The 288,358-nt window shown below is 44.9% G+C and overlaps 2 protein-coding genes across 5 annotated transcripts; both read right to left on the reverse strand.

Annotated features, from left to right (window-relative positions):
• Nucleotides 1-19,254: 19,254 nt before the first annotated feature.
• On the reverse strand, nt 19,255-152,697 carry ASXL2 (ASXL transcriptional regulator 2). 3 transcript variants are annotated; one of them, XM_007516745.3, is made up of 13 exons: nt 152,219-152,697; nt 97,203-97,285; nt 89,728-89,730; nt 73,201-73,309; nt 67,160-67,310; nt 49,374-49,489; nt 44,384-44,519; nt 43,190-43,333; nt 35,376-35,539; nt 32,739-32,835; nt 30,134-30,239; nt 27,980-28,670; nt 19,255-25,711 (listed from the first exon to the last, which is right to left on the reverse strand). In XM_007516745.3, exons 1-13 carry the CDS (start codon nt 152,543-152,545, stop codon nt 23,246-23,248), a joined length of 4,593 nt encoding a protein of 1,530 aa, XP_007516807.2. In that variant the 5' UTR covers nt 152,546-152,697; the 3' UTR covers nt 19,255-23,245. The 3 variants fall into 3 exon arrangements, with proteins under 3 accessions (XP_007516807.2, XP_060042668.1, XP_060042669.1); XM_060186685.1 differs by lacking the exons at nt 89,728-89,730; nt 97,203-97,285; XM_060186686.1 differs by lacking the exons at nt 73,201-73,309; nt 89,728-89,730; nt 97,203-97,285; nt 152,219-152,697 and adding an exon at nt 49,577-49,675 and having other exon boundaries at nt 67,160-67,283.
• Nucleotides 152,698-205,372: 52,675 nt separating this feature from the next.
• KIF3C (kinesin family member 3C) lies at nt 205,373-270,394 on the reverse strand. Of its 2 annotated transcripts, XM_060186690.1 has the most exons (8): nt 268,258-270,392; nt 233,472-233,573; nt 231,417-231,539; nt 228,095-228,213; nt 227,671-227,787; nt 208,138-208,246; nt 207,786-207,958; nt 205,373-207,596 (listed from the first exon to the last, which is right to left on the reverse strand). In XM_060186690.1, the coding sequence occupies exons 1-8, from the start codon at nt 269,806-269,808 to the stop codon at nt 207,503-207,505; spliced, it is 2,388 nt and encodes a 795-aa protein (XP_060042673.1). In that variant the 5' UTR covers nt 269,809-270,392; the 3' UTR covers nt 205,373-207,502. The 2 variants fall into 2 exon arrangements, with proteins under 2 accessions (XP_060042673.1, XP_060042674.1); XM_060186691.1 differs by lacking the exons at nt 205,373-207,596; nt 207,786-207,958; nt 208,138-208,246 and adding an exon at nt 226,042-226,164 and having other exon boundaries at nt 268,258-270,394.
• Nucleotides 270,395-288,358: the final 17,964 nt, after the last annotated feature.

Below are 288,358 nucleotides of genomic sequence, written 5' to 3' on the forward strand. Positions count from 1 at the left end.
GCAGGTGTCTGTCTTTCTCTCCCCCTCTCTGTCTTCCCCTCCTCTCTCCATTTCTCTCTGTCCTATCCAATAGCGATGACATCAACAACAACAAAAACTACAACAATAAAACAACAAGGGCAACAAAAGGAAAAATAAATATTTAAGAAAAAGATATATATATAAAAAGATCCTGAACAGAGAGGGAAAACACAGAGTGAAACTTGGACTGGATTTGATGTATTGCATCAGAGCAAAGGATTCTGGGGAAGGAATTGAAGGAAGGGGTTGATGGGGCCCTGGTGCAGGATGGTGGAAAAAGACCTAAGTTGAGGTTGAGAGGTGAGAGCTTGTACCCCTGTGTCAACAACTGTACGGTAAGCCATTAACGTCCCCCAATAAACATGATGAAAAAACCCCAAAGCTTTCCATCTCCTGCCCAGGCATATTCCACGGAATAGAGTCTCCAGGTGGCAGTGGGCAGGAGACATGCACAGTCTCTCTCCAGCTGTGCGCGAGAGCAGGAGCTAAACATCCGGCTACACCAGCTGAGCATGGGGGTGGGAGCGGGGGCTCTGGGGCCAGAGACTCCCAAGTGCTCGCGTTATCAAACTTCACTCCCCTCCCCCCACCCCCGCCCAGCAACACTGCACAGTCTCTGTGATTCACACTTCACTGCAATAGCCGACACCCCCTCCCAATTCTAAAAGTTCAAGGCGCGAGAAAGAGACTCCACTGTATAAACAAATATGAAAGTGCCTCCCGCATCATAAGGCATCAAATAGGAGCTGAATCTGAGCAGATTGGCAAGAAGCCGGACTGCAGGGGGAGCACAGAAATACATTTTCTAGAAACGAGTATGGCCCTTTTGGAAAGCAACAGGGAAAAGAGCCAGGTGTCATTAAAAGACTCCACCTTTGATTCTGCAGTCCCATTTGTGGGAATTTAACGAAGGAGATAATTAAACAGGAGATGAATGCCGTTGGGGCTGGGTGGTGGCACACCTGTCAGAGTGTACGCATTACCGTATGTGAGGACCCTGGTTCAAATCCCCAACCCCACCTGCAGGGAAGAAGTTTCATGAGTGATGAGCAGTGCTACGTCTCTCTCTCTGTATCTCATCTTCTATTAAAAATAAAGAAAATGAAAAAGAAATGGCAGGGCCAGGTGGTGACACAACTGGTTGAGCACTTATATTACAGTGCACAAGGACCTGGGTTCAAGCCCATGGTCCCCACCTACAGGGGGAATGCTTTGCAAGTAGTGAAGCCTGGCTGTAGGTGTCTTTCTGTCTCTCATCTTTTCTGTCTTCCTATTCCTCTCAATTTCTGGCTGTCTCTATCCAGTAATTAAATTTTTTTTTTTAAAAAAACTCTACACTTATTTATTTTTGCCTCCAGGGTTATTGCTGTGGCTCGGTGCCTGCATCACGAATCCACTGCTCCTGGAGGCCTTTTTTTTTTTTTCTTTTAATATTATTTTCTCTTTTGTTGCACTTGTTGTTTTTTATTGTTGTTGTGGTTGTTGTTATTGATGTCATTGTTAGGACAGAGAGAAATGGAGAGAGGAGGGGAAGACATAGAGGAGGAGAGAAAGACAGACACCTGCAGACCTGCTTCACCACTTGTGAAGTGACTCCCCTGCAGGTGGGGAGCCGGGAGCTCGAACCGGGATCTTTACACTGGTCCTTGTGCTTTGCACCATCTGTGCTTAACCTGCTGTGCTACCACCCGACTATCTACACTTATTTTTATTTTAATGGCTGCGGGGAACTGCACCAAGTCCCAGTGATAAGCCTGGTGGAAAAAAAAAGTGAAAACCATATGTGTGACCTCTGGTTTGGAAGGCAACGCACTAAGCACCCCATGACTACTGACAGGGCACCATGCTGACCTCAGAAAGCTTGAAAATGGGAGCCAGACACTCAGCAGCTCCCAGCCTTGACTCTGTGACAGCTGCCAGATGTATCTCAAGTCCTGCCTGGAGATGCAGAGGGCTGAGGAGAAGCCCCACTTGCTGGGATCTCCGCAGAACCCCACCAAGACCCAGCTATGGCCTCGGGACAAGGTTCCTGCCAGTACACAATCATGAGCATGACTGCATCCTGGGCACCCAGTTCAGGCCTCTGGAGTCTCACATCTGGGCGCCATCACCTCAGGATCATAATCAGGTGGGCTTGTCGAATATGCCAGTTCCCAGGGCCACCCTCCTAAGCCAGGGAATGAGTGTCTCTCTGCATATGGCCTCTGTCATGCCAAAGTCTGAGCATGGAGACCTAAGGCTGAGAGCATCCTCTTGGCCAGCAGTGGGAGGGCCTGGGTGTGGGGCAGAACCAAGGGGTAGCAGATAGGGAAGAAAGACTGGGGCAGGAAGTGAGTACACACCCACTCAGGAGCCCTGAGTAGAGATACTGGTCCCAAGCCCCCAGAGCAGTCACACAGAGGTGGCCTGAGAAGGCCACAAGTTGAACTACCAAGCTCATGAGACATGCCTACACAGTGATTGGTGTGTGTGTGTGTGTGTGTGTGTGTGTGTGTGTGTGTGTGTGTAAGAGAGAGCGACTAAGAGACCAAGAGACTTTGGGAGAGTTATGGTGGCTATCTTTGAGGGAGGGAGGACAGAACTTTGCTGGTAGGAGTGGTGTGGAGCTATCATGTGACAATCTTGTTAAGCTACTAAGGGAGACAGGGGAGGGGAGGGAACAGTGGAACAAGAAGATGTGCAGAGTTAGGGGGTCAGGCAGTAGTGCAGCAGTTTAAGCACACATGGTACAAAGCACAAGGACTGGCATAGGGATCCTGGTTCGAGCCCCCAGCTCCCCACTTGCAGGGGGAGTCGCTTCACAAGCAGTGAAGCAGGTCTGCAGGTGTCTGTCTTTCTCTCCCCCTTTGTCTTCCCCTTCTCTCTCCATTTCTCTCTGTCCTACCCAACAACGACATCAATAACAACAATAATAACAATGACCACTACAATGATACAAAAACTAGAGCAACAAAAGGGGAAAAATAGCCTCCAGGAGCAGTGGATTCATGGTGTAGGGAATGAGCCCCAGCAATAACTCTTGAGGTAAAAAAAAAATTCAGAGTTAGTTTCTGATTAAGAAATCGGTGAGTGGTGGTCTGGGAGGTGGCACATTAGATAAAGCATTAGATTCTCAAGCATGAGGTCCCCAGTTCAATCCCCGGCAGCACATGTACCAGAGTGATGTCTGGATCTTTCTCTCTCTCCTCCTATCTTTCTCATTAATAAATAAATAAATTCTTAAAATAAAGAAAGAGTGGTCCAGGAGGTAGTGCAGTAGATAAAGCATTGGACTCTCAAGCTGCAGGTTCTGAATTCAATCCCCGGCAGCACATGTACCAGAGTGATGTCTGGATCTTTCTCTCTCTCCTCCTATCTTTCTCATTAATGAATAAATAAAATCTTTTTAAAAAAAGAAAGAAAAAGAAAAAGAGAAAGAAAGAAATCGGTGAGTGGATTATTTGGGGCTCCTATTGCAGCCTCACCTGAAAGGGCTTGTCCTCACCAGGCAGTAACACCAGGACCCTGGGCTGTAGTGGCCCTTGCCACCCTCAGGGGACACTGTCTTTTTCAGCCCCTCAGCTAAATGACTTCTGCAAAAGCTAGATGTCCAACAAATAAGGAGGTTATATATACCAATTCAGCACATTATCAGTTACTAAAGTTATAGTCTACAGAAACAAGGATTACAGAGAGAGAGAGAGAGAGAGTATTTTATGTTGCTCTGGGGAGTGAACCTAGAGTTCTATGCATAAAATTTCCCTGGCCCAATTTTCTTTTCTTTGTTCTAGAGAAAGAGGTGAGAGGGAGAGAGAGACAGAGAGGAGAGGCATGACAGCACTGCTCCATCATCCACAACAGTCACGTGGTGCTAGGGCTCAAACCCAGGGCCACACACACTGCAAGTCAACTGTTCCACCCCCTGAACTATCTCCAAGTCACACGGCATGTGTTTTCTAAGGTTAGGAAGTCATAACTACAGAAGAATGAAAACAAAGCTTTCAGAACGCGAGAGTTGTGACAACTTTTGGTCCTTAAACATGGCTGAAAGTGTGCCAATATTTCTTGCCGTTACTAAAAACTAGGTCTCTCCTGCCCTTCTGCTTCTCTGACTCACAGTGTGAAAGCTACAAGAAGGAAACTGCTGAGTACTCACTAACCAGAAAGGTCCCAGACATCCCCATGAAGCTCACCACAGCAGCTCTGGCTGGCAGCCCTGAGCCCAGCCTGTGCCAGCCGGCAGAACCCCAGCTACCTGGTTCGGCAGCTTGTCAGCAGGCTGTGTGGAGACCCTGCAGGAGCTGCTCTGCTGAGCATGCAAGAGGCCCAGGCTGAGCCTACACACCTGGCACTTTCCGTGGGGTTAGCCCGTGAGCAGATGCAGGCCCCGTGCCACATCCTGCACCCCAGGTGGAGTCCCAACCTCACCAGACAAGGGTGGAGGGAGAAGCAAGCATGGTGGAAGTACCAACCTCTGCCCACAGCCCGGGAGGTGAGAGGTTAAAGTTGGGGGCTGGGCGGTCCTGGGTGTGACCGAGTGTGCAAGGAAGTGTAGTGGAGCCACGTTCACCTGAAGGTCATGTTTTCCTTCAGCGCATCCCACGAGACAGAAAAATGCCAGCTCCCAGGGTGGAGGGGTGGGGACACTGGGGGTACTTTGTGGGAGGAGGAAGGCCAACCAAGTGGGTCAGGATGCCCTAGAAGAAAAATGCCAATTTGGGAGCCTGGGTGGTGGCACACCAGATTGAGCACACACACACTACTACCATGTGCCAGGACCTGGGTTCAAGCTTCCACTCCCCATCTGTGGAAGGAAAGCTTCCTGAGCAGTGAGGCAGGTCTGTCGATGTCAATTCTCTCTCTCTAGCTCTTCCTCCTCCCTAAACATCTCTCTGCCCTATCAAATAAAGAAAATGGGGGGGGGGTGGCTGCTGGGAGTGGTGAATTCGGAGTGGCAGCACTGACTCCCAGTGATAATCCTGGTGGCAAAAAGTAATAGTAAGTAAATATGCAAATTCCAACACAAGGAAGTGGCTCAGATGGTAGAGAACAGGCCTTTCCCAGATTCGATTCTGGGCACCACATATGCTGGAGTGGTGTTCTCGTCTCTTTCCCTCTCTCATAAATAAATTAAATAAGGACTGGCTGGTGACGTACTTGATAGAGTGCAAAACTCAGGGACTCAGGTTCAAGTCCCCAGTTCCTACCTGCAGGGAGGAAGCTTCATGAGTGGTGAAGCAGGTCTGCAGGTATCTCTGTTTCTGTCTCTCTCTCTGTCTCCCCCCTCAGTTCCCGTCTCTATACAATAATAAATAAAAATGAAATAAAGGGGGCCGGGTGGTAGTGCACAGCGGGTTAAGCGCACACGGTGCCAAGTGCAAGGACCGGCATAAGGATCCTGGTTCGAGGCCCCGGTTCCCTACCTGCAGGGGGTCACTTCACAAGTGATGAAGCAGGTCTGCAGGTGTCTGTCTTTCTCTCCCCCTCCGTCTTCCCTTCCTCTCTCCATTTCTCTCTGTCCTATCCAACAACAACAATAGCAATTACAACAATAACAACAACGATAAAAAACAAGGGCAACAATAAGGAAAAAATGGCCTCCAGGAGCAGTGGATTCATAGTGCAGGCACTGAGCCCCAGCAATAACCCTGGAGACAAATAATTAATTAATTAAATTGGGGCCAGGCAGCAGTGCAATGAGTGGGTTAAGCACACATGGTGCAAAGCGCCAGGACAGACTTAAGGATCTCAGTTCCAGCCCCTGGCTCCCCACCTGCAGGTGGGTCAATTCATAAGCGGTAAAGCAGTGTCTATCTTTCTTTCCCCTTCTTTGTCTTCCCCTCCTCTCTCAATTTCTCTCTGTCCTATCCAACAACAATGATAGCAATGATGACAACAACAACAATAATAAGAGCAACAATGATATACAACAAGGGCAACAAAAGGGAAAAAATAGCCTCCAGGAGCAGTGGATTCATAGTGCAGGCACCGTGCCTCAGGCAAAAAAACAAACAAACAAACAAAAAACCTGGAGGCAAAAAAAAAAAATTAAATAAACCTGCATCTTGTGCCTGTCCTTCCTGGGTTGGGCCAGTCCTGCCCACTCCTGACATAGCTTGGAGGCTGCCCCTCCCAAGGCTAATAGAGAGTGCAGGCCCTCCCACCCTAAACCACTCAGGAGACCACAGCCCTTGGGACCCAGTGGTGGCCCTCACGCTGTGCTCTGAAGAGCACGCATGGAAGGAGGAAGCAGTTGGCCCAGACGCACATGATTCCAGTCCCCACAGAACAAGTGGTAATGTGTACAAGCCACGCAATCCCGCAGGGCCTCAGTTTCCCTGTTGGTGCCTGGGAGATGCTGCAGTAAAAACCCACCACAAGGTGAAGGGGGACAGGGGGCAGGACTGAAGAGGTCAGTCTGAGAGGTCAAATCACAAGAGGTCAGCCTTGCAGAGTGCATTTTTTTGAGAAGCTGGTGATGAGACTTGAGTTTCCCAGGCTTCTGGCTCTGTGCACCAAGTCCCGCCCAGCCTCACTGGTATTCGGTGCCACCTGGGCACTGTTTACTCTGGGTTAAATATTGATGGGGACAAGCCTGGGACCTGCAGCTGGCTAATGTTCCCAGAATTGCAGCAAGAGTTCCAGGAAGCTTCTGGATACCTGGCACTTGCTGTGTCCTTTGGGTCCAGGGAAATTTGGCTGGAAGGACACTGAGGACACCAGGTCACTCTCTCTGCCTCCCCATGTCCCCAGAGGCAGTGCTTGTCCTCCCCATTCATGTTCCTAGAGAATTTAGCTCATCCAATTTGAGGACAAGGACAGAAACTAGGTGACAGTGACAATAATACAATGTCCAAACTTGCTTTATTAAAGCTTTATTTTTTTTTAAATGTTGAGTAAAGGGGAGAGAGAGGAAGAAAGAAAGGAAGAAAGGAAGAAAGAGAGAAAGAAAGAAAGAGAGAAAGAAAGGAGGGAGGAAGGGAGGGAGGAAGGGAGGGAGGGAAGGAGAGAGAGAGAATACCAGAGTATCACTCTGGTGTATGGGATGTCAGGGACCAAACTCAGGACCTCATGCTTGAGTGAGACCCAAGCTTTATTCACTGCGCCACCTCCTGGGCCACTGAAGTTTGACATTCACAGCCATCCTGTGTTGTTGGAGGCTCAGGCATAGAAGAAGCTGCCGTGGTGCCCAGCCTGGGGCACTTGCTCTTGAAAGGAGACACTCACTCCACAAATGCTTATGATGCCCTGTAGTAAGCCGTAAGACGAGCTGTTCTGCCTGGCTGAAGCTTAGGACTAAGCAGAGAGCTTGAGCTGCAGCAGTGCCCTGGACACGAAATGAAGGTTAGGCTATCACCGTATTTTTTGCTAAAACAATATCTGCCCCTGAATACTTTTGAGCACTTGTATGTTTGCTTTGGAACAGATTGTTCCACGCTCTCCCTAAAGGCGTGGTTCTCCACAAGAGTCAGTTTTGCTCTCCTGGGGATGCGGGGTATTGTCTGGAGACATTTTGTGTTATTATTGCCACCACCTGACGCTGTTGGGCATGCTACTGGCTAGAGGCCAAGGTTAGACATGTTGTCATGACAGGACAGTCACACAGCACAGGGTCGCCTGGCCCCAAATTCCCACTCAGCAAGCCAAGGCACAGAAACGGGGTGTGGGGGTTGCTTAGTCCACAATCGGTTCCTTTGGGCAGCAAAAGCATTCTGAGCCTCAGGAGCACTAGCCCTTCTGTCCTGTGTCCTGTCACTCGTCCATGAAGAGCACTGTTCCCGTCCTCCCCCTTCTCCTCCCTGCTCACCCCCTCCTCCCATGGATAGAGCACACCAACCCAGCAGGCTGTTTGCAGATGCTAAGTCACTGAAACTACATTCGGTGGCCACTGTGTCCAGAGGATTCTCTTCCAGAAGTAAAGCTTTCAAATAAGAAACCCCTGGAAAAAAGACCTTGTCTTCCATACCCTAAAGATAAACCTCCCGGGATATGCAAATGAGTCGAATTACTCCAAGGCCACTGAGTACAAGCTTTCAGTTCATCTGACTTTCTTTTGCGAGTGTTTTGGCTGGCTTGTCGAAGCATAATGAATCCAGTTTGCTCTCTGGGGCAGCCCTGCCGTCCCACAGGACTGGTTTCTGAACTGACCTGCTAGTCTCTTTTTTTTTTTTTTTTCACATATGTTAAGCAAAGTGGTGACATTTTGAATTGAGAATGAGAAGTGAGGAAAACTACAGTGAAGCCCGAGGAGAGGGAAAAAGCACCAATATGCCTAAAAAATGGAAACGGTAGCTTTTTTTCCCTCCCAGAGCTGGGGCTTCCTGAAGCAATATCACTGCTCTAGGGCGGACTTTGTTTCTGAGAGAGAGAGAGAGAGAGAGAGAGAGAGAGAGAGAGGGAGGGAGAGGGAGAGGGAGGGAGGGAGAGAGAGAGGGAGGGAGGGAGGGAGGGAGAGAGAGAGAGAGAGAGAGGGAGAGGGAGAGGGAAGGAGGGAGAGAGAGAGAGAGAGAGAGGGAGGGAGGGAGGGAGAGAGAGAGAGAGAGAGAGAGAGAAAGAGAAATGAGTTTCTGGTGCTCTGTCACCACAGAAGCTAATCCAAAGCCAGGTCTTGAACCTGGGTTGTGCCTACGTGGTGAGTACTTGGACCAGAAAAAGAATCACTTTTTAACTTTTAACTTCCTTAGCTTCAAAAGCCCAGTTCTTTTTTTTTTTTCCCCTCCAGGTTTATCGCTAGGGCTTCGTGCCAACACTATGAATCCACTGTTTCCAGTGGTCATTTTTTGCACTTTATTGGATAGATCAGAGAGAAACTGAGAGAGGAGGGGGAGACAGAGAGACACTTGCAGACCTGCTTCAGACTTGTTCCCCTGCAGCTGGGGAGCAGGGGCTTGAACCCGGATTTTGAGCAGGCCCTTGCGCTTCATATTATGTGTGCTTAACCGGGTGCACCACTGCCCGGCCCCAAGCCCAGCTCTTTCACTTCGATTTACTCCTTTGCCTAATACACTGCTTTGCAGAGCATGGCACCAGACTGCAGCCACCCTCTCTCTCCCAACAGCTGCTCCTTCCCTGGGCTCTGAAGGAGACTCCCATCTGGGAGCAGGGAAGTCTTCCAAAGGGAAGCCAGGACATGGAGGTCAAGTTCAAAACTCAGCTCACTCACCTCGTAATCAGTAAATACTTGCCCGTTGATGGTGTGCTCAGACAGCCATCGGGATGCATGAATCATGTCCCCATGCACTGGGTGGCTGATGACTGTAACTTAGCTATACAAAGCCACAGTTCTTTTTCTTCTTCTAAGATAATGACATATGTTGTTAATTTTTAATATTTTTATATTTATTTATTCCCTTTTGTTGCCCTTGTTTTATTGTTGTAGTTATTATTGTTGTTATTGATGTCATCATTGTTGGATAGGACAGAGAGAAATGGAGAGAGGAGGGGAAGACAGAGGGGGAGAGAAAGATAGACATCTGCAGACCTGCTTCATCACTTGTGAAGCGACTCCCCTGCAGGTGGGGAGCCGGGGGCTCAAACCAGGATTCTTACATGGGTCCTTGCACTTTGCGCCACTGCGCCACGTGCACTTAACCTGCTGTGCTACCTCCTGACTCCCAAAATTTTAAAATTTATTTATAAAATGGGAAATATTGACAAGACCATAGGATAAGAGAGGTACAATTCCACACAATGCTCACCACCAGAGCTCTGTATCCCATTTCCTCCCTTGAAAGTTTTTTTTTTTTTTAATTTTTATAAGAAGGACACACTGACAAAAACCATAGGATAAGAGGGGTACAACTCCACACAATTCCCACCACCAGAACTCCGTATTCCATCCCCTCCCCTGGTAGCTTTAACCCTCTGTGGGTATGGACCCAAGGTCACTGTGGGAAGCAGAAGGTTGAAGGTCTGGCTTCTGTAATTGCTTCTCTGCTGAACATGGGCATTGACAGGTTGATCCATACTTCCAGCCTGCCTCTCTCTTTCCCTAGTGGGGTGGGGATCTGGGGAAGTGGGGATCCAGGACACAGTGGTGGGGTCGTCTGCCCAGGGAAGTCTGGTTGGCATCATGGTAGTATCAGGAACCTGGTGGCTGATAGAAGAGTTAACATAAAGCCAAACAAATCATGAACCTAAAGGCTGGAATAGTGCAGATGGGAGCATGAACCCAGGATCCTTATGGGATGCAGAAGGTGGAAGTTCTGGCTTCTGTAATTACTTCTCTGATTAGCATGGGCATTGGCAGCGATCCATACTCCCAGCCTCTCTCTCTCTTTCCCTACTGGGGCAGGGTTCTGGAGAGGTGGGGTTCCAGGACACACTGGTGAGGTCATCTGCCCAGGGAAGTCAGGCTGGCATCATGGTAGCATCTGCAGCTCTGTTCTTTGAAGTGAGATTTTATTTAAATTTTTGCAAACAGCTAATCTGCATGTACAAAACATTTTTTAAAAGATTTTATTTATTTATTCATGAGAAAGACAGGAGGAGAGAAAGAACCAGACAGACATCACTCTGGTACATGTGCTGCTGGGGATTGAACTCCGGACCTGATGCTTGAGAGGCCAGTGCTTTATCTACTATGCCACCTCCTGGACCACCAAAACATTCTTTCTACTATAGTATTGTACTCGGAACTTGTTTCACTGAGTAAATGTATTTTTCAAACTTTTTTTTTTCATGGTCAGCAAGAGGTTTTTATAGGTAATAATCATGAAGGTGAGAAGAGAAAAAAGAGAGGTAAAAGAAACACATTCTGGGAGTCGGGCAGTAGCGCAGCAAGTTAAGCATACGCGGCGCAAAGTACAAGGACTGGCATAAGGATCCCGGTTTGAGCCCCCGGCTCCCCACCTGCAGGGGAGTCCCTTCACTGGTAGTGAAGCAGGTCTGCAGGTGTCTGTCTTTCTCTCCCCCTCTCTGTCTTCCCCTCCTCTCTCCATTTCTCTCTGTCCTATCCAGCAACGACGACATCAATAACTACAACAACAATGGAAAACAAGGGCAACAAAAGGTAAAATAAATAAATATTTTTTTAAAAAAAGAAACATTCATTTTGAAAAGTTAAAAAAAAAAAGACATGGAAAATGTGGTAAATATATATGTGCCTTGCTGCAAACACACGAGAAAGTAAGTCAACTTAAGGAAATACCCTCAGATATAGTCCTGTTTTTACTTTATGTTACACCAGCAGAAAAGTTTACTAGTAGTTTTGAATCTTGATGTTTTAGGATGGCAAATGATCGCTTACATATGAGAGAAGGCTAAGCAGAAATTCAATTACTCTGTGCAGACCTACCATGAGGCGTGTAGCTCAATGTTTAGAATCCGGATTTTTCCTTCATACATCAAGCTCTCACAGACTTTGATGTGACCATTCCTCTGAGTCCACCTGTAGGTGTAATGCCTCTTATTAAATCACCCAGAATAGAAAATCACAGATTAGCCTGGTCATTTGTAATAGCGCTGGCTAACAGAATTATCGTATCACATCATTCTTCATCTAAAAATTGGTGGCAACTGGCTGATGCACGTACTCTGCAGTGCTTCCCTAGTGTGAATAAGCACATAGCCTCCTTGAGAAGGAGTTACATACATTGCCACGGATACACTGCTCTTCAATAAGGAAAGGGAGATAGCTCTCTTGGTAGAGTGCACACTTTACCGTGTGCAAGGACCAGGGTTTGCACCTCTGACAGCAACTTGCACAGGGCAAGCTTCATGAGCAGTGGGGCAGTTCTTCGGCATCTCTCTCCGCTCTGTCTCTTTCCCCATCCTCTATCTAAAGGAGAGAGAGAGAGAGAGAGATTGAGACTGACTGACTGACTTCTGGGAGCAGAGGAATCATGCAGGCACAGAGCCCTTAGTAATCGTATCAATAGTAGTTATTTTAAACACTGATTTTCATCCTAAACCTGCATGGTTTATTCATATCTTCAAAGAATGTGCCTTTCTTTCTCTTGAAACAATGGTTTTAAATTAAGCTTTCAGGGACTCAGTCGGGATGCATTGGATCAACCTTCTCGTGGTGCATCCCGTGAGTACCCATTCATTGGGGAAACTGACGATCCTTCCTAGCCGACTGAATCCACATGGATCCCAGTCACTTTCAAAGCCGGCAACAAGCAGCTCCTGACAGCTTTCAACCTGACGCTGTTGACTGGCTACGGAAGAAGGGCAAACGCTAGAAGAAGAAAGGGACTCAGTCGAGTCTCTCCTGACGTCCTTAGAGCAAGATGCTTCATGCTGTCCCCATACACACTGCCCACAGCACAGTCTCAGCTTGTTAGCTGGGAGAACAAGGACTCTTGCGCACGGGGTCTTCACACTGTCTGCAGAAGGCACTTGCCTGTTGTCTTTTCCAGGACTGAGGGGCCACTTGCCTGCCGGTTCACTCCAGCTCTAAAAAAAGTCATTGTGCCGGCGGTGGGAGCCACGGGGACCACGGGCAGGGTCAGCACCCTGCAGCCAGTCAGCCCTTCTGCTCTGCTAGCTCTGTGTCCAGCCCAGGGGTCAGGTCGATGGTGTGAAAGCTCCAGTTAGTGAAAGGAAGGGACTCACTGAAAACCCTTGACTCTGTTCTTCTGATGGGTGGCAGAGTAATGAATGAGGCCAAAGGGTGGAGCGTCTGTTCCTGGACTCCACCCCACAGACACACAATGGTGCCAGAAGGCGCACAGAATCTCGCAGGCGGGGCTTCTCGCCCTTCCCAGGAAAGGGGCTCCGGGGTAACCTGTGCTTCCAATTCAGGAAAGGGGGTTCACTCCCCACTGAATAACCACGTGACTGGAGACCCTTCATCCCTCCTAGGATGATGAACCTAGGAATCTTGCAGGTTCAATAAGCAAAACTTCTCCTTCCCAGGAGAGTGAAGGACATAAAATGTGACAAATTTTGCAAAGCTCCTTTCCTGAACCAAGTGTAGTGTGGGGCCTTAACTCCTTGTATAATGATAAATGGCCTGGGGCCGGGAGCTAGCTCACCAGACAGCACACACGCTTTTTCCCATGCAGGAGGATCCAGGTTCGAGGCCCCAGCACCACATGGAAGCACCATGCACGGCAGGTGCTGTGGTCTCTCTCTCCCCTCTTCAGCTCTCTCCCATTTCTTCTGCCAGCATTCTTGTTGCACCTTCATGATTGGAAACTTTTTCAACCCCTGCCTCCAGGGTTATTGCTGGGGTTCGCTCCCAGTGGTCATTTTTTCCTTTTTTCTAAATTAGAATACATAGGACAGAAAGAAGTTGAGAGAGGAGGGGGAGATAGGGAGATAAAGATAGACCTCTGCAGACTTGCTTCATAGTTTGTGAAGCATTTCCCCTTTGAACCCAGGTCCTTGCTGTGCGCCCGCCACCTGCCTCCCTGTTTGAGACTAAGAGAGAGGCGCACACCTCAGCTCCACTGCACAGCTCGTGAAGCTTCCCCTCCACATGGTGCTCCCAAAGTGGTGGGCTGGGGCTTGAACCCAGGTCTCTTGACACCTGAGGGCCCTAGTTTATTTAATCCCTGGAATCCTATATGCCACTCAAGCCTTGGTTCTCTGATCTGTTCACCTCTGTAAACACTAGCACCCCACTACCCTCACTTCCAGGCACTGGGAAACCACCTTTCTACTTTCTGGAACTATCTGTTCAGTTACCTCATTTAAGTGGAATCACACAGCATCTGTCCTTAGAACAAACTGACTTCACCTAACATGTCTCAGCATTCATCCATATTGTAGCAGGGACATTTGATGTTTTTAAAGGTTGAACAAATCTCATTGCATTTATAAACCACATTTTGCTTAACTACTCAAGGGACATTTGAGCTATTGTTGCTATGGACATTGTTCAAGGTCCTTATTTTTTTGCCGCCATGGGTGTTGCTAGGGCTTAGTGCCTGCACTGCCTCCCAGCTCCTGCTTTCGAATACGGAAATAGTATGAGTAAGAGACGCCTACAGCACTGTTCGTGACACTTATCAGGTATGACTTATAAATGTAAATGTTACTTATATATACTTAGAAGTACTTAGAAATATACTTACACACTTATACTCCTGCGCAGGACAGGCATAAAGATCCCAGTTCGAGCCCCCGGCTCCACACCTGCAGGGAGGTCATTTCACAAATGGTGAAGCAGGTCTGCAGGTGTCTATCTTTCGCTCCTCCTGTCTTCCCTTCCTCTCTCCATTTCTCTCTGTCCTATCCAACAACGATGACATCAATCACAACAATAAAACAAGGGCAACAAAAGGGAATAAATATTTAAAAAATATATTTGCTCCTATTCTGTGGGCTACCATTTCATGCTGATAGTGTTTTCAGATGCACCTGTTTCATTTCTAATCCAATCTCATTTTTTACCTGTGCCTTTGATATCACACCCAAGAAATCACTGTCAAATTTAATTTTGGAACTTTTGTTTTCTCCTCCAGGGTTTCACTGAGGCTTGGTGCCTGCACTATGAGTCCACTGCTCCTGTAGCTTTTTTTTTTTTCCAAATAGGACAGAGAGAAATTAAGAAGGGAGAGGAAGGTAGAATGGGAGAAAGATACTTGCAAAAAAAAAAAAAGTGCTTCCCCACTTGTGAAGAGACCCCCCTGGGTAGGGGGTAGCACAACAGGTTAAGTGCACATGGAACAAAGCTCAAGGACCGGCGTAAGGATCCTGGTTCAAGCCCCCGGCTCCCCACCTGCAGGGGAGTCACTTCACAGGTGGTGAAGCAGGTCTGCAGGTGTCTGTCTCTCCCCCTTTGTCTTCTCCTCCTCTCTCCATTTCTTCCTGTTCTATCCAATAATGAGATCAATAACAATAATTACAACAACAACAACAAAAACAAGGGCAACAAAAGGGAATTAAAAAGACATCCCCCTGCAGGTGGGGAGCTGGGGGCTTGAGCTGGGAGACTTGTGTTGATCTTTGCACTTCGTATTGTGTGCTTACCCTGGTGCACCACTGCCTAACCCCCACAACTTTTGTTTTCTTCCAAGGGCTTTATAGATTTGACTTTTAACATCTAGGTGGTCTATCCATATTGAGTTAATTTTTTCCTTTTTGCCTCCAGGGTTATCTCTGGGACTCAGTGCCTGCACCACGAATCCATTGCTCCTGTAGACTATTTTTTTCCCTTTTATCATTGTTGTGGTTATTATTATTGATGTCATTGTTGGATAGGACTGAGAGAAATGCAGAGAGGGGGAGAGAAAGACACCTGCAGACAGACCTGCTTCACCACTTGTGAAGTGACCCCCCTGCAGGTGGGGAGCTGGAGGCTCAAACTAGGATCCATATGCCGGTCCTTGAGCTTTGCACCATGTGCGCTTAACCCGCTGTGCTACTGCCCAGGCCCTTGAGTTAATTTTTTTTTTCCTCCAGGGTTATTGCTGTGCTCGGTGCCTGCACCATGAATCCACCACCCCTGGAGGCCATTTTTTCCCCCTTTCTGTTGCCTTTGTTGTTGTAGCCTCATTGTGGTTATTATTATTGCCATTGTTGATGTTGTTCATTGTTGGATAGAACAGAGAGAAATGGAGAGAGGAGGGGAAGACAGAGAGGGTGAGAGAAAGATAGACACCTGCAGACCTGCTTTACCACCTGTGAAGCGACTCCCCTGCAGGTGGGGAGCCAGGGGCTCGAACCGGGATCCTTTTGAGTTAACTTTTTATATATGGCTTAGAGTGTAGGTTTAACGCTCTTTTGTATACAGGCAGCAACTTTCCCTAGCAAGATTTATGGGCTAGTAAAACTCTCCTTTCAGTCACTGAATAGTCTCGGCACTCGTCAAGTTGCCGACCTTACATCTAACACACAGACTTATTCCTCGGCTCTCTTCTCTTCCATCAGTCCATGTGTCTGTCCTCACTCCGCTGCACTGTTTTGATCACCAAGGTTTTGTAGCATCAGCTTTTTTTATTATTATTTTTAAATTTTATTTTCCCTTTTGTTGCCCTTATTTTTCATTGTTACATTATGGTAGTTGTTATTGATGTTGTTGGATAGGACAGAGAGAAATGGAGGAGGGGAAGACAGAGAGGGGGAGAGACAGACACCTGCAGACCTGCTTCACCACCATTGAAGCGACTCCCCTACAGGTGGGGAGTCAGGGGCTTGAACCAGGATCCTTACGTAGGTCCTTTTGCTTTGCGCCACCTGTGCTTAACCCGCTGTGCTACTGCCCGACTCCTGCATCAGTTTTCTTTTATCCTTGAAAGCACACTGTGGTTTCATGTTTGTGTTGGGTTCCTTGACGGCCAGAAGAGACGAATGTGTTCTGCATTGCCCACACTAAGCTAAGACCTAGCACAGTTGTTCAGCTGGGCACAGGAGGTAGGGAGGGGAGGCAATAAACAATGTCATTTCACGCGGCTCATTTTCTTGGAAAAGGTAGTGACTAGCCTAAGACTGTATGCCTTTATTCAACATAAAGTGAGTCAAAGTTTGCCCATGCGTAGAAACACTGTACACGGAATTCTGGAGAAGGTGTGACCAATAATAATAATAATAATAATAATAATAATAATAATAATACAGTCTCAAAGTGAGAGGGAAAAGGTGGCAGAGAAAGAGCTGAAAGGCAGAGTTCATCTGTCAAAGTGTTAAGGCTCATATGCACAAAAATTGTAAATAAGACCAACATCAGGCCAGTTCTTCCATTGTGACATTTCCTGGTACACCAGTGCAAGTCTCAATATGTGATTAAAAGACACAAAAATAGATCATAGTGCTTATGGTCAAGTTTTTTCTTTCTTTATGCCAGCCCTTGTGCTTTGCGCCATGTGCGCTTAACCCGCTGCGCTAGTGCCCGGCTCCTTAAGTGTTTACTTTCCTAGAGCTTCATTTGCTATGTATTCTAGAGCAAACTGGCTCTAATCAGTAGTTTATTTGATCAGAGAACAAATTATGTCCTAGAATCTGTCCCTTTATGCAACAATGGGGAAAGTAAATTTGAGTGAAACTTTTAAATTTATTTTGATAGAGACAGAGAAAGTGAGGGAGAGACGGTACGTCACCACTAGTGAAGTGTCCCACCGTGTGAGCCACAGCATTCTGTACATGGTAACACATGCCCTCTACCAGGTGCACCACTGCCCAGCCTCTTTGCCATTAGTTCTTCCCCTTTGAAAGACTAATTTCAAACTTGTGCAAAGTATGATTACCTTAGGCTTAGGTGGGACACTACTGAAATCTTCCATATATTACTAATTGTATTGCTGGAACCTCTAAAATAACAATAACTTGATTTAAGAGTCAAAGTTCAATCCCATCATTTCTAGGTTCTAGGTAACTGAAAACATTACACTCAAAATAGAAAAACCCCCCCAAACCTATTATGAAAACAAAACAAAAAAAACAAGCCAGGGGACAACATCTTACAACTCCACATGGAAGAATACCCTTCTTTCTCACCAGTCTATAGGATGGAAATAAAGACGTATGTATTCTCTTCAGCATTGTGTGGCTCAGGAAAGCTGTTATGAAAGGGTTGGTTGAATTTAAGATAAAACCATCTTCCCTGACACACTGACCAAAAATGCTCTCATCAGTTGAGATGCTATCAAGACAATTCTTCAAACTCCCATTAAATCTGGATCTTCCAGTGACAGGTCTCAAGAAAGGCAAAGTGACATAGCCCCTCACTTCACTTTTCCTCTACAGGCTCTGCCTTCTTTGCAGGCTCCCGCCACTGTTGCATGCAGCATGTCAAAATACCAGTGTTTCACTGACTCACACTTACCCTCCCAACACTTCTGGAGAAATATGTAGTGTGCACCGATTCCTCCTTGGGTAGGAAGGTGGACACAAGACTATATGGTCACTGCTATAGAAACTTCTAGTTGGTGCAAAAACTATTCTTTGCATAACCAGGATTTTGCTACAGCCCTTGGCACACAGTAGGTGTGCACCATGTCTCTGCAGCAGTAAATGAAATTATCTATATAGAGGTTGGATGGGAATAATATGCAAAATCTGATTTCTTAAGATCTAGATCTTGTGGTCCAGTAGTGTCAATAACAGGAGACAGGTGGTCGGGGAAGTGGCACATTGGACTTTCAAGCATGGGTCCCAAGTTCAATCCCCAGCAGCACATATACCAGAGTAATGTCTGGTTCTTTCTCTCTCTCTCCTCCTTTTGTCAATAAAATCTTTTAAAAAAAAAAAAAAAACCTTAATTAAAAAAAAAAACAGGACATTGCTATGGGGGAGGGGGATGAAGGAGGGATGGGAGGGCACAGAACTGCAACTGGTGGTCGGTGTGGTCTGGAAATATATAGTGTTCCCTACAAAGATCTGCAAGCCATTCTCTTGGACGGCTTAGCCATCTGTAAGGATCCTTGGGCAACTCTAATGTCTGCAATTTTTGAAAAATATTAAGACTGTCTTTATCCCCCTCTCTATATACCCACATACACATGTACGTGTTATCTATATATCTCTCCTCCCTTAATCATACCCCAAAAGCACATATTTACAATGAGAAAATCTTGCTCGAGCCAAAATTTCAGATGATCTCTGGTCTGAGTGCAGTCGCCCTCCTGACATACGACACAACGGTTCAGCCCCTATTTCCTCCTCCCACTCCCACTGGCCAGGACAGAGAAATTGAGAGGGGAATGGAAGACGGGGAGAGACACCTGCTATGGCTTGTGAAGCGACCGCCTCCCCCGCCTCCCCCTGTAGGTGGGGAAACAGATTCTCGCGCTTAGTATTGTGTGCTTAACCTGGCGGGCCACCGCCACCGCCTGCCCCACCCCCCCAGCCCCAACTTCCTTCCATGCCTGCTGGGACACCAGAGGGAGCAGAAAGTCAAGTGTACCTACCGAGACAATCAAGGAAGGACATAAGACTGCTGAGATGCCTCAGAAAAGATTCTCTGTTATCGTCAGAATTTCTTCCCAGACACGATGGCCTGGAAAGTGATGACAGTGAATGCTTACTAATGAATTCACCACCGCTATGGAAAGAGGAAAACTCAGTTTCCCCTGAGATATTTCCTCACCGACAGTAAGCAACAAGAATGCATTTTTTTTTTTTTGCCTTTTTCTTTCTTTTTACATTTGTCGTAACAGGTGGTTATAACAGTTCTGGGGGAAAACAAAGACAAAGGAGTTTTTTTTTTTTTTTTTTAGCAAGCGTTCTGAAACGCACTATTTTGATTCATCATCAAACTCATTGTTTACACTCTCCCATACACTCTGTAGTCATCTTCCTACAGTGTAAGGCAACAGCTGAGGGTCCTTCCCCACCCCACTCTCAGATGGGTGTCAGACCTCGAGATTCACCACAAATTCCAAGGTTTTTATTTTCACTTTAATTTTCTTAATAATAAAATGAAAAATAAGAATATATGAATACATACAATCTATTTACATATATTTATTGCAAATACTTAAAATTCTTATGTAAAATGATTTCTCTATATCTGTGAAAAAATATGACTTTTTAAATGGTGCTGACACCAACTTCTCTGTACATACCCTCAATTCCAATGTTAACAATTCCTTTAAAAAGGCAAAAGACACAAAAGTTTAGCATTTACCAAGCCAGTCTGTACAAACCTTATAGCCAGAAGGGAAGAGAACAGCTTGTGGTCAGCCAGTCAGCTTTCTCATAAATAAAAACTCCAAAACTATCCCCCTTATTGCATTTTTTTTTTGACTGAAATAGTCTGAGCATCTTTAACTTCCTTTGAAATAATTTGTGCCTTAACAGTGAGGTCCTGCACTGAACATACCACATATGAGAAATTCAGTCTTCCACTGTCACTTTTTACATAGATATTAAAATATATATTACTTAAAATATATTACTGGAAAGCTATTTTTAAAATTGATCTTTAATAGTTGTATCAAATGTAAAGCATTAAAAAAAATAAAGTAACCAAGAATCTATGAAGCTTGCACTTCAAACTTCAGGAAATGCTTCACCCATTGTTCTGTCAGTCAATAGGTATCTAGGTATAGAAACACGGCAGCGGGGATCCCGCCTGTCATCATGTTTCTCAAAGTCTCTTTGGGCTACTGTATCAGTCAAGCTGACAATGACCCTTGGCCAAGTGTCTCACTTAGCACGTTGTTGTAATATCTTGGGGAGACTTTCTCCCCCTTGCTGTGTGGTGAAGACTCCAGGTCACAGAGAAAACAGCCCTGGAACTGCCCACTGACAAGTGCCTCCTGGAAATAAATGGTGAAGTGACAGACCCCTCAGGATTTCGCTGGAATCCCTTAAAGAAGGTAACAGTTAGATGGCTCCTGTCGGGTCACTAATAGGGATGAATCTGCACCTTCACCGGGAAGGCAGTGAGGTTCATCCTTTGGCTATTTATTTAAATGAGATAATTCCTAAAAACACCTCTGCATGTGTGCTTTATGATTCAAGTAGTGCAGTATGCCTCGCCTAGTACAAGAAAAGCTTCCTGTTTACCAAATCTTTCTGTGGAAAACGCTGTGTGAGGACACCACAGGTAGCGCCAGTATCTTGAGCACAGGGTTATGTCGTACAAACAGGGCAAGTGACTCCAGGTTTTTTTGGCTTTATTTTCAGTTTAATGGAGTTAAGAACAGAGTCAGAGCGTCTTCTCTCTGGGTCAACTTAGAACATTCCTAAGACTGAGATGAGACATCGCCAGTGTTCTCTCCCCGACAGGACCCACAGTGGAGGTACTGGGAGGCCCAAGCACACACTGGAGGCAAACATGCCAGGCCTAACGCCTGGCTTGTCACCAGAAATAGTGCAACTTAATATCATCAAAATAAGCTTAGTACTTGTTAAGAGACAGTTCAGACTGAATTGAAAAGTCAAGTAACTGAAAATTTAAGACAAAAACTGCCTGGAAGGTACAGGAGTACCATGGTCTGTTAATTTAAGGATCATCCTAATCCTGCTGCTTCACTTTCAGAAGGGCCAAATTGCAATCCCCCCTCCCCCATATAATTTGTAAGACAAACGAGTTTCTAGTTTGTTTTGAAACAAACTGGTGAGTAAATTATATTCGATTTATTATCATCTACAAGATCCTAAGTGTTCTCTCATTTGGTCAATACTGAGCCAGTGTACCTAGTTGACTGGTTTAGGGGCATTCACAAATGCAAACATTTTAGTAGCTGGGTGTTTCCTATTAAGAGAATCTGGTGAATAGTAACGCTTAGGACCAATCTGTAAGAACCTGGGTCAGGATGAAGAGGCACGATATGGTTTGCTCTCAAAATGGTCTTGAAAATCCCTGATGCCTTTCCTCTTTTCCTGGCTAGTCTGCCCATCCTCGGGCGAAGGGAACCGAGGAGGAGAGACTTTGTGACAGGAAAGGTGTGAAGAAGAAATATCACCTTCATCAACTCAAACTGGTGATGAGCCTTTCGCCCTCTGGCATGCAGACCAGCCCTCAGTTCAGACAGTAATGTGAGGAGTGAGGAGGCCGGGCAAGGATTCTGCCCAGCGACAGATCTTAGCTTCCCCTTGGAGTAGTCAGTGAACTACTCCTTTGGGGGTCTTGGCCAGTGAACTTGCTCCTTCTTCTCCCTGGACCTCTGCAGCCTCCACACACCTTTTAGCTATGGGTGTGCTGAAGGGAGAGGAGAGCTGGGAGGACATCATAACGTCTTGAATGAAGCTAGAACAGAGATATGAATCCTATACTTGTCTTGGAACGTGGACACACAACATACAAACCAACGAAAGTTATGGAGTTTGAAAGCAGCAGCAAATGACTGGGGGTGGGGAGGGATGGGCGGCAGAACAGCGGCAAAGCAAAGATGACCCCTTTCTCCTCACATGGAATTCCACTTAAATGACAAGTGTAAGCTGCTGTATATTTAGAATTATCACATCCTAAGTACTTAGTACAACCACAACTGCACTAGATCGCACTAACAGTTTTACTTCACACACTTCAAGTGAGGAGACAAAACCCAATGCGAAATGATGCATGCTGACAAACCCCATTTTTTTAAATAGCAAATTCTGCTAAGTTGTAGATTACTATTCATTAACCATGACCTAAATACATGTATTCAAAATTTCAGTCACTAGGTATAGGACTTGGAAAACAACCACCACCACCAACTATGGAGCTAACTCCTCTTCCTCTCTAGATGCCCCCGAGTCATTCACTGAACCTTCACAACAGCAATTTACTGCATCCAGAGCAGCAATTCAAAACGGGGGCATACTTCCTAAGCAGAAAGTGCTTTCACTGCGCATGTTTAAATTAATATAGAGCGGGCTTTTGACCATACAGCTCAGCTGTCTGGCAGCTTCTGCAGCATGAAGGAGTTTGCCTTCCTGGATGGAGCGACACGTGAATGACTGCAGCGCCTAAGTAAAGGGTTGGATGAGAGGTGGAAAGGAGAGGCTGCTTTATTTCTGGAGGTGAAATTGTTTTTCCAAAAGTGTTATGCTCATTTGAACAGTTTCTGCTAACTTTACTTCCCTTGTGCAATGACACAAAAGAGGCCTGAAACACCACACCACTGGTGCTTTCTGTTAGTTCCATACTGGTCCTTCATACCTGCCTGGGAGCTCCCATGAATGACGGAACACATGGGTGTTATTGCTGGAAATGCCCGGCACAAGCTATGGTCACATGCCGGTGAGGCATCATGTTCCTGTCTCTGGGAAGGGGAGTGGGACAAGGGTGCAGCAGGGCTCCACCAACAGCGAGCCAAGTGCCTATCCAGTGCCTGGTATTGGTTGATGCGAGCAAAGAGCCAAGCCGGGGCTTCCAGAGTCTGAAATCAATAAACCTTCTCTAAAATGGGAACTTGAAAGGAGTCCATATAATGTAAAGGGACTGAGTAAATCCTGAATCCAAATCCCGCTATGGCTGAATACTCTCCATGCAGCCTGCTGTCCTATTCTCAAGACATAATCAACACGGTCATTTCTTCTGACCATTCCGTCATTCCTCCCTTTTCCTAGCCTCATAAAACGGGACAGGAGGGAGACAGCTTCCTTTTACTAGGCATGACATTAAACTTTCCTCAGGGTCACATGAAGTGGAACATAAATTTGAATTCAAACTAATACATTATTACCTAAAGACTTGGAAAAATAATGTTAAAACAAAATTGTGACATATTTACATGATTTTATAAGTGCAAACTTGTCACAAATTCACAAAGGCTTGCCTGACTTAGACTTACTACACAAGGTGCTCTTCTTCTAGAATGTAAGATCCAAGCTCTGTATTCCTGATTAAATGACATTTGTCTTTGAAGACAACCGAAACCTACGTGTTCATTTTTGTGATCCCACAGGCTGCAGCAGCCTGTTACCGCACGACAAGGCAAGAGACACACAGTTTGGAGGGGCCGATGCAGTCGTCGTGGCAGAAGGCCCCACAGCCCTTGCACATGATCATGGCTTTCAACCGACAGTAACATTTCGAAGGTGCGTCCTCTATGCTGTTCTCCTCAGGAAAGGCCTGCACGGGAATGCTCTGGCCGTGGCTGCTGGACTTCATGGCCTGGCTGGCAGGGATGGTGGTGACAGTCACCGAAAAGGACATGACATCGCCTACGTTGCTCGCTACCGGGCTGCAGTCGGGCATCCCCGCAACAACAGAGTTATGGTCCATGTCAGACGAGGTGGAAACATTGATCGTGCCTCTGTAGCTGGGGCCCATCTGTGTGGGGCTCGCGTACAGCTTTGGGGTCTGCAGCGGTGGGAGGAGCACGGGCTGATGGGTGGGGCTGTCTGCAGGAAGGGGAAGAGCAGTGGACGTGAAAAGCTCGGGGCTGCCACACATGGCCTTGCCTCGAACTGCATGAGCCATCTGCTTCTGTGCTGCCTGAATAAAATCTCTGGCTAGGGTCTTATCGTCAAGCATCTGACCCCTGGTGAACGAGCAGCTCTCTCTGCTCAGAATGCTCTGCTCACGCATGGGCGACTCGGCCTTCACGCTCTTCTTCACTAAACATTCGGCACTGGAGAGGGGTTCTCCGCTGCGGGGTCCTGAGCCTGCTTCACACCTGCCGGCAGCCTGGGGCGCCTGGGGCTCCTCCTTGACCAGGACGGACTCCTGCTCATCGCCAGCGCTCTCCTCCCCAGAGTCTTCGTCTCTGTTGCTGCTGTCATCGGCTGCGTTTCTACACTCGGGATACCCCGTTTTTGAGGCCTCGTGGGGGCTGCTTAGACAAAGGCGGTCATCAGAGTTTACAGAGTGGGTCCTCCTCACACTCTCTGAACCGCGGCCGTAGGTGGAAATGTTAAGTAAGTAGTGACCTGCCATTGCAGGCCTGGATGTCCTCCTGCCGGTGAAGCCCAGCATGAACCTGTGGCTCATGGAGACGTCTTCTACCTGGAAACCTGAGTGAGTGAAGTTGAACTGGGGGGGCTGCAGAAATGAGAAGACACTCGGCATCTGAACCCGCTGCATGAGGGCCTGAAGGATCTGATCCTGGGATGCTTTACTTAGTCCTTCTTGGTACTGGTGTGTGTCAATGGGAGCGTCCCTCAGATCCTTTCCTGAAAAACGTGGAAAGGGTCTTGGAACCGGGGGGAGTTGCCTGCTTTGTGACATTTTACTGAGAGGCTGTGCGGCTGGATGGAACTGCCTCTCGTGAACGTCCGCACTGGAGCTATTTTCGGTCATGTTGGTGCCTGTCCCCCCCTTTTCCTCTTTTATACTCAGTGAGACAGTTTTCATTTCGACTTTGGTGAGAGGCTTAGGCAGGATTTGCTCCATGGGAACATCTTTGCCCTGTAGCAGCTGAGTGACCAGAGGATTATTAGCAGGTATACTAGAGCTTGGCCTTGAAATGGGTCCGTTGAGATCTGAAGACATTACTGGGGTTTTAAGGCTAGATGCTGCTGGCAAAGTGTTGGAGGGTAGGGCTGAAGTGGTTGGTGCTGTGGTCACACTGACCTGGGGGACAGCAAGTTTTGCTAAAGTGGCTGTTGGTGAGGGAGATGTGAAAGGGGAGGGATCCATGTCCATTGGAGCAGTAGCACTTGTTTCTGCCGAGACTGACAGGCCGGAGATCTTCTGACTACACCCTGCTTTGGTCTCCACTGGGCCCTCTGCTGTGAAATGAGCAGGTGAGGCATCTGAGAGGAGAGCAGGGTCTGTCGGGGTGGAAGGTGCTTTCTCCTGCCTGCAACTACTGGGCCCTTGTGGGAGGCTGAGAGGGGCCACTCTGGCTGCTGCCCTGGGGGGATTCAGGCTTTCATTATCTGCTTTCCCTAAAGCTGGTGAGGCTACGTTAGGGTGGGCTGGTGAAGGGGCACTTGTACATGCTCTACCGGTGGCAGAGGCTGGAGGCACTGAGGGGGTTTGCTGTAGTTGTGCTCCAGGGCCACTAGGAGGCTGTGCCTGGCCTGGGATCCTGGTCTCAGACTGGGGCTGAGTCTCTGGGCGACAGGGTAAAAGCTCTCTCGTACCTCCCCTGCTTCCAGTTCCTGCCAATTCCAGTGTGGGGCCCTTTCCAGTTTCACCGATTCTGTCTGAGGGGGGACTCCCTGCTCTGGCAGATCTGCCTTCTCCACCATCTCCTGGGCCTTGTCCACCTCCGGGGCCAGGTCCTGGAATGGTTCCGCCAACTGAGGCGGCGGCAGCGGCGGCAGCGGCGGCGGCGGCAGCTGCCCGCTGTGCTTTGACCAGCTGGGCTTTGGCCTTGATGTCTGCAAGGGTTCTGGCTCCGGTTCGGTTAGGACTAGTGATGGAGATTGGGAAACGAGCCCTGGGAGAGACCTGCGATGAAGGAAACAGCATGGGGGAGAGTCTGGAGACCGGGATCTAAAAGAAAGCGGACACGAGTTTAGTTTTCACTTCAAACAACAAAACTTCACTGACAAATTAAAATTAAAAAAATTAAACTTCTAGACTTGGGCAAGCATGGAGACAGCAGGAAAGGCTGTTTCCAGGGACCATCCCTCTCTGCCCAAACACTAGTACACTGCTATACCAGAAGTAAAAATGTGATTGAGTTTTTTGATTTATTTTTATTTTTAAAATATGTTATTCCTTTTTTGTTGCCCTTGTTTTTTATTGTTGTAGTTATTATTGTTGTTGTTATTGATGTCGTCATTGTTGGATAGGGCAGAGAGAAATGGAGAGAGGAGGGAAAGACAGGGGGAGAGAAAGACAGACACCTGCAGACCTGCTTCACCGCCTGTGAAGTGACTTCCCTGGCAGGTGGGGAGCCGGGGGCTTGAACCAGGATCTTTATGCCAGTCCTTGCGCTTTGCGCCACCTGTGCTTAACCCACTGCATTACCACCCGACTCCCTGACTGGGCTTTAAAGGGCTCACTACTGGAGATTCAGTCCCTAAGCACTGAGAACGATGAAATAGACAAAGCTATTGGATATGAACAGGGCAACGGAAGACTATAACGGAGCGTAATGACATAGCTGAGGCAGCAGAGTGAAGCAGGGCTGGTCTGTCTTACTGACTGTTCTCAGTCAGCGGTAATCTGTGACAACCACACACATTTCCTTTGAAAGGCAGGCGATACAGATAGTTCTAGACCTACAGAACACATGGCAGGAAGAAAAGGGCCAAGCACAGTGCAATTAAAAAAGCACAGCTCAGGAGCCGGGCAGTAGCACAGCAGGTGAAGCGCATGTGGTGCAAGGCGCAAGGACCGGTATAAGGATCCTGGTTGCTTGAGCCCCCGGCTCCCCATCTGCAGGGGAGTCACTTCACAGGTGGTGAAGTAGGTCTGCAGGTGTCTCTTTCTCTCCCCCCCCTCTCCATTTCTCTCTGTCCTATCCAACAATGATGACAACAAGAATAACTACAATAAACAGGGCAACAAAAGCGAATAAACAAACATTTTTTTAAAAAAGCATGGCTCTTGCCACAAAGGGGTGACCTCTTAATCACACAGCGGCCTCTTCAAGTGCATTATCATACTCCTAGTTCTGTCACATAAGACAGAGTTATTTCTCTACATATCTGAAGATTCAGCAAGGGCAAATGTGGTTTAAGTTAGATATGCAGAGATCTTTTTCAAACACAAATAAAGATCTGCAGGAAAGATGGGGCCTAGCCGTGGCACACCTGGTCGAGTACACACAGCAGCATGCACAAGGACCCATGTTGTTCAAGCTTCCTCCAGTCCCCACCTGATGGGGAAGTTTCATGAGTAGTGAAGCAGGACTGTACGTCTCTCTCTCTCTCTCTCTCTCTCTCCATCTCTCTCCCTACTTCTGTCTCTAAGTCAGACCTTCCATCTTCTGCACCCCACAATGACCTTGGGTCCAACTCCCAGAGGGTTAAAGATTAGGAAAGCTATCAAGGGAGGGGATGGGATACGGAGTTCTGGTGGTGGGAATTGTGTGGAGTTTAAGTGTTTCCTTTTTATAAATAAAATGAAAAAATGAAAGAAATAATCCTAGGAGGCACTAACATTCAAAAAAAAAAATCTGCAGGAATGACAGTTTTTTTATATATTTTTTTTACTATTTCTATTTATTTTAGTGGGTAGAGAGAGAAATTGAGGAAGAAGCACAGAAGGAATGAGAGACACGCACAGCACTACTTGACCACTTGTGAAGCTCCCCTGACAGACTGCAAAGAGTGATGCTGCAGGAGGCCATGTGCATATATCATCATGTGCAAAGACCCAGGTTCAAAGCCTGACTCCCACCTGCGGGGAGCAGTGAAGCAGGGCTGCAGGTTTCTCTCTCCGTATTTCCCCTCCCTTCAATTTCTTTCTGTCCTATTAAGTGTAATAGAAAACGTGTGTGTGTGTGTGTGTGTGTGTGTGTGTGTGTGTGTGTGTGTGTGTGTGTGTGTAAAAATGCCCACTGGGGGAGATGGATTTGAAGTGCCAGCACTTAGCCCCAGAGATAACCCTGGAGGCAATATGGGGAGGAGGGGGGGTGAAGTTCCACGTGCCACTTTATTCAGTAATATTCACGACCCCAGTTATGTGCTTATTACCAATATATCCTACTGTGGCTGCATTAAGAATTACCACACAGTAACTGAAATGTATTATCTGCGCCCAACACCCTGGTGTCAGCCACATCTCTCTCCACCCTTCCCACAGTCTTACCTTGAGAGGCGGTACCCTTCGCACCTGGACCGCGTTCCCTCTAATGAGAAAGGGCTGTGGCGAGACTGGAAATGGCGGCGGTGGCAGCTGCTGCTGCGGATTCTCAGCCACCCGTGGCCTTTTCTCCGAGCTCGTTGGGGGCTCTTCTTGGGGGAGAGACTTCCTCTTGAGGCTTTCCGGGATGAGCTGAGTGGGAGTGGCCGGAGGCTCTTTCCTGGTGGTCTCCTGTGCGCCTGTTTCTATAGTGGGTTTGCTTGGGGATGTAGCTAAAGCTTCTTGGATTCTGTTTTCATTAGAGTCAGCAGCAGTCGTGAGATGATTCTCTGCTTCAGACTCCTCCTCGGCAGGAGCAACTGGCTTCTGCTCCAGGAGACCCTCAGCCTTTGGGCACTTGGCAGCAAGGATGTTGCTAAGCTCCTTAGTATGGCTGGCTGGGGAAAGTGAGGGGTTTGGGGGGGTGGAGGGGCTTGAGGGAATTTTTTCTTGGCTTCGGGGTTCTTCTTTTCTAACCAGGGACAGTATTTGCATGACTTCTTCTTTAGACTCCGACGGGGGAATTGCTGGGACGATACTGACAGGAGAGGCCTCTGAAGGAAGCATGGATTTTGGTTGCTCAGCTGGAGACTTCTTTACTTTGGGATCGCTGGGTGAAGCTGTCAATTTCTTTGACTCCTCAAGACTCAGGCCAGAACTAAAAAAAAAAGTAGAAGAAAGTAATATTCCTGTTGAGAAATGGTCCGTGTCACTGAAGGCAGTAGGAGACAGTGGGATATGGCAATGTCCAGAGCCCGACACGCACGCAGCACGTGCTCCCTGTAAGCCGGCTATGCCGTATCAGCAGTAAAGGTTCTGGAGTCGGGCAACTGGATTCAAATGCTGGCTCAGGTAATGATGTCATGTAATGACTAGCTCCTCTGTATCTCAGCTCAGTTTCTTTAAACACAGGGAGCTGACAATGTGCTGAAGCTAAAGCAACTGATTTAGAGTTCATGAATGATGAGTACTTAGAATAGCACTCAAGTGGCACGTAAAAAGTCACTGATGTTAGTTACAACTTGTTTCCAAAGTGGCAATGTCTAGAGCTGGTATCGCACACTACACACAGGCTAGAGAATGAAGGCTCAGAGCCATTCTCCGGGGCTGCGGGTCTCAACTGCAGTAGCAGCAGAAAGGCTGGCCCAAGAGATCTCAGGGACTCTTGAGGCAACAGGAGTGCTTGCTGGCTGTCAGCGTTCTCCAGAGACTGACAACCGCAGCCCTGAGCTTTTGGAAAGCAAGGTTAAATTCCACCTGGTATAGCCCTAGAACTCTGAAAACGACTCTGAGCCAGCCTAGGGTGTACAAGCCAACGGGTACAACCAGAGTGTGGCCTGGTTAACAGCTGGGCTATTTTGTAGGGTCACTACAGGGACCTATTAGGGATAATGCCTTAGAATATGGTGCAACAGGCAGAAACTATGTACGCTTTTTGGATAACTTCAAATAATACATCTCTTGAGATTGGTCAAGAACAAAACTGAACAGTAGGAAAAGACAGACCTCAAGAAAAGCTGGGAATAATAGCTGAAAACAGATGTACAGAAAGGAATATGGTCTGTATGTCTAACAGAGGAAGTGAATGCTAGTGGGCTAACTGCTCCCTGTAGTGATGATCTACTCACTTTGATTTCTAGAGCAGAGCTCAAAGTGCTGAGCAGTGCTCTGATAAACAAGTCAAAGCCTTAGTACTACACCTGATAAAGTTACTGAGAGAAAAACCAATCTACGAAAACAAAAAGGGGGTAATATTCTCCAGTTTAAAATTAAATCAAAGGGGAGAAGGTAGATAAGAGTGGTGGACTTGTAGGCATGAGGTCCTGAGTTCACTCCTAGGCACTGCATATGCCTGAGAGATGTTCTGTGTTCTCTCTTTCTCTTTTAGCCTATTAATAAGCAAATCTTTTTATTTAATTTTTAAGAAAAAAATCAGTTAAAATATTCACTGTTAAGAAGAATGAGTTAAGATATTATAATACCATGTTAAATCATTAGTAAAGAAATTAAAATATAGACGTAAGTAAACTGAAGACCAGATTTTCTGGAAAGGTGATGAGATGGACATAACATCTATGTAGGAATTAACATTTAGTTACAGAAACTGTCTTTTGATGTTACCTCTGACCATAGTAGCTTTCAAAGAATTGTTCCTTCCACGGCTCCACTTTTTTCTCTTTCTCAGTCTCTTGTCGAATCCTCACTTGCATCTCAGGTGTAAACTCACCTGTAATGTATGCCCCCAAAAGAGATTCAGTAGAGAAGTGTTGTTTACAAGTTTTTACCTACTTGTGAGTCATGAAAGAGTCATGCTGGAATGAGAACAATACTGAGCAGAAGTAATGAGCATTTCCCCCAAACACTTCACTTATGCAAGGGACTACCTAAGAGGCCTTAGGTAAAGAGAATACCTGCACACCAGCCCATGTCGCTCTCACTGTTTCACTGAGGTGACCTGCGTGCTTCCCCCTACCCCCGTCTTTCCTTTTAACACAGCACCTCGGCCTCGCTTGTTCCAAATTTCTCATTACCTACAGATTTCTCTTATCACCAACCTTGGTTTGCTATTCATTTTCCGCTGAGTCCTGTGCTCTCAGCAAATAAAAGTAATTTTAAAGACATTTCTGAGGCAACTGCTATTTTATACCTTTTATGTCTAATTGCATAATGAATAACTGTCAGCCCTGTTTGAAGGCATCTAATTTAAAAAAAAAAAGGTTGGAAGCTATGAAGAAGCCAGAAGCCCATTTTCTAGAATTGCAACGAGACAACGTGCCAGAAACCAGCTGCTCTGACTATGCCATTTGCTTGTATCTCCAGATCCCACCCTGTATTTGAAAGAAGAACCTCCAGCTGTGGCATGTTCTGGTAGGCTGCTTTGTGGCCTGGGAATAGGATCACCACTAAAACACATGTGAAGGAGTAGCGTTAGAGGACAGGTGATACTGCAGTCGTGAGCACAAAAGTAAGGAAAGAGGAAGTCAGCTATCAGCATCCACCGCAGAACACTTGCTCTTTTGTTTAGTCTGTACTACAGAATGAGGAAAAAGCACTGCGTTCTGTTTGCTTGCATACAGCGCTCAAAGTTCTTGGCCCCTGCACAGTACCATCTCATGACTCTGGCACAGCAGCGACTGCTTACATGCAAAACCAAAAGTAAAGGACATCAATAAGCAGTCACTGATAGTGCCTACTTACCAAAAATGGTGTGTGGGGGGGTGCGCTTTCCCAAAATATTCTTTTAAAAAAATATTTATTTCCTTTTGGTTGCCCTTTTTATTGTTGTAGCTATTATTGATGTTGTTGCTGTTAGATAAGACAGAGAGAAATGGAGAGAGGAGGGGAAGACAGAGGGGGATAGAAAGACAGACATCTGCAGACCTGCTTCACCGCCTATGAAGCGACTCCCCTGCAGGTGGGAAGCCAGGGGCTCGAACCAGGATCCTTACGCTGATCCTTGCACTTTGTGCCACTTGTGCTTAACCCACTGTGCTACTGCCCGACTCTCTACCAAAATATTCTAAAAGAAAAGCTAACAACTGCAGGGAACCATAGAGCTATCTATTAGCTGTTCAATCTCTAGTTCTCACAAATAGATCTGACAAATAGAAAGCAATGAACAGCACTCGTGATGCTCTCCTCATGAATATACTTATTTTAAATCACCTCACAGACATTTAAAAAATTTTTTTTAAATTTTATTTTCCCTTTTGTTGCCCTTGTTGTCTTTTTACTGTTGTTGTTATTGATGTCGTCATTGTTAGACAGGACAGAGAGAAATGGAGAGAGGAGGGGAAGACAGAGGGGGAGAGAAAGACAGACACCTGCAGACCTGCTTCACCACCTGTGAAGCGACTCCCCTGCAGGTGGGAAGCTGGGGGCTTGAACCGGGATCCTTACACTGGTCCTTGCACTTTGCGCCACGTGCGCTTACCGGCTGCTCACAGACATTTTAAGCTGTATCTTAAGCTTAAGAAATAACTTCAGGACTTTAAAGTGTTACTTTGCATTTGAGTATTAAAAACCAAATGTAATATTTGAAATAAAAACACAAGCGCAGCCAATGGTTTTTATTATAGCTGCATATTGGAATCACTCACTGGAACTTAAAACACAACTAAAGCTCAGGCACCATGCTAGATCGATGAAGACAGAATCACAGAGGTAGGGCCACGCATTTAACATGCCACACGTGACTGGGCTGAGCAGCAGTCAGGGCTCAGAAATGCTGGAGTGCAATGTGACATGCTATACAGTCTTTTCTTAGACTTCAGTCAGCATCAGCGACTTTGGGTCATAATCTACAGAGGTTCTGTCACCACTTACCAAGCTGTAATTGGCAATACTGTAAGAAACTCTTAATTCCACACTCGGCTTATTAGGGCAACTACTACTATTTCAATTCCTAGACATTAACCTGAAATGATATACAAGAATCTTTAAGAAAGAAGGTCAAATTTCGGTTTTTGATTGTTAGCACCCAGTTGACTTGAAGTCCTTAAACTTAGGAGAGACACCAACTGGAGCCAGACCTGATTACACAGGCTCCAGAAAGGTCCAGCCATGTGTTTCAAAGAAGACAGCTATCACAAGTCTACCCAATGGAAACATCCTCTCTAGGGCCTTCCAGAACTCCTCCAATGCCCATTTGAAGCTCGGAGTGGACAGGGGTCCTCACAGTGGCGCCAAGTGCATCAATACTCGGGGAGACACATGGAACACTTGCCTTCCGACAGTCTTTCCTTCCAGCCTTGGGCTGCTGATGTGAAGAATTCATTGTTAAGGGCTGAACCATTTAGCTTCATCAGACCATCTGGACCAACCTGGGTCAAAGCACAAACCATGGAGAACTCAGAAGAATATTATGGACTTTAACTTGCTGCAGGTATGATCGGGGGAATATTTGTAATGTGATAGCTCTACTCTGAATTATATGCAAAGGATTCTCACCAACTGATAATAAAAGCAAGTGGCAGATAATGCTACATTATAAAACAGAAGTGTCAGGGGCTGGCTGGTAGTACACCGAGTTTAGTGCACACAGTATGAAGTGCAAAGAACTGTGGAAGGATCCTGGTTCAACCCCCAGTTTCCCACCTGCAATGGGGTCGCTTCATAAGTGGTGAAGCAGGTCTGCAGGTGTCTTTCCTCCTCTCTCAATTTCTCATTGTCCTAATTAAAAAAAAAAAAAAAAGAAAGGGCCTCCAGGAGCAAGAGTAATGGATTCGTAGTGCAGACACTGAGCCCCTAGTGATAACCTGGAGGCAAAATAAAAAAAGATTAAATTGGGAGCCGGGCGGTAGCACAGCAGGTTAAGGGCACGTGGCGCAAAGCGCAAGGACCAGCATATGGTCCTGGTTCTAGTCCCCGGCTCCCCACCTGCAGGGGAGTCGCTTCAAAGGTGGTGAAGCGAGGCCTGCAGGTGTCTATCTTTCTCTCCTCCTGTCTTCCTCTCTTCTCTCAATTTCTCATTGTCCTAATAAAAAAATTTTTAAAAAAAGGCCTCCAGGAGCAGTGGATTCATCATAGTGTAGACAGTGAGCCTCAGTGATAACCTGGAGGCAAAATAAAAAAGATTAAATTAATAATAATTAGCCTATAGTAAGTCACTTGGTTTGTAAGTATGTTTCTATAAAAATTAAATGCATATAGATTCTTTTGGAATAAAGAATAGGAAAGCTTCCAATGGGGGTGGGAACTGTACCCCTTTTAACCTTCGGTCTTGTTGATCATGATTAAATCAATTAAAAAAATATAGTACTCCAATCTGTTCTCTGACTTGAGACAGCTTGTCAAAAGATTTTTTAAAGCTGTTTTATTAGGGAAATAATGATTTTACAAGGCCAATGTCACATGGGTATGACTCTCCAACCTTTATCTGATGCACACACTCTTCCTTCAACCACGGTGCACTGGGTCCCCAATGCCACGCAACTCTCTCCTCCTCCTCCCCCCCATGTCCTTGGTCTGGCTGCAACAGACGATGCCCAGACTATGCCTCACTCTTGTGTTTTGCTTTTCCTTTCTTGTTTCTTAACATCAACCTTACATCCTTTCTCTTCTGGCTTATTTCATTTAGTAAGATTTCTTCAAGTTCCACCTAAGATGAACCAAAAGCAAGGCTTTCCAAATTTCTTTTTATCTTATTTATTTTGATAGGAAAAAGAGAAATTGAGAGGCAAAAGTAAGGTAGAGTGCAGCACTGCTTCACTGCTTGTGAAGCTTCCCCACTGCAAGTGGGAACCAGGTGGGGCTTGAACCCAGGTCTCTGCGCATGGTGATGTGTGCACCCAACCAGACGCACCACTGCCCAAACCCGGATTTCCTCATTTCTTATAGCTGAGTAGTAATTCATTGTAAATTTATACCACAATTTCTCAACCAATCACCTATCAATGTGCAATGTCTCTGAAGGATCAAGTTCAACAGTAAAAAACAAACAAAAAACAAAAAACCCACAACAACAAAAAAACAACCAACGAGACTAGATCAACCCAAAATGCTTCTGCACAGCAAAATAAACCACCAACAGAAAACTATGATTTCTCTAAAGGTGCTAAGGTAAGGAAAGCAGTATCTAGGAATGATCAGATCTACTTTTTCTCCCTAGTCCCAAGGAAATATCTGACTTATTTTAGACTGTCAGACAAGGGAAGATGACTGTTTCTTCCCTGTGCTCATGCAGAGCTGCACGAAGAAACCACATCAGGGCTAGGAGCTAGCATACCCAGCACAGAGCACACTTCACTGTGCAGGAGGGCCCGAGTTTGAACTCAGGCACAATCACAAGTGACACTGGGGGAAATTCTGTGAATAACAGAATAGTGATGGTTTCACCTCTCCTGCAGTCAAAGAGAGAAAAAATCATAGAAAGTTGGGCTGGACTAGAGAGTGATAGATGACTGGATAGAGAAATTATGGGATATATACTCCACGAAATACTACTCTGCAATAAAAAAGACAATATTGTGTCCTTGGGGACGAAATGGATGGAACTAGAGGTGACTATGCTTAATAAAATAAATGAAAGATGACTACTGGATGGCTTACTCATATGTACAACCTAGAGAACTGATACATGAACCTGCATCACAAACAAACAACACAGAAGCAAGCAAACTGTCTCTAAGCCTTGTGACAACCATGGTGGTGATCTTGGGAAGTTGGAGGGTGGGATTTAGAACTTTGGTGGTGGGTGCGGTGTGGAACTACAACTGTAATCTTATAATCTTGTAACCTACTATTAATCACAAATTTAAAAATATGAACAAAAATATAGGAAAAAACCCCCTCAAGTTCTAAAGGAGTAAGTGAGGGATCCCTGGCAATGGCACAAAACCCACCTGTGTTCGAAATAACATACCTGTCGATCCACCTCTGGAAGTAGTAAAAGCAGCCGCTGCTGGCAGTCTCCAGGAAGGCCTGCGAAGGTGTGCTTGTTGATCAAGGCTCGGAGATTTGTGTTAACCAGAATGGAGTCTGGTGTCTCCACATCAATTTCAGCACATTTAGTCCTTTTCATTTGCCCTATAAAATGTGGGGGGTGGGGATTTGAACTTCCTCAGTATTCCTGTTTCTACCTAAATAATAACTTTACATATCAAACTGTAAAAGGTAACACTTAAGGTTCTTAGACATTTTTTTAAAAAAGATTTTTTATTTATTTATGAGAAAGATAGGAGGAGAGAGAAAAAAACCAGACATCACTCTGGCACATGTGCTGCCGGGGATCGAACTCAGGACCTCATGCTTGAGAGTCCAAAGCTTTATCACTGCGCCACCTCCTGGACCACGATTCTTAAGACATTTAAGACAAATAAAAAGTTTTTGTTCCTTCATAATGGAATAAAATAATACAAGCTTTGCTGTAAAAATGGAATGCAGTAAGAGTGAATATTAGTAATACAAAAAAGGATCTATGTTTGAGAATTAATTACTTCTCTAATGGAATGTCAAAAATTTATGATAAACAGCATATACACAGAATGGCTAAAAAACAAAATCCAGAAAAGCTGTGATCTATAAATAATACCGAGGATCTTATTTCCCCATGAAAATGTTTTCATCAATATTAATATTACCATAAACTGTTATAACCAAATACTACAATAATTTCAAGAATTCTGTTAAGAATCTAGAGGATACAGACTTTCAAAAGATTGAGAGATTTGAACATACAAGAGTTTAAAGTGTAAATGGCACTATATACACACACACACACACACACACGCACGCACACACACAGAAAAAAATAGCTTGAACAGGCTATTTGTGAGTCATAATAAAAGTCAACTATTTTTCATATTAAATTTATAAATCAATAAGATAAAGACAGCTATCACCAATGAAAACAAGCAAAAGAAATAACAAGCAATTCAAAACAGACTAATCATAACTATACTGGGTTGTCAGAAATGTCATGACGTATTTTCCTGTGTATTTCTATGCAAAAATGTGTTGTGACTTTTCCTATAGCTCAGTAATAATACTTAAAGATATGCTAGTTAAACCACTGAACTTTTTTTTGCCTAGAAAAATGGCAAATATTGTAATGCAGTGATAGAACTGTGTAGGAGAAAAAGCAGAAAATATTTTCAAATACTTCTGGGGGGGCTGGAAGGAAACTGAAAAATACAGGGACCAAGGGGTGGCTCACACATTACAGTGCACAAGGACTCAGGTTCAAGGGCCTAGTTCCCCACCTACAGGGGAGCTTCATAATGGTAGAACAGTACTGCAGGCATCTCTCTCCTGTCTCTTTCTCTCTTTAAAAAAAAAAAAGTCACTGGAAACAGCAGGGTCATGTAGGTACTACGATCAGCAATAACCCTGATAAAAATTAACATAAACCAAAATTTAAATGTGCACAAAAATCTAGGGCCCAGAAATTCTTTTTTTATTTTTTCCTCCAGGGTTATTGCTGGGCTCGGTGCCTGCACCATGAATCCACCGCTCCTGGAGGCCATTTTTTCCTCCTTTTGTTGCCCTTGTTGTTGTAGCCTCGTTGTGGTTATTATTATTGCCCTTGTTGACGCTATTCGTTGTTGGATAGGACAGACAGAAATGGAGAGAGGAGGGGAAGACAGAGCGGGGGAGAGAAAGATAGACACCTGCAGACCCGCTTCACCGCCTGTGAAGCGACTCCCCTGCAGGTGGGGAGTCGGGGTTCGAACCGGGATCCTTACCCCGGTCCTTGTGCTTTGCGCCACATGCGCTTAACCCACTCGCCACCGCCCGACCCCCGGGCCCAGAAATTCTACATTCAGAAATACTTGCACAGTGGTCTAGAAGGTGGCACAGTGGATGAGGCATTGGACTTCCAAGCATAAAGGGCCAAGTTCAACCCCTGGTAGTTCACGTACCAGAGTGACGCTCTGACTCACTCTCTCCCCCCATATATAAACATGTCGTTTTCTTTTTTAAATAAGAAAGAAATGCTTGCATAAAGCTACATAAACTCGGATGTGATCAGAGTCTGGTTTCTGGTCAAAGCAGGCATAAGCAAGTCTCTGTTGTTATTATTATTGTAAGTATAGTCACCCAGGGCCATCTCACTATTCCAGGCTGACTTTTGTTGGGGGGGGGGGGCAGCAAGTACGTGAGAGCACACACACTGTAACACAGCACCAAAGCTGTCTCCAGAGCCGTAGTACTCTCTTGTGGCATCTATGGATTGAAGCTGAGCTGTGTGCATGACAAGCCCACAGCCTTATCTTATTTTGCATTAAACATGAATTTTCATTTATTTTTCTGCCAGTGGGCCAAACATCATTATTCCAAACCTTTGCTTTTTATAGTTCAAGTTCCCTGGGTTTGCATGAAAATTAGACATTCTCAGCTCATAATTCCTTAATTTTGACCTCCACATTTCTGTGACAACTGGTCTCATATACAACTGCCACTTTAAAACAGAGCAAGTAAAATATAGGCTGTATAAGAGAGAAGCTCTGTGGTGGCGCATTAGATAGTGTGGCATCCTCAAGCATGAGCCGCTGAGTTCAATCCCTGGCACCCTGGCACTGCATCTGCCGGAGTGGTGCTCTGGTTCCCTCCTTCCTCTTCTTCCCGTCTCTCTTCACGAATAACACTTAAACTCTTAATTTACTGCACAGCATTTGCAGAATGCTTAGTCCTTTATGGAAAGCACACATTTAGGGCCCTACAGCTGAGGGGACGGACTGAACAAAGCCTTTCTTTCTTTCTTTCTTTCTTTTTTTTTAAGGTATTTTTTTAAATATTTATTTTATTTATTCCCTTTTGTTGCCCTTGTTTTATTGTTGTAGTTATTATTGTTGTTGTTACTGATGTCATTGTTGGATAGGACAGAGAGAAATGGAGAGAGGAGGGGAAGACGGAGAGGAGGAGAGAAAGACAGACACCTGCAGACCTGCTTCACCGCCTGTGAAGCGACTCCCCTGCAGGTGGGGAGCCGGGGTTCGAACCGGGATCCTTATGCCGGTCCTTGTGCTTTGCGCCACCTGTGCTTAACCTGCTGCGCTACAGCCCGACTCCCTTTCTTTCTTTCTTTCTTTCTTTCTTTCTTTCTTTCTTTCTTTCTCCCTCTCCCTCTCCCTCTCCCTCTCCCTCTCCCTCTCCCTCTCCTTTCTGTCTTGTCTTGTCTGTCTTTCTCTTTTACTGCCACCAGGGTTTTCACTGAGGGTTGGTATTAGCACTGCAAATCCACTGCTCCTGGTGGCCATTTTTCCTTTTTTCTATCCTTTCCTTTCTATTCTCATTTGATAGGAAAGAGAGAAATTGAGAGGGGTGGGGGGAACTAGAGAGGGAGAGAGAAAGACAGACATCTGAAGCCTGACACCACATATGCAGGAGTAAGGCCCTGGTTCCCTCTCTCTTTAAAAATTTTTTTAAAAATATGTATTTATTTATTTATTCCCCTTTGTTGTGTCATTGTTGTAGTTATTATTGATGTCGTCGTCGTTGGGTTGGATAGGACAGAGAGCAATAGAGAGGGGAGGAAGGCAGGGAGGGGGAGAGATAAGACACCTGCAGACCTGCTTCATCTCTTTAAAATTTTAAATTATCTTTATTTATTGGCTAGAGACAGAGAATCAAGAGGGAAGGAGGAGACAGAGAGGATGAAGAGACAGAGGTATATCTGCAGTATTACTTCACCACTGGCAAAGCTTTCCCCCTAAAGGAGGGGGCCAGGGGCTTGAACCCAGGCCCTTGTAATGTGTGTGCTCAACCAGGTGTGCCATCACCAGACACTCTCTGTGGTTCTCTCTAATTTTTTTTTTAAAGTGCATTAAACTAGCTTCTTTTGATTTCCATCTGTTGATAATTAGCACTATGGAATCTTATGGTTTTTAGTTCTATGGCATTTTTTTGAAGGTAGTGTTTTTTTATTTATTTTAATTTTTTCCCTTTTGTTATCCTTGTTTATCGTTGTTGTTGTTACTATTGTTGTTGTTGCTGTCGTTGCTTGATAGGACAGAGAGAAATCGAGAGAGGAGAGGAAGACAGAGAGGGTAGAGAAAAGATACCTGCAGACCTGCTTCACCACCTGTGAAGTGAACCTCCTGCAGGTGGGGAGCCGGGGATTCGAACCGGGATCCCTAAGACAGTCCTTGTGCTTTGCGCCATGTGCTGAGCCACCGCCCGGTTCCCACTATGACATTTTCTTACATGGTTTCACATATCTGCCTCACTTCCAGTTTCTACTCCTCCTTTCTGACAGTCTACTATTTTAGAAATGAGACTGGTATTCCAATTTTCTTACCTCTGCTCATCTTTGGAATTTCTGCTTTGACCTATGTAATAGGAGATTTCTAAACCTTTATATTCTACTGACTTACTCAATCGATTGGCACTCTCATTTTCCTATGACTTAGTAGATACTATTCTTAGGGCAGAGAGAGAGCTTGCCTGGTAGAATATGCGGCCCATGTTGGCGCCTGGCACCACATGAGAGTACCACAGCGTCGCAGGCACTCCAAGGGTAATGTGGTCATCTATGCGGGGTAGTGTCTGTCCCTCTGTCTATCTGGAGTAAACTGAGTGAAAAAGATGACCTGGGAACAGTGGAACTACACATGTATAAGGCTCCAGAACCATGTTATTTCCTAGATGCATTTTGCCTTTTATTACAGGCTTTATTATTTTGTGGTCTGGGATGTGGCACAGTGGATAAGCACTGTGTTCTCAAGCATGAGGTCTTGAGTTCAGTTCCCGGCAGCACATGTGTCAGAGTGACGATGTGGCTCTCTTTCTCACCTCTCTCCTCATGAATAAATAAAACTTCTTTAAAATGTGAATATATTGAAAAAAATAGTTACATTTACCTCACTCTCTTTTTTTTTTTCCCCCTCTTTTTTTCCTCTGTCTCAATTTCTTCTGCCTCTAGGGTTCAGGTTCTGCTTCTCATGGAGGGTTTTGCAGGTAGTCCTTCAATCTCAATAAGCGTCAAGAGAAGCACCAAAAAACTGACCGGAATTCTGGGTGCAAGGGGTCTTGAAGGCTGCTGAGCTCCACAGTGTGATCAAGATAAATATTGCTCGGTTGGAAACCTATAAATATGCCTGTAGATGTTCTTCCTCCTGAGGCACCAATTCACCAGCTGCTGCAGCAGACAGCAGATGGGAAGAGGGAGGGAGGGAGGGAGGGAGGGCGGGCAGTGGAAATGTGCTTTACCACTGGCCAAGCAGGGGACCCCTTTTCAGTATTTTGCTTGTGGCCACTGATCTCAGAGCACTCTCTCACTGCTGAGAGATGCCCTGGACTTCAGAGCTTCTCTGAATTCAGTGGTTCAATTTCACTTCAAAAAAAAACTCCTGTCTCTTAGTAGGGAGGGGCATCAAACTGATGCCCCTGGCTTATGGTGGTGCTTATGGTGGGCACCTTTTGGTGCCTCTGGCATGAAAGGATTTTGCAGAACCATTATGCTAGCTCCTTGACCGGTTTACTAACTTTCTACGAATATTCTCTTTATAAACCTAATGTTCCATCCTTCTGAACTGTAGTAGGCACTATCTCTCATGCTCAACTCTTTCTTACCTGACTCACTTAGTCCTGACACTTTCTGTTACTGCTATTTACTTCTCAGCTCAATGAAAACTCCTTAAAATTCAATTTTTAAAAAACTGCCACAGGGTTGTTTTTGGGGCTTGCTGTTAGCACTAAGAATCCACGGCTCTTGGTGGCCTACATTTCTTCCTACCTTCCTTTCTTTCTTTCTCTATTTTACTTGGTAGGACGGGGAAATTGAGAGGGGGAGATAGAGAGATAGACACACACACACAGACCTGCAGACCTGCTTTACCGCTTATAAAGGTAGGGACTGGGGGTCTGAACCCAGACCCGAGCACAGTAACACGTGCGTGCACTCAACCAGGGACACCGCCACCCAGCTGTTTTTGTTTTTTTTTTTAATTTTCCCTTTTCTTGCCCTTGTTTTTCATTGTTGTTATAGTTGTTATCGTCGTTGTTAAGATAGGAGAGAGAGAAATGGAGAGAGGAGGGGAAGACAGAGGGGGAGAGAAAGACAGACACCTGCAGACCTGCTTCACCGCCTGTGAAGCGACTCCCCTGCAGGTGGGGAGCTGGAGGCTCAAACTGAGATCCTTACGCCGGGCCTTGCGCTTTGTACCACGTGCGCTTAACTCGGACTCTTTTTTTTTTTTTTTTAAACGTATCAGAACTGGCTGATGTCTGTCCATCTGTTGAGTCCCTTTACTGCACACATTAAACTCTACGGACTTAAATTTTCTGAATGTCCATATTCTCATTTTAGTGGGATTTCAATGGGAGCAGGAATAAAAAAAAGGTTCAGTTTGCCATGTTTTAATTAAAATCCTTTCTTCACAGTTAGAAATGAAGGCGAACAAAGAAATGTATTGTCTAAAAGAGAAATAAAAATATGGGGGCTTCCAAGAGGCATGGTTTATGGAGTAGCTGCAATCAGACCTTTGCTCTCCCCGATACAACTATCAAACACAACAAGAGATCAGATTGCAAGTAACCTACAGCTGGAAACATCCACAGCCTCAAGTCCTGCCACCTTCCAGACACCAGGCTACAGATGCTACCATGACTCCACCCCGACCTCTCTGGGCAGACGACCTCACCAATGTGTACTGGACAATCGCATCTCCAGAGCTCTGGTCCACTAGGGAAAGATAGAAACAGGCTGGGGGTATGGATCGATCTGTCAACGCCCATGCTCAGTGGAGAAGCAGCTACAGAAGCCAGAACTCCTACCTTCTGCTCCCCATAAACAACCTTGATCCATACTCCCAGCAGGGGAGAAGTGACAGGATGAAGATAAGGGGACTCTGCACTCCAGCTCCATCAGCACCCAGAGACAGAGAAGGAAGAGGAGAGGGACATATGGAGGTAGCTTTGATGTCATGAGTGGTTTAGAGGGAAAGAGAGGATTGAATCAGGCAAAGAAGAGGCAACTATGTATAAATGTGGACAGATAGTTGTAGAGAAGATGGTTGGCCCATGTCTACAACTTTAGGGGAACTGTGGTGGATTACAGTGGGGAGAGTGAAGATTCAGAACTCTGGTAGTGGGAATCGTGTGGATTCAAACCCCTGTCAACATGTAATTCTGGAATATAAAAATATGTAAAAAATAAATTAAAAAAAAGAGAAAAATACGAACAGGGGTACATTGCAGAGACTCTCATGCCTGAGAACCATAGTCCTAGGTTCAATCTCCTGTAACATCCATAAGCTACAACTGAACAGCGCTCTGGTAAAATAAAAAATTGAGAGAGAGAGAGAGAAAGGGAGACAGGGAGGGTGGGAGACAAGGAGGGAGGGATGAAGGGTGTGAGGGAGGGATGGGGGAGGGAGGGATACAAAATGGTTGAGAGCAGATCTTATTCTGAAATGAAGTTTGACAAGAACAGAACAGGAAGGGTCAAAGACAGTTAAGAACAAACAAGTAAACAGGGGTAACAAAGGGAAAGTCACCAAGAAGAACATTTTCAGAAATGGGTACGACATTAAGATACAGTTAGATATTTCATATGGGCTTTCAAATTATTCTGAAGAGAAAGACACTATTTCCTCCTCACACACATGGTGATCACACACATTCTGCCAGGTTAAGTCACATCATCCATTAATCTAAAGTCAAGTGACTGATGAAATTTAAGCACCAAGTTCACATTGAAGGTATAAAACTTGTAGTCTGAGTAAATTAACTTACTTGTGTGGAGCCTGTCAGACCTTTGGAATGACTTCTTCCCCAAACCTAGCAAAGGACTCTCCACTTTAACTGAAGAAGAAAAGCTAGAGTTTGTGTTCTGAGGGCTGCTTGACTGTCCACCAGACTGCTTCCCTTCCCATATCGCTAGGAGGAAAGACAAAGGCTGGTGACTCTGAGATCATAATCAGTCAATTGAACAAGCCATTCAACACCAAGTAACAGAGGCAATGCCATCCTGAGTCTAAGAATTAAGAGTCAACAGGTAAAATAACATTCTTCCACCTTTGAACCACATGATTTGCTCTGGTAGGAAATTTCCTTCCTAACAAAAATTAAAAGTTAATGCAACACAGAGTTTAAGTCTGTCAGGTCCATACAGTTAGCTAAGTAAAAATGGTAATAATGAGCTATTTGTCTAAACCAGTCTAGCTTAAAAGTAAAACATATAATGGTAACAAAAAATCCACAAGCCCCTGAACATAGCTAATGAAACAGCATGTATCCTTGGGAAACTGTTATTCCACTTGGTAACTTCCCAGCCACCAAAACTTTGATTTCTGAAAAGAAAACTGATAAAGAGTTTAGTTCCGGGAGTCGGGCGGTAGCGCAGTGGGTTAAACGCATGTGGCGCAAAGTGCAAGGACCGGCATAAGGATCCCGGTTCGAGCCCCTGGCTCCCCACCTGCAGGGGAGTCGCTTCACAGATGGTGAAGCAGGTCTGCAGGTGTCTGTCTTTCTCTCCCCGTCTTCCCCTCCTCTCTCCATTTCTCTCTGTCCTATCCAACAATCAAGACAGACAACAACAATAAAACAAGGCAACAAAAAGGGAATAAATAAATAAATAAATAAATATTAAAAAAAAAGTTTAGTTCCAGCATCTGCATCTTGGAAATGCCAGCTTTAAGAAGTTATTGACTAGGAGCTGCCAAGTACTAATTAGATAACTTGGATATCAGTCACTGACTCTTTGTTACATGTAAATCCCATTGACTATGTTTCTTAATATGTGAGATTAAATCAACTGCATAAATGTTTTACATAAAATTTCCCACTTGCCCTAGAGAACTTATATTAATGTTTTGGTATCATGAGGATTATGTTAATAAAGACAGTGACTCAATACAAAGTTGGAAAAGCAACACAAAAATACCATGGAAAAGAAACTTCCACTGAAAAGACACCCAATCTGCCTACCAGGTTTGGCAGATACGGAGTCACTGGCTGCTTTGACAGTCTTCAGAGAGAGATGCTGGTTGTTGGAAGAGATAGACATGCCAGGTCTGCATTGCTGCTGCTGCTGCTGCTTTTTCTGCTGCTGTTGTTTTAGAGCCTATAAAGAGAAAATCAACCATAAGAAACATATCAGTTTTTAGTGATAACACTAAATTAAACCAATTAAAGACCTAAACAATCCTTTAACAGTCTGGATTATTTTTGTCACAACTACTCCTTTATATATAAGTGAAATAGTCATCAATATCTTTTAGAACTTAAAAGTTGTAGAGGGGGGGGCAAACTGGTTGAGTGCACGCGTTACAATAAGGAAGGATGCAGCTTCGAGCCACCAGTCCCCATCTGCAGAGAGAAAGCTTCACAAGTGGTGCAGCAGGGCTATAGGTCTGTGTCTCTCCATTTCTCTTCCTCTCTGTCTCCCCCTTCCCTCTAGATTTCTGTGTCTATCCAATAAATAAATAAATAAAGATAATAAAATAATCAAAAAATAGTTGTCAGAAAGCTACAGACTTCCCATTTTATAGTAGCAGGAGAATGATGCTTTTAATAATTTCTGGAAAGCAAATTCTAAGGCCTGAACCAAGAAGAGTTCCGTCTATATCAAGTTCATAAGCCAGAGGTAAGCAATGCTCTAGTAAAAAGCAAAAAACAAAAACTATGATCTTGGGAAATAATGGTTATGCAGAAAAGATGTTCATGCCTGAGGCTTGGAAGTCCCAGGTTAAATTCTGGGCTCCACCCCACTGTAAACCAGAGCTGAACGGTACTCTGGCAAACACAAAACAAAATGACAAACAAACACTATCATCTTGGTAAACCGCCAATTCTATACTTTTTTTTTTTTTAAGATGGAGATGGTGCTGGTGTATTGCACCAAAGTAAAAGGCTCTGGGTGGGTGGGAAGAATACAGGTCCTGGAAAAGGATGACAGAGGACCTAGCGGGGGTTGTATTGTTATGTGGAAAACTGAGAAATGTTACGCATGTACAAACTATTGTATTTACTGTTGAATGTAAAACATTAATCCCCCAATAAAGGCAAAAAAGATGGAGACAGAGAGAGAGAGAGAGATGCACTGAAGCAGTTTCTTTCAATGTAGTGGTCTCAAACCTGGGTCAGAAATATGGCAAAGCAGCACAATATCCAAAAATGAGGTAATAGCTAACTTGTAGTTCTTCTTTTTTTTTTTTTAAAGTATTTATTCCCTTTTGTTGCCCTTGTGTTTTTTTATTGTAGTTGTTGTTGATGCCATCATTGTTGGATAGGACAGAGAGAAATGGAGAGAGGAAAGGAAGACAGAGAGGGGGAGAGAAAGATACCTGCCGACCTGCTTCACCGCCTGTGAAGCGACTCCCCTGCAGGTGGGAAGCTGGGTGCTCGAACTGAGATCCTTCCGCCAGTCCTTGCATTTTGAGCCACCTGCACTTAACCTGGACTTGCAGTTCTATACAGTACTCAAGACCCTTATACAGAAAAGTGTGGAATAACTGCCTACTTGTTTCTCACTTCCTCTTCATATACAGTCTCCTGTTTAAATTTCATATACAGCTCTGGCTACACTACACTATATAAGCATAGTGTTAACCGTTATCTTTCAGTGGTCAATGCAGAAAAGTAAATGAGAGGTTTCTGGCTTATAGTCACCCACAGTAGCAGTTATCCTTAGGTGATACAAAACACAGCATGTGAAACACCGTAAAGCTCTGTGACCATTTATAGTTCATCTCTCCAAAGCACTCTGATCACTTAAGAGTTCACCTCTCATCATTTGCAATCTGTCCTGATATATTCATAAGTTTCCTGGGTTATTCCTTGCTACTCATAGTATCCAAGCCATTCCAGGTGAATGCAAAATTTAATAGTTACACAATCTCATCTACTTCTCTTATGATCACATAACTTTGGATAAATGACGGAAACAAAATGAACATAGCTTCTCTAAGAACTAGACTTTGGGGGGGAGGGAGCGAGTGGTGGCGTACCTGGTTGAGCACACCCATTATCGTGAGCAAGGACCTGGGTTTGAGTCTCCACTCCCCACCTGCAGGGTGCAAGCTTCACAGTGATGAAGCAAGTACTGTAGGTGTCTGTCTTTCTCTATCCTCTCCCCTCTCAATTTCTCTCTGTCCTATCAAATAATGAGGAAAAACAAAAAACTGGTTGCCAGAAATAGCAGATTCATCATGCAGGCATCAAACCCCAGTGATAACTCTGGTGGCAAAAACACTATACTTTCTCCCCTGAGCAGCCAGTAAATCCTCTTACTAATTCTATATTAACATTTAAACAGAATATTAAAATAAAAAGTTAAAAACCTCACCTGGGGTGAAGCTAACATACTGAAGAAATAAGTTGCATGTCCTGAAGAAAACAGAATATTTGACTCCTGGGTTCTAAGAGCATAATATAGAAACAGTATGCATGGGCGGGGGGTAGATAGCATAATGATTATGCAAAAAAAACTCTCATGCCTGAGGCTCCAAAGTCCCAGGTTCAATCCCCCGCTGCTACCATAAGCCAGAGCTGAGCAGTGCTCTGGTTTAAAAAAAAAAAAAAAAAAAAAAACAACCAGTAAGTATTCTGTATGTCACAGCAGGCAATGGTTAGTCTTTTTAAAAACCATTTTACTTATTTAACTATTTATTTTATTTCTTTTCATCTTAAATTTTCTTTTTTTTATCAGAACACTGCTCAGCTCTGGCTTATGGTGGTGCTGGGGTCGAACCTGAGACCTCAGAGCCGTAGGCATGAAAGTCTTCTGCACAATGTTATACTGAGATCTCCCCAGCTCCATGCAGTGATTAATTTTATCTAAACTCTGGGTATCTTTTAATAAGAACACTTTTTAATTTAAACATCTTAATACCTACATAATTGGAAATGTTTAATTTTATTAATAAAATTAAATTTTTATTCCTACCATTTGGCTTAAACAGGAAGCTGGATTATCTTTCACTACCACTTAATCATGGCCTTTAATTAAGAAGTAGTCATATTCATCAATGAATTTTTCCTTAATGAGTTTTTCCCATTACACATTTGTGTGTGTTCACAGTTCAATTAAGAAATATTAAAAAAAGAAATACTGTCATGTATGTACATACTTTTATGAGTAGTATTATTCACCTATATATAATTAACAGAAGTTAGATTTAATGATAATTTATCTGCACCATGATTGTTCCATACACATACAGAATAAAACCATTACAACATTAAGTATATGGACATACCATTGTTTACCAAGGAATTACATAACTTATATACTAGGCTACTTATAAGTTATTACCGTTACAAATTTAAATGCAAATACATATCTATAATCATACATATCTATTTTTCTAACATGGGTTCCAGTATTTGCCTACTTAAGATATGAAATAGGTGTATTTGAATTTGATAGTATAAAAATGCTCTTCAAAATAAATACAGTAATTTTTATTCCACCAGCATTCAACATGTAGCCAATCTCTTACACTTTTGTCAATGCTTGAGATAATTAAGCTTTTTAAATTTAATTCTGAGGACAAAAGCAGTCTGCTACTTTTGATGTTTTCCTAATTGCTAGTGAGTTTATGTTTATTTATCATTTGCATTTCAAACACATCCAAAACTAATTCTTTGGAAAGTCCAATAAAAATAGACAAATTCCACCTTCTTTAAAAAAATTTTTTTAAACATTTATTTCCTTTTGTTGCCCTTGTTTTATTGTTTTAGTTACTGATGTAGTTGTTGTTGGATAGGACAGCGAGAAATGGGGAGAAGAGGGGAAGACAGAGAGGGGGAGAGAAAGACAGACACCTGCAGACCTGCTTCACTGCTTGTGAAGCGACTCCCCTGCAGGTGGGGAGCCGGAGGCTCGAACCGGGATCCTTATGCCAATCATTGCACTTCACACTGCCTGCACTTAACCCGCTGCACTACCGCCCGACTCCCAAATTCCACCTTCTGCACCCCATCATGACCCTGACTCCATACTCCCAGAGGGATAAAGAACAGGAAAGTTATCAGGGGAAGGGGATGGGCTACGGAGTTCTGGTGGTGAGAATTGTGAGGAATTGTACCTCTCTTATCCTATGGGATTTTTTTTGCCAGTGTTGCTTTTTTATAAATAAAAATTAAAACTAAAAAATTAAATAAGCTGTTTTAAAAAGAACAGAAAATAGACAAATTGCCAGCAAGTATCATGGGAAAAAGACATCCTATAACTAAAAACACTGAGAAACAGAAAAGGACTTGAAAGAACATCCTCATCTTCATTCCAATATTTGGAAAACATCGAGAGGAACGGATCATTTTTTTAAGAAAAAGAAATTTCCAAAACTGTCTCAAAAGCAGGGGCGGGGGAGTGAGAGCAATACCACAGCAGACGAGAGTGAACTCAAGGAAAACAATCTTCAAAGGTAAGAAATGTACAAAACGTTCAGGGAAAGGACAGTTTCTATCTTTTCCCCAAATCTATGACAAAAAAGAGCAAAAAATTTTGTAACAAATTGGATTCCAAAACTGTACTTGAAAGCAGTCAATGTCACCTAGACTTAAAAAAAAGAAGATATGCTTGAGTATGTGAAAACTCCTTCCTGAGGAAATCAGGTACGATTAAGGCACTTGGGGAATTCTCCTAGAAAGGACTTGATAATGTGCTTTCAAAGAATACTGAATGATCGCTAGAGTTCTGATTTTTTTAAAGCCATTTACTGTCTTTCTTTTTTGAATTTTATTTTATTATTGAATAGAGACAGAGAAACAGAGATAGGAAGGGAGGGAGAGACAGAGAGACACCTGCAGATATGCTTCACCACTCATGAAGCTTTCCCCTTGTAGGTGAGGACTAGGGTTTTGAACCTGGGTCCTTGTGCACTATAATGTGTGTGCTACTGCCTGGCCCCAGAGTCCTACTTTTTAAATGGAAGAGATTAGACTTCTGATACACAGAGACCAGCATAATTACCTGCTTCAGTGCCTTCTTGCTGTGCTTCTGTGACGGAGAGATGACTTTACCTGCTGCAATGGTGGCTGATGGGCAGCCTGACTGGGGAGAGGACGGCTGGGACAGTCTAGACGATACTAAGGGGGGAGGGGAAATGACAATGAGAATTTTTGTAATCAGAGTTGAAATCAAGCACCACTCCTTCCCCAATCACATGCTGCTACCTGTGGTAAGAATTGTGACCAAACACTTTTGGGAAGGGTCTTCTTTTTGGAGTTGTAGTGCAAACAGCCTCCCTTTTCAGTTTATTTCCTCAGAAAGTTCTAGTGAAGGATGATAGGATGGGGAAGGGATGGGTGTTAGTATTCAGTACTTTTCAGGAAATTTCCAACAGAGCTGATTGTAGATGCAAGCTGCAGAATATAAATCATGAACCAACAAATTAGGTCAAATTTAGCAAAGACTCCCAGGTAGTCTGCATGCTCTTAAGATGCATGAGTAGAAGAGCCTGGATTTGACAGACTGGGATCCAATTTTCTCCATCCTTAAAGTAAAAGCCGATCAGGCTATTCCATCTCAAAAATTCTATGATAGCTTCCTCTCTTTTTCTTCCAACAGTCACCACAGGGCTTGGTGCTTGCACTCCACTGAACCCAGTAGTTTCCCTGCCACCAGGGGGAGGAGAGAGAGACAGAGACAGAGAGAGATAAGGAGAGAGAGGAGACAGAGCACTGCCCCACCACTCATGAAGTGTCTACCTGTCTGCCGAGGGTTCCCAGCACTTATGCCCTTGGGTGTGGTGACACGCGCACTCTGCTGGCTGTGACACGGCCCAGCCACTCTACCGCAGCTTTAATAGTTCTCTCTAAAATCAGCAAAATGTTAAATAGTTTACGCTGATCCAGTCTCGAGCTCAGGACCACATGCTTGAGAACCCACTGATTTATCCATGGCACCACCTCCTGGGCCGCCAAAACTAAAGTGTTATGTGATGAGGGTCTAAGCCTTCAAAAGCTTGTATGTCTATATGCCAAACAGCAATTAAATCGCCATACTCCATGAAGTCCAGTATACGTTGATGCGAGATAATAAGAGTGACTGGTTCAAACCACTTGATGATGAAACACTAACAATCATGACTGCTAGTGATGTTATTTCAAGAACACATCCTTTTAGGCAAACCACCAGACTGAAAAGACCTCCATAGCAAAATGGTGCTCATGGGTAAGGCTAGTGAACTCCCAGATACCATGTGAGATCAAGTCTGTTGGGAGGTAGCAAAAAGAAGTGGGCTCGGGAGTAGGGTGGTAGCTCTGCAAGATAAGCGCACATGGCGCGAAGCGCAAGGACGTGCCTAAGGATCCCATTTCAAGCCCCCGGCTCCCCACCTGCAGGGGAGTCACTCCACAAGCAGTGAAGCAGGTCTCTCTCTCTCCCCCCCTCTGTCTTCCCCTCCTCTCTCCATTTCTCTCTGTCCTATCCAACAATGACAACATCAACAACAATAACTACAACAATAAAACAAGGGCAACAAAAGGGAAAATAATAATTTTTTTAAAGTGAGCTCTAATGGCCTTGCCAATGCCCATTATTAGCTGTTTTTTTTTTAATCTGATAGTATAAAGGTAGAATTATTAGTAATTAACTATGTTAGTTTATTTCCTTGGTTTGAAAATATACATTTGCTCACCTACCCTGAATATGGCCTGCTAATAAATGGAAAACAAATGAGCCAAAATAACCCCACTAAAGAATTTATAAGAGTTGCACTTTGCAGCCTGGAAAACAGACATAAAGCAATCTGTAATTACCTAACAAACTGTTGGGAATGCTTCCCCTTAAGGCAAAAGTCCTTTCCAAATGAAACCATAAACCCATCTCAAAGCTAAATAAATAAATCACAGTAATACCAGGCACTACGAGTGTGGAGCCTGTTTCCTAAAGTCAAGTACTGGTTTCATAATGTCGTTGAGAGACATTTATATTTAAGGTCTTAAAATTTGTTCTTACTTTTAAACCCCAAAGGTTCAGAAAAACAAATAGCAAACAAGACTCAAGTTCAAGAGCCCTTCATTTTAGCAGTTACACTGTGCTCAAAGACACATAATTTCACTGGAACAACCAAGTACTAAACATCTTTCATGTGCTTAACACCATATTTGGTTCATTAGAAGGTGATTTCACTGAACTCTTGTGACTACTCTATAAGGTAGGTAAAACTGACTTCTATTTCTACCTCCACCCAAATTAACTAAATGTCACAGTTGGGTTGGCATCCTGAACTTTTCCAAGCACATAAAAATCTTAAAGAGGTTTTAGAAGACATTTATTTATACAGAAAAAAAATATTTGAGCGTTTATAGAAATACATTTTATTCCGTGCCATAGCAGCCTCGTGTGCGTGTAGAAACCCAGTGCTCCTGGGGTGCTCCCTGCCTCCAACTTTTAATTTCAAAGAAGGAGTAGACAGAGAGGAGAGATACCAAGCACTACCGCTCGAGGGGCTTCTCCAGGTGCCACAGCTGTGACTTCTCCTAGTAAGGCACACTCTACTGTGGGAATTACTTCCCAGATTCCCCCCAAAAAAATCACTTAAAAAATTTTAATACTTATTTATTTCCCCTTTTGTTGCTGATGTTGTTTTATTGTTGTATTATTATTGTTGTTGTTGTTGATGTTGTTGGATAGGACAGAGAGAAATGGTGAGAGGAGGGGAAGACAGAGAGGGGGAGAGAAAGATAAGACACCTGCAGACCTGCTTCACCACCTGTGGTGGTGGGGAGCCGGGGGCTTGAACTGGGATCTTTTTGCCGGTTGTTGCGCCATGTGTGCTTAACCTGCTGTGCTACCACCTGACCCTCCAAGAATCACTTTTTAAAAGAGACTGGGATTTTTTTTTTTTTTTTTTGTCTTCAAGGTTATCACTGGGGCTCGGTGCCTGCACTACGAATCCACTGCTCCTGGAGGCTATTTTTTTCCCCTTTTGTTGCCCTTGTTTATCATAGAAACTGGAATTTTTAGATTTATTTATTGAGGGCTGGGAGGTGGTGCACCGGGTTAAGCGCACATAGTACAGAATGCAAGGACCCACACAAAGATCCCAGATCAAGCCCCTGGTTCCCAACCTGGAGGAGAGTTGCTTAACAAATTTTGAAGAAGGTCTGCAGGTCTTCTTTTCTCCCTCTTTACCTCCCTTTCCTATCAATTTCTCTCAATCCTATACAAAAAACTTGAAAATATAGCCACAGGAGCAGTGGATTCATAGTGCAGGCCCAGCAATAATACTGGAGGCAAAAGAAAAAAAAAAGATTGATTTATTTACTAATGATAGAGAGGGAGGAGAAAGAGTGGTCTGGGAGGTGGCACAGTGGATAAAGCATTGAGCTCTCAAGCATTAAATCCCAGGCAGCAGATGTACTAGAATTATGTCTGGTTCTCTCTCCATTTCTTTCATTAATAAATAAAAAACATATATTAGAGAGAGAGGAGAAAGAAAACCAGAGTAAGATCCTGGCAAATGTGACGCTGTGGATCAAACTCAGGGCCTTGTACTTAGAAGTCCCTCCTGCACTGCTGGTGGGAATGTAAACTGGTCCAACCCCTGTGGAGAGCAGTCTGGAGAACCCTCAGAAGGCTAGAAGTGGACCCACTTTATGACCCTGCAATTCTTCTCTTGGGGATATACCGTAAAGAACCAAATACACCCATCCAACAAGATTTGTGTATACCTACACTCACAGCAGCACAATTTATAATAGCCAAAAACCTGGAAGCAACCCAGGTGTCCAACAACAGATGAGTGCTGTGAAAGCTGTGAGACAGATATATACACAATGGAATACTACTCAGCTATTAAAAATGGTGAATTTACCTCCTTTACCTCATCTTGGATGGACCTTGAAGGAATCATGTTAAGTGAGATCAGGCAGAAAGAGAAGGAAGAATATGAGATGATCTCACTCACAGACAGAAGTTGAAAAATAAGAACAGAAGGGAAAACACAAAGCAGTTGGACTGGAATTGGAGTATTATACCAAAGTAAAAGACTGGGGTAGGGGTGGAGGTGGGGGCTTCAGGTCCTGGAACATGACGGCAGAGAAGGACCTAGTGTGGGTTGTATGCAAATGTTGGAAACTGGGAAATGTTATGCATGTACTAACTATTGTATTTTAGTGCTGACTATAAGCCATTAATCCCCTAATAAAGAAAAAAAAATAGAAGTTCATCAACTAAGCACCACTTCCTGGGCCACCACACAAATAAAACCTGAACTATACACATTCTCTGGATATTTTATTATCTGAAATGTACATACCAGGATGCTGCTCAGTTAGCTTGCTTAAAGGACACACACCTAGTCAGGAACAGGCATACTTTTGACTTAGTGTATTTTGAGAATAACGAGTGGTTACCTAAAAGGGCTAAATGGTGACAACAAAATGTTTAATCTCTTTTTTTTAAAAAAATTATCTTTTATTTATTGAATAGAGACAGCCAGAAATTGAGAGGGACGGTGGAGACAGAGACAGAGAGACACATGTAGCACTGCTTCACGGCTCGCAACACTTACCCCTGCAGGTGGGGACTGGGAGCTCAAATCCAGGTCCTTGGACAGTGCTCAGAAAGGTGCACTGCCACCCAGCCCCTTATTCTCTTAGTCCTCAGATTTGTGAACGGTACATTATCTGGATTAAGTGGAGGGAAAGGAGGGATCTAGGGAGATGTAATTAAGGCTCTTCAATTTATTTACTTATTTTCAATAGAGACAGAAGTTGAGAGGGAAGGAGGAAGTACAGAGGGTGAAAGAGACACCTGCAGTGCTGCTTTGCCGCTCGTGAAGCTTACCCCCTGAAGGTGAGGACCAGGGGCTTGAACCCAGGTCCCTGTGCATGGTAATGGGTACTTTACCAGGCACATCACCACTCAGCCCAGTTAAGGCTTTTGAGATAAAAAGATGGCCCTGGATTATCTTTGTGGGTTCCAAATCCAGTGTCAAATGTCCTCAGACAAGAGAATAAAGGCAAGGGAGAGAGTGGAGTTATGTGGCCACAAGTCGAGTTAAGTCAGCAACCATTAGAAGCTATAAAATACAAGGAAGGGGGCTGCGTGGGGGCGCACCTAGTTGAGCGCTTCAGTGCGAATGGACCCAGATTCAAGTCCTCAGTCCCCACCTACAGGGGGAAATCTTTGCAAGTGGTGAGACAGGTCTGCAGGTGTATTTCTGTCCCTCTCCCTCTCTAACTTCCCCTTCCCTCTCGATTTCTAGCTGTCTCTATGAAATAAATAAAGATTAAAAACTTAAAATAAAGGAAGGGATCCCTCCCCTGCAGCCTCTGTCTAGGGAGACAGCTTCCCCACTGTGCCCTGCCAACATCTCTCCTAAACTGTACTTAAAAATAAATGTACTGGGGCTGGGCAGCGGTGTGCCTGATACAGTGTACACCTGCAGGGGGAAAGCTTGACAAGCAATGAAGCAGTGCCAGTGCCACAGGTGTTTCTCTCTCTCTCTCTCCCTCCCTCCCTCCCTCTCTCTCTCTCCCCAGTAAATAAATAAATGAAACATTAACAAATTATTGCTTATCCTTTCTATCTCTATTGAACTGAATTTTTGTTCAGTCTCCTTGAGAATTATTACATTTTACAGTGCTCTTTTTTTCTTTTCTTTTTTTTTTTCCAGGTAATTTTAAACTATATTGGACACAAAAACATGTTAAAGAGAGGGGAGTCATGTGGTAGCACAGTGGGTTAAAATGCAAGGATGGGCATAAAGATCCCGGTTCGAGCCCCTGGCTCCCCACCTGCAGGGAAGTCGCTTCACAGGAGGTAAAGCAGGTCTGCAGGTGCCTTTCTCTCCCTCTCTGTCTCCCCCTCCTCTCTCCGTTTCTCTGTCCTATCTAACAAATGATGACACCAATAACAACAATAACCACAACAAAATGAAAAACAAAAAGGGCAACAAAAAGGGAAAATAAATAAACATAAAAATATTAAAAAAAAAAAAAGAAAGAAAGAAAGAAAGAAAGAAAGAAAGAAAGAAAGAAAGAAAGAAGAGAGAGAGAATGGTGACCCAACCCATTTACAAGCTAGATGGTCACATGGTGGTCTGGGGGAGAGGGGGAAGGAGAGAGGGATAGTAAGGGTAGAGAAAGACTTACATGATGCTGTCTGGGCCAAAGCTTTTCTTTTCTTTTTTTTTTTTTAATTTTTATATTTATTTATTTATTTTCCCTTTTGTTGCCTTTGGTCTTTTTTTTTTTTGGCTAGTAGTTATTATTGTTGTTGGTATTGATGTCATCATTGTTAGATAGAGCAGAGAGAAATGGAGAGAGGAGGGGAAGACAGAGAGGGGAGAGAAAGACAGACACCTGCAGACCTGCTTCACCGCCTGTGAAGCGACTCCCCTGCAGGTGGGGAGCCGGGGGCTCGAACTGGGATCCTTGTGCCTGACTCCCTTTTTTTTTTTTTTTTTTTTTTAAGCTACAGAGAGTCAGAGAGAAAGTGAAAGAAGCCACACACACTGATATTTCCTTCAATAAGTTGAGGGCTGGGCTGGAGCCTGGGTAAAGCAGCACACTATTCAGATGAGCTATTTCACCAGTCCTGAGCTTTTTTTTTTTTTTTTTTTTTTTTTAATTTGTTTTCTCTAGGGGCTTGGGCAAGAGAACAGAACATCACTCTGTCACATGTAAGGCAGAAACTGAACATGGGAGCTCATGCTTGAGAGGGTAAGGCTTTGCCCACTGAACCTAAATCATGAAAGCATTGTGAAAATGTCTCATGACCTTGACATTTTGTCTTAATATTTGTTTCTATCTGAATGTGCATTATTTGTGTGTGTGTGTGTGTGTGTGTGTGTGTGTGTGTGTGTGTGTGTGTGTGTCGTCCCCCCCCAAGTAAAGTATGGGTTGGCAAGCATGGGAGGTGGTTCAGCTGGTAAACACACACCTTACACCAAGCATGAGGCCTTGAGTTTGATCCTCAGCACCATGGACAGTACCAAAGACCCTATGAATGAGAGGAAACTATCATATAGAATGTTGCTACAAATAGCTGGATATGAATGCGAGTCCCCAGATATTTCTTACTACAATTTCTTTTCCATTCTCTCTTCTACAGCCAGCCAAGATACCAAAGAGAAAGAAGGCCACGTGCTGTCGTCTGGAAGCTAAATACAGTGGGAAATCCTATTTGAGAAGAGGCCAAGGATCTTGGAATTGGACAGGACACCTAATCCAAAAGGAACACTACCCACTTTGTCTAGTGGCCCCGCTACATTTGGCTGCTGAAAATGCTTCCTGTCATTAACCAGCTCGCCCAGGCTTTGGATGGCCAAAGAGCTACTACTCACCTACTGAAGCTGACCTATCAGTACAGAGCAGAGACAAAGCAGGAAAGGAAGCAAAGGCAGCTGGCCTGATAAGAAAGCTGCTGGCATAGGAGATGCCCCCACCAAAGAGGGCACCTGTCCTCTGAGCAGGGGTCAGACCCTCACAACTTTGGTGGAGAACAAGAAGGCTCAGCTGGTAGTGACTGCACAGGATGTGAGTCCCATCTTCCCAGCTGCCTTGAGTCCGAAGACAAGGTTTCTTACTGTGTTATCAAGTGAAAGGCCAGGCTGGGGCATCTAGTTCACAGGAAGCCTTCCACCATCACAGCCTTCATTCAAGTTAACTGCATGAGGTCCTGAGTTCAATCCCCGGCAGCACATGTACCAGAGTGATATCTGGCTCTTTCTCTCTCCTCCTATGTTTCTCATTAATAAATAAATAAAACCTTAAAAAAAAAAAAACTCCCTTAACAACAAAAAGCATGTAAGTCTCTGAACACTCACTATCGAGGTCGTTTTTCAGGGTTGTATTCAGTGAGCAAGGTCTCTTCCCCAAGCTGTCTTACTTGCACTTATAATTATTGCACTAAACCTTCAAAGCTCAATGCTCCTTGCCTTAAACACAAACCCACGGACCTTGAGTGGGGATAAAAAAGGAACACGGGCAGGAGTTGGGCGGTAGCGCAGCGGGTTAAGTGCACATAGTACGGAGCGCAAGGACCAGCGTAAGGATCCTGGTTTAAGCCCCCGGCTCCCTACCTGCAGGTGTCTGTCTTTCTCGCCCCCTCTGTCTTCCCCTCCTCTCTCCATTTCTCTCTGTCCTATCTTTAAAAAAAGAAAAGAAAAAGAACACGGGGTTGGGTGGTGGTGCCCCTGGTTGAGCACACACATTACAATGCATAAAGACCTGGGTTCAAGCCCCCAGTCCCTGCCTGCAGGGGACAGCTTCTTAGGGGGTGAAGCAGAGCTGCAGGTCTCGGTCGGTTTCTCTCTCTCTCTCTCTCTCTCTCTCTCTCTCTCCCCCTCTTCTCATGTCCCTACTGCTGTCATTAAAACCCTTCTTTAACTCAGAAGTCCATGTGCTTTTAACCAAAGAAAAGGCTAGGGTTCTAGATTACAAACAATAATATCCAAGGAGGCTTCAGTTACTGCGAGTTGATTTATGAAGATTAAATTTTTTCCTACAGATCAGCAACAATTATGAAAAGAAAAAGATCCACAGTAGAGTAAAACTATCAAGGAAGAAAGCTAATGCCAATGATGATGTGTCAAACCTTCATGAATTCATTAATGAAATTTTTAAAAACGTATCAACAGATGCCAGTTGATCTATAGATTCAAACCCAACCCCAACCCAAATCCTAGTAAGTTAATGGCAGAGAAGCTACGAGAAAAGTCACTAGCTGGTTCCACAATTTACATGAAAATAAAAATGAGTCAAAACAGTTAAAACAAGCCAACTCCTTGAAAAACAAAAATAAAATGACCTAAAAATCTTAAGATGGTTTTGTAGATACTTTTTTAAAGCCTTTGTTTATAATAACCAAGTACTACATATATACTACATATAAGAAAAATCAATTTGACTACAAAATGAAAGGCATACAAACACATTCACAGTATAATTAATGCTATATGTAACTAGGAAAAAATTAATGGGTCATCAGTTGTAAATAAGGACTATTCATAAATGTTACACAGTTTTAAGAATCTAATGTATATATACAAAAATGCAGGAAAAGGTTTACAGGTATTATTTGAGGGGGAAATTTATGATTCGATCTATATGTTTCAAACTATTTTTAAACACTATGTGGTTCCGATGTGTGAGGAGGGAGACAGGGAAGGCTACCTGGGGTGTTTCGCTCCTCAGTCTGAGCGCCAGCTAAAGGTGCTGTCCTGTCTGTGAAAACTCAACAAGCTGTATACTTAGTGTTGATAGAAGTCAGGGCAGTTGTTACTTTTAAGGAAAGATGAATAAGGACTGATGACAACATAAAACCTCTGTAATGGTAGAAAAGCATTGTTATAGTTCATTAGTTATACATAGACGTGAAATAATTTTCTGCTCTTGATTTTAAAAGGAAAGGAGAAGGTAAGTTTGTTTTTGTTTTGTTTTTCCTTCAAAGGAGGAAAGGAAGGGCAATCAATCATTCCCAATGACTTATAAGGTCAACAAATCATCTAAAGCATTGTTGTTCAAATGTAGACTGATATGCACAAGCACACAAGCAGTAATAGGCATGTAGATATTTCCATAGAAACTTGACACTGCTGGGCTATTTTTAGGGTATTTTTTGCTAGGTATCGATACACAATGGGACTAAGGAGGAAACGTTCTTTTGTGTGATTAGTCTGAGAATAAACTAGCTAGCTGTAGAGTGGGATGAGGGCATAGGGTATGTGGGAAGGGTATGGGCATAGTGCCACACAGTTAACAAAGTAAGGAACCAAGGCTTCTTAATGCTGCAGCTTAAAAAAAAAAATTAAAGACTTTGCTTGACAAAGGAACATTAAGACTGCATTTTAACTATATCAAGTTCCTGTTTACAGTGTTTTCTTACAGTGGACTTTCGAGAAAATTAATCTCTCATACTAGCAGTTCTACTTTTTTCCTTGTTTGTTTATTGTCACCAAGGTTATCATGGGGGTTCAGTGTCTGCACAGTGACTCCACTGTGCCCAGAGGATATTCTTTTTCTTTCTGATCAAGACAGAGATCAAGAGGGAAAGAGAAGCACCTGCAGCAGCATGGTTCCAGTGCTCATGAAGCATGCCCCACCCCCACCCCCACCCCTACCCCCACCCCTTGGGTGCTGGCTCTTCACACAGTTGATGTGCTCCACTCGGTACACCAATGCCCAGCTTGAAGTTTTACTTTTTACTTCACATAAAATCATTTAATGTCACCAACTGATATCATCTTGTCCCAAGGAAACATTCCACCTACAACAAATGGTTTTCAACAGAATGGAAACGAATTGTTTATTTTACAGTGACAAGAATTAATTAAATTTAAAAAAGAATTAATTAAATTAATACAACATTTAAAAAAATCAAAGAAGCTAGTGTACTAACTCAGAGACTAAATGAAGAAAGGAGGAATCCAATAAGATCTTTTTGTTTAAAATCTCACACCATTTGGTACGTGGTTGTGAACATTTGGAAGAGGCAGCAGTATTGCTATGCCCTGACATAGCGGCTGGGGATGCATTGGATCGACCTTCCCGTGGTGCATCCCGTGAGTACCCATTCATTGGGGAAACTGACGATCCTTCCTAGCCGACTGAATCCACATGGATCCCAGTCACTTTCAAAGCCATTAACTGGCTACGGAAGAAGGGCAAACGCTAGAAGAAGAAGAAGCGGCTGGGGAGATAGCATAATGGTTATACAAGTCATACCTAAGGCACCAGAGGTCTTGGTTCCAATCCCCAGAATCACCATAAGACAGAGGTGAGCAACACTCTGCTGCGGGGGACTTTGAAATTGTCTGTTTTTTCATTTGTTTCTAGGAACATTTGAATTTCTTGCCTATCTGAGGTTTATATCCTTCCATCTAGTCTGAATGAAAGTGTAGCAGGATATACTCTTCTTGGTTGAAACCTTTTTCATTGAGAACTCAGCAAATAATGTGCCGTTCTCTTCTGGCTTTTAGAGTTTGAGTAGAGAAGTCTGACAGTCTTACGGGTTTGCTCCTGTGACTTTTTTTTTTCTCTTGCAGCCTTTAGGATCCTTTTTTTTAAATCCTTACTTCTTTTCACTGTAACTATGATGTGTCTTAAGGTCTAGGTTGATTCTATTTGGGACTCTCTGGGCCTCTTGATATTCATAATACACCCAGAGTCATATACAAATTTATTGCAATACCTATCAAAGTCCCACCAAGTTTCTTTCAGAGAACAGAACAAAAATTACAATCATTTCTCTGGAACCAGAAAACACCTAGAATTGCCAAAACAATCTTGAGGAAAAGAAATAGAAATGAAGACATCACATTCCCAGATCTCAAACTGTATTATACGGCTATCATAATCAAAACAACCTGGTATGAAAACAAAAACAGGCACACAGATCAATGGGACAGAACTGAAAGCCCAGAACTAAACCTCCACACCTATGGACACCTAATCTTTGATAAAGGGGCCCAAATTATTAAATAGAGGAAGGAGGTTCTCTTTAATAAATGATGCTGGAAAGCTGTGTTGAAACATGCAGAAGAATGAAACTGAACCACTTTATCTCACCAGAAACAAAAGGCAACTTCAAATGGATCAAGGACCTGGATGTTAGAGGAGAAACTATCAATACTTAGAGGAAAACATTATTGGAAGACTTTCCCACCTAAACCTCAAAGGCATCTTTGATGATACAAACCAAATTGCAAGGAAGACTAAAACAAAAACAAACCAATGGGACTACATCAAATTGAAAAGCTTCTGCACAGCAAAACAAACCATCACCCAAAGAGACCCCTCACGGAATGTGAGATCTTCACACGCCATACATCAGACAAGAGGCTAATAACCAAAATACATAAAGAGCTCACCAAACTTAGCAATAAAAAAGCAAATGATCCCATCCAAAAATGGGCAGAGGATATGAAATTATATGTATTTTTTATTTTATGTAAACTAATAAACAATAAATAATGATGACTAGCACTAAAATAGTAGCCTGACTTCAGGGATTTCGGGTTTCTTCCATAAATCCCCTTTCCTAGTCAAACGTTATCATCTCTCACATACAAAAAGCACAAGCTAGTAGAGAAACTGTTTAACCTTAAAATCAAGTGACTTCAGAACAGGCTCATTAAAATAAATTTTATGGGAGTTGGCGGCAGTGCAGCAGGTTAAGCGCAGGTGGCACAAAATGCAAGGACCTGTGTAAGGATCCCGGTTCGAGTCCCTGGCGCCCCACCTGCAGGGGAGTCGCTTCACAAGCGGTGAAGCAGGTCTGCAGGTGTCTATCTTTCTCTCTCCCTCTGTCTTCCCCTCTTCTCTCCATTTCTCTCTGTCAACGACGACATCAATAACAACAACAATAACTACAACAATAAAACAAGGGCAACAAAAGGGATTAAATAAATATATTTTTTAAAAATAATAAAATAGAGAGTCCGGCGGTAGCACAGCGGGTTAAACGCACGTGGCACAAAGCGCAAGGACCGGCATAAAGATCCTGGTTCGAGCCCCCGGCTCCCCACCTGCAAGGGAGTCGCTTCACAGGTGGTGAAGCAGGTCTGCAGGTGTCTATCTTTCTCTCCCCCTGTCTTCCCCTCCTCTCTCCATTTCTCTCTGTCCTATCCAACAATGACGACATCAACAACAATAAAACAACAAGGGCAACAGAAAGGGAATAAATTAAATAAATATTAAAAAATAATAATAATAATAAAATAAACTTTACATACTTACTAAAGTAGTTTCAGGTTGTTGGTTACTTTTGTGTCACCTAGTGAGTATACATTCAGAAAGTGCTTCTTCTCAGATATATCACTGACAATCTCCCTCTTAAATAGTTACTGTATTGAACAAGGTCAAATGTAGTGGGAATATTCATGTTACATGGATTCCAGTTAAAAGTCTTAGTAAATAACCTGTGACTTCATAGTTTGTTTTTTTTAGCTTTATAAAATAAAAATAGTTTCTTCTTTTATCTTACTTTCCCCTCAAGTATTAAGACTATCAGAAATAAAATCACAATAACGAAAGTGAAACCAGCTTTATATAGTTGGGAGTAATAGTGGAAAACTGATAATTGACCTTTCTAATTTGTTTCAATTTCCCAATATAGTCAACCTTCACTTAAGAGGATCATTTTCTGTTTTAAGATCCTTCCCCTTCTTCCTACCTCTTGTATTGCCTACTCCCAGTTGGACTGAAAATCACAAGCTCATACCTGCATATCCTCCTTTGCTTCTGGACACCTACACTGTCCAAGTTCTATGAATGTGGCCATCTTTAATACACTACAAAAACCACCAAACAAGTCAAGCAATATGCCAGAAAAAAAAAAGAACATCTCTCCCTCATGTAAGTTTACTTTGCCCAAGGAATTTTTCTCCACACGACCTTAAGGGACACATTTCTAAGCCTAATCACCCCCATTCAGTAATGTGAAAGATATCTGTGGTAATTTAAATATCTCCATATACAATATGCACCAAATCCATAATTTAAAGTAGTTCTTCACTAGTAGTAATATTAACATCACTCGACAGTAAATATGAAAATAGTAACTCCATACCAATATAAGTATATTTCACAAAATCAAAGTTTTCTCAACATATTTTGAAAGCAAAACAAAATCTAGCACATTGATTTCTCTACCAAAAGATTTAAAAAAACAGTGCTTTTACAGTTGCTTATGCTGCAATATTTCTGTTTCATTAAAAAAAAAAAAAAAAAAGAAAAGAAAAGGCACCAAAGTCTTTCTGTTAATAGTAACTTTTCTGGAGTTATTACACCTTACCTTGGCCTCGAATTCCATAAAGCTCTTCTCTGAACATTGCTTCCTGTCTGGAAATTAGGAACCAAAACTACAAACTTTTGTTTTTCTGCTTCACATGGAAATCAATACACTACTTTTAATACTGGCCTGAATTTCAAAGTTCTCCTCTTTGTTCTTATTTGACTGAAAGTTTTATCTGTGTCAAGTGTTTCTATCGATTTTCAACTAGAAGTATCAGTTTTGCTGTCAGAGCTCTTTAGTTTTGTACATAAAAGGAAGTGGGTTCTGATACTATCTCAGTGTTCTTCCTGTCTTACAATGCATTTGAAATAGTGATGTCAGATTGAGAGTAAAAGCTGCAAATAAGAAATGTGTGCGTTGCTTTTACCTTTATTAATAACTACAGCTGATTTAGAATTGCTCTGCTGCTACTATGAGTGCTAACTACACATCTTCAAACTTTGGCTTTCACTGGACTAGGAAAGCATTAATAAATACAGAATATATACCTCAAGTTTTACATGATACCTATGCTATATAAGACCTGTGTGGCCCATGAAATAAGATTTATTTGGATCATGATTTTAATTTTCTATGACTTTGCTTTAACTATCTCCTATTCCTGTGCCAGGTATAGGTAGATGAAGCTTATGCTTAATTTTAATCTGTTCACTAAGCTATGGACAATGAGTTCTATCAATTCTTAGCTCTCCCTCTACCATAATATACCCACCTTCAATTTTAAAAACTGGGAACTGCAGACATGGGAAACCACTGCTTTACCAGTAAAACTATTTTCCCAGCCTACCTTCAATTAATTCTTACAGACAGCTGAATAGCAAGGACCTCCAAAACCATTATTTTGTTCCCTGTTTCCTAACCTGGCCTGCATTAATACTCATTTCTCTTTCCAATCACACCCAGAAAATGTGCATCTGTTCACTTTGTCCAAAGACTTGGCTTTGTTCCAAATCTCAGGTCAGCAATTTTCAAATTTTAATAAGTTTAAACTGGGGAGAAGCAGAGACAAAGCCCTTAACATTTCTGGCTCCACCTTTCCAAACATAAATCCTTAGTAAGCTGTGAAGAATGCAAGGTCCTGGGTCACACCTTCTTTTGCTACCGGCAGGGACCACTTAAAAATACGTGTGTGATATAATACAACTGTATATTCACAGCTATGCTAAAAGATCTCAGGTAACTGAAGTAAGCCAGAAAGAAAAGAACAAATATGGAATGATGCCACTCATAGGCAGGCTGTAAGAATCACAGCAAGGGGAAATGCATAGAAAATCATTAATAACTGTGATGTATTTCAGCAGATTCAAGGACTCAAAGAGGTGAGGGCTCTGGGTGGCAGTGAAAGAGACTAGGAGGCCCAGTAGCTTCTGAGAGAGGGAGGGGGGGGGATAGAGAAAACGTGGTGGTGGGTGAGAAGTGCTGGCACTCATCTTGAGGAGATGTGAAACTGTACCCGCGCGCTAACATCGGTCTTGTAAAAATAACATTTCCTTAGTTAAATGAAAAAATTCCGCATCAGGAGACTGACTGCTCTCCTGGTAGGGTGCACACTTTACCAGATGTGAGCCTTGGGTTCGAAATCTTGGCACCACACGGAAGCATCATAGCAAAGACTATGATATCTCCTTCTCTGTCTGTCTGTCTGTCTCTCTGTATCTTAAAAAAGAAAGTCCAGCGGGAGCAGTGGAATAGCACAAAGCCCCTGGACAGTGGGGAAAAATAAAAACAAGAATATTAGTCAAGAGTTCCCAGCATCGTCTTAGCTTTAATTTCAAAACACTTGAGGTCCGGACTGCTCTCCAAGTGGTTGTGCTTTTAAAGCTACAATCCTCTGGTTACAAAATGACACTAAATTATGTGTGTAGTAGTTATAGATGCTCATATATCACCAATTGCCAGCTCTGTTCAGAAGCTGAACTCACATCAACACTGGGAAAGAAATGAACCAAACTAATTTTCTTTGGTGGTATTTTTCTTTTCTTTTCTTTTCTCTCTCTCTCTCTTTCTTCTTTTTTAACCAGAGCACTGCTCAGCTCTGGTTTATGGTGGTGCAGGGGATTGAACCTGGGACTTTGGAGCCTCAGGCATGAGTCTGTTTGCATAACCATGATGTCATCTAACCCTGCCCATTCACACTAAATTTTTCTTATGTGCTTCTATAATAGCAGTTCTGAAAGCAATTAGAAAAGACAGATCAGCAATAGTCAAACTGAAGAAAATAACCACATGGGACTTATCAGATGTCTATTCTGCGTTGGATTATCACTGTCTTTATAAAAAAACATTAATGACTACCTTAAAATTTACCTCCTGTGAACACTTAAATTATAACCATAGAGGTTAATTAAGAAAGAGATTTTCTCTTGAAGAAGACTCCCATAAGAAGCTACAGATAGACAGTACATGTAAGTAGGTAATAAATATGTCAAATGAAAAAAAAATCCATCTCAGGGAATTTGCAGCAACAAAGTTTTGTGTTTTTTTTTAAAACACAAAAACTCTGTTCTCCTTTGCTTAAGGTGGCGTTAAAGTTGAACCTGGGACCTTGGAGCCTCTGGCATTAATCTTTTTTTTTTTTTTTTTTTAATATTTCCATTAATTTTATTTCTGATTTGTGACTATTACAAACTTCATTTTATGTCAGAAAGGGGAAAATATTTTTTATTTTATTTACTTTACTGGGAAGATTAATGGTTTACGGTCAATGGTAAATTACAGTAGTTTGTACTGGCATTAAAGTCTTTTGCATAACTGCTATGCTTTCCCTCCAGTTTTCCGGGTAGGCTGCAGTAGCAAATACTAGATGGGGATGGGATCAAAGACCAGCAGACTACACTTGGTCTTTTCGCTCATTTCCTAGAAAGGAGAGGTTTCTAGGGCAGCAAATAAGAGAGAGTATCATAAAATGGCTCTGGATGACCAAGAAGTGAAGACAGACCCAGGTAAATGTAGAGCTGTGCTGACCAATGTGGTAAACACTAGCCATGGGTGGTTAAATAAACCAAGATTATAAGCTATGGGACGAGTCTCAACAGATAACATATACAGCTTCCAGGCATGAGACCCTGGACTCGATCCCTGGCACCACATAAGAGGACCAGCGACAGACAACAGCAACACCACGGGTGGTGGAATGGTGCCTGGGAACCCCTCCTCTCTTACAAAGAACAGTATATCCCTTAATCCCTGCTTCTTGTGCTTTATTTAAAAAACAAAATAAAATAAAAAAGAGGGAGTCCATTTGAAGTGGTAAGTCAAGCAGATGCAGAGCCCTAGAGATAACATGAGATAAAACTAAATAAGTAATTTAAAAAGGAAAACCAAGGGCTGGAGATACAGCATAATGGCTATGCAAATGACTCTTGGGCCTGAGGCTCAGAGGCCCCAGGTTCAATCTCCAGCACCAACAGAAACCAGAGCTGAGCAGTGCTCTGGTAAAATCAATCAATCAATCTGGGGCATGTTATGCATGTACAAACTATTGTATTTACTGTTGAATGTAAAACATTAATTCCCCAATAAAGAAATAAATTATTTAAAAAAAAAAACCAATCAATCAATAAAAACGTATCTCTAACAGTTTAGAAATTAGGTCAGGAAAGAGAGTCAGAGGCAGAGTACATAGTCCTAGGTTAACACCCTGGCACCACATAAAATTAAACTAAATAAACAAAACTTCAACACCCTGGGAGGTGGTGTAACTGTAGGCATAGAACTTGCAAGAGTACCAGAATTCAGACCCCACCGCCACCACTGACAGAATGATGCTGATTCTTTCTCATGAATGAACCTATGTTTAAGAACCGGTTCATTTCCTCAGTCACACCTAGCATAAATCAAAGTGTTCAACACGCAGCCAGTGCACTGGTTGCACAGGTGGAGCCAGTGCTGCCACGAAGAGAAAAGGGAAAGAGCGAGGGGCCCACGGTCTGGGCGAGGAGGAGCCACTGGCGCGGGGATCGGTGCTCCGGCAACTGCTGTTTTACTGAGGGACTGGATGTCCTTACCTTTCCTTTTCCACCTGCTCTTTTTGCCTTCCGTGTTGCTCCCACCATCGCTGCTGCTGCTGCTGTTCTCAGAGCTCTGGGAATCAGACTGGCCGTCACTGCTTTCTTCTGAACCTTCTGAGAGCTCTTTCAACCCATCTGGCACATCTTTCTGAAAATGAAGGGTTACTCGTTATCATTTCAGCAAAGAATTAAAATAGTTAAATGCACTGTTGCAACTTCACTGTGCTGTCTAATTTTAGTCCATATCATGATTCCATAAAGAAACAGCAATAATTCTGATTACCTATAGTCTCCCTTCATTGAATCAAATTAGGTCATATTTCCAATGATAATCAATGGTGAAAATCATACATAACAATCAGGTGCAGGCACAATACAGAGGAAGACAAAAACTGTGTGTCCAGGTGAGAGATATTCAGTATTAAAAGCAAATATTCAGTATTAAATATGTATTGCTCACACATGGAGTCTTAAGAGATCTGACACACATGAACGTGGGGGGAAAAACAGTAGCAAGCAAGCTTTCTAAGACTTGTAAGAACTATAGTGTTTATCTTAGGGAGCTGGGGGTTGGGATACAAAACTCTGGTGGTAGATCTGGTGTGCAACTATACACTGTAATCTTACAATTGTAATTTTAATTACAATAAATCACAAATAAAAGTGTATTGTGAGTTTGTATAATGTGCATCCATCATCCATGTGATACACACACACACGAATTTATTTATGTGTATGCAAGTGCCATTATGCATTGTGAATTAAGTAAGAATCCATACAGCAAGATGTAGCACATGGCTATATTACTTGAATCTAATTGGTTCCTGAATATTAGTGAATAATAAAGGTCAAGTGGAAAAGGAGTACTTTTTTTTTTTGCATTAGTCTTTGGTTTCTGCAATAGACAGTGAGAATGCTAATCAGAAAGTAAATTCGTCAGTGTAGCATGTAAGACATAAAAGAACTGAAAAATTAAAACTTCCTGAGTTTATTGGTCAACAATTTGTTTGGCTTTGTATGCTAACTTTCTTGTCAACCACCAGGTTCCATATGCTAGCATGATACCAACCAGACTTCCCTGGACAGACACCACCACCAATATGTCCTGGAGCTCCGCTTCCCAAGAGCCCTTCCCCACTAGGGAAAGTGAAAGACAGGCTAGGAGTATGGATCAACCTGTCAACGTCCACGTTCAGCGGGGAAGCGATTACAGAAGCCAGACCTTCCACCTTCTGCACCCCACAATGACCCCACAATGACCTTGTGTCCATACTCCCAGAGGGTTAAAGAATAGGAAAGCTATCAGGGGAGGGGAGGAGAGGGGATACAGAGTTCTGGTGGTGGGAACTGTGTGGAGTTGTACCCCTCTTATCCTATGGTTTAGTCAATGTTTCCTTTTTATAAATAAAAAATTAAATTAAAAAAAACTTCCTGGGTTTAAATATTGTTTTAACTGTGCAGCCCTAGTAAGACCGCAGTCTCCCACTTATTATATGCAGATAATAGTAGCTACCTTAAAGGATCATCCTGCAGTTAAATGAGGCAGTAAATGTAAAATGCTTACAACAGTGCCAGGCATGTGACAAAGCAATAAATGGTCTACTTATGTTTTTATGCAACACATAGTTAGGCATATAAATAAACACATGAGCTATAGTTATATCTAATTTATGAAAACATGCACACTTCTTTCCACTGCAAGGTATTTGTTAACTATTATTTTAACTTTATCCTACTGATGTCATGAGTCAGAGAGAGGCCAAAACAGCTCTCATACTTGGCAGTCCAATGCTTCACCACTATGTCAGCTCCTATATCGCCTCTCTTCTAGATAATCTATTTTTTCTTTTCTCTTTTTGATAGGAGAGAGAGAAATGGAGAGCAGAGATGGAGATAGTGGAAGAGAGCTAAGAGACACCTAGAGCTTGCGCCGGGGTCCTTGTACATCATAATGTGTGTGCTTAAACCAGATGAGCCACCACCCAGCCTCCCACATAATTTATTTATTTTTTTATGGAATTAGAAAACTAAAGTAATTCTAACAGACAATAAAATGTGATCCTTGGGGAGTTGGGTGGTAGCATAGCGGGTTAAGCACACATGGCGCAAAGCATAAGGATTCCAGTTCGAGCCCTCGGCTCTCCTCTGGCACTCCACCTGCAGAGGAGTCACTTCACAAGCAGTGAAGCAGGTCTGGAGGTGTCTATCTTTCTCTCCCCCTTGTCTTCCCCTCCTCTCTCCACTTCTCTCTGTCCTATCCAACAATGACATCAATAATAATAATAACTACAACAATAAAACAACTAGGGCAACAAAAGGGAATAAACGAATATTTTTTTTTTTACATGTGGTCCTTGTATATACAATGAGAATGCATAAGAAAATACAACCACAGGGAGCCGGGTGGGAGCGCAGCGAGTTAAGTGCAGGTGGTGCAAAACACAAGGATCGGCAGAAAGATCCCTGTTCGAGCCCTTGGCTCCCACCTGCAGGGAGGTCGCTTCACAGGCGGTGAAGCAGGTCTGCAGGTGTCTGTCTTTCTCTCCCCCCGTCTTCCCCTCCTCTCTCCATTTCTCTCTGTCCTATCCGACAACAAGGACATCAACAACAACAATAACAACAATAAAACAACAAGGGCAACAAAAAGGAATTAATAAATATTAAAAAAAAATACAGCCACAATAATTCTTGGACCTAGTAAGAATCATTATCTTTCACTGCCATCTATACCCTAGTGTCATTTCTCTGAGCTATTTCTCACAGTACACATTTTCTTAAAATACAAACCTCACATTTTTCTATTTTATTCTACAAAATACAAGACTTTTTTCTTTATTGGGGGATTAAAGATTTACAGTCAACAGTAAAATACATAAGTTTGTACATGTGTGAAATTTTCCACATAACAATCTAACCCCACCCTACCAAGGTCCTCCTCTGCCATCATGTTCTAGGACCTAACACTCAGCACTCCCTCCCACCCCAGAGTCTTTTACTTTGGTGTAAAACAACACTACAGAACAATTTCTAATAGAACGAGTTGCTGGCCAGATCTCTTGACAGGTAGGTTCACTAGCATTTTAACTGTAACTGTCCTCTCAGACTTGAAGTTCAGCAGTTTCCATGCCACATCTCTCCATTCTATCTTTGCCTATATCAAATGATACATATTACAGAAGATATACACCAGCGCTCTTTATAAAATCTCTGCCACCTCAACACATGCACATGCTTTAAGAAGCCTGAAGAGTTTGATCCCCAGCTAGCATTTACCCCACCCCTGGCTCTCTGCCATACATAGATTATGTCTAATTACTCCAATTTACTCTCAGAGCCATCCAAATTCTTCTGTGTCTTGTACTAGAAGGCGTTTCCCTCCCATAAGTTATCCACCAAAGTTTAGCTCAAATCTTAAAAAAAACAACAACTTTTTATGTGCCTTTACACAAAATTAGTCTTTCTCTATATTATCACAATATTTTATAGTGCAGTAATTTGTACCTCAGCATGCCATTACTTCAACTACTTATGTGAAGAGAAGGAGACTAGAGGTCACAATTTATCCTCTTTATAGTGTCTAGAGTCTCGGGTACTGACTAGGGCTTTAATTGATGTTATGAATACTATGGAGGGCTGGAAGTAGCGCAACTGGTAGGGTATATGCCTTGCTGCGTTTTTGGCCCTGGGTGTGAGTCCCAGCAGCACAGGAAAGCACTATGGATAGCAATGAGGGAGCTCCATGCATAGTGCTGTGGTGTCTCTATCCAAAAAAAAGAAAAAAAAGAAAGAAAGAAAGAAAGAAAGAAAGAAAGAAAGAAAGAAAGAAAGAAATTGGGTCAGGGAGCCCTCTCAGAGGCTTCATGTATGCATGAGGTTATGATTTAATTCCCCAGCACTGCAAAATAATAATAATAAAATAAAATAAAAAACTTTGCTGCCTAAGGCTGCAAAACCAACTTCAATCCTCTGCACCACCTATAAGAACTGAGCTGTGCTCTGGTGAGGAAAAGAAATGTCTACAACTAGTAACATCTAGAAGAAACACAGGGGCCAGGTGGTGGCACACCAGGTTAAGCGTACATAATACTAAGCACAAGCATCTTAGTTCCAGCCCCTGGCTCCCCACCTGCAGGGAGGGTCACTTTACAAGCAGTGAAGCAGGTCTGCAGGTGGATATCTTTCTCTCTAGCTCCATCCCCTCTCAATTTCTCTCTGTCCAATTAAAAAAAAAAAAAGCCACAGGAACAGAGGATTTGTAGTGCAGGCACTGAGCCCCAGTGATAACCCTGGAGGTAACTAAAAAAGAGAGAGGAAAGAAAGAAAGAAAGAAAGAAAGAAAGAAAGAAAGAAAGAAAGAAAGAAAGAAAGAAAGAAAGAAAGACAGAAAGAGAGAGAGAGAAGGAAAGAAAGAAAGAAGGAAAGAAAGAAAGAAAGAAAGAAGGAAAGGAAAAATGCAGAAAGGTTCATGTGGCAATAGTGCCAGGTAATTCAGAAGAGTCTGTGCATATGCCTCTATATAAAGCATTACAGGCATGTTAGAACCTTTCAGTATTACTGGGCAACACACAAGCATCGAGTCTCATGATAATCGCAGTTTCCAGCAAGAGGGGTACAGCCACTGTCCAGCAAACACCAGTGCTCCTGCAGAAGGACAATTCCCAAGATGCCCTTTAGGGACGATCCGTCTCATCAATTACCTGGCTGAGGGGGACTAGCCTCACCCTCACGTGTATCATTGCCAACTATGAACAAAGACTCTAGACAACAGTGATCATGCAAGTGCAGACAGCTGCGTGGGTCAACCCCCAAACAATGGGAGCAAATCAGAACTAGGCAAGAAGGCTCTCCACACTCAACAGCACACGGAGTGGGGCTTAGGACTGCGAAGGGAGCCTGTCTGAGGAGGTGAAAGAAGGTGGAGAAATCTGCTAAGGGCATCATTTGAATGCTGAGGTCCAGGCTGAGCTTCCCCAGAATTTTCAATTGTAGGAACTGTTAAATGTTTACTGTTTACACTCAAGTTTGTTTAGGTTGGCTTTCCTATTTCTAAACAAAGGGACACTGATCAGTTATGGTCTGTACTTAGTCTAGAAATCTAAAACTAGCATCACAGTAAAAGGAAGCTGGGTTCAAATTCTGGTTTTGATAGTATCTGTCCCACACTGGATAAGAAAATCCAATCATCTGTATTTTGACTTTGTTATATTAAAAAAAGAAAAAGATAATAACCACAACTTAGAATTATAATGGAGATAAAGGAGAAAGTTTATAAAAATCAATGCAATATGCTCTAAGTAATACACAATTTTCAGGGAGTTGGGCGGTAGCGCAGTAGGTTAAGTGCAGGTGGTGCAAAGTGCAAGGGCCGGCATAAGGATCCTGGTTCAAGCCCCTGGCTCCCCACCTGCAGGCCAGTCCCTTCACAGGTGGTGAAGCCGGTCTGCATGTGTCTATCTTTCTCTCTCCCCACTCTGTCTTCCCCTCCTCTCTGCATTTCTCTCTTTCCTGTCTAATAACGACATTAATAATGACAACAATAAAACAAGGACAACAAAAGGGAATAAATAGAAAAAAATGCACGATTATCACTCAAATATTGGAAGCCCTCTAAAAAGTTCCTGGAAGTCATTTTATGTCAAGATAATATTATCATCAAGTTGCTGGATCTCAAGGGGTGATGCAGTGGACAGGGCACTGAATTTAGAAGCACGAGGTCCTGAGTTTGATCCTCAGCATCACATGTACCAGAGTGAAGCTGTTCCCATTCTTCCCCCCACCCCCCGTTCCCTTCTGTAAATAAAAAAAGAAAGAAAGAAAGAAAGAAAGAAAGAAAGAAAGAAAGAAAGAAAGAAAGAAAGAAAGAAAGAGGACTGAAGTTAATTCTCTGGCCTACCTAGATAGTTACAGAGTTGTGTGTGTGTTTAAGAAAGAAAATATCCTTTCTTACTAGGCATTAGTTCTTCAAGGACAGAACTGTCTATCAAGCGCTATCTACACCGCTCTTACTTTCTCAATCATTTTCTGGCAACAATGCTCACCTTCAAGGTATAGACTCCCATCCGGCCTGGAACCTTATAGAAGATGCCTTCTTCTCCTCGGGAGTTTGTGTGAAGCATGGCATTTAGGCACGCCAGAGGGGAAGTCCCACTACAAAAAAGAAAGACCATGACAATGATCACTCCCTCTCTTTAAATACCTTCTGTGGCACTGTCTGAGAGTAAAATTAACTGGTCAGCATTCGTCCGACATGAATTCATTTTATGCACTACAGACAGTCAGCCTGCAGAGAAGCTGTCACGCAGAAGATGAATATAAAGTAATTCCCATGGGAAGAGAACATACACAGATGGAGGGTTCCATGTGATGTGGCGGTACTGAAACTTCATATGGTGAGTTGTGTGCACTCACAAGCACGTGAAGCTGTACTCTTAAAGAACTGCATTTTACAGCGATAATTTAAAAAGAAAACTCCCCACACAGGTAAAGAAAAAAAAATTTTACAAAAATATCTGCTTATTTATTAATACGGATAACTAATTTATTCATGAATAGAAAACAACTTCATATCTCATTCTCTAAAAAACACTATGCTACCACCTTCTGAGCCATACAACAATTCTTTAATTTTTTTAATCCTGATCAAGAATCTCAAACATCTATCCCACAAAAGCATCATTTTTCTGTTTCATTTGTAATCTTGCTTACTGCCACCAGTAAAACTACTCCCAGTGGTTGAGGACAGGGGGAGGGAGACCTGCATCACCGTTTTACTGCTCATGAAGTTTTCCCCCCTCCTGCAGGTGGGGCCCGGTGGTTTGAACCTGGGTAATGTGTGCTTGACTAAACCCTGGGGTGGTCTCACACATGCAAAGCATATACTCTATTGATGAGCTATACCTTAGCCCCTAAAACTGTCTGTCGCCCAACCCCCACAAAGTAACATGAATTTCCAATCTACTATACTATACTGAATCTGAAGTGTGAAACAACACAATACCAAGGACTCTTGTATTTTTTTAATTTTATAGGCAGAGGTATGATTTATGTCACACTGTATTAGGTTCAGATATACAGATGACAACTGGATATCTGTATATATTGTGATGGTCTCTTGTGTTTACATGACATCACTGGAAAAGGGTGGGGGGGGGTTTTGACAGCATAACGGTTATGCATAGAGACTCTCGTGCTTGAGACTCCAAAGTCCCAGGCTCAGTCCCAAACACCACCATAAGCTAGAATTGAGCAGAAATCTAGTCAAGAGAGAAGAGAGGGTCTAGAGCCTCGGAGATGGCTTACGCAGTAGAATACACACGTTGCCATGTACAGGGACCCCGGTTCAAGGCTTCATCACCACACTGGAGCACCATACTCTGGGGAAGCTTCACAAGCAGTGGAGTGATGTTGTGGTAACTCTCTCTCTCTCCCTCTCCTTCCCTCCCTGTTTATGTCAGAGATTCTAAGGAAATAAGAGAGCATGTACTGGGGAGTGGCAAAATAATGCAGGTACAAAGTTCCAACAGCAAATTATAGGACACAAAAAAAAGGCTTCTTCCAATAAGCATTTACTATGTTCTTCCGGGTTTCTATATAGCATGAATTATCTACAGAAAGCATGTATTTTTTTGTTCATTTTTAACTATAACTGCAGTGAAGCAGGTCTGCAGGTGTCTATCTTTCTCTCCCCGTCTTCCCCTCCTCTCTCCATTTCTCTCTGTCCTATCCAACAATGACGACATCAATAACAATGATAATAATAAACACAACAATGGTAAAACAACCATGACAACAAAAGGGAAAAAATGGCCTCCACAAGCAGTGGATTCGTGGTGCAGGCACCGAGCCCCAGCAATAGCCCTGGAGTGTAAAAAAAAAAAAAAAAAAAAAAAAAAAAAGACTTTTATAACTAACTTTTAAAATTTATTTCAAGAGAAGACAGATGACCAGAGAGAGCACTGCTCCACTTTGGCACGTGCGGTGAAGAGACAGAACCCAGACTCTCACACAAGCAAGTCCTGCATCTACCTGGCTAAGCCACCTCCCCAGCCCATCTTAATTTCTCATATACCCTGGGGGGAAAGGCAGCGAAGTTCTCATTTTTGACTCTTTTCTGCAGGTACTTTGGAGGCACTGCTCTCCAAACAACTAAGAAGCTGTCAGCTATCTTGAATATATCGAAAGAATCCTCTGTGAGTCTTACAGTTTTTGTCAACTAGTACTATGACCCTGAAATATTGAATCTGCAGTATGTTTTACCTCACATGGTGGGGGGGTGTGTGAAATACTACTAGAGGAAGCTCTGATGCTGTGTCCTTCTCTGACTCTCTCTGAAAGAAAGGCAGCCCTGAGTGATGAACTGGGTACTGGCTACACACAGACACTCACTCACTCTCACTCACTCTCTCACTTACACTCTCACTCACTCACTCACTCACTCACTCACTCACTCACTCACTCACTCACTCTCTTCCCTCCACCCTGTGCTAACAGAAGGGTCATATGTTTATTGCCTTTTATTACCGTTAGTCTTGAGAACTAGAAGGAAAAACTGCGAAGGAAAATGTTAAGGGTTTCCAGGTAGGTTTTTTGTAGTTATACTTATCTACCTAGATATTTTCAAGTCAAAGTCTGAAAGACACAGGCACGTGCGCGCGCGCGCAGCCATAAGTAAGCAAATGAGCACTTTTAAAAATGAGCGATGGTGTGAAATAGAAGACAAGCAAATCAAGATAAATGAAGAGATCACATAAATGCAAAAGGCACCATTTGTTTAGAAAGGAGATGGGGTCATGCCACAATCACGATCATTCAGAATCTGAATCTGTTCCCTTTTTTTTAAAGACAGTCCCTAAAACTTTGAGACATTTAAAAAAATTTTCTTATTTATAAAAAGGAAACACTGACTAAACCATAGGATAAGAGGGGTACAACTCCACACAATTCCCACCACCAGAACTCTGTATCCCCTCCCCTCCCCTCCCCTCCCTGGATAGCTTTCCTATTCTATTTTTTTATATTTATTTCCTTTTTGTTGCCCTTGTTTTATTTTTTTTATTGTTGTTGATGTTGTCGTTGTTGGACAGGACAGAGAGAAAAAGAGAGGGGAAGGAAAGACAGAGGGGGAGAGAAAGATAGACACCTGCAGACCCGTTTCACAGCATGTGAAGTGAACCCCCTGCAGGTGGGGAGCCAGGGGCTTGAACCAGGATCCTTATGCTGGTCCTTGCACTTTGCGCCACGTGCACTTAACCCGCTGCGCTACAGCCCGACTCCCAGCTTTCCTATTCTTTAATCCTCTGGGAGTATGGATCCAAAGTCACTGTGGGGTGCAGAAGGTAGAAAGTCTGGCTTCTGTCACTGCTTCCCTGCTGAACATGGGCGTTCACAGGTTGATCCATATTCCCAGCCTGTCTCTCACCCTAGTGGGGAAGGGCTCTGGGGAAGTAGAGCTCCAGGATACATTGGTAGGGTTGTCTGTCGGGGAATTCTGGTCGGCATCATGCTAGCATCTGAAACCCAGTAGTTGAAAAGAGAGTTAACATACAAAGCTAAACAAATTGTTGACCAATCATGGACCTAAGGGCTGGAATAGTGCAGATGAAGAGTTGGGGGGGTCCTCCATTTTGTAGATAGCTAGCAGGCATACTTTAGTTAAAATTCCAAAGGGCCTGTGGCTATACTAGTTTTGTTTTTTTTTCTCTCCCCCACCCCCAGACTGAAATCTGATATGCAAGTGCATCCTAATTATTGTCTGGGGAGATGATATCATGGCTGGAAAAAGGACCAGAAAGCTGATCAGGGAAGAGAGTAGCTCCCTAATATGGTATGGGAAAGAGGTATAAATATTGTTGACTGTAAACCACATCGATTTGATGTGATCTTGAGCCCATAATCAGTTTAGGAGCCTATGTGACCTCTGCATCCCTCTAGATCAGAGCTCACATTCTGTGGTCATGAGTAGGAACATTCCAGGCTGCCTCAATATCGACCTATCTTCCTCAGGTGTAGCATAGAGGATGTTGTCCATCCTCCCTTTGGAGGATGGAACATTCTCTACCATTATTGATCCAAGTTGAGGGCAAGGTCCTATAGGGGCCCACAAAGGGGGTCTATTGTGTTGTTCCTGATAGAAATGACCGGTAACAGTGGAGAGAGGAATTTATTTGAAGTCTAGGCCCATCAAGTCTGTTTGAGAATCTCAGGACTCCCCGATTAGGGCCACATATTTTTTTTAATTTTAATTTTTTATTTGTAAAAAGGAAACATTGACAAAACCACAGGATAAGAGGGGTACAACTCCACACAATTCCCCCCACCAGAACTCCTTATCCCATCCCCTCCCCTCATAGCTTTCCTATTCTTTATCCCTCTGGGAGTATGGACCCAGGGTCACTATGGGGTGCAGAAGGTGGAAGGTCTGGCTTCAGTTCTCATCACAAATGTATGGCCCAGCAGTTAGGAGCATTCACTAGGGCATTTAGGAGAAGAAACCTGCTTTCCAGGGAAGCTGCACAAAGAGCCTTTCTCTTTCTCCCATCCTCAAGTAGCAGGAGGAAGTAGATAGCCACGGTTATCATGTGACCATGAGGTGATTATCAGAAACTGGGGAAGAACACACAGGACGGACACAGAAAGGCAAGGTAAGGTTTGTGTGGAAGTTTTCAAACTTAAAAAAAAAAAAAAAGTATAACTGAGAACAGAGACAAAGAACAACGGTGGGCTGGCAATACAATTCTGCTGGTCGCTGTGTCAAGTTTTACCTTGACCCAGTTCTACCTTTGGAATTTTATCGTGGTTTTAAGTTACCAACAACTAAAAGAGTACTGTGTAAAATAATTTTTACAATATACACAGAAAATATTCCAAATGGATTAAGGATCGATTGGGGCTAGGTGGCGGTACACATGACTGAGTGCACACGTTACAATGTGCAAGGAGTTGGGTTCAAGACTCTGGCCCCACTTGCAGGTTGTCTCTCTCCCTCTCTCTGTTTCTTTTCTTCTTCTCCTTTTAAAGATTTTATTTATTTATTTATTTATTTATTTATTAATGAAAAAGATAGGAGAGAGAGAGAGAGAAAGAACCAGACATCACTCTGGTACATGTGCTGCCAGGGATTGAACTCAGGGCCTCATGCTTGAGAGTCTAGTGCCTTAGCCACTGCGCCACCTCCTGGGCCACCCTCTCTCTGTTTCTATCCAATCAATAAATAAACAATAAACATTTTACAAAGAAATGTTTACAATTTTGATATATAAAGAAACATCAAAATGCAAAAAGTAAAAGAAACAAAAAAAAATAATAACACAACCTAAAGGATAAAAAATTCTACTTGAATGAGAAAAGCCACAAAAGATAAACTTAATTATTAGATTTAAAAAACAAAAAACAAAAAAAAAACTAGGGGAAAAATGACTACAATCCTATAAAAAGCGCTGGCCCAGGCTGGCAAAGTGTGACTAGCATGCTGCTTTGGACATGTATGGCCCAGGTGCAAGGCCTGGCCCCACTACTCTGAAGGGAGCTTCAGGGCTGTGGTCTCCCCCCTTCTCTCTAGAAAAGGGGGGGGGGTATGGACTAAGTATCTACAAAGCACATGACAGACCAAAACCAGTTCTCACCTAACAGTGTCCTTTAGAAAATATAAAAAACCCACCAGAACCAATTATTGTAAAACATACAACCATGAAATACTGGGGGAAAGCAAACCTCGAAGTTAACACTAGCCAAAGGAAAACTAATTACACTGAAATGGCGATGGCCAGACTGGGTGAAATCCAACAGCTGATTCAAATAGGATTTTATCAATACTAATGTCGACTTCCTCATTTTGATATTTCATCACAGTTATATTAGAGCTTACCTTGGAGGAAGCTGGGTGAGGTATATATCAGTCTATCTTCATGATTTTCATGGGTTTATAATCACTGTAAAATGAGACCTAGCAGTGAGGATGGTCAGTTCAACTGGTAAAACATCCAAGATCTTAAAGGTCTCAACTTCCAGTTTAGTAATCCCCAGTACCACAAGTACTATAATGGTGCTCTGGTTTCTTTCTCGTATATAATAAATAAGTCTTTCAAAAATGGAAACAAAACTTATTAATAAAAACAAGTGGATCGGGCAGGGGTAGATAGCATAATGGTTATGCAAACTGACTTTCATGCCTGAGGCTCCAAAGTCCCAGGTTCAATCCCCTGCACCACCATAAGCCAGAGCTGAGCAGTGCTTTGGTAATTAAAAAAAATTAATTAATAAAAAAAAAGTGGATCAACAAATTCGCTGCAGGTAAGGTTATAGGTAAATAAGCATTTTTATTGGCTGAAGAGACTGAAAACTGCCTCCACTCCCGTTCTTCTAGATGGCAGAGTCCATTAAAACTAAAAACATCAGGTGGTTGAGGATATGACTCAGGAGGTGCAGCACAGGAGGGGAACATGTGAAGTCTTGGGCTGGATTCCAGGCATCACATGGCAGAGTGATGCTCTGTCCAACCCCCTTAAAATAAATAAATCTGTAAAGATAACAAAAGTTATTTTAGAAAGATAACAGAGCTGGGTCAGTGGTAGAATAAGTACTCCAAGACTCAAGTGTGGCACCATGTGAAAGTTACAAACACAAAAAGCAGAACTCCACGAGCCGCGAGTGATGACGTAGTGCTTTATGTGTGCTCTTGTGAAAAAAAAAATAGGAAACTGGCTTAAGGACAGTTCAGAAGTAAAGCACATGTATGAGACTCTCAATCTCTCACACCACATTAAAAAAAAAAAATTTAAATGCTAGTGGTCACTGATCCAACACTCCCACTTTAGTCTATCTTCTGAAAAGTAAAATCAAGGGCTTACAGCTGTAAGTTCAAGAATTAACTACTATGGTTAAAAGTGTCAAAGCACTAAAAAATGACCTCAAGCCCATTAATATAAGAACCACTGACCATGTGCTGATTAAGAAACCAACAGGATATGAATCAGCCAAAGTGATACTAAATTCCAGGAAACACTTGGTTTGGCTGCCACAACAATAAGGCAAACAGAACTGTAACACGATTTTCACAAATGAACAAACTAATGTATATAGCTGTTAAGGAAGTTACCTAACTAAGAGCACAGTTTCTAAATGTGATCCAAGATTCCAGTAAGAAAAAAACAAAAGCAGAAAAGAGGGGGAAAAATTGCTACTCATAGTTCATAAACTTGTCTGGTGAAAGTTGGTTCCAACAAACGATATTTGACTTCAATAAGAAATACTCTGTACAGGCCAATAAACAAGGGTCTGTAGGATCATAGAAAGCAAGCTTGAAATCTAAGTAAACATAACAACAAAACCCTAATGAAATAAAAAGCTACAGCACCCTGTGATCAGTGCTTCTGACAGAGCTACAATGCCTGACCCAGGACAGTGAAGGCCAATGAATCTTTGGGATTTTAGAAATGTTAACATAGTATGTCATGCATATGTAACACCCGGGAGACAAGGGGCAGCGTTCCATAAGCAAACTCAGTCAAGCCTGAGTATCAGGTGCACCCAGCTGAGTGCACATGTCACCGTGCATACGAACCCTGCAAGGAGGACATGTCATGAGTGGTGAAAGAGGTCTGCAGGTATCTTAGCTCCTTCTCGCTAACTCCCTTTCCCTTCTCAATTTATCTCTGTACTACTTCAAATGGTGGCAACTTCACCTTTACCTCCATCAACTCTCCACTCTGAAGCCAGTCAATTAAGGAGTATGGCTGTCAGGTCAGCTCAGTAGGTAGTCTTACCGAGCAGGAAACCTGGATTCAATCCCTGACCCCACACAGGAGCACAGTGGACACTTCAGCATGAGATAATGATATAATTTGTCGCCACTGACAATTTTAAGTTATATGAGCAAAACTGATTGATAAAATATGCTCTGTATAATGCAGGACACTTCTGTTTTTATTTAAAGCAAAAACCTAAATAGAATTAATTCAAATAATTCCACATAGTATGACACATCGTTGTTAAATTTCTAAAAAGAGAAGCATATTAAATAAACAGAAACACTAATTTATATAACAGCAATTTCTCATTTGAAACCAGAGACCAGAAGGAAGTGGCACGACATTTTACAAGTGCTACACAAAATAAACTGTCAATTTTGAATTTGGTATCTGATGAAATATCCTTCAGAACAAAGAAGAAATAAAGATAATCTCAGAGAAAGTAAAACTAAACTAAGGGCATGTGTGGTGAGCAACCTTCTCTTAAAGAATGACTAAGCTTTTTTTTTTTTTTTTGTGTGTGTGTGTGTGTGTGTGTGTGTGTGTGTGTTTTCTTTCTTCCCAGATATAAATGAAATCGTGAAAGACACCTGGAGCATTGGGCAGAAGAGCCACAGGAAAAGCAGCAACATGGGTGCAAATAATCGACTATCCTCCTGAGGGGTTAACTCATATCTGAAGACGAGAACAGAACTTACATCAGGGATGTGGGTGGTAGGCACAGCAGGTTAAGCACAGGTGGCGCAAAGCACAAGGACCAGAGTAAGGATCCTGGTTTGAGCCCCCAGCTCCCTACCTGTGTGTGTGTGTGTGTGTGGGGGGGGGTGTCACTTCACAAGTGGTGAAGCAGGTCTGCAGGTGTCTTTCTTTCACCCTACTTCCATTTCTCTCTGTGCTACCCAACAACGATGACACCAATAACAACAATAACTACAACAATAAAACAACAAGGGCAACAAAAGGGAATAAATACTAAAAAAAAATTGTAACATCATCTCATGCTCAAGAGCCTAGTGGAGAGCTATGCCACCGAGGTATAGGTCTTCTGAGTTTCCTGGTTAGATCTCTGTCCCCTGGTGTCCCTTCCTGTCGCTGCTCCAGATTCTAAGGGTAGTAGCAATGGAGATCAGAGTTGCACTTGTAAAATAGAAAAAATGGAAGGAAGAAAGGAAGGATGGAAAGAAGGAAGGAAGAAAGGTGAAAGAAAAAAGAAAAATAAATAAACGAAAAGATGGCCTCTGGGAGTGATGGATTCATAGTGTTGACACCCAGCCCCAGCAATAATTCTGGTGGCAAATGAAACAAAACATAAAAACAGCACAAGAGTGTGAACGATATAAGTTGTAAAAACAGGACAGAAAACAGGAAAATATGTAATATCATGAATACAAGTCCTGAGAATGTAAAAACAGAAAGTGCTGGAAAATGTGTGGCCAGCCTTTATAAGTTGCTGAGTAACTTTTTAAAAATTATTAATTAGCCCCACACCTATGGACATCTAATCTTTGACAAAGGGGCCCAGACTATTACATGGGGAAAGCAGAGTCTCTTCAACAAATGGTGTTGGAAACAATGGGTTGAAACATGCAGAAGAATGAAACTGAATCACTGTATTTCACCAAATACAAACGTAAATTCCAAGTGGATCAAGGACTTGGATGTTAGACCACAAACTATCAGATACTTAGAGGAAAATATTGGCAGAACTCTTTTCCACATAAATTTTAAAGACATTTTCAATGAAACGAATCCAATTACAAAGAAGACTAAGGCAAGTATAAACCTATGGGACTACATCAAATTAAAAAGCTTCTTCACAGCAAAAGAAACCACTACCCAAACCAAGAGACCCCTCACAGAATGGGAGAAGATCTTTACATGCCATACATCAGATAAGAGTTTAATAACCAACATATATAAAGAGCTTGCCAGACTCAACAACAAGACAACAAATAACCCCATCCAAAAATGGGGGGAGGACATGGACAGAATATTCACCACAGAAGAGATCCAAAAGGCTGAGAAACACATGAAAAAATGCTCCAAGTCTCTGATTGTCAGAGAAATGCAAATAAAGACAACAATGAGATATCACTTCACTCCTGTGAGAATGTCATACATCAGAAAAGGTATCAGCAGCAAATGCTGGAGAGGGTGTGGGGTCAAAGGAACCCTCCTGCACTGCTGGTGGGAATGTCAATTGGTCCAGCCTCTGTGGAGAACAGTCTGGAGAACTCTCACAAGGCTAGAAATGGACCTACCCTACAACCCTGCAATTCCTCTCCTGGGGATATATCCTAAGGAACCCAACACATCCATCCAAAAAGATCTGTGTACACATATGTTCTTGGCAGCACAATTTGTAATAGCCAAAACCTGGAAGCAACCCAGGTGTCCAACAACAGATAAGTGGCTGAGCAAGTTGTGGTATATATATATATATATACAATGGAATACTACTCAGCTGTAAAAAATGGTGACTTCACCGTTTTCAGCTGATCTTGGATGGACCTTGAAAAAATCATGTTGAGTGAAATAAGTCAGAAACAGAAGGATGAATATGGGATGATCTCACTCTCAGGCAGAAGTTGAAAAACAAGATCAGAAAAGAAAACACAAGTAGAACCTGAAATGTAATTGGCATATCGCACCAAAGTAAAAGACTCTGGGGTGGGTGGGTGGGTGGGAGAATACAGGTCCATGAAGGATGATAAATGACATAGTGGGGGTTGTATTGTTAAATGGGAAACTGGGGAATGTTATGCATGTACAAACTATTGTATTTACTGTTGAATGTAAAACATTAATTCCCCAATAAAGAAATAAATTTAAAAAAAAAAGAGCCTAGTGGAAGAGTTTCCACACTTTAATCAAAGTGATAAAACATTGGTACAGATAGCCTGTGCTTAATCACAAGTGTAAAATCCAGTGAAACAAATGACTTAATGGAGTCACAGAGACAGCTCACTTTACCCACTGAGCCGAGTGCACTAGATGAAGCCCCAGTGAGCCAGTGGCCCAGCACAGTGATACTGCATGAGGAGCCTATGTCTGCACAGCAGAAACAGGGCTGACTCTAACACATCAACAATTAACTGGTTGTGGGGAGATAACATAATGGTTATGCAAACAGACTCTCATGCCTGAGGCTCCCAAGTCCCAGGCTCAACACCCCCCCCCCCCCAACAGCCAGGTTAAAAACAACAACTGGTTAAAAAACAAATAACTGAAAGGTAACCCAAGTACACAAATTAAAAGGTAAAACCTGACAGAATAATTTAAAACACAAAGGGCAGAGCTCAATGATACACTATTTATAGGAAATTCATTTGAAATGCTAAGAAAACTATCACTGGAGTGTAAAATAGTTTAATCACTCTAGAAAACTCTGAAAGCTTCTTTCAGAGTAAGTATTCACTTAACACACAACCTAGTAATTTCAGAGAAAAGTGTCCACACAAAAGCATGCACCCAGATCTTTCTTTAAAAAAAAATATTTATTTCCTTTTGTTGTTTTATTGTTGTAGTGATTGATGTCCTTGTTGGATAGGACAGAGAGAAATGGGGGAGGGGGGACAGAGAGGGGGAGAATGATAGACACCTGTAGACCTGCTTCATCGCCTATGAAGTGACTCCCCTGCAGGTGGAGAGCTGGGGGCTTGAACCGGGACCCTTATGCCGGTCCTTGCACTTTGCACCACGTGCGCTTAACCCAACTCCCACACCCAGATCTTAATAGCTTTATTTGTCAAAGGCAGAATGTGGAAATAAATACGCCAATGTCCTTGAATGGTGGAATGGTTTAATAAACTGGTAAACGCCTGTCTTGAAACACTACTCAGAAAAGGAAAAAAAAAAAAAAAAAAAAGTAAGATACTGACACATATGACAACTTGAGTGAATCTACAGGGAATAGAACTAAAAACAACAGCCAGGGGTCAGGAGGTATCCCAACAGAGCAAAGACTTCATACCCAACGACACCTCAGGACACGGGTTCAAGCCCCATCATGACAATGGGAGCACCATGCAAAAAGGAGGCCTCACAAGAAGTGCTGTGGAATTTCCCCCACTACCCACGCACCCTAATCTGGGGAAAGGAGATTTGAGAAGAAAATGAAAAAAAAAAAAAAAAAAAAAGTCGGTTTAAAGCCAATCCTCTCAAACGCTTACATACTGCATATAAATTCATTAACATAAATTCTTTTTTTAATTGCAGAACAAGAGGATGACAAATACATAATACAGCTAAGTGGCTTCCCTAGGCCAATCTTTTATTCTTCATATTTTAGAGAGCCAAGTGAATGCAACTGACAAGCAGAGAAGAGAGACATCACAGCATTGCTCCATCATCCGTGGGGCTGCCCTAGTGCTAACCGTGCTAACCATGGTGACCCCACATTGTGGCAGGTCTCAACCACAAGGCTGTCATGTGCATAGCAGACCCTGTGCTCTGCTGCATGAGTTACTCAATTTTTTTAGAGAGATCATAAAACACCTCTTCAGGAAAAAATAGATCGAATATCTCAAACTTTTTATTGTATAGACCATAGCTCTGAGTGTATGTTTCTTCAATCTAAGCACTTAAGACATCAAATTAGTAATTAGATTGAATTTTAATAGTGGGCTCAAGTTGTTAATACATTTCTGATAATGACTTGCTCTTTGAAATATTAAATCTCTTAAAAGCTTAGACCAGGGAGAACAAAAGCAACTGGTGGCATTGCTTTATAAGATACAGCTATAAGTAAATAGCATAAAAGGTCATAAATTATGGCGAGGTCTTGTATGCTACAGCAAATCCTAGCAATGGGATTTTCAAAGTGAACCCAATGGCCAAGTGATCTGGTTATAGGTCTAACTATCTATTGCTTTCTTAAACCCTAAGACAGCAGGACCCTTCCCTTTTCTCTATAAAGCCCATATTTCTCCCAGTCCTGAGATCTCTAGGGTGAGGCTCACTTTCTTGTATGCTTCCCCCAATTCATACCAACTGATACTGCACTTGCTGGTCCCAAACTAATCAACGCAACTAGTACCATATCGGCATGTTGCACTTTGGGTTATACAGAGATGTCAGGCATGGAATGTAAATCCATCAGCTTCATCACTCTGGTGAGGCCTTTTCTAGCTCATAGGACTCCTTAAATTCATTTCAGGTGGTACACTTCTTCTTTTTTTTAATATTTATTTATTCCCTTTTGTTGCCCTTGTTTTATGGTTGTAGTTCTTACTGTTGTAATTGATGTCATTGTTGTTGGATAGGATAGAGAGAAAAGGAGAGAGGAGGGGAAGACGGAGAAGGGGAGAAAAAGAGAGACACCTATAGACCTGCTTCACCGCCTGTGAAGCAACTCCCCTGCCAGTGGGGAGCTGGGGGCTCAAACCGGGATCCTTACGCCAGTCCTTGCACTTCACACCACGTGCGCTTAACCCGCTGCACTACCACCTGACTCCCGGTGGTACACTTCTTAACAAACCTCAAAACCTAGATATAGACCAGGGCCCATGAGATGGGGCATAAGTACATACATCCAGGAGTTGGGGGAAACATAATACCTCAGCATGAAAGTGCACAGTAGTTTGCAGTGAGTCAATAAATGTAGCAAGCAGAAAGACCTAAAAAGACACCATAAAGTACCTAATGAAATAGTTCCTACTTAGACCTAGATACCCTCCTCACCTACCTTCTATTACATGTCCCTCACTCACTCCAAAGCTAACCTTGCCAGACAAAGTAAGGACTACAAAAGCTGAATAAGGGCAAGAGACTGGCATACTTTAATGGTGACTCTTTAGTCACTACCAGGCCACCCCATCACCTGGGGCCCTGGTCAGGGAGTCCTGGGATCCCCACACAGACATGATGGGCCTAGACCTCTAACAGATCCCTCTCTCCACTGTCACTGGTCATCTCCATCAGGAACAACATAATAGACCCCTCTATGGGTCCCTATCAGATCTAGCCCTCAATGTGAATCAAAAATGGTAGGGAACAATCCATTCTCCAAAGGGAGGTTGGATAGCATACTCTGCCTATCACCTGGGGAAGATGGGTCCTGAAACTGATGCAGCCTGGAATGTTCCTAGCCATAACCACAGAATGTGAGCTCAGAGATTACATAGACTCCTGTGCTGAAATGAACATGGGCCCCAGATCAGATCGATGGGATTTACAGTTAATATTTATATACTTTTCCTGTATTTGGGAGCTACTCTCATCCCTGATCCAGCTTTCTGGTCCTTTTTCCAACTATGACACCATCCCCCCAGACAATAGCTATGATCACCTATATGTTAGATGTCAGGCGTAGGCAAAAACTAGTTGGGCCATGGGCCCCTTGGAATATACCTAAAATAGACCTACTGGCTTTTTCCAAAACGGAGACCCCAAATCTCCATCCACAATATTCCAGCCTTTAGGTTCCTGATTAGTCAATAATTTGCTCTGCTTTCTATCTTAACTTTTTCAGCCACCAGGTTCCAGATGCTACCATGATGCCAACCAGACTTCCCAGGGCAGACGACCCCACCAATATGTCCTGGAGCCCCATATCCCCAGATCCTGCCCCACTAGCAAAAGAGAGACAAGCTGGGAGTATGGATCGGCCTGCCATCACCTATGTTCAGGGGGGAAGCAATTACAGAAAACAGACCTTCCACCTTCTGCACCCTATAATGACCCTGGGTCCATGCTCCAGAGGGTTAAATAGGAAAGCTGTCAGGGGAAGGAATGGGATATGGAGTTCCGGTGGCAGGAATTGTGTACCCCTCTTATCCTATGGTCTTGTCAGTGTTTCCATTTTGTAAATAAAAACTTAAAAAATAATAAAACACCTGTCCATCACACCATCTACAGAGTTCTGCTCATATTCACCCCTCTTGCCTACCACATTGCACCAGGCACTGAAACCAGGACCTCACACATGGTAAGAGATGTGCTTTACCTGATGAGCCACCTCCCAGCCCGCTACAAATTAGTGACATGACGAAATTACAGAAATATGAACTATATTAGCAGTTGTCAGGGATGAGGTAGAATGACAGGAGGTAGCACTAGGGAGGTAGATGTGGCTATAAAACAGCAATGCGGGATTATTTTCTTAATGATGAAACTGGTCTATATTTTGGCTTTGGCAATAACTAAATGAGATAAAAATGCACAGTCAAATGGACACACACAAATGGGCACAGGTAAATCCGACTATATCAAAGGCAAAATTCTAGTTGTGATATTGTACAATATTACCATTGAAATCTACATAAACTTATTTTTGTAACAACTGTTTGTGGTGTGTGCTATTCTACTGGCTCCAATGTTCTATAGTGAGCAATCTATATAGATCTGTTGTTTCTGCCTAACAAATGGATTGTCAGAAAAGTCACAATGCATTTTTGCATTAAAAAAAAAGAAGAAGAAAAATGTCATGACTTTTTTAACACCCTATACGTTCTCTCTTCTGGAAAGTCTACAGATTTGCTTTGAGGAACTATGTCCCACTCAACTGGAAAATCAAAGTAGAGTAGTTCATCATGCCCCCGCCTTCTTTGGTACTGGACTTGCTGGGTTCACTTGTCCTTGAATAATAATAATAACAATAATGATTATTATTTTCCCTCCACTGCTCCTATGACCATTCTTTCAATTTTTTTGAATAGGACAGAGAAATTGAGAGCAGAGGGGAAGACAGAGAAGGGGAAAGAGAGACACCTGCAGACCTGCTGAAGCGACCTACCTGCAGGCAAGGAGCTAGGGGCTCAAACCAGGATCCTTGCACAGGTTCTTACACTTTGCACTATGAGCACTTAATCTGTTGCATTACTGCCTGACCTGTCCTTGAATTTTAAATTTGCAGAGTAGAAGTGTACCAGCTGATCCTGCCTACACCATGCTGACGAGCCCATCCCTTTTCCTACATACATAAGCTCCAAAACAGCGTTGCTTCACTTATTTTCAGAGCCTGGGTCTTTCTGTGAGACTGTGCGCTACCTCACGTTCTTCAAATGAATCCCATTTTACTTTTAGTTATTTATATTGGGTTCCTATTACTTGTACCTAAAGATCCAAATCAAACATAAACTCCCTCAACACACACGCACGCACGCACACACACACACACATATACACTCTTACTTTTAGTCAACCAGTTTTAACCTTTTTAAGAACTGAACTGATGTTTCTTCCACAATCAGTTCTTTTTAAACTAACTTAATGATGTGCAAATGATAACTAGAGTTAAAATTTGCTAGGCCAAGTGAGTCATGTCCAAGTGAAATGAAAAATATATGGGTGTGGTTCCTACTTTCACTTTCACAGCAACTATAGCACGGGAAGTGCAGCGCCAGAAATCCTCTAAAATGCTGTCTCAGCACAGACGAAAAGTCTACCTGGCAAAGGACCCACACTGGAGGTTGGCTGCAATGTCCTGGGTGTAAGTCATCCTCTTACAGGTCTTACCAACAGTGTGTCAGAATCAGAGCACAAACATAGATTTTTGGCTTTATAGTCATAAGCAAATGTTAATTTACATTTTCCCAATTTCCTATGTGCAGTATTAATATGTAGCTATTTTAATATTACTAAGTAAAATGAAGGTGTTTATAAAAACATATGCAAAGTAGATTTCTAAAATTATGAGCAAATGATCATAGACAACAAAACAATAGAATACATCTTTACATAGTAATGTCATTCTTATTTAGCATCTAATTATTTCATTTTATAAAGTAAAAGCCATATACCCAAAGGTAATTCAATTAAGCTTGTACAAGAGAGGTTTATAACTGAATAATACTTTAGAATAAAGTAATTAATTCTTACCTTCTGGAGTTGGAATGCACCCGACCAGAGAGAGAGAGAGAGAGAAAAGAAGAGAGCTTTAATATCTCTTTACAAAACAACAATCAAGCAAAAAACTGTTCCCTTCCCCTCCCAGCAATAACCATAATTCCTCAAAAGAGTACCTTTCAATATAAAAACATTACTTCTTTAGTGCTTACATTTCTAACATTTCAATATCTAAAAATACAACCAAATTCAGTTAAACAACCTAAACCATTTCAGTTAACAGTTACAATACCTTAAAACTTGGTGACAAAGGACAACACTTCGAGAAGTTTAGAGTTAAATGTGAATCTGATGAATATTCCTCATTCTCTAATATTCTTCCCATGCATTTCAATTTCAAGGAGCCATCATGAAGCCACCAGCTAAGAACTTAAGGCTTATTAGTTTCCCCGATTCACAACAGAACTCTCACGATGAATCAAATAACAATGGACAAGAACAGTCTTTTCTATGTCTAGGCATTTTGTTTGTATATTCATTAATATTCCTTTCAGACATCCCTACAAGGTTTGTGGGTTTGAAAGCAGACTCTAACCAGTAGGTAAAGAAAATGTAGGTCAAACTCAGAGGTGTCATCAACCTTTGATAAACAGGGTGTAATTTAATTAACAGAGGTCATTCCTTTAACATTTCTCTCCATAACATGCCATGGTTTCAAAGCTCTGAGTCAACTTATTTTTTCCTGCAAGAAGAAAGACACCACAGCATCAAAGCTTCCCTTGGAGCAGTGAGGTTCAGGTTAGAACCTGAACAATGTTGACTCTTTTAGTTTGTTCAATATTCATTTGGGGGGCTGGGGAGATAGCATAATGGTTATGCAAAAAGACTTTCATGCCTGTGTCACCAAAGGTCCCAGGTTCAATCCCTAGCATGACTGTAAAGCAGAAATAAGCAGTGCTGGGAGGGGTTGGGGAGGGAAGGGGGAAGCAAAAGAAAATGTGGTGTGTGCAAACGGAATATTACTCAGCAATAACAGCAAGAAGTCCTGAGAATGATACATCATTTAACAGAATAAAACTTCAAATGATATTACTAGGCAAAAGAAACCAGTAACAAAAGACCTCAACTGTATGATTCCATTTTATGAAATATATATACAGAACTGGCAAATCCATGGAAACAATACAGGATTATTCTAAGAGTTGATAAAAATGTTTTAGATGAATATATTTTAAAATGGTGAATTTTATGGTATGTGAGTTGCATACAATCATTAAAAATAACTACTAAAAGCTGAAAATCTTAAAAGTTGGCATATCAGAAGCTAGCATCTGATTCATATGAAGGTATGCAAGTAAGAATTTATCAAAGTGAGTTCTGGCCTTTGCTCTTGGCCTCTAAGAAATAATCACTAAACCCTGTTGGGGTCTTTAGTCAGTCATATAACAATGTAGGTGGGAAATGGGTTGGGGGTGCTTTCTGAACCACACCAACAATGTGATTTAGAGTGGGAGCTTGGGTCACACACAAATCGCTAAGTACTAAAGAGGGGCTGCACACTGGAAACTGAGACCAGTCATGTGAGTAAGAAAGCATGCTTGTGGGATGGACTCCAAAGAAAATTCTGGACACCAACACTCAGGAAGACTACTTCCTTAGCAATATTCAACATATCCCATCACATATCAATACAAAAAAAATCTACAATGCTCTAAGTTCATGGGGTGACTGAAAGCTCTGTGTTTGGAACTCTGTCTTGACTTAGATGTGTCTCTGTTAAGCTGTATTCTGTCCCTAAAACTTTCCTATAGGCATGTGTAAAATAATTTTTCTGAGAGCTATGCAAGTACTTCAAGCAAATTTGCAAGTCTTGGACATAATTTAATCTACACAGTGGGTCTAATAAACTAGGGTAATCACTTCGTAGTTGGTAGCTCTTATAAAGTGAGTTTTCTCTAAGTTTTTCTTTGGCCATTTTTAATCTAGGACTATAGTTAAGAGATGTACTACTACATGGGAAGGATAAAACTGAGAGAAGTGCTATCTTACCAGATGACGGGGAAACGATGCAACAGACTGAGAATAGGAGGGTGCGGGACAGCTCCAGAGAGAGGAGAATTGGAGAGCCACTTAATTCCCACAAGACCTGGACTTACTCCTGTGCTGTGCTTAGTTGGGACATTCCCAACTAAGAAGTTTCTAGAGGAGCAACTCTGACAACTAAACCACTGCTCACATCTCAAAGCAACCCTATGTTGCTTATGCATGGAGCAAACCCAAAGCAGCATTAACAGAGACTTCAACTAACCTGATCACTGAAGTGCTGACTAGAGCCTAAACAATATAGGTCAGAAATGTCCAGAATACAAACAAATATTTCAGCAAGCAAAGATCCAGGAAAATGTAATACCTTGAGTAGCATCAACAATTGCCAGTCCTAAGATTATCCAGATGCTGGATTTATTAGGCTACTTTGAAGTACTCACTGTTAGTTTACTTCATGGGCTAAAGATAAAGGAACTTGAAATAATGGGCAGAAGTTTCAACAGAGAAAAAAACTATATTAAAAATCTTTAGAATTGGGGTGGGGGGGTGCTGACAGTATAATGGTTATGCAAAGAGACTCTCCTGCCTGATGCTCCAAAGTGTCAGGTTCAATCCTCTGCACCACCATAAGTCAGAGCTGATCAGTGCTCTGGTATTAAAAAATATGTGTGTGTGTGTGTGTGTGTGTGTGTGTGTGTGTGTGTGTGTGTGTGTGTGTGTGTGTGTGTGTGTGTGTGTGTGTATAGGGGTCAGGCGGTGGCATAGCGGGTTAGGTGCACATGGCTCAAAGAGCAGGGGCCAGCTTAAGGATTCGGTTTGAGCCCCCGGCTCCCCACCTGCAGGGGAGTCTCTTCATGGGCGGTGAAGCAGGTCTGCAGGTGTCTTATCTTTCTCTCTCCCCCCCGCCCCGTCTTCCCCTTCTCGCTCCATTTCTCTCTGTCTTGTACAACATCATCGCTGTCAATGGCAACGACAATAATAACCACAACAATGTTAAACAACAAGGGCAACAAAAGGGAAAATAAATAAATAATTATATATATATATCTTTATAATTACAAGCTGTAATACTCCAGGAGTGTCATAGTAGCTACAGTATTAGACTCCCAAGCATGATGTATGCCAGGAAGTGCTCTGGTTCTTTCTCTCTCACTCTTTCAATAAATCTGAAAATAAGAAAGCAAGGAAACAACTAAATCCGAAATTGAAGGGTTGGGGGAGGCGGGTGCTCACCTGATGGGCTCACAAAGTCGAACAACCAACGAATGAGGACTGCACAGCAGAAATTACCCAAATCTGATTCAGAGAGCATAAAGTTGGGGGGCAGGATGAGCAAAAGCCCAGGAACTATGGTAAGGAGATAAGTCACTGGATTCCTAGCAAAGAAAGAACACCATACAATGGGGGGGTGTGTGGCTGAACGGGTAAAATGCAGGATTTGCACAGGTGGGACCCTGGATTCAAACCACAGACCTGCATATGACAAAACAGTGCTCTGGCTTCTCTCAGATGAACTAGATAAATCTATTTTTTTTTAAAGTAGGGCTGTACAGTGACACATCCAGAATAGAGTGAATGCTGTCGTGCACAAGACCCAGGTTCCAGGCCCCAGGCCCCATCTGCTGGGAGGAAGTTTCATGAGTAGTGAAGCAGTGCTGAAGGTGTCTACTTCTCTCCACCACCCCCACTCTCAATTTCTGTCTCTAGTCAAAATAAATAAATAATGAAGCTTTAAAAATAAATGGAAGCAGCAGCCCAGAAGGTGGGATAATGGATAAAGCATTGGACTCTCAAGCAATAGGTTGCCAGTTTAATCCCTGGCATCAAATGTGCCAGAGTGATGTTCTCATTCTCTGTCTTCTCACTAGTATTAATAAATGTACTTTTTTATATTTATTTATTTATTTCCTTTTGTAGCCCTTATTGTTTCATTGTTGTAGTTATTATTGATATTGTTGTTGGATAGGACAGAGAGAAATGGAGAGAGGAGGGGAAGACAGAGAAGGAAAGAGAAAGACAGACACCTGCAGACCTGTTTCGTGAGGTGTTTGCCTTACTGAGTGAGCTATTTCCCCTGCCCAGAACATCTTATCATTTAAGCATCAATGTGTGCAAAGCTGATAAACAGATAGTGGTTGTGATTCTGAGGGAAAAGTTCTGTTAAGACACTTCGCTACGCTTTCATCACATTGAGATCCTATAGAGAAGAACGGAGTGAGGGCATTCACTTCTGTTCCTGCAGTTCAACTTTCATGTGCACTGGGTGGGGGTCACAGAGCAGGAGTGGCTGTATCAAGAGCAGGCTCCTACTGGGCCCTCGGGTCTAAAATGTCTTTTGCAGCACCACCCAGCTCTTTCAGAGTACAGCTCTGTGACTTGAAAGTTGTCAGTATCATGTCTAGGTAGCTGGAGGGGCCAATAGGCAGGTAGAAGAGTAAATAAACAAAAGGGGATGTCGACTGTAAAACATTAATCAGACAATAAAGAAATTTAAAAAAAAGACAGAAAGAAAAGGGAAGACAAGAGCTTTAAAATATAAGGGAGCACAATGGTAGAGTCATCAAAGCAACTTCTGACTCAGTGACAATTTGGTTAAATTATATTGTGGTGATACAGTTATGTGACCACAGAACAGTTCGTTCTGAGTCAACAGTGGCTTCCACCTTGTCACCTACATAATCCTTTTAGTTCTTACCTCTCTTTACCCTCAACATTATTCAGCACAGCTGACTACTACTTTGTTCTTGGAACTGTTTTGTCATCTGAAGTCACCAAGTATATTTCCCTTTTTTCCTCTCTAAGCTAAACTGTCCTTCACAGTTGTTTCTAAAAGATTTATTTATTGACAAGAATGAGGCGAGGAGGAGAGAACCATAACCCGTGTGCATGAAATGCCAGGGATCCCACTTCGGACCTCATGCTTGACCCCAGGCTTTCAAATCCTGTGCTCTAGCATCAAGTAGCACAAAAATATATTATTTATAAGCTAATTCTGCAAATATTTTTTATTGTTTCAATTTAATTTAACTAGTGTGGCTACAGACAGACTATGACCCACATAGTCAACGACTGCCACCTCTCCAGATTCAAAGGAGGTCTCAAAACTTTACATCAGGCTCAACCTGACGCTGTTGACTGGCTACGGAAGAAGGGCAAACGCTAGAAGAAGAATCTAGTATTTTAATCCATAAATGTTTACTTAAATTTTCTGGGGCATACATAATGTATAAAACAAGATTTGGGGAGTTGGGCAGTAGTGCAGTGGGTTAAGTGCATGTGGCACAAAGCCCAAGGATCCTAGTTCCAGCCCCCGGCTCCCCACCTGCAGGGGAGTCACTTCACAATCAGTGAAGCAGGTCTGCAGGTGTCTTTCTCTCCCCCTCTGTCTCCCCCGCCCCATTCTTCTCTGTCCTATCCAACGATGACATCAATAACAACAATAATAACTACAACAATAAAAACAACAAAGGCAACAAAAGGGAATAAATAAATAGATATTTGCTTGCTTTGTTTTACCAAAGCACTGCTCAGTTCTAGTGTAGGACTGAACCTGGGACTTCTTTTTACACAACCATTAAGGTATCTGCCCCACCAGAGATACAGTAATTTACATTTCACTGTTTCACAATAGCAGATAAAACTAACTCATTCCCTGCATGCTGTTATCTGGTCATATTGGTGGGGGGAGAGAAGCAAACAAAATTGCATCTTTGACTCGCTGCACAACCACCAAACTATCACAAAATTGCATCTTTAAAGCTATATTAGAAAAGACAGGGGTCAGGCAGTAGCTCAGTGGGTTAAGCACACATGGCGCGAATCCCAAGGACCAGTGTAAGGTTCTCGGTTCGAGCCCCCGGCTCCCCACCTACAGGGGGTTCCTTCACAGGCGGTGAAGCAGGTCTGCAGGTGTCTGTCTTTCTCTCCCTCCGTCTTCCCTCCTTTCTTGATTTCTCTCTGTCCTATCCAGCAACGGCGACAGCAATGACAACAATAGTAATAACGATGACAACAACAAGGGCAACAAAATGGGGAAAATGCTTCCAGGAGCAGTGGATTCGTAGTGCAGGCACTGGGCCCCAGCAATAACCCTGGGGGGGGGGGGGGGGAAACAGGCCAATAAAAGAATCTCAGGAGGCAAGACAGCTCACCTGGGGGGCACGCCTGTTTTGCCATGCAGCCAACTCTGGTTCAAGGCCCAGCTCCTACGGCTCTGGGGAAACCTTTGGTGCTGTGGCATCTCTCCCTCTCTGTCTCTGTGTCTCTCTGGAAAAGTCAGCCCAGAGCAGTGAACCCCTAGTGATAACTAAAAATAAATAGAGCCCAACAACCCCCCACTGCCACTCCGAGGCTGAGCCAGCAAATTCAAGGCCACATTGCATGCCTGTCACCTGTCCTAAAGCAGTACTCCCTTATTTGGACAGATGTGTGGCAATCAGAGCAGTCCCCCAAATACTGACCCTTCCCTTCTTCTCAGACTGTCACAGTGCCACCGTAGCTGAGGACTGGCAGCGGTTTAAAGGCACTACAGTCTCTTTCTCTCCAGTATTAAATCCCAATTTTTTGGCTTGACATACACAATATACCTAATATAATTTTAACACTTCTTAGTGGCAGAGGTTATTATTATGAGCAGTGGCTACATTTGCTCTGTAGTGTAACAAGGGCTCTCAGAAATTAAGATGTGCTTTATCTTTGATCCTATCTTAATTGATCCCAGGCTGTTATATTTGAACATAGTAAGACTCTCGTTGAAATATATAGTCTTACCTGTCTTTGCCATTTTATCTTTTTTGGCCAAGGGTATTCATTTCATCTGCTTCTAGCACTCTCCCTGCAATAGAGTACTTTAAAATTTTTTTATTTATTTTTTATATTGATCTTCCCTTTAGCTACCCTTGTTTTTTATTGTTGTTGTACTTGTTATTGTTGTTGTTATTGGGTAGGACAGAGAGAGAGAAATAGAGAAATGGGGAAGACGGGGGGAGGGGGGATAAGTCACCTGCAGATCTGCTTTACCAACTGTGAAGCAACTCCCCTGCAGGTGGGGAGCCGTGGGCTCGAACCAATCATAAGGATTCTTACGCAGGTCCTTGCACTTCACACCACGTGCACTTAACCTGCTGCGCTACTGCCCGACTCCCAACAGAGTACTTTTTTTCTGCTAACGACCAAATCTATTAAATCAAAGGCCTGAACTGATGAAGGCTCAAAGATGGCTCCAGGCCTTTGTTAAAATTTAAAGTGCATGGGTGCAATGGGTTATCTTCTTTGTAAGAAGCTTTTTAAACTCACGTTTTGGTTTTTACCTGTGCTTTGACTGAGTACTCCATAGAGCTGAGAACTGAGTAAACCAGAAATTAACAGAGCAGTCACTACTAAATGTTCTTCAGGACTAAAGTATACTATTACAATATTACTTGTGTATTATAACAGTTACTAATAACACTTTAATAACTCACCTGATTTCTTTTAGTCCTTCTCTCTGGATGACTTGAAGAATTTCTTTATGACTCATGGGTGTATTGGGGTATTTTTCTAAGACCTGAGAAACAAGTATATAATAATGAATTATTTCTTCTTACTTTAATTTTTTTTTAGCTAATACATGTCATTATACTTCTTGTTCTCACTATATAACTATGAATAACTTCTGCAACACATACATACATACATATCCAGAGATTTTTTTTTCATTCCTAATATTTTGGAGTAACAAGAAAAGTGACAAACTAGCGAGAGATAAATGAGTGGGATTAATAATTTGGTTATGTGTATTATTGCAAAGTATGAAGTCATGTTTATTTTCTGTCTCCACCTCCACATAACACACCGAGTTATTAACTGACTTTAAACCCAGAGATGTTGAATAAATTCTTAACCAAGACAAAAGAACGACCCAGTGAAGAGATGAAAATGGTGCCTGTGTTCTGGACCTGATTAAGGTACATTAACCAGTCTCTTCACTCATTGCAGTGAAAAGCCTGAACAGAATGTGCTGAGCACTTAATGCACTGAGCACGCAGCACGTTGAAAGGAGCAGGCAGTTTGGGGAGAGAGCAGCTCCAAGTACTACAAAGCCAACAGTGAGTTTCATCTGAGACCAACCAGCCTAAACTCACAGACAATTTCAAATTCAAAACTGTAGCCGGTTGATTGTTGGCTCACGCTGTAGGAATGTGACTCAGGAGTGAGCACTCAGGGTCCGAGCCACCAGTCACCACCTGGAAATGTGTGAGGCGAGAGAGAAGGGCAGGGACAACATGCTCCAGAAGTGGTGGAGTGGTGCCTGCAATGTCTCTGCTTCTCTGTCTCCCTCTATCTGTCTCTCATCCTCTTGAGGAAAAAAAAAAGTGTGTGTGTGTGTGTGTGTGTGTGTGTGTGTGTGTGTACACACACACTGAGTCCAGCCCAGTGATGCAGCAAGGTAAGCTTTTCAGCTTGAGGGACAGAAGCGTGGAGCACCTCTAAGGAGGAAGAGGGTACTCCAGGAAGAATGGTCCCCCTTTTTCTTACCTACTTTCCTCAAACTAAATGTCACGGCTGTGGCAAAGACTGTGTTTCCCACAGTGGCTGGCCAGGAACTTGAAACTTCAAGAAAGAAGAAGCCTTCTGATCCCACGAGCATGACTTAACATTCCTTGTGTACCTCCCTGTGCTTTGGCTGCCAAAGGCAGGTGAGGGAGAAGTATGTGGCAGAGAAAACAAACGGACAGATGTCTAGTCAGACTGCCACCTCTCCAGATTCAAAGGAGGTCTCGAAACTTTACATCAGGCTCAACCTGACTCTGTTAACTGGCTACGGAAGAAGGGCAAACGCTAGAAGAAGCAGCAGCAAGAAGGGAACTAGCTGAGAGAAAGAGCTCAGAGGAAAGAAAGGCAGCAGGAGGGTCTACCAGCACAGCTTTCTTTACATGCAGGGATCTCGTCTTAAACACCATGTTGAGTTCCCGAACGAGCCACTAGGTGGTGTGCACACAGAACACACCTATAAAGACTGAAAACTAGAGGTGGGAATTTCTGTACACAGAAGGTAGGTAGAAACTTTGTGACCTGAAGAAATTGAGACTCTCAACAGAGAAGATTTAAACTTTATAACTTGGAGCCTCCTGCAAGCATGCCCTGTGCCCTACCCTCTGAGACGCGTCCTAAGCTGCTAAAGACTTAAGTCACTTTCAATGCCCTATTCAAATGTATTTTTCATGCAGTCTCACATGTGCCTCCCCTGCCCAAATTTTATTCTGTTTTTGAGAAGAGGTGGGGGGAGGGGGCAAGAAAGTAAGATATAGACATTAAGCTACTAGAAATGGGGACCTGAACTATTTATACGCCTTTTAAGGGAAGATTCCACTGATGCTCTTTACTAAGATAAAGTAGCAGCAACCAGGTAGTTAACTTGGTGCCCAAACGATGTTTCATGTACATATACATATATATAATCTCCATATACATGTGTGTGTGTGTGTGTGTGTGTGTGTGTGTGTGTATATATATATATATATATAAAATTTCTCTATGCATGTACACAATTTCCCTTCTTCGTTCCCAATTTCGGCATCACTTCATTGAGGAAATGTTGGCTTATAGGACTTTGCTGTCGTGGGGATATATTGTCACAAGTCATCAAAGATAGGATCTCTCACCCTCCAGCAATCAGGCACCTTGTTCCACCACAGGACCTTAGATCCCCAACCTGATTTTCTTCCTTTTTCATCCCCCTCATTTCCTTGCCCCCAGGGGCTGTTGCTAGGGCTCAGTGCCTACAGTGATAAATCCACTGTTCCTTTTATTTTATCTTACTTTATTTTATTTGACAGGACAGACATTGAGAGGGGAGTGGGAGACAGGAAGAGAGACACTTCAAGTACTGCAGGTGGGGAGTAGGAGTCAAGTCTGGGTCCTTGTGCATGTCAAGGTATGTGCTTAACCAGGTATACCTCTACCCAGCTCCCTGCCCCCATTTCCTTCTAAGCATGTGAGATAACACAGTGGTTATGAAAGAGACATTCGTGCCTGAGGCTGCAGGGTGCCAGTTTCAGTCCCTGACACAACCATAAGTCTTCATAAAAAATAAATAAAAATACACACATCACTCATTTTTTTCAATACTAAGCATTTAAAATTATTATCAAAAAACCATGCTCTTGCTACAGCTAGTCCTCACTTAGTGACCACTAGGAATTATAACCAGCTCTGTGACAAGTGCCTTGCAAGCGATGGACAAGAACTTTGCTCATGGTAAGCTTAGCTTCACGCATCTCATTTCACACCACTTCTCTCAGTGTTTCTGTCTATATTTCTACTTTATTATGAAATTCATTTCCTCTTATATCAGCGCAATGGACAGTACACTAGTGTATAAGCATTTAATTATATCAAAATGTTATAAACGACGCAGATGAGACATTAAACTAAGATGGCTGGCGGACCCTCTCTCTCCCAGTATTTACATTATGCCTAAAACACTGCGTAAGGGGGGCTTCACTTAGTGACAGCTTTGATTATTGGCCAGGTTTCAGGAAAGGAGCCTGGTCACTAAGAGAGGACTACCTGTATTCAGGTAAACTGTTTAGTGTGGGGGAACAAAGAAAGTGTTTTCCAATTAAAGACTATTTTTAACCTTTTATTATGAAAAGATAAGATCATATGTAGAGAGTATATGGCAATCAATAATTATCAACATATGGCATACCTTGTTGTACTTCTCTCCTTAACAAACTGAATTATTTGAAGAAAATTACATGAGCCCCATCCACAAATACTTATGCATACATCTCTTTAAAAGGTTAAGAACTGGGGCTGGCGGTAGTGCACACACAAGGACCGGTTGTTAAGGATCCCGGTTCAAGTACCCGGTTCCCAACCTGTAGGGGGTCATATCACAGGTGGTAAAGCAGGTCTGCAGGAGTTTATCTTTCTCTCTCCCTCCTCTATCCTATCCAACAACAGCAATGACAACAATAAGAATAACAAGGACAACAAAAATGGGGGAAATGGCCTCTAGGAGCAGTGGATTCTTAGTGCAGGCACTAAGTCCCAGCAATAACTGTGGAGGCAAAAAAAAAAAAAAGGTTAAGAACTTCAGCCCAGAAAGTGGTACAGTGGATAAAATACTGGACTCTCTTGGACTCTCAAGTAGGAGGCCTTAAGTTCGATATTGGCAGCACATGTGCCAGAATGATGCTGTGGTTCTGCCTTTCTCCTCCTGTCTCTCAAATCTTTTTTCAATGCAAAAATTTATTTTTAGATTACTATTTTATATCCCAGAAATAACTACAGATCTTTAATACTAAATTATTTAAATTTTTCAACTTTTATTGAACAAGACCACAATGGTCTTGTTTGTTTACCAGAGAGCACTGTTCAACTCTGGCTTACGGAGATATGGGAATTGAACTTGAGACTGCAGAGCCTCAGGCATGAGAGTCTGTTTGCATAGCAATTACGTTATCTGCCCTGCCCCAAGAAGGAACACTTTGAACCCCAGGTTATTTAAAAAGTCACCCAAAAACCTATGTATACTGGATTTGGTGGGCATAGGTCTGAAAGTCTCTTTTAATTTATGACTCTCTCCCTTTCTTTCGAATTCATCCACTAAAGCAACCACGTAGCTGTATTGTAACTTCTCACCTATACTTGACCAGTTCTATGGTACTCTACCCTTGTACTCCTGGAGATTTTGAGTTAACAGCCAGAAGTGCGTTTACACTTTAGTCTAACAACAGAAAGCAGAACACCCCAGGAATGCTGTGTACTTTCTATCACATTACATCAGAACACACAAAACTCATGACTTTTTTTTCCCCCTTGTGTGGTCACTTTTTTTTTTTTTTAAGATGCCAAGATAGTCCAAGGACAGATGTGTGGAGGCTCCTCTGATCCTTCTGTTTTAAAATTTGCCATCCCCAGCCTCATGTGATTGGAAGCCAAGACTCACCTTCTACTAAGGTGTTGACATTGTGGTGACCTATCACTCCTTCCTCATTCACAGCTAGAATACTAAAAAGATAGGCTTTCTTCCACCACTTTTTGATGACCTGAAGTGTATACAGTTCATACAGGGGCAGTGGAGGGAGGGAAGAAGGGGGAGGAAAAGGGCAGAGGGTAGACAGCATAATGGTTATACAAAAAAGACTTATGCCTGAGGCTCCACAAGTCCCACATTCAATCCTCCACACCACCATCAGCCAGAGCTGAGCTCTGGTTAAAAAAAAAAAAAAAAAAAAAGTCTGGTCCTGTCCTATCCACTAACCTTCAAATTTAGCTTGTGGTTTTTTGTTTGTTTGTTTTTGTTTTTGTAGTTTGCTTACTTTTAACCACAAGAGGGCAGTACTTATCAGAAACATTCTAACGAACTTGTTCGCAAAACTGCAAAACACAACTTTTAGAAATTACTTTATGACAATATGAAAAACTGCTCAGAACTTAAAATCAATACTGCACAGAATTAGACTATGATCAATTTGTTGTTTTGGGGGGTTTTTTTTAAGCATGCCTAATATATCTACTTATTTACTTGTATATTTTCATATCTAGCTAGTAAAAAAGAAAACTGAGGGGCTGGGGTGGCACACCCAGTTAAGCACACATAGTACTACACACAGGATCTAGGTTCAATCCCCAGCTTCCCACCTGCAGGGAGGACACTCCACAAGTAGTGAAGCAGATCTGCAGGTGTCTCAACTTTCTCTCCCTCTATCTCCCCCTCAATTTCTCTCTGTCCTATCAACTTAGGGAAAAGGCCCACCAGAAGCAGTGGATTTGTGGTGCCAGCACTAAGACCCAGCAATTGGAGGCGACCCCCCCCAAAATTGTTTCTTAATACAAGAGCCTAGAAAATTGCTAAGATTCAAGTTTGATCCTAGACTGCATGACAAGTACATTTCATCTGAACCACTGCTGTATGCTGAGTTAAGTCCAGGTGTGCACAGATGTGTAGCTTCTAGACTTTTTGTAATGCACATTACTTTATTTTACATTTTAAATGTAAAATAAGAACATGCTAGGTTTCTTTGTTTTATTTTTTTTTTCATGGTAAGTTTCTGTTTCAATGGTGTGAAAACCAACACCTGGGGCCATAGAGTGAGAGAGTGTGTAGTAGCTGTCAAAGACTGTGGTACCACCCTAAGTCAGAATTGAGCAGTCCTTTGTTTTTATTAATTAATTCAACACATAATTTTACCACTAAATTTGCCACAAAAAAATCCAATCATATGCCTCACCATGGCAAACTTACAGATATATCAGTACTACATGGTTCATCTACAATTAAAAAAATCATAGCTATACTGCACCAAAGTAAATGACTCTGGGATGGGGGTTGGGGGGAGAGTTCAGGTCCTGGAACATGATTCCAGAGGACATAGTAGCGGTTGTATTGTGATGTGGAAAACTGAGAAAAGTTATGCATGTACAAACTATTGTATTTACTGTTGACTGTAAAACATTAATCCCCCAAAAGAGAAAAAAAATTGAAAGAAAAAAAAAAAAAGAGGGAGGAGGGGAACCAGGTAGTGGTGCACCAGTTGAGTGCACATATTACCATATGCAGGGACGGACTCCAGTCTAAGGATTCAAGGACCCACTTCCTACCTGCATAAGGGATGCTTCATGAGTGGTGAAACAGCAAAGAGAAAGATAGGTGAGAGGAGCTGTGCTGCTGCCTGACTGCCACTGTTGGCTATATACCCTTTTGCAAAAGAATAAATGCCTTGCTTCAACTCCTTAAAAAAAAAAAAAAAGCTACGTAGTGAATGAGGTAGTCTAGGAAATACACAAGAAAGAGAAGTGATGAAAGTCTATGCTACAAACCAATATACCAACATTTAAGTGTCAAGAGAAAAAAAACTAGCAAATAAGAGAAATGGTAAGAAAGAAAGAAAGAAAGAAAGAAAGAAAGAAAGAAAGAAAGAAAGAAAGAAAGAGAAAAGGCCACAGAAGTAGGAAGACCCCCACACCTATGGACATCTAATCTTTGATAAGGGGGCCCAAAATATTAAATGGAAGGAGGCTCTCTTCAATAAATGGTGCTGAGAAAACTGGGTCGAAACATGCAGAAGAATGAAACTGAACCACCTTATCTCACCAGAAACAAAAATCAACTCCAAGTGGATCAAGGACCTGGATGTTAGACCAGAAACTATCAAATACTTAAGAGGAAAACATTGGTGGAACACTGTCCCACCTAAACCTCAAGGGCATCTTTGATGATGCAAACCCAATTGCAAGGAAGACTAAAGCAGAAACAAATCAATGGGACTACATCAAATTGAAAAGCTTCTGCACAGCCAAAGAAACTATCACACAAAGTAGACCCCTCACAGAATGGGAGATCTTCACATACCATACATCAGACAAGAGACTAATCACCAAAATATACAAAGAGCTCAGCAAACTTAGCAACAAAAAAGCAAATGACCCCATCCAAAAATGGGCAGAGGATATGAACAGAACATTCACTACAGAAGAGATCCAAAAGGCTAACAAACATATGAAAAATTGCTCCAGGTCGTTGATTGTCAGAGAAATGCAAATAAAGACAAACTGAGACACCACCTCACTCCTCTGAGAATGGCATACATCAAAAGGACAGCAGCAACAAATGCTGGAGAGACTGTGGGGACAGAGGAACCCTTCTGCACTGCTGGTGGGAATGTAAATTGGTCCAGCCTCTGTGGAGAGCAGTCTGGAGAACTCTCACAAGGCTAAATATGGACCTTCCATATGACCCAGTAATTCCTCTCTTGGGGACATACCCCAAGAACTCCATAACACCCAACCAAAAAGATATTTGTACACCTATGTTCATAGCAGCACAATTCGTAATAGCTAAAACCTGGAAGCAATCCAGGTGCCCAACAACAGATGATCAATTACTGTCTCTAGCAAGAATAAATGAATAAAAATTATATATACACACATATATATACATATATATAATTTTTCTATATATATGATTTTACATTTTATATATTATATATTTTTCTATATATATATATGCTTTTCTTCCTACATATATATATATATATATATATATATATATATTTCTCCTTCATTTTTCTAGGAGACTTTATTCTTCTGCTTTTCTTCCTACTTCTATATATAATAAAGTCTCCTAGAAAAATGAAGGAGAAGTGAAGTGAAGTCAGGGAAATATTACTTGGCCGAGTGGACTCAGGCAAATTTCCCTGAACCAAGATAAAAGGAGACATAAGCTTCTTCCATCGTTACTCCAACCTTCCTATACAGGCATGCCAGACAGACAGATACAGATACTGCTTGACTAACTTCTCAACACCTCAACTCCAGACTCTGAGAACCTGACATTGAGAAACAAAATTAGTTCACAGGACGGAGTATCCCCTACTCAGTAAACTTAGTACACAAACAATGAGTTCAGGAGCTCAACAGACAGTAACAAGGAATGAGGAAATTTAGCCAGAAGGAATAACTAGCAGCTTAGCTGAGACTCACTCCTCCGCCCAGCTTCGGACAGCAACCTCTCCTGGTTTCCCTCCTAGCTCTCCACCAGCAGCTTTTCTCCCTCCACAGTCTGCTGAGACTGAGCTGTCTCCATATTCTCTTCTCATCTGCTTCCCACCCTCCTTGGGCATTTCCCTTTAAAAGCAACTGGGCTCCGGATACATCACACATTTTCAAAGGCTTATTTTCTTTACTAACTTGAATTTCACACGAGGCACACAGAGACAGGCCAGAGGATAGAATCTTCATCTGTGCTCTACCAGTTGAGCTATTTCCCTGGCCATTATCACTGGCCACTATTTTTTATATTTGCATTTATTATCATGATTTGCCCTATGACATGTAAGCTGCAAGAGAGCTGGGACCATGGTTCTTGTTCATGTATCAACAGTGATCCTAGTGGCTCTATAAAGTGGTAAAACACCTGATTGACAAGTTTAGAGAAGGGATGGCAAGATGGCTTTTGACAACTGTTAAAATGCTGATGTGTAGGGAGTTGGGCGGTAGCACAGCGGGTTAAACGCACGTGGCTCAAAGCACAAGGACCGGCATAAAGATCCCAGTTCAAGCCTCCAGTTCCCCACCTGCAGGGGGGTTGCCTTCATAGGCGGTGAAGAAGGTGTCTATCTTTCTCTTCCCCCACTCCCTTTCTCTCTGTCCTATCCAACAACAATAACAATAATAATAACTACAATAAAACAACAAGGACAACAAAAGGGAATAAATAAATGTGTGTATATAAATAAATAAAATGCTGTTGTGTCATTCAGAGGGGTGGCTCAGCAGGGACGACACAGGACTTCAGTGTGAGCCCTGGGTTTGCGCTCCATACTGCAAAGTCAAGAGTGAATGAAGTAGAGTGGTCCTTTAGTTGCTCTCTCTCATCAGATACTTCTTTTTAATGCTGGCCTAGTAGAATGCACAGTTCAACATGTGTAAGGGTTGAGCCCCTGCACCGCACAGGAACACTGAGCTCAGCAGGTGTTGTGGTCTTTCCACTGTCTCTACTGTAATGTTTGAAGGCTTGTTTATTAATGAGGGAGAAGCAGAGAGCATCACTCTGGTACATACAATGTCAGAGACCAAAACGAGGACCTCAGGCTTCTAAGGCCAATGTTCTAGTCATTGCACCCCCAATGAGGCTGTATTTTAGATTTTTTTTTTTTGGGGGGGGGGCGGGGGGACGAGATCCCTGTATAGAGTGGCAGAATCATGCTGGTATGAAGCCTTAGCATGCCTACACACATATAAACACACACACCCCAATGAAGGAAAGTAGAAAATATATACACTGGAGTAGGGCACCAAAGTAAAAACCCTGGGGTGAGGGTGAGGGTAAGGGAATGGTGTTTATGTACACTCCTATTAATTTGTAGTCATATAAATCACTATTTAATATGAGAAGGGAAAAATTAATTGAATGTCTCAAACTTTTTAAAGGACAGACTGAATCTTTTTAATACATAGGCTGAGTCTTTGATAGGTTCACTCTCTTAAAAGCTTAGACAAGGGAGAACAGAAGCAACCGGCGGCACAACTATATACAAATAATGTCAAAGAACATTAATTCCCCAATAAAGAAATTTAAAAAAATAATAATGTCAAAGGTCATAAATTATGGTGATGTTGTGTATGATACAGCATATCCTAACAGAGGGATATTTCAAAGTTAAACCAATTGCCAAATAATGTGATTATAGCAATAACTATCTATTGTCTTCTTAAACCCTAAGACAGCAGGAACCTCCCGCTTCCTCTATAGAGCCTGTGTTTTCCCCAGTCCTGGAACCTCTAGAGTGGGGTGCACTTTCCTGCATGCTTCTCTCAATTCATACCAAATGATATTGCATCCGCCAATCCCAACCTAAACAACTCAACAAGTACCACACCTCAGCATGCTTCACTTCAGACTGTGCTCAGAGACGTCAGGCATGGAATGTCAACCCTTCACCCTCATTACTCGGGTGAGACCTTTCCTTTCATAGTATTCTCTAATTCCATTCCAGGATTCCTAACAAAGTCCCAAAACCTAGATATAGACTAGCTCCTGTGAGATAGAGCATATGTTCACACGTATCCATAAATTAGGGCAATATATATATCTGAAAGCAAAAATACACAATAGTCTGTAGTGAGTCAGTATAAAGTTCATAATGAAATAGTGTCTACTTAGACTTAGATACCCTCCTCAACTACTTCCTATTACAGTTGTCTCACTCACTCCAAAGCTGACCTCATCAAAGCAAGGACTGCAAAAGCTGAATAATGGCAAGAGATTGGCATACTTTAACAATGACTCTTTAGTCACTATCAGTCCACCCCATCAGCTGGGGCCCTGTTTGGGGAGTCCTGAGATTCCCAAATAGACATGATGGGCCTAAACCTCAAATAAATCCCTCTCTCTACATTATTACCAGTCATTTCTATCAGGAATAGCACAATATACCTCTTTGTGGGCCCCCATAGGACTTTGCCCTCAACGTGTATCACCAGTAGGAGCAGCTTGGAATATTCCTACTCATGACCACAGTATGTGAGCTCAGATCTATAGAGATGCAGAGGTCACATAGGCTACTAAACTGAATATAGGACCCAGATCACATCAAATTGATGTGGTTTACAGTCAACAGTATTTATACCCCTTCCCCCTATTAGGGAGCTATTTTCTTCCCTGATCCAGCTTTCTGGTCCTTTTTCCAGCCATGACATCATCTCCCCAGACAATAATTAGGATACACTTGCGTATCAGATTCCAGGCTCATGGGAAAAAAGAAAAACAAAAACAAAAAATTAGTATGGCCACAGGCCCTTTGGAATTTAACGCCTATTAGCTAATTATAAAATGGAAGAACCCCCCCCCCCACTCTTCATCTACACTATTCTCACCTTTAGGTCCATGATTGTGCAACAATTTGTTTGGCTTTGTATGTTAACTCTCTTTTCAGCCACCAGGTTCCAGATGCTAGCATGATGCCAACCGGACTTCCCTGAACAGATGACCCCACCAATGTGTCCTGGAGCTCTGCTTCCCCAGAGCCCTTCCCTACTACTGAAAGAGATACGTTGAGAGTATGGATCGACCAGTCAATGCCCATGTTCAGCAGGGAAGCAATTACAGAAGTCAGACTTCTACCTTCTGCATCCCACAATGACCTTGTGTCCGTACTCCCAGAGGGTTAAAGAACAAGAAAGCTATCAGGGGAGGGGATGGAATACAGAGTTCTGGTGGTGGGAATTTGTGGAGTTATAAACCTCTTATCCTATGGTTTAGTCAATGTTTCCTTTTTATAAATAAAAAAATTTTTAAAAAAAGAAAAATATATATATACTACACTCCTAAAATCAAGGGCAAAAAGAATTTGTTTTAAAACCAGAGCACTGCTCAGCTCTGCTTATGGTGGTACAGGGGCCTGAACCTGGGACTTTAGACGAGCCTCAGGCATGAGAGTTTGTTTGCATAACCATTATGCTATCTACCCTCTGACCAAAAAAGAAAGTTTAAAATATATTAGGATTATAGTTAAGATGTACTGTGTGAACTTGCTCATATCTGAAATTCAGACTATGGGTGGCCTGGCAGAATTAAACCTGGGACCTCTGAAGCCTCAGGCATGGAAGTCTTTTACATAATCACTATATGATCTCCCATCCACAGATATTAATAAGTGAAAATAAGCATCCTAACAGAGGCAACAAACTGCTATCCTATAAGAACTGGGGCCCGGGGAGAGGCCAAAACACTGTGGCCCAGAAGGTGGTGCAGTGGACAAAGCACTGGACTCTTTTTATCAGAGCACTGCTCAGCTCTGACTTATGGTGGTATGAGGGAAGGAGGGATTGAACCTGGGACCTCAGAGCCATGGAGCCTCAATTGAAGCATGACTTTTTTTTTCTTCCCTTTTTTTTTAAATTTCTTTATTGGGAATTAATGTTTTACATTCAACAGTAACTACAATAGTTTGTACATGCATAACATTCCCCAGTTTCCCATACAACAATACAACCCCCACTAGGTCCTCTTGTCATCCTTCTTGTACCTGTATTCTCCCCACTCACCCACCCACCCACACCAGAGTCTTTTACTTTGGTGTGATACACCAATTCCATTTCAGGTTCTACTTGTGTTTTCTTTTCTTTTCTTCCCTTTTCATAAACATTATACTACCTCCCTCCTAGCACTGGACTTTTGTCAGTCCCTTGTACCACAGAACCAGAGGGATGCTCTGGCTTTTTTTCCCCCTCTCTCCCATAAATAAATATTTTTGTTATTAAGAAAAATGCTTAGGTAAAATAATAATGCAATCATTTTGTCCACTGATGAAGACTTTGATGAAAATCAGCATTAGAGCGGTAGAAACAGTAAAAGCATAAAGAGAAAGAAAGAAAGAAAGAAAGAAAGAAAGAAAGAAAGAAAGAAAGAAAGAAAGAAAGAAAGATTGGAGGGGCAGAGTGTTAAGTGCAATAAGCAAAATGGTGATATAGTTGACTGCAAGAATCAACTGAGTTGAGTCTCAATGACTATCCAACTTAAGCTAAGATTTGAGTGGTAAATTAACAGACATGGAATTATTTCAGGGCAAAACAAGAGTGTTGGTCATTTACGCCAAGTCAGCTGCACTGCTTGATGCTGTGGTCTATTTACATAATCATTGTTTTGCCTGAGACCCACCCTGCCTGCAGGGCATTGGTTTAATCCTACTGGTTAGAACCTTCAAAAGCTGGAGACCCCACCCTGCAGGGCATTGGTTTAACCCCCACTGGTTAGATGGAGGCTTGCTACTTTTGTGCTCCACTCCCTCTCCTAGTCACTTCCTTTTTCCCGACCTGCCACTTCCCTCACAGAAGGTATAAAGGCAGATTCTTTTCGGATCAATAAAGGAGAGTTGGATTACATTCCCACTCAGCCATAAATTCCTGGTCATCTCTCTCCCACCTGTGAAGCTAGTCCAGCACAAAGACCTGTTTGATTGGCATAGCTCCAAAGCCCCTTGCATGCATGTGTGTGTACACATACAGACACACACACACACTTAAATTCAGCCACGTGTAAAGTAATATTCAGAGGCATATAGCACTATTTCATTAGGGTAGCTTTACATAAACAAGAAACAGGTGATTGATACAACAACAAAAAAAAGTATAATGTGAAAAGTTTTGCTCCCCTAACCTTCCATCCACATCTTCTCACCCTATGCTCCACCCCCACTCACCTAGGACACATCACCAGCTTGGGTGTCCTAGCACTAAAGCAGCCATCAACAAATACAAATATATTTGCATTTTCTTACTTTTGTACACAAAAGGCAGCACACAATATTATATATGGCCCTTCCCAGCTAATGTATTTGTTTTAAATATATATTATATAATCTTTTTACAGCTCTTAATATTCCATCGAGGGCTACACTAACTTTATTTAGCCAATCTCCTGAGGATGAGGATGGACTTAGAGGATTCCAGTTTTTTTTTTTTGCTTAGTACTCAGCGGAAACAAGGGGTGCCCTGTATCATCACCCTTCAAGTGCACAGATGCAGTCAGCTGTGAACGACTCCCACATAAAGAGGTTGTGATGATAGACATGAAGGCCGTGCAAGAGCATAGTCGCCCTCTCACTGACAATGACACAGCTTCACTATTGCTCCTGAAGCATCCAAAACTCAGCAGCAGCAAAGGTCAGTTCAGACCCCCAATACAATCCCTCAAATCACTGACGTCAACGGACTGTGCTGGGCCTCCCCCACCTGAAAGGGGCAGCCACGGGTCCCGAGGGCATTGACAACCATGCTGGTGAGCCTCCAGTGAGTGCCTCATCAGCACCATCATCCAAAGGCATCTGGTTCACACCTAGACAAATGCAGCAATGGGCACTGACCTCACCAACCAAGAGTCAGAGACCTGGATCAAGCACTGGCAGGCCCTCCAAGACACATCCTCCAAGTGTTATACACAGGGTGACAGGAAACAGGATTGACTCCTGTGCTTCTTGAGGCCAGAGAATAACCTGCTTCCTATTCTTGAAACTTTAGGCTCTGCTAGGTCTAAAGAGCCTTATTCCCTTGAAAGTGGGGGGTGGGGAGTGTCTACTATAAAAAACAACCACTTTCTACTTCAGGGAGCAAACATTTTTCCCCCATTTGTTTTTTACCAGAACACTGCACAGCCCTTGGCTTACGGTATTACAGAGGGTTAAACTTGGGGCTTTGGAGTTCCAGGCATGAGAGTCTCTTTGCATAACCATTATCTTAGCTCTCCCACCTGGAGCAAACATTTTTTTAATCAGAGGACTTTTATTCTAAACTATAGTACCAAATTTGGTCACTTTGGGCTTTGCATACTGAGGACTGGGAAAACAGAAGCAATAACCAAAAAGGAGTTACTGTATCAGGGTAGGTGCCGCAGGAGGTGGTTCTTAGTGTGGTCTACAGAAAAGTTGTTGTGGGTCACCACCGAGGCAAGCAACCTAGACCAGATTCAGGCTGGCCAAAGGTGAGGGGGATTTTGTGATGTATCTTTTCCCTATGTTTTTCAATGCAAAAAAAAAAATGCGTCATGACTTTTCCAATAGCCCAACAGAACAGATGATGGTGAGGAGATGACCAACAGTATGGCCTGGGAAGCTGCTTCCACAGAGACTAGCTCTGTCCACAACATGCCTCCTGAGTTGTTTTAACAGAGTGTGCTGCTCAATTTGTTGTAATAGCCAAAACCTAGAAGCAACCTAGGTGTCCAACAACAGATGAGTGACTGAGCTAATTGTGGTCTATATACACAATGGAATACTACTCAGCTATTAAAAAAGATGATTTTGGGGGTCGGGCGGTGGCGCAGTGGGTTAAGCGCATGTGGCACAAAGCGCAGGGACCGGCGTAAGGATCCCGGTTCGAGCCCCCGGCTCCCCACCTGCAGGGGAGTCGCTTCACAGGCGGTGAAGCAGGTCTGCAGGTGTCTTATCTTTCTCTCCCCGTCTTCCTCTCCTCTCTCCATTTCTCTCTGTCCTATCCAACAACAAATTGCGTCAACAAGGGGAATAATAATAACCACAACGAAGCTACAACAAGGGCAACAAAAGGGGGAAAGAAAAAAAAATGGCCTCCAGGAGCGGTGGATTCATGGTGCAGGCACCGAGCCCAGCAATAACCCTGGAGGAGGAAAAAAAAAAAATGGTGATTTCACCATTTTCAGTCCATCTTGGATGGAGCTTGAGGAAATCATGTTAAGTGAAATAAGACAGAAACAGAAGGATGAATGTGGGATGATCTCACTCTCAGGCAGAAGTTGAAAAACAAGATCAGAAAAGAAAACACAAGTAGAACCTGAACTGGAGTTGGTGTATTGCACCAAAGTAAAAATACAGGTCATGGAAAAGGGTGACAGAGGACCTAGTGGGGTTGTATTGTTGTGTGGAAAACTGAGAAATGTTATGCATGTCCAAAGTATTGTATTTACTGTCGACTGTAACATTAATCCTCCAATAAAGAAATTAAGAGAGAGAGAGAGAGAGAGAGCGCTGCTTTGCTGTGTATGTGACGTAGGTTTGGGCCTGGCCCCTATCACATTAAAGGAAGCTTTGGCTTTGTGGTCTCTTTCACACTGTCTCTACTGGGAAGAGGGGGTGGGGGTGCTGCTTGCCTCTATTCTGACAAGTCAGTAGCAAGAGTGGATTTGTCAGCTGTATAAATAATGAATTATACATGAATTTTTCAGTGTTCACAACACATTATTTCTTTTTTTTCCCCCAATCCCACAGCACATTCTTTAAGGGCTCCTGGTATCTAACTCCTCTAACACCATGAATACCCCTCCTTTATTTAGCATGCTCTCTTCTTGCCACTTCTTTCTGTAGCTAAAAGCTTTTCTGTAGCTAAAAGCTTAAGTGTCAACTAACAAACTAGAAGACTTTTCAAAGTAGTTGCTTTTTTAAACGTTAAGTAAGACAAGCACTTACACACTATACTACTGGGAAGATAACTGATATACTTTGCCAGAAAGTGATTTGATAATGTGTAAGTTCAAAAGCCATTCAAAGACTGACATCCCCTCCCTTACCTGACAACTCTTCCTTTAGTAATCTAAAATAACAGAAATACACAGATGTAGGCACAAAGGTATTCATCACAGTAAAAGTTATCTCAACAACCAATATAAAAATATTAACACAAATCTGAACTGCCCACCCAAAGTGAATGTTGGCTTAAGAGCAAAGCAGAGACCATAGGTCTCTTTATTATTGTAGTCCTTCAACTAGACAAAACCTGAAACATAGGAGAAATAAATGTCCAATGCTGAGAGACTTCCGGAGGCGGGGCTACGAGCAGCAGCAGATCTGTTTCTCTCCTCTCCTCTCCCGGATCAACTAGGAATACCAAAGGAGACTACCTGGAACTGAAACAAGACAGGACTAGAATGACTACAGGAACGCACCAAATCACCAGTGAGTGCAAACACACTTGGCTGGTGACAGAGAGGAGCCTAGGGAGAGACTAAGTGGCTGGTAACAGTCCTGCTGTTTATCACTTGAGACACCACCTCCAGTCTGTTCCACCAACAAGGAGACAGCTGAAGGGAGGAGAGGACTCCCCGGAGACTCACCAAGTGTAACTCTGAGTCTCCATTGCTACTGCCCTCAGAATCTGGAGCAGCAGCAGGGAGGGACACCAGGGGACAGAGATCTAACCAGGAAACTCAGGAGAAGACCTATACCTCGGTGGCATAGCTGAGGGGCTGTGAAAGTCTCTTTGCATAACCACTGGATTATCTCTGCCACACCCTGCTTTATCTCTTGGTCAGGAGTCAGTGATTAAACTAAGAAGCCTACTTATAGTTTAGAAGCCCTCAGGCTCCCATAGACTACAGAGAAGAGAAAAAAAAAAGGCTTTTAAATCATTGAGCTCCAACTCAGGGATTAAAATACTATTGAAACAACTGTTAACTTCCACCACCGTGAACCCCTTAATTACCTTACTTAGACACAAGTCAATCCAGGAAATAGTGATCAGTAATTTGAAAAGTACTAAGAGAGGGAACTCATAACATAATATATAAAATGGGTAAACCAACAAGAAGAAATATTGGAGAAATGAACCAGGACAATAGTCCAGCTAAAAGCCCCCCAAAGGGTGAAGCACAAAATAATGAGTTCAACATCCAAACATTAGCTAGGGAAATAATGATAGGAGTAAAGAGTTTGAAAGAATTGTAATCAGAAATACAGTAACAACAAATGAGACTCTGGAAAAAAACACTATCTCAAGGTTATTAGAGAGCTGAAAGCTGAAATAGCTGCGCTAAGAACACAACTAGCTGAACAAGCTAAAACAGTATCAGAGCAGGGCAACAAAAAAGACGAACTCCAGAAAGTAGTAGAGGGCAGAGAGAATAGAATCTATAAGGCTGAAAACAGAATCAGCAAGATCGAGGACAAATTAGAGACAACTAAAAAAGAACTAAGAGATCTCAAAAAGAGACTAAGATGCTGAAAACAACAACAGAGACCTATGGGATGACTTCAAAAGAAACAATATACACATTATTGGCTTATCAGAGGAAGAAAGACAGTGAGAGGAAGAAAGCATTCTTCAGGCCATAATAGCTGAAAACTTCTCTAGTCTAGACAACATCAAAGACATAAATATTGAAGAAGCCCAGAGGGTCCCAAACAGAATTAACCCAGACTTAAAGACACCAAGACACATCATATTTAGAATGAACAGGAATAAAGATAAAGAAAGGATTATGAAGGGTGCAAGAGAAAAACAAAGAGTCACCTACAGAGGGAAACCCATAAGATTAGCAGCAGACTTCTCCACACAAACATTACAGGCCAGAAGAGAATGGCAAGATATCTATCGAGTGCTCAATGAGAAAGGCTTTCAGCCAAGAATACTATATCCTGCTAGACTGTCATTCAGACTAGATGGAGGGATCAAAACCTTCTCAAGACAAGCAACAGTTGAAGGAATCAACTATCACCAAGCCTGCCCTGAAAGAAGTTCTGAAAGGTCTTCTATAAACAGTCAGACCATCAAAAATAGGACATATATCAAAACACTCTAAAACTGTACAAGAATGGCGTTAAAATATCTTCAGTCTTTGATCTCAATAAATGTCAATGGCCTGAATTCACCTATTAAAAGACACAGAGTAGGAAGATGGATCAGAAAATACAACCCAACAATATGTTGTCTACAGGAAACCCACCTAACTCAACAAGACAAACACAGACTTAAAGTGAAAGGATGGAAAACTATCATACAAGCCAATGGCCCACAAAAAGATAAGATCAAAAAAGATAGGAATGGACACTACTTAATGCTCAGAGGATCAGTGAATCAAGAGGACTTAACAATTATTAACATCTATGCACCCAAAGAGAAGCCATCTAAATACATCAAACTTCTACTGAAAGAGCAACAGCAATATATTAACAGCAACACAGTCATAGTAGGGGACTTCAACACCCCACTCTCTCAACTTGACAGATCATCCAGGCAGAAAATCAATAAAGACATAAGGGAGCTAAATGAAGAGATAGATAAACTAGAACTAATGGACATTTTCAGAGTCATTCATCCCAAGAAACTAGAATACACATTTTACTCAAATCTACATGAGTCATTCTCAAGGATAGACCATATGTTAGGCCACAAAGACAGCATCAGCCAATTCAAGAGCATTGAAATCATCCCAAGCATATTCTCAGACCACAGTGGAACTAAACTAACACTTAACAATCAACAAAAGATTACTAATAGTCCCAAAACGTGGAAGCTCAAGAGTACACTTCTTAACAACCTCTGGGTCAAAGAAGAAATAAAGGAAGAAATTAAAATGTTTCGAGACGTCAATGAAAATGAAGACAAGCTATCAAAATATTTGGGACACAGCTAAGGCAGTACTGAGAGGGAAGTTCATAGCTATATAAGCACACATTAGGAAACAAGAAAAAGCACAAATAAACAGCCTGAGTGCACATCTTAAAGACCTAGAAGAACAACAACAAAGGAACCCTAAAGCAACCAGAAGGACAGAAATCACTAAAGTTAGGGCAGAAATCAATAGCATTGAGAATAAGAAAACCATACAAAATAAAAACGAAAGTAAATGTTGGTTCTCCAAAAGAGTGAACAAAATCGACAAACCTTTAGCCAGACTCACAAAAAAAGGGAGAAGACCCAAATAAATCGGATAGTAAATGAAAGAGGAGTTATCACAACAGACACTGCAGAAATTCAAAATATCATGTGAGGCTTCTATGAACAACTATGTGCCACCAAGCTAGAGAACCTGGAAGAAACGGACGATTTCCTAGCTACCTACCAACTTCCAAAACTAAGTAAAGAGGAAGTGGATAACATGAACAGGCCCATCACAGCTAATGAAATTGAAACAGTTATCAAAAATCTCCCCAAAAATAAAAGTCCTGGACCAGATGGTTTTACAAATGAATTCTACAAAACTTTCAAAGAAGAACTAATACCTCTACTTTTAAATGTCTTCCAGAAGATAGAAGACACTGGAATACTCCCTGCCAGCTTCTATGAATTCAACATCACTCTGATACCAAAAACAGACAGGGACACAACCAAAAAAGAAAACTACAGGCCAATATCTCTGATGAACATAGATGCGAAAATACTGAACAAAATTCTAGCCAACAGGATACAGCAGTATATCAAAAAGATTGTTCATCATGACCAAGTGGGGTTTATCCCAGGCATGCAAGGTTGGTTTAATATACGTAAATCAGTCAATGTGATCCACCATATCAACAAAAGCAAGACCAAAAACCATATGGTCATATCAATAGATGCAGAGAAAGCCTGACAAAATACAACATCCCTTTATGATCAAAACACTACAAAAAATAGGAATAGGTGGAAAATTCCTGAAGATAGTGGAGTCTATATATAGCAAACCTACAGCCAACATCATACTCAATGGTGAAACACTGGAAGCATTTCCACTCAGATCAGGGTACTAGACAGGGCTGCCCACTATCACCATTACTATTCAACACAGTGTTGGAAGTTCTTGCCATAGCAATCAGGCAGGAGCAAGGAATTCAAGGGATACAGATTGGAAGAGAAGAAGTCAAACTCTCCCTATTTGCAGATGACATGATAGTATACACAGAAAAACCTAAGGAATCCAGCAAGAAGCTTTTGGAAATCATCAGGCAATACAATAAGGTGTCAGGCTACAAAATTAACATTCAAAAGTCAGTGGCATTCCTCTATGCAAACACTAAGCTAGAAGAAATTGAAATTCAGAAATCAATTCCTTTTACTATACCAACTAAAACAATAAAATATCTAGGAGTAAACCTAACCAAAGAAGTGAAAGACTTGTATACTGAAAATTATGAGTCACTACTCAAGGAAATTGAAAAAGACACAAAGAAGTGGAAAGATACTCCATGTTCATGGGCTGGTAGAATTAACATCATCAAAATGAATATACTACCCAGAGCCATCTACAAATTTAACGCTATCGCCATCAAGATCCCTAGCACATTTTATAGGAGAATAGAAAAAATGCTACAAATGTTTATCTGGAACCAGAAAAGACCTAGAATTGCCAAAACAATCTTGAGAAAAAAAAGAACAGAACTGGAGGCATCACACTCCCAGATCTGAAATTGTATTATAGGGCCATTGTCATCAAAACTGCTTGGTACTGGAACATGAATAGACACACTGACCAGTGGAATAGAACTGAGAGCCGAGAAGTGAGCCCCCACACCTATGGACATCTAATCTTTGACAAAGGGTCCAGACTATTACATGGGGAAAGCAGAGTCTCTTCAACAAATGGTGTTGGAAACAATGGGTTGAAACATGCAGAAGAATGAAACTGAATCACTGTATTTCACCAAATACAAAAGTAAATTCCAAGTGGATCAAGGACTTGGATGTTAGACCACAAACTATCAGATACTTAGAGGAAAATATTGGCAGAACTCTTTTCCGCATAAATTTTAAAGACATCTTCAATGAAACGAATCCAATTACAAAGAAAACTAAGGTAAGTATAAACCTATGGGACTACATCAAATTAAAAAGCTTCTTCACAGCAAAAGAAACCACTACCCAAACCAAAAGACCCCTCACAGAATGAGAGAAGATCTTTACATGCTATAGATCAGACAAGAGTTTAAGAACCAACATATGTAAAGAGCTTGCCAAACTCAACAACAAGACAACAAATAACCCCATCCAAAAATGGGGAGAGGACATGGACAGAATATTCACCACAGAAGAGATCCAAAAGTCCGAGAAACACATGAAAAAATGCTCCAAGTCTCTGACTGTCAGAGAAATGCAAATAAAGACAACAATGAGATATCACTTCACTCCTGTAAGAATGTCATACATCGGAAAAGGTAACAGCAGCAAATGCTGGAGAGGGTGTGGGGTCAAAGGAACCCTCCTACACTGCTGGTGGGAATGTCAGTTGGTCCAACCTCTGTGGAGAACAGTCTGGAGAACTCTCAGAAGGCTAGAAATGGACCTATCCTATGAGCCTGCAATTCCTCTCCTAGGGATATATCCTAGGGAACCCAACATATCCATCCAAAAAGATCTGTGTACACATATGTTCTTGGCAGCACAATTTGTAATAGCCAAAACCTGGAAGCAACCCAGGTGTCCAACAACAGATGAGTGGCTGACCAAGTTGTGGTCTATATACACAATGGAATACTACTCAGCTATTAAAAATGGTGACTTCGCCGTTTTCAGCCGATCTTGGATGGACCTTGAGAAACCATGTTGAGTGAAATAAGTCAGAAACAGAAGGATGAATATGGGATGATCTCACTCTCAGGCAGAAGTTGAAAAACAAGATCAGAAAAGAAAACACAAGTAGAACCTGAAATGGAATTGGCGTATTGCACCAAAGTAAAAGACTCTGGGGTGGGTGGGTAGGGAGAATACAGGTCCATGAAGGATGATAGAGGACCTAGTGCGGGTTGTTTTGTTATATGGGAAACTGGGGAATGTTAAGCACGTACAAACTATTGCACTTACTGTTGAATGTAAAACACTAATTCCCCAATAAAAAATTAAAAAAGATAAAAAGATTGGGTTAAGCGCATGTGGCGCAAAGCGTAGGGACCGGCGTAAGGATCCCGGTTCGAGCCCCCGGCTCCCCACCTGCAGGGGAGTCGCTTCATGGGCGGTGAAGCAGGTCTGCAGGTGTCTATCTTTCTCTCCCCTCTCTCTCTCTCTGTCTTCCCCTCCTCTCTCCATTTCGCTCTGTCCTATCCAACAACAAAGCAACGTCAATAATGGCAATAATGACCGCAATGAGGCTGCAACAACTAGGGCAACAAAAAGGGGGAAAAATGGCCTCCAGGAGCGGTGGATTCATGGTGCAGGCACCGAGCCCAGCAATAACCCTGGAGGGAAAAAAAAAAAAAAAAAGATAAAAAGATTTTAAAAATGTTCAATCCTGACACATCAGACTTATTAACTTACAGCCTAGGTCCATGGGAACATAGCTAGTTGCAGAATTTCTTGAATCCATCTGTGTGTATATGTCTTTTCTTCTGGAGAGAAGACAGATCCACGGCTTTCATCAAACTCCAAAAGGGAATTTCATCCCCCAAATGACGAAGAACATTCCTCTGTTGTAGGCAGAGTGATGGTGATTTCCCCCCGTATCTCTTATTTTAAAACTTTCCTAGCAGCTCAGTATGTAGCTCAGTGACTACAATGTTGTATTCTCAAGCATGAGGCCCAAGTTCAATCCCTAGCATCACTTGTACCAGAGGGATGTTCAGGTTCTTTTTCCACTCTCTCTCTCATAAATAAGTAAATCTTTGGAATGAACAAACTTTCCACAATGTGCCTTATTAGTCAAGTAATCAAAGAGGAAGAGAGGAGGAAAACAGATAAACGTGTCCATAGGTTACAAAAAGAAATGGTGCATATTTAACCAAGAAAACGGAATTAAAAGACCTGGATATTGAAGCATTCCCTTAAAATTTTTTCTAGAAGCACAAAAATATTTTTTCCAGCCACTCAAAACATATAGTTTTAGCCTGTCTTAAATAACACTTTTGGGTGTGGTCTGGGAGGTGGCGCGGTGATAAAGCTTTGGACTCTCAAGTATGAGGTCCTGAGGTTCGATCCCCAGCAGCACATGTGCCAGAGTGATGTCTGGTTCTTTCTCTCCCCTATCTTCCTCATTAATAAGTAAATAAAATCTTTAAAAAAATAAAATAACACTTCTGGGTGGGGGTAGATAGCATAACGGTTATGCAAACAGACTCTCATACCTGAGGATCTGAAGTCCCAGGTTCAATCCCCTGCACCACAAGCCAGAGCTGTGCAGTGCTCCGGTATTTCTTTCCATGTCTTTCTCTCTCTGCATCTCTCTCAAAAATAAATATAATACTTAAAAACAAAACAAAACATTTTTTGCCTGACTCTTACCCACACTGGAGCACCAGGACCTCATCGTGGATCCTGCAGAGCAGAACCAGAGTGAGAAAGCAACACTGGCAGTGCCATTCCACAGACAGAAAATGCTGCTATCACGAAGAACTCCAGGACACAGATTCTCTGTCTAAGCTAGAAAGCAGGTTTTTCACACATCATATGGTAGTGAGCCCATCCCTAATAAAAACTCTCCCCAAGAGACTTGATGGTGGCATACTTGGTTGAGTCCACTTGTAACTAAATGCACATGAACCTGGGTTCAAGGCCCCAGTCCCCACTTGCAGAGGGGAAAGCTTTGTTAAGTGATGAAGTAGTGCTGCAGGTGTCTCTGTCTTCCTCTTTATCTTCCCTTCCTCTCTTCATTTGTCTCTATTAAAATAAATAAACAAATAACCCCAAAGTGAAGTGGCTTACACCAGTCACTAAATGGTGGAATTGGCACGGCAGTCATAGACCCCAGGTGAAGTTAGGGTGCATCTCTCACCCCGGCCTTTCTTCTACTCCAATTCTCACTGGGAGTGCAAGACAAGAGTAACAATATACCAATAATATAATGATCAGCAAGGCTGATTTCAAAGACACAAGACACTTTAAACTTCTTACATTTTTTTCACTCAAGAAAAAAACTATTTTCATCACCACTGGAATGCTTAAAAAATTGTTTATTAGATTTCATTAATTACAGAATAGATAAAATATTAAAAATCATGTTCGGGTTGCAATACAATAAAACTACTAACTCTACAAGTCCTTACTCAATTATATGTAAGATAAACGAGTCAGAGCAGTGTCTTGAAACTACCAAGACAAAAAGCAATTTTATCTTATCTCAAGACTCCAGTTTCCCAGATGTCAAACAGAACCGAGCCTCGTACACACCCTTGCTCAAAAGAACAGAGCTTGGATATAATCTCACCTCTTCCATGAAGTCGATTCTCATCCTCAGTGACCCTTCCTTCTCAATGACCTTGCATAATTAAAATGGGCAGTTTCAATCACTATCATTTCTACTCACTTTTGTGTGGCACTCTTGCACAATGAAATTCATTTGGAATTCACTGCTCTGGGCCAACTTTTTCAAAGAGAAACAGAGACAGTGGCAGGGGGAGAGAAGGGAAAACACAGCACCAAGGCTTCCTCTATTGCAATGGAAGAAAGGCGAAGTACTAACCTGGAGTATTTTTCACAAAAAATATGTGAGATTTAACACATGAACTATAAAACAAATTATCATCATCATTATTATTTTACTAGGGCACTGCTCAGCTCTGGCTGAAGGTGGAATGGGGAATTGAACCTATGACTCTGGAGCCTCAAGCAGGAGAGTCTCTTTGCATAACCATTACCTACCTACCTTCTCTCATGAAATCTACTTTCTCATAGAGGCAAAATAATCAAGAGAAAACTAGATGCAAGTTTTCAGAAAGTGTCAGCAGGCAACCAGATAAACCCAATTTAGAGCTCCTGACGTCCAACTTTCTTTTAAGAGAAAACTCCCAGTTTTTGTTTTGTGGTTAATGATGCTACCAGCACAGTAGCCTCCTCCGAGGTATAAAACTTTCTACTTAAAAGTTCCAGTTTCAGGTGGAGGGTAGATAGCATAGTGGATATGCAAACAGACTCTCATGCCTGAGGCTCCAAAGTTCCAGGTTCAATCCCCACCTCACCCCCCAACCATCATAAACCAGAGTTGAACAGTGCTCTCTGGTTAATAAATAAAAAAATTGTTTTAAAAAAGTTCCAGTTTGGAGAGCTGGGTGGTGGCGCACATGGTTGAGCACACATGTTACAAAGCACAAGGACCCAGGTTCGAGCCCCCAGGTCCCACCTATAGGGAGAAAGCTTCACAAGTGGTGAAGCAAGGCTGCAGGTGTTTCTCTGTCTCTCTCCCTATCTATCAACCCCTTCCCTCTCAATTTCTGGCTATCTCTATCCAATAAACAAAAAAAGACGACAAAAAATTTTTTTTTAAAGTTCCAGTTTGTGGTCTTTTTTGTTGTTGGATTTTTGCAGCCAAGGTCTGCAGCAGACACAATCTCACCATTCCTGAGCTATTTTCACCCGGAGATATGGAAGGGTGGAGGGGAGATACTACACACCAGAGCCTCCTGTGGTGCCAGGCTGAACCCAGACCACTCATGTGGCAAGGTACCTGGTGAACTATCTCTCGGCCCTAATCTCTCAAAGTTTAAAAGAAAATGGGGGGAACCCTCTAAGAGAAACTTAGTGATATAAAATTGTACAACTTGCATTCACATTTATATGAGCACATTTCTGAATCACACTCTGGCAGCTTGCAATGCCAAGGTTCCCTGCTAGAGCTTCCATTCTTCCTGATTCCCTTCTGACAGGAGGGCTGGCGCACTGCCCTAAATTCATGCAAAAAGCAAGAGGTGTCACTTCCCCCATTACCTATGACTCTCCACAAACTAAAATTAGGGGGAGCTGGAAACAAGTTTACTTGGGTAGTTGCCACTGGGTGCTAGGACTTTGGTAACTAGCTTTTTTTTTTTTTTTTAACATACCACACATTTTCTACCATTGGACCCAGAAAAGGTTTTATTCTTATGTAATTAAATTTTGTTCATTATGGGTTTTGCTTTGTTAAATCTATTATCTTTATGTAGTCAAAGTTTTTGTTTGTTTTAATGAATTCTGCTCTTCTATTTGGGGCTTTTGTTTGTTAGGTTTGCTTTCCAAAGAAAAGCCCGGAGCATTTTTTAAAAGGAAAAACTACTGTGATGTGGGAGGTGGTGCAATGGATAAAGCACTGAACTTTCAAGCAATGAGGTCCCGAGTTCAACCCTCGGCAGCATGTACCAGTATGATGTCTGGTTCTTTCTCTCCTCCTATCATTCTCATTAATAAATAAAGAAAAAAAAAACTATCAAATATGACTATGTAACACGAGGTGGGGGGAGAGGTGGTATTACGTGTATGCACATCACACCAAGTCACAATGAGAAAAAGACCAACAGCTCAAAGTAGGCGCTAGATAAGTACTGAGATAATTCAGAGAAAACAGAAATAAAAGTGACTAGTAAATGTCTAGTTAAAAGTGAGTACACTCACAGTGATACAATCAAATATTGAAATCAAAATAAGATTGTTTCACCTTCTGAATCAGCAAAGGTGAAAAGGATTAAAATTTGCAGCATCTGAGCTCAAGGGGAGCAGAGAGTGTCAGTTCACAGCTTATGGTGGCTCAGCCCTTTGAAGCTCAGGGTAGCAGTCTTTAGCCCTGGTGGGTACAATCTGTCTCAGCAACTCCAACATAAAAACTAATTCTATAATCATATTCTTACACAAAAATAAAAGTGTACAGCATATACCAAAGCTATGTCATCTTAAAACTGGTTTGGGAGGTAACATAATGATTATGCAAAATGACTTTCAGCTCTAGTATAAGCCAGAGCTGAGCAGCGCTTTGATTTAAAAAAAAAAAAAAGTGTGTGTGTGTCTAAGAGGCCAAGTCAAGGAGGTTTGTTTTTTTTTTAATTAATTTAATAATGATTGACAAGATTGTAGAATAAGAGAGGTATAATTCCTTATAATTCCTACCACCAGAGTTCCATTTTCCATCCCCTCCATTGGAAATTTTCTTAGTCTTTCTACCTCTGGGACTACATGGACTCAGGAGCATTATGGGGTACAGAAGGTGGGAGGTCTAGCTTCTGTAATTGCTTCTTAAGTCAAGGAATTTTATCTTTCAGGGTTTATTTTTTCTTGTTTTTTTTTTTTTAAGATTTTAAAAAATATTTCCTTTTTGTTGCCCTTATTGTTTTATTGTTGTAGTTATTGTTGTTGCTATTGATGTCATCGTTGTTGGACAGGACAGAGAGAAATGGAGAGAGGAGGGGAAGACAGAGAGGGGGAGAGAAAGACGGACACCTGCAGACCTGCTTCACCGCCTGTGAGGCGCCTCCCCTGCAGGTGCCGGTTCTTGTGCTTTGTGTCATCCCTCTTTTTGTGTTTAAGGACTCTTACTGCTATGATTCCTATCTGTTAAAGAACAAAATGACCTAAATTCCAAGAAGCAATTAGTAAAACATTTCAAAATAACCAAGAAATGAAAAAAGCCACTATTAGAGAGAGCATCAAAAATACAGAAAGCAGAAGAGTAGCTGAGGAGGAGGGTTGTCAGGGTAGTAAGACCTTGTTATGTGCATTAGGCCTCAGGTTCAATCCCCGGTGCTGCACACGCCAGAGTAATATTCTGGTTCTCTGTGTCTCATGAGAGAGAGAAAGAGAAATTGAGATTTTTAATTGCTAACAGGGTTATCACTGGAGCTTGCTGCCTACACAGGGATCCACTTCTCCCAGCAGCCACTGGTTTTCTTTTCTTTTCTTTTTCACTTTTCAATACAGACAAAAAAAAAATCGAGAGGCATGGGGAAGCAGAGGGAGGGAGGGAGGGAGGGAGGGAGGGAGGGAGAGAGAGAGAGAGAGAGAGAGACACCTACAGCACTGCTTTCTTGCTCGTGAAATAAACCCCCTGAAGGTGGGGACTGAGGAGCTGAACTTGAACCCTCATCCTTGTGCAAGATAGTGTGTGCTCTACCAACCCAGCCTCTCATTAGTATTTTCTTTAAAGAAAAAAAAGTGGGGGCTGGGAGATAGCTCAGCAAATGGAGTGCAGTCACTGGCACCTGGCAGTGCACACGGGTAGCACCTCCTCTGGACACGCGGAGCAGCGCTTTGGTGTCTGTCTGTCTCGCTCTCTTCCTCTCTCACTATCTATGGCTAGAAAATAAAAAAATAAAAAATTTTAGACTGGGGAGGTCACTCAGCAGTATTGTGCATGCCCAAGGCCCTTTATTTATTAAGCATTAAAATACAAAGACAGCTAACCTACATCAAAATTTAAAGCTTTTCTGCATCAAGAAATAAAATCAACACACTAAAAAGGCAACCTATAACACAAGAGAAAACATTTGCAAATCATACTATCAAGCGGATAACTGCTAAGAGTGAACTCCTACAGCTAAACTGGAAGGGGGGAGAGGGGAAGGGGAAGAAACTAAAAAATAATAATAATAAAAGACACCTCAATTCAGATATGGGCAAAGAAAATATAAATGGCCAACAAGTGTACAAAAAAAGCTCTACCTCACAACTGCCCAAGAAATGCAAATCAAAGCTGCAATGAGACAACAGCTCTCATCCACCAAAATGGCTGCTATCAAAAAACATAAATGAAAAAAAAACATACATGAAAGTGTGTGCTGGGGGAGGGTCTGGTGATAGGTAGCACAGTGGGTTAAGCGGCAAAGCGCAAGGATCCCAGTTCAAGCCCCAGGCTCCCCACCTGCAGGGGGTGGCTTTACAAGTGGTGAAGCAGGTCTGCAGGTGTCTGTCTTTCTCTTCGCCTCCCTATCTTCCCCTCCTCTCTCCACTTCTCTCTGTCCTATTTGGCAACAATGACATCAATAACAGCAACAATGATAACCACAACAATGACCAAAAAAAAGGGCAACAAAAAGGAAAATAAAAAAAAAAAAAAAGTAGGGGCCAGGTGGTGGCGCACCTGGTTAAGTGCACACATTACAGTGCAGAAGGACCCAGGTTCAAGCCCCTGGTCCCACCTGAAGGGGGAAAGCTTCACGAGTAGTGAAGCAGGGCTGTAGGTGTCTTTCTGTCTCTTTCTCTCTCCTTAGTTCTCTCTCTATCCAATAATAAGTAAATAAATATTTTTTTTAAAAAAGAATGTGTGCTGGCTCAAGAAATTAAAACTATAATTACCTGATTCAGCAATATTTTCCGGTTATGATTCACAAAAGCATTATTCATAAAAGCATTATGAAACAACCAAAGATGGGAGCAAACTAAGCAGCCACTGACTGGTGAATGGACAACAAAAAGTGGGTGCTATCTGGACTGAAGAAGGAAATCCTGGCATGTGCCAACCTTGAGGGCATTCTACTACAGATATGAGAGAGCCCTGAGAAGACAAACATTGCAGGGCTCAAGAGGAGTCAAACTCAATGGAAAGTTGAACTCTGTGAAGAACAGCAGGGAAGGAGGAGGGCAGTTCTCTAACAGGTGCAGAGTTCCTGCTTGTTTTTATTGTTACAGGCAGACACACACGCGCACACCCAGCACCAAAGCCTCCTCCAGTATGTTGGGAGCCAAGCACCAACCAGGACGGCGCACCTGGCCAAGCAGCACACTCTCCAAGTAAGCTAGTTCACTGGCCCAGCAGACTTTTGTAAGATGAAAGAATTCTAGAGACTAGATGGACAACCATCTACTTAATATTACTAACTAAAATACACTTTAAAATGATTATGATGGGGGCCAGGTGGTGGTGTTCAATAGAGAACACATGCTTGGCGTTACCATGCTCAGGCCCGTTTCCACGTGAAGTAGGAAAGCTTCACAAGTGGAGCGGTGCTGCAGGTGTCTCCCCTGCGTCCCTCCCTCCCCCCGTTGCCTCTCTATGTCTGTCTCTCATCCTCTATCAAAAAAGAAAGAAAATGGGGGTGGGGGCTTTAGGAACAATGGAGTCATGCAGGCAGCTACCCTCAGCAATAAGCCAGGGAGGGAGGGAGGTTGGTTGTGTGTGTGTGTTTTAAGTTTTTATTTTATTTTTTTGAGGTTTATTTATTTATTCCCTTTTGTTGCCCTTGTTTTTTATTGTTGTAGTTGTTGTTATTGTTGTACTGCTATTGTTGTTGGATAAGACAGAGAGAAATGGAGAGAGGAGGGGAAGACAAAGAGGAGAAAGATAGACACCTGCAGACCTGCTTCACCGCTTGTGAAGTGAATCTCCTGCAGGTGAGGGAGCCAGAGGCTCGAACCAGGATCTTTACACTGGTCCTCACGCTTTGCGCCACGTGCACTTAACCCACTGCGCTGCCGCCCGACTTCCCAAAGTTTTTATTTTAATAAGAGACCAGAGCACTGCTCAGCTCTAGCTTACAGTGGTACCAGGAACTGAACCTGAGAACTCTAGGAAACTGGTGCATAACTACTGTGCTATGTCCGAAGTCAATGCATTTCTTCTTCTTCTTTTTTTTTGCCTCCAGGGTTATCGCTAGGGGTCGGTACCTGCACTACAAATCCACTGCTCCTGATGGCCATTTCTTCCATTCTGTAGCCCTTGTTACTGTTCTTATTGCTATTGCTGTTGTTGTTGGATAAGACAAAGAGAAATCATGGGGGGGAGACAGAGAGAGGGAGAGAAAGATATGACACCTGCAGACCTGCCTCACCACTTGAGAAGCGTCCCCCCTGCAGGTGAGAAGCCTGGGACTCGAACTGGGATCCTTACTCCAGTCCTTGCTCTCCATTCCATGTGCGCTTAACCCACTGCGTTACCACCCAGCCCCCAATGCATTTATTCTGAATGAAAAAGTGACTGGGAGTGAGAGGGAGAGACTGAGGTCAGAAACACTACCCCACTATATGCAGTGCTAGAGATCAAACCTAGGGCCTCACTGACATGCTCAATCACCTTTCCAGCCACATGTATTTTATCACAATATATCACAATATTTAAGAGCAAGGTAGGGATGGAAGGTGTTCACTGGGCAGGGCACTTGCATTCCAGGGTGTGTGGTCCAGGTTCGAGTCCTGACGTCACATGGGAATGCCCAGGCACTGAGGGAAGCTCTGGTGCTCTCTCTCCCTTTTCCTTTATATCTGAATGAGAAAGTCATCCTAGCAGCAGTGAAATCATGCACCTCTGAGGTCTGGCTTCAAAAGCTAAATAAACGGGAAGTTGGGCAGCAGCACAGTGGATTGAGTGCACACGGCACAAAGCGCAAGGACCGGCTTAAAGATCCCGGTTCGAGCACCAGGCTCCCCACTTGCGGGGGGGGGGGGGGGGGGCCCTGGCTTCATTAAGTGGTGAAGCAGGTCTGCAGGTATCTTTCTCTTCCCCTGTCTTCCCCTCCCCTCTCGACTTCTCTGTCTTATCCAGCAACAATGACAGCAATGACGACAATAACAATCACAACAACGATAAACAAGGGCAAAAAAGAGAAAAACAGCCTCCAGAAGCAGTGAATTCGCAGTGTAGGTACCAAGCCCCAGCAATAAGCCAGGAGGCAAAATAAATAAATAAATAGTGATACAGATAAATAGGTAGCAAATGTCACTGGTAGACTCTAGTGTGTACATGAGTATTCTCTGTAAAATGTCTTCAGCTCTGCTATAACTTGTAAGTGTTTCACAGTAAAGCACTGTGTTGAAAATCACATATTATTAGATAGAAAATGCAGTGCAGAATCACATGCACAGCTTAGCTTCCTTACCCACAGTGGGGAGCTGTATCTGGTTGGGTATATTTTCAATACTACTTTCTTCTAATTTAAAGATTTTAGGCAGATACTGAATTTCAGCAATTGCCTTTTGAATCTATGACAAAAGCATATAGACCATATTGGTCAGGTAACACTAGATAATGCTACTAAATCCCAAAATTTCATTAGCTTAACATAACAGCAGTTATTATCACTTACTTTTCCCCCTATTTTATTTTTATTTGACAGGACAGAGAACTTGAGAGAGATGGGGGAGATAAAGAGGGAGAGCAAAAGCTCCTTTGTTAGTGCCAGAGTTTAAACCCCAGTTGCCTCCTGACACCCCACCTTTTTGTTCTAAGAGATTTAATAATAGCTTACAAGATCATGAGATTACAGTGGGGGTGGGAATGTCCACCCAGCAGAGAACACAAGTTAGCATGTACAAGGACCCGGACTTAAGCCCCAGGCCCCAGCTGCAGGGGGAAGCTTTATGAGCAATGAAGCAACACTACAAATATTCCTCCCTCCCTCCCTCTCTCCTTTCCTGCTATCCCCAATCCCCAAACCTGTCCAAAACACACACACACACACACACACACACACACACACACAGGGGACCAGGCAGTAGTGCAGTGGGTTAAGCACACACGGCACGAAGCAGGAGGACCGGCATTAGGATCCGAGTTGGAGCCCCTGGTTCCCCACCTGCAGAGGGGTTGCTTCACAAGTGGTGAAGCAGGTCTGCAGGTGTTTGTTTATCTTTCTCTCCCTCTCTGTCTTCCACTCCTCTCTTGATTTCTCTCTGTCCTATCCAACAACAACAGCAATAACAACAACAACAACAAAAGGGGAAAAATAGCCACCAGAAGCAGCGGATTCATAGTGCAGGCACTGAGCCCCAGCCATAACCCTGGAGGCAAAAAAACAAACAAGCAAACAAAAGAAAAACCACCAGGAGTGAAATCATTGTGCTGGCACTGAACTCCAGCAATAACCCTGGTGGCAAAACTAATAAACAGACTGACAGATAAATGCGAGAGAAGTCTGGTGAGACAGATCACTGGGAAAGGTCTCTCACATTTACAACCCAGGTTTGAACCTGGTCCCCACCACACTAGGGGAAGTGTCAATGCTGTGGTGTCTCCCCGTCTCTATCTGAAAGGGTTGACCTGGAGCAGTGATGTCACAGCAGCAAGAAGAAGGGGGAGTGGGAAGGGAGGAAGGGAGGAAAGCAGAGCACCATCTCCCATCTTCGGAGTTCTGCAGCTGCTCTCGCATGATCCCGGGACTGAAAGTCCAGCCTCACACAGGCAAGCTGGGTTCCCTACCAGTGAACTGTCTCTCTGGCCCTAGATCTTCCTTTTTCAAAACTGACAGCATTGGCCCAGAGAGATAATACCAGCTGTAGTGTTGGGATATTGTGCAGATGTGGTAGAACACTGGCAGGGCCCATAAACCACTATATTTCCATGCAAGTATTATTTACAGATCCCCCACCGCGTTATCCCCTCAGGGTATTGCTAATTCCCACCAGCTAAAACTACAGCAACTGCAACTGAGGAAGTTCCCAGAATGCCTTTTTCTTTTCTCTACCCTCTTCCCTAGCCAATTCTGTCCCGACTTGCCACTTCTGTTTTTACCCTATAAAACCCACTGCTGTTCCTGGTTTAGCCTTTTTTTTTCTCTCCTGCGTCCCGACCTGGAGAAGGGCCGGAGAAGGGCTAGCATGCAGAGCAGGAGGCGGCCATTGTGGTTTGGCACCACGTGGCTTAACCCATTGTGCTCACATCTGACTCTGGAGCATTCCCGTGTGAATAAAGAATTGTATTACCACGCCACCAGGAGTTCCTGGATCCTCTCTCCCACCCACAACGCTAGCCCGGCAAAATCCCTCTCTTCGTTGTTACCGGTCATCTCTATCAGGAACAAAATAGACCCCTTTGTGGGCCCCCATAGAACCTTGCTCTCAACCTGGATCAACAACAGTAGAGAATGGTCCATATTCAGAAGAGAGGCTAGAAAACATACTCTATGCTACACCTGATGAAGATGGGTCCTAATATTGGGGCAGTTTGGGATGTTCCTACTCATGACCAAAGAATGTCATGAGTGCAGAGGTCACATAGGCTCCTAAGCTGAATATGGGCCCTAGATCACATCAAATCGATGGGGTTTACAGACAACAATATTTATACCCCTTCCCCGTATTTGGGAGCTACTTTCTTCCCTGATCCAGTTTTCTGGTCCTTTTTTTAAATTTTTTTATTATCTTTATTTATTTATATATTGGACAGAGACAGCCAGAAATTGAGAGGAGGGAAGCTAGAGGAGGAGAGAGACAGAGAGACACCTGCAGACCTGCTTCACCACTCGCAAAGCTTTCCCCCTGCAGGTGGGGACCAGGGGCTCGAACCTGGGTCCTTGTGCACCGTAGCATGTGTGCTCAACCAGGTGCACCACCACCCAGCCCCTTCTGGTCCTTTTTCTAGCCATGACATCATCTCCCCAGACAATAACTTGGATCCACCTGCATATTAGATTTGAGGCTCAGGAGGGGAAAAAAAAAAAACTGACCACATTTTATTGCACTTAAATTTTTTAAACAGCCTTAAAAATCATACTAGAAAGGCCTTCCAAAATTATAAAGATACTTCAGTTATAATCACGAGTTATCAATTATAGTAAACTTCTAACTTGTTACATTTTTTTTTCACAAGTAAATGAATTACAGCTGTCAAGTCTTCACATGAAAAAGCATCTGCTCATCGGTAAGATATTAAACTATATAAGAAGTTCCCCATATACAATTATGTAAATTAACAACAACTTTCACATATTTTAATACACTTAACTGGTGTATCTCATTCTGCCACTATAGGCCTGCCTTTGTCAGCCAACAATTTAAAGACTTTTTTCCTTTACAACATCACCCATACCATAGACACCCCGTACACCCCTGAAGGCAAACGGTTGTTGAGAAGGCCCACCCAAACACCTAGGCCCAATTAAGTAAAGAAAAAAAGGGGATACATCCCCCCAATATTCAGTTGGTTAATGCACTTAACTACATTAAACCTTTTTTAATATCTATAAAAATTCTAACTAGACGCCCTGCTAACCATGGGAAGCAGATTTGTTTGTGTTTCCTTCACAGGAATCCCCGGAAAACCTTCTGGACCCCTGCACACTCTGACATCACCCACTAGATGGCATGACTATAGCGCCCCCTCACCCCGAAACCCATGATGTGACCTGACACGATCTGAAGAACCTGATTCACAGACTCCAAGGCAGAACTTTCTTACTGCGTTTCTCTCTCCCATCGCTGTCTGCCCTTCTTGCTTCTGCTTCACCCGTTACGTTTTGGCAGTTCCAGCTCACTCTCTACAGAGAAGCAAAGTCCCAGTGGCTGTCCTGCCCCATCGAGGTAGACTTGTGGCATTTTTTCCCATGGTTGTTGGCATTGGACTGGCGCTTCTATCGGACTTGCTGGTACACCTTTGGACACTCCCTTTACACAGCTCGACTTCTCCAGGACTGACTGTAGCAGTCCATGGACTTTGCAGCCAACTGTCTCGGGACTCTGTAACACCAGATCACCCCTCTGGCCCGTCGGCCTATCAGGCCCCCACTCCTCCGCCTATCAGGCAGCGCCCCCTTTCTGCCCATCAGGCAGCCCCTCTCCACCTACCAGGCCTCTCTTCAGTCTCATGCTGTCCCTTGCTACTCTTACTTGTCGCTCCATCTTATTCTAGTTATTTTAAAAACGCCTGCATGATATCATTTAGGTTTCTGCCCAACAGACTTCTGTTCACCCCTACACTACTATTCCTCTGTCAGACATGGAGTCTTTTACAGACATTGACCCATTTAAATGTGACAATTAGATAAGAAGACAAGGGAAAGATGCAGGAATATTGTGAGGAGATGGTGAAGCCTGGCAGAGCTTAACCTACGAGATGAGTCCCTCTAGGTAAGTCTCTCTCTCTACAGAAGGGTTGAGCAAAGTCATTCAGACTAGATGGAAGCATCAAAACTTTCTCAGACAAGCAACAGTTGAAGGAAGCAACCATCACCAAACATGCCCTGAAAGAAGTTCTGAAAGGTCTCCTATAAACAACCAGACCACCACAAATAGGACATATATCAAAACACTCTAAAACTCTACAAGAATGGCGTTAAAATATCTTCAATCTTGGATATCAATAAATGTCAATGGCCTGAATTCACCTATTAAAAGACACAGAGTAGGAAGATGGATCAGAAAACACAACCCAACAATATGCTGTTTACTGGAAACCCACCTAACTCAACAAGACAAACACAGACTTAAAGTGAAAGGATGGAAAACTATCATACAAGCCAATGGCCCACAAAAAAGGGCAGGAACAGCTATTCTCATATCTGACATGATAGACTTTAAAATAGATAAGATTAAAAAAGATAGGAATGGACACTACTTAATGCTCAGAGCATCAATCAATCAAGAGGACTTAACAATTATTAATATCTATGCACCCAATGAAAAGCCATCTAAATACATCAAACTTCTACTGAAAGAGCTACAGCAATATATTAACAGTAACACAATCATAGTAGGGGACTTCAACACCCCACTATCTCAACTTGACAGATCATCCAGGAAGAAAATCAGTAAAGACATAAGGGAGCTAAATGAAGAGATAGATAAACTAGAACTATTGGACATTTTCAGTGTCATTCATCCCAAGAAACTGGAATACACATTTTACTCAAATCCACATGGATCATTCTCAAGGATAGACCATATGTTAGGCCACAAAGACAGCATCAGCCAATTCAAGAGCACTGAAATCATCCCAAGCATCTTCTCAGACCACAGTGGAATTAAACTAACACTTAACAATCAACAAAAGATTAGTAACAGTCCCAAAATGTGGAAGCTCAACAGTACACTTCTTAACAACTTCTGGGTCAAAGAGGAAATCAAGGAAGAAGTCAAAATGTTTCGAGAGTTCAATGAAAATGAAGACACAAGCTATCAAAATATTTGGGACACAGCTAAAGCAGTTCTAAGAGGGAATAGCTATACAAGCACACATTAGGAAACAAGAAAAGGCACAAATAAACAGCCTGATTGCACATCTTAAAGACCTAGAAGAACAACAACAAAGGAATCCTAAAGCAACCAGAAGGACAGAAATCACTAAAGTTAGGGCAGAAATAAATAACATTGAGAATAGGAAAACCATACAAAACATCAATGAAAGTAAATGTTGGTTCTTCGAAAGAGTGAACAAAATCGACAAACCTTTAGCCAGACTCACAAAACAAAAAAGGGAGAAGACCCAAATAAATCGGATAGTAAATGAAAGAGAAGATATCACAACAGACATTGCAGAAATTCAACATATCATGCGAGGCTTCTATGAACAACTATATGCCACCAAGCTAGAGAACCTGGAAGAAATGAATGATTTCCTAGATACCTACCAACTTCCAAAACTAAGTAAAGAGGAAGTGGATAACATGAACAGGCCCATCACAGCTAATGAAATTGAAACAGTTATCAAAAATCTCCCCAAAAATAAAAGTCCTGGACCAGATGGTTTTACAAATGAATTCTACAAAACTTTCAAAGAAGAACTAATACCTCTACTTTTAAGTCTTCCAGAAGATTGAAGACACTGGAATACTCCCTGCCAGCTTCTATGAAGCCAACATCACCTGATACCAAAAGCAGACAGGGACACAACCAAAAAAGAAAACTACAGACCAATATCTCTGATGAACATAGATGCGAAAATATTGAACAAAATTCTAGCCAACCAGATACAACAGTATATCAAAAAGATTGTTCATCATGACCAAGTGGGGTTTATCCCAGGCATGCAAGGTTGGTTTAATATACGTAAATCAATCAATGTGATCCACCACATCAACAAACAAAAGACCAAAAACCACATGGTCATATCAATAGATGCAGAGAAAGCCTTTGACAAAATACAACATCCCTTTATGATCAAAACACTACAAAAAATGGGAATAGATGGAAAATTCCTGAAGATAGTGGAGTCTATATATAGCAAACCTACAGCCAACATCATACTCAATGGTGAAAAACTGAAAGCATTTCCACTCAGATCAGGTACTAGACAGGGCTCCCCACTATCACCATTACTAGTCAACAGAGTGTTGAAAGTTCTTGCCATAGCAATCAGGCAGGAGCAAGGAATTCAAGGCATACAGATTGGAAGAGAAGAAGTCAAACTCTCCTTATTTGCAGATGACATGATAGTATACATGGGAAAACCTAAGGAATCCAGCAAGAAGCTTTTGGAAATCATCAGGCAATACAGTAAGGTGTCAGGCTACAAAATTAACATTCAAAAGTCAGTGGCATTCCTCTATGCAAACACTAAGTTAGAAGAAATTGAAATCCAGAACTCAGTTCCTTTTTCTATACCAACTAAAACAATAAAATATCTAGGAGTAAACCTAACCAAAGAAGTGAAAGACTTGTATACTGAAAATTATGAGTCACTACTCAAAGAAATTGAAAAAGACACAAAGAAGTGGAAAGATATTCCATGTTCATGGGTTGGTAGAATTAACATCATCAAAATGAATATATTACCCAGAGCCATCTACAAATTTAATGCTATCCCCATCAAGATCCCAAGCACATTTTTTAGGAGAATAGAAAAAATGCTACAAATGTTTATCTGGAACCAGAAAAGACCTAGAATTGCCAAAACAATCTTGAGAAAAAAGAACAGAACCGGAGGCATCACACTCCCAGATCTCAAATTGTATTATAGGGCCATTGTCATCAAAACTGCTTGGTACTGGAACATGAACAGACACACTGACCAGTGGAATAGAACTGAGAGCCCAGAAATGAGGCCCCACACGTATGGACATCTAATCTTTGACAAAGGGGCCCAGACTATTACATGGGGAAAGCAGAGTCTCTTCAACAAATGGTGTTGGAAACAACAAACAACAAAGTTTGGCATCGTGCAAAGATTATAGCGGTTTTGAAACCAAAGAAAGACCCAACACTGGCCGCCAGCTATAGACCAATTTCTCTCCTCTCCGTGTGTTACAAACTCCTTGAGAGGCTGCTTCTGTCACGTATTTCTCCTCTTACAGAGAAATTCCTATCACCCGCCCAAGCTGCTTTCTGCCCAGGAAGATCTACCTGCGAACAAGCCCTGGCCCTCTCAACTTACATTGAAAATGGATTCCAGAAGAATTTAAAGACGGGTGCTGTCTTTGTTGATCTCACAGCAGCCTATGACATTGTCTGGCACCGTAGTCTCCTAGTCAAGATCTCAAGATGCCTGCCTCCATGGGTGGCCAACACTATATCGTTTCTTCTCCAAAACAGAAGATTCCGGGTGCATCTGGGTGACAAGTCTAGCAGATGGAGACTTGTTTCAAGTGGTCTCCCCCAGGGCTCAGTTCTGGCTCCTACGCTATTTAATATTTACATCAATGACCTCCCAGAAACTTCTTCAAGGAAGTTCATCTACGCCCATCTGCTGTGCAACTCAGGCATCCAAGTTCAACATCCTCAAGGAAACACTCATGAAAGACATGTCTCTGATATCTGATTACTGTACAAAATGGTGACTAATCCCTAGCACTGCAAAAACGGTATCATCTGTTTTCCATCTACACCATGCCTCGGCCTCGCGTGAGCTTAATGTGCAGCTTGGCGATACGAGAATCCGGCATGAAGCCCAGCCAGTCTATCTTGGCGTTACTCTCAATCGCACTGTCATTTCACGAACATTTCATAAAAACTGCAGCAAAGGTGGGCGCGAGGAATAACATCATTGCAAGACTGGCCAGCTCCTCATGGGGCGCGAGCGCTTCCACACTATGATCATCATCTCTGGCATTATGCTATTCCACTGCAGAATACTGTGCCCCAGTATGGTTCCGTAGCCCCCATGTCCACTTGGTCGATTCCAAATTATATTCCTCCATGAGGATAATTTCTGGAACCATCCGTTCCACCCCGGTTCCATGGCTGCCAGTTCTTAGCAACATCGCCCCGCCAGATATTCGTTGGGATGCGGCATCATCTAAGTTCATTTCCCACGTCTACGCTCGACCGGACCTGCCAATATACGCGGATATCTTTGCCCACCCTGTCCAACGCCTGACGTCTCGTCACCCAGTCTGGTCCCCTACGCCTACACTGAACTTCTCTGTTCCAGACTCTTGGAAACAGAGTTGGCAGTCAGCTGAGGTAAAGAACAAACACCTCATCACAGACCCCTGCAAGCGTCAACCCGGCTTTGACCTAGCACGTTATGACTGGGCCCTCCTCAATCGCTATCGAACAGGCCATGGCCAGTGCGCCACTATGTTCCATCGCTGGGGAGCCAGAGACGACCCGAACTGCCCCTGCGGCTACAGACAGACTATGACCCACATAGTCAACGACTGCCACCTCTCCAGATTCAAAGGAGGTCTCGAAACTTTACATCAGGCTCAACCTGATGCTGTTGACTGGCTACGGAAGAAGGGCAAATGCTAGAAGAAGAAGAAAAGAAAACACAAGTCGAACCTGAAATGGAATTGGAGTATTACACCAAAGTAAAAGACTCTGGGGTGGGTGAGTGGGTGGGTGGGGAGAATACAGGTCCATGAAAGATGATGAATGACATAGTGGGGGTTGTATTGTTAAATGGGAATCTGGGGAATGTTATGCATGTACAAACTATTGTATTTACTGTTGAATGTAAAACATTAATTCCCCAATAAAGAAATAAATTATTTAAAAAAAAGAAAGAAAAAGAAATCAACTTGGTCAACTGTTCGCTAAAAATAACTATCAGTAGTGGTCCAGGAGGTGGCGCAGTGGATAAAGCATCGGACTCTCTCAAGCATGAGGTCTTGAGTTCAATCCCCGGCAGCACATGTACCAGAGTAATGTCTGGCTCTTTCTCTCTACTCCTATGTTTCTCATTAATAAATAAAATTAAAAAATAACTATCAGTATTCTCCATATAACTAAAGGCACACGAGTGTCAATTACACAATATTCAAAATGGCCTGGAAATCAAATTTTACTTGGTATATAAAGACCAAGGAAAATATCCACTTTCCTGCCAAAAAAGAAAAAAAAAAAAAGTCATAAACAGAAACAAAGAAGACAACACTAACACTGCAAATGCTAAGCAAAGATTTAAGACAGATACCAGGAAAATGATAGGGGACTGGGTCTTGGGGCACCTGGTTGCGAGCACATGTTGCTGTGCACAAGTCCCCACCTACAGGGGGGAAGCTTTACAAGTGGTGGAAATGTGCCAGAGGTGTCTCTCTTCCTCTCTATTTCCCCTTCCCCTTTAAATTTAATTTTCTGTCTCTATTCAACATAATTAAACCTTTAAAAAAAAATGACCCAAATAAGGAACATCAAATATGCGAATCATGTATTCAGCAAACAACTTGCGTTCAGAACACATTTAAATAAAAAAAAAACTCTCAAACTGCAACATCATGGGGGAACAAACCCACCAGGCCAAACAAGATGTGCTTCAACCAAAGAGGGTAGGTACACAGACAACAAAAAAGCGCGCGCGCGCACACACACACACACACACACACACACACACACACACACAGTAATATTGGCCACTAGGGATTTTTAAAATCACAATGATCTGTCAGTTCACACCTATCTAAATGATTTAAATTAGGGCCAGGAAATAGTCCACCTGGTGTAGCCTGAGTTCAAGCCCTACCACTATACAGGAGCACCAAGAACGGAGGGGAAACTCTATGCATGGTGGTGGAGTGGTCCTTTGGTGTGTCTCCTCTCTCTCTAAATAATGTTTTAAAAATCGAAAAAAAAAAAAGTTGCACCCAGGAAGCCGCTCATTTCCCAAAAGGCTCTGAGTTCATTCCCCAGTATGCACAGAAAATTTTATGAACCTGTAACCTGTAACCTTTAAGAATACCATCAAAGTGGAGGTCCAGGCAGTAGCACAGCGGGTTAAGCACACGTGGCGCAAAGCGCAAGGACTGGCTTAAGGATCCCGGTTCCAGCCCCCGGTTCCAGCCCCCAGCTCCCCACCTGCAGGGGAGTCGCTTCACAGGTGGTGAAGCAGGTCTGCAGGTGTCTGTCTATCTTTCTCTCCCCGTCTTCCCTTCCTCTCTCCATTTCTCTCTGTCCTATCCAACAATGAACGACATCAACAACAATAACCACAATAAGGCTACAACAAGGGCAACAAAAGGGGGAAAAAATGGCCTCGAGGAGCAGTGGATTCATGGTGCAGGCACTGAACCCCAGCAATAACCCTGGAGGCAAAAAAAAAAGAATAACTTCAAAGCATAAAACTTAAACATCTACATACGTTAACTTTCAGAACCCCTTGATTAATTTATAAATTCCTAGTGGGGGGGGGGTCCACAAAAAATCTAGCTTGAAAAAAATTTCTATGAACCTCTGTCCTTTGCTTTGGAATTTAGCAGAAAGACTCGGGAAATACAGAAGCCGCAATTCCAGCTCGGGTGCAAGACTGGGTCGGTCAAGACCCCTGTTCTCAAGGCACGGCATTTAGATCGTAAACATGCAATGAGTTCTACCATTGTGGGGGGAGTCCTTCGTTTTTTATCATAAAGAAATGAACACTTAGTGGTGTCCTCCCAAACATGAAACTCAAAGTCACACGTCACCGAGAAGCCATATTCACAGAACACACAATGTGAATGAATACAGCCTTGGGCTGATTCTCCTGACTGGATAAGCCTAGACAATGGTTCAGAGATCAGTGGTGTGAGAAGAGTGATGATGTACAAGGATTTATGGGCAGAAAAATCAGGATGATCTTGAATAACTGGGAAAGTATTGTACTGTCTTTTCTCCTTTCAAAAACAACAGAGTTTTACAGCCAGGAAGGTGGCGCAAGGGTAATGTGCAAACTTGTATTCTGAGGTCCTGATTTAGATCCTCAGCACTGACATGCTGGAGTGATGCTCTGGCACTCAGTCTTTTTTATTATTACTATTGTTGTTGTTGTTTATAAATCTTATTTTAAAAGAAGAGAGAAAGAGAAAAACAACAAGAATGGTAGGGCTTTGTGCTGAAGAGCATTCCAGAAACTCCTAGGTAAGTAACTTTGGGAAAATCGAGTAAAATCTTCTGGTGCAGAGCTGTAAGTGGGATGGGTGCATGCAGACTAGATATAAAATGGGAAAATTCTGAGTCACGCACACACATTATACCCCCTCACCCTTTAATTCAAAGAAGTCCTACCCCAACCCGTATAAAGTCTCTACAACTAGACTCTTCAGTCCTCTACAATAAATCCCACAAATGACCCAATCTACTTTAAAGAACAGATGTGACATTAATTCCTGCATAAAAACTCTAGAAGAAAGAAACTCCCCATTTTGGCCTCAGCCTACCTTCTCTGGCCTTTGCTTTCACTGTATTTCACAGCACTGACAGATGAGCTGGTGTGTATTTACTGCACCCTGTCCTTTCTCCTGAGGCTTGCCTCTGCCTGGAAGGCCCTCACCATGGTCTCCTGTCAATGTTCTTTACCCATCATCCCTGAACAGGTCACACCTTCTCTGAAACCAACCTCGCCACACTCCCAACTGCCACCAAATTTTAATAGTACAATTAGCTCGTTATTACATAGCTTCAACAACACAAATGTATTTGGGGTCTTTTTTTTTTTTTTTACCAGAGCACTGTTCAGCTCTGGCTTATGGAGGTGCAGGGGACTGAACCTGGGGCTTTAGAGCCTCAGACATGAGAGTCTCTTTGCATAACCATTATGCTATCTACCCCTGCCCAGGAATACATTTTCTTATAAAACTTAGTGCAACATAGTACAAACTCATTTCAGTCTCCACGCTGTCAGGATTCTGGACTCGGGTTAGCTGGACTTTCGCTTAGGGCCTGACGAGGTTGGCATCAGTGTCAGCCAGGACTGTGAATGCAAATAAGGCTTAGAGCTCAGCTCTGACTTGTTGGCAGGTTCTAGTCCTTTCGTGTCCTTACTGGCACCCTGGCAGGAGCTGCCTGCATCCGCGCCATACACCTCCTTCTCCAAGGCAGTGCAGACAGTGTAAGGCCGCAGAGTGGGGTTCTCAGCAGGCCCTCCGGATGCAGGAAATGGATCTTTCAATGAGTCCTTCAACTGGATCATAGGGAAAGCTAGTGTGTTCAACTCTGATGTGGGAGCTCTGGGGTGAAAGGCTTTTCGTCAGAACTGTTTCAGACCTGTGAACTTACGTGCTGAGAGAGAACATTCTTACAGTAGTCAGGCTGCCCATTCAGAAACATGAATGAGGAGCTGGCGGCTCTGGTAGGAAGCATGCTTTGCCTGGGTTCAATCCAGCACTGCATGTGACTGAGTGGCATCCTATGGGCATATACTCTGTGTCTGTCTGTCTCATTAAGTAATAAATCTTTCTTAAAGGGAAACAAAAATCTCTATTAATATTTCAGAGTTCTTACTGGCACAGGCGCCGCCATGCGAGCTGCTTGACACGGTACCAGCTTCTCAGGAAGTTCAGCACGGCTGGACTCTCCAGGCCAAACGGAAACCATCCTGCCTTTTGCGATGTATAGGGCTTGGGATTAAGCTCTGTGTGGTTTTAATAATATTTACCTATGACCAGGCTCAGAGCCTGACCAATAACAAAAGTAATGACAAAACCTGCACTGCACTCTGTAAGACCGATCATAACGGAACAAGCACTATCAGTGATGCAGAATTTTTCAGGAGGCTCCAATAGGAAAAATTGTTTTCCCCTTTATCTACACCACTTCCTTTAGTATGCCCCCTAAAATATAAAGATTGGTGGTTCCCGCAGTGGAGGGGCTACCTGACATAGCATAATTAATAAATGGAAAGTTATGGTACCTGCCTAGATACAATGGGCCTTTTAATCTACCACCCACCACTATGCTCCCACTTCCTTATGCAGGAATAGCACAGGAGAACCTAGGTCACAGAGTGAGCATACAAGGAAGATAAGATTCCAGCTAGAGAGTTTAACTTTATGGAGAGGCTGGCCAGGTCAGCACCACCTTGGTGCCTTCTCAGTAAGGAACAAAACTCCTTGATCAAACAATGGAACAGATTTTATGAAACATGGGCTGCTCAATTTAAGGTCCCTAGAAACATAACAAGCTTGAACTTGCTATGAACCATTGGCTTCTGATGCATAGGGGCAAGAGGATGGCATAAACATACAGGTAGAATATTAATCTTAATCAATAGGACATCTGCCTAGCACACAGGTGCAGGAATAACAAAAAACACAGAAACTGTGATGTGATCTCGAAGGAGGAAAGTTGCCCCTGGAAGGTGAATGTTCCACAAAGCAGGAGGTGTTCCCTACCCATGCTGTTCCTACTTGGTGATTTTTGTTTTAATAATCAAAGCCTTGGTAATTTTTGTATTAGTGACTAAAGCCTTGGTGATTTTTGTTTTAATAATCAATACCTTGGTGATTTTTGTTTTAATGATCTAAGCCTTATGAGACTATAAAAATAAAGTTCTGCTTAAGTATGACAGAGATGTCTGCTTCAGCTTGACTCTGCATCAACTCTCTTGTCTCTCATTCTTCGCCGGCGTCCCTCCTCCTCCAGGGTACCCTAATAACCTGCTGGGGCTGGCCCCCGGCATCTTACAACGTATTAGGAATTGTTTGCAAGAACTTGGGGGGGGGGCGGGTTCTACTAGGATCATCACTGCTACCCCAGGCCTCTTCATGTTTGTTTGCTTTAAGATAAGGGGTGGGAGAGACAGAGGTAGAGCAAAGACAGACACCATACTGCTCCACCACTCTTGAAGCTCCCCCACCCCCCATGCAGGTGACTCCAGGGGCTCAAGCCCAGGCCCTTGTCTGTGATAGTGAGCCATCTCACCTGACTCACCAGATGGCTGATTTCTATCACTATTTCTAACGTTGACGACACTGAGAGTTGAAACAGTCTAAATCCCTAAACTCTAATTGTGCTCCTTAACCAGGGAACCAGCATCACTTGGGAACTGACCAGAAATGCATAATCTACTCACAGACCGGGGTTCAAGCCCCCAGGCCCCCCACATGCCTCATGAGCAGTGGAGCACTGCGGGGGGGGGGGGGGGGGGGTATGAGAATTCTCTATCAGAAAAAGAGGCAGAAGCTACCAGGCACAGTGAAGCTTTACAGGCACTGAGTGCCAGTGACAACCAAGATAACATAAATAAATAAATAAATAAATAAATAAATAAATAAATAAATAAATAAATAAATAAAATGTAAACTCTGGCAAGACGGTAGACACACCAAATAAAAAGCTGCATCATGTGGTCCAAGAGGTGGCACAGTGAATCTTAGGACTCTCAAGCATGAGGTCCCAAGTTCAATCCCCAGTAACGCATGTACCAGAGTGATGTCTGCGGTGGGTGTGTCCCCTCCCTCCCCTCCTATCTTTTCAATATATTGTTTTTGCCCCAGCGACACTGCTGGGTCTTGGTGCCAGCACTACAAATTCACTGTTCCTGGTGGCTAATTTTTCCATTTTATTGGATAGGACAGAGAAAAATAGAGAGAGAAGGGGGGATGGAGAGATAGAGAGGGGGAGAGAGAGAAATACCTGCTTCGCCACTTATGACGCTTTCCCCCTGGAGGTGAGGAGCTGGGGCTTGAACCTGAGTTTTTGCACTTTGTACTATATGCTCTTATCCAGGTGTGCTACCGCCTGGCCCCTAGTAAATAAAATCTTTAAAAACAAGCAAAACCTGCATCATTAACAAGCTCTCCAGATTATACAAATTAATGTTTGAGCGCTCATTTAAGTAACTTGCCCAAACTGACACAATTAATGGTACTGATAAGACCAAATCCAGATAAAGATTATTCCCCAGCTGGTATTAAAAATAGTAGGAGGGGAAAGAGTTGGTAGCATAATGGTTATACAAAGAGACTCTCATGCCTGAGGCTCCAAAGTCCGAGGTTCAATCCCCTGTAGCACCATAAGCCAGAGCTGAGCACTGCTCTGGTAAAAAGAAAAAGGAGGGAAAAAAAGTACATGTTCATGACCCAAGTTCAAACCCAGTGTCCATGGTATTAAAAAAAGCTTTGATTCTGTGGTCTCTTACACACACACACACACACACACACACACACACACACACACACACACTCTCTCTCTCTCTCTCTCTCTCTCTCTCTCTCTCTCTTCCTACGTGGTGCAAATCGCAAGGACCGGCCTAAGGATCCTGGCTTGAGCCCTCAGCTTCCCACCTCCAGGGAGTCGCTTCACAAGTGGTGAAGCAGATCTGCAGGTGTCTTTCTTTCTCCCCCCCATCTTCCCCTCCACTCTCCATTTCTGTCTTATCTAACAACGATGGCATCAATAACAATAACTACAACAATAAAAAAATAAGGGCAACAAAAAGGGAAAAAGAAAAAAAGCAAAAGTCCAACTCTATTGTATCTTTTACAGGCTAGTAATGATATATTAAAGTACTAGCACATTAATGCCTTTCATAAATATTCTGTCTAAACTTAATATCTGTCAGAACCACTTCAAAAACATACAGAAAACTAATCACTAAACGGTAACACAACTAAATTTTCATGCTATTTAGAAATAAGTCACTAATACCACTGAGCACTTTATTTGAAACTGGGTATGACGGAACCAGCCACTGAATAATTCAAACATCAGTGGGTTCAAGATTCAAGATGGGGAGTCGGGCTGTAGCGCGTTGGGTTAAGCGCAGGTGGCGCAAAGCACAAGGACCGGCATAAGGATCCCGGTTCGAACCCCGGCTCCCCACCTGCAGGGGAGTCGCTTCACAGGCGGTGAAGCAGGTCTGCAGGTGTCTATCTTTCTCTCCGCCTCTCTGTCTTCCCCTCCTCTCTCCATTTCTCTCTGTCCTATCCAACAACGACAACAACAATAATAACTACAACAAGGGCAACAAAAGGGAATAAATAAATAAAATAAATATTTAAAAAAATTTAAAAAAAAAAAAAAAAAAGATTCAAGATGATTTGGGCCATGCTATACAGTGAACTACAATGAAAGTCTGTTCGAATGTTTATCAAATGCTAAGTGTCAAAAATTTTCAAGTGAAGTCAACCACAGCATAATTTCTGCCAAGCATGGATCAAAGTACTCATAAGAGATTATGCTGTTAAGGGTGCCCTGAAGCTCAGGACTAAGCACGTGGGTATTTACCATTAACCAATTTAGTTTAGTCAAGCAAGGTCAGAAATAAAAGCTATCACAGAAAATTCCCAGTATCCTGTAGCTGGGGAACAGCTCAGCTGACAGGGTATCCTGTGTACCTGCAGCTCCCACCAGTTCAACCCCCAGCATGACATGCACCAGGCTGGTGGTGCGCTGGCTTCCCACAGATAAAACCATCTCTCACATGCAGTAAGTAAAACAAAACTTACAAAATAAAAGGAAATTCCCACGGTCGAGCTGTAACTAACTCATCATTGGAGGCAAATAAATACCTTAGTGTGTCTTGGAAATTGTCTTGTCACAAACAAGAGAAATATTCAACCTGTTTTCTTGGCAAACCAACCTAGCATAGTTAGCTAACTTCATTCAAAATGTGCTCTTTAAAGTAAGAACATGATGTCTTTTCTTGTCTCCAAAAGAAAAAAGGAACAGGTAAATAAAGTATTTAGAGTGGGGCCAGGCAGTGGCACACCTGGTTGAGCGCGCGCACACACACACACACACACATTACAGTGTGTAAGGACCCAGGTTCAAGCCCCTAGTCCCCACCTGCAGGGGGAAAGCTTCACCTGTGATGAAGCAGAGCTGCAGGTGTCTCTCTGTCTCTTCCCCTCTATCTTCCCCACTCCTCTCAATTTGCCTGTCTCCATACAGTAATACAAATAAAGAAAAAAAAATTTAATTTAGCACTCGTGGAAGAAAGTTAAGCTCTGCAAAGTAGAAATATTCAAAAGAAGTCTCTGTAGTCAAGAAGCACAGTATTACTAATAAATAAATTGAATTTTGTGGTCCAGAAGGTGGCACAGTAGATAAAGCATCAGACTCATAAGCATAAGGTCCCAAGTTCAATCCCTAGCAGCACATGTACCAGAATGATGTCTGGTTCTTTCTCTCTCCTCCTTTCTCATAAATAAAATCTTTAAAAAAAAAAAAAAAAGTTTAGGTCGGAGGGTAGATAGCATAACGGTTATGCAAACAGACCATCATGCCAGAGGCTCCTGAGTCCCAGGTTCAGTCCTCCGCACCACCATAAGCCAGAGCTGAACAGTGCTCTGGTTAAAAAAAAAAAAAAAAAAGTTTATAATAAACTGAATTTTCATTTACTTGTCCTCAATAAAATAGGCATTTTATCTAAGAAAAATATACCTTTAGAGTTAAATTACATTTAAAAGCATTCCATTTGGGAGTTGAGCGGTAGTGTAGCGAGTTAAGCGCAGGTGGCACAATGCAAAAGGTCCGGCATAAGGATCCCAGTTCAAGCCCCGGCTCCCCACCTGCAGGGGAATCACTTCACAGGCAGTGAAGCAGGTCTGCAGGTGTCTGTCTTTCTCTCCCCCCTCTGTCTTCCCCTCCTCTCTCCATGTCTCTCTATCCTATCCAACAACAACATCAACAATAATAATTACAACAATGAAATAACATGGCAACAAAAGGGAATGAATAAATAAGTATTTTTTAAAAAAGAATATATTTTCTCTTTGAATGCTTCCTAGTTGTGGTGAGGGAAAAAAGTTAAAAAAAAAAAAAAAAAAGAATCACAAAGTTGTTTTTTCAGTAGTTTTTATTTTTACTTAATTTTTTTCTGGTGTGGCAGGGCTTTACACCAGTGCAATTCCACCTCTCCCTTGCCCCCCCCCCCCCCATGGTCTTTTTCTCACTTACTCATTTATTCATTAAGAGAGACAGAGAAGGCAGAGAAAGTATGAAAGCAACCACAGTACCAACTCTTCCTTCAATGCGGTGGGGGCTGGGTGAGCTTTTTCACAGGCCCTCGTTTTATCTCTACAGTAGACACACACGGGGGAGGGGGGACGGACAGACAGACAGAAACAAAGAAAAACAAAGAGGGGAGGCACCACTGTACCTGCCATACGCAGTGCTGTGGTTCCAGGGACTCAGAGCCACAACCTCACATCCAGTGTGCACTCTACCAGATGAGCTATCTCCCAGAATCAACAAAACTATACTATTTCAAAAATTCGATTTGCGAATACAGCGAAACTCCCCAAGGGTGTCATCAAGCATTCAAGTACAATGTCTTTTCCTTTTAAGAATGAGCCTAACCCTGCTTGCTTTGTCCCGGGAATGACCTGGCCTAGAGTCCAGGCCCCATTACACTGAAAGATGCCTGGGTGCTGATCTGATCTTTCTATCTGGGGAAAAAAAGATGCGACTAACAACAAACCTAGTTCTACAGTCAATGGCGCGTTCTCAGTATCTCCAGTTTAGTACAAATGCTCCTGTTCAAACTACCGGCTCCACCATTTCACGGCCCGCATCACAGTCACCTTAAACTTCCTAACATCGGACTGGCGCCCTGGGAGGCAGTACAGAGACTCCCCCCATTGGGCTCTTGAGAGCCCAGGCATCACAAGTATCAAAGAGATACTCTGATTATCTTTCTTTTTCATTTTTTCTGATTATCTTTCTCATTAATAAAGAAATCTGGGGGGAGGGGTTAAAAAGATGATCCAGGAGGAGGCTGGGCAGTAGCACAGTCGGTTAAGCGCACATGGCGCAAAGCAAAAGGACCAGCATAAGGGTCCGGGTTCGAGTCCCCAGCTCCTTACCAGCGGGGGGGGGGGGGGGGGGGGGGGGGGAGGGGAGGCCGCTTCACAGATGGTGAAGCAGGTCTACAGGTGTCTTTCTCTCCCTATCTTCCCCATCTCTCTCGATTTCTCTCTGTCTTATCCAACAGCAATGACAGCAATAACAACAATAAACAATAAAGGCAACAAAAGGGGAAAAAAAAAAAAAGGCCTCCAGGAGCAGTGGATTCATAGTGCAGGCACTGAGCCCCAGCAATAGCCCTGGAGGCAAAAAAAAAAAAAATTCCAGGAAAAATAGCTACTTCCAGGGCCAGACGGTGGCACACCTGGTTTAAGTGTGTTACCAAGCACAAGGGCCTGGGTTCAAGCCCCCAGTCCCACCTACAAGGGCAAAGCTTCTGCAGTTCTGCAGAGAGAGAGAGAGAGACACACTGACTCTCTCTTACCAGTGCACTGCTCAGCTCTGGTTTACAGTGGTGCTGAGGATTGGACCTGGGACTTGCAGCCTCAGGCATGAGTCTCTTGGCGTAACCATTATGCTATCTACCCCACCCCTCTCTTTTCTTCTCCATTACCCTTTCCCTCTCAGTTTCTCTCTGTCCTATAAAATAAAGTTGGTGAAGCAGTGCTGCAGGTGTCTATCTCTCTCTCCCCCCTCTGTCTTCCCCACCTCTCTCCAATTCTCTGTCCTATCCAACAACGACAATATCAATAACAACAATCATAACTACAACAATAAAACAAGGGCAACAAAACAAAATAAATATTTAAAAAATGAAATAAAATAGGGCTGTGTTCCTGTTCAGTGTTACAGTAACAGATATAAATAATAGCCACAGGTACTCATAATGTGTAATATGGAGTTGTGGATGTGTGTGAGTTACACAGATTGGTGCAAAACTGCTGTGAACATTCTGGGGGGAAAAAAAGCAAAATAAGATTTGTAGTTATGTATTATGTTATGGTCGAATCATGCCAAAAGGTTGGTGAGTTGTATAGATTGATTATAATAACTGGACTTGAGAGAAAATAATGGAGTTGAGATTCAACTGAACTACGGTGAACTGTCCCCTCACTGATCGTGTGTATGTCTTCTACACGTCCAGTATTGTACAGAGTGCTGTTCAAGTACTTAGCAATATTTAAGTAGGAGACAACAATTTCGTGTTTGTTTCCCCCCCTCTGCTCTGGGCTACCTTTTTTAGGTAGGTAGGCAGAGAGAGAGACAGACAGACAGGAGGAAAGAAATCAGTACTGAAGCTTCTTTCAGTGTGGTGGAGGCTGACTTGAATCTGGGTTGAGTTCTATCCAAGTAAGTGACACCCCCCCCCCCCCCCCGCAAGTGGGGAGTTGTGGACTCCAACCGAGATCCTGACGTTGGTGCTTGTGCTTTGCACCACCTATGCTTAACCCGCTGCGCTACCTCCTAACTCCCCACAACCCTATTTTCTCTTAATAATGCTCTCCTAACTTAACTGCTCTACAATTCAGAGTCCAAGAATACAATGAAATAAGCAGGTAATGCCTATATTTGTATGTAAATGTCCTTTTTGTTCTAGAACATTTTAGCTCAGTGCTGATAAATCAAGTTTAAACACTACAACCCCTTCTAGTCTTCTTGGTCATCTAAATATATTCACCATTTCATAATTTAGGTTAAAGTTGCTTCCATTTGTCATATTACTTAATTTTCTAATTTCATTATCCTGCTGTATAATATACTAAAGATTTTCTTTTATCTTTCCCTCTTACATTTACTTCTAGTTCCTTCGACAAAAACCTTTAGAATTCTAAGATTTAGTTTAATCTCCCACTTTACAAATGATAAAAGGAATAAACAGTATTTATAAGATTTCAATTAGGAAAAAGTTCTAGTGTCACTGTTCTCTAAAATCTATTTTGCTCTGAGCTCACATTTGTAAACAAAAACAAAAAAAACCAAATACACTAACATACTGATCCCTTCATGAATTCATTCATCCTTAACTCTATTAACCAAAGTAGCTTTTTCATCCCATTCATACAGCTAGCTAGGGGATGAAATACTAGTTACAAATAAGCAAATATATTAACTTATGACAGGAAAATACACACGGAACTCAAATTTTTCTTTCTTTTTTAAAATTTTTTTATATTTATTTTCCCTTTTTGTTGCCCTTGTCTTTCATTGTTGTTGTAGTTGTTGATGTCGTTGTTACTAGATAGGACAGAGAGAAGTGGAGAGAGGAGGGGAAGACAGAGAGGAGGAGAGAAAGATAGACACCTGCAGACCTGCTTCACCGCCTGTGAAGCGACTCCCCAGCAGGTGGGGAGCCGGGGCTGGAACCAGGATCCTTATGCCGGTCCTTGCGCTCTGTGTCATGTGCCACGTGCGCAACCCACTGCACTACCTACCACCCGACTCCCTTTTCTTTCTTGTTTTGCCTCTAGATCACTGGGGCTCCGTGTCAGCACTATGAATCCACTCCTCCTGGTGGCCATTTTATCCTTTCTAAATTGTTTTGTATTTTATTGGATAGGATAGAGAGAAATTGAGAGGGATATATAGAGAGGTGGGGGGAGGGAGAGAAGGGGAGACTCACATCTGCAGACCAGACCTGTTTCACCACTTGTCAAGTGTCCCTCCTGCAGATGGCAAGCTGGGGGCTTGAACCTGGATCCTTGAGCTCAGTACTATGTGCGTTTAACTAGGTGCGCCACTGCCTGGGCCCTGGAAGTCAAATTTTTTCTACTTGTCATAGCTTCTTCGGACTAAGCTTTTCTAAAAAGCTCTTAATTTTTAAGTACTTAAAAATTTAAATTTAACATAACTAGGGTTACAGTGTGCTTACCTATAATGTTTTTTAAGTGTGTATCTTGGTGCCCCCACCCCATATAATTGAAATTTACCATGCTTCCATACATGCCTCAGACTGAGGTCCCAGGTTCAATCCCTAGCACTACTGTAAGTCAAAGCTGAACAGTACTCTGGCAACAATACTAATAATAAAGTTCGCCATGCTTCTTTTCATAAAATAAGCTCGTTAAGTAGGAGACAGTAAAACAGTATTCTGTGAAAAAGCAATTTCCCTATCAATAAAATAAGGATTTCTAGAGCTTCATCTTTTAAAGGGGAACAGCAAGGCACCCGGATCCTAATTAAGATACAGGTGAAAACATTCAAGCAAAAGGTGCTTTCGCGCTTTTACACCACGTGTGTTTATTAACCCGCTGCGCTACCGCCCGGACCCCTCAAAAAAGTGCTTTTATTTATTCACTTATTCACATTTCCAGCTAAGACAAAAATACAAGTTTAAGACTCTTCAACCCCCTGAGAGCATAGTTTACAAAACAAAAGCGCGGGGTTTACAATCCAAATTCAAGAGCATGCATAAATAGCAGGATCCATATTTGAAGGAAGTAAATAAAAAACACCTACTTGGTGTTTTTAATACCAAAATGTCAACAGCCATACAACTCTGAGGGGGGAAAAATAAAGTGACTTCATTTTCTCCTTTATATACTTTCCTATAATCTTCCAACAAAACTTCCCACAGGGAACAGTAATTACTTTTCAGGTGTCATTAAAAACAAACAAACAAACACATACAACACAGAAGGAGAGAGTATTCAGACGAGCTCTCCGCTCCGTCGCACCTCCTCCAGCCCCAGCAGCGAGCGCCACTTTGTCCCAACCTTCCATCACTTTCTAACACACCCGGTTTTGGTGAAGCCTGTAGAATCCACTTTCTTCAACACCCCCCTCCAAGCTTCGTTGCACAAAATAGGATGCCACTCCCCTCGCCCCCTCCGCCCCATAAAATAATAGTTATTTTTTTTTTTTTAAAGCAACTTGGTGAGGCCACCATCACTTTGCGCTGCGGGAAAGTTAGGGCAGGCTAAACTACACGTCCCACCATGCTTTGCTGCCTCGAGCAGGTCTCTACGGAAACAGAAAAAAAAAAAAAATTCTGCAAGTCCCACCTGTTACTTCGTTTCTAAACACCTCCTGCACTTTGGGTTCGCGCGGCAAACAAAAACAAGCGCCTCGTGACGTCCTGTCGGAGCCGCCGGCCCGGACGCGCCGAGGACCCGGGGTGGCGGCGGGGCAGCTCCGGAGGGTCGACGCTCGCAGCGGCGGTGCTGCCCGCGGTTCCCGGGGCTGGGAGCGCGCCCTCGCCCGTGCTGTCGGCCGCACGCAGCCGGGGCTCTGCGGCCGCTCCGGGGGAGCCGGGAGCCGGGAGCCGGCACGGGACTCGCCGCACGGCCGGGAGTGGGCTGCCAGAGTTGGCGGTGAGAGCGACCCGACCCCCGGGAGGCAGCCCGCAGTCCCCAGACCCCCGGGAGGACCCGCAGCGGACGCGCGGAGACCCCCTTCCGCCCGGCGCCTCCGGCTCCCACAAAGATCCCAAGCCCGGCGCCAACCGCCGCCCTCTCCGCGCGGCCGGGCGCCCCCTCAGCCGGGTCGCCGGGTCGCCGGGCCACCGACCTCCCCTGCCCCCGAGCGGCGCGGCCCGGGAGCGCTGCCCTCCCCGCCTGCCCCTCCGCGCCCTCCCCCTTACCGTCTTGGCGGCCTCCGCCCAGGTCCTGCCCTTCTTCCTACGGCCCTTTTCCCTCATGTCGGGTCTTGAACTGACGGGGAGGCTCCTGTGCCCGGGCTCTCGCTGCCCTCCCAGCCGGCGGTGCCGTGCGCTGCTTTTCCCGCGGTGCCGGGAAGGGTGGGAGAAAGGGGAAGTCGGACCCGAGGAGCACCCAGGCGGAGGAAGCGGCGGGGGTGGTGCGCGGGGGCGGGGGGGCTCTAAGGGGCGGCCGGTCCTCTTGCTGCCGTTGCCACTGCTACCGCCGCTGCCATATTGGGTTCTTACTGTACAGGCAGCCGCTACGGTCATGTGACCGCTCCCGCGCGCCGTCACTACTGTACGCAGCCGGCTGCGCGAACGAGCGCGCGCGCGCGCGCCCCCGCCTCCCACAGGGAGAGCGAGTCGGCGGGCGGTGGCGCTTGGCCACGCCCCCCTCTTTCCGCTCTCCGCCCCGCCTTCAGAGCATGCGCGTAAGGAAGTCCGACGCCGAGCTACGTCTGACGTCAGACGTTCACGCCCACGTAGCGAATCTGTGCGCGGAAGCGGAACTAGATCCGCCCAGGAAGGCTTAACGAGCGGATGCCGACCGCGTGCTAGGTGCTCCTGTGGTTTTAGCGGCTTCGCTTACAGGGGCTGGGCCCCTTCGAGAGCCTCTCTCCAGTAACTGCCCTTTGCATTGCGCCTAATACCTGTGTTCTTTTATTTGTCCCAGTGCAGTATTTACAATAGTTGTCTTTTTGAAGATGGGCTGGAGAGACAGTTTAGTGGTTATGCAAAGAGACTTTCTTGCCTTAGGCATCAGAAGTCCCAGGTTCACTACCACCCCCCCCAGCACCACCATAAGCCAGAGATGAGCGGTGCTCTGTTCTCACTATATCTTTAAGTAAATAAATTTTTTAAATGCGCGGCAGTTCTACCCCCTGCTTGTTGAAAGCCCCTAACCATAAGAAGGAGTGATTCACGAATCTAGGAAAAAGCAAACGGAAACTCACAGCCTTTTTCTTCTGCCCTGAGATTGCCTCTCAAACACGTAGCATCCTTGCAGGGCTGCCAGTAACCTCTAAAATCAATGTTTTTATGCAAAAGTTGCCTTGTAGAAGTGGGATCTTTTTGTTTTGCAAGCTCGGTCGCTAACGCTGTCTTGTACAAGTCCGGCACCTCATTACATATTCGCAGAATGATTGAGCCCTTTTGCCAGCTCTACCTGTAGATTTGTTCGGACCCTTCTCTGCTTTACTGGAGCTATCCCCAGGTTTTAATTTCATCAGAGTCTATGTGACTGTGGTTCCTGTATTTTTAATCTTACACGGATCTAGGTTATTATAATTAAATTGTTATTTTTTCCCAATATCTACTGACTTGTATGTTTTTACATCTCTTCTGATTTTCACTACAGTTCTAGATTTCTCTTAAATGTTCTGTTTCTACTCCTTTTTATTTTCTTTATTCCCTTTTGTTGCCCTTGTTGTTTTATTGTTGTAGTTATTATTGTTGTTGTCGTTGTTGGATAGGACAGAGAGAAATGGAGAGAGGAGGGGAAGACAGAGAGGCGGAGAGAAAGACAGACACCTGCAGACCTGCTTCACCGCCTGTGAAGCGACTCCCCTGCGGGTGGGGAGCCGGGGTTCCAACGGGGATCCTTATGCCGGTCCTTGTGCTTTGCGCCACCTGCGCTTAACCCGCTGCGCTACAGCCCGACTCCCTCTGTTTCTACTCCTATCCCTATGTAAATTCATCCTTTAAAGAATACCAGGTATGGAGGTCAGGTGCTTACACCTGGTTGAGTGCACACATTACCATGTGCGAGGATCCGGACTCAAGCTCCAGTTCCCCGCCTGCAGGAAGGGAGCTTCACAAGTAGTGAAGGAGTGCTGCTGTTCTCTCTCTCTCTCTCTCTCTCTCTCTCTCTCTCTCTCTCTCCCCGTCTTTCCCTCCCTCCTTCCTTCCCTCCGTCCCTCAATTTTTCTCTGTTCTATCAAATAAAGAAAGAAAATTTAAAACAGTACCAAATGTTTCATCATGAAATCCTACCTATTTGGTGCACTGCACCAAAGTAAACTCTGAGGTGGGAGGGAGGGTTCAGGTCCTGGAACATGCTGGCAGAGGAGGACCCAGTGGGGGCTGTATTGTTGTGTGGAAATGTTACACATGTACAAACTACTGTGTTTCCCTGTTGACTATAAACCATTAATCCCCCAATAAAGAAATTTAAAAAATAATAAAATCCTGCCTACTCCCTTACTAAAATAAGCAAATTATACTTATTTTAAAAAATTTGTTGGAGGGGCCAGACAGTGGGGCACCGTGTTCAACACACATAGAACTAAGCAGAACTAAGGGCAAGGATCCTAGTTCAAGCCCCTATCTCCCACCTGCAGGGGCATTGCTTCACAAGCAGTGAAGCAGGTCTGCAGTTGTCTATCTTTCTCTCTCCCTCTCTATGTTTCCCGCCCCTTTCAATTTCTCTCTATCCTATGCAAAATAAATAAATAAATAAATAAATAATGGCCACAAGAGCAGCAGGTTTATAGTGCAGGCACTGAGCCACAGTTATAATCCTGGAGACAAAAAAAAAAGGCTGGGATTATGGACCGACCTGCCAACACCCATGTTCAGTGGAGAAACAGTTACAGAAGCCAGACCTTCCACCTTCTGCACCCTACAATGATCCTGGTCCCATGCTCCCAGAGAGACAAATAGGGAAGCTTTCAAAGGAGTGGGATCCAGAACTCTGGTGGTGGGAAATGTGTAGAATTGTACCCCCTCTTATCCTATGGTCTTGTCAATATTTTTACATTTTATTTTGTGGGGAGTCGGGTGATAGCGCAGCAGGTTAAGCGCTCGTGGCACGAAGCGCAAGGACCTGCTGAAAGATCTAGGTTCAAGCCCCCAGCTCCCCACCTGCAGGGGAGTCGCTTCACAGGCGGTGAAGCAGGTCTGCAGGTGTCTTTCTCTCCTCCTCTCTGTCTTCCCCTCTTCTCTCCATTTCTCTCTGTCCTATCTAACAATGACAACGTCAGTAACAACAGCAATAATAGCTACAACAACAATAAAAGACAGCAAAGGCAACAAAAGGAAAAATAAATATTTAAAATTTTATTTTGTAAATAAATTTTTTAAACTGTATTTACTTATTTTTGTGTGTGAGAAAAGAGAGAGAACCAGAGCATCATTCTGGCATGTGGAATGCCAGTGATATAACTCAGGACCTCATGCTTGAGAGTTCAATTCTCTATTCCCTGTGCCACTGCCAGGGCCACTATCTATCTGTCTATTCATTTATCTATTTTTATTGGGGGGTTAATGGTTTACAACATAGTCTTTCATCTCCCCTTGATTAGTGTCTAGGAGACACAACAGGGTCCCATTGTCCCTGCATCCTATCACTTTCCTTCCTCCACAGAGTCTTCTGCTTTCATGCAATACACCTATTTAGTATGTGTGTGTGTGTGTGTGTGTGTGTGTGTGTGTGTTGTGTGTGTGCTGCTAGAGATCAAATCCAGGGCCTCAAACATGCAAGGTATAAATTGCACACAACTATATCCCTGGCTCAAGTCAAAATTCATCCTGTCTCTCTTTTTTTTTTTTAAGACTTATTTATTGATGAGAGCTAGAGAGAGAAAACCAAAGCTTGACTCTGGTACGTGGGATGCCATGAATCGAGCTCAGGACCTCATATCTGAAAGACCAACATCTTATCCACTACACTAACTCCTGGGTCCTGTAGTCAAAATTTCTTTTCTTTTTTTTAATTTATTTCTTTATTGGGGAATTAATGTTTTACATTCAACAGTATGTAGTCAAAATTTCTTATCTTAACTTGTACAGCTTGGATACTGTACCATCAATACTGCTAGCCATTTTTTGACTTATCCCAACCACTTTCATCAACCCTTGGCATTCTCCTAAATATTTCTACCTCTACTTATGCCTGTTCATTTGGCATATACCATTGATTCATACATCACACAGAAAAGTAATGGCCACTCTGAGCAAGTTGTGGTATATATACACAATGGAATACTACTCAGCTGTAAAAAATGGTGACTTCACCGTTTTCAACCGATCTTGGATGGACCTTGAAAAAATCATGTTGAGTGAAATAAGTCAGAAACAGAAGGATGAATACGGGATGATCTCACTCTCAGGCCGAAGCTGAAAAACAAGATTAGAAAAGAAAACACAAGTCGAACCTGAAATGGAATTAGAGTATTACACCAAAGTAAAAGACTCTGGGGTGGGTGGGTGGGTGGGGAGAATACAGGTCCATGAAAAATGATGAATGAAATAGTGGGGGTTGTATTGTTAAATGGGAATCTGGGGAATGTTATGCATGTAAAAAAAAAAAAAAAAAAGAAGTAGAAACGCAAAGCAGAAATTGACTGAGTTTGGAGTATGGCACCAAAGTAAGAAAGCAGAAGTACACTAGAGTTTGCAGTGAGTACCTCCCTAATTACTTCCTCTCCACTTTTCCAAGCTTTGGGTCCAGGATTGCTCAACAATTTGTTTGGCTTTGTATGTTAACTCTCTTTTCAGTCACCAGGTTCCAGGTGTCATCAGGATGCCGGCCAGATTTCCCTGGATTGAAGACCCCACCAATATGTCCTGGAGCTCAGCTTCCCCAGAGACCCACCCTACTAGGGAAAGAGAGAGGCAGACTGGGAGTATGGACCGACCAGTCAACGCCCATGTTCAGCGGGGAAGCAATTACAGAAGCCAGACCTTCTACCTTCTGCAACCCACAATAACCCTGGGTCCATGCTCCCAGAGGGATAGAGAATGGGAAAGCTATCGGGGGTGGGGGGGGGTGGGGGGGGTGGGGGTGGGATATGGAGATTGGGTGATGGGAGTTGTGTGGAGTTGTACCCCTCCTACCCTATGGTTTTGTTAATTAATCCTTTCTTAAATAAAAAATAATAATAATAAAATAAAATTAAAAGGGAAAAAAAAAAAAAAGTAATGGCCACTAAGAATGGGCTCACTTTGCCTTCTCTCAGCTCCTAGATTTACCTAAAATTGGCCAAACCTAATCTCTGTTCCCTTCCTGTAGACTAATTCTTGCTCCAGCATAATGCATAACATAAAAAGACCCCAGCCTTACAGATCTTGTTTGGAATGCTATTTCACAACCTATCCCTGATTTTCCATTGCTTTTCTAGCTCAGACTTTCCTGTACTCCATTCTGTAAACATATTCAAGACCCTTCCAGTTTAAATAAATTTCTACCAAGATAGCCTATCCTACCACATTACCTTTGCTCTCTTCTTTGCCCATAAATATGAAAGTGTTACCTACACTCACTGTCTCTACTTCCACAATTCTCTTCTATTCCTCTGCCCTTCTAAATGTAACAATATTTCCCTCTATGATAAGAAATGCTATAGTGTATTATAGTAATATGAACTACCTACTTCTTCCAAGCTGAGCTTAGTATAAACCAAAAGCAAATTTTAGTCTACAAGTACCCAGTCCCAGACCTTAGTCATCTTGAAATCCACATGAGTTATTTTTCCTGGCATCCGCGCCTCATACTTGTGTGACTCTACCATTTGTTCTTTGTATTTCAGATAGGAAAATGGTAAGCGACTCAACAGTGTTGTGTCACCATTGCGGTATTTCCTCCAGTGCTGTCCAAGGTGTTTCCAGGTGGTACCACATGGAAAGTGAGCTCTATGGGATGAGCTATCTTCCCAACTCCTCACATACTATTTTTATTTTAAAAACCTATCAGGCCATGGTCGGGGAAGTGGCGCAGTGGATAAAGCATTGGATGCTCAACTATGAGGTCTGAGTTCTACCCCCGGCAGCACATGTCCCAGAGTGATGGCTGGTTCTTTCTCTCCTATCTTTTCTCATGAATAAATAAATTAAAAAAAAACATATCAGGCCAGGGCCCCAGGCAGTAGTGCATCAGGTTAAGTGTACACATTACCATGCTTGGTTTGAGCCCCCTGCTCCCCACTGGCAGAAAGGAAGCTTCACGAGCAATGAAGCGGGTCTACAGGTCTCTCTCTCTCTCTCTCTCCATGTTTATCTTCCCCTCCCTTCTCAACTTATTTTTCAAACTTTCATTATCTTTATTTATTTGCTTTTATATATTTTATTTATTTATTTATGAGAAAGAACCAGACATTACTCTGGTACCTGTGCTGTCAAGGATTGAACTCAGGACCTCATGTTTGAGAATCCAATGCTTTATGCACTGAGCCACCTCCTGGACCACATCTTTATTTATTTATTGGCTAGATAGCCAGAAATTGAGATGAAGGGGGAGACAGAAAGGTAGAGAAAGAGAGGGGCTAGGTAGTGGTGCGACTGATTAAGTGCTCACATTATAGTGTTCAAGGACCCATGTACAGAACTTTGCTGGTGGATACAGTGTGGAACTATACACTGTAATCTTATGATCTTGTAACCCACTAGACACACACACACATTGCCTCCAGGGTTATCACTGGGACTTGGTGCTGACACAGCAAATCCACTGCTCCTGGCAGCCAATTTTTTTTTATATATTTTATTGAATAGGACACAGAGATATTGAGAGAGGAAGGGGAAATAGGTAGAGAAAAAGAGAGACACCTACAGACCTGCTTCACCACTTGTGAAGTGACCCTGCAGCACCACCATAAACCGTAGCAGAACAGAGCACTGGGGGCGGGGGGGGGAGGGGAAGCAGTAATGTAGATTGTAATATATTTTGCATATGAAAATATATTTAAACTTGGATACCAGGCAGTAGCGCAGTGGGTTAAGCGCACACGGCACAAAGCACAAGAACCAGCATAACAACCCCAGATCGACCCCCGGCTCCCCACCTGCAGAGGAGTCACTTCACAAGCAGTGAAGCAGGTCTGTAGGTGTCTTTCTCTCCCCCTCTCTGTCTTCCCGCCCTCTCTCTGTTTCTCTCTGTCCTATTCAACAACGACAACAATAGCAACAATAACAACAACAACAATAAACAACAAGGGCAACGAAAGGGACAAAAATAGCCTCCAGGAGCAGTGGATTCATAGTGCAGGCACCGAGCCCCAGCGATAACCCTGGAGGCAAAAAGAAAAGAAAAGGAAATGTATTTAAACAATGCACACAGTATAATCCCATTCAATTGAAGCACATATATGTAGTAAAATAGAAAATTGAGCCCCACTGATGCATGCTATTTTGTAATAAACAAAGTATGAAAATAATCTGGGTGTTGTAGAGAGACCACAAAACCAAAGCTTCCTACAACATGGTAGGGCGGGTCAGGTGGTGGCGCACCTGATTGAGCGCACATGTTACAATGCTCAAAGACCCGGGTTCGAGCCCCCAGTCCCCACCTGCAGGGGAAAGCTTTTTGAGTGGTAACGCAGTGTTATAGGACTCTCTCTGTCTCTTTCCTTCTCTATAACCCCCCTTCCTCTTGATTTCTGACTGTCTCTATCCAAAAAATAAAGATAATTTAAGAAAAAAAATTTAAAGAAATTTAAAATATATATACAATATAGTAGGAGTCAGACTTGAACCCAGGTCATATATATGGCATAGTGCACTGGCCCCATAAATCTTTTTTTAATATTTATTTTTTATTTATTCCCTTTTGTTGCCCTTGTTGTTTTATTGTTGTAGTTATGATTGATGTTGTTGTTGTTGGATAGGACAGAGAGAAATGGAAAGAGGAGGGAAAGACGGGGAGAGAAAGAAAGACACCTGCAGACCTGCTTCACCGCCTGTGAAGCGACTCCCCTGCAGGTGGGGTGCCGGGGGCTTGAACCGGGATCCTATGCCGGTCCTTATGCCCACTGCGCTACCGCCTGACTCCTTATAAATCTTTTGATTTTAAGATTTTTATTTATTTATTAATGAGAAAGATAAGAAGAGAGAGAGAAAGAGAAAAAGAACTAGACACCACTCTGGTACATGTGCTGCCAGGTACTGAATTCAGTACATCTTGCTTGAGAATTCAATGCTTTATCCACTGCACCAACTCCTGAACCACCTGGCCCCATAAATCTTTATTTTTGTATTATTTTATTTATTTATTTATTTTCCCTTTTGTTGCCCTTGTTGTTTTTATTGTTGTTGTAGTTATTATTGTAGTCGTCGTTGTTAGATAGGACAGAAAGAAATGGAGAAAGGAGGGGAAGACAGACAGGGGGAAGAGAAAGACAGACACCTGCAGACCTGCTTCACTGACTGTGAAGCGACTCCCCTGCAGGTGGGGAGCCGGGGGTTCAAACTGGGATCCTTAAGCCGGTCCTTGTTCTTTGCGCCATGTGCACTTAACCTACTGGCTACCGCCCAACTCCCCATAAATCTTTATTTTAATGTTATTTATTTATTTATTTATTTTTAATTAAGGCTTCTTTTTTATTTTTATATTTATTTATCTATTTTCCCTTTTGTTGCCCTTGTTGTTTAACATTGTGTGGTTATTGATGTCGTCGTTGTTGGATAGGACAGAGAAATGAAGAGAGGAGGGGAAGACAGAGAAGGGTAGAAAAAGACAGACACCTGCAGACCTGCTTCACCACCTATGAAGTGACTCCCTTGCAGCTGGGGAGCTGGGGGCTCGAACCGGGATTCTTACACTGGTCCTTGTGCTTTGCGCCTCATGTGCTTAACCCCCTGCGCCACCACCTGACTCCCTCATTTATGTATTTTTAACCAGAGCACTGTTTATCTCTGAACTATGGTGACTCTGGCAATTAAACCTGGAACCTCTGAGCATCAGGCATGAAAGTCTTTTGCATGACCGTTATGCTGTGTTCCAACCCTAAATAAAACTTTAAATTGCACACACATAGCCTGGGAGGTGGTGCAGTGGATAAAGCATCGCACTCTCAAACATGAGACCAGATGAACGCCAACGGCTCTGATGGCGGGAAAAAAAAAAAAAAAAACATGAGACCATTAGTGATCCCCAACACTGCATGTGTCAGAGTGATGCTCTGGTACTTTCTCTGATATATACATAAATTATATATGTTTGTTTTATTTTAGTAAGAGAGCGACAGACCACAGCACAGCTCAGCTCTAGCTTATGGTGATGTGGGGACTGAATATGGTACTCTGGAACCTCAGGCATGAAAAAAAAATTTTTTTTAACACACGCAGACAAGGAATCCCTTGCTCCAAAGTCTACTTCACAGTAGTGTGTGATGACAGACGAGTTTGTAAAAGTCTTTCTGGACTTCAGTTTTCTTTTACTTTTATTATTGTGTTGTATTATTTTGTTTTTGTTTCTTGGCCTTAGTTTTGTCCTTTGGAAAGTGGGTGGAGTAGGCAGTGTCACTCCACTTAAATGCACATAGTACAAAGCACAAGGACCCTACACAAGAACCCCCGCTCCCCACCTGGAAGGGGAACACTTCACGAGCAGCGAAACAAGTCTGCAGGTGTCTTTCTCTCTTCTTCTATCTCTCCTCCCCTCTCTGTCCTGTTGAATAAAATGAAAAGAAATGGCCACCAGGAGCACCGGATTAGTAGTGCTGCTACCAAACCCTGCGATAACCCTGGAGGAAAAAAAAAAAGTGGGTATAATGTTTATGGCATTTATTTCATAAAATCACTGTAAGGATAAAATAAATACATCTAAAGAGCTTAAAACAATTTCTAGATCTATAATAAGCTCTCAGTAAATGATGTCACCACCTGACTGGATATTAGTTTCTAAGACAATTCAGCAAATGATCCCTTAAGCCCAGTAGACCCTGAGATTCTAGCCGATGTGTGAAGTATTCCCTGAATGTTAATTAAGAGGGTAGCTCAAGGAATCCTCATTTGAGCTCTCTCTCTTTCTCTCTCTCTCTCTCTCTCTCATGTTTGAATTGTCAATCTGAGGCTGATAGGTCAGCACAAGATGCTCACTTTCTGCAGAGAGGCACAGAGGAAGGCTGATCTGTGTACCCTTGCTGAAGTAGACAGAGCTCCATGGAAAACGCCTGACCCCAGAGTCTTTAAAGGACAAATCTGGATGCCACTGATGGCTTAGCTCCTGGGCATGGTGGGAAACTAGAGCCCAGCTTCCTCTGCACTGTCCTGCAGGTGTCCAGAGGCTCTGAGATGGAGGAAACAGGAAGAGCAGGAAGGCAGGCGGAGAAACTGGATGGCAGCCAGGAACAAGTTGCGAACAGCCAGGCTGCCCTACTCCTTGGTTACACAGGCTCAGCCAGCCAGATGTTCTCAGAGTCTCCCTGGGCTTCTGCTGGAGAAACAAGCTGTCCATTGTCAGGTTGTCTTACCTACACTCTGTATTCACAAATACTTGTCAGAGGCCAGATACATTTTGGGAGTTTTGCTTTATTACTCATTTTATTTAGATACAGATAGGTAGACAAACGCATATTAACACTACCTCAGTATATGCAGTATCAGGGATCAAACCTGGGTCCACGAGCATGCAAGTCTTGTGCTCTAACTGATGACCAATTTCCCTGGCTGGGGTCAACTGGCAGAGAATCAGACGTTCACCCTTGAGGATCCCGGTTCTATCTCTGGCATAGCATGTACACGAGAGTTACTCTGGCTTCTCACTTTCTCTCTCTCTCTCTCTCTCTCTCTTTCTCTCTTTCTCTCTTTGTATGTGTGTGTCGCTCCTCTCTGCCTCATGTGAATCTTTCTTATATGTAATATAGAAAGTAACTTATTAAAATGTATGTATATTATTTTTTATTTTTCTTATTGGTTTTCCATTTGTTGCCCTGTTTCTTTATTGTTACTGCAGTTATTGTTGTTGTTGTGATGTTGTTGTTTTTGGATAGAACATAGAGAAATGGAGAGAGGAGGGGAAGACAGAAGGGGAGAGAAAGACAGACACCTGCAGACCTGCTTCACCACTTGTGAAGCAACTCCGCTGCAGGTGGGGAGCCAGGGCTCAAACCAGGATCCTTATGCCGGTCCTTGTGCTTTGTGCCATGTGCGCTTAACCCACTGCGCTACCACCCGACTTGCAAAATATATGTATATTTTAAATGTTCATCTTAGCAAAAGTTTTTTGGCATAATGGGGAACACAGGTTAGATCTAAATATCGATGGTTATATTTAAGTCCTGATTTTGTCACTTGCTGAGTGCTTTAAACAATTTATTTAGATTTTCTGACCTTTAAATATCCCAATCAATCAAAAATTGAGTGTGTGTAATGTATACAACATTGATTTGTAGTAATATACTCCTGAGAGCTCATGTAATGTTATAATATGATGTTACTTCAACAAATAGCCTGGGAAGTAACATAGTGGGTAAAGTGCCAGACTTTCATGCTTCAAGTCCTCATATCAGTCACTGGCATCACATGTGCCAGAGTGAGGCTCTGTTCTCTCTCATTAATATATACATCTCTTTGAAAATACTAACATTGGGGGAGTCCGGCAGTAGCGCAGCAGGTTAAGCGCACATGGCGCAAAGCACAAAGACTGGCTTAAGGATACCTGTTCAAGGCCCCAGATCCCCACCTGCAGGGGAGTCACTTCACAAGCGATGAAGCAGCTCTGCAGGTGTCTGACTTTCTCTCCCCCTCTCTGTCTTCCCCACTTCTCTCCATTCTTCTGTCCTATCCAACAACGACGTCATCAATAGCAACAACAATAATAACTACAACAATAAAACAACAAGGGCGACAAAAGGGAATAAATAAATAAATATTAAAAAAAGAAAAAGAAAATACTAACACTGGAGGCTTCATGGTGGTTCAGTCAGGAAAGGCACATGTTGCCGTGCTCAAAGATTTGGGTTTAGGGATTCGACTTCCGGAGGTGGAGCTACGAGCACCAGATCGCTTTCTCTCTTCTCCTCTCCTCTCCCGGATCAACTAGGAATACCAAAGGAGACCACCCAGGACGGAAACAAGACAGGACTAGAATGACCACTGGAACCCAGTAAATCACCCGTGAGTACAAACACGTGTGGCTGGTGACAGAGAGGAGAGAGGAGCCTAAGGAGAGATTCAGTGACTGCTAACAGTTCAGCAGTTTATCAGTTGAGACCACCTCCAGTCTGCTCCACCAACAAGGGGACAGCTGAAGGAAAGAAAGGACTCCCCAGAGACTCACCAAGTGCAACTCTGAGTCTCCATTGCTACTACCCTCAGAATCTGGACACCAGGGGACAGAGATTTAACCAGGAAACTCAGGAGAAGACCTATACCTCGGTGGCATGGCTGAGGGGCTGTGAAAGTCTCTTTGCATAACCACTGGATTATCTCTGCCACACCCTGCTTTATCTCTTGGTCAGGAGTCAGTGATTAAGCTAAGAAGCCTATTGATAATTTAAAAGCCCTCAGGCTCCCATAGCCTACAGGGAAGAAAAAAAAAAGAGGCTTTTAAACCACTGAGCTCCAACTCAGGGATTGAATCAACTGTTAACTTCCACCACTGTGAATCCTTTAATTACTTAGACACAAGTCAATCCAGGAAATAGTGATCTATAATTTGAAAAGTACTGATAAAGGGAACTCATAACATAATATATGAAATGGTTAAAACAACAAGAAAAAATATTGGAGAAATGAACCAGGACAAGAGTCCAGCTAAAAGTCCTCCAGAGGGTGACGCAGAAAATAACAAGTTCAACATACAAACATTAGCTAAGGAAATAATAACAGGAGTGAGTAAATAATTTTAAAAAATTGTAATCAGAAATGCAGGAACAACAAATGAGAATATGGAAGAAAATACTAATTATCTCACGGTTATTAGAGAGCTGAAAGCTGAAATCGCTGAGCTAAGAATGTAACTAGCTGAACAAGCTAAAACAGTATCAGAGCAGGGCAACAAAATAGATGAACTCCAGAAAACAGTAGAGGGCAGAGAGAATAGAATCTATGAGGCTGAAGACAGAATTAGCAAGAGTGAGGATGAATTAGAGACAACTAAAAAAGAAGTAAGAGATCTCAAAAAGAGATTAAGAGATGCTGAAAGCAACAACAGAGTCCTATGGGATGACTTCAAAAGAAACAATATATGCATTATTGGCATACCAGAGGAAGAAAGAGAAGGAGAGGAAGAAAGCATTTTACAGGCCATAATAGCTGAAAATTTCTCTAGTCTAGACAACATCAAAGATATAAATATTCAAGAAGCCCAGAGGGTCCCAAACAGAATTAACCCAGACCTAAAGACACCAAGACATATCATACTTAGAATGGATAGGAAAAGGATAAAGAAAGGATCCTGAAGGTGGCAAGAGAAAAACAAAGAGTCACCTACAAAGGAAAACCCATAAGATTAGCAGCAGACTTCTCCATACAAACACTACAGGCCTGAAGAGAATGGCAAGATATCTATCGAGTGCTCAATGAGAAAGGCTTTCAACCAAGAATACTATATCCTGCTAGACTGTCATTCAGACTAGATGGAGGCATCAAAACCTTCTCAGACAAGCAACAGTTGAAGGAATCAACCATCACCAAGCCTGCCCTGAAAGAAGTTCTGAAAGGTCTTCTATAAACAACCAGACCACCACAAATAGGACATATATCAAAACACTCTAAAACTCTACAAGAATGGCGTTAAAATATCTTCAATCTTTGATATCAATAAATGTCAATGGCCTAAATTCACCTATTAAAAGACACAGAGTAGGAAGATGGATCAGAAAATACAACCCAACAATATGCTGTCTACAAGAAACCCACCTAACTAAACAAGACAAACACAGACTTAAAGTGAAAGGATAGAAAACTATCATACAAGCCAATGGCCCACAAAAAAGGGAAGGAACAGCTATTCTCATATCTGACATGATAGACTTTAAAATAGATAAGATTAAAAAAGATAGGAATGGACACTACTTAATGCTCAGAGGATCAGTCAATCAAGAGGACTTAACAATTATTAACATCTGTGCACTCAATGAGAAGCCATCTAAATACATCAAACTTCTACTGAAAGAGCTACAGCAATATATTAACAGTAACACAATCATAGTAGGGGACTTCAACACCCCACTGTCTCAACTTGACAGATCATCCAGGCAGAAAATCAGTAAAGACATAAGGGAGCTAAATGAAGAGATAGATAAACTAGAACTATTGTACATTTTCAGAGTGATTTATCCCAAGAAACTGGAATACACATTTTACTCAAATCCACATGGGTCATTCTCAAGGATAGACCATATGTTAAGCCACAAAGACAGCATCAGCAAATTCAAGATCATTGAAATCATCCCAAGCATCTTCTCAGACCATAGTGGAATTAAACTAACACTTAACAATCAACAAAAGATTAGTAACAGTCCCAAAATGTGGAAGCTCAACAGTACACTTCTGTTGTATTCTTTACATTGGTTTGGTCTAGCTCTCCCTGCCAGGAAAATTGGTTTAGTCCTGCTAGTTTCGTGGGCCCACTTGTCCCCGCCCCAAAGAACCCCGACAGAGTTCGAGACTTCTTGGCGCTGCCATGTGAGAAGGAGGCAGGAGAGTTCTGTTTGGTGATTAGTTTGGGTTAGTTTATGAATCATTGTTCGTGAATAAAGAAATACAGCTTCCCAGCCACGTGTCTCTGGTCGTCTCTGTTACCCGCCCGTGAAGCCAGCCCGGATAAAACAACACACTTAACAACTTCTTGGTCAAAGAGGAAATCAAGGAAGAAATCAAAATGTTTCGAGAGTTCAATGAAAATGAAGACACAAGCTATCAAAATATTTGGGACACAGCTAAAGCAGTCCTAAGAGGGAAGTTCATAGCTATACAAGCACACATTAGGAAACAAGAAAAAGCACAAATAAATAGCCTGATTGCACATCTTAAAGACCTAGAAGAAGAACAACAAAGGAACCCTAAAGCAACCAGAAGGACAGAAATCACTAAAGTTAGGGCAGAAATAAATAACACTGAGAATAGGAAAACCATACAAAAGATCAATGAAAGTAAATGTTGATTCTTCGAAGAGTAAACAAAATCAACAAACCTTTAGCCAGAATCACAAAACAAAAAAGGGAGAAGACCCAAATAAATTGGATAGTAAATGAAAGAGTAGATATCACAACAGACACCACAGAAATTCAACATATCATGTGAGGCTTCTATGAACAACTATATGCCACCAAGCTAGAGAACCTGGAAGAAATGGACGATTTCCTAGATACCTACCAACTTCCAAAACTAAGTAAAGAGGAAGTGGATAACATGAACAGGCCCATCACAGCTAATGAAATTGAAACAGTTATCAAAAATCTCCCCAAAAATAAAAGTCCTGGACCAGATGGTTTTACAAATGAATTCTACAAAACTTTCAAAGAAGAACTAATACCTCTACTTTTAAAAGTCTTCCAGAAGATTGAAGACACTGGAATACTCCTTGCCAGCTTCTATGAAGCCAACATCACCCTGATACCAAAAGCAGACAGGGACACAACCAAAAAAGAAAACTACAGACCAATATCTCTGATGAACATAGATGCGAAAATATTGAACAAAATTCTAGCCAACCGGATACAACAGTATATCAAAAAGAGTGTTCATCATGACCAAGTGGGGTTTATCCCAGGCATGCAGGGTTGGTTTAATATACGTAAATCAAATCAATGTGATCCACCACATCAACAAACAAAAGCAAGACCAAAAACCACATGGTCATATCAATAGATGCAGAGAAAGCCTTTGACAAAATACAACATCCCTTTATGATCAAAACACTACAAAAAATGGGAATAGATGGAAAATTCCTCAAGATAGTGGAGTCTATATATAGCAAACCTACAGCCAACATCATACTCAATGGTGAAAAACTGGAAGCATTTCCACTCAAATCAGGTACTAGACAGGGCTGCCCACTATCACCATTACTATTCAACATAGTGTTGGAAGTTCTTGCCATAGCAATCAGGCAGGAGCAAGGAATTCAAGGGATACAGATTGGAAGAGAAGAAGTCAAACTCTCCTTATTTGCAGATGACATGATAGTATACATGGAAAATCCTAAGGAATCCAGCAAGAAGCTTTTGGAAATCATCAGGCAATACAGTAAGGTGTCAGGCTACAAAATTAACATTCAAAAGTCAGTGGCATTCCTCTATGCAAACACTAAGTTAGAAGAAATTGAAATCCAGAAATCAATTCCTTTTACTATAGCAACAAAAACAATAAAATATCTAGGAGTATGCCGGGATAGCCTGAGGGTACTTCTTCCCGAGCCGGTGCTCTCTGGGTTGGAGAGAACTCAACTGGAGCTGATCTAGGCTGCTGTGTGGGAGAGGGATCAGGAACGCGTGCTGCACCAACTTCCGCAGGAGATACACTCTGGAACTCTCGGAGCCGGAAAGCAATTTCCAAGTAGGGTGGAAACAGGATGTGATATAGAGAGGGTGGAGAGAAAAGTGACTGGTGAAAATCAGAGTGTGACAAGGAGGGGGCGGAACAGGCGAGAATCCTATAACTGAACCACCAATGCCCTGGAGTGCTTTATGTAAAAGTGATTTATGTAAATAGACCAAACCTTTGGATCAGTAAATCCCTATATAGGCATATGGATAAGAAGAAGCCAGGGGGAGATGGCAACTACCCAACATCTCCCCCTTTCTTTTTAACTTTTTGCCATAGTATCAGGAGTGTGGGGCACTTTGTGAGGCAGGGAGACTGATAAGAGGCACACCTTTTTTGGGGTTCTACTGTCCCTCCTTGCTCAACCTCTCCGTGGAGAGAGAGACTAACAGGATTGACACACCCCTCAGGCTCAAGCCCTTCCAAGCTCAACCATATCCTCACAATTCCCCAACATCTTCCTCTTACTTAATGGCCATATATAACTGGGTCAATGTCTGTAAAAGGCTTCATCTCTGTCAGGGGAATAGCAGTGTAGGGGTGAACGGAAACCTGTTGGGAAGAAAGCAGAATGATAGTGTGTAAGTGTCTTTAAAAAGAACTAGCACAAGACGGAGGGATAAGTAAGAGTAGCAAGAGACAGAGTGAGCCTGATGGGTGGAGGAGTGGGGGCCTGATAAGCCGAGGGGCTAGAGGGGTGATCTGGCATTGCAAAATCCCGAGTCAGCCTGCTACAGTCATTCTTCAAGAAGTCCAGGAGTATAAAAGGAGTGTCCAGCAAGTTCTATAGAAGCATCAGTCCAATGTCAACGGCCAGGAAATAAATGCCACACGTCTATCTTGATGGAGGAGGACGGCCACCGGAACTTTTCTTCTCTGTAGAGAGTGACCTGGAACCGCCAAAACATGATGGGCGAAACAGAAGCAGGAAGAGCAGACACCGATGGTTGAGAGAAAGGCAGTAGGAAAGTCTTGTCCTTCGGAGTCTGTGAATCAGGTTCTCCAGATCGTGTCAGGTCACATCATGGGTTTCTGGGGATGGCTGTAATTGTGGGTGATGTCAGAGGTCAGGGGTCCAAGATGGATTTCTGGGGATTCTATATGAGCAGATGCTTCTTTATGCGAAGGCTTGTCATAGCTGTAGTCAATTACTTATGAAAAAACTTTGTAACAAATTAGAAGTTTACTACAATTGATAACTCAATGATTATAACTGGTTTAGGTATCTTTATAATTTTGTGTAAAGGTCATCTTACGTGACCTCATGTAGCAGTCTTTATATAGCAAAGTTTTCATACCGAGTTTAAGTTACATATATTGATTCTTGACTATTTTTACATTGGGTTTTTAAGCAAACTCAGGTTACTAGAGTTAACACATTTTAGTGACAATTTTTTTTTTTTGGTACATTTACAATATCAGATTGATGCCAAATTTGTTGTGGATTAATTTCCACAAGATAGCTTACAGGACATTTTTGGGGGCCCTCCAAAAATGTCCTGTATAGAGAATTTGTATTTTAACTTAGGAGATGATGAATTGTCACATTGAATATTTAGAGTTTTACCTTAAACACTCAGTTACTTAAATGAATTGATTTTACCTCTTCTCGTAAAAATGTAACTTCGAAGTTACGATTTAACTGTCAAGTTAATGTTTACCAAACTTGAAACACGCATATTAAATATATAGTTTATAACACACAGGAGGAGAAAAACTTGTAAATAAGATATATCATTTCAAATGTGAATTTAGAACTACTGTCATAGTTGAACCATCTTTACTCACACAGTTTAAGACTAAACATTTCATATTGATATCAAGACTTAAAAAAGAAATCAAAAGGGGGAATGAACAATTTTTGGACTGTTTCTGGACGTCTCCAGAAACCATGGCTGCGTCCAGCCGTTTGATATAAAGTCAGTTAACTTTCAGAGTACTCTGAGCACAATGGGTCATACAAAAATTTTGGTCACTCAACTCACTCAATTTTTTTTTTTTTTCACTCACTCACTCACAAAACACAACTGGCCAGTCATAGCATAAGACATTCATTCGGGGGGGGGGGAGAGTTCTGTGAATCAGATTTTTTTTTTTTTATTCTGCCATGCTGTATTATGGATCCTGGGGTGCATCCTGTAGCCAGTCCTCTTGCAGCCAGTCTTCTTGCAGTGTTTCTTGTTCTTCAGGGATATCAGCACCATCATGTGGGTATTGCCGGACATGGCGGGCAGGAACCCAAACAGGCTTGGAGTAATTTTGTGGAAAAATACATGCGAAACCCCTCCCCATAGTCAACAGGGGGTCAGGTCCTTTCCAAATTTTATCAAGTGGGTCTTTCCATTTGACTTTAATAGCTGGGAGGGTGGGTGGTGTTTGCCAATGAAGAATTATAGGAGGTTGGTCGGAGTTTTTGTAAATATTAAAGAGATTTAATGTAGTTAAGGCTTTTGCCAGCTGGATATTAGGGGGGTACATTTCCCTTTTTCTTTATTTAATTGAGCCTTAAGAGTTTTATGGGCCCTCTCAACAATGCCTTGTCCCTGTGGATTATACGGAATGCCTGTAGTATGAGTAATGTTCCAGAGGGAACAAAAATCTTTAAATTGTTTGCTGGTAAAAGCAGGTCCATTATCCGTTTTAAGTTGAAGAGGTAAGCCCATTACAGCAAAACAGGAGAGCATATGGCTTATAAGCTTTTTTGAGTTTTCTCCAGTCTGAGCTGTAGCCCACATAAACTTAGAGAAGGTATCAATTGAGACTAACACATATTTTTGTTTGCCAAAGTTAGGTATGTGGGTAACATCAATTTGCCAAAGAGCGTTGGCTTTTAAACCTCGAGGATTAACCCCCAGAGTCTGAATAGCAGGTGTTTTGATTAGACCTGCACAGGAGGAACATGTAGCAAGAATACGTTTTAACTGTGGCAGAGGAATATCAGGAAATCGAGCTCGAAGACCTTTAAGATTAACATGGGTTAGGGAATGAAAGTCAGCAGGATTAGAGACAGAGGCTAGGAGAATTCCTGTGGAGGCAAGGCGGTCAGCTGCAGCATTCCCTTCGGACAGGGGACCAGGAAGAGGGCTGTTTGTTTCCTTTTAACAGATCGAACAGTGGTTGCAGGCAGCTCGTAGGCAGATAAAGATACTGCCTAAGCCAATTCAAATTTCCAAGAAAACTTTGTAAAGAAGCAAGAGTGAGATTAGAAGGAAAAGTAACACAAGGTTTTAAAGGACGAATCTGCGTTAGGGAAATCTCTGAGCCTAAGAAAGATATTGGAGGGATTAGCTGTATCTTCTCAGGAGCTACATTAAGTCCACTTCTCTTTAAGGCAGGGATTAGAAAATCACGTAGGGCGGAGAGATCTGTATCTAATTCTCCCCATATTAACACGTCATCCATATAATGAAAAACCTTAAGGCCCTTATGAATATATGGAAAAAGGGCAGATTTAACAACCTCTTGACAAATAGTAGGACTATTAGCCATGCCCTGGGGCAGTACCACCCATTCAAATCTATCGGCAGGGCTGGCATTATTAATAGAAGGAACAGAGAAAGCAAAACTTTTACAATCTTGTGGGTGTAAGGGAATAGAGAAAAAACAATCCTGTATATCAATAGCTATGATTGGAATTCCTGTGGGAATTGCGGAAGCAAGAGGCAAACCCCTTTGGGGGGAGCCCCAAACCTGCATGGTTTTATTAACTGCACGAAGATCTTGGAGGAGGCGCCATTTTCCTGAGCGCTTTTTAATTACAAAGACTGGAGTATTCCATGGGCTCCGAGAATGACGAATGTGTCCCAACGATAACTGCTCTTGGACGAGTTTTTTTAAAATTTCTAGCTTCTCCCTAGGCAAAGGCCACTGTTCCACCCAGACAGGCTCATTAGAAAGCCAATCTAAGCGGGGAGTTCTGTTACGAACAGTGGCAGTTAGTATTGGGGGTGCTGGTTGGGTCTAGCAGTCTCACAGGAGTGAGTGTGGTGTCCTGCAGAGGTGTCTGAGGATATCACTACATCTAAAGATTCCAGCAAGTCTCTTCCCAATAAATTGGTGCTTATATCAGCTATTAAAGGCTGAAAGCGTCCGGTAGTCCCTTCTGGATCTTCCCACACAAGGGAATCTCGTGTGCGGAATGCCTGAGTCAATCCTCCAACACCATGTAAGCGTGGTCCTGGGAGGAGTTCCCAACTCTGGGGAACCTCTGCTTGTCTTAATATTGTCTTATCTGCTCCCGTGTCAATCAGACACTTAAAAGGAATATTACCAATCTTTACTGTCATAGTTGGATGACCCCTTTCTAAAACAGGGGTGGTCCATAAAATCTCAGGCTCTGAATTCGAGCTGTTCTCTTGCTCCAGCCGGTTATTTCTATGCTGGAAGTTCCCACATACCACGGGTTCCTCCTTCTGCTCACCCTCTGTTATTGTTACTTGGCGTGGTGGGTATAGCGACGGATTGGGTCCCAAGCTGGGCTTCTGTTTGTGGAAGAAGGGCACAGCACCAAGCGGGCGACCTGCTTCCTTCCCTCTTGGGGGCGGGGCTAAGGGAAGCCCCATACCTAGTTTAAATCCCTGTTTACATTTGGCAGAGGCGTGCCGTTCCTATGGAACCTTGACCAACAATCTCTCCTCCAGTGAAATCCTTTCTGGCATCTGGGACAAGGCATTCGTGGTCTCTGATTCCCTGTCTGGATGCGGGGTTGCCCTGATTGGAGGCGGGGTTGCCCTGACTGGAGGTGGGGTCGCCCTGACTGGAGGCGGGGTCGCGGTCTATTTTCTGGACATTGGTTACGCCAATGCCCTTGGCGACCGCACTGAAAGCAAGCTCCTTTTTGCTTATGTAAGGTAGCTGCATAGGCCTGTAACATAGGTCCTTGAAAAGAGCTTGATCTGAGATCCTGTGTAGCTAGAATCCAAGTATCTGGGTGTTCATTTTTAAGAGTGATACAGGCCTGTCGAAAATGCGGAAGCATTCCATCCCAGACTATGGATCGCAGTAGGAGAAAACGAGCGTCAGGATTATAAATCTTCCTTTCCAAACTCGACTGGACCCTGGCAATGAATTTAGCGAGGGATTCATCAGGTTCTTGTTGCAGGGAGAGAATGGGGGCTGAGGCTGCTCCCATGGGTGGTGTTAATCGCTCCCATGCTTTTAATGCACACAGGCGTACTTGATCAAAATACCCCGCTGGAAACTTGGCTTCCGCCTGTTGAATCCCTGTTTCTAATTGGCCTGTTCCAAACAATGCATCAAAATTACCCTCTGGCTGATTTTGAATATTTTTCCGCGATTGTTGTAAACATTCATCGCGAAAGAATGCCTCCCATTGCAGGAAGAGGGGGCCTGGGAGTGTAGCACGAGTCACATCTCTCCAATCTTGAGGGGTATTAAGGTTCTGAAGCAGGCCTTGTAAAATGGACCTGGTCCATGGGGCATGAACACCGTCATCTTTGATAGCCTGGCGTAGTTCCTTCAGGTCTGTGGCGGAATATGGATACCAGGCCTGAGGTTTTTGTCTATTGGGGGCAACATTGACCGGAAATGTGTGGACTTCCTCTGATAAGTGTGTAGCGGTAGGAGGAGTCACTGAAGTGGAAGCTTCTGGACAAGTGGCCGAAGAAGTGGTTTTGGAGGCTACAGGAGAATTCGGACATGTGTCTATCAAAACAGGGTGGGGTGAAGAAGCAGCCGTGGAGGCAGCAGGAGGTTCCGGACACGTTTCTGCCAAAATGGGGGTGGCCAAAGAAGTGGCTGTGGAGTCCAAAGGAGAATTCGGACACGTGTCTGCCAAAATAGGGGCCTCAGGGCAAGATGCCAAAATAGGGGCCTCAGGGCAAGATGCAGAGGAATTAGGGTGGGTCAAGATCACAACAGGCCTTTGCTTCTTCTTGTTTTTAAGGTGCTGGTTAAGTTCTATGATTACTTCCTTTATCTCTTGGACCTCAGCCTCTAGTTTCTTAAGCCTTTTGAGAGGTTGCCCTATATATCCCTTAAAAGCTGCTATGATGATCAACAGGATATAAGGTGAAGCCCCGAGAAAAATGTCCCAGATATATAAAAATTGTATACTGGAAAAAGAATGCAGGATTTGGAAAAGATTTTCCATGGTGGAAAGATCTCCGGAAAACAATAAAAAAGAAAAAAAATCACAGTGCCTTAACACAATATTGCAGATACCCAAAAGGTGTGTACTTATCTAAGATGTCTTCTTGTAAATCTGCTGCTTACGGGTCCCTGTTCCGGGCGCCAGATGCCGGGATAGCCTGAGGGTACTTCTTCCCGAGCCGGTGCTTTCTGGGTTGGAGAGAACTCAACTGGAGCTGATCTAGGCTGCTGTGTGGGAGAGGGATCAGGAACGCGTGCTGCACCAACTTCCGCAGGAGATACACTCTGGAACTCTCGGAGCCGGAAAGCAATTTCCAAGTAGGGTGGAAACAGGATGTGATATAGAGAGGGTGGAGAGAAAAGTGACTGGTGAAAATCAGAGTGTGACAAGGAGGGGGCGGAACAGGCGAGAATCCTATAACTGAACCACCAATGCCCTGGAGTGCTTTATGTAAAAGTGATTTATGTAAATAGACCAAACCTTTGGATCAGTAAATCCCTATATAGGCATATGGATAAGAAGAAGCCAGGGGGAGATGGCAACTACCCAACAGGAGTAAACCTAACCAAAGAAGTGAAAGACTTGTATACTGAAAATTATGAGTCACTACTCAAAGAAATTGAAGAAGACACAAAAAAGTGGAAAGATATTCCATGTTCATGGGTTGGAAGAATTAACATCATAAAATGAATATTTTACCCAGAGCCATCTACAAATTTAATGCTATCCCCATCAAGATCCCAAGCACATTTTTTAGGAGAATAGAAAAAATGCTACAAATGTTTATCTGGAACCAGAAAAGACCTAGAATTACCAAAACAATCTTGAGAAAAAAGAACAGAACTGGAGGCATCACACTCTCAGATCTCAAATTGTATTATAGGGCCATTGTCATCAAAACTGCTTGGTACTGGAACATGAACAGACACACTGACCAGTGGAATAGAATTGAGAGCCCAGAAATGAGGCCCCACACCTATGGACATCTAATCTTTGACAAAGGGGCCCAGACTATTACATGGGGAAAGCAGAGTATCTTCAACAAATGGTTTTTGAAACAGTAGGTTGAAACATGCAGAAGAATGAAACTGAATCACTGTATTTCACCGAATACAAAAGTAAATTCCAAGTGGATCAAGGACTTGAATGTTAGACCACCAACTATCAAATACTTAGAGGAAAATATTGGCAGAACTCTTTTCTGCATAAATTTTAAAGACATTTTCAATGAAACGAATGCAATAACAAAGAAGACTAAGGCAAGTATTAACCTATGGGACTACATCAAATTAAAAAGCTTCTTCACAGCAAAAGAAACCACTACCCAAACCAAGAGACCCCTCACAGAATGGGAGAAGATCTTCACATGCCATATATCAGATAAGAGTTTAATAACCGGGAGTCGGGCTGTAGTGCAGTGGGTTAAGCACAGGTGGCGCAAAGCACAAGGACCGGCATAAGGATCCCAGTTCAAACCCCGGCTCCCCACCTGCAGGGGAGTCGCTTCACAGGCAGTGAAGCAGGTCTGCAGTGTCTATCTTTCTCTCCTCCTCTCTGTCTTCCCCTCCTCTCTCTATGTCTCTCTGTCCTATCCAACAATGACGACAACAATAATAACTACAACAATAAAACAGCAAGGGCAACAAAAGGGATTAAATAAAGAAACATTTAAAAAAAAAAAAGAAGAGATCCAAAAGGCCGAGAAACACATGAAAAAATGCTCCAAGTCTCTGATTGTCAGAGAAATGCAAATCAAGACAACAATGAGATATCACTTCACTCCTGTGAGAATGTCATACATCAGAAAAGGTAACAGCAGCAAATGCTGGAGAGGGTGTGGGGTCAAAGGAACCCTCCTGCACTGCTGGTGGGAATGTCAATTGGTCCAACCTCTGTGGAGAACAGTCTGGAGAACTCTCAGAAGGCTAGACATGAACCTACCCTTTGATCCTGCAATTCCTCTCCTGGGGATATATCCTAAGGAACCCAACACATCCATCCGAAAAGATCTGTGTACACATATGTTCTTGGCAGCACAATTTGTAATAGCCAAAACCTGGAAACAACCCAGGTGTCCAACAACAGATGAGTGGCTGAACAAGTTGTGGTATATATACACAATGGAATACTACTCAGCTGTAAAAAATGGTGACTTCACCGTTTTCAGCTGATCTTGGATGGACCTTGAAAAAATCATGTTGAGTGAAAAAGTCAGAAACAGAAGGATGAATATGGGATGATCTCACTCTCAGGGAGAAGTTGAAAAACAAGATCAGAAAAGAAAACAGAAGTAGAACCTGAACTGGAATTGGCATATTGCACCAAAGTTAAAGACTCTGGGGTGGGTGGGTGGGGAGAATACAGGTCCATGAAGGATGATGAATGACATAGAGGGGATTGTATTGTTAAATGAGAAGCTGGGGAATGTTATGCATGTACAAACTATTGTATTTACTGTTGAATGTAAAACATTAATTCCCCAATAAAGAAATAAATTAAAAAAAAAAAAAAAGATTTGGGTTTAAGCTTCAGGTCCCCGCCTGTGAGAGGGAAGCTTCACTGACAGTGGAGCAGCGCTCGAGATCTCTCTTCTCTTTGTCCCTCTTGCTCCCTCTCCTTGCCTCTCACCCTCTATCAAAAAGAAAGAAAAAGGGAGTTGGGCGGTAGTGCAGTGGGCTAACCCGGTTCAAGCCCCCGGCTCCCCACCTACAGGGGAGTCGCTTCACAAGTGGTGAAGCAGGTCTGCAGTTGTCTCTCTCTCCCCCTCTCTGTCTTCCCCTCCTCTCTCCATTTCTCTCTGTCCTGTCCAACAATGATGACATCAATAACAACAATAATAATAACTATAGCAATAAATAACAAGGGCAACAAAAGGGAAAATAAATAAATATATACAAAAAATTTTTTTTAAAAATGAGACCCTGAGTTCTATCCCTGGCAGCACATGTACCAGAGTAATGTCTGGTTCTTTCTCTCTCTTCTTTCTCATGAATAAATAAATAAAATCTTAAAAAAAAAAAAAGAAAGTGACCACAATGGTGTATTCATGCAGACACTGAAGCCCAATGATAGCCCTGGTAGCCAAAAGAATACAATATAATAAAATAATAATAATAATAATAATAATAATAATAATAATAATGGGCCAGGGAGATAACACAGTGGATTGTGCATAAGACTTTCTTGTCTGAGACTCCAGACTCCCAGATTCAATCGTGGGTACCACCATAAGCCAGAGGTTAGCAGTGCTCTAGTCTCTTTCATTAAAATAAAATAAATCTTAAAAATAATAACATTATGAGGATTTGGGTGCTGGCACACCATGCATATTACCATGCACAAAGACCCTGGTTCAAACCCGCACTGCCCACCTGCAGGTGTTTCTCTCTCTCTCTCTCTCTCTCTCTCTCTCTTTGCCTCAAGGGTTAGCGCTGGCACTCGGACCCAGCACTTTGAATCCACTGCTCCTGGCATCCATTTTTTCCATTTTATTGGATAGGACAGAGAGAAATTGAGAGAGGAGGGAACAATAGAGAGGGGTAAAGAAAGACAGACATCTGCAGACCTGCTTCATCGATCTTGAAAGGACTCCCTTGCCGGTGGGAGCTGGGGTCCTTGAACTTTGTACTATATGCACGTAATGCAGTGCACTAGCACCTGGCCCCCTCTTTCCCTTTTGATTTTTATTATTTATTTATTTATTATTGGATAGAGACAGAGAATTTGAGAAGGGAGGAGGAGGTAGAGAAGGGAAGAGACAGAGACACCTGCAGCCCTGCTTCACCACTTTTAAAGCTTTTCCCGTGTAGGTGAGACCGAGGTCTTGAACCTGGGTCTTTGCACACTGTAATATGTGCACCTAACCAGATGCGCCACTGCCTGACCCCCTCTTTCTCTAACTCTTTATATTCCCCTTCCCCCTAAATTTCTGTCTTATCAAAGAAAAAAAAAAGGAAGAGAAAAAAGAGAGAGAAGAATGAAGGAAGGAAGGACGGATGGAAAGAAAAGAGGGTGCCAGGTGGTGGTGCAGTGGGATAAGCGCACATGGCACAAAGCCCAAGGACTAGTATAAGAGTCCCGGCTTGAGCCACCCCGCTTCCCACCCGCAGGAGAGTCGCTTCACAGGCGGTGAAGCAGGTCTGCAGCTGTCTGTCTTTCTCTCCCCCTCTCTGTCTTCCCCTCCTCTCTCCATTTCTCTCTGTCCTATCCAACAACGACAGCAATAACAAGGGCAACAAAAGGGGGGGGAGCCTCCAGGAGCAGTGGATTTGTAGTGCAGGCACCAAGCCCCAGTGATAACCTTGGAAGCAAAAAAAAAAAAAAGAAAGAAAGAAGAATAAGAATGAGGAGGAAGAAAAGGAGAAGCAAAAGAAGAAGACAAAGAAGAAAAATATGTTGGTGCTGAGGGTTCACAATTTCACTAGTTGGCAGCTACTTTTTTGTTCTTCCCCTAACACTACGGCATTGCTATATGGTGCTGGGGCTAGAACTTGCACGACATACATTTTTCTTCATATTGGCATAACTGATCCAATCAATATTTTTATTTTTGAGTACCTGTTAAATGAAAGGCTCAGATTCAGATGTTGAGGAAAAGAAACACAGCAATAGGTAAGCCCCTACAGTCCCGGAGTTGAAACAGGTAATACACAACAATACAGAAGCGAATGGACAGTACTGATAAGTACTTGGAAGGCCAGTAAGAGGACACAGGAGCGAGTGAACGGGAATATCTTTAGGAGAGACACCGCGGCTTGAGCTGAAAAGCAGCTCTCTGCGGATTTGACATTTGAGCTGAAACAGATACAAGGGAGACAAGAAGAAACTAGCCCTGTGAGGGGTCTGGGTGCTTAGCATTCCAACTGGGGGGAGGGGAGTGTCTCTAAGCCCCTCAGGCAAAGAGCTGGGGATGTCAGTGCAATGTGCACTGAGTGTCTAGAAGAGTGTGAGGTGGGACAGGGAGGCAAGCTTTCAGACGCAGAGGGAGATACAGAAGATCTCGGAAGAGCAGAATGTGAGATGGTGGTGTTGGAGGATGGGGCTGAGAACATTCTGGGGGAAGTAAGTTTGCTTGGCAGTGTTTGAGACTGTGGTCATGAATATCAACTAGCATGGGCTGGCATAGTGGATGCTGCTCTGGAGAGCAGATAAAATGGATGAAGGGTTTTGGATACATGGTAGATACTCAAAAACACTAATTAGCGGCAACTACAGCCGTGAGCTAGAGCACATGCTTTGCATGTGTGAAGCCCCAGGTTCGGTCCCTGGACCACCCTCACCCCTCAAAAGTTAACTAGTTGCCATAGAGAGAGAAAATATTAAGAAGAGGAAACTCAACAGAGGACCTAGTGGGGGTTGTATTGTTATATGGGAAACTGGGGAATGTTATGCATGCACAAACTATTGTATTTACTGTTGAATGTAAAACATTAATTCCCCAATAAAGAAATTAAAAAAAAAAAAGAGGAAATTCTAAACCAATCCACCTATCTTTGTCACTTTTTGAGATTTTTAGAAGAGGTAACTAATACACTGTGTTGTCTGATTTTTTTTTTTAAGACTTCGCTATTCTTCTAAATGAGGTTGTTTTTTGTTGTTCTTTTTGTTTGTTTTTGTTTTGTATCTGGACATTTCAAACTTTAGTCATGTTTCTCCCCTAATACAAAATGCTGTGATTTGTTTTGTTTTGTGTTGTTCCTGTGGTCTTAACAAACTGGAAGTAAATGTCTTTGGTCATTTCCTTCTAGACCCACTTCCTTAATCCCAAATACATCTTTGCAGATGGACAAAATTTGCTTGTCATTATGAACGTTGAGATAAATAAATGAAGTTTCTCCGCCTAGTCTTCTAAGATGTCTTGAAATGTTAATTCACAGCACTTGGTACCTGGGGACTGCTTTGCATTCAAGAATATCACACTTATCACAAGCAAAAATATAATCTCCTTCAGAGGGCGAAACTGGAGAAAATAGACCTTGAGATCTCCTACAATTAGATTCCCTTTTAAAGACTTCTTCAAGTGTGGAAGCCCCAGTGCTGCTATGGGACAGAGCAGAAACGCTGAGTGAATTCCACTGAACAGGAGCTGGCAGCGACTTCAGAGAGAGGGGCTGGGAGGTGAGAATGACATTTGGGTTGGCAGGAGGTGAGTGAGAAGCCCACAAAGGGTCATAAGTGAGTTGTGAGCTCTCCCACGAAGAACTAGGCAGGGCCCCAATCTGCCCTTTGATAAGCCCACCTGTCTGTCCTGCCAACTCTTCCTCTCTGTGGTCCTTCCCAGAGATTCGTCCACTCCAAAACTATGGTGCCTTGTTGAAACTTGCTTCTCCACACCCCCTCCCTCACTCCACATAATGTTTGCACGTTGCAGAGAAAGAGGTCCTGAGCTTATAGCACACATGGCTGGTCCCCTGTCACGTCCTCCCGACAGTGTGTTCCTTTATCTGGCAGTTCCTTCCTGCAGACATCTGGAACTCTCTGCTTGAGAGCTCCCTGGTCCCTGGAGTGTGCTGACTCATGCGCAGGGAGGACAAGAAAAACCAAGGTCTTGATGCCTCTGGGAGCACCCACCAAAGGGTGACTGGCAGAAGTCTGTGTGGAAATGCCCGTTTCAGTTGTCAAATGGGTGGCCCATGACATGGATGCTGCTACTTCTTCTGATTCTGTGGTGGGCTGGGTGACTCCTCTTTGGGGTGTGCCTAGGCTCCCTCTCACTGCTGCACTGGGCTGCAAAGTTGCCTAGGGAGAGGCCCACACGGTGTCACCAACGTGTCGTGCAATTGGCCTTGACCGGTGACAGAGGACACTGGTATTCCTCCCCTATGGCTTCCTCTCCTTTGCTGGGTCCAGCCAGCTTCTACAGGGGGGAGCTGGAGACATTTCAAGAGGGCAGAGACAGTGACCAGATTCCTCAAGGAGGGAGGTCTGACATCCCACTGGGAGAGCAACAGCAACTAGCAGAAATACCCACTGAGGGGGGCGAGCACCCACAATGAATAAATAACTCACAGGAGTCAGGTGATCGTTCCAGCCTCAGGGCCAGTGCAAAAGCAGGGAGTGAGGCTGGCCCTTAACTCACCTCATTTATGTTTCAGTAAAGATATATTAACAAAAGAGAGAAAGTTAGAGAATCATTCTGGCATAGGTGGTGCCAGGAATTGAACCCAAGACTGTGCACGCAGGGATAGACCACTGTGTCATCTCCGGGATTGCTGGAATGTTTTTTTTTCCCCTCTGCTTGACTCCCTCCCTTAAAGAGTTCAAGAGAGGGCTGAAGAGTTAGCATAATGGACATGTAAAAAGACTTTCATGCCCAAGACACCAAAAGTACCAGATTACATTTTATTTTAGGTATCATTGTTGGTGTCGAGGAGCAAAAGCCTGTCACCCCCATAAAATACTTTTGAACAAAGTATTAATTTCATATGAGGGACTTGAGAAAGTATATCATAGATTAACTTGAAAAAGTTATTATTATTAGGGTTATTTTCGGGGTTCAGTGCCTACAGGATGAACTCACTGCTCCCGGCAGCCACTTTTCCTCCTCCCCACTCCCTTTTTAATTTTTTAAAAATATGACAGAGAAATTGAGAGGAAAGGGGGAGAAAGAGCGTACTTGCATTCCCCTGCAGGTGGAAAGCAGGGGCTCAAACTTGGGTCCTTGCACATGGTAATGTGTGTCCTTAACCAAGTGTGCCACCTCCCAGCCCCTACATTAAGCTAACCTCTTATTTGATTTGCAGAGCTGGGCCCTCATGTATGTCAGATTTCACTGCTCCTGGCCCCATTTTTTCCAAAAGGGAAAGAGAGAGGGCGCTATAGCACCAGAGCCTCCTCTAGTTCATGACTCGTTCATGTGGTCCTGGGGCTTGAACCTGGATTTTGTGCGGGTTCTCTGGTCCATGTAGATTGGCTTTAAATAGATTCCTGGAGAAAGCTGTCCATAGTTGCCAATCCTGAATCTCAGGGATTTCAGAGCGCCTGATTTCTGCCTTGAATTTCAAGGACCTTCCTTCCTTCTTCCCAAGTTCTCTAGAGCTTTTGAGATTGGTTTTTTTTTTTTGGGGGGGGCAGTGTGTTGCAGGTCTCGGTCTCTCCCATGTGTACAGGGAGTGGAGAGCCATGTGTACAGATGGGGAGCCACCGGGCTGCACAAACCGGGATCCTTAACGCAGTTCCTTGCACTTTGCGCCATGTGGGCTTAACCAGCTGGGCTACCTCCTGACACCCCCCCTTTTTTTTTTTCTCTTACTAATTGTCTTGAGGTATGTTTGATTATTTTTCCAGGTGAGTCCAGGGGTATGGAATGGTTTCTTTTCTCCTTTGCTTGACTCCCTCCCTTAAAGAGTTCAAGAGGGAGTTAGCACAATGAACATGTAAAAAGGCTTTCATGCCCAAGACACCAAAAGTCCCAGGTTCAATCCTCAGCACAACCAGAAGCCAGAGCTAGGCAGTAAAATGTATAAATAAATGTTTAAAAATTCTTGGCAGAGAGTATGGACCGACCAGTCAACGCCCATGTTTAGCGGGGAAGCAATTACAGAAGCCAGACCTTTCACCTTCTACAACCCACAATGACCCTGGGTCCATGCTCCCAGAGGGATAGAGAGTGGGGAAGCTATCAGGGGAAGGGGTGGGATATGGAGATTGGGTGGTGGGAATTGTGTGGAGTTGTACCCCTCCTACCCTATGGTTTTGTTAATTTATCCTTTCTTAAATAAATTAAAAAAAAAATCTTGGCAGAATGGTCTTCCTGTGAGAAAAAGTGACAAGACAAGGCGTTTGGTGCCACACACACTCCCTGGACATAGGACTCTCCACTCCACTGGTATTTTCCTGACAGCTCCCCACCCCTGTGCCTGAAGGCTTTCTGCACTGTAGGGACTCACCCAGTCCACACCCGTGGCAGGCTGCCTTCACCCTGGAGTTCATGAACTCAGTGTCCAGGCAGTAACTGCTGGGCTTGGTGACTAAACACCCTGGCTTCTCTTCTTCTCTGGGGCCACTGTGAAACATGTTCTGCACATGTCCCAGAGGTCCCCAGGGACGGAGATCTGGGTTGCTCAGTAACTCCTCAGCCTGGCTTCCTCTCTTCTATGCTTCCTTCCTCACTCCCTGACAGAAACTTCCTGAATCCATCTCCCAGTAGACAGTTGGTCTTAGGTTCTGGTTTCAGAGAACCCTAGCCTGAGACAACAATCAGATGAAGTTTGAGGAAGATGACACATTTCAGAATCTAGGAGTGGGGAGGTTTAAGACTGAAAGATCTCCATGATCAGGCTGGGGAGTTAGAGCGACGAGTGGTAGAGTACCAAACTTGAATATGTGGCCAGGGAAGTGGCACAGTGGGTAAGATGTTGAATTCTTGAGCATGGAGTTCTGAATTCACTGTCTGTTTTTGATGTACTGGAGTGATGTTGTGGTTCTCTCTCAGAATAAAAGAAAGAAAGAAAGAAAGAAAGAAAGAAAGAAAGAAAGAAAGAAAGGAAGGAAGAAAGAAAGGAAGAAAGAAAGGAAGAAAGAGATGAAGGAAGGCAGGAAAGGGAGGAGGAAGAAAGAAAGGGAGGAAGGAATGAAAGAAGAGAGAAAGGAAGAATAGACTTGCATATGAGAAGTTTCAAGTACGTACAATCGCTGCTGCTCCAATAGCCAGAGTTGAGTGGTGCTTTAATTAAAAAAGAAAGTTAAAGGGACCAGGTGGTGGTGCACCTGGTTGAAAGTACATGTTACAATGTGCAAGGACCCAGGTTCGAGTTCCTGTTCCCCACCTGCAGGGGGAAAGCTTTGTGAGTGGCGAAGCAGGGTTGCAGGTGTCTCTCTTCCTCTCTATCCCCTTCTTCCCTCTCGATTTCTGGCTATCTCTATCTAATAAATAAATAAATAAATAAATAAATAAATAAATAAATAAATGTTATAAAAATGTTTTAAAGAGAATGTTAAAGAGAGGAAAACAATCAGTGGCCCAGGAGGTGGCACAGTGGGTAGAGCTTCCAACTTGCAAACATGAGGTCCCCAGCATCTCATATGCCAGAGCAATGCTCTGGTTCTCCCTCTCCCTCTTTCTTTCACTAGTAAGTAAATCTATTAAAAAGAGAAAGTGACATTATCTGGTCCTCAACAAAGCAAGCACCAGGGATGAGCCCCACAAGCATAAGCTGAGTGAAAGAAGCCAGACCCATGCATGTTCTGATCACTGTCAGAAGTCAGCCCACGTTCACCCAGAGGGCTTCTGGGGGCAGGTGGAAGGGCTGGTGCTGGACTGCTACCACCATTTGCCTCTTTATCTCCAGGCTGCTGACATGGGTGTCTGTATAAATTCAGCCTGTAGTATGCTTGGGGTTTGAACAGCTCTCCCCAAAGTCTCTTTTTAAAAATTTGGTTCTGGGCCTGGGCAGTGGCATATCTGGCTAAGCACATGCGTTACTATGTGCAGGGACCTGGGTTCAAGCTCCGGGTCTCCACCTGTACGGGGGAATCTTCACAAGCTATGTAACAGTGCTGCAGGTTTTTTTCTTTCTCTTTCTCTCTCTCTTTTTTAATTTCTTTATTGGGGGATTAATGTTTTACATTCGGCAGTAAATACAATAGTTTGTACATGCATAACATTTCCCAGTTTTCCACATAACAATACAGCCCCCACTACGTCTTCTGTCATCCTTTTTGGACCTGCATTCTCCCCCTCACCCACCCCGGAGACTTTTACTTTGGTGCAATACAGGCTCTCTTTCTCTCTTATACTTACCCTTCCACTCTCAATTTCTCTGTGTCCTATCAAATACAAGAAAAGTAAAATAATTAAAATTTAAATAGTAGGGTGGAGGAAATAGCATAATGTTTATGGAATATGACTGCATATCTAGGGTTCTGAGGCCCCAGGTTTAACCCCCACCATCACCATAGACGAGAGTGGAGCAGTGTTCTGGTCACTCTCTCTGTATCCATTTCTCTGTTTATTTTTCATTAAAACAAAGCAAATACATTTTTTTTAAAATACTAAATATTGTTAAATCAGATTTTGTGAAAACCTAGGTGGTGGGTTAGAATGTTTTGCAGAAAACTAAGAAATTTACAGATGTACCAACAATTGTACTTACCATTGACTGTAAACCATTATTCCCATCCAATTAAAAAATAATCTGGTTTTGTGTGTCTGTGTGTGTGTGTGTGTGTGTGTGTGTGTGTGTGTGTGTGTTGGAAAGCAAAGCCAGTGTCTTGAGCATGTACACTACTGCTGAGAAACTCTAGTCCATTTTTTCATATGTATATCTACTTATTTATTTATGTTTATTTACATGAGAGAGACCTAAGCATTGCTCTCCTTGGCTTAATGCCGTTCTGTCTTGGTTGTGTCTAGGTCCCTAGAGCTTCAGCATGCAAACCTGAGGTCCAACTGTCACAAGTTCCCAACCGTAATAAATATTCTAGTCTATTTATCATTATCATTACTATTATTATTATTACAGAGCACTGCTCAACTCTGGCTTTTGGTGGTGTTTGGGATTGAACATGGGACCTTGGAAATTCAGGCATGAAAGACTTTTTTTTTTTGCCTCCAGGGTTATTGCTGGGGCTCGGTGCCTGAACCACGAATCCACTGCTCCTGGAGACCATTTTTTCCCCTTTAGTTGCCTTTGTTTTTTTGCTTTGTTTTATCACTGCTGTGGTTATTATTGTTGTTGTTGTCTTTGTTGGATAGGACAGAGAGAAATGGAGAGAGGAAGGGAAAACAGAGAGGGGGAGAGAAAGACAGACACCTGCAGATCTGCTTCACCACCTGTGAAGCAAGTCCCCTACAGGTGGGAAACTGGGGCTCGAACCGGGATCCTTATGCCAGTCCTTGCGTTTCACGCCACGTGCGCTTAACGCGCTGCGCTACCGCCCGACTCCAGGCATGAAAGACTTTTATACAACTGTTAGGCTACCTCCCTTGCCCTAAATTTTTTAAAATGCAATTATTTAAACATTTATTTATTTATTTACAAGAGTGAGAGAAAGAAGGAGAAACAGAGAAAGAGAGAGCATCACTAGCACATGTGATGCCAGAAATGGAACTTGGAGCCTTATGCTCCCAAGTTCAACGCTTCATCTGCTGGGCCACAGGAATTACTTTATTTATTTCATGAGATAGAGTGAGAGCGACTAGGACAGCATTCTGGCATACATGCTGCCAGGGATTGAACCCAGTACCTTATGTTTGCATGCCCAAAGCTCAACAGAGCCACACATCAGGCTTTACAAAGTTTTAAAAGTGTTTTCTAAACTTCCAAATACCACACAAATTTTTTTAAATTTTTTTTATTTAAGAAAGGATTAATTAACAAAACCATAGGGTAGGAGGGGTACAACTCCACACAATTCCCACCGCCCAATCTCCATAACCCCCCCCCTCCCCAGTAGCTTTCCCATTCTCTATCCCTCTGGGAGCATGGACCCAGGGTCATTGTGGGTTGCAGAAGGTAGAAGGTCTGGCTTCTGTAATTGCTTCCCCGCTGAACATGGGCATTGACTGGTCGGTCCATACTCCCAGTCTGCCTCTCTCTTTCCCTAGTAGGGTGGGTCTCTGGGGAAGCTGAGCTCCAGGACACATTGGTGGGGTCTTCAATCCAGGGAAGTCTGGCCGGCATCCTGATGACACCTGGAACCTGATACCACACAAATTTAAGACATTCACAGAGTAATGATGATAACTTTAAAAAAATGCATGATATATTTTCCTCCTATGAATTTTAATATAAAACTAATGTTCTTGGGTGGGAGTATAGCATAATGGTTATGCAAAGAGACTTTCATGCCTGAGGCTCTCAAGTCCCAGGTTCAATCCCCCACACCACCATAAGCCAGAGCTGAGCAGTGCTCTGGTAAAAAAATAATAAATAAATAAATAATAATAATAATAAATAATAATGTTCTTGAGTCCCAGAAGGTGGTGCAGTGGATACAAGTTTGGTCTCTGAAGCATGAAGTTCCAGTTCTAACCCTGGCAACGATTATGATAGAGTGATGCTCTCTCCCTTTCTAATAAATAAATAAATCTTTAAAAAAGAAACAACATTGTAGTCCGGGAGGTGGCACAGTGGATAAAGCATTGGATTCTCAACCATGAGGTCCCGAGTTCGACCCCCGGCAGCACATGTACCAGAGTGATGGCTGGTTCTTTCTCTCCTCCTCTATCTTTCTCATGAATAAATAAATAAATTATTTTAAAATAAACAAATCAATAAACTTGTAAAAAAAAAAAGAAACAATAACTAATATTCTCTCTTTTTAATAAGCTTTGGCTTATGGTGCTGCGGACTGAGCCTGGGACTTCAGAACCTCAGGCATGAAAGTCTTTTGACCAAGCACTATGCCATATCTCCAGCTCAGTCTCTCTTTCTCCACCTCTCCCTCTCTCTCTCTCTACCCCTCTTCTCCCCACTCAACCCCACCCAAACCCTCCTGTTTATTGCTGAGGCTTAGTGCCTGCACTACAGCTCTCTCTCTCTCTCTCTCTCTTTTCTTATAGAGAAACATAAATTGAAAGGGGAATAGGAGAGAGAGGTTTGTGCAAGGATCTGCGTTCCAGCCACTGCAGTGTAGAAGCTTTGTAAGCAGTGAAGTAGTACTACAGGCATTCTCTCTGCCTTTATCTCCCTCTTCTCTCTCATCTTCTCTTTGTATCTATCCAAAATAAATCAGTAAATAAATACAATATTTTTTTAAGTGAGAGAGGGGAGATAGATACTTGTAGCACTGTTTCACTACTCTTTTTAATTTTTTATTATCTTTATTTATTTATTGGATAGAGATAGACAGAAGTTGAGAGGAAGTAGGAGACAGAGAAGAAAAGAGACAGACAGACACCTGCAGCTCTGCTTCACCACTTGCAAAGCTTTCCCCCTACAGGTGGGGACTGGGGGCTTGAACCCAGGTCCTTGCGCATTGTAACATGTGCACTCAACTAGGCACACCTGTTTGGCTACTCTTAAAGCTTCTTCCTTGCAGGTGGGACTAGAGGCTTGAACCCAGGTCCTTGTACATGGTAATGTAAGCTCTACTGAGTACACCAGTGCCTAGCCCTTTCCTAATTTTTTAAAGATTTATTTATTTGAGAAAGTGAGGAGGGAGGGGAGAGAACTAGAGCATCACCTTGGCATATGCAATGCTGGGGTCAAACTTGGAACTGCATGTTCGAGCATACAATGTTTTATCCACTGCACCACCTCCCAGACACTTTTTTTTTTTTTTTTTTACCTCCAGGGTTATCTCTGGGACTCGGTGCCTGCACTACGAATCCACAGCTCCTGTGGCCCTTTTGATTTTTTGGATAGGACAGAGAGAAACTGGGTGGAGGGAAGATAGGGAGAGAAAAAGAAAGACACCTGAAGGCCTATTTCACTGCTTGTGAAGTGACCCCACCCCCACCCCCACCCCCACCCCCATAGGTAGGTAGCTGGTGGCTCAAATCAGGATCCTTATGTGGGTCCTTACACTTTGTTCTATGTGCACTTAACCCAGTGCACCACCACCCAGTCCCTGACACTTTTGGGGCTCAGTGCCTGCATGATGCCATCATTCATAATGACTTTTTTTTTTGAATGATAGAAAGTAAGAAACAGATATAGAGAGAATCAGAGGGGAGAGACATTTGCAGCACTGTTCCATCACTTGTGACGCTTTCCTCCTACAGGTGGGGCATCCGGGGGCTTGAACCTGGATCCTTGCACATTGTAATGTATGCACTTTACTTGGTGAGCCACCACCTGACCTCCTATTTATTTATTTATGTATTTATGTATTTATTTATTAGCAGAGCATTGCTCAGCTCTGGCTTATAGTAGTGCCGGGGATTAAACCTGGGACTTCAGAGCCTCAGGCATGAGAATTTGCATAACCATCATGCTATCTATCCCTGCCCTCCAACCTCCCTTTTCAAAAATGTTAATTTATTAATTTAGTTTTGATAGGACAGAGAGAAATTGAGGAGGGAAGAGAAGAAAAATAGGGAGAGAGAATGAGAGACACTTGTAGCCGTTTCACTGCTCATGAAGCTTTCCCCCTGCCGGCAAGAACCAGGGGCTTCAACCTAGGTCCTTGTAACATATGCATTCAACCAAGTACACCACTGCCTTCCCCTCCACCCTTTTTAAAATAGAATGAGAGACAGAGCAGGAGGAGGAGGAGAGAGAGGTAAAGAGTAAATAGTATCTCTTCTTTAAGATAAAGAGATAAAGAGTATCTCTTCTTTAAGAGATCGCAAGCACTGCTCCACCACTCGTGAAGCATTTCTTTTGCATGGTGATCCCGCATGGTGACCGAGGGCGTAAACCCGCTCAGGGAAAAGTGTGCATTCCAGACAGTGAATCATCTCCTGAGCCCCTGAAATAATCTTCTTTTTTTTTTTAATTGTGGTCGTTATTATTGTCATCTTTGTTGGATAGGACAGAGAGAAATGGAGAGAGGAGGGGAAGACAGAGAGGGGGAGAGAAAGATAGACATCTGCAGACCTGCTTCACCGCTTGTGAAGTGACTCCCCTGCAGGTGGGGAGCCGGGGGGACTCGAACTGGGTTCCTTACACTCACTGGTCCTTGCACTTTGCACCACCTGTGCTTAACTTGCTGTGCTACTGCCTGACTCCCTAAACAGTTAATTGTATTCATAGATTTTTTTTTTCAAGAATGGGAGCGACTCTGCCCTAGTCCAGCTTTCTAGCCTTCCTAGCCCTTTCTCTCTCTGATGCCGCCTTCTCAGACAGTATTTTCATCCAACTCCACGTTCGCTATCAAACTCAAGTACGAACTACAATAGTTGTGGGCCTCTGGACACATGCCTAAAATCTTCTAGCTTTCTTCCACCCTAAGGTCTCTATTCTCATCTGCTCTGTTCCTACTTTTTTTGTTCCTGTTCATTAACCATTTTGTCCCATTTTATATCTTGCTGCCTTCCAGCCACCAAGTTGCAGACACTGTCATGATTCTATCGTGATTTCTCTGGGAAGATGACCTCACCAAAGTGTCCTAGAACCTCACCTCTCCAGACCCCTACCTACTAGGGAAAGATAGCAACAGGCTGGGGGTATGGCTCAACCTGCCAATGTCCATGTTCAGCAAAGAAGCAATTACAGAAGCCCCAACTCCCACCTTCTGCACCCCCAAAATAATTTTGGTCCATACTCCCAGTGGGTGAGAAATGGCAGGGGGAAGATGAGGGCTCTGGGTCCAACACCATCAGGACCCAGAGAGAGAAGAGGAAATAGAGAGGCCCATTTGGATGTAGTAATAGGTGTAAGTGTGACTTGGAAAGAAAGAGAAGATGGGACCATAGGAAAAAATGGGCAAACATATACAAATGTAGACAGATAGTTGTAGAAATAATAGTAAACCCATACCTGCAACTTTAGGAAAGCTGCTGTAGCTTCCAATAGAGGGAAAGGGGATACAGAACTCTGGTGGTGGGAACGGTGTGGAGTTATATCCCTGTTGTCTTGTAACTTTGTAGATCAATATTAAATCACTAATAATTTTTTTTAAGATTTTATTTATTAGAAAGATAGGAGGAGAGAGAGAAAGAACCAGACATCACTCTGGTACATGTGCTCCTGGGGATTGAACTCAGGACCTCATGCTTGAGAGTCCAATGCTTTATCCACTGTGCCACCTCCCGGACCACCACTAATAAAAATTTTTAATTAATTTATTTATTGAGAGAGAGAGAGAAAAAAATAAAGCATGCACTCTGACATGTATAGTGCCAGGGATCAAACCGAGGGCCTCATGCATGCAAGCCCTATGCCCTACCACTGAGCCATCTCCTCAGCTGCCAGATCTTTTGATCTGTGTCTCTAGGAGATAAGGAGTCTTTAACAACTAAGTGCAAATTATAAGCATAACAACAACAACAAAAGTCAAATCACTTACTATCAGCAGCCAGTGTTCAAAGTTCCCCCAGTGTCTTTCTGTATTTGAGCCATTCAGTCATTTCTTGTAACCAATTTTGAGCTTTTTTGCATTTGCATCTCCTCTGCCTAGACTGCCTTGCCTTTCCTGCCTACTGACAAGATGCAGCCTTCCAGATCTGGCCAGGCATCACCTCCTGCAGGAATCCTCGCCTTGCAAAACCACCCTGTCAATCAGCAGCACAACACAGCCCCTGCAGTTTTGCTGGTGTGTCTCTCCACCAGCCAGGAGCTCTGCCGCCTGACCTTCCAGGGCCCCTGCTACCTGTATAATCTATGGTGCCTGTGGCAAGGGAGATGGGACATGGATGTGAGCATTGCTCCTGCCTCCATCCCACATCTGAACAGCAATAAGGCCTTTTCCCTTCAGGCAAAAGCGGGTGTGGCAGTTCTAGGCTTTCTGGGGCACTTGACAGCACCACCCTTCTACACCTTCTCACCTTGAAGACATAAACTTTTATTCTCCCATAGCCCCAGCACATAGTGCCTGACCTAGTACTTGACTCAAGCCAGCATATTCTCCCCCCCCCCCATTTTGCTTATTTACTAATGAGAGAGGTAGAGGACCAGGACGTCACTCTGGTACCTGTGCTGCTGGGGGTCAAACTTAGAACCTCTATGGCTTGACAGCCCAAAACTTCATCCACTGCACCACATCTGAGACCACTTTCTTTCTTTCTTTCTTTTAAATATTTGTTTATTCCCTTTCGTTGCCTTTGTTGTTCTATTGTTGTAGTAATTGTTGTTATTGATATCGTCATTGTTGGATAGGACAGAGAGAAGAGGGGGAGAAAAGAGGGGGGAGAGAAAGACAGACATCTGCAGACCTGCTTCACCACTTGTGAAGCTACTCCCCTACAGGTGGGAAGCCGGGGGCTTGAACCAGGATCCTTGAGCGGTCCTTGTGCTTTGCGCCGCCTGCGCTTAACCCGCTGCGCTACTGCCTGACTCCCAACCATGTTCTTTCTAAGGAGGGGATCCCAAAGACTTTCCATTTTCTCAGTGCTGAGTTAACTTTTGCTAAAATGCAGTGTCTTTTGCAAAGATAATGTCCCCCCCACTCCCTGATTTGTGCTGGGGGCTTACTTGTTGTCTTCAATCTGAAAGCTTTTAGAAACCACTGGAGGCAAGATTAATTGCTTAAGAGCTTGCTTTTTACAATTTCTTAAAAGGCTCCAGGATTGACATAAGGCAGAAAGACTGAGGGGAGAGAAAGCCGCCTTGTCAGACAGTGGCCTGATGGGGCTTAATGTAGTGAGAGTGCTGCAGAATTACAAACGCCATCACCCATGCTCTTTCACTGGACACAGTCTACAAACCTTCCGGTTCTCTGAGAAGGACCTTGGAGCAACCTAGCAGTTTCTAAGCTGGGATCAGTAGCAGAACCTCAGTTTCCAAGTGTTTCTTTAACCCTCTCAGGGTGATCTAGCTACAAGATCCATTTGTTGTTCAAGTAGAAGCTCTAGTGGGAAGTAGTGTTCATCTCCTTCAGGGCCAGTTCTATTGTTCTCTCCACTAAGTATCTCCCACAAGACCAGGACCTGAGACACCAGCTCAGTCATTGCTGTGACTGACTGAGTGGCTGCTGTGTTTGGTGCTGCGTTGTTGTTAAAATTTCCAATGTAAAGCATACGACACTGCGTCCACTGTGCTGAATAAGACAGGAGACCTTCCACTGTCATCTTCTAGGAATTAACATTCCAGGCAGGGTTACAAACCGGTGGGTCTCCAAATTTCATCTCCCTCCAAGTCACTTGCTGACTTTGTTAAAATACAGGTCTCAAGTGGCCTGGAAGGTGACACAGCAGGTAAAGTTTTGGATTCTCGAGCATAAAGTCCTGAGTTTGATCCCTGGTATCGCATGTACCAGAGTGATGCTCTGATTCCCTCTCATCCTCTCCCTTTCTCTCTATTTTTTTTTTTGTTTTAAATATTTTTAAAAATATTTTTCGGGGTGGGGGAGACAGAATAATGGTTATGCAAACAAACTCTCATGCCTGAGGCTCCAAAGTCCCAGGTTCAATCCCCCGCACCACCATAAGCCAGAGCTGAGCAGTGCTCTGGTCTTTCCCTCTGCGTCTCTCAAAAAAAAAAAAAAAAAAAAATTAAAAAAAATTTTTTTCGGGGGTCGGGCGGTGGTGCAGTGGGTTAAGCGCACGTGGCGCAATGCGCAGGGACCAGCGTAAGGATCCCGGTTCGAGCCCCCGGCTCCCCACCTGCAGGGGAGTCACTTCACAGGCGGTGAAGCAGGTCTGCAGGTGTCAGTCTTTCTCTCCCCCTCTCTCTGTCTTCCCCTCCTCTCTCCATTTCTCTCTGTCCTATCCAACAACAAAGCAACGTCAACAATGGCAATAATAACTGCGAGGCTGCAACAACTAGGGCAACAAAAGGGGAAAAATGGCCTCCAGGAGCGGTGGATTCATGGTGCAGGCACTGAGCCCAGCAATAACCCTGGAGGGAAAAAAAAAAATTTTTTTTTTCAGGGCCAGTGGTGGTACATCTGGTTGAGCACATATATTACAGTGCTCAAGGACCCAGGTTCGAGCCCCCGGTCCCCACCTACAGGGGGAAAGCTTCACTTCACGAGTGGTGAAGCAAGGCTGCAGGTGTCTCTCTTCCTTTCTGTCAGCCCATTCTCTCTCCATTTCTGGATGACTCTATCAAATAAATAAATATTTAAAATATGTATTTATTAATTTATTATTGAATAGAGACTGAGAGAAATTGAGAAGGGAGAGAGAGACAGAGAGGGAGAAAGACGGAGAGACACCTGCAATCCTGCTTTACCACTTGTGAAGCTTTCCCTCTGCAGGTAGGGGCCAGGGGTTTGAATCCAGGTTCTTTGTTGGTCTGCTTCTAAGACCCCTTCTGTTGCATTGCTTAACTCTGTGGTCTATTTACATAGTCATTGTTTTGAGACCCGCACTGGCTTAATCCCCACTGGTTCGAACGCTTTTTCCTTCTCCCCACCCCCTGTCCTAGGTACATCCTCTTCTGACCTGACGCTTCTGCCTCAGGAGATAAATGTCGGACAGGATTGTGATTAGAAAAGAGATCGAACTGCGTTCCCAGCTCAGCCATGAGTCCCTGGTCGTCTCTCTCCCACCTGCGAAGCTAGCCCAGCATCTGGCGCCCCGAACTGGGACCGGCATATGGTGCCCAACGTGGGGCATGAACCTCGGCTCCACACACAAGCAGCAGACCTAAGAAGACCAGAAAAGTAAAGCCGCTTGGCTACCCATCCGTCATGGCCTGCCTTTCTACTTATGAAGAGGCTTCCCAAAGCCTCTACTCTTTCCTCATGGGACAGTTTCTCTGTCTCTGGAACATTTTGCTCTGGGCCGCACTTAGATGCCGGGCTAGCTTCGCGGGTGGGAGAGAGATGACCAGGGACTCATGGCTGAGCTGGGAACGCAGTTCAATCTTTATTGAGCTGGGAACGCAGTTCGATCTCTTTTCTAATCACAATCCTGTCCTACATTTATCTCCTGAGGCAGAAGCGTCAGGTCAGAAGAGGATGTACCTAGGACAGGGGGTGGGGAGAAGGAAAAAGCGTTTGAACCAGTGGGGATTAAGCCAGTGCGGGTCTCAAAACAATGACTATGTAAATAGACCACAGAGTTAAGCAATGCAACAGAAGGGGTCTTAGAAGCAGACCAACAGTTCTTGTGCACTGTAATGTGTGCACTTAACCAGGTGTGCCTCTGCCTGGCCCCATTTTCTCTCTCTATTTACAGAACTGGGGCTTGAACCAAAGACCTGCACACGGTAAACCCTGTGCCCTATCTGGTGAGTTATCTCTCCCCCTCCCCTTCATCACTGGAAGCTTGTTCTATGTCCTGTGCTGGCCACTCATCCTTTCCAACTTCTGAGGGGTCTCTTTACCAGTAAAGCACTTCTTTTTATCCAGCAGTTTCTGTGACTTTGGGGTGACATTTGCCATTGTGAAAAGGCCAGTTTTGGAGTCTGGGAGACAGCTCAGCAGGTAAAGATCAGGCTTTGCCATGCTCAAAAGCAGGGACAGTGCCAAGGGACCTCCAGTCACGATAGAGCAGTGGTTGGTTGTCTTCCTCCCTAGCCCTTAAAAATATAGAAAATATTTGGGGGGGGGTGAGTGGGCAGTAGCACAGCCAATTAAGTGCATGTGGCGCAAAGTGTGAGGACCGATATAAGGATCCCGGTTTGAGGCCCCAGCTCCCCACCTGCCCAGGAGTCACTTCACAGGCGGTGAAGCAGGTCTGCAGGTGTCTTTCTCTCCCCCTCTGTGTCTTCCCCTCCTCTCTCCATTTCTCTCTGTCCTATCCAACAACAACAACAAAAACAACAATAATAAACCACAACAATGATAGACAACAAGAGCAACAAAAGGGAAAAAATGGCCTCCAGGAGCAGTGGATTCGTAGTGCAGGCACCGAGCCCCAGCAATAACCCTGGAGGTGCAAAAAAAAAAAAATTGGGGGGTGGTCAAGGCTAGGTGGTGGTGCACATGTTACTTACACAAGGACCTGGGTTTGAGCCCCCACTCCCCATCTGCATGCAGGGGTAGGGGAGGGGGAGCTCCACAAGCAGTGAAGCAGGTCTGCAGATGTCTATCTTTCTCTTTCTCTCTTTCCCTCCCCCTCCTCTCTCAATTTCTCTGTCTTTTTTTTTATTATTAAATTGTTTATATTTATTTATTTTCCTTTTTGTTGCCCTTGTTAAATTTTTTAATATTAATTTCTCTCTGTCTTATTGAATAAAATAGAAAGAAGGGGAAAGGAGCCGGGCAGTAGCACAGCAGGTTAAACGGGCATGCTGCGAAGTGCAAGGATGGGAGTAAGGATCCTGGTTCGAGCCCCCCCCCCCCCCCCGGCCCCCCCCCCCCCCACCTGCAGGGGTTTGCTTCACAAGCAGTGAAGCAGGTCTGCAGGCATCTATCTTTCTCTCCTCTCTGTCTTCCTCTCCTTTCTCGATTTCTCTCTGCCCTATCCAACAACAATAATAATAACAACAACAATAATGATAAACAAGGGCAACAAAAGGGAAAAAATAGCTTCCAGGAGCAGTGGATTTGTTGTGCAGGCACTGAGTCCCACCAATAACGCTGGAGGAAAGAAAGAAAGAAAGAAAGAAAGAAAGAAAGAAAGAAAGAAAGAAAGAAAGAAAGGAAGAAAGAAAGAAAGAAAAAAAATGGGGGTAAGTGGCCATTGGGAGAGCTGTATTTGAAGTTCCAGTACGGAGCCCTAGTAATAATTGTGGTTCCAGTACGGAGCCCTAGTAATAATTGTGGTTCCAGTACGGAGCCCTAGTAATAATTGTGGTTCCAGTACGGAGTCCTAGTAATAATTGTGGTTCCAGTACGGAGCCCTAGTAATAATTGTGGTTCCAGTACGGAGCCCTAGTAATAATTGTGGTTCCAGTACGGAGCCCTAGTAATAATTGTGGTTCCAGTACGGAGCCCTAGTAATAATTGTGGTTCCAGTACGGAGCCCTAGTAATAATTGTGGTTCCAGTACGGAGCCCTAGTAATAATTGTGGTTCCAGTACGGAGCCCTAGTAATAATTGTGGTTCCAGTACGGAGCCCTAGTAATAATTGTGGTTCCAGTACGGAGCCCTAGTAATAATTGTGGTTCCAGTACGGAGCCCTAGTAATAATTGTGGTTCCAGTACGGAGCCCTAGTAATAATTGTGGTTCCAGTACGGAGCCCTAGTAATAATTGTGGTTCCAGTACGGAGCCCTAGTAATAATTGTGGTTCCAGTACGGAGCCCTAGTAATAATTGTGGTTCCAGTACGGAGCCCTAGTAATAATTGTGGTTCCAGTACGGAGCCCTAGTAATAATTGTGGTTCCAGTACTGAGCCCTAGTAATAATTCTGATGACAAAAAAGAGAAGACCTTGGGCCCAGGCCAGAGATCACTGGTCTCATGCGTAGCAGGCACCGGCTTCATTCAGCACCACAGAGAGGAAACCTGCATCTCCAGCTTAAAGCGCAAGTAAAGCAGCAGCAGAGCTAGCAGCAGGGGCTGCCTATGACTTTATTGACCAGTTGTTTTTTTTTTTTGGGGGGGGAGATGTGTCAAACTCAGGGCCTCATACATGTAAGACAACAGCTCTCCCACTGAGCTACATCCCCGTCTCCTTGTTTTATATTTGAAATATATTAAATGTGAACTCTGTGTTATGAAATATCTCTGAAGCTAGTGTGTGGTGAATACAGCCAGGGAGAAGGGGAAGGAAGGAAGGTGAAGATGAAAGTAGAAGCTGAGAGACCAGTTAGGAGACTGGCGCAGTGCATCCTGGGAGAATTTAGATGAGGGGTGCGTTCTGGGGTGGACGGTAGAAACCAGAGACTATCTAGTGCTGCGGACTTGCTGACACTGAGCATAAAACCTTCTCCTTCACTTTAAGATTTCTGTTCATGTGTGCGAGAGAGAGAGAGAGATCAAAGCACTGTTTGGTTCTGGTATATGGTGTTGCTGGGGATTAAACCTGGGGTCTCAGGCATGCAAGTTCACTGGGTTACCACCACCCTGTGCCTTGGACTTTGTAGGCATTCAGCCAAAAATCATTAAATAAACGAATGAATGAAACTTCCTTACTCTCTCTCCCTCTTTTTAATTCAGTGCCGGGAAATAACTCCTGGAACCAGATATAATATATATTTAACCAGAGCACTGCTCAGCTCTGGCTTATGGTGGTGCAGGGGATTGAACCTGGGACTTTGGAGCCTCAGGCATGAGAGTGTATTTGCATAACCATTATACTATCTACCCCGCTTTCCATATTTCCATTAGAAATGGAGAGAAAGAGAATGAGAGAGAAGAGAAATGCCACAGAGAGCTTTGCCTCTCATGGAACGCCACTGATGCTGTCCTTAGTGCTCCCATGTGGGGCTAGAGTTCAAACACAGGCCCTCATGTTTAGTAACCTGTGCACTCTACTGGGTGTGCTATCTCCTGGCCTGAAGCTTCCTTTCTGAAATACCAGAACATAAACTTTCATTGCTGGAATCGAGAAAATTGCAAGTTCTCCTGCCCACACCTGTGTTCTCACTGACACAAGGTCTGTGTAAACCTAGGTGTGGGTGTGTGCACTGTGGGTTTCTTTTCTTTCCTTTCCTTTTCTTTTTTTTTTTTTTAGGCAGGGTTGTTTCATAACCTCTCCCTTGACTCTCGAGAAACCTTTTGAAATATTATGCTGCTCATCTCTCCCTCTTTTTTTTCCAGATAAAAAGCTCATTTTCAGCAGCTCAGGATGATTTTCTGATAAAGCACATGGAGAGGGGGTGGCCTAAGACCTCTCCCCACCACCACCCACCATGCGTGAGGACTTGGCCAGCCTGGGAGCTCCAGTTGCTGGGAGAGGCTGGAATGGAGACTGAAATCAATTTCTTCCCCTTAGGTCGTTTGCACGGACCTGCTTTTATAATCATTTCCACTGCCTTTCACCCCACTGGAACCAAACGCCATCAAAGTATGGATTGAATTTGACAAGGGGAAAGGGCTGTGAGCAACTGGGAGCTGTCAATACTCTGACAGCCGCCGGCCTGGGCTCTGCCAGAGCAGAGATGAGTCAGCTTCTGCAGATCAAAGAGAAACACCCCGCCCAGACTGCAGCCCCAGGAGAGATGAGCCCGCACGTTACTGTGTCTTCACAAGTTTAGCTGTCACAAAAGCAGAAAACGTGTGTGTTCTTTTCCTTGGGATGACACTGAAATTCATGTATCAGACGAAAGGCATCAGAGGGTCAGCTGTGACTTGCTTTGGCTTCCAGAGTCCGGGAATGCTTAGATGGGGAGTCCTGCTGGATCCTCTCCCTCACATTATTTTATTTTATTTTTAATTTACTGGATTTAGACATAAGTCAAGACAGGAGGGGGAAGTTAGAGAAGGAGAGAGACAGAGAGACACCTGCAGCACTGCTTCACTGCTGGTGAAGTTTTCTCCTTGGAGGTGGCTTGAACCTGGGTCCTTGTGCATTGTTACATTCTCTTCTTTGCCTGCAGGACTTCCAGGATGGTGCCCCTGAATAAACCTCTCCATCTCTCACTATCATTAATATTTATTTATTTACTGAGACCGATGAGTAGAGAGAAAACCAGAGATTCATTCTTATTCAGAAAGAGACCTCCTCTGTCTCCCCTGAATTGTATAAGGTCCAAGACCTGCAAAGTTTGGCTCTGCTGTCACTTCTGGGCTTGTAAAAGCCAGTCTCTCTCCTCAGCCCCAGAAGGATTTCTTTAGTGTGTTCTTTAGAATACACACAGGTGGGAGTCGGGCGGTAGTGCAGCGGGTTAAGTGCATGTGGTGCAAAACACAAGGACCAGAGTAAGGATCCTGGTTCGAGCCCCCGGCTCCCCACATGCAGGGGAGACACTTCACAAGCAGTGAAGCAGGTCTGCAGGTGTCTGTCTTTCTCTCCCCCTCTCTGTCTTCCCCTTCTCTCTCCATTTCTCTCTGTTCTATCCAACAACGACACGACGACATCTATAACAACAACAATAAAAAAACACACAACAGCCAAGGGCAACAAAAGGAAATAAATAAAAGGTATAATTAAAAAAATTAAAAATACACACAGGCATTCATATCTCCCCAGTCCAAAGTATATTGTACTAACTAAGTATACGATGAGAAGACATTAGTTTCTCTCAGGCATTGGGGGCTGAGCAGAAGAGATAGCATTTACAATCTGTTTATGTTGCTTTTACTGCTTTTTATCTTCTTTCTTTTTTTACCAGAACACTGTTCAGCTCTGGCTTATGGTGGTGCGGGGGGATTGAACCTGGGACTTTGGGGCCTCAGGCATGAGAGTCTCTTTGCATAACCATTATGCTATCTACCCCCCACCTTGCTTTTTTTTTTTTTTTTTTCTTTTCAAGATCCTAACTTGAAGTATAAGATCATCTAAGCAGTTCCAGCCAGAACACAATCCACTCTGCCTGAGGGAGTATTGAGTTGAAATATGGTTTGGCTAACAGTGAAATGGGATTGGGCATCTGTTTCTGGACATGAGTGATTTCAGTCTTGCAGAACACACAGGTCCTGCAGGCTGTGTCCTTCGAGGCTCTCAACTTCCCTGGGAGAACAGATCATTGTCTCTGAAGCCCGGTCAGTGTGACCTTCCTTTCCAGGGCCAGCACCACTCCTAGAATATGGATAATTAAGTGCATCTTTATTTCAAAACAGGCACAAAGTGATAATGGAAGTAACTCAACTGGTGGAACATAAGACTTGCATACTTGAGTTTCCTGCTTCAATTTTCAGCACCATTTGTACCAGAGTAGTACTCTGGCTCCTCTCTCTCTCTCTCTCTCTCTCTCCACCCCTCCCTCCCTCCAGGGATATTGCTGGGGCTTGGTGCCAGCACTACAAATCCACTACTCCTGGAGGCTATTTTTCACATTTCATTGTCGTTGTTGTGGTTGTTATTGTTGTTATAGCTGTTGTTGTTGGATAGGGCAGAGAGAAATGCAGAGAGGAGGGGAAGACAGAGAGGGGGAAGAGAAAGATAGACACCTGCAGACCTGCTTCACTGCCTGTGAAGTGACCCCTACAGGTGAGGAGCTAGGGGTTCAAACCCAGATCCTTATGCCAGTCTTATGTGCTTTGTGCCATGTGCGTTTAACCCACTGCGCTACAGCCCAACCCTCTCCCTCTTTTTCTCAGAGTGGACTCAAGAATTCTAGATTGAATTATCCAGAATTATCATGTAGAGATATAACAATGAAGTGACCAGCTCTTGGGTTACTTAAGAATAATAAAGATTATTCTTTTTTTAAATGATTTTCTAAATATTTATTTCCTTTTTGTTGTCCTTTTTTATTGTTGTTGTAGTTATTATTGTTTTTGATGTCATCATTGTTGGATAGGACAAAGAGAAATAATGTGCCACGTGTGCTTAACCCACTGTGCTACCACTGAATTCCCAGATTATTCTTAAATATATATATATAATTTTTGGGACAGCTAGCAAAACTTCAACAGTCTCTGAGTGAAGAGGTATAGAGGTGCTTACTATGAATCCTGCAAGTTTAAAATTATTCTAGAAAAAAATGGGCTGAGCGGTGGCATACCCAGTTAAATGCACATAGTACTAAGTGCAAGCCACCTGTGTAAGGACCCTGGTTCAATCCCCTGGCCCCCACCTACAGGGGGGATGCTTCACAAACAGCGAAGCAGGTCTGCGAGTTTCTTTCTCTCTCCCTCTCTAACTCCCCTTCCTCTCTCAATTTCTTTCTGTCCTATCCAATAAAATTAGGGGAAAAAAATGACTCTCAAGAGCAGTGAATTTGTAGTGCTGGTACCAAGCCCCATCAATATGTATGACTTTTGGTAAATTATGTTCTTTTTTAAAAAAATTTTCTTTATTTGATAGAGATAGCCAGAAATCAAGAGGGACGGGGATGATAGAGAGGGAGAGAGACAGAGAGACACTTGCAGCCCTGCTTCACCACTTGTGAAGCTTTCCCCCTTGCAGGTGGGGACCAGGGGTTCAAACCTGGGTCCTTGTGCACTTTAACATGTACACTCAACCAGGTACGCCACCACCAGGCCCCAAATCACTGCCTGTGAAGTGACTCCTGTAGGTGGGGAGCTGGGGGCTCGAACCGGGATCCTTGCACTTTGCTCCACGTGCGCTTAACCCACTGCGCTACTGCCTGACCCCTGGTCCCACTTTTTCTTATGGCAAAAGTGGACCACATTGCCAGCACCTGGAATAGGACACAGCAGTGTGTTCTGATTGTTTTGTCTATCCCAGGTGATGTGACTGGTCATTTATTGAGGACGTATCTTCCAGGCTTCTCAATTGCAAAGTAATTACTTAAAATTTCTTTTATTTATATATTTACTTCAACCAGAGCACTGCTTAGCTCTAGTTTGTGGTGGAGCTGATGATTGAATCTGGAACCTCTGGTGCCTCAAGCATGAAAGTTCTTCATAACCATTATGCTATCTTCCCATCTTATGAGACGCTACTGCGAGACTACATAAATACTTCACCTCTTTAATAAGTTTCGCTTGCTAATTTTTAAAAATATTTACTTATTCCCTTTTGTTGCCGTTGTTTTATTGTTGTTGTTACTGATGTCATTGTTGTTGGATAGGACAGAGAGAAATGGAGAGAGGAGGGGAAGACAGAGATGGGGAGAGAAAAACAGACACCTGCAGACCTGCTTCACTGCCTGTGAAGCGACTCCCCTGCAGGTGGGGAGCCGGGGGCTCGAACCCGGATCCTTACACCGGTCCTTGTGCTTTGCGCCACCTGTGCTTAATACTCGCTAATTTTAATGTCGTTTTGGATGTTGCAAATAACCACTTGAATAATCACTTGGGGTGGGGCAGGAGTTAGTTCAGCTGACAGACTGCACACTTTAACATGTGTGAGGATCCAGATTCCACCTCTAGCCACCATGAAGGAGCAGCTCCTGAGTGGTGGAGCAGCGCTGTGCTTCTCCTTCTCTCTTCCTCTCCTTTACCCTCTAGCTTAAGATACATTAAAAGAGCAAAGAGTTTGCAGGGAGTCGGTGGACTCCTGCTGGCACAGAGCTCCAGCAATAACCCTGGTGGTGGTGGGGTATCACCATCTGGATCTTCTAGCATGAGAGGGAGCACCTGCTCCCTTCCTTGGCCCAGCTGTGCACAGGGGCATGAGGATGAGCTCTAGTCCCAGGGGCTCCCGAGCTGCCCTTGAGAGCTTTGCGCCCCTCCCTTGCCACCCTGGAGGGCGGTCCTGGTGCTGATGCAGGCAGTGCTGTGCTGGTGCTGGTTCAAGGGCAGGCTCACTGTGAGCGGAGCCCCGATCACCCATGGCTGCGACCAAGATTTTCAGCTTCCAAGTGTGCACTGGCATCACCCGCACGGGCTCCTTTATTTTCAAAATATTTTATGGGACGGGTGGTGGCGCACCTGGTTGAGTGCACACGTTAATGTGCAAGGACCTAGGTTCGAGTCTCCGGTCCCCACCTGCAGGGGGAAAGCTTCATGAGTGAAGCAGTGCTGCAGGTGTCTCTCTTCTCTCTCCCTGTTCCCTCAGTTTTTGGCTGTATCTATCCAATAAATAAACATAAAAAAAACACCAAAAAATTTATTTATTTTCCTCCAGGGTTTTTGTTGGGGCTCGGTGCCAGCACTATGATCCACTGCCCCGGTGGCCATTTTTTCCCATTTTAATGGATAGGACAGAGAAACTGAGAGAGGAGGGGGAGGAAGGGAAGGAAGGAGGGAAGCAGAGGCTTGAACCAGATCCTAACATGAGTGCTTGCTTTTAGTACTATGTGCACTTAACTAGGTCTACCACCTTTCAGCCCCATATTTAAAATTTTATTTCCTTTTGTTGCCCCTGTTATTCTATTGTTGTAGTTATTATTGTTTATGTCATCGTTGTTGGATAGCACAGAGAGAAATCAAGAGCGATGGGGAAGACAGAGAGGGGGAGAAAGACACCCACAGATCTGCTTTGCTGCTTGTGAAGCGACTCCCCTGCAGGTGGGGAGCCAGGGGCTTGAACTGGGATCTTTAGGCTGGTCCTTGCACTTTGCGCCACATGCGCTTAACCCCTGCACTACTGCCCAAATCCCATATTATATTTATTTTAATGAGAGGGATACAGAGAGGACCAGAGCACTGCTCAGCTCTGGATTGTGGTGGTGCTGCTGGAGACTGAACCTGGGATCTTTGGGACCTCAAGACTTGATAGTCATTTTGCATGATCATTATGCTGTCCCTCAGCCCTGGCGGGGGGGGGGGGGGGTGTTCATTTAAAATGCAGAATCTGAGGCCCAAGAGGTAGTGCAGTGGAGAAAGTGTTGGACTCTAAATCACGAAGTCCCGAGTTGAATCCCTGGCATGGTGTGTTCCAGAGTGATACTCTGGTTCTCTTTGAATAAATCAATCTTTAAAAGAGAATTTTAATGCAAATTCTGGGATGGGAGTGGCTCACTGCAGAGCATAGGACTTGCATGCCTGTGGTCCCAGCTTCTGCCCTTGGCACTGCATACATTAGAGCTGGCAGTGCTCTGGTGTGGTGGCCAGGCTCAAACCTGGGTTTTGCCCATGGTGAAGCAGCACACTATCCACTGAGCTATTTTGCCCTCCTACAATATTTTTCTTTCTTTTAAATAGGTGAGGCAGAGAGAGACACCTGTAGCACTACACCACTCAGGAAGCTTCCCCCTTCCCTGCAGGTGGGGATCAGGGGCTTGGACCTAGGTCCTTGCACATGGTGTTAGGTGTTACTGTACCAGGTGTGCCACAGCCAGACATGGGCCTTCTTGTTTAATACTTTTCATGCTGAAAGGCAGCTCTTTTAATACTTTTTCATACTGAAGCTTTGTTCCGGCACACAGTCCACTGGGCTGGGTCCAGCAGCCAGAACCACAGTGGAAGCACAGCCTTCAGACAGGTCTTGGCCCTCACCGCAGCCATGAGTTGCAGATGGGTCCCTTTGACTAAGCTGATTTAAAAAAAAAATTTTTTTTTGTTGCCTTTGTTGTTTATTATTGTAGTTGTCACTGATGTCGTCGTCGTTGGATAGGACAGAGAGAAATGGTGAGAGGAGGGGAAGACAGGGAGAGGGAAAGATAGACACCTGCAGACCTGCTTCACCTCCTGTGAAGCGACTCCCCTGCAGGTGGGGAGCCGGGGCTTGAACCGGGATCCTTACGCCGGTCCTTGCGCTTTGCTCCATGTGCGCTTAACCCACTGCGATACCGCCTGGCTCCCGACTAAGCAGATTTCTATCTGAAGGTACTGGGCTTTAACGTCCTCTTGAGCCTCTTCTGAAAAAGCAAGTTAGAGAAGGGAGAAAACTCAAAAGGGAGTGAAAGTGGGGAGAAACTCAGGGAAGAAACGGCAGGCAACCAGTTGTATAACGATACTCATTCCTTTATTATCGATTGTGTTAATCCGAACAGGGCTGGGGCCGGTGACAGCTGGGTGCACCAGGCGGCGGTGCCTTTCAGCTCCACAGAGGCCTCATCCTAAACTGGGGAGACAAGGGGATGCTGTATATATATATCTATATATTACATGGGTCCTTCATGGTCACAGAGTGACGAGAATAGGCCAACGTGTGAACTGCTGTCCTACACGAAGATCATAGCCACAGACACGGAAATTTGGTCCTAATCCAGGCCCTTAGTCTATCAATCAAGTGCTTGATACACCAAAAAGGAAAAGAGAGAGGAAGAGACAGAGACTGAGAGCCAGCCACCCCGCCAGTCCTGTTCCCAGCATGTCTGACGCTGAGTACAAGGCCTTTCCAGCGGAAGTAAACACATACAGACACGCGCACGCCCACACACAAAGACAGAACTCTGCAGGCAGGAATTTCTCCTCCACTGCACCAGCCCTCAGACGGGGGTGGTGAAGTGGGATACTTTGTGCTCTAAGACAGTGAGGGTTGAGGGGTGCACAATGCAGCTACGATGTGTCCAAGTGATGAATGGGGGCTCAGGGGAGACATGTGGTTTCATTCACAAACAAGGAAGCAGTCAGTGGGGGGGAAGAGGCCCCCTGGAGGGATCTCTGCACACAACTCTGTTCCCAGATGCAGCCAGACCTTTGTCTTGAATCCTGAGCCTCAAATAATCTCCTGGGCTTAGATGACAAATTGTCCCTTCTTCCTTCAAAGACAAAGGCCAATGGCAGTTGAGTTGCCCAACCATGCAGTCCGGGGACTGGAGCAAAAATGACAATGTTGCAGAATAAACCAAACTGCAGCTTGGTCCTTTGTGCCGAACTTGAACTGTGCCAGGAGGGCTCATTTCCTGGTGAGAATGACTGGGCTCTGACAACCCCCCCCCCCCACCTCTGGTGCAAAATCCCAAGCACCTAATGCCAGGCACATCTGTCAGCTGCCTGCGCCCCTCAGCCTCCCACAATTGGGGTGGGCGAGGGAAGCTTTGCTTTCCTGTTGATCTCTCTCTGCCCCTGCACCAAGATAAACGCTTAAAAAACCCAAAAGTCAAGTCCATGGAAATTAACCTCTCTCTCTTTAGTCTTTTTGGTAGATATTTACTATTTGCTCAAGATACCGGTGGCACCTTGAAATGTCACAGAGGAGGGTGAGGAGCCTCCCCCAGGGCCCCACCACCAAGCAGAGTTGTCTCAGGAACAGAGCTGGCTGAGTGCAGCTGGGTCTCTACGCCGGGTGCTAGAAGTGTGTGTGTGTGTGTTTGATCTCACCCCCTTTGTGAAGCCAGGAGAAAGCAACAGCAGTGTCTGGACTGCAGGGAAGAACTGGGAGCCGGTTTGTGGCTTCTCTCAGAGGGGACAGAAATAAAAGGGCTTGAAGATGGGCCTCCCCTTGATGTCTCCATTTGCTGCAGCTCCCAGGATGGACTGGGTAATGACCCTGCACTCCTCACCCCCCAGGATGGGGAAGGAAGGCAGAGTATGTGGGAAAGCCAGGAGTTCTCGCCCAGGCTTGAGCATGGCTGTATTTGTGAGGCCAGTTACATCCTTGAAAAGGCCTCCATCCAAGGGACCCAGAGAGTGGACAGCAAGCTTCTCCTTGCTGGACCCAGAGGCCCGGACTTCTCAGGAGGTGGCACCAGACACCAAGTGTGTTTCTAGGCCTAAAAAATTCTTGGGAGGGTGTTCACCCACCTTCAGCAGAGGAGACGGACCTTGGGGCATGAGGCAGATGGAGTGTTCGCTTCTCAGGCACCAGTTGCCCCCTCTGCTGGGGTTGGCAGGTGGGCAGGGGGTGGGGGTCAGCAACAGTCAGAAGGAGAAGAGGCTCTGAAGTGACCCCAGCAGTCCAGGCGAGGGCATGTCTCCCATGCCCACTGAGCTTCACGAATAAATAACAGGAATTAAATAAAAGAGGCAGGTAGAGCGGGCAGGGGTGTCTGCCGGCATCTTCCCCTTACACACACACACACACACGCACACACGCACACACGCACACGCACACACACACATACGCACGCACGCGCACACACACACCAAGCAGAGGACAAGATGGTCCAGGCATGACTGAAGCTGGTCACTCATGGTCTAGCACGGGTGTGGGGTGTGGAACAGCGGCGGCCGGCAAGGCGTGTGTGGACGGAGGTGGAGGCTGCTGGGGACTCTGGCACCTGCAGAAGTGGGTGAGGGCAGGGGGGTGAAGGAGGCAGGGGTTCAGGAAATTCAGCCAACAGCAAAGGGAGAGTTTTACTAGTCCCCTTGCTGTGAGAACTCCTCCCCTGGGGTCTCCAGCCATCACTGTCTGGGTACAACCCAAACCCACCTCTCCTCCCCACTGAGGTAACCACGGTGGGACTGACCAGGATCTGGACTTCCGGACTTTGGATGTGGACGGTCTTTCCAGAAAGCTGTCCAATCGCATGAGCCTCTCCATGTGGAGTGCCCGGGGGTCTTGTTCTTGGTCGTGAGAGAATTCCATCTCAAAGACAGCTGGAGGGGACACATCCAGCTCCAAAAACATGATGTTTTCAGCCTGTGTGTGTGGGGGGAGGTGGATATCACATCAGACTTGAGCAGCAAGTAAATCTCAGTGACTTCCAGGCTCCCAGGAGATAGGTGTTGCAGGGCCCAGGAGGCAGGAGAGGATGCAGGCAAGTGAGCACCACAGCCACCTTAAGCTCACCCCCCCCCCCCAATTTCCCAGTGCCTTACCCGGTACCTGGGGTGGGACCCCATTGCCATGGCAACCCGAGCATACTGGCTGATGGGCCTCTTGTAGCCCACTGCAGATGTTGGTCTCTTCTTCATTTGGCTGTTGTTGCTGCAAGGAAGAGACGCAGTAGACTGAATTTCTTTCTTTCTTTCTTTTCCAAACATTTTATTTATTTGGATAGAGGCAGAGAGAAATTGAGAGGGAAGGGGAAGACAGAGAAGGAAAGAAGGGAAGAGACACCTGCAGCACTGCTTCACCACCTGTGAAGCTTCCCCTCTCTAGATGGGGGTTGGGGGCTTGAGCCCAGGTCCTTGCACACTGTAACATGTGCACTCTACCTGGTGCACCACAGCCCAGTCCCACTGGTCTTCTTTCTTTCTTTCTTTTTAAATATCTTTTAATTTATTTTTATTATCTTTATTTATTGGATAGAGACAGCTGGAATCAAGAGAGAAGGGGGAGATATAGAGGGAAAGAGAGACACCTGCAGCACTGTTTCACCACTCGTGAAGCTTTCCCCCTGCAGGTGAGGGCTGGGGACTTGAACCTGGATCCTTGTGCATTGCAGCAAGTGTGCTCAACCAGGCCCCACCACCTGGACCCTGGTCTTCTTTCTAACACAAAAGGAAAACAAGATATTACAAGGAATTAAGGACCCTAAAAGTAGCCCGAAGGACCTGCAGACTACATGCTCTGGAATTTTCTCCTTGCTCTCACAGAATCTAATAACTAAAACTAGTCTAACTTTGGTTGCTTCAACTTTTTTCCCTACTGTGAAAAAGGACTGATCAAGCATCAGAATGAAGAGACGAAACTCAGTCTTATTTTCACGGTCTTAGACTGCATTTTTTTTTTTTAATTAAAAAAAAATTTTACATTTATTTTCCCTTTTTGTTGTCCTTGTTGTTTTCTATTGTTGTTGTAGTTATTATTGTTGTTGGTGTCGTCACTGTTGGATAGGACAGACAGAAATGGAGAGAGGAGGAGAAGACAGAGAGGGAGAGAAAGACAGACACCTGCAGACCTGCTTCACCGCCTGTGAAGTGACTCCCCTGCAGGGGGGGAGCCGGGGGCTCGAACCCGGAACGCTGGTCCTTGCGTTCTGCACCACGTGCACTAAACCCGCTGCTCTACTGCCGACTCCCTAGACTGCATTTTTCATACTGATTTTTCATTAAGCGCCTCTGCTTCTTCTGTCCCTTCACAGGAGTTAGAAACATAAAATAACCAAAAGGACACCATAAAACAAGGACATCTCAGGCTTCAACAGTAAAGTTCCAGTGTCAAAACTGATTCCAAAGCTGGTAGGACTCAAGATACCATGGGTCTCCTATACAGACTCAGATCAATGAGATAGAGTTGCAAGTCCAAAAATAAACCCATACATCTAGGTTTGACTGGTTTTTGACAAGGTGTACAGACCAGTCATGCTTTTCAACAAATGATGCTGGAAGATGTGATATCAAAAGCTCAAGCAGGGAGGCGAGGTAGTGGCATTACATTACATTATAGTGTTCGAGGACCCAGGTTCAAGCCCCCAGTCCCCACCTGCCGGGGAAAAGCTTCACAAGTGGTGAAGCAGAGCTGCAGGTGTCTCTGTCTTTCTCCCTATCTCCTTCCTCCTCTCAATTTCTGGCTATCTCTATCTAATAAATAAATAAAGATAATAATAATAGGGACCGGGTGGTGGCACACCTGGTTGAGTGCACATGTTACAGTTCTCAAGGACCTGGGTTCAAGCCCCCGGTCCCTACCTGCAGGGGGAAAGCTTTGTAAGTGGTGAAGCAGGGCTGCAGGTGTCTCTCTCTTTCCCTATCTATTTCCCCTACCCTCTCATTCTGGTTGTCTCTATCCAATAAATAAAGATAATAAATTTAAAAAAATTATATATAAAAAAGATAATAATAATAATAATAAAGCTCAAGCAGGGGCCAGGTGGTAGCACACCCAGTAGAATGGGCATTTTATAGTGCACAAGGACCCAAGTTCAAGCCCCAGGTCTCCACCTACAGGGGAAGCATCACAAACAGTGAAGCAGAGTTGTAGGTGTCTCTCTGTCTCTTTCCCTCTCTGTCTCCCCTTTCCCACTCAATTTCTCTGTCTCTATCCAAAAAAAGTAATAAAATAAATAACAATATTAAAGAAAAGGAAAGAAAATGCTCAAGCAACCAGAGACAACAATTAGAACTCAGACACAACCCAAAACTTTTGTGCTGGGATTGATTAAAGAAAATGAAAAGGCCAGTGGGGAGGGGAAAATAAAAAAAAAAAAAAAAGAAGAAGAGGCCAGGAAGATGACTCAGTGACAGAAAAGGCAAGCCCCAAATCGGGAGGAAACATTTGTAAATCATATATCTTGTAAGGGACTTGTATGAAAAATATTAAAAAATCATAAATCAACAATAAAAACCAAATGATTTGGGGACTGGGTGGTGGTGCACCAGGTTAAGTACACATATTACCAAGCGCAGGGACCCAGGTTCATGACTGCAGAGGGGAATGCTTCACAGGCGGTGAAGCAGATCTACAGCTCTCTCTCTTTCTCCCTTTCTATCTCCCCCTCTTCTCTCAACTTATCTCCTCTCTCAATAGTATCTCTGTCCTGTCCAAAAACAAAACCAAGCCAAGGACTGGCGTAAGGATCCTGGTTCGAGCCCCCCGGCTCCCCACCTGCAGGGGAGTCACTTTACAGGCGGTGAAGCAGGTCTGCAGGTGTCTGTCTTTCTCTCCCCATCTGTCTTCCCCTCCTCTCTCCATTTCTCTCTGTCCTATCCAATGGCGATGACATCAATAACAACAACAACTACAACAATAAAACAATAAGGGCAACAAAAGGGAATAAATAAATAAATATTTTTTAAAAAAAGGTTCTGGGAGCAGTGGACACAAAGTGCCAGCACCGAGCCCCAGTGATAACCCTGGAGGCTATTTAAAAAAATGATTCAATTAAAAAAAAGACAAAGGATCTGGACAGATGCTTCTCCAGAGAAGCTACGCAACTGGCTAGTAAGCAGATGCTTGATGTCATTAACTGTGAGGACAATGCAGATCGAAATCATAATGAGATCCCACTTCACACATGCGCATGACTACATGCAAAGAAGACAGACAGGAACACATGCTGGTGAGTTTACAGAGAAGTCGGAAGCCTCCTGCTTGGTTGGGGGAATGGAACGGGCTGCAGCTGCTCTGCAAACAGTTTGGCAGCTCTTCAGAAATGTCACCAGAGTTCCCTGTAGTTCAGCACTTCCTCTCCTAGACTTAGAGTCAAGACGTCTGCATATAGTCAAGACTTGCGGGCCTGAGCTCCTTTGCTTGATGTCTAATATCACATGTGCCAGAGTGATTCTCTTCTCATAAATAAATAAATAAAGAAATCAGAAAGGGAGAGACAGGCAGACGGGGAAAGAGGGAGAGAAAGAAAGGAGGGTGAAGGGTTTGGGTGATAGTGCAGCAGGTTAAGCGCATGTGGCGCAAAGTGCAAGGACCAGAATAAGGGTCCTGGTTCAAGCCCCTGGCTCCCCACCTGCAGAGGAGTCGCTTCACAGGTGGTGAAGCAGGTCTGCAGGTATCTATCTTTCTCTCCCCCTCCTCTCTCCATTTCTCTCTGTCCTATCCAACAACAGCTATAACAACAATAACAATAATAACTACAACAAGGGCAATAAAATGGAAAAAACAGCCTCCAGGAGCGATGGATTCATGGTGCAGGCACTGAGCCCCAGCGATAACCCTGAAGGCAAAATAAAATAAAATATTATTTTAAAATAAAGCAAGTAATTTTTAAAAAGATTTTATTTATTTATGAGAAAGATACGAAGAGAGAGAAAGAACCAGACATCACTCTGGTATATGTGCTGCCGGGGATCGAACTCAGGACCTCATGCTTGAGAGTCCAAAGCTTTACCACCATGCCACCTCCCGGACCACGCAAATAATTCTTAAAGAAGATGCAGGGGGTTGGGCGGTAGGGCAGCAGGTTAAGTGCATGTGGCGCAAAGCGCAAGGACTGGCGTAAGGATCCCGGTTCGAGCCCCGGGCTCCCCACCTGCAAGGGAGTCGCTTCACAGGCGGTGAAGCAGGTCTGCAGGTATCTATCTTTCTCTTCCCCTGTCTTCCCCTCCTCTCTCCATTTCTCTGTCCTATCCATCAATGAGCGACATCAACAACAATAATAACAACCACAACAAGGCTACAAGGGCAACAAAAGGGGGAAAATGGTCTCCATGAGCAGTAGATTCATGGTGCAGGCACTGAGCCCCAGCAATAACCCTGGAGGCAAAAATAAAAAGATGCAGGCATAGGTTTTAAACCTCTCACCTTGTTCCCCCTTGTTCTTGGCTCTTGAGTTTGGATCTTACCAACATCACGCATCATCTTATAAGCCCCCTCACTCACAGGGCAGATCACAATCTACAAGGTGCGGTGACTCTACCTGTATTTTGAGCTGTATGGGGTTCGTACTGCACTGTGTTCAAGAAACTTTTTTTTTTTCCTTACCAGAGCACTGCTCAACGCTGGCTTATGGTGGTGCAGGGGATTGAACCTGGCACTTCGGTGCCTCAGGCATAAGAGTCTCTTCTCTAACCATTATGCTATCTACCCCCCCCCCCGCCCTCAAGAAACTTTAAAAAATTTATCCATGCAGTTCTAGATTATTAATGCTTAGACACACTGAAAACTGTAAGGTTTCAGTACAGCATTCCATATATGTTGGGACATGGCATCTATGTAGATGGCATCGAGGCTGAGCTAATGTTTCCTGCTAGGCACAGTGAACGATCCAGGATACTGCACGTCTGACCGTTGCTCCGGGTTTCCCAAACACAACGTGTGGGTGAGCTGCTGTGCTGCAGACTTGTGAGTTTTTGCCTTTACAAGATCTTGCCAGGTCACGCTTTTTTTTTAAAACGTTTTTTTTTTCTTAGTGATTTAGTGGTGATTAACAAGATTGTAAGGTAACAGGGATACAATTCCATACAGTTCCCACCACCAGAGTTCCATGTCCCATCCCCTCCACTGGAAGCTTTCCTATTCTTAATCCCTCTGGAAGGATGGACCAAAATTCTCTGTGGGTGCAGAAGTTCCTGGCTTCTGTAGTTGCTTCTCCACTGGACATGGGCGGTGACAGGTCTCTCCACACCCCCAGCCTGTTTCTATCTTTCCCAAGTGGGGCAGGGCTCTGGGGAGGTGGGATTCCAGGACACACTGGCGAAGTCATCTGCTCTGTCAATTCTAAAGACACTTTACATTTGTTTTTGAAATACATTTTAGTTAGTGAGATAAAAATTTTAATGTATGTTAATTAAACTAGTAACCATACTAGCCTATAATGCTCTGAACTTGAAATTGAAGCCTTGACATGGCCACATCGCTTTTTTTTTTTTTTTTAATTTATTTTTAGATGTCTTATTCTTTTTTTTCTTTTCCTTCTGGGGTTATTACTGGGGCTTGATGCCTTCACTATGAATCCACTGCTCCTGGAGGTCATTTTTTTCCCATTGTTTTTGCTACTGTTATTATTGTTGCTGCTACTGTTGTTGTTGGATAGGACAGAGAAATGGAGAGAGGAGGGGAAGACAGAGAGGGGGAGAGAAAGATAGATACTTGCAGACCTGCTTCACCACTTGTGAAGTGACCCCCCTGCAGGTGGGGAGCTGGGGGCTCAAACCGAGATCCTTACGCCAGTCCTTGTGCTTTGCGCCATGTTGGCTTAATCTGCTGCGCTACCGCCTTGCCCCCTTGTTCGCTTTATTTTAATGGGAGAGATATACACAGAGAAAGACACAGAGGGGGAGAGGGACCAGAGCACTGCTCAGCTCTGGCTTATGTTGGTGCTGGGGGTTGAACCTGGGACCTCGGAGCTTCAGGCACAAAAGTGCCAGATCACTTTTTTCAAAGGTGGCAAAATTATACTACTGGCCCTAAAGCCCATCCAGCTTAAGACAGGCCAGGCCTTTTACTTTGAGTGATCTCATGAGTGTGGTATAGTCTTTCTATTGTTCAAAATGGGAAAAGAAAACAAGGGAGTCATTTCAGTTGGGGGGAACAGTGGCACAAGCTTTGCAGAAAAGCAGCTTGAGCGCGGGCTCTGCCCCTTCAGGCTTTGCTTCCTTGGGAAGTGCTTTACTCTTTCTGCTGCCCCAACCCTGCCTCCTGCCAGAGAGGAGAGCTCTGAGCCCGCTGAGATGACAACACAGGCTCAGTACCACTTGCTAATTTTAAGCAGGGATACAAATGAGCAATGGAAAAAAAAAAAGTCTAAAAGGCAGAGGAACAGAAAGAGGCGGATAGCTTTCAGACAGGACACTCTGTCCTTGAAGAGCCAGGGGACAATGCCCGCCTTCTGCAACCTCCTGCTTCAGCTTGGCCAGCGTGAATATGGGCACTGGGCCTCGCTGTGAGGTAAAGTGGGGTCCCTGCTAGCCCCCCTTAGAGAGGACGGTGAGGGTGAGACTAGGCTGTGAGAAGCCCCACAAGACACACGTGTGTGTGTGCGCGCGCACGCGGTGTATATAGACAACCTCAGGGTTGGTGGTAGCACTAAGAGGATGGAGTGGCAGGGCCAGTGAGGTGACAAGTGCTCATGCATCAGGTGGGTCTGCACACCCCATCTGTACTCCACAGCAACGTCCTGAAGTGTAGACAGGACAGAGAAGAAGGGAAGAGAATCTCCTGAAATGGACTATCTCTCATCCGGGCCTGCGGTGGCCAAGGACTGTGGGTGGGGGCATGGACTCCTAGGACAGGAGTGAGGGACGGGGCTGAGAGAGTGAACAGTGTGAACTGGCAGCCTGACCCAGTACTGGTGCCAGGGCTATTCTGGGTGGCACGCAGAAAGGGGCTGGGGGAGGGGAGTGTAACTGGGCCACAGACTTCCCACTGCCTCCCCCTGCCCCAGGCCTCTTTCCCATCACTGAGCCCACTGTAGAGGGCGGGCTGTGGCGAGAGCCCGGCGCCAGGCCAGGCGGCGCCCCCATCCCTCCCGGCAGACCAAGGACAATAGCATCGTGTTCTTAGCGGGTCCTAGGAGCCTCCCAGGACCCTCCCTCTGCACAGCTGCCATCACAGTATTGTTTTACTCTAACACTGGCTGACAAAATTACTGATTTCAGATGAGACAGAGAGAAAATTGAGAGGGGGGGAGGCCAACCAGAGCACCACTCTGTCCCACATAGCCAAGATTAACCCGGAGCCCCAGGTACCTAAGTCGTACACTCTACCAGCCAAGCTGTTGCCTTAAATGGCGACATGATTTTAAGCTTTTAAAAGCACGGCTTCATAGCTACAAGTGTGTGTATGTGACTCACCACACCCACCGCCAGAGTCTGAGTGCTGGAGCCTCCTCCACTCCCAGCCCCGCTCTCCTCCAATAATCCCCAGAGTTTTCATTGTCTAAGGGCTAGTTTGGTTGTTGTAATTATTATTACTAGCCATGTGTTTCCCTTTAGTTAGTTATTTATATTCCAAACTTTATTTATTTCTTGTTTGCCTCCAGGGTTAGTGCTGGGGCTCGGTGCCGGCACTATGAATCCACTGCTCCTGGAGGCCGTTTTTCCCATTTTGCTGCCCTTGTTGTCATTGTTATTGCTGTTGTTGTTGCTGGACAGGACAAAGAAGTTGAGAGAGGAGGCGAGATAGAGTGGGGGGTGGGGGGGAAGATAGACACCTACAGACCCGCTTCACCACTTGTGAAGTGACGCCCCCTGCAGGTGGGGAGCTGGGAACTCGAATTGAGATCCTTGAGCCAGTCCTTGTACTTCACATTATGTGCACTTAGCCTCCACACTACTGCCCAGACCTCTAGTTTTAATTTTTTAACTTACAAATTATTTATTAACATGAGAAAGAGAGAGAGAAGGAGAAAGGAGGGAGAGAGAGAGAAAGCCAGAACATCACTCAGGGATTGAACCCAGGACCTCATGTCTGAAAATACAACACTGCGGCACCTCCCAGGTTGCTGACAATTCTTTACAAATATAATTTATTTGTTTCATGAGAGAGAGGGTGGGAGAGAACCAGAGCATCACCAGGGACGCACCCAAGCCCTTGGGACACTCTACCCGCTGTGCCACCTCCCAGCAGCTTCATTCACTTTTTTAAAAAAAATATTTATTTCCTTTGTTGTCCTTGGTTTTTTTTTATTATTGTTGTAGTTATTGATGTTATCATTATTAGACAGGATAGAGAGAAATGGAGAGAGGGGAAGACAGAGGGGGAGAGAAAGACAGACACCTGCAGACCTGCTTCACTGCTTGTGAAGCGACCCCCCTGTAGGTGGGGAGCTGGGGGCTTGAACCAGGATCCTTACGGTGGTCCTTGCACTTCGCGCCATGTGCGCTTAACCCGCTGCGCTACTGCCCGGCTCCCAGCTTCATTCACTTCTAATCCATTAATCATTTATTAAACCAGCACTGCTTAGCTCTCACTTATGGTTGTGCCAGGAATTGAACCTGGGACCTCAGAGCCTCGGGTGTGAAAGTCTATTGTGCTACCAATGGTGCTATCTCCCTAGTCCCACTTAAATCTATTTGTGTAAGAGTTATTTATTTATTTAATCATAGCACTGTTTGGCTCTTTGTGGTGGAACTGGGGGTTGAACCTGGAACTTCAGGTATGAAAGTCTTTTTGCATAACCATGCTGCTGTCTTCCCTCCCAATGAGCTATATCTCTGGCTCTGAAAGCACCAGAGCGCTGTTTGCACGCGCTGTGTCAGGGGCTGAATGGAACCTGTGCTCCACCCTGCATGAGTGGCATGGGGAACAGAACTGAGGGTCTCAAACATGCAAGCCCTGCACTCTACCCACTGAGCATCTTTGCAGTCACAGGGTAGATGACTTGTTAACATCAATAGGAGAGAGAGGCAGGTGATAGCACAGCGGGCTAAGCACACGTGGCACAAAGCGCAAGGACCTGCCAAGGACTGGCATAAGGATCCCAGTTCGAGTCCTCCCCTTGGCTCCCCACCTTCAGGAGAGTCACTTTACAAACAGTGAAGCAGGTCTGCAGGTGTCTATCTTTCTCTCCCCCTCTGTCTTCCCCATCTCTCTCCATCTCTCTCTCCTATTTAACAGCGACAACATCAACAACAATAACAAACAACATGAGCAACAAAAGGGAAAATAAATATAAAAAAGAAGAAGAGGGGGAGTCAGGCGGTAGTGCAGCGGGTTAAGCGCAGGTGGCGCTAAGCACAAGGACCAGCGGAAGGATCCTGGTTCGAGTCCCCGGCTCCCCACCTGCAGGGGGAGTCCCTTCACAGGCGGTGAAGCAGGTCTGCAGGTGTCTATCTTTCTCTCCCCCTCTCTGTCTTCCCCTCCTCTCTCCATTTCTCTCTGTCCTATCCAACAATGACATCAATAATAACTACAACAATAAAAAACAACAAGGGCAACAAAAGGAATAAATAAATAATTTTTAAAAAAAGAAGAGGAAGAAGAAGAAGAAGAAGAGGAAGAAGAAGAGGGAGAGGGAGAAGAGGAAGAAGAAGCAGGAGGAGGAGGAGAAGGAGAAGAAGAGGAAGAAGGAGAGGGAGAAGAGGGAGAGGGAGAAGAGGAAGGAGGAGAGGAGGGGAGGGGGAGGGGGGAGGAGGAGGAGGAGGAGGAGGAGATTACTAGGATGTGGGCCAGGGAAGAGGCTGGGCAGGTAAAGCGGGAGCCTCGTCTATGTGAACCCTGGGTTCTAGCCCCAGCACCACACATGATGGGGCACCACTCTGATCTCCCCCACCCCTTAAGTAAAAATGGTGGCCCAGGAGATAGCTCCGCTGGTAGAGCACAGGAGTCACATGCCTGAGGCTCTCGGTTCGATACCTGGTGCTGCATGTCAGTCTCCTCCTATCTCATCTGAAATAAGTAAAGTAATTCTTAATTTTTTTTTTTAAGTGCCACCACAACTCCATGCCGGGGTCAGCCCTTCTCACACCAGCTGTCTGACCATCCCTTTCCTTTCCTGTTGTTTCCTGTCCCTGACATCCGGTGGGTGCCTCAGCCATATCCGGACTTTACCCAGTGCCCAGTCTGTGTTCCCTCCGGCTAACATATTACCCTAATGCCTCCGGTGAAGAGAATTGAGTTCAAGGCCACAGGAAGCGTTTAGATTGCTCTGAATCCAAAGTTCCGTCTCTAGCTGCTGCACCCAGGTGCCTTTGAAAAGGAATTCTGGTGCCCGGGCTGTAACGGCCAGAGGGCTAAAGTTACAGAGAGAATTCTGTGGACTGAAAACCCCAGGCTGCAGACATTCCAACTCCACAACCCTGAGTGGGCAGTTCTGTATAAACACGATTCAAACACACCCGACTGAGACATGAAAGCCTGAGTCAGTCACACATGTAAAACTGCTGCAAAAGTGCTTTTTCTCTTTTCATAAAAAAAAAAAAACAAAAAAAAAAAACCACCAAAACCTCACTTATGTACTTTATTTATTTTGGGTAGAGACAGAGAAATGGAGAGGGAAGCAGGAGAGAGAGAAAGGCAGACAGCTGCAGCACTGCTTCATGCTTATGAAGCCTCCCCCCTGCAGGTGGGTCCCTGCACACTGAAATGTTCGTACTCTACTGGGTACACCACCACCTGGCCCATCTCTTTTCTTCTTTTTTAAAAAAGACCCCCCCCCCCAGAACTGGGGAGCTAGCGGAATGTTATAACGCAGGACCCGCATGCTTGAGGCCCCAGGTTTAAGTCCCAGGGCTACACATGCCAGAGCTGAGTGCTCTGGTCTCAAGTCATCGTAAACAAAGTCTTACAATTTTTTTTTTCATGACTTACTTAATGAAGCATAAAGAAAAAGTGACTGAGGGGCCAGGCGTACGCCTGGTTATGTGCACACCATATAACGCTCAAGGATCCAGGTTCAAGCCACTTGTAGGGGGAAAGCTTCACAAGAGGTGAAGCAGTGTTGCAGGTGTCTCTCTTCCTCCTCCTCTCCAACCCGTCCCCCAATTTCTCTCTGTCTCTATCCATTAAATACATTTTTTTTTAAAAAAAGAAAAAGTGATTTCTTTCCCAAGAAAGTTGATGGAGGGGAGTGGGGTGGTTTCCAGTTTCTAGCAAGAAATCCCACGTCTGAGAGGTGTAGGAAGTGTGTGTGGGGTGAGCCTGCAGCTTTTGGGGAGATGATGGAAGGGGAGGTGGGGGAAACTGTTTTCCCACTCAAAGTTTCCTAAGGGATGGCAGGACTATAGGTAATTTCTTCAGACAATGCCTTGTCCCTCTCCCTTTGAGAGGCCTTCAGTGTCTCCACCCCCAGACTGCTCCAGGCCACAGCCCAGTACACTATTCTCCAACTGAACAATGGCCTGATTAGTTAAATATGCTTGTGAAGAAAGGGCTGCTTAGTCCTAACTAGGGGGAACTGAGAAAAGGCACCCTTCCTCCCAGGAGCGAGGGAGGCTGTCTTCGAGAACCTTCCTCTCTCCAGTCAGCAGCTGAGGAAGGAGGGGTACGGGGCAGCCCCCCTGCAACCTGGGCCCTAGGCCACAACTGGGATTCCAGGCAGGAGGAAGTTGGTTTTTCTTTCCTTTCTTTTTGTGGTTCTAGAAGCAGTTGACTGGGTAGATTCGGGAGAAAAAAGGCAGTCAGAAGGCTGAGGAGACTCCATAATGGCTATGTAAAAGCCTCTGCTGCCTGAGGCTCTGAGATGCCACCAGGTTCAATCCCCAGCACACCACTGCCATAAGCCAGGTCTAAACAGTGCTCCGGTGTGTTTGTCTGTCTCTCCCTGCCCCCACCCTCTCCCTCTTTCTCATAAAAGTAACGTAGAAAGTATTTTCATAGAGAGAAAGGAGGAAAGAAAGAGAGAAAATGGAGTTAGGCAAAGGGCGAGCAAAAGTACAGCCCTGGAAGGTGTAGGGCCCAGGGTGGGCTGGGAGAGAAAGGCTCTGCCTTGATTTCACTTTCAAAAAAAGATGTATTTCTTTACTGAATGTAGTTATTTGCTAAAAAGAGAGGGAGACACCAGAGTGTCACTCTGGCAGATTTCGTGCCGGGGACTAAAGTGGCAACTACATGCTTGTCAGCTCTGTGCTCCAACACTGCCCCACCTCCCTGGACGATGGCTCGACTTCATTTTAGCCACCTACTGCTGCTTTAAAAAAGTGATTACTGGGCTGGGAGACTGGCCACCCGGTAGAGTGCACACTCAGCCCTGTATGAGAACCTGGGTTCCAGCCCCTGACCACCACTGGGGAGCACAATGAAGAGAAGCTTCATGAGCAGTGTTCATGAGTCGGGTCTCAGACTCTCTCCTTCCCTCTCTTTTTCTCTCTCTCCCTCTCCTCCCTCACCCTCTCCCTCTAAATCCCCATCTTTAAAAGGCTTCTGGGAGGGGAGGAACAGTGGAGGCAGAGTCCCAGTGGTGACTCTGGCAGCAAAAAAAAAAATAACTAGATTTTTACTTCATGTAACTTAAAAATTTTTTTTAAATTATCTTTATTTATTGGATAGAGACAGCCAGAAATCAAGAGGGAAGGGGGTGACAGAGAGGGAGAGAAACAGAGAGACACCTGCAGCCCTGCTTCACCACTCATGAAGCTTCCCCCTGCAGGTGGGGACCGGGGGCTCAAACCTGGGTCCTTGCACATTGTAATACGCGCACTCAACCAGGTGAGCCACCACCCAAGCCCTTCATGTAACTTTCTATATCTATTTTACATTTCTTAAATATTTTAATTATCTTTATTTATTTGATAGAGTGCCAGAAATTGAGAGGGAAGGGGGAGATAGACACCTGCTTTACCACTTGTTAAGCTTTCCTTCTGCAAGAGGGGACTGGGGGCTTGAACCGGGGTCCTTGTGCATTATAACAGGCGTGCTCAACCAGGTGTGCCACCACCTGGTCCCTATTTTACACTGCTTTTGCATTTTTGTGGTTTTTTAAAATGGACTGTGATATTTAATTTAAAAAACTACACCAGTGATTCAGAGCCACATTTATTTATGCTTACATGAGAGAGAGCAGCCAGAGCCTTGCCCAGACATGTCTGCGAGCGAGCCCTGTGCTCTGACCTGAGCTGCCTCCCCAGGCCCCTAGTTGGGAATGTTCTTTTTTTTTTTTTTTTAATTTTTTTATTTATTAATTCCTTTTTGTTGCCCTTGTTGTTTTATTGTGTAGATATTATTGTTGTTGTTATTGATGTTGTCATTGTTGGATAGGAGAGAAATGGAGAGAGGAGGAGAAGACAGAGAGGGGGAGAGAAAGACAGACACCTGCAGACCTGCTTCACCACCTGTGAAGTGACTCCCCTGCAGGTGGGGAGCCGGGGGCTCGAACTGGGATCCTTACGGTGGCCCTTGCACTTTGCACCACTGTGCTTAACCCGCTGCGCTACCGCCCGACTTCCCTGTTGTGAATGTTCTTAACCATAATTGTGAAGAAGTTTCTGAGGAACTCTAGCCAGATAGATGGAGAACATAGAGGGGGTGTGTTATTAGAGAAAAGACTCTTATTAAGAACACAGCTGCGTTCCCCCCCTCCCCTCCGCAAAAAAATAAAAAACCTTGCTGGCTGCAGGGAAAACCAGGAACCACAAGAAAATCCAGGTGAAGAAAATGTCACGAGAGGAAGTTTTCGTGCCTCTGAGTGGGACACCACTAAGCGGATGCTGGTATCTGAGAGAAGTTTACAGCAAACTAGGCTGTCTCCAAGCTCTGTTTAACCCACATGACACTGAGCCCGGAGCCTAGATCTATTCTAACAGGCAGCCACACTGTCCTTCTCTCCTATCTACGTTTTTTTAAAAGATTTTAGCCAGGTGGTGGCATACCTGGTTGAGCAAGAACCCAGGTTCGAGCCCCTGGCCCCCACCTGCAGGGGGAAAGCTTTTGCGAGTGGTGAAGCAGTGCTGCAGGTGTCTCTGTCTCTCTCCCTATCTCCTCCTTCTCTCTCGATTTCTGGCTGTCTCTATCCAATAAATAAAGATAATAAAAAATGTTTAAAGACTTTAAAGTAATATTTACTAACAAGAGAGTTAAAAAAAGTGCGGTGGTGGGAACACAGAGAACCACAGCACCACTCTGGAACATATGGTTCAGGGATTTGAACTTGGGACCTCATGCTTGGAAATCTGGCACTCTACCTGCTGCACCACCTCTGGGGTCACTAAATACACATATATTAATGTGACAGAACAAGAGAGAGAACCAGAGAGCATCACATCTGTTGTCTGGGATCAAACTATGGACTTCATGCTTGAGGGGCCCACACACTTTGCTCACTGTGTCACCCAGGTCACAAACTTATTATTTTAAGATATAGACAGAGAAGACAGAGAAAGCAGAGAGAGAGAGAGAGAGAGAGAGAGAGACCACAGCACCAAAGCTTCCTTCAGTGTAGTGGGGGCTGGGCTTGAACTTGGGTCACACACACTAACCAAGTGAGCTATTTCACCAGCCAACACAAATGCATTCTTTTTTTAAAAAATTTATTTTATTTTAATTTTTTTCCCTGTTGTTGCTCTTGTTGTTTATTGTTGTTGTTGTTGGATAGGACAGAGAGAAATGGAGAGAGGAGGGGAAGACAGAAAGGGGGAGAGAAAGACAGACACCTGCAGACCTGCTTCACTGCCTGTTAAGCGACACCCCCCTCAGGTGGGGAGCCGGGGGCCCAAACCGGGATCTCCTTATGCCGGTCCCTGCACTTTGTGCCATGTGCGCTTAACCCGCTGAGCCACCGCCCGGCTCCCAAATATTTTCTTTTCTTTTTTTTTTGCCTCCAGGTTTTTCACTGGGGCTCGGTGCCTGCACAAGCAGATTATTCCTGGTGGCCATTTTTTCTTTTATTGGATAAGACTGAGAGAAATTGAGAGAGGACGGGGGAGGGATAAAGAGGGAGAGAGACAGACAGACACCTATTGACCTATTTCACCACATGTGAAGTGGCGCCCCTGCAGGTGGGGAACTGGGGGATCAAACCTGGATCCTTGTGCTTCGTACTATGTGCGCTTAACCTGGTGCACTCCTGCCTGCCCACCCACAAACGTGTTCTTCTCTTTTTTTTTTTTTAAATTATTTGTTTATTCCCTTTTGTTCCCCTTGTTGTTTTATTGCTGTTGTTGATGATGTTGTTGTTGGATAGGACAGAGAGAAATGGAGAGAGGAAGGGAAGACAGAGAGGGGGAGAGAAAGACAGACACCTGCAGACCTGCTTCACCGCCTGTGAAGCGACTCCCCTGCAGGTGGGGAGCCGGAGGCTTGAACCGGGATCCTTATACAGGTCCTTGCACTTTGCACCACGTGCACTTAACCCGCTGTGCTACCGCCCGACTCCCCACAAATGCATTCTTTAAGTCTATATCCCACATGTGGAAATTCTTGTCCCAATTTCACAAGGAAGAACCCAAAGCTAAGCTCGTGGGCCTCTTCTCTTCTTTACATTTTCAACATAGAATTTTAAGGCGCCCTCCAGCTGGGGTCCTATGCACCACTCACTAAGTTGCAATTGCAGGCTGGGAGGAAGCAGGTCTGCAGAGAGGAAGGGAGGGAGAGAGAGGGAGGGGGAGAGAGAGAGAGAGAGAGAGAAAGAAAGAGAGAAGGGGGGGAGAGGGAGTTGGGAACTGACTCAAGAGCCAGAGAAACGGAAAGCACTGCAGAGGTGAGCGGAAGCAAATGGTTTTTGAGGAATGATCGGAGTTTTCACACTTCCTGATTGCAAAGAAAAACACTAGAGCGTTCTCTCTGCATGACTTTTCCGGGCAGGAAGGATGGTGGGGAAATTGAGAGGAGGGAGGTGGGAGAAGAGCATCACAGGCAGCCAGCTTCGGCCTCCAGCCCGGAGCAGTGTGGGGGGTCCCCCGGGGGTGCAGAGTCTGGACAGAGCACACCTGCATTTACAGCAGGAGAGAAGGGGACAGGCCAGGGGCCAGGATAGGCGACGCCACCTATATTGTGGAGGCCTCTTTTTTTAATATACATACTGGCACCTGCTCTAAAGTCATTTTAAGTGTGCTTATTTTACAGCAGCTGTTTTAAGCCTAAAAAAACAAAGCCCTCTGGGTGCATTTTCAGTACACACAAACCATTTTACTTTTGCAAAAAGAAAAAGCGATTTAATTTTAATATTTATTTATTTTCCCTTTTTGTTGCCCTTGTTTTTCATTGCTGTTGTAGTTCTTATTGTTGTTGTTGTTGATGTCGTCGTTGTTGGATAGGACAGAGAGAAATGGAGAGAGGAGGGAAAGAAAGAGAGGGAGAGAGAAAGACACCTGCAGACCTGCTTCACCACCTGTGAAGCGACTCCCTGCAGGTGGGGAGCCGGGGGCTCGAACCGGGATCCTTACGCCGGTCCTTGCACTTTGCGCCACCTGCGCTTAATCCACTGTGCTTAACCCACGGCCCGACTCCTGCAATTTAATTTTTAAGTTGTTGGGGTTATTTTTAAAGAAATAAATTAAACTTAAAAAAGATATAGAAGGGAGTCAGGTGGTAGCGCAGTGGGTTAAGCGCATGTGGCGCAAAGCACAAGGACCAGCGTGAGGGTCCCGGTTGGAGCCCCGGACTCCCCACCTGCAGGGGAGTCGCTTCACAGGTCGTGAAGCAGGTCTGCAGGTGTCTATCTTTCTCTCCTCTGTTTTCCCCTCCTCTCTCCATTTCTCTCTGTCCTATCCAACAACGACAACATCAATAACAACAACGATAATAACTACAACAACAATGAAAAAAAAAAACAAGGGCAACAAAAGGGAAAATAAATTTTTTAAAAAAGGTGCAGAAATAGGAGGCCAGGAGATAGCTCATCCAGTAGGGCACACACTTGATCATGGGGCTCAAGAACGCAGTCACTACACAGGGTATCACAGAACAAGGAAACTTCAACAGTGGAGCGTTGCAGTGGTCCCTTTTCCCGTCTCTCACCTTCAGTCTGCAAAGGGGGAGAAGGGCCTGAAGGGAATGGCAGAACTGCGCCGATGTGAAGGTTTAAAATAAATGTCTTCTTAGAGTCTCTCTCATCTGATTTCCACCTAATGTAAATAAATCTCCTGACTGGCATACTGTCCGGTGCCCTCAAGAACTTTTTTTTTTTTTTTTTTGCCTTCAGGGTTACTGCTGGGGCTCAGTGCTTACACTATGCATCCACTGTTCATGGAGGCCATTTTTCCATCTTGTTGCCCTTGTTGCTGTTATTGTTGCCATTGATGTTGTTGGATAGGACAGAGAGAAATGGAGAGAGATGGGGAAGACAAAGGGGGAGGAGCTGGGGGCTCGAACCTAAATCCTGACGCTGGTCCTTGTGCTTTGTGCCATGTGCGCTTAACCCACTGCACTACCCCCCCCCCTTTCTTTCACCAGAACACCGCTCAGCTCTGGCTTACGGTGGCACAGTAGATTGAACCTGGGACCTCTGGGCATGAAAGTCTATTTGCATAACCATTATGCTATTTCCCTGGCTCTCTTCAAGAACTTTTCTAAGCACAATTAGATAAGCCCAGAGAGCAGACACTTCACCATGCTTGCTTCTCTGGCAGAGGACAATGGAGGAATGATTTTCAAACCTGGCTTCCTGGCAGAATCAGCTGAGAGCTTTGAAAATAAATAAATAAATAAACAAATGAATGAATGAATGAATAAAGTCCCATGACAGATCCAGGAACCTTTGAATTTGACTCTTCAGAATCCAGCTCCTGGCAGATCCCAGCAGGAGACAGCGTAAGACTGGATGCCGCAGGGATCGTGTCTCTACTAGACTGGACGGGGGATTTCATGTCCAAAGGAACACTGGAGCAAAGCCACCTCGCTCAGTGCCCCAGGGGCTAGGGACCGTGGATGGATCAGGGCCTGACGCTCCAGTGAGAAGCTTTTGGCCCAGCTTTGGAGTCATCCCCCAGAGCAAGGGCAGACTCTTCAGGGATGTGCACGGACCTCTGGCCTCCTACGCACCTGTTTGCAGTCGGTCAATTCAAGGACAATACTTTTCCCCTCAGTAAGGGAGTCCGTTTATTGGGTTTGGAAATCCAGACTTGTTCTTCCGGCCACCAGCAGAGGGAGCCACACACCAGCAAAAGACGCAGAGGGTAACTAACAAGGGTTGTGCCCTGGAAACAGGTGGAAACCGCTGAATCATGGCTGCTGCTGAGCGGCTGGGCCACACCCTTGCCGTTTTCTGACCCAGTTCCTCCTCTGCTCTCGCCGGGGCGTGAGCTCTCAGAGTGTTAAGTTCACCTCCCCTCTGCAGAGCCTCACACACACAAAGCAATGCTTAGCAAACAGTAACCACTGTTGCCCTTTCTGGTGCCTGGCAAGTGTCTGAATTTGGCCACACAGATCAAATGTCACCTTGTGGGGACAGTCAACAGAGATACTCCTTCACTTTCCTTGGGTCTCTCATGGTATTGTTTTGCTTACTGAGAGAGAGGGAGACGGGCTGGGGAGACAGCATAAGGGTTCTGCAAAAGACTCCTGCCTGAGGCTCTGAGCTCCCAGGTTCAATCCCCAGCACCACCATAAGCCAGAGCTGAGTAGTGCTCTGGTTAAAAAAAAAGGAGAGGTGACAGAGAGAGAAAGAGAAAGACTCTAAAGCAACACTCTTTATCCTGCACCAATTTCCCATGTGGCAGTGGGGCTTGAACCCAAGGCTCCACACTTGGTAACCCAGAGCCCCCCATGGGATACTTTCTGCAGCACAAGTCACTGAGACACTTCAGTTTTGTCTGAATGTCCCTCCTTCTTGGAGACTGCTGCATTCAGTCCTGTGACTTACAGCCTCTTATCAGCCCAGCCCCCTCCTGTCCCAGGTAGCCACAAACCTGTCTCAGGCCAGGAGAGTGCACACTTTACTGGACATGACAGCTCAGGCCCCAGCACAGATGCGACTGTCTCTGTCTCTCTCTCTCCTATTCTGTCTCTTCCTATAAAAAAAAAAAATCGGGAGTCGGGCGGTAGCGCAGCAGGTTAAGCGCAGATGGTGCAAAGCGCAAGGACCGGCCTAAGGATCCCGGTTCGAGCCCCTGGCTCCCCACCTGCAGGGGAGTCGCTTCACAAGTAGTGAAGCAGGTCTGCAGGTGTCTGTCTTTCTCTCCCCCTCTGTCTGCCCCTCCTCTCTCCATTTCTCTCTGTCCTGTCCAACAATGACGACATCAACAACAACAACAACAACTACAATAATGAGAAAACAACAAGGACGACATAAAGGAAGGAATAAATAAATAAATAAATATTTTTTAAAAATCTAGGGGGTTGAGCGTTGGTGCACCTGGTTGAGTACATACTGTAGTGTGTATTAAAAGTGTGCCAGGACCCGGCCGGGTTCAAGCCCCTGGTCCCCACCTGTAGTGGGGAAACAACTTCAGTGGTGAGAGTATAGCAGGTATCCCTTTCTCTCCCTATCTCCCCTTCCCTTTCAACTTCTGTCTCTATCCAAAATAAATTAAAAACAAAACAAAACCTTCTGGAAGGGGTGGAGCTGAGCAGCTGTAAAGACCCAGCAGAGCTCAAGTGTACCAAGATAATGAAAAACAAAAAACAAGCCAATAAAACAACACACTCCTTAACTCTGTCCGCCCTTACTCGCCGCCCAGGCCCAGGCCCCTGGCCACACTCACACTCCGGCTGCCACGAGAGGCTGAAACTTCCACTGCTCCTCGTCACAGTCCAGGAAGAGCCGGTTCATGATCTTGTTCTTCTCCTCTGGGGGGATGAAATTCTCGATGATCAGGTACCTGCAGAGGCGGGGGGACAGGGCATGTGTGAAGGTGGGAGGGCTGGGAGCAGGAAGACAGGAAGCCACGGGTGGGGTCAAGGACTTGTGGGGAGGCCTCTGGAGGAGTCCCAGAGCTTGTAAACCATGACTTCTGATGCAGGGAATGGAGAGGCAGGGCTCTTGGGGTGACACCTGGGGCCAGGTGAGCACACAGTTTGGAGGGGGGGGGGTCTGCCACAAAGAGGGAGGGGGAAGCTCCCACACCTGGGACTCCCCCTCCTCCCTCACAGTTGGACCTCCAGGTAGGTGAGTGCCCGGGGGCCTACTTGAGCTTGAGTTCCCGGGTCTGCTCATTCTGCGCCTCCTCCAGGTCCTGCCGCACACGGATGTACTCGTCGTGCTGGTCCTGGATCTCTGCCTTCACCGCCTGCAGCTTGGCATAGAGCTGCGAGGGGACAGTGTAGCTCAGAGGTAGCTGCAGGCCCGGGGCCCCAGCTCAGACCGGGAGGTTGGCCTAGCCCGCCAAGAGTCACACGGTCTGGGCCCTCCCATGCTAGGGACAGTCACCTGCTTGGTCTCAGCACTACAGAATATTTGATCCTCGAGAGACCTGGGGTCCAGCACCCACCTTACAGACAGGAGGAAAGTCAGGAGCGAACTTGCTCAAGGTCACACAGGGCATTCAGAGGAGCCAGAAGTGGGACCTCCAGCCTGGGGCCTGGCCTGTTTGGGGGCCCACGGCTTAGGGAGGAGAGAGGCCAGAGTCAGGGACTCTCCCAGGTTGTGTGGCAGCCTTAGACATGGCTCAGCTGGTACAGGGCCTGTCTTATATGTAAGGCCCTGGGTTCAGCCTCTGGTACTGCATAAAACGATGGAGCGGTGCTCTGGTCTCTGTCTGAGGATTAAGCGCACGTGGCGCAAAGCGCAAGGACCAGCCTAAGGATCCTGGTTTGAGCCCCCGGCTCCCCACCTGCAGGGAAGTCGCTTCATAGGCAGTGAAGCAGGTTTTCAGGTGTCTATCTCTTCCACCCTACCCCTGTCTTCCCCGCCTCTCTCAATTTCTCTGTGTTCTAACAACAATAACAACTACAACAACAACAAAAAGGGCAACAAAAGGGAAAATAAATAAATTTAAAAATAAATTCTAAAAAATGTTTAAAAAGGGGGGAGAGAAGGGGCCAGGCGGTGGTGCATCTGGTTAAGTACATACATTACAGTGTGCAAGGACCTGGGTTCAAGTCCCTATCCCCACCTGCAGGGGGAAAACTTCCCAAGTGGTGAAACAGGGCTACAGGTGTCTCTCTGTCTCTCTCCCTCTCCCTCCCCCTCTTGATTTCTCTCTGTCTCTATTCACTAATAAATAAACAAAAATCTTTTGAGGCCAGGTGGCGGCACACCTGGCTGAACACACATCTTATAAAACACAAGGACCTGGGTTGGAGTCCCCTAGTCTCCACCTGCAGGGGGAAAGCTTTGTGAGCGGTGAAGCAGGGCTGCAGGTGTCTCTCCTCTCCCTTTCTACCACCTCCTTCCCTCTTGACTTCTGGCTGTCTCTATCCAATAAATATAGAGAATACAATTATTTTTTATTATTTTTTTTTGAAGTACTACTCTTTTTTATTTTATTTATATTTATTTTCCCTTTTGTTGCCCTTGTTTTAGTTTTTATTGTTGTTGTTATTGATGTCATTGTTGTTAGGATGGAGAGAAGTGGAGAGAGGAGGGGAAGACAGGGGGGAGAGAAAGACAGACACCTGCAGACCTGTTTCACCGCTTGTGAAGAGACTCCCCTGCAGGTGGGGAGCCGGGGGCTCGAACCAGGATCTTTACACCAGTCCTTGTCCTTTGTGCCACATGCACTTAACCCACTGCGCTACTGCCCAATTCCCCAAAGATAGTTTTTTTAAAAAAGGGGGGGAGAGAGACAGAGAAAGGAAAAGTCATCACAGCACTACCCCACCACCTGTGAAGCCCTGCGGGTGCTGTGGTGCTCTCGTGTGGTCCCAGGGTCTTGAACTTGGCAATGCCAGGGCTTTACCCTGAAAGCAAGCTCCCAGCCCCTGGTCTCACTTGTTAAACCAGTCATCCAGGGGCCAGGAGACAGATTACCTGGTAGAGCATACGCCTGTGCACAAAGCCCTGTGTTCAAACCACAGCACCACACGGGAGCACCAAGAGTGGTGACAGGGGGCTGCATGGATGCTGGAGCAGTGCTGTGGTGTTTCTTCTCTCTCTCTCTCTCTCTGTCTGTCTGTCTCTCTCTCTAATAAATATATTTGGGCTGGAGAGGGGGGTTCAGTGGTGCTGTGCATGCACCAGGCCCTGGGTTCATTTCCCAGCACCACAACACACAGAACCACCGCTCCAGGTCTGTCTTATTTTTTAAAATTTTACTTTTATACATCATCTTTATTATTTTTTTATATCCCCTCAGAGGGTTTTTTGTTTGTTTTTAACCAGAGCATTGTTCAGCTCTGGTTTACGGTGGTGAGGGGGGGATTGAGCCTGGGACTTAGAGCCTGAGGCATGAGAATCTGTTTGCATAACCATTACGCTATCTACCCTCCACCCACATCTTTTTTTTAAAGTAATCTTTGTATATTTATTTTTTTGAAATATTTAATTTATTTATTCATGAGAAAGATAGGAGAGAGAAAGAACCAGATATCACTCTGGTACATGTGCCGCCGGGGATTGAACTCAGGACCTCATGTTTGAGAGTCCAGTGCTTTATCCACTGCGCCACCTCCCAGGCCACTGCACCTACATCTTTATTATTATTTTTTTTATGTTTTTTTAAAAAAATATTTATTTACAAACTTTTGTTGCCCTTGTTTTATTGTTGTTGTTATTGATGTTGTTGTTGTTGGACAGCACAGAAAGAGAGGAGGGGAAGACAGAGAGGGGGAGAGAGACACCTGCAGACCTGCTTCACCACTTGTGAAGTGACGCCCCTGCAGGTGGGGATCCGGGGGCTCTAACCGGGATCCTCAGGCTGGTCTTTGCGCTTCGCGCCACCTGCGCTTAACCCGCTGCACTACCGCCCGACTCCAATCTTTATTATTTTTTAATGAGAGAGCCCAGAGTGCGGCTCAACTCTGGCTCAGGATGGAACCTGGACCTCAGAGCCTCAGGCATGAAAACCTTTTTGCATAACTGTTATGCAGTCTCCTCAGCACTATTTTGTATTCTAACTAAATATACAAAGCTTAAAAAAAAAAAAAGTTGGGGGAGTGGAAGGGTCTCTTCATGACACCAGCAAACCTTGGGGTTCTGGAACTTGCCACTTGCTTCCTACTCCTGCTACTACTCACCTCATACCTGTCCTCCACCCATATCCTCAGCACCCCGAGTGTCCCCCAAAGCACTTTGTGCTCCCCCCTCAGGCTCCAGTCTCTTGAGTCGAGTCTCCTTGCGACAGCTGTGGCCCACTCCGGTCCTGTCCAAACCATGAGTCGCCGTGACACCAGACCCAGGAAATGGCCCAGGACAAGGACCACAACTGCAGCCAGGAAGTAATGGCATTTCCAGCCTGTCAGGCTGAGCCCGGCCCGGCAGCACAGCCTCCCCTCCACCTTCCACCCCCGCTGCCCTTCGTGTCCCTCCCCAGTGGCTCAGCAGTGATGGCGCCCCGCTGTGGCACCTCACCTTTTTGAGCTTCTTGGTCTTGACCTCCACCTCCTGCTGCAGGGACGTGTAGGTACCCCGCAGCTCCATGGTCTCCTCGTCCCGAAGCATCATCTCCTGCTGCATTTCCCGCTCTCGGCGTTTCTAGGTCAGGAGGGCACAGGGCTGGACGGGATAGCACGTGCCAGGGAGGGCCCAGGGGGGCTGGCGTGACCACCGGTGCCAGGGCCAGAAGGGGATGGCCGTGGCTCACACCCACCGCCCCACTCTCTCCTCATGGAGATCCTCAGACCTCCTTCTCTGCACACAAGGCCTGCAAAACCTGGGTCCCAAAAGGACTGGGTATCTGGCAGGGCCCTGGAGGAGGTGACCCAAGATGGGTAACTTAGGCTGGACCTGACTCCAGTGGTTAGGATGCTAACTGCCTCTGGGAAATAAATGGACAAACTCTGGGAGCTCAAACACCCTCCCACTCAGCTTGACTCTTTCAAAAGAATGAAGACATGGCAAGACAGACTCAAATTTTTATTCTTTTTTTTTATTCTTTTAAAAAATATTTATTTATTTATTTATTCCCTTTTGTTGCCCTTGTTGTAGTTATTATTGTTGTTATTGAAGTCGTCGTTAGGTAGGACAGAGAGAAATGGAGAGGGGAGAGGAAGATAGAGCAGGGGAGAGAAAGATAGACACCTGCGGACCTGCTTCACTGCTTGTGAAGCGACCACCGTGCAGGTGGGGAGCCGGGGGCTCGAACCGGGACCCTTTTGCCTGTCATTGCGCTTTGCGCCACCTGCGTTTAACCCGCTGCACTACCACCTGACTCCTTCAAATCTTTATTCTTTTTTAGTTTTTTTTTTTCAATTTACTCCCTTTTGTTGTCCTTATTGTTTTATTGTTATTGTTATTGATGTCATTGTTGTTGGATAGGACAGAGAGAAATGGAGAGAGGAGGGGAAGACAGAGAGGGGGAGAGAAAGATAAGACACTTGCAGGCCTGCTTCACAGCCTGTGAAGGGACTCCCTGCAGGTGGGGAGCCGGGGGCTCGAACCGGGATCCTTACGCCGCTGGTCCTTGCGCTTTATGCCACGTGCGCTTAACCCGCTGCGCTACCACCTGACTTCCGCAAATCTTTATGCTTAAAGCCCTAGAGCAGAAGTCCTTGGGTCTCACCTTGGCAGCCCCCAAGTCCAACTTCTGGTTTTCCAGCCCTTCTCTCCTCCTCCCTGGAGAAAAGCAGATTCCCTGCAGAGGCCTGGGAGGCCGATCTAATTCAGTACTACCTGCTCTGCCGTGGGCTCCAACTTAAATAAAGGTGCATTTGGTCCTTTCCTAAAAGCTGGTGACAGTGCTTGGTTTTCTGTGGCACCGAGCAGCAGGCACAACATGCATGGCCTCACCTTCTCCAGGCACTGCCCCACGTGGACGGGGACTCCTACCCTAAGAGCCGGCACATTGTAGGGGCATCAACCATACACAGGGCTCCCTGTGTAGATCCAGCTGGCTGGTAAGACCAGCAGACCGCAGGAGTCGGGCTATAGCACAGCAGGTTATGCGCAGGTGATGGAAAGCAAGGACCGGCTCCCCACCTGCAGGGGAGTCGCTTCACAGGCAGTGAAGCAGGTCTGCAGGTGTCTGTCTTTCTCTCCCCCTCTGTCTTCTCCCATCTCTCTCCATTTCTCTCTGTCCTATCCAACAACGACGACATCAATAATAACTACAACAATAAAACAACAAGGGCAACAGAAGGGAATAAATAAATAAATAAATAAATAAATAAATAAATAAAGACCGGCAGACCTCAGCTCTCGAGGGCTCAGTCCCTGGTTAGCAGAATGCTCACTCCTTTGTGGAAGGCCCAACCAGGTGTCTCACGGAAGCTGGCATCACAGAGCCACCAAACCCACCCTCTCAGAGGTGTATCGGGTGAGGATGGGCTCCCATTCAGGTGTTTCAGCAATGCGATTCTAGGGAGGTGGAGCTTGTGGGGGCTTTCTACCCCATGGCTCCCCGTATCTGAACTCTGGGCCATGTACCAGCCCCCCCACCCAAGGACACTGAGTCCTGGGCAGCCCTACCTGCTCGGCTATCTCCTGCCTCTTCAGTTCCAGCATCTTCTGCTGCTCGTTGGTGTGGTCCATGATGTTCCGGCCTCCGATGAGCAGCTTGCTCTCCATGGCCTGGGGACACAGTGGGAGAAGAGACATATTTCTCAGCCAGGGAGACAGCACAGCAGTGGAGCACAGGACTTGCATGCTGGAGGCCCCAATTCAATCCCCTAGCACCACCATAAATCAGAACTGAGCTGAGGAGTCCCGGCCTCTCTTTCTCTTTCAAAATGAAGGGACCTTGGGAGTCAGGCGGTAGCACAGCAGGTTAAGTGCACATGGCGCAAAGCACAAGGACCAGTGTAAGGATCCTGGTTCGAGCCACCGGCTCCCCAGCTGCAGGGGGGTCACTCCACAGGCAGTGAAGCAGGTCTGCAGGTGCCTTTCTCTCCCCCTCTCTGTCTTCCCCTCCTCTCTCCATTTCTCTCTGTCCTGTCCAATAATGGACAGAGAGACAATAATGACAGCAATAACAATAATATGAACAACAATAATAACAGCAACAATAAATAACAAGGGCAACAAAAGGGAAACACTAGCCTCCAGGAGCAGTGAATTCGTAGTGCAGGCACCAAGCCCCAGTGGAGGCAAAAAAAAAAAAAATTAAATAATAATAATAATAATAATAAAAACCTGAGAAATAACAGATAAATAGGCCTTAAAAAAGAGAGGCCTGGGAGTCTGGTGGTAGCGCAGTAGGTTAAGCGCACGTGGCGCAAAGTGCAAGGACTGGCCTAAGGATCCTGGTTTGAGACCCCGGCTCCCCACCTGCAAGGGAATCGCTTCCCGAGCGGTGAAGCAGGTCTGCAGGTGTCTGTCTATCCCTTCTCTTTTCTGTCTTCCCCTCCTCTGTCCATTTCTCTCTGTCTTATCCAACAACAACGATATCAACGACAATAATAACTACAACAATAAGAAACAAGGGCAACAAAAAGGAAATAAATAAATATTTTTAAAAAACTTTTAAAAAAGACAGAGAGCGGCCTGATCATGGCCTGACCCCAGTAGAGTGTACATGTGACTATGTACAAGGACCTGAGTTCAAGCTTCCTCTGGTTCAAGTTTCACAAACAGTAGAGCAATGTTGCAGATAATTCACTTTTTCTCCATCTGTCCCCCTCTTCTTCCTCTCTATTTCTGTCTCCACCAAAATATTGCTTAAAAAATGGCAATGGGGGGGGGGTCGAGCAGTATCGCAGCGGGTTAAGCGCACGGCGTAAGGATCCTGGTTGGAGCCCCCAGCTCCCCACCTGCAGGGGGTGAAGCAGGTCCGCAGGTGTCTATCTTTCTCCCCCCCCCCCCGTCTTCCCCTCCTCTCTCCATTTCTCTCTGTCCTATTCAACAACAACATCAACAACAATAACTATAACAACAATAAAAAGCAACAAGCTTAACAAAATGGGAAATAATAAAAAAAAATGGCAATCAGGATTGGGTATGATGCCATACAGGCACCTTGCCCCAGTGGTGACCCTGCTGGCAAGAGGGGGGAGGATACAGGTTTTTTCAAAGGGTGAGAACAACCTCAGTTAGAGGATTTTGTCCTTTCTGGTGAGATGGGTCACAAAATGTGCCCCACTGAGGACCTGCATGAGAAAGTGCCTTTCTCCTCAGTCGTTCGTTCTCTGCTGTTGGCAGGACCACTAGTGAGGCCAGGAGAGACCCTGGGTCTCCCTCACCAGCAGAGGTCAGAGGTCAGGTTCTGTGACAGGCTCCAGCCTGGGGGCAGGGGAGCTCTGACACCACCAGCAGGAAAGGGCCTAGTAGCTGAGGAGGCCGCTCAGCTGCAGGAGTAAGGAAAGGACCCAAGTTCGGCCCCCGACACCACATACGCCGGAGTGATGTCCCGGTTCCGCACTCTCTTGTTAAAGAGCTGAATCTTATAAAAAGGAAGAGAGGGCCAGGTGGTGGCACACCTGGCTGAGCGCACATGTTACAATGCGCAAGGACCTGGGTTCAAGTCCCCATCCCCACCTGCAGGGGGAAGCTTTACGAGTGGGAAAGCAGTGCTACAGGTGTCTCTCTGTCTGTCTCCCTCTGTAACACCACCTTCCCTCTCAATTTCTGCTGTCTCTATCCGATAAATAAATAAAGATAATTTTTTGTGGTCTGGGAGGTGGTGTAGTATCAGACTCTCAAGCATGAGGTTCTGAGTTCAATCCCCGGCAGCACATGTACCAGAGTGATGTCTGGCTCTTTCTCTCCTCCTATGTTTCTCATTAATAAATAAATAAAAATCTAAAAAAAAAAAAAAAAAGGAAGAAAGCCTCTCAGGAGGTGGTGCAATGGATAAGGCACTGGCCGAGGACAAAGGCACTTTGTCACCGAGGGCCAGCAGGTCCCCGAATCACATGTGCTAGAGTGATGTTCGAGTTCTCATAATAAGTGAACATTTAAATAAGAATCAAAAGACAAAGGTATTTTCTTTCTTTCTTCCTTTTTTTCTTTCTTTCTTTCCTTTTGTTGCCCTTGTTTTATTGTTGTAGTTATTATTGCCGTCGTTGTTGGATAGGATAGAGAGAAATGGAGAGAGGAGGGGAAGACAGAGAGGGGGAGAGAAAGACAGACACCTGCAGACCTGCTTCACCGCCTGTGAAGTGACTCCCCTGCAGGTGGGGAGCCGGGGGCTCAAACCGGGATCCTTATGCTGGTCCCTGGGCTTCGCGCCACATGCGCTTAACCCACTGCGCTACCACCCAACTCCCAAGACAAAGGTTCTTATCTGCAGCTCATGGAAGCAGGAAAAACCAAAAGGAGAAAACACCACAGCACCTGGGGAATAGCAGGAACCTGGCAGACTGCCTAATGGACAGGGCTAGCCCCCCTCACCTAAGGCCTGGCCACACGACCATTCAGCAGTCCCCCTCCCACCCCCCCGCAAAACACACATGTGCGAGGGGGCCTGCATACCGGCTCTTTGCTGGGTGCTGAACTAGTAAGACCTGACCATTCTCTCCCTCCTCACCGATAGGAGCTTCACACTCTCCCAGCTGAAGGAGCAGGTGGTGGGGGAGGTGGCTCAGTGATAAAGCACAGGACTGTGACACATGAGGTCCCAGGTTTGATCCCCGGAGATCAAAAGTGTGCTCCAGTTTCTCTTGCTCTAGGGACCAGGTGGTGGCACAACAGGTTAAGTGCACACATTTCAGTGCGCAAGGACCTGGGTTCAAAGCCTCTGGTCCCCACCTGCAGGGGAAAAGCTTCACGAGTGGTGAAGCAGGTCTGCAGGTGGCTGTCTCTCCCTCTATCTCCTCCCTCCTCTGTTAATTTCTCTCTGTCTCTATCCAATAAGTAAATAAAAATAAATGTTAAAAAAATTTTTAGTGTGGTCCAGGAGGTAGTACAGTGGATAAAGCATTGGACTCTCAAGCATGAGGTCGTGAGTTCAATCCCTGGCAGCACATGTACCAGAGTGATGTCTGGTTCTTTCTCTGTGTCTTCCTTTCTCTTCAATAAATAAAATATTTAAAAATATATTTAGTTTGTCTCACAATAAAATGCTTTAAAAATTACAGGAGACCCCACCTGCAGTGGGTGGGTGGGTGGGGGTCTTCATGAGCAGTGATGCAGGTTTTCAGGTGTCTCTCTCCCTATCGCCTCCTTCCTTCTCAACTTCTCTCTGTCCTATCCAGTGAAATAGAAAGAAAAAAAGAAAAAGGAAATAACTAACTTCTGGGAGTGGGATTCATAGTGCTGGCACCGAGCCCCAGCAATACCTTGGTGGCAAAAACAAAACATGGGGTTTGGTGGCAGTTAACCTGGTTGAGGGCACCCGTTACAGTGCTCAAGGACCCATGTTCAAGCGCTGGTCCCCGCCTACAGGGAATGCTTCATGACTAATGAGGCGGCACTACAGGTATCTTCCTCTCTCCCTCGTTATCTCCCCCCTCCCGTCTCAATTTATCTCTTTCTCTATCCAAAATACATTTTGTAAAAATAGGGGAGATAACACAGTAGTTACACAGGGGATCTGTCTATAAGAGGCTCCAGGTTCATTCCCAGGTACCATAAATAACCAGAGCTGAACTCTATAGAGAAAGGAAAGGAGGGAGGGAGAGAGGGAGTAAAACAAGCAATAGCAAGAGAAGTAATAGTGGCAGGAGACAGTGCAGCAGTAGAGCACAGGACTAGCATGCATGCAGTCTCAGGGTTTGAGAAGTAATAGTGGCAGGAGACAGTGCAGCAGTAGAGCACAGGACTAGCATGCATGCAGTCTCAGGCTCAAACCCAGCACCACAGATACCAAGGGTGCTCTGGCTCCCTCTCTCTCCTAAGTAAATTAATGTTTTGTTTTGTTTTTTAAAATAGCAATGCGAGATTCTCCTCTCCTCTCCTCTCCTCTCCTCTCCTCTCCTCTCCTCTCCTCTCCTCTCCTCTCCTCTCCTCTCCCGGATCAACTAGGAATACCAAAGGAGACCACCCGGACCGAAACAAGACAGGACTAGAATGACCACAGGAACCCAGTAAATCACCCGTGAGTACAAACACGCGTGGCTGGTGACAGAGAGGAGAGAGGGGCCTAAGGAGAGATTAAGTGACTGCTAACAGTTCGACAGTTTGTCAGTGGAGACACCACCTCCAGTCTGCTCCACAACAAGGGGACAGCTGAAGGGAGGAAAGGACTCCTCAGAGACTCACCAAGTGCAACTCTGAGTCTCCATTGCTACTACCCTCAGAATCTGGAGCAGCAACAGGGAGGGACACCAGGGTACAGAGATCTAACCGGGAAACTCAGGAGAAGACCTATACCTCCTTGGCATAGCTGAGGGGCTGTGAAAGTCTCTTTGCATAACCACTGGATTATCTCTGCCACACCCTGCTTTATCTCTTGGTCAGGAGTCAGTGATTAAGCTAAGAAGCCTATTGATAGTTTAAAAGCCCTCAGGCACCCATAGCCTACAGGGAAGAAAAAAAAGGCTTTTACACCACTGAGCTCCAACTCAGGGATTGAAAAAAAACTGTTAACTTCCACCACAGTAAACCCTTTAATTAAATTACTTAGACACAAGTCAATCCAAGCAATAGTGATCAATAATTTGAAAAGTACTGATAAAGGGAACTCATAACATAATATATAAAATGGTTAAAACAACAAGAAAAAATATTGGAGACTCGAACCAGGACAAGAGTCCAGTTAAAAGTCCTCCAGAGGGTGAAGCACAAAACAACGAGTTCAACATCCAAACATTAGCTAAGGAAATAATAACAGGAGTGAGTAAAGAATTTGAAAAAATTGTAATCAGAAATGCAGGAACAACAAATGAGAATATGGAAGAAAATTCTAATAATCTCATGGTTATTAGAGAGCTGAAAGCTGAAATCTCTGAGCTAAGAAGGCAACTAGCTGAACAAGCTAAAACAGTATCAGAGCAGGGCAACAAAATAGATGAACTCCAGAAAGCAGTAGAGGGCAGAGAGAATAGAATCTATGAGGCTGAAGACAGAATTAGCAAGATTGAGGATGAATTAGAGACAACTAAAAAAGAAGTAAGAGATCTCAAAAAGAGATTAAGAGATGCTGAAAACAACAACAGAGTCCTATGGGATGACTTCAAAAGAAACAATATACGCATTATTGGCTTACCAGAGGAAGAAAGAGAAGGAGAGGAAGAAAGCATTCTCCAGGCCATAATAGCTGAAAATTTCTCTAGTCTAGACAACACCAAAGACATAAAGATTCAAGAAGCCCAGAGGGTCCCAAACAGAATTAACCCAGACCTAAAGACACCAAGACATGTCATACTTAGAATGGAAAGGAATAAGGATAAAGAAAGGATCCTCAAGGCTGCAAGAGAAAAACAAAAAGTCACCTACAAAGGAAAACCCATAAGATTAGCAGCAGACTTCTCCATACAAACACTACAGGCCAGAAGAGAATGGCAAGATATCTATCAAGTGCTCAATGAGAAAGGCTTTCAGCCAAGAATACTATATCCTGCTAGAATGTCATTCAGACTAGATGGAAGCATCAAAACCTTCTCAGACAAGCAACAGTTGAAGGAAGCAACCATCACCAAGCCTGCCCTGAAAGAAGTTCTGAAAGGTCTCCTATAAACAACCAGACCACCACAAATAGGACATATAGCAAAACACTCTAAAACTCTACAAGAATGGCGTTAAAATATCTTCAATCTTTGATATCAATAAATGTCAATGGCCTAAATTCACCTATTAAAAGACACAGAGTAGGAAGATGGATCAGAAAACACAACCCAACAATATGTTGTCTACAGGAAACTCACTCTCAAGGATAGACCATATGTTAGGCCACAAAGACAGCATCAACCTATTCAAGAGCACTGAAATCATCCCAAGCATCTTCTCAGACCACAGTGGAATGAAACTAACACTTAACAATCAACAAAAGATTAGTAACAGTGCCAAAATGTGGAAGCTCAACAGTACACTTCTTAACAACTTCTGGGTCAAAGAGGAAATCAAGGAAGAAATCAAAATGTTTCGAGAGTTCAATGAAAATGAAGACACAAACTATCAAAATATTTGGGACACAGCTAAAGCAGTCCTAAGAGGGAAGTTCATAGCTATACAAGCACACATTAGGAAACAAGAAAAGGCACAAATAAACAGCCTGATTGCACATCTCAAAGACCTAGAAGAAGAACAACAAAGGAATCCTAAAGCAACCAGAAGGACAGAAATTACTAAAGTTAGGGCAGAAATAAATAACATTGAGAATAGGAAAACCATACAAAAGATCAATGAAAGTAACTGTTGGTTCTTCGAAAGAGTAAACAAAATCGACAAACCTTTAGCCAGACTCACAAAACAAAAAAGGGAGAAGACCCAAATAAATCGGATAGTAAATGAAAGAGGAGAAATCACAACAGACACTGCAGAAATTCAACATATCATGCGAGGCTTCTATGAACAACTATATGCCACCAAACTAGAGAACCTGGAAGAAATGAATGATTTCCTAGATACCTACCAACTTCCAAAACTAAGTAAAGAGGAAGTGGACAACATGAACAGGCCCATCACAGTTAATGAAATTGAAACAGTTATCAAAAATCTTCCCAAAAATAAAAGTCCTGGACCAGATGGTTTTACAAATGAATTCTACAAAACCTTCAAAGAAGAACTAATACCTCTACTTTTAAAAGTCTTCCAGAAGATTGAAGACACTGGAATACTCCCTGCCAGCTTCTATGAAGCCAACATCACCCTGATACCAAAAGCAGACAGGGACACAACCAAAAAAGAAAACTACAGACCAATATCTCTGATGAACATAGATGCGAAAATATTGAACAAAATTCTAGCCAACCGGATACAACAGTATATCAAAAAGATTGTTCATCATGACCAAGTGGAGTTTATCCCAGGCATGCAAGGTTGGTTTAATATACGTAAGTCAATCAATGTGATCCACCACATCAACAAAAGCAAGACCAAAAACCACATGGTCATATCAATAGATGCAGAGAAAGCCTTTGACAAAATACAACATCCCTTTATGATCAAAACACTACAAAAAAAGGGAATAGATGGAAAATTCCTCAAGATAGTGGAGTCTATATATAGCAAACCTACAGCCAACATCATACTCAATGGTGAAAAACTGGAAGCATTTCCACTCAAATCAGGTACTAGACAGGGCTGCCCACTATCACCATTACTATTCAACATAGTGTTGGAAGTTCTTGCCATAGCAATCAGGCAGGATCAAGGAATTCAAGGGATACAGATTGGAAGAGAAGAAGTCAAACTCTCCTTATTTGCAGATGACATGATAGTATACACAGAAAAACCTAAGGAATCCAGCAAGAAGCTTTTGGAAATCATCAGGCAATACAGTAAGGTGTCAGGCTATAAAATTAACATTCAAAAGTCAGTGGCATTCCTCTATGCAAACACTAAGTTAGAAGAAATTGAAATCCAGAAATCAGTTCCTTTTTCTATAGCAACAAAAACTATAAAATATCTAGGAGTAAACCTAACCAAAGAAGTGAAAGACTTGTATACTGAAAATTATGAGTCACTACTCAAAGAAATTGAAAAAGACACAAAGAAGTGGAAAGATATTCCATGTTCATGGGTTGGAAGAATTAACATCATCAAAATGAATATATTACCCAGAGCCATCTACAAATTTAATGCTATCCCCATCAAGATCCCAAGCACATTTTTTAGGAGAATAGAACAAATGCTACAAATGTTTATCTGGAACCAGAAAAGACCTAGAATTGCCAAAACAATGGTGAGAAAAAAGAACAGAACTGGAGGCATCACACTGCCAGATCTCAAACTGTATTATAGAGCCATTGTCATCAAAACTGCTTGGTACTGGAACATGAACAGACACACTGACCAGTGGAATAGAATTGAGAGCCCAGAAATGAGGCCCCACACGTATGGACATCTAATCTTTGACAAAGGGGCCCAGACTATTATATGGGGAAAGCAGAGTCTCTTCAACAAATGGTGTTGGAAACAATGGGTTGAAACATGCAGAAGAATGAAACTGAATCACTGTATTTCACCAAATACAAAAGTAAATTCCAAGTGGATCAAGGACTTGAATGTTAGACCAGAAACTATCAGATACTTAGAGGAAAATATAGGAAGAACTTTTTCCCGCATAAATTTTAAAGACATTTTCAATAAAACGAATCCAATTACAAGGAAGACTAAGGCAAGTATAAACCTATGGGACTACATCAAATTAAAAAGCTTCTTCACAGCAAAAGAAACCACTACCCAAATCAAGAGACCCCTCACAGAATGGGAGAAGATCTTTACATGCCATACATCAGATAAGAGTTTAATAACCAACATATATAAAGAGCTTGCCAGACTCAACAAGACAACAAATAACCCCATCCAAAAATGAGGGGAGGACTTGGACAGAATATTCACCACAGAAGAGATCCAAAAGGCCGAGAAACACATGAAAAAATGCTCCAAGTCTCTGACTGTCAGAGAAATGCAAATAAAGACAACAATGAGATATCACTTCACTCCTGTGAGAATGTCACACATCAGAAAAGGTAACAGCAGCAAATGCTGGAGAGGGTGTGGGGTCAAAGGAACCCTCCTGCACTGCTGGTGGGAATGTCAATTGGTCCAACCTCTGTGGAGAACAGTCTGGAGAACTCTCACAAGGCTAGAAATGGACCTACCCTATGACCCTGCAATTCCTCTCCTGGGGATATATCCTAAGGAACCCAACACATCCATCCAAAAAGATCTGTGTACACATATGTTCTTGGCAGCACAATTTGTAATAGCCAAAACCTGGAAGCAACCCAGGTGTCCAACAACAGATGAGTGGCTGAGCAAGTTGTGGTATATATACACAATGGAATACTACTCAGCTGTAAAAAATGGTGACTTCACCGTTTTCAGCCGATCTTGGATGGACCTTGAAAAAATCATGTTGAGTGAAATAAGTCAGAAACAGAAGGATGAATACGGGATGATCTCATTCTCAGGCCGAAGTTGAAAAACAAGATTAGAAAAGAAAACACAAGTCGAACCTGAAATGGAATTGGAGTATTACACCAAAGTAAAAGACTCTGGGGTGGGTGGGTAGGTGGGGAGAATACAGGTCCATGAAAAATGATGAATTAAATAGTGGGAGTTGTATTGTTAAATGGGAATCTGGGGAATGTTATGCATGTAAAAAAAAAAAAGTAGAAACGCAAAGCAGAAATTGACTGAGTTTGGATTATGGCACCAAAGTAAGAAAGCAGAAGTACACTAGAGTTTGCAGTGAGTACCCTCCCTAACACTTCCTCTCCACTATTCCAAGCTTTGGGTCCATGATTGCTCAACAATTTGTTTGGCTTTGTATGTTAACTCTCTTTTCAGTCACCATGTTCCAGATGCCATCAGGATGCTAGCCAGGCTTCCCTGGATTGAAGACCCCACCAATGTGTCCTGGAGCTCATCTTCCCCAGAGACCACCCTACTAGGGAAAGAGAGAGGCAGACTGGGAGTATGGACTGAGCAGTCAACGCCCATGTTCAGCAGGGAAGCAATTACGGAAGCCAGACCTTCTACCTTCTGCAACACACAATGACCCTGGGTCCATGCTCCCAGAGGGATAGAGAATGGGAAAGCTACTGGGGAGGGGGTGGGATATGGAGATTTGGCCGTGGGAATTGTGTGGAGTTGTACCCCTCCTACCCTATGGTTTTGTTAATAAATCCTTTCTTAAATAAAAAAATTTAAAAAAAATCTGTAATGATACAAACTTAAGTATGCTATAAGAAAAAAAAAAAATAGCAATGCATTTAAAAATGGAAAGAAGCAGCTGTGGCCAGAGGTCCAGCCCAGTACAGAGCTCATGACTCACATGAGGCCCAGCACCCAAAAGGAGAAGTTAGAAAGCTGAGAGTCACATGCCCGCCGTCTGTGGCTGGTCAGCTGGTCTCCAGTCAGGTATTCCCTGAAGCCCAGAGTGCAACCTCCCTCCCCCACACACCCCAGGACGGGCACCCACATCTCTTCTCCCTGCAGCTTACTGATGATGGCAGATGTGACTGCAACCTGCACTTTCACCCTGTCCGTCAGAGGGCGCTGTTCCAGGACACCCCACTGTCCTCTGGTCTTCTACTCCCAACCCACAGCCTCCGGGAAGGACCGAGTCCCCCTGAGCCACCAGTCATCTTCCCAGGGAACCAGGAAGGCCTGAGCTTCTTGGAAAGGCCTCATCTATGGGGACAAAGCAATGCTGGGGTGCTGCCTTGTGCAGAGAGGGCTGCGTGAAGCATAGCTGAGCCCGGCAGAGCAGCCCCACGTGGCCCAGGAAGCCAAGGCAAGGGTCCGCACGGCCTCACTGAGGTCACTCCTGTGCTCCAGGCCTTGCTTCTGGAACACACCCCAACACCCACGCTCACCCCCTCCTCCTAGACGTCCCTCAAGGCTGCTGCTTGTGGGGCCTCTGAGTGGGCACCTCCTAACATTTCAAAGCCTAGACAGCTCTTGTGTCACGGTCTGGGGGGGGGGTGGTCCCCCAAGACAGACCTGAGACATCCCACCCCTCACCCTCCAGAAGAGGGGAGAAGGGCTGAAAAATAAGTTGACAATCGGCTGTTCATCTAAGGAAGCCCCCACAAAATCCCAAGAGCGGGGAGTGTGGAAAGCTTCCATGCTGTGAGCGAGGCAGCCATATGGCAGGTGGGTGACACACCAGCTCTGGGGGTGGGGGGCAGGAGCTGCTGCACCCAGGCCCCTCAGGCCCCCCAGGCCTCGCCCCATCTGGCTGTTTACTGACTCCTTCATCAAATCCTGTAACGACCTTGCAAGTGGCAGCTGCGGAGGTGGCGCAGTGGAGAAAGCAGTGGTCTCCCCAGCACGAGGTCCTGAGTTCGGTTCCCGGTGCGCTCTGGGCCGGAGATGTTCTGTTGCTCTCTTCCCCTCTCTTTCTCATAAATAAGTCAATACTTAAAAAAAATAATAAAAAGTAAGTCGGCAAATATAAACGTCTCTCCGCTGACCATGAGATGCTCTAGCAAATTCACAGAACCTAAGGGCTCAAGCGCAGGTGACAAGCTGGATCATCAGAAACGCAAAACTTCAGGGGGCCGGGCAGTAGCGCAGCGGGTTAAGCACACAGAGTGTGCAGAGCAAGGGCCGGCACAGGATCCTGAATCGAGCCCCGGCTCCCCACCTGCAGGGGGGTCGCTTCACAGGCGGTGAAGCAGGTGTGCAGGTGTCTATCTCTCTCTCTCCATTTCTCTCTGTCCTATCCAACAACAGCAGCAGCAGCAGCAACAACAATAACTACAACAATGGAAAAAAAAAAAGATGGTCTCCAGAAACAATGGATTTGTAGAGTCCCAGTGATAACCCTGGAGGCAAAAAAAAAAAAAAAAAAAGGAGAAATGCAAAACTTCAGGTGGGAGGTCGCTCACCAGGTAGGGCAGGCACCTTACCATGCGAGAGGCCTTGGGTTTGAGCCCTAGCACTATGCACACTATGCAGCAACACCAAGGCTTGGGGAGCTCAATGGATAGTGAAGTAGGGCTGTGGTGTCTCTGCTCTCTCTCTTTAACAAAGCACTGATCAGCTCTAGCTTACGGTGGTGAAGGGGACTGAACCCGAGACCTTGGAGCCTCAAGCACAAGACTCTCTTTGTATAATCATTATGCTGTCTTCCTCACCTGTGACCTGACGCCTCTCTCACTGGGATCATGCACGCATAAGGCCCTGAGTTCATCCCCTTGACAGTAGATTTAAAACAGAATGTAACACAGAGCCCAGGCCCTAAACCGCCCCTGTGAGTCAGGATGTGTGGTGTGATGAGACACCGGTGACCTGGGACATTCTATGAGTGCCATCCTTCCTCCAAGGTCACAGCCACTAAACAGGGAATCCAGATACAGATGGCCGGGTTCCAGGGCCCCAGCCCTCTGCTGCCAACACTTCTGTGGGGGTTTGGGGGGACACAGGCTGCTGAAAGAACAGCGGCCTGTCTCCAGGAAAAGAACACTGTGATTGGCTGACCTCTGAGCTATCACAGGGACAAATAGGTCATCGCAGAGCCGGGGAGGCTAGTGACCAGAGCCTGGGAGGACAAACTGTTCCTGGCAAGGTGGTTCATCTGAGAGTATTTAAAACTTATGGACAAAGCACTGGACTCTCAAGCAAGAGGTTCCAAGTTCCATTCCTGGCATTGCAAGTGCCAGAGTGACACCCTAGGTCCCCCCCCCCCCCCCGCCATCTGCCACCCTGCTCAACTGATAACTGAATACATCAGGCTGGCAGGGCAACTCACTTGGACAGAGCTTTGTCATGGGCATGCCCAGGGCTGGGCCCAGCCTCCATATATAGTGAAGAAGCTTTGGCGCTGTGGTATCTGTCTGTCTCTGGCTTAGTCTTTCTCATAAAGGCAGCCTGGGCATCATTATTTTGCAAGACTTTCATACCCGAGGCTCTGAGGTCTTACATTCAGTCCCCAGCATCAACATAAGCCAGAGCTGAGCAGTGCTCTGGTTTCTCCCTTTATGTATCTTCCTCTCTGTATTTCTCATTAAAACGAAGAAAAATAAATATTTATTTTTTAAATATTTTATTTACTTTTTTTGTTGCCCTTGTTGTTTTTCATTGTTGTTGTAGTTATTGTTGTCGTTGTTGGATAGGACAGAGAGAAATGGAGAGAGGAGGGGAAGACAGAGAGGGGGAGAGAAAGACAGACACCTGCAGACCTGCTTCACCGCCTGTGAAGCGACTCTCCTGCAGGTGGGGAGCCGGGGGCTCGAACCGGGATCCTTCCGCCGGTCCTTGCACTTTGCGCCACATGCGCTTAACCCGCTGCACTACCACCCGACTTCTGAAGAAAATATATTTAATATTTATTATTTACTGATTAAGACAGAGAAAAATTGAGAGGAGAAGGGGAGACAGGGAGAAACAGGGGGCTTGAACCTGGGTCCTTGTCACTGTAATATGTGTGTCCAACCATGTGCACCACCACCCAGCTCCCCCCAAAACCTGATTTTAAAGTTCATGGGGGTAATGGTAGAGAAAGTGAAACCTTTTCAGATATTAGATTCTAGGACTGATCTTCCCAACCCAAATCTCACACAGGTGAAACACCCCTCTTCAGAGATGCCCTCAAGTCCTTCCAGGTGGCAAATCACTGGGTAATTTCTAGGCCATGTGAGTTAGCTAAAAGGAAAGAAAAAAAAAAAGGAGGAGGTGGGGGGCCTGATGAGCTTCAATTACCGTTTTATGTTTTGAGTGAAACATAACCCAAACTCTAAGCACTAAATGATACCTGTGAGGGGGAAAGGGAGGGAGTGGATGGTATTTCTCACTAGAAGCCACTGGTTTAATATGCTGTCACAGCTGAAACCAGCCAATAGCATCTGACCAGGCTGCCCCCACGAAGGCTTTTTGGAGAGAAAAGAGAACTTGCTCTCCACTGATAGAAACACATGACACAGCAGAATCTGGCGTGAGTGGCCGGCTCCCTGGCTGCGTCTCTGGGGACGCAAGGAGAGGAGACAGGGCGGGCAGAGGGCTGTTATGAGGCTTCAGAAAATAGGACTCTCTAGTCAGCAAAGACAAAGGCAGGTTACAGGGACAGGCCCTGGGATTCTACAATCAAAACGGGCTCTGGGAGGAAAGCTCCAGAAGCTTCTAAGGATACAGAGAGGAAGAGCCGAGACCCTGAGTTTTTAGGACAGATTGAGGGAAGCTGCACTAAACTGAAGGTGAGAGAGTTACAGGGACAGGCCCTGGGATTCTACAATCAAAACGGGCTCTGGGAGGAAAGCTCCAGAAGCTTCTAAGGATACAGAGAGGAAGAGTCGAGACCCTGAGTTTTTAGGACAGATTGAGGGAAGCTGCACTAAACTGAAGGTGAGAGAGTTACAGGGACAGGCCCTGGGATTCTACAATCAAAACGGGCTCTGGGAGGAAAGCTCCAGAAGCTTCTAAGGATACAGAGAGGAAGAGTCGAGACCCTGAGTTTTTAGGACAGATTGAGGGAAGCTGCACTAAACTGAAGGTGAGAGAGTCAATGAATATGTCACCTCAGGAACGCCAGACTCAATGCGTAACCGACAGACTCGGGGCTTCTGGGGACACACCCTTCACCTTTTACTGCCTTCTTCTCCTTAAAGAAAAAAAAAAAAAAATGCACTAAGACCCAAGCATCCACAGAGAGGAAATAAGAGGAGGAAAACTCCACATAGTGCTAACCATGCTAGTAGCTTCTGGCATTTTTCTGTTTTCCAGATGTATGTTCTTTTCCCCCATCTACGAGCACAAAGACAGGTTTCTATTTTGCTCTCTCCACACTATTAAAGAGTTCAGGTGCTGCCTGTTACTTTCATATAGTTTGAGTTTTTACAATCAAAATGCTTGAGGGGGGAAAATGTTTGAGGGCCCTGGCAGTAGCCCCACCTGACTGAGCACATGTGTTACAATGTGTGTGAGGACCTGGGTTCAAGTCCCCAGTCCCCACCTGCAGTGGGAAAGCATCACGAGCAGTGAAGCAGTGATGTAGGTATCTCTCTTTCTCTTTCCCTTTCTATCTTCCCTTTACTCTCAATTTCTGTCTCTAGTTAAAAAAAAAAAAAAAAAAAAAAAGGAAGGTAAGTTAATAAATCTGCTTTTAAAATATTTATTTATTTATTCCCTTTTGTTGCCCTTGTTTTATTGTTATAGTTATTATTGTTGTTGTTATTGATGTCGTTGTTGGATAGGACAGAGAGAAATGGAGAGAGGAGGGGAAGGCAGAGAAAGATAGACACCTGCAGACCTGCTTCACCGCTTGTGAAGCGACTCCCCTGCAGTTGGGGAGCCGAGGGCTCAAACTGGGATCCTTAATCCGGTCCTTGTGCTTTGCGCCACCTGCACTTAATCTGCTGCGCTACTCCCTATAAATTTGTTTTTAAGCCACTCAGCTCTGGTTACTGGTGGTTCCAGGGATTGAACCTCCGACCTCCAAGCCTCAGGGATGCAAGTCCTGTGCACAACCGCTGTGCTATTTCTCAGCTCACTGATTCATCTAAATTTTATATTTCCTAGAACTGTGTGATGGTATGATTTCTCCTTTCACAACATCTTCTTTCAGGCTTTTATTGTTGTTTTGAAACCAGAGCACCACCTACCTCTGGTTATTGGTGATGTCAGGGATTGAACCTGACACCTTTTAAATAACAAGTCCTGACACCTTTTAAATAACAAGGCTGTGCTATCTCCTTGGACCTCCTTTTCTGCTTTCCAGGTGAGGAGACTGACCTGATTTCAGACAAGCTTTTGTTTATTCAGCTGCTGCCTTCTCCATGGCCTACACTTAGTCCCGTGCTCTCCAATCAGAACTCTGACAGAATCAGGTGGGCTCAGGAACTGTGTAATCTTTTTAGATTTACTTATTTATGTGCTCTCCAGTCAGAACTCTGACAGAATCAGGTGGGCTCAGGAACTGTGTAATCTTTTTAGATTTACTTATTTATGTCATCTCCAGGGCTACACTGTTCAGGGCTAACTCTTTTAGATAGAGAAATAGGAAGAAACCACAACACCGAAGCTTCTCTCAGTTTGGAGGGGGCCAGGTTTGAACCTGAGTCAAGCACATGGCAAATAAGCAGACTATCAAGCTGTTCTTAGGGCTGTTTTGCCAGCCCTAAGAACTGAGTAACCTTTAAAATTTGTTATTCTTTCTCCTCCCTCTTTACACACACACACATATATTTTTAAACCAGAGCACTGCTCAGCTCTGGCTTACAGTGATGCAGGGGATTGAACCTAGGACTTTGGAGCCTCAGGCATGAGAGTTTATTTGCATAACCATTATGCTATCTGCCCCCACCCTGTCTATGAATTTTTACGGAGTGATGATATCCCACTAACTGAACATTCAGTAGTTGGTCCCAGGCTAGCTGTCCTCCCCATGCTCTCAGATATATCAGGCCTTACTTCCGGTCTCTGCTCAAAAGCAGTTTTGTTTTTTAAGAAGAAAAGATTTTCTTGCGGCAGGTCAGAGCACCCCTTGTGGTATATGCGGTGGTGGTGATCGAACTTGGGGCCTCATTCTGAGCCAGCTCCCCAACCACTGAAACAAATTCTGTTTTCTGGTTTTTATTTTCTCCATTTCCCCAGGGATAAGTGTGGCTACCTTCTCCTCCGCTTTGGGGTGTTCTGTTCATAATGATCACTCATGCAGGGTAGAACTTGGCTGAGGAAAAGGACACCCCAAACCTCATTTCAGCCTGGGAAGATGGGGTCCCTAGGCTCCAGGCAGCGTTTCCTATAGCTCTTGGTGACCAAGTGATTGCTGCCTTTGTGATCTCTGAAGGTAAAAGTGCGTGTGTGTGTGTGTGTGTGTGTGTGTGTGTGTGTGTGTGTGTGTGTGTGTGTGTGGTGGGCAGGGGTGCGGACGAGGTGTGTGGGTCTATGGCTTCTAAATCGTTCCCATGTAACTAAAAGGCCAGCAGAACTGCAGGCCAGAAGAATGAATCTGGGGCCTGTAGTCTAACTCTTAAAAGGAACCAACTCTCAGGGCAGTAAGGTGACCTCGGGGAATCATCAGACCAATCATTCATCTTCACAGACCATGGAATGGATAGCTCCCAGCCCAGCATCTCATGACTGAGGAATCAATCTTTGAGCACCTACTCTTTCCTTTTTGTTGTTATTATGATTATTATTATTATTGGATCCTGAGAAAAATGGAGAGGGAACAGGGTGAGAGAACAAGAGAAACACTTGCAACACATATTCACCACATGTGAAGCTTCCCCCATGCAGGTGGGGACTGGGGGCTTGAACTCGGGTCCTTGTGCACTGTGACATGTGCGTTCGGCCAGGTGTGCCACAGCCCAGCCCCAACCATCTATTCTAGTCTTACATCAACTATACACTTTCCAAATATTGTTCCCCCAGGGCATCACTCTTCTGCGATGTCACAGCGCTGGGTCGACTTTTGTCTCAGATAAAGGGAGAGTGTGTGGCACCGCGACACGGCTCCCCCATACACAGGGCTTCTCCTGGTGTCATGATGGCCCCAAATGGTGCTGAGGCCAAATCTGGTTCCCTGCACATGATAAGAAGTGTACTCAGGAGGGGCCGGGTGTTGGCGCACCTGGTTGAGCGCACATGTTACAGTGCGCAAGGACCCAGGCCCTCACCTGCAGGGGAAAAGCTTCACCAGTGGTGAAGCAGTTGTGCAGGTGTCTGTCTTTCTCTCTCCCTCTCTATCACCCCCTTCCCTCTCAATTTCTGACTGTCTCTATCCAGCAAAGATTTAAAAAAATTATTAAAAACTTTTAAAAGAAGAAGTGTACTCTAGGGAGTCGGGCAGTAGTGCAGCAGGTTAAGCGCATGTGGAGCAAAGTGCAAGGACCGGCATAAGGATCCCGGTTCCAGCCCCCCAGCTCCCCACCTGCAGGGGAGTCACTTCCCAGTCAGTGAAGCAGGTCTGCAGGTGTCTTTCTTTCCCCCTCTGTCTTCCCCTTCTCTCTTCATTTCTCTCTGTCCTGTCTAACAACGACGACATCAATAACAACAATAATAACTACAACAATAAAAAACAAGGGCAACAAAAGGGAAAATAAATATTAAAACTTTTTAAAAAGAAGTGTACTCTACCAGATGAGCTATCTCCCAGCCTCCAATTCCCCAATTTGATAGGGGTCTTACTCCAGGTTTTTTTTTTCTTCAAGTTTATATTTGCTCTATTTTTTTTTTAAATTGAGTTGATTCGTTTTTATAGTATTCTATGACTTCAGGACTAGAGTTTCATATGTGTGTGCATCTTTCTCTCTCTCTCCTTCTCCCTCCCCCTCTCGTGCGTGTGTGTGTGTGTGTGTGTACAGCTCACTATACCCACTACCACTGGCTATGCCATCCTAGCAATGGAATCCAGGAATTAGAGGCAGGGGAGTCAGGCAGTAGCACAGTGGGTTAAGTGCAGGTGGCACAAAGCACAGGTTTCAGTCCCCAACACCAGAGGGCAATACTACAGCACTGGGCTGGCTTCTGTTCTATGTTCACTCCCCCTCTCTGTCAGTCTGTCTAATTCTCTCTGAAAAAGATGGCCTGGAGCAGTGAGATTCCACAAGGGTAAGGCCCCAATGCACTAAATAAATAAACAAATAAAATGAGTAAGAATGATGAGTGATGATTTAGTGTTAGGGAGCTCGCTCGGCCTGTTAGAGCACCAACTGGCACACTGGAGACCCCAGGGGCATAAAGTTCAATTCCTGGTACCACCTTAGGCCACAGCTGAGCAGTGTCTGGTCCTCTCTCTCTCTCCCCGTTGTTGTTAAAGTTCGGATATGAAACACAGCAACACCCCGTCTCTTTCATTCCCTCACAATAAATAGATTTTTAAGGGCTGAGGAGACAGTATAATGGGTTCTACGAAAAGACTCTCATACCTGAGACTCTGGGGTCCCAGGTTCAATCCCCAACACCACCATGAGCCAAGCTGAGTAGTGCTCAGAGAGAGAAAGAGAGAGAATAGAACAAGAAGCGGATGGATTTTTTTTTTAAGAAAGGGGCACTGGCTAGTGGACACAGACAGGCCTGGTGAATGACAGAGCGCAGTCTGTGTAGTCAGAGTCAGAGGCCACCTGCTGCCTCAGAGCTGCGCTGCTCTTACCCTCTGCTCGGTACCAGAAGGGAAACACCGCGACCCCAGCAACAGCCTCTGTCTCACCTCTCAGGGAAAATGGCCACTCTGCTAACACAGACCTAGTTCTTCTTTTTGTAATTTTTTTCTTTTTTTTTGCCTCCAGGGATATTGCTGGGGTTCGGTGCCTGCACTACGAATCCACTGCTCCTGGAGGCTATTTTTTCCCCCATTTTTGTTGACCTTGTTGTTATTATTATGGTTGTTGTTGTTATTGGATAGGACAGAGAAATTGTGAGAGGAGGGGAAGACAGAGAGGAGGAGAGAAGAGAGACACCCGCAGACCTGCTTCATCACTTGAGAAGTGACCTCCCTGCAGGTGAGGAGCCGGGGGCTCAAACCGGGATCCTTGCACCGGTCTTTGTGCTTCGCGCCACATGCGCTTAACCTGCTGCACTCCCTCCTTTTTGAAACTTTTTTTTTATTGACACCAGGGTTATCACTGGAGCTTGGTGCTGGCACTATAAATTCACCACAAATACTTTTTATTTTTTCTTCTTCTTCATTAGCCAGGACAGAGAGAAACTGAGAGGGGAGGGAGAGATTATGAGGGAGAGAGACAGAGAGACACCTGCGGACCTGCTTCAACATTTGTAAAGCAACCCCCACCCCCCTTGCAGGTGGGACGAGGCTTGAACCTAGGTCCTTGCGCATGGTTAACATGTGCGCTCAACCACTGCCTGGCCCCATGACCTAGTTCTTCTGTTGTGGCTCCTGGCTACAGATGAGGGGAAGAGAAATGAGGTGACGGTGGGGTATCCAGGGAGGTGGCACAGGAGCAGGGCGCAGGACTTGTGTGCAGAGAACCCCGAATAGTTCCCAGCATGTTGCTCTGGTTCTCTCTGCATCTCGCCCTCTCCCCCTCATCAAAGAAATCCAAAGAAATCCAGGGTCAGGCGGTAGCGCAACAGGTTAAGCACAAGTGGCGCAAAGCGCAAGGATCGGCGTGAGAATCCCGGTTCGAGCCCCCGGCTCCCCACCTGCAGGGGAGTCACTTCACAGGCAGTGAAGCAGGTCTGCAGGTGTCTGTCTTTCTCTCCCCCTCTCTGTCTTCCCCTCCCCTCTCCACTTCTCTCTGTCCTGTCCAATGATGACGACATCAACAATAACTACAACAACAATAAACAAGGGCAACAAAAAGGGAAAATAAATTTTTTAAAAAATCCAACTTTCTTTAGGAAGGAAGAGACATCAAGGAAGGAGTGAGTAGTGGTTATTTCCAGTGACTGCCCTGGGGCATTAGTCAGGGGATCCCGTTTCCTGCCTTGAGTCTCCCTGGTTGGCTCAGAAGGCAATAGAAACCAGCGGTCTCTCCCGCGCTGGGAGCTCCACACCAAGACTACTGGCTGGCTAGCTGGGGGTGGAAGAACATCTCTGTTCCCTCCTGCCTCTCACTCTCACTTTTTGTGGTCCACGGGCTTTCCTCTAGCACCAGGGATGGAACATCAGACACCAGAACACTTGCTACAGAGCTGTACTCTAAGGCTTAAAGGGCTTGGGCAGGGATCCCAGGCAGTGCTCCCTTGAGGACATCCCCTCCCCTACAGGGCCCTCACGCTGGCTGAACACTAACCCGGGTTGTTGACTGCGAATGGCACAGCCAGCAAGGAACCTATCGATCGGTCCTGCAGTCCCCAGGAAGGGAAGGGACTTGTCCAAGGTCACCGAACTGCCCAACACCCTCCCATCTCCTTCAATTATTCATGTCCTTTCAGCAAATCTCCCCACAGGGTAGGGACAAGTTTCTTTTGCAGTTTTTTCTTTTAAGAAAAAAAGAAAAAATTCAGGAGTCAGGCGGTACTGCAGCGGGTTAAGCACAGGTATCACAAAGCGCAAGGACCGGGATAAGGATCCCAGTTCGAGCCCCCGGCTCCCCACCTGCAGGGGAGTCACTTCACAGGCGGTGAAGCAGGTCTGCAGGTGTCCATCTTTCTCTCCCCCACTCTGTCTTCCCCTCCTCTCTCCATTTCTCTCTGTCCTATCTAACAACGACGATAATAATAACTACAACGATAAAACAAGGGCAACAAAAAGGAATAAGTATTTTTTAAATATATTTTTTTTAAAAGAAAAAATTCAGATTAAGTACAGGGTCAAGACACAGCCCCATGATACTGTATGATGTCTTGTCTTTATGAGATTCTGGGTTTGCTCTCCCACCCTCTCAGCCCCCAAAATAAGTAAAAATGACAGATTTAGGGCCAGGGATGTGGCTCATCAGTAGAGGGTATGCTCTGCATGCTTGAGGTCCTGGGTTTGATCCTGGGCACCAAGTGGAAAGAAGAGAAAAAAACATGTGGAGCACCTGAGACAGTGGGGCAGCGCTCCTGTCTCTGTCATTACAATGAGAGGACATAACTTAGATTCATTTCTATCTTGCCTTATTCATTAATGAGAGAGAGCGAGCGAGAGAGAGAGAAAAGATGGAAGAGAAGAGAGAACCAGAGCATCACTCTGACCCATGAGATGCCAGGGTCAACTCAGGACTTCATGCTTCAAGGTTCAAAGGTCTATCCACTATGCCACCTTCTGGGCTGTGTAGATTAGTTTTTTTTTCCTTAATTTTTTAATATTTATTTATTTATTTATTTATTCCCTTTTTTGTTGCCCTTGTTTTATGTTGTTGTTATTATTGATGCCATTGTTGTTGGATAGGACAGAGAGAAATGGAGAGAGGAAGGGGAAGACAGAGAGGAGGAGAGAAAGACAGACACCTGCAGACTTGCTTCACTGCCTCTGAAGCGACTGCCCTGCAGGTGGGGAGCCGGGGGCTCAAACTGGGATCCTTACACTGGTCCTTGTGCTTTGCACCACCTGCGCTTAACCCGCTGCCTGACTCCCTGTGTAGATTAGTTTTTAATTAGCAAAGTTGTATATGCTTGCTGTAAAATAAAAAGATAAAAATGGGGAGTTGGATGGTAGTGCAGTGGGTTAAACGCACGTGGCTCAAAGCGCAAGGACCGGCATAAGGATCCCGGTTTGAGCCCCCGGCTCCCCAACCGCAGGGGAGTCACTTCACAGGCGGTGAAGCAGGTCTGCAGGTGTCTGTCTTTCTCTCCCCCTCTGTCTTCCCCTCCTCTCTCTATTTCTGTCCTAACAATGATGACATCAATAACAACAACTACAACAATAAAAAACAAGGGCAACAAAAAGGAAAATAAACATAAAAAATTTTTTAAAAAGATGAAAATGAAAAATAAAGTCCTTCTTCCTATTATAATCCATGGAAAAATAGCCATGATTGCATTTCCTCCCAGATATTTAGATAATTCAAAGTTAACTGTACCCACTCATTCATGGTTTGGACATGGGTATTCAAAAGAAGACAGATGGGACGGGGCAGGGCTGGACAGTGGTGCACTAGGTTGGGCGCACACATTACCATGTGCAAGGACCTGGGTCCAAGCCCCTGGTCGCTACCTTCAGGGGGGAAGTTTCACAAATGGTGAAGCAGTGCTGCAGGTATTGCTCTTTCCCCTCCTCTCAGTTTCTCTCTGTCCTATCAAACATAAGAAGGATAAAATAGTGGTCCGGGAGGTGGCACAGTAGATAAAGCACTGGACTCTCAAGTAGGAGGTCCTGCGTTCGATCCCCAGCAGCACATGTACCAGAGTGATGTCTGGTTCTTTCTCTCTCCTCCTATCTTTCTCATTATAAATAAAATATTTAAAAACAAAAAAAAAGATAAAATAAAGAAAAATAAATTGTTTTAAAGAAGACAAGCTGACTGTGGAGATGAGCAGGGGCTGGGGGTTGCATCGTACAGGAGGACAGAAGTGAGCTAAGCGCTTCAGCAGACAAGCGCTCCCAGCGGGGCTCATTAGCCAGGGGTCTGGCACAAATTCTTCCTCTCTGGGCGGCTGTTACAGGGCACAGGTGACAACTGCGGGCCTGGGAGTCAGGCAGACAGAGGCTCCTATTCCGGTCCCACCCTCCTCGGCACGTGACTTTTGGCTGTTTATTCCTTAACGCACCTTGGTGCCCTCATCTTTCACGGAGATTAAAGCGGTGCCTCTCGCGGTGTGCTATAAGGACTGACTAAAGCAATGTGCATGAAGAATGCACGGGGGCAGGGAGTTGCGTGCTGGCGCGCCTGGTTGAGCGCACATATTCCATGCGCAGGGACTCAGGTTCAAGCCCCTAGCCCCCACCTGCAGGGGAGGGGAGCTTCATGAGCAGTGAGGCAGTGCTCTCTCTTTTTCTCTTCCTCTTCATCTCCCCCTTCCCTCTCCGTTTCTGTCTTTATCAATCTATCAACCAATAAATCAATCAGAATACACAATGCATAATGGTTATGCAAGGACTTTCACACCTAAGACTCTGAGATCCCATCTGGTCTTTTGGTGTCTCTCTCTCATCAAAATATAATTTGAAAAAAAGAGAGAATGCACAGGGACTGGGAGAAGGCTCAGCCAGTAGAGTGTATGCCTTGTACACACGAAGCCCTGGACTTGGCCCCCAGTCCCCAAAAGCACCACAGACAGCACCAGAGTCCTCCAAGGATGAAGTGGCACTTTGGTGACTCTTCTCATTCGCTCTCTGTGTCTGTCTTTCACTCTCTAAACATATAGAATCTATTTTTAATATTTAATTAGGGACCTGGCAATAGCTTATCAAAGAACTAGTGGCTGCCATTATTGTTACTATTATTGTTCTGCTCAAATAGTCTGCTTGTGGGGGCCAGGTGGTAGTGCATCTAGTTGAACACACATGTTACAGTGTGCAAGGACCCAGGCTTGAGCCCCCAGTCCCCTCCTGCAGGGGGATAGCTTTGCAAGTGGTGAAGCAGTGCTGCAGGTGTCTCTCTGTCTCTCCTTCTCTCTATACCTCCTTTCCCTCTCAATTTCTGAGTGTCTCTATCCAATAAATAAATATATTTAAAAAATAAAATTCTGGGAGTCGGGCGGTGGCGCAGTGGGTTAAGCGCACGTGGCGCAAAGCGCAGGGACTGGCGTAAGGATCCCGGTTCGAGCCCCCGGCTCCCCACCTGCAGGGGAGTCGCTTCACGGGCGGTGAAGCAGGTCTGCAGGTGTCTGTCTTTCTCTCCTCTCTCTCTCTGTCTTCCCCTCCTCTCTCCATTTCTCTCTGTCCTATCCAACAACAAAGCAACGTCAACAATGGCAATAATAACCACAACGAGGCTGCAACAACTAGGGCAACAAAAAGGGGGGAAAATGGCCTCCAGGAGCGGTGGATTCATGGTGCAGGCACCGAGCCCAGCAATAACCCTGGAGGGAAAAAAAAAATTTAAAAAAATAAAATTCTGCTTATATCTTAAGAAGGCCAAAGCTTGTGGGACTAGTACCAAAATAAATAAATAAATAAATAAATAAATAAAAATGAACTGAACCCACAGCCAAGCACTACTCTGTTGAGGATATCTGGGAGGAGAGACAACTAGAGAGCTTGTTTGGAGGTTCTAGTAGGGGAGCGCAGCTACTCGTATACCCTTGACCGAAAGCGGGTCCGTCTCTGTTCGGGGAAGGCCGTCCTCTTTGACCGAGCGTGCGGCTTTGTGAGGGATGCACATGGAGGGGTGAGGGAGGAAGGGGACACCCGCCTAGCCAGCCAGATCAGCCGAATCAACCCTGGCGATCAATGGGGTGACACATGCCGCAGCCAGATCGCCCTCACATCTGAAAGAGACAACTAGAAAGTAACTACTGCAGCCTGGAAGGTGGTACAGTGAATACAGTGTTGAACTCTCAAGCATGAGGTCCCAAGTTCAATTCCTGGCATCATATGTGCCAGAGTAATGCTCTGGCATTCTTTCTTCTCCTTGCTCAGGCTCATAAATAAAAAAGTAAATATTTAAATGTGGCCAAGATATTAAAAACTCTAGGGACGGGGAGTTGGGTGGTAGCGCAGCAGGTTAAGCGCAGGTGGCGCAAAGCGCAAGGACTGGAGTAAGGATCCTGGTTAGAGCCCCCGGCTCCCCACCTGCAGGGGAGTCACTTCACAAGTGGTGAAGCAGGTCTGCAGGTGTCTGTCTTTCTCTCCCTCTGTCTTCCCCTCCTCTCTCCATTTCACTCTGTCCTATCCAACAACAACAACATCAATAACAGCAACAATAATAACTACAACAATAAAACAAGGGCAACAAAAGAGAATGAATAAACATTTTTAAAAAAATTCTAGGGACAAAGATAATTCACTGGGGATGAGTGCCTTGCTGTGTATATTAGCCAGGTCTGAGCCCCAGCACCACATGGGAGTGAGTATCATGCACTGAAGGAAGTTCAAGTACTGTAGTGTCTTTTCCTTCCAAATGAAAACCAAGAAAAAAAAGAAAAGAAAAGCAAAAACAAAAAATCAGGCTGGGAGCAGTGAAACTGCACATCCATGAGGCCTCAGCTACCCACCCCACCCCCCACCACACAAATAGTAAAATAAAAATTCTAAATACACCAAACCACAGGTACAGGAGCCCCATGAACTTTGCATTTGGGGTTTGCCTGGCTCAGCCTCCACAGCTGGAGAGCTGGATTTGTGGGTGGAGAGACTTTTTAAAAATATATATATTTATTATTTATTTATTCCCTTTTGTTGCCCTTGTTTTATTGTTGTAGTTATTGTCGTTGTTGGATAGGACAGAGAGAAATGGAGAGAGGAGGGGAAGACAGAGAGGGGGAAAGAAAGATGGACACCTGCAGACCTGCTTCACCGCCTGTGAAGCGACCCCCCTGCAGGTGGGGAGCCAGGGGCTCGAACCGGGATCCTTATGCCAGTCCTTGTGCTTTGCGCCACTTGCGCTTAACCCGCTGCGCTACCGCCCGACTCCCCCGAGACCCTTATGTTCTCAAACCCCACTGGTCCCAGGATTGTCCCAGGCGACCACGCTGGCAGGGCAGGGGCAGGAGAAGGCTGCCCTTCCCCAACTGAATTCCAGGCCCTTCCTCCGAGTCCTCAGCACAATAAGAGCAGTATCACTGCCACTTCGCCCGTCCGGGGTCTGGAGATGACTAAGGGCAATGGAATGATGCACTCCTCCATCCCATGGGCCCAGAAAGCCCCGCATGTGTCCAGAACTGCTGATGGGGCTACAGCCATCCTGCATACTTCCTGCCGGTCAGATCTTTATATTCCAAGATGCTCACAGCTCTTGATGATTCCAGCATCTAATCATACCCGCCCCCAGCCCCTACCCATACCAAGAGGCCATGACTCTGACCTAGAAGCCAGACCCAATCAACGCAATGAGTGCCACCCCAGCATGCTTCACTTCAGACTGTGTCCAGAGACTTCAGGTGTGGAATGACAATCCTTCAGCTTCATTACTCGGGTGAGACCTTTCCTTTCATAATATTCTCTAATCCCATTCCAGGTGGTTCACTTCCTAACAAAGTCCCAAAACCTAGATATAGACCAGGTCCCATGAGATAGAGCATATGTTCACACATATCCATAAACTAGGGCAAAATATATACCTGAAAGCAAAAGTACACAACAGTCTGAGGTGAGTACCTCCCAACACTTCATCTGTACTATTCCAGCCTTTAAGTCCATAATGGTTCAACAATTTGTTTGGCTTTGCATGTTAACTCTCTTTTCAGCCACCGGGTTCCAGATGCCAGCATGATGCCAACCAGATTTCCCTGGACAGAAGACCCCACCAATGTGTCCTGGAGCTCTGCTTCCCCAGAGACCCACCCTACTAGGGAAAGAGAGAGACAGACTGGGAGTATGGATCGACCAGTCAACTCCCATGTTCAGCGGGGAAGCAATTACAGAAGCCAGACCTTGCACCCCACAATGACCCTGGGTCCACACTCCCAGAGGGATAGAGAATGGGAAAGCTATCAGGGGAGGGGGTGGGATATGGAGATCGGGTGGTGGAAACTGTGTGGAGTTGTACCCCTCCTATCCTACGGTTTTGTTAATGTCTCCTTTTTTAAAAGAAAGAAAGAAAGAAAGAGAGGAAGGAAGGAAGGAAGGAAGGGAGGCAGGCAGGCCCAGCTTGGGGCACTGGCCAGTCATTATGAAGGGTCTAATGGAGGACTTGGCTGGGACCAGGGTCAGGGAACACATGGTTCTGTGGTCACCAGGCCCCACATAGCTCAAGGTGTCTGATTAGTCTGGGGCTGGCATCCCGAATGGGTTCAGACCCACCAGGGAGGGGCTGCTCCTCCATCTCCAGGAGTCTCTGCGGACTGACATGAAGCTGAAGACATAGGGTGATGCTGAATGCTTGAGTCTCTCCTCTCCTGCCCTCTCTCCCAGCAGGTGTGTCTGCTGCCCAGCAACCCTCCTATCACCCCTTCTCCATTCTCTTTTTTCTCCTGCCTCCCTGACTCCATTTCTCTTTCCACTCTTCCCTGGCCCTCTCTCGACACCTTTCCTGTCTTTCCCCCATCTTTTCTCTCTTCGTCTCATAGTCTTTCTCTAACTGGTCATGACAAAGACCTGTAAACTGTTTTTGTAAATTAATTGATTTTATCAGTTTATTTATTTATTTTGTCTTGCGAGTTATCGCTGGGGCTCCTAGTCCCCACCTGCAGGGAGGGCAGCCTCACATACAGTGAAGCAGGGCTGCAGGTGCCTCTCGTTCTCTCTCCTTCTCCATCTCCCCTTCCCTATTTCTTTTTTTAATATTTATTTATTCCCTTTTGTTGTCCTTGTTTTATTATTGTAGTTATTATTGATGTCGTTGTTGTTGGATAGGACAGAAAGAGGAGGGGAAGACAGAGAGGGGGAGAGAAAGATAGACACCTGCAGACCTGCTTCACTGCCTGTGAAGCGACTCTCCTGCAGGTGGGGAGCCAGAGGCTCGAACTGGGATCCTTATGCTGGTCCTTGCGCTTTGTGCCACCTGCGCTTAACCCACTGTACTACTGCCCAACTCCCCCCCCCCACAATTTCTTTCTGTCTCTACCCAAAACTAAATAAATATACATATATATATATATTTAAAAGATTACTGGGGCAGGGAAGAGAGCATGACAGTTATGCAAAGAGACTCTCATGCCTGAGGCTCCAAAGTCCCAGGTTCAATCCCCTACACCACCATCAGCTAGAGGTGAGCAGTGCTCTGGTAAACAAAGTTTAAAAGAGAGAGAGAGAGAAAGTCTTTTTTGCATATCCATTATCACTGTAAACTATTAATCCCCCAACTTCCTTGAGTGCAACAGCGGTGGGGCTTGAACACATGAAGCACACACATGGGTCACACACATGAAGAAGCGGCATACTACCCACATGAGCTATTTCACCAAGATGCAAACTATCTTTAATATTGGTTGAACCCATGTAATCAATGCTAACCCTCTGACACACAGCACAGAGGATCAAAACCAGGGTCTCCTGCACACAAGGCCTGCTCTCTACTTACTGAGCCACCTCCCAGATGCATAAGCCCTCTGATCATCAGCTTCAGAAGATAAACTGAATATGGCATATTTTGCTCTAAAAATACTTTTTTTTTTTCTTCCTTACAATTAAGGCCTTTTAAGAGGATTTAAGAGTCATCTAGGTCAATGGCTCTGCTGATACATGATTCCCTTCAGAGCACCTGCGACATTCATTTTCTCCTAATTACATTCAGGGACTGAAGCTTTGACCTCTTGAGGCAGCCCAGACCTCACTGTTAAATTAAGGTCTGGGTACAGGTCTGGATGGAAGGCTGGGGTAAGCCAGTTGGCTCCTAGGTCCTCCTAGGGGAGCAGATAGTCTGGACAGGCAAGATCCAAGAGACCTTGAATGCCAGGCCAAGGCAGAAGGTAGCCAAATGAAAACATCTATTAGGCAGTTACTATCTACCAGGCACGGAGATGCCAAGTGCTTCATGCTGTCTCGGTGTGTTCTCTCAACATACCATGGCACAGGCACTGCCACGGTCCTGCTTTACAAACAAGAAAGCTGAGGCTGGCTCTGAGGGCTCAGTGTCAGTGAACTGCTAACCCCAAGCACGCCTGCAGGCCCTAAGGCCTGGGCCACAAAGCAAGAGCAAGAGAGAAACCAGGTCAGGAGTCACAGAGACAGAGGGAGGGGCTGTCAAAAGCAAGCACTGTGACTCTCCTCTCATCTGAGTCCTTTGTTGCTCCCAGCTCAGTGCCAGGAAATGAGCCCAGGACCTTGTGTGTGCACAGTCCCACAGGCAGCACCCCCACTTCTGAAGAAGCAAGACGAGAGAGGGAGAGGCCGAGAAAGGAGAGACACCACATCACCACTCCACCATCGACGAAGTTTCCCCATGGCTATCCACGGTGCTTTCATGCAGTGCCAGGGCTCAAGCCCAGAGACTCGGACAAAACCAGGCACACATCCCAGTGGGTAAGCTCTCTCTGGGAAGCTCATCTGAGACTTTATTTCATTTCATTTTTACTTTTATTATCTTTATTTATTTATGACAGAGACAGCCAGAATCAAGACACCTGTAGTCCTGCTTCACCACTTGCAAAGCTTTCCCCCTACAGGTGGGAACTGGGGGCCCGAACCCAGGTCCTTGTGCACTGTAACATGTGTGCTCAGCCAGGTGCACCACCACACAGCCCCTGAACCTTTTCTAAGATGAACCACAACCTCTGCTCCCAGTCTTGTGCTTTTGCTAAACTCCACTGCTCCACCTCTAAGAGCCGAATGGGTTCCACTACCTCATACTCGACATGTGGACACCAGCTGTCACTTTCACCACCAACAACCAGTTTCTGCCGAATATTCCTCACTCTTTACATAGAAAAGAGAAGCAGATTTTGTGGCAAACCAATCTGGGCTCAACAGAAATGGACATATTCAGACCAGGAGGTCTCAGGCAAGTTACTACCAGGGGCCCCAATTTTCTCATGGAGTAAATGGGAAGAGGAACAACCCTTTTCTTGGAAGATGGCGCGTGGATTAAGAGACTGTCTGTTCTTAAGGGGCAATGCAGAGCTCGCCCGCCACACAGTCAGCGCTAAGCAAATGGCATTGTGGCTGCTTCTGGGGTTTCAAACTCCCTCCTGCATGCCATGTCACCCCAAACCTGTGGGCAATACAGCTTCTGTACTCTCTGCAATGACCTTGTACCTTTTGGCTTTTAAGGATGCTTCTGGAGGGCTCCCCTGAACCCTGTTTTTTTTTTCTACTCCCACCAAGAGAGTCTGGTTCTAAGCCAAGACCCTGTTCTCCCTGCAGACCTGCTCACTTGAGGAATCAGCAAACAGCACTGCTGCTTCCCCCTCTCCCTCCTTCGTGTCACCAGCTTTTCCTTCCTTTACAGATTCCTCCCCCCATACACACACACACACACTCCTGGAATCAAAAGCTTTAGAGATAGAGGGCCTAGGTGGTGGTGCACCTGGATGAGCACACATATTACCATGTGCAAGGCCCTGGGTTCAAGGCCCCACTCCCCACCTGCTGGGGGGAAGTCTCGCAAGCATCAAGCAGTGCTGCATATATCTCTTTCTTCCTCCTCCTTCCTTCTCCAGTTTCTCTCTGTCCTATCAAAAAAAAAAAAAAAAAAAAAAAAGCCTTAGAGGTCAATAGTCCAATTCCTCCAAATCTTAAATTCAGAGGGATGCCAGGGAGGTGGCTTGGTGGTAGAATATAGGACTTGTACACAGGAGGCCTGGGGTTCAACCCCCAGCACTGCATGTACTGGCACAGTATTCTGGTCTTTCTTTCTCAGTCTCACTAAGTAAGAAAATACATACATTTTTTAAAAAATAATTTTTTAAAATTTCAATTCAAAATTAGTCATTTAGAGGCAGAGCATACAGCTTAGTGGTACAGCACATGCTTCACATCCATGAAGCCCTTGGTTCTATTCCCCCACTCCCACCCCATCAAAGCAGTCACCTAAAAGAATTTGCTTGGACTGGAGAGATGTGAAGCTGTAGTGCACAGGACTTGCATGTGAGAAGCCTTAGGTTCCACCCCCAGTCCCACCAATTGCCAGAGCTGTCTGTGTATCAGAAAAGAATTTCCTGGCACCTCTGGATCTGAGCAAGGTGGGTCTTCTCCCAACCCAGTGACATGGTGACATGCAGCCCCAGCCCCACTGCTCCACGACCACGGGGCACAGCATCTGCCTTCTCACCTCAGCCACAGGGCTGTTTCCCTTCCCCAGGCCTCACGGGCGAGGGCCCTCCCAAGTCCCTGGAGATACTGTGAGTCTACACCTCCTGTGACTTGCCACCAACAGGCCACTGTCACAACCCACACACTCAGACATCAGCCCTCATCCACTCACGGAGCTCAGAGATCAGCCCTCATCCACTCACGGAGCTCAGACATCCCCTCATCCACTCACGGAGCATCCCCGGAGCACTCAAGGGCAAGTGGGGAAGGAGAGATGAAAGCAGAGTCCAGGAGCCGGGCCTGGTGTTTGTACACAGCAAGGGGAGAACAAAGGGAACCGGCAGAGGTGGCAGGCTGGGAGGGCAGGGGACACAGACTGTGAGTCTGAGGGGCTGAATGAGGGCACTGGGTCGCCTCAAAGCTGCTGGCCCCAGAGGAGGCTGGAAACGGAGGACAGGAGTGGAGGGAGGCAAAGAGTGGAGCTGAGGCCATAACCAGCCCATCCCCAAGTGGGAACCCCAGCTAACTGCAGACAGGGAGCAAAAATGCTCAGCTCACTTCCAGCAGGGACCCCAGCATTTGCTTTCAAGGTCTCCTAGACCCTAGTACGGGCTCTGCCCCCAGTAGCTGCAGGTCTGGGCGGAGAAGGAAGGAGTTAAGCTAACAAAGACGTCAGATAACTGGACCCCCTCGCCACCCGCTCACTAATGCCTTCCATTTATTTAGTGCATTCAACTCATCTCAAAGGCCTTCCTGCTGATGATCTCATTTCAGCTCCAACACAACCCAGGGAACTAGGCAGGCCCAGGGTTATCTGTGTTCCTCCCCATCGCCCAGTGGATCCTGGGGGACCTCAAACCTCAAATTGTTTCTTCCAGCACAAGCACAGACCCAGTGAGAAAGCAGGGAGCCAGGAGAGGGACCCTGGGGGGCTGTGGGAAGGCTGGGTCCTAGGCTGGCCAAGGCTCCATCCTGGGCCTGCTGGCTGATGCCTGTCAAGAAGTCAAAGGATGTAGACTCAGCCACCCCCTGGAAATTTCCCAGGCACCCCTCACCCTGCGCTTCTGTCTGGAAGCTGGGGACCACCACCACCCCCTCCCAGGGGAGCCTTGTCAGACAAGAGGCCTCCAGAAGCATGCCTTGGCCTGAGTCCCAGGGAGTGGACACAGAAGGCTCCTTGGGGCTGTGACATGGGCCCAGGGACACGCAAGACCTCATCCTGCCTCTGCCTCTGTCAGCTGGGGCACCTTCCCACCTCAGTTTCCCTGTCAAGTAGAAATAATACTAATATCCTCTACGTGGGGTCACTGGGAGGATTAGGTGAGAGTAAGATGTCAAAAGTGCTACACACAAACAAGTGGCTGATTTCCAAGGAGCACAGGACTCTGGGGTCTGACCTGCCTGGCCTCAGCTACATGCGTGCCCCCGTTGATGGAGGCAGAGTCACGACTGGGGCCCAAGTCTTGAGTGACCTCGGCCCCACGTCACAGCCCTGAGGAGCCCTCTGTGTCCATTCTGTGACTCAGGCGTGATGCCTGCCAGCTAAATTTTGCAGTTCAGTGGGTCGCACCCCCAGTGAGATAATCCTGGTGCTGACCGCCCCATCTCCAGCCTGTTCTCTGCACCCGGCACCACCTCAGATGCAAAAGTCTTTGGGGGACAGGCGGTGGCACACCTGGTTCAACACACACATTACAAGTCTTACTAAGGGGAGGGGCAGCCCACTGCCAACAATGGGAAGGAAGCTTCTTCCCATGCACCCCCTTTTCCTCTCCACTTCACCTGAGCTTGGGGGGGGGGGGGGGACGCAAGAGACTTGGGTGCTCAGGTATCGTGATACTCCCCAGTGGAAAGCACGGCTGTCCGTGTGCTCCTCTCCCTCCACCTGCCCTGCCTTCATCACCCCCCTCTTCCTAGGGCGGCCCCCAGGGTGCTAAGCCCCCAGACCCGTCCTCTGAAGAAGCTCTGCATGCCCCCTTGCCAAGTCCACACAGACAAATCACACCTCAGACAACAGCATGAGACTCAGCTGTCACTCCAGAGATTGCAGCTCCCCCCCCCTGCCCCCGCCCCCGCCAGCCTCCTGAGAAATAAGAAATGGCGATGCTCGGTTCTCTCCAGCCAACAATCAGCTCCTGGGTCCCTGCATCCCTCCTCTGACTCCCACAGTCTAGGGCTCCAGGACTCTAGAAATGCCTAGAACACCACTACAGAGCTGAAATCCCACAGGTCTGTGGCTCTGAAGCTCAGCCCCACCTAAGAGCCTGGGGACAGCTGGGAAGACAGGTGGAGGGTGCTGAGGTCCCAGCGTCTTACAGAGATGAGGCCTGGGGGTGGGGGTGAGTGGGGGGGCTTCTGAAGTCACAAGGCTGCTAGGCTGCGACAGTGAGAGATCACCCAGGCCAACACCCCCATTTCACAAATGAGGAAACTGAGGCTCACACAAGGTCACTTGATGAGATGTACGTGAGCTAGGCCCTGACTCCGGGGCGCCATCCAACCTCACCCTCTGTGTGATGCCAAGTCTCCTGTAGTGACAGACGGCAGGGCCCCGAGAATCTCTGTTACAGGGAGCAGGAGCCGCCCCTCGAGGCGGCCTCGGCTCAGCCTCTTCATCAGAGGGAACCTGCGTCATGTCACTTCTCTGAGCTCTGAGCTCGGTTCTCTCACTTGCAAAACAGGGGTTTCAGACGCAGTCCCCTACTTTGTGGCTGTCTACTTAATGGATCAAATGACATCATGGGGGTGGAGTGAGGGGCTTTGTAAACTGTGAAGTGCTCTCCAAATACCACATATGTTGTAGCAGAGGGAGGTTTGAAGGTGCTGCTGAAGGTGGGAGTCACGAGGTGGGGGGGGGCGGACACTACATCCCCACCCACAGAGGCTGAGGGCCTGCCTGACTAGCCATGCTACTGGGGGCCACTGGTGGGGACAGCAGGTGTTCACCGGCCTGAGAGATCAGATGCCTGCCCTTCCTGCTTTGCCATGTGTGTGTGTGTATGTGTGTGTGTGTGTGTGTCTCCTCTTAGGCTTCTGGGAACTTATGTATATGTGTATGCATATTGAGAGTGAATGCATGTGTGACCCCTCTTGAGGGTACGTATCACTTCTTTTTTTTTATTTTACTTATTTATTCCCTTTTGTTGCCCTTGTTTTACTGTTGTAGTTATTGTTGTTGTTATTGATGTCACCGTTGTTGGACAGGACAGAGAGAAATCGAGAGAGGAGAGGAAGACAGAGATGGGGAGAGAAGGACAGACACCTGCAGACCTGCTTCACCACCTGTGAAGCGACTCCTCTGCAGGTGGGGAGCCGGAGGTTTGAACCCGTATCCTTATGCTGGTCCTTGTGTTCTGTGCCACCTCTTTTTAACCTGCTGCGCTACCACCAGACTCCCACATGTCACTTAAGAGTTCCTGTGAGCCATGTGTGTATATGCATGTGTATTAGAGAGTGTGTGTGCCCTCTCATGTGCTCTGGGCAGCCTGTGCCCGGCAGCCATGATGGCAGGGGGCCTGCCGTGCTGCCCCCTGAGATGTGTGTGGCAGGTGTGCAGTGTGTGGCTGTGAAAGGACCCCTAGCTGCAGGTCAGGCTCCAGACACCCAGAGAAACTCCAGGCGGCCCAGGCTCTCTGGGACACTTACCTTGTACTTGGCTGCCAGCAGCTCCGTGGCCTGCTGTTCCCGACGCAGGTCTTCCAGCATCTTCTCCTTCTCCTCCAGCAGCTTCTGCTTCTCCTCGCTGACCAGGCTTCGGTCGTCCTGGATGGCCGCCTTCTCCTCCTCCAGCCGCTCTTTCTGCTCCTGCAGGTAGTTCTCCATGTTCTTATCCAGGGCGGAGTCCAGGATGGGCTGGGGCTGCCGATGGTTGTTGTTGTTGTCATCCTCTTCCTCGGCCACCCAGGCCTCGATGACAGGCCTGTCTGGGTAGCCGGCCGGGGCGGACACAGCCTTCTTCCTGCGGCTATTCTTCCTCCGCAGCCGCTTTCCGAGCATCCCCCTCTTCTCCAGCTGGGCCTTCAGACGGGCGATCTCCTCCTGGAACTCCCGCAGCAGTGTGTCCTTGGGGTCCTCGTTCACGCGGGGCTTGTTCTTGATGTTCTTGGCCCGGTTGGCAAAGCGTAGGGTGGAGAGGCTCTCGTCGTAGCTGTGGGAGGCCGGCCCCAGGGTGGCCACCATGATGGTCTTGGCGTTGCCCCCCAGGGAGTCCTGGAGCAGTCGGGTGAGCTTGGAGTCCCGGTAGGGGATGTGGGTGCTGCGGCTGCCAGCCAGGGCGGCGATGACGTTGCCCAGGGCCGACAGCGACAGGTTAATCTTGGAGGCTTCCTTGGGTCTCTCTCCACCGTTGCCACCGCACCCACCCCCACTCCCAGCCCCGCCACCACTGCCGGCGGCCTGGGTGTTGGAACCTCCAGTGGAGGTGGGGTTGGCTTTGTTCTGCCGCTCGCTGCCCGCCAGGTCCACCAGGTTGAGCTTGCCCACTCGGATGTGGTCCTGGCCGTCGGAGCCTCGCTCGCTGCACTCGATGGTGATGACGAAGATGGCGTGGGAGCGGGAGCTGAGCTCGTTCATGTGCGTGCTGCCCACCGCCCGGGTCTGGTTGCCCAGGTTCATCACGTGCTCGATCTCCTTGACGTTCTTGGTGACGAAGGAGGACAGGTCTTTGATGTACACCCCGGTCTCGGGGTTCTCCTTCAGCTCCAGCCGCTTGCCGGGCTCCTTGGAGAGCAGGTCTCGGATCTCCTCCTGGTAGATCTCCAGGTAGGAGGCCCGGACCAGGTACTGTTGGTTCTGGGAGCGTGAGATGTGGGTGAAAATGTGCTCGAAGGCGTTGGGGATGACCCCGCGCAGCTCGGGCTCCACCCAGGTGCCCTGCATGGTGTAGGTCTTGCCGGTGCCCGTCTGTCCGTAGGCGAACACCGTGCCGTTGAAGCCCTGCAGCACCGAGTCGATGAGGGGCCTCACGGTCTCGTCGTACAGGTCCGCCTGCTTGGAGCTGGCGTCGTACACCGCGTCGAAGGTGAAGGTCTTGGGCAGCTCCCCGGGGGCGGCGCGCGGGTTGCGCAGGGTCACCTGGCCCAGCTTCACGTCCATGGTGAGGATCTGCTCGTGACCCGCCGCCTCCTCCTTCCTGCTCAGGGGGCGGCAGCGGGCCACCACCTTCAGGGCCTCGCTGGCCTTGCTTTTACCGGCCATGTTGCTGCTCGGTCGCGGGGGCGGAGGGCGGGGGTGGGGGGCTCCCGGGCGGCGGGGCGGGGGTCCCCTAGGCTCGGCTCGGCGGGGCCCGCCCGGCCCCCAGGCGCCGCTCCGCGATCCGCATGCAGCCCCCGAGGGCGGAGGTGCCGGGTGGCCGCCGGGTCCTCGCTGCGCGGGCGGCCGGGGCTCAGGCAGCGGCCCCGGGCAGCCTGGGGAGCCGCGCCCGCCGAGCGCCGGAGCCCGGAGCCCGCCCCATGCCGGCCGAGGGGGCGACGGCAACAATGAGAGGAAGAGGCGCCGGGCCGGGGGTGGTCCTCCCGCGCCCCCTAGGGAGCCATGGCCGGGGTCCCGGGGCTGCCGCGCTCACCTGGCGTCCTCGCCCCCGGCCGGGGGCTCATTCATTGCAGCCCGCGCCGCCGCCGCCGCCGCCTCCGCCGCCGCCCGAGCAGGAGAAAAACACAAGGATGGAGGGGCGGAGCCGCGGGGGAGGGGGCGGCAGCCGGGGCGGGGCGGGGCGCGCGCTGCGGGGACGGGGCTGCTCCGCCCGGCCGCGCCCGCAGGCCCCTCCGCAGTGACGGCACCCGGGTGCCGCCCGGTCCCGCGCGCCGGGCGGGTGCACCGCGCGGACGCCGCCCGCCGTCACCCCACGGCCCGAGCATGCCGGGAGTTGTAGTCCCGCCTTTGTTAGCCGGGTCCCGACAGGTTGCTGCGGCCGCCCCCAGCCCCGCAGGCCCCGCCCACCCCGGCTGCTACCCGAGCGAGAGCGGAGGTTGCTGCCTGCCTGGCCCTGCGGGGTAGGGGGTTTGGGGCGTCCAGTCGCCTGCACGTGTTCCCTGCACAGTCACAGTCACAGTCACAGTCACAGTCACAGTCACACAGTCACAGCCTTTTTTTCCTTTTTTATGGGGGGGGGGAAATTAATGATTTACAGTAAGCACAGTTGTTGGTACATGTGTAAAATTTCTCAGTGTGCTGCAAAACGTTCTGCCCCCGCCCAGGTTGTCCTCCACCATCCTGCATCCGGACCTGTAAGCCCCCACTCCCACCCCCACCCCCAGTCCTTTACATTGGTGCAATACAACAAACCCGGTCCAAATTCTCAGTCATCAGCCTTTCTGCCTGCACAGGGAGAGCTGTGACCCCTTATTCTTCGGGGTGTCTCACAGGGCATCCTGATGCCTCAGTGTTTCCTGCCGGTGCTCTCCCAGCCCTGCTTTAGGTCTGACCTTCCTCTTCTCCCTCCTGAAACGCTTTCCAGCTGGTTCCCTCCCGGCCTCTCCTTCCCCACCTCCCCCACTTTCTGCTCTGGTTAGCCTTCCCAGCCTTTCTTCCCGCTACCCTCTTGCAAGACCCTTGTTCTAGAAACTTAGTCCTTCCTACAGTGGTCCAGAGTCCGCCAAACCCCAGACCCCTGTCTAGAAGCTGCACTTTTGGTCACCAAGGGGCTCATATTCTAGAGGCCGAGCTTCCTTTTCTTAATTGGCTATGCTGTGTAGCATCCTTGTGCTTTTTTTTTTTTTTTTTTTTGCCCAGAGGTCCCTGTCAGCCCTGTGTGTTCTGTCACTTGGCAGGGCAAGCACCACCTCCTCTCTGAAGCCATCTTTCCCCAATTCATTTGCCATGGAGGAAACAGGTACAGATTTTGACTGAGATTCATACAATCACATGGTTTGGGACAGTCCTGCGCCTAGCTCAGACTCAGTTTCTCCATCTGTTGGGGTGGAGGGAAGTGGAGAAGTCAGCAAAAATAGCTCACATGGATAGTGTGAGCATCTTAGAGATCCAGGTTTGAGTCAATCCCCCATCCATTGAAGGAAGTTTCTGTGCTGTGATATCTTTCTCTTTCTAAAAACGTCTGGAACAATGAAACCCTAGCAACAGAAAAAGTAGGAGGAAGATAACGCCCTCTTCAGGAGTAGTTGGGAAGCTCAACCAAAGCAAAGAACCAAAGTGTACCAATTAGAAGACTTTTTTTTAAAAAAAGATGTATTTATTAATGAGAGAGGGAAGAGAGATGGAAGGAATCTGAGCAATGGGTGGGGATAGATAGCATAATGGTTATGCAAAGAGACTCTCATGCCTGATGCTCCAAAGTACCAGGTTCAAGCCCCCGTACCACCTTAAGCCAGAGCTGAGCAGTGCTCTGGTAAAATATAAAATAAAATAAAATAAAATAAAATAAAATAAAATAAAATAGAATTTGAGCAACACTGAGGTGCATGATGCTTGAGGGTCCAGCTCTTTTCCATTGTGCCACCTCCTGGATTGCCAGAAGGCTCAGTACATGCAGCAGGCCTGGCCGGGCTGGTAGCTCTGCTTCCTGTCCTCTCCCGCACAGGTCACATCTGTGTCTGCTGCAGCTCTGTGGAGGCTTCACATGCTTTCCTCTAGGCTACAAAGCAATGTTGTTCCTTAAGTCCAAGGACTGCGCCAGTGTCTCCTGGTGCCCTACTCTGCAGAGGGCTGCTGACTCTGTGGCTGGGGTCTGAGTTGTTCCCACTCTTCATCTCAGTCCAGACCAAAGAGGCACTGTGACTTGAAACCTCCAGACCCTTCTTCCCAGAAGGGAAGGCTTTCCATAAAACACTGCTAAGCGAGTTATCCTCTAATAGGCTGGACCGCTTAGGTCTCCCATTTTGCAAAAGCTGTCACCTCACCCCTTCCCTGTCTTTATTTTTTGAAGGTTTTATTTATTAATTAATGAGAACAAATAGGAGGAGAGGGAAAGAGCCAGATAGCACTCTGGTACATGTGCTGCCAGGGATTGAACTCAGGACCTCATGCTTGAGAGCCCAGTGCTTTATCCACTGCACCATCTCCCGCACCACCCTTCCCTGTCTTTAGAGGCCAGGACCTGAACACCAGCTCCACTGGAGACCTGAGGCTCAGCTTGTGGCTTGCCCACTTCTGAAGTTTCCCAGCCTTCCTCAGCCCTCTTTTTGATCAGTCTCTACTGCTGGTGATTGATTTGGCTTTTGGACCAATTTCTGGTTGGAGTTTTGGCTTTAGTAGACTCATCTCTCTTGGCTCTGGCAACTAACTTCTGAATGGACTATTTGGCCCTTGAGCTCTTTCCTTGTTGCAATTGGCTTTGGCTTTTGGACCCTTTCTCTGTTTCAGCCAACTCACCTGATCCAACCAGTACTGGATGAAAGGAATCCTGGCTTCCTTGTTCCCAACCAATGCCACCACCTGGCAAGAGTTCTTGCTCAAATCGTCCTACATGGTTGGGGGATGGGGAGAAAGGGAGGAAGGGCCCAGAATTGCTTGTAAGATATGTGAACCTGGGGGTCAGGTGGTAGCACAGCGGGTTAAGTGCATGTGGCGCGAAGCACAAGGATTGGCACAAGGATCCTGGTTCAAGCCCCCGGCTCCCACCTGCAGAGGAGTCACTTCACAAGTGGTGAAGCAGGTCTGCAGGTATCTATCTTTCTCTCTCCCTCTCTGTCTTCCTCTCCTCTCTTCATTTCTCTTTGTTCTATCCAACAACAACAATAAAAACAACAAGGGCAACAAAAAGGAAATCAATATTTTTTTTAAATCTTAAAAAAAAAAAGATATGTGAACCTGCAGAAATTCCTTAACTTCCTTGAACAACGGTTTTCTCGGTGGGGAAAGTGAGGCAAAGATGCTTGTCTTTCAGGTTTCTGTGAGGATTAAGTGGGATAGATTATGTATGTGAAAATTCCCAGAACACAGAAGGCATTGGAAAAGTAGCAGTTTTCCTGCCTTTTGTTCTGTGCCATTCAGGGACATTCACATTCTGCATCTCTCTTTTTAGCACCCTCTCCCACCCTCCTCCTCCTCTCACCCTCTCTTACTCCCCCCTGCCTCCAGCCACTCTGATTTGCTTACTGCTCTTCAAACACACCATAGACCTTCCTGTCTCCATGCCCCTGCTGACACGACCACGCTACCAGGAAAAACCTACTCATTTTTTAATATATTTTTTTTTATTTACTTGTTTTGCCTCCAAGGTTATTGTTGGGCTTCGGTGCCTGCGCTACAAACCCACTGCTCCTGGAGGCCATTTTCCCCATTTTGTTGCCCTTGTCATTATTGTTGTTGTTGCCATTACTGTTGTTGTTGCTGGGTAGGACAGAGAGAAATGGGGAGAGGAGGGGAAGACAGAGAGGAGGAGAGAAAGACAGACACCTGCAGACCTGCTTCACCGCCTGTGAAGTGACTTCCCTGCAGGTGGGGAGTCAGGGGCTCAAATCAGGATCCTTACTCCAGGCCTTGTGCTTCACACCATGTGTGCTTAGCCTGCTGACCTACCGCCCGACTCCTGAAGCCTACTAAATTCGTCCCTGCCCACACAGCCTCAACTTCTTCTCTTTTGTCCTTTCTTTTTCCAAAGCACTGCTTAGGTCTACCTTATGCTAGTGCTGGGTATACTGAACCTGGTATCTCTGGTGCTAAGGCATTAAAGTCTTTTTGCAAAGGGTGGTGGTGCACCGAGTGGTGGTGGACTGGGTTAAGCGCACATGGCGCAAAGCACAAGGACCAGTGTGGGGATGCCGGTTTGCACCCCCAGCTCCCCACCTACAGGGGGGTCGCAATCTTCTAGAGCTTCCACTCCCAACACTCAGTATCGGTTTCAGTTACCTGTGACATGTTGCCTGTGTGTGTGTGTGTGTGTGTGTGTGTGTGTGTGTGTGTAGGGTGTTCATTAAACAGGAGCATTTGACAAAAGCATTTTTTTTTTTTAATCCCCCCAGCTCTTCTTACCCATGGTTTCTATGACTACACTTTTCTGGTTTTCCGCCTACGGCTCCTAGGAATCCTGGTGTTGGATTTCAGTCTCCTTGACTGATGTGTCTCCCTCAACCCCAGCACTGGCTGGCGTGCATGAAGGTGTGGTCCTTAGCCCTCTGGTTCTCCCAGTGCTACCCTCTAGTGATCACTGTAGATGATGACTTCAGTTATTATCAACATGATGTCTGTATTTGTATTTCCTGCCCAGACTTCTCTGAGCTCCAAACCCGTCTGGTCAGTTCTAGAATGGGCAGAGTCACCTGGACTCTTGAACGGTCCCTGGCTCTGACAGTGGCTCTCCTTCCAGCCCCACCTATCTCCATTCATATCCCAGATCCTGTTCCTCAACTCCCCAGATGTTTCTCAGGTCTAGTGACTTCTTTTCTACTCCCCTGCCAGCATGAGTCACGCTATCATCTTCTCCGGCCTGGCATCCCAAAGGAGCCACCAGACAAATTTGCCTAGGTCTGCTCGTTTCCCACGCTTTCTTTCTCTAGAGGGTGGTCTTTCTTTATTAATTTTTTAAAAATAATTTATTTCTTTATTGGGGAATTAATGCTTTACATTCAACAGTAAATATAATAGTTTGTATATGCATAACATTCCCCAGATTCCCATTTCACAATACAACCCCCACTATGTCATTCATCATCTTTCTCTTTATTAATTTTTAATATTTGTGTGTATGTGTGTGATTAATAGTAGGTCACGAGAGTGCAAGATTACAGTATATAGTTCCACACCTCACCTCCCACCAGCACTCTGTGCCATCATCCACAGGGGGGTCTTTTAAGAACTCATGTCTAGGGGACTGGGTGATTGCACACGTGCTCAAGCTCACACGTTACAGTGGGGAAGGACCCAGGCCCAGGCTCAAGTCCCTGATCTCCTCCTGTAGGGGAAAGCTTCACAAGCGGTGAAGCAGTGTTACAGGTGTCTCTCTTGTCTGTCTCCCACTTCCCTCTTTATAGCTTTCTGTCTGTGTTAAATAGGTAAATATATAAATAATCTTAAAAAAAAAACTACAACTCATAGCTAGGGGCCAGGTGGTGGCACACATGGTAGAGTGTACATGTGGAAGGACCCAGGTTCAGGCCCCCTGTCACTTAATGAACAGGGAAGCAATGCTGCCCCTCTGTCTCCTCCTATCTTTTCAATTTCTCTCTGTCCCTATGAAAAATGAAATAGGAAGTGGGCAGTAGCGCAGCGGGTTAAGCTCACTTGGTGCAAAGCGCAAGGAACAGCGTAAGGATCCCAGTTCCAGCCCCCGGCTCCCCACCTTGTGAAGCAGGGGAGTCACTTCACAAGTGATGAAGCAGGTCTGTAGGTGTCTTTCTCTCCCCCCTCTCTTTTTTCTCCTCCTCTCTCCATTTCTCTCTGTCCTATCCAACAACGATGACATCAATAATTACAACAATAAAAAACAAGGACAACAAAAGAGAATAAATAAAAAAAAACTTCAGAAAAACCCAAAGTTAATAAAATTTGATTTAATTTTTTAAAAAATGTAATAAAGTGGTTAAGCGCACATGTGAGAAGTGCAAGGATTGGTGCAAGAATTCCAGTTGGAGGCCCCGGCTCCTCGTCTGCAGGGGGTCACTTCACAGGCAGTGAAGCAGGTCTGCAGGTGTCTATCTTTCTCTCCCCTTCTCTGTCTTCCCCTCCTGTCTCCAGTTCTCTCTTTCCTATCCAACAATGACTACATCAATAACAACAATAATAACTACAACAATAAAACAACAAGAGCAACAAAAGAGAATAAATAAATAAGTAAATATTTTTTAAAAACTTAATGAGTGGTCCAGGAGGTGGCCCAGTGGATAAAGCAGTGGACTCTCAAGCATGAGGTTCTGAGTTCAATCCCCGGCAGCACACGTACCAGAGTGATACCTGGCTCTTTCTCTTCCTATGTTTCTCATTAGTAACTAACTAACTAACTAACTAACTAGATAAATCTTTTAAGAAATACTTAATGAATTAATTTTTAAATCTTTATGTCTAATCATGCCACTGCATGCTGAAAACCTTCCAGAGTATATCACCCTCTTAAAGCCAAGTCCAAATCACCAGTGCAGCCCTCAAGACCCTGCACCACATTCACCTCTCCTGTTACATTTCTTGTCACTTTCTACCTTGCTCCCTATGTTCTTGCTGTAAAGGGCTTCTTCAAGCCCCTTCCAAGTTCCTACCCCAGGGCCTTTGCACACTCTGCATCTGCTCTGTGGAACGTTGATTTTGACCAACTATGCCTAGATACTTTCTCTCCATCTTTCAGGTCTCAGCTTGAATATCCCTTACAGAGGGCACCTTTCTTTAAATTAGTTTTTAAAGATATATATATATATATATATATATATATATATATATATATATATATATATATTGTATTTATTTAATTAGAGAAATAGTGTGGGTGGGGAGAGAGAGATCACTGCACTGCTCAGCTCTGCTGGGGTTGGAACCTGGGACCTTGGAGCCTCAGGTATGAGAGTCTTTTTGCAGGACCATGATGCTCTCTCCCCAGCCCAGAGCACCCTTTTTCACTTTTCTCACCTACAAAATGTCCCTTTGTTATTTATTTATTTATTTTTGACCAGAGCACTGCTCAGCTCTGGTTTATGGTGGTGTGTAGGGATTGAACCTGGGACTTAGGAGCCTCAGGCATGAGAGTCTTTTTGCAAAACCATTATGCTATCTACCCCTGCCCAGTAATTACCATTCCCTATATTTCTTCCATAGAACTCAGCACCACTGTGGCTGGGGAGACGGCTCCATGGTAGAGTGCAGGACCTGTTCGTATAACGTCCGACTCTATACCCAGCACTGAAGATGCTGGAGTGCCATTCTTGTACTCTCCTCCATCCTAATAAAGAAGATAATTCATTTTTCCCCCTTTCTTGCCATTTCTGGGGCTTCACTGCTCCAAGCTGACCTTTTCAACTTGAGAGCAAGAGAGAGATGGAACGGCATCCAAGCTTCCTCCAGCGTCACCGTCTCCTCATGAAGTGGGAGCTCAGTCCTGAGGGATGTGTGTGTCAAAGCAGGCACCACCCCAGCTGAACTAACCCACTGGCTTAGAAATATGTTTAAGGGAGTCGAGCGATAGCACAGCGGGTTAAGCGCAGGTGGCGCAAAGTGCAAAGAGCAACATAAGGTTCCATGTTCAAGCCCCCGGCTCCCCACCGGCAGGGGGTTGATTCACAAGCGGTGAAGCAGGTCTGCAGGTGTCTGTCTTTCTCTCCCCCTCTCTGTCTTTCCCTCCTCTCTCCACTTCTCTCTGTCCTACCTAACATCAACAACAACAACAATAATAACTACAACAATAAAACAACAAGTGCAACAAAAGGGAATAAACAAATACTAAAAAAATATTAAAAAAGAAATCTGGTGTGATCAGGAGATAGCACAGTGGATAAAGCATTAGACTCTCAAGCATGAGGTCCTGAGTTCAATCCCTGGAAGCACATGTACCAGAGAGATGTCTGGTTTTCTCTCTCTCCTCCTATCTTTCTCATTAATTAATAAATAAAATATTTAAAAAAAGAAATCTGTTTAAAAAATAACTCAGCACACTTATCATCTTTTATATTTATATTTTTATTGGATAGAGACAGAGATCAATTAAGAGGGGAGGAGGAGACAGGGAGAGAGACAGCGCTGCTTCATCACTCGCAAAGCTTGCTCCCTGGGGCCTGGGCGCTTGAACCCAGGTCCTTAGATATTGCAACATGTGTGTTCAATCAGGTACATCACTGCTCAGCCCCCACGTACAATTTTTTAAATGATTTATTTATTTATTATTGAGTAGAGACAGAGAGAAATTGAAAGAAGAAGGTGGAGTAGACAGGGAGAGAGACAGAGAGACCTTTGTAGCCTTGCTTCACCAATCATGAAACTTTCTCCCTGCAGGTGGGGACCAGGGGCTTGAACCCAGGTCCTTGGGTTTGAACCCAGGTCCTTGCACACTGTAATGTGAACACTTAATTAGGTGTGCCACCACCTGACCCCAATTTTTTAAAACTGTTTCTTTTTAAAAAATATTTATTTATTTATTCCCTTTTGTTGCCCTTGTTTCTTTATTGTTGTAGTTATTATTGCTACTGATGTCATTATTGTTAGATAGGACAGAGAGAAATGGAGAGAGGAGGGGAAGACAGAGAGTGGGAGAGAAAGACAGACATCTGCAGACCTGCTTCACTGCTTGTGAAGCGACCCTCCTGCAGGTGGGGAGCCGGGGGCTCCAACTGGGATCCTTACTCCTGTCCTTGAGCTTTGCACCGCCTGCGCTTAACCCGCTGCGCTACCGCCCAACTCCCAAAAAGGAAGAAAGAGAGGCCATACACCAAAGCTTCCTTCAGTGTGGAGGGGTTGGGCCTGAACCTGAGTCATGTACATGGCAAAGCAGCGCACTATCCAAGTGAGCTATGCCACTGGCCCATAGCACAATTAGAACTTAAAATCATTCACAACTTAAAAAATGTTAACAGTGACTGGGAAAATAGTTACCTGCTAGAGCATCAGACTTGCATGCCTGAAGTTCCCAGCTCCATCCTGGCAGCACATGAGCTAGAGAGAGTGCTGCTTGGGCTTACCCCCGCCCCTCATGTGAAACTGTCTTTCTTGCCTTCTCATAGGTCAGAAATAAACCTTCAAAGAAGAGTTAACAGATAAGGGTTTAGGTGGTGGTGCACCTGGTAGAGCACACATCACAATGCACAAGGACCCAGGTTCAAGTCCTCAGTCCCCCCACACTTGTAGGAAAAAGCTTTGTGAGCAGGGGAGGAGACTGCATGTGTCTCTTTCTCTCTTTCTCTTTCTCTTTCTCTTTCTCTTTCTCTCTTCCTCTCTATCTCCCTCTTTCTTCCCAATTCCTCTCTGTCTCTACCCAGTATAGAAGAGCTCTGGCGCTCTTTTTTCTTTCTTCAAGACTCTGTTGCTCATAGCTTAAGTAGTCTGATAACACTCGTCATAGGCTGACCTGAGCTAAGGGTGACCGTCTGTCTCTGTCACCATAAAACGTGCTCCCCTGAAGACAGGAGCTGTGATGTTTGCCTTCGTGTTTCTTTCCCCACACCTATAAGGGAACAATGTACACTGTAGCAAATCGTTGTTGGATAGAAAGCAAATGAATGAATGTTTCAGCACCTTCAAGGCAAAACTAAGATGTAGCAATGAGAAACTCTTCTAGCCGGAGAGTAATTTACAGTTAATGATCTTATTGCCACTTACATTACTCACTTGATCTTTTTTTAGATTTACTTATACATTAACATGAAAGAAGAAGGAAGAGGAGAAGAAGAAGCAGAAGAGGAGGAAGAGGAGGAGGAGGGTGGGGGAGGAGGGGGAGAGAGAAGAATGGTGCCACAGTGTCACTTTACCACACACTGTGCCAGGGATCAATCTCAGGACTTCATGCTTTTTTTGTTTTGTTTTTCCCTTTTTGTTGCCCTTGTTGTTTTATTATTGTAGTTACTATTGTTGTTACTGATGTCGTTGTTGGATAGGACAGAGAGAAATGGAGAGAGGAGGGGGAGACAGAGGGGGAGAGAAAGATAGACACCTGCAGACCTGTGTCACAGCTTGTGAAGCGACTCCCCCTACAGGTGGGGAGCCGAGGGCTCAAACTGGGATTCTTACTCTGGTTCTTGTGCTTCGCCCCATGTGCGCTCAACCCACTGTGCTACTGCCTGACCCTCCAGGACCTAATGCTTTTAAGTCCAAGGTCGTATCTGCTGTGCCAACTTTGGGGTCAATCACTTGATTAATTATAATATTTATTTATTTATTTATTTAAATTTGACAGGAAAAAAAAAGAAATTGATGGTGAAGAGGAGACAGAGAGTGAGAGGGAAAGAGAGACATTTGCAGACCTGTGTCACTATTTATGAAGCTTCCCCTGCCCCTGCAGAGGGCTTGAACCTGGGTCCTTGTGCATGTTATCACATGCTCTCAAACAAGTCAACCACCTGGTCCCCAATAAGTTAGTTAATCGTTATCCCCAGGGAAGGGGAAATATTATTATCTATTGCCATAAAATGTGGGAAGTTCAAACTTCAGGCTCATTAGAAGCCAGAACTAGCTCTCTAAAACTTAAGGCCTGCAGAGTTTCAGAGGTAATACAGCATTTGGGTCGACCCTGCAAAACCAGGTTATGCCAGCAGAGGGAGACATGACTACGTCAAAAACCACTGGACTTGGCTCCAAGTTTCTGTGCTGTCTATCACTGAGATTCTCTCTCTCTCGAGTCCCCTGGTTATGCCCAAGTCTAAACGACCAACAGCTCCTCTTTCCACAACGGACTGTTCCCTTCTTTCTTCTGTAATTTCAGCAAAGAACTTGAGTTAGCTCCCAGATCCTCCCCCATCCCACCCCCCACAAAAACAGTTATCTTAAAATTGAGGGTGTCAGGAAGTAGCGCAGCAGATTAAGCGCTCCCCTCCTCTCTCCATTTCTCTCTGTCCTATCCAACAACAACGACATCAATAACAACAACAATAAAACAACAAAGGCAACAAAGGGGAATAAATAAATACATAAATATTAAAAAAAAAAACTTTAAAAAATGAAAAAAAAGGGAGTCGGGCTGTAGCGCAGCGGGTTAAGCGCAGGTGGCGCAAAGCACAAGGACCGGCATAGGATCCTGGTTCGAACCCCGGCTCCCCACCTGCAGGGAAGTCGCTTCACAGGCGGTGAAGCAAGTCTGCAGGTGTCTATCTTTCTCTCCTCCTCTCTGTCTTCCCCTCCTCTCTCCATTTCTCTCTGTCCTATCCAACAACGACAACAATAATAACTACAACAATAAAACAACAAGGGCAACAAAAGGGAATAAATAAATAAAATAAATATTTTAAAAAAAAATGAAAAAAAAATTCTTGTGGTCCGGGAGGTGGTGCAGTAGATAAAGCACTGGATTCTCAAGCATGAAGTCCTGAGTTCAATCCTCGGCAGCACATGTACTAGAGTGATGTCTGGTTCTTTCTCTCTCCTCCTATCTTTCTCATTAATAAATCAATTCTTTAAAAAAAAAACATTCTTAGCAGCTACATTTTATTGAGCCCAGATATCATGTCAAACCTCACATTAATCCAAGGGTTAAATGACAATACTGCAACTTGAGCTGAAGTTCTCCAGCTCCAAGGCCTGGATATTTCCCAAGACTCAGCACTAATGCTCCCTTAGATGGCTTCACTGCTTGTCCTTCCCTTCCTTCCTTCCTTCCTTCCTTTCTTCCTTTCCCTCCCCTTCCTTCTCTTTTTTCCTTTTTTTGATAGAGGCCGAAAGGGAGAGAGGGAGGGAGGGAAGGGGAAAGAGAGAGAAAGAGAGAGAGACACTACAGTACAGAAACTTCTTCCAATGTGGTGGAGGCCAGGCTCGAACCTGCATCTCACACATGGCAAATAGCACACTATCCAAGTGAGCTACTTCCCTGGCCTGCACTTTCTTCTTTCAATACCATTTTTTTTTCCCTCCTCCAGGGTTATTGCTGGGCTCAGTGCCTGCACCATGAATCCACCTCTCCTGGTGACCATTTCCCCCCCCTTTTGTTGCCCTTGTGTTGTAGCCTCATTGTGGTCTTCAATACCATTTCAACTCCTGCCTTCTCAGTGAAGTCTTTCCTATCTTTACTGGGCCTCAGGGGTCCATTCCTTCCTTGGCACTTATGTGTGTATATTTCAGGTTTGTTTTTTTTTTTTTGCCACCTGGTTTATTGCTGGAGATAAGTACCTGCACAATGAAACTGCTGCTCCCAGCGACCATTTTTCCTATTTTCTTTATACTCTATACAATACATTGAGATAAATTAGAGATAAATTGAGGGAGGAGGGGGAAATACAGAGGGAAAAAGATAGAGATACTGCAGCACTGTTTCATTGCTTGTGAACCTTCCCCTTTGTAGGTGGAGATCCAAGGTTTGAACCCAGATCCTTGCATATTGTAACTTGTGCGTTCAACCAGGTGCGCCATTGCCCATCCACCCCCCTCTTTTTTATGTTTTTAATTAATAAAGACCAAAGCACAGCCCTGCCGTTTTATGTGGTGCTAGGGGCTGAGCTCAAGGCCTCCTGCATTCAAGGCATGTTTCTCTGTTTCTCTCCCTCCCTACCTCAATTTCTCTCCCTCCCCTCTCAATTTTTCTCTGTCCTAGCCAATAAAAATTAAAAATGGCCACCAGGAGCAGTAGATTCTTAGTGCCGGCACCAAGCCCCACTGATAACCCTGGAAGCAATATATATATATATATTTACTTGGAGGTTGGGAGATGTTTCCCTTGGTAGAATCCATTCCTGCTTAAGTGCCCAGTGTGAGTTCCAGACCACAGGGGAGCACCATGGACAGTACCAAAGGAAGCTCCACAGCCGGTGGGCCGCTGTTATGGTGTCTTTCCCACCACCTGTCTCTATCTGAAGTACAAAAAGTGAAAAACCTTGTCCTGGCAGCAGTGGGATCATACCATGTGCAAGGTCCTGGCACTGCCAAAGTAATTAAATATTTAGATATTTACCTACTGGGCAGGGAAATAGCATAATGGTTCCACAAAAAGACTTTCATACCGGAGGCTCCAAAGTCCCAGGTTCAGTCCCCAGCATCACCATAAGCCAGAGCTCATCAGTACTCTGATAAAACTTACATCAATGTTGGGGGCTGGGCAGTAATGCAGCGAGTTAAGCACACGTGGTGCAAAGTGCAAGGACTGGTGTAAGGATCCCAGTTCAAGCACCCAGCTACCCCCCTGCGGAAGAGTCGCTTCACAAGCAGTGAAGCAGGTCTGCAGTTGTCTACCTTTCTCTCCCCCTCTCTGTCTTCCCCTCCTCTCTCCATTTCTCTCTGTCCTATCCAACAACAACAACAGCTACAACAACAAAAACAGTAACAACCACAAGGGCAACCCAATGGTAAAAATAGCCCCCAGGAGCAGTGGATTCGTAGTACTGACCTGGAGGCAAATAAATAAATAAATAAATAAATCACAACAATAGTAAAATATAGTTATTTATTTACTTATTTATGAGGGTGAGAACCAGAGCACTGCTCTGCATAAGTTATTCTGTGGACAGATATCAGGGTCTCACACACACAAGGCATGCACTCTACTACTGAGCTACTTTCCTACACCTTCTTTTAAAAATCAGTTTATTAACAAGAGAGGGTAGGCAAGATCACTCACTTGGACACTGCATCTGCCTCGACATGGGCACAACCCGGTCCAAGTCTGGTCCCCGATGCACTGAAGGAAGCTTCCGTGCTGTGGCATCTTTATCTCTGTCTCTCTGTCTCTGTCTCTGTTTTTCATGTCTAAAAATCAGCCTGAAGTAGTGAAGCTCCAGTGACGACAAAAAAATATATAAATAAAAGAGAGAGAGAGAGAGAAAGAGAGAGAGATCCAGAGCATCACTGTGGCATCTGTAGTGCTGGTAACTGAACTCAGTACCTTCCACTCACAAGTCTTCTAATCACTATACCACTTCCTGCCTCTGTGTAAAAATATGTAAATATATTTTAAATATTTATTTACTAGTGAGAAAGAGACACTTGATTTTTATTATTATTTTTTATTTTTTTTCTTTTTTATTTAAGAAAGGATTAATTAACAAAACCATAGGGTAGGAGGGGTACAACCCCACACAATTCCCACCGCCCAATCTCCATATCCCACCCCCTCCCCCGATAGCTTTCCCATTCTCTATCCCTCTGGGAGCATGGACCCAGGGTCATTGTGGGTTGCAGAAGGTAGAAGGTCTGGCTTCTGTAATTGCTTCCCCGCTGAACATGGGCGTTGACTGGTCGGTCCATACTCCCAGTCTGCCTCTCTCTTTCCCTAGTAGGGTGGGTCTCTGGGGAAGCTGAGCTCCAGGACACATTGGTGGGGTCTTCAATCCAGGGAAGTCTGGCCGGCATCCTGATGACACCTGGAACCTGGTGACTGAAAAGAGAGTTAACATACAAAGCCAAACAAATTGTTGAGCAATCCTGGACCCAAAGCTTGGAAAAGTGGAGAGGAAGTATTAGGGAGGTACTCACTGCAAACTCTAGTGTACTTCTGCTTTCTTACTTTGGTGCCATACTCCAAACTCAGTCAATTTCTGCTTTGCGTTTCTACTTCTTTTTTTTTTTTTTACATGCATAACATTCCCCAGATTCCCATTTAACAATACAACCCCCACTATTTCATTCATCATTTTTCATGGACCTGTATTCTCCCCACCCACCCACCCACCCCAGAGTCTTTTACTTTGGTGTAATACTCCAATTCCATTTCAGGTTCGACTTGTGTTTTCTTTTCTAATCTTGTTTTTCAACTTCGGCCTGAGAGTGAGATCATCCCGTATTCATCCTTCTGTTTCTGACTTATTTCACTCAACATGATTTTTTCAAGGTCCATCCAAGATCGGCTGAAAACGGTGAAGTCACCATTTTTTACAGCTGAGTAGTATTCCATTGTGTATATAGACCACCACTTGCTCAGCCACTCATCTGTTGTTGGACACCTGGGTTGCTTCCAGGTTTTGGCTATTACAAATTGTGCTGCCAAGAAGAGACACTTGATTTTTAAAAAAATTCTTACTTATAAAATGAAAACACTGACAAGACCATAGGATAAGAGGGGTATAATTCCCATCACCTTGATTTTCTTTTCTTTTTTTTTTTTTTTAAAGATTTATTTATTTGTTAGTGAGATAGAGGAAGAGAACCAGGACATCACTCTGGCACATGGGAAGCGGGGATTAGAACTTGGGACCAGGGGTCTGGCGGTAGCACAGCGGGTTAAGCCTATATGGCGCGAAGCAGGGGCTGGAACCGGGATCCTTACACCGGTCCTTGCGCTATGCGCCATGTGCATTTAAGCCACTGTGCTACCACCCACGCCCCACCTCCAATACTTTGTGGGGTGCAAAAGGTAGTTCTGACTTCTGTAGTTGATCCTCTGCTGGACATGGGTGTTGGCAGGTGGATCCATACTCCCAGATTGTTTCTATCTTTCCCTGGTGGGGACATTTTTTTAAATGAAACACAGACAAACGAGAGCATGGCTCAGCTCTGGTTTATGGTGGTGCCTGAGCTTGAACCTGGGACCTCTGTGGTCTCAGACTCAAAGCCTGGTATGCTTCTCCACCATTTCTGGTTTGAAGACTTTTGATCACTGACTTGAGGCCACCCCAGCATCTGCCCTTAGCAGGAAAGCTCCGGCTTCTTCCCAGTATGATTCACCACTCAAGAATGGCTCAGCCTGGAGATGACTTGGGGCTGGGAGGCTGGAGGAGAGGGATGGGCTCCTCAGGCAGGAAGTCCCCACCCCACCCCCACCCCCACCCCCACTCCCACTCCCACTCCCGCCCTTGCCCTACCCCCAGCTCAGTGCTGCTCTCATCCGCAACGCCCAGCAGAGGGCGCTCACACCCCCAGGGGGCGCTGTTCATGCAGCTGTGATGGTTTTATTCATTTGCCTCGCCCTGATTCAGCACCCATGGTTCAGGGAGAGGGAGCCCACAGAAGGCGTGGGTGGCTCCGCTCTGGTGCAGGGGACTTGCAAGCATGAAGTCCAGTATTTGATCTCCCGCGCGGCATACGTCACAGTGATGCTCGTTTTGTTTTGTTTTTCTCTGATTAAATAAAAAAAATATTTGGAAGCAGAAGTGAACTGTACTGCAAGTGTCTCTCTGTCTCTGTCTCTCTTTTTTTTCTAGAGCACTATTCAGCTCTGGCTTGTGGTGGTGCTGGGGGATTGAATCTGGGAATTTGGAGCCTCAGGCATGAGAGTCTTTTTGCATAACCATTATGCTATCTACGCCACCCTCTCTGTCTTTCTCTATCTCTTTCTTCTAAATCTCTTTCTGTCCTATCCAAAACCCAACCAACCAAACAAACAAACCCAAACCAACCTACTGGGGGTGGTAGATTCACCGGGTACGCACCGAACCCCAGAGATAAGCCCGGTGGCAAAAAAATAAAATAAAATAAAAGAGGTAAAAAGTCTTTATTTTATTTATTACATATGAGAAAGATTCATTCACATGAGGCAGAGAGAAGCCAGAGCCCCACTCCAGCACATGTAGTGCCAGGAATCAAACCAGGAGTCTCAGGTATGAAAGTCTGAAGTTCTACAAGTCGAGGTGTTTCTCTAACTGGAACTTTCCCACCCCCACCGGGGGCCTGTCTGCTCTGGCGGGGGTGGGGGGGTGGAGGGGGGTGCACAAAGCTAGCAGCCCTGGGAGAATCAGTTCTGGCAGGAGCTTCTGCAGAGCCACACCCCTGTTGGCCTGTGTCCCTCTGAGGTGGAGACAGCCAGGCTGGGAGCTGGGAGCACCACTGGGGTCAGGGAACCTGAGCTCCTGGCTGCTTGCTGTGGTCCCCGTGACACCGGCTCTGCCTGTGACTTCATCCGGCCCAGCCTGTGGGCTGCTCTGTAGACAGAGGCCATCAGAATGAAGACATTGAGCCGGCAGGAGCACTCAGCAGAGCTCAGAGAGCTTAGGAAGGAAAGTGCTGAGGGAGGGCAGGGCCAGGACATTTGCTATGTGGTAGGGAGAATCCCTCTGGATTGTGGCTGGGTCATTCTCAGAGGGTTTCTGGCTTCTTTGTCTTGCCAGAGCCTCAGTAGGGCAGGCAGGGTGGGGTCTTTTCTTCCTGAGCTCTGAACAGGTGCAGAAAAGGAGGCCTAGTGACTGTGATTTGCTCATGCTCTTACAGTCACAGGATGACTTCACCTCCTTTGTGTATCCTTCCATGCTTCTTATGATGGCCTCATGACAGCGCTCCCTCTGTCTCCATTGTGGCAACCCCACGGGGCAATTTCTCAGAAGACCTGTGTGAGCACGTCGCAGAACTCCCACATGACTGGGTGGGAAGCAGAGCAGGAGGAGGAGAGGGACAGGGGGGCTGTTTCGGGAGCAATGGGCAGTTATGACAAAGGTCTCAAGCAGAGAAATAATCTAGCCAGGGCTACTCTCTTTTTAAAAAGTAGTCTCTTCTTCTTCCTGCCTTTCCTCCTGCTCACCTTTTCTTTCTGCTTCTTCTCTTTATTCTCTTTTACTTGGTTTGTTCTAAATGACAATTGTTTTCTTTTTAAAGAGTATTTTCATTCTTTATTTATTGAATAAAGGTAGAGGGAAAAACAGAGGGGAGGATGAGATAGAGATAGAGAGACACCTGCAGCCCTGCTTCACCACTCATGAAGCTTCCCCCTGCGGGTGGGGAGTAGGGGCTTGAACCAGCGTCCTTGCGCATTGTAATGTGTGCACTGAACCAGGTGCACTGCCACCTAGCCCTCTCCCTTTATGTAATTCCCTCGGAAGAGAAAGCCAGGCAAGTTCTAGAATGTTCAGTTCTAGAACCTTCTATAACTGGAATCCTACAGTCTTCAGTCAGCTGGAGCCCTGGCTCACCCCCTGCATTTCTAGAAACTAGGGCCTTCCCAGCCTCCTCCCTGCCTTCCCCCCTTCCCCCAGGGACTTCTCTCCCCAGCAGCTGAGGCAAGAGTTTCCTGTTCCAGGGTCCTGGTGCCTCTGCACCCCCAGAAGGGTAACTGCCAGGCCCTGGGGGCTGCTCCCACCTTCTGGGCAGCTCAGGGTCTGTGGCAGTGACTTGGGCCCTTCTCCCCTGGGTGCCTGTCTCTTAGCCACGCACACACTTCCCAGGCCCCAGCCAAGGCCCAGGTGGCAAGGGGTGACCCCTCTGGGCAGGCTGCCCCTCTCCCTCCTAAGCTTTCTTCCTCATGTCCCACCCCCTCCCTCCAGCTGCACAGCTCACTTCCTTCCCATTTGTCTGGGTCGCATGTGAATGGCATGACGGGCGG

The sequence above is a fragment of the Erinaceus europaeus genome, chromosome 3 (genome assembly GCF_950295315.1).
Source record: "Erinaceus europaeus chromosome 3, mEriEur2.1, whole genome shotgun sequence".
NCBI classification, from domain to species: domain Eukaryota; kingdom Metazoa; phylum Chordata; class Mammalia; order Eulipotyphla; family Erinaceidae; genus Erinaceus; species Erinaceus europaeus.

Bases quoted from the DNA above. Each gene is read 5' to 3' on its own strand.
- ASXL2 (XM_007516745.3), bottom strand. From the start codon at position 152,545: ATGACCGTAGCGGCTGCCTGTACAGTAAGAACCCAATATGGCAGCGGC. The intron at 97,286-152,218 runs GTAAGGGGGAGG...CTTGTTTCTCAG, and splicing joins GGGCGGAGGCCGCCAAGACG to GTCTTAGAAAAATACCCCAA. The intron at 44,520-49,373 runs GTAATTATGCTG...TTCTCTTTATAG, and splicing joins GCAAGAAGGCACTGAAGCAG to GCTCTAAAACAACAGCAGCA.
- KIF3C (XM_060186690.1), bottom strand. From the start codon at position 269,808: ATGGCCGGTAAAAGCAAGGCCAGCGAGGCCCTGAAGGTGGTGGCCCGC. The intron at 228,214-231,416 runs GTGAGGTGCCAC...GTCCCCTCGCAG, and splicing joins AGACCAAGAAGCTCAAAAAG to CTCTATGCCAAGCTGCAGGC. The intron at 227,788-228,094 runs GTAGGCCCCCGG...CCGCCTCTGCAG, and splicing joins ACCCGGGAACTCAAGCTCAA to GTACCTGATCATCGAGAATT.